The 239939-nt window shown below is 38.5% G+C and overlaps 1 protein-coding gene across 3 annotated transcripts; it reads left to right on the top strand.

Annotated features, from left to right (window-relative positions):
* Window positions 1-20487: 20487 nt before the first annotated feature.
* On the top strand, window positions 20488-228445 carry RTN1 (reticulon 1). 3 transcript variants are annotated; one of them, XM_074365449.1, is made up of 9 exons: window positions 20488-20943; window positions 124183-124947; window positions 134646-135395; window positions 215317-215524; window positions 218083-218221; window positions 219687-219756; window positions 220322-220368; window positions 220454-220512; window positions 227625-228444. In XM_074365449.1, exons 1-9 carry the CDS (start codon window positions 20703-20705, stop codon window positions 227665-227667), a joined length of 2322 nt encoding a protein of 773 aa, XP_074221550.1. In that variant the 5' UTR covers window positions 20488-20702; the 3' UTR covers window positions 227668-228444. The 3 variants fall into 3 exon arrangements, with proteins under 3 accessions (XP_074221550.1, XP_074221551.1, XP_010960526.2); XM_074365450.1 differs by lacking the exon at window positions 134646-135395 and having other exon boundaries at window positions 227625-228445; XM_010962224.3 differs by lacking the exons at window positions 20488-20943; window positions 124183-124947; window positions 134646-135395 and adding an exon at window positions 200766-200953 and having other exon boundaries at window positions 227625-228434.
* Window positions 228446-239939: the final 11494 nt, after the last annotated feature.

The raw sequence follows: 239939 nt of genomic DNA on the forward strand, positions 1-239939 counted from the left end.
GGTTTTATTCCTAAAATTAAATTTAAATGAGTTGCTAAGCACTAGGAATGTTATTTGACCTTTAAATACAATGACTCAAATGAGAGCTACACTAGACATTGCTGAGCATTTGTAATGAGTGACAGACAGGTAGTATTTCAAATTTCAGGCACAATTTTGTTGTGTTTTTTGGGTAATAATAATACACTCTATTAATTTGTAGACTATCCTCATCTTTCTCAATTTTCTAGACTGTCCAAGCATACTTACTAGAGAGAGCTTGTCATTTAGAATTTCACCACAAAAATCCCTTAATTAGAACAGCTCTTTTCAAATTTTTTGGTGTCCTTTATACTCTTAAAAATTATTGAGGACCCCAAAAAACTTTTGATTATGTGAATTAGAGCAGTTGATATTTACCATGTTCAAAATTTAAACTCAGAAATTTAAAACACATTTATTAATTTATTTTAAAAAACACATTTAAAATTAACATAAATAACATGTTTATGGAAAAACCTGTATTTTCTGAAAGAAAACTTTAGTAAGAAAGCATTGTTTTACATGTTTTTAAAAATTCTTTAGTGTCTTCTATGAGGGACACTTTTCATATCTGCTTTTCCAGTCAATCTGTTACAAAATCTCACATCATGTAGCCTCGTGCACTCATGAGAAAATGAGAGTGAAAGGCACATAACATCTTAATATTGTTATGAAATCAGCTTTGACCTCACAAACCTTGAGAGTCTTGGCCACACATTAAGAACTATTGGTTTAGAATAATATTTGATCCATGAAGAAAAAAGGTGTAATATTCATAATTGAAAGTAAGTAAATTTAGAATTCCAAGCCTAGATGCTACTCCATTAGTTATTGGGAAATAATTTTAAAATACATTTTAAAAGAATTTCTTTATTATTTAAGTTGTAGAGGTAGAGATTAGTTTTAAAATTCTGAAAAATTCCACATGTATTTAACATTGTTGCATGCCAATAATATAAGGATAGATATACACATTGAACAGAATTTTAAAAAGTAGTCTTCAGAAGTTGTCATTTGTGAGAAATAAAAGCAAGAATAAACAAATGGGACCTAATGAAACTTACAAGCTTCTGCACAGCAAAGGAAACCAGAAATAAAACAAGAAGAAAACCTACGGAATGGGAGAAAATTTTTGCAAGTGAAACCGACAAAGGCTTGATCTCCAGAATATATAAGCAGCTCATACGACTCAATAAGAAAAAAATAAACAACCCAATCCAAAAATGGGCAGAAGACCTAAACAAGCAATTCTCCAAGGAAGACATACAAATGATCAAAAAGCACATGAAAAAATGCTCAATATCACTAATTATCAGAGAAATGCAAATCAAAACTACAATGAGGTATCACCTCACACCAGTCAGAATGGCCGTCATTCAAAAATCCACAAATGACAAATGCTGGAGAGGCTGTGGAGAAAGGGGAACCCTCCTACACTGCTGGTGGGAATGCAGTTTGGTGCAGCCACTATGGAAAACAGTGTGGAGATTCCTCAAAAGACTAGGAATAGACTTACCATATGACCCAGGAATCCCACTCCTGGGCTTGTATCCAGAAGGAAATCTACTTCAGGATGACACCTGCACCCCAATGTTCATAGCAGCACTATTTACAATAGCCAAAACATGGAAACAGCCTAAATGTCCATCAACAGGTGACTGGATAAAGAAGCTGTGGTATATTTATACAATGGAATACTACTCAGCCATAAAAACCAACAACATAATGCCATTTGCAGCAACATGGATGCTCCTGGAGAATGTCATTCTAAGTGAAGTAAGCCAGAAAGAGAAAGAAAAATACCATATGAGATCGCTCATATGTGGAATCTAAAAAACAAAAACAAAAACAAACAAACAAACATAAACAAATCATAAATAAAGGACAGAAATAGACTCACAGACAGAGAATACAGACTTGTGGTTACCAGGGGGGTGGAGGGTGGGAAGGGATAGACTGGGATTTCAAAATTGTAGAATAGACTACACTGTATAGCACAGGGAAATATACACAAAATGTTATGATAACTCACAGAGAAAAAAAATGTGACAATGAGTGTGTATATGTCCATGAATAACTGAAAAATTGTGCTGAACACTGGAATTTGACACAACATTGTAAAATGATTATAAATCAATAAAAAAATGTTAAAAAAAAGAAGTTGTCATTTGTGATCTTACTATTGTAACTAGTTACCAACATCATGTTGCCTAATAGAGTCAGCGCTGTACAGCAGAAATGGCTCAAGGTTTTGAATTCTAACTTCAGAATTGACTGGCTTTGTGAATTTGGGCCAATTACTTCACTCTTCTAAGCCTTGATTTCTTCATTTGTGAAATGGAAATAAAAGTGCCAGCACTGCACAGTGTAAGGATCAGAGGGTGTGTGTGTATGTGTGTGTGTGTGTGTCAAGTCAGAGAGCTAACAGCTGTGATTGTAAGGATTAAGCCCCCACCTCACGATTTAGCATGGATTTTGATGGACAGCCACATTGAATTCCACCTGGGAACAGGTGGGGGCAGTGGTGAACTGCATGAGTGGGGAGGCTTTGGCAAATTTTAGCTGCAGATGGACTGCAAAGACCCTACTGAAAGAACCTCAGGCCAAATCCAAGCAAGATGCAGTAGTGGCATCAGAGGAGAGTGCAGATCGGAGTTACTACCAGGTACAGAAACACAAAAGCCAGAAACCAAGATGAACCAAAAAGCAAGGTGTCCTATCACCAGAGAGGAGACTTAGATCAAGGCCAGGAACTAGGAGCAAGTAAGGGCCTGGAGAGGGTGCAAAGAGTATCTTGAGAGAGAAATGTTAGGTCCTGGTTGAGGTTAGTGAGGTATGAAACCCTTTGAGATAGTGGCCTAGCCAGTCACACTGGCCCAGCCTGATCTGAAAGATAACCTGCCCAGTGTTGCCATTGAAAAGGGCACAGGTGGAAGACTTTTACCCTGCTTCTGCCCAGGCATCAGACGGATCTGGCCTTGGTGAAGTGAATATTCCCCCTACTTCAGTCGCTTTCCCCTCTTCCTTTTATAACAGAAGTGCTCTTTCCTGGGGAGAACTCATTCTATATAGAAAAAGTAAAGCTGACCCCTCTTAGGGTGACCAGTTTTCCAGATTTGCATGGAACTGAGGGGATTCCCTAGGACATAGATTTTCAGCTCTAAAACTGGAAGAATTCCAAGCAAACTTGTACAAGTTGGTCACCCTGCCCTACATTATATCCAACCCTCATTCTAAAGGACCTCACATGTCACCCCTAGTAGGGCTGATAGAAGTCCTCCTTGGGGCATTCTCAGAGCTATCAGCAAAGTCAGTTCCATTGCTCCTGGCTGGACTCAGTTGGTAGGATGGATGTTATGATCCGCCAATGGTCATTTCACCCACTTCAGGGAGAATTTCTGTCTGAGAGAGAAAGATGAATCCTGATACCTGATGATCATCTCAATCCAGCTGAGCCTAAAGCAAGTCTAGCCTGGGACCTTTCAGCAATGTGAGCTTGTTAATTCTCTTTTGCATAAATTTGGATTTGGCTTTTGGCCTGACCTATATATATAGTGGGTACCTTGAATAGAAGGCAGCTATAAATCATGGCATATACTTAGCTACCAGAAGCCTTTCTCACTTTGTGAGAAATGAGAGTTGACTGGGCTAAAAGCTATAAGACAGGACTGTCTAAACTATAAATTTCTCTGTTTTGACCAATGTCATATGATTGCCTGTCTTATATTGTCTTGATGTGTCTGTTAACATGAATTAGCCTGTTCCTTGAATACTTCTGCTGGGTGTTATCTGTGCCCTTTTCTTGCTATAACTTCCCTCAATATCTCCTCACCCTCCTCTGTCTTAGCTTCTCTAATACTATACCTGGCCTTAAATATCCAACCACATTTCCTCTAGTGACCTGCTAGTATTAGATGCTCCCAGCATCACCAGTCTTTCTGGGTTTCTGGCTACAAACATCACTCGCTGACCTACTGGGCTCTACCTTGCCCATGGCTAGCTGCTCTCTGTTGTCCCTACTTGGCCTGGCCTGCCTAATCTTGGTACCAGGAGAGACTTAAAACCAATAAATGGACCTTTGGCTTAATCTTTGGACAATTGGATGCTGTTCTCAGTTGCAGCAACCTGTTTTTGTCATTATTAGAAATGGCCCTATTCTAAATAAGGCTTTCAGGCTTTCTATGCTTTAGTGGTTAAAAACTTCCTCTCTCATATCATAAAACTGCAACTGTGTGGTTGGATGGGGTGGGGGATGGGGAGTGGTACATTTGTGGAATAGGTTTGTGAAAATGCTGAATCTGGCTGTTAGGAAGGATGCTGCTACCACTATAATTTTCAAATTTTAGTGAATATAAGATTAGCTTGAGGTGCTTATTTAAACTGCGTATTCCTGAGCCTATCTCCAGTGACTCTGACTCAGTAGGTCTGGGGTGGGGCCCAAGAATAAGTATGTTATGCAGGAATGTCAAGTGATTCTGGTGTAGTTGGTCTCTAGACCACACTTTGAGAAATATTCCTCCATAGTACATTAGAACATTATGCTTAGGGGAGAAAAGACCCTGACAGTCTGGTGTACCAGAAGAGATGCAGGGTAGAGCACTTTGTGGTTTTCAAATGCCTTTTGGGCCTTTAATCGTGTTTGGCTTGTTTTCCTTAAGCAGTTTGATAAGCTAAGATGTCAGGCTGAAGAAGTATGGCAGGAGTCATACATATATATCTACATCCCCCTCACATCTACCCCATAATATTCCACAAACCTCAAAAGTACTAGAGATTTTAGAGCTTGGTGGCCTGCCCCAAACATGCATATCATGGAATGTCTTGAGGGGAGGTGATTCCAGAAAACTGACCTTTATAGTCCCACATTTGAATTGAATTAGCTCATCAAAGAGCTAGTATTGCTAGCAGCAATTCAGGGTCATATGAGAGAATGGGCCAGAAATCTCTGGAGCTGTGGAACAGTTATCCTGAATATGATTGCACCTCAATCCAACATGTACCAAAAGATGGTGTTCCTCAGTTGGGAGGCTGTCACAGACTGGTTGGAAGGAAGTCCAGAGTCCGTGGACCGGTAGTCTTAGAGGGATAAACATACCTCATTAGAAGTGGGGCTTCTAGCACCAGGATGGTAGCTTCCATGATACTATAAGTGTACTGGAAGTGTTGATACTTCCACCATATCTCAGGAATCTCTTTGCTTGGCTGCTGGGTTTTGGACAGAGCCCAGGAAACCATAGGCCTTGTTAGGGGAGCAAAATGCCAACTCTGAGGCCGACCACAAATTATGAGACCTATAGGAAAGAGTGGGATATATACTACACTCAGGATTGCAGTCTTCTAGTGAAACTAAACAGTTATCATGAGTAGCTGGTTCTCAAGGTTGGCCTCTGAAGGTTTCAATTCCAGTGGAACAATAAAGGCTGCTGCAGTGGAATGCATCCCAGGATGCCATTCAAGTAGAATATAATGGACATAGAATTTTAAAAATATGGTAGCATCGGAGGCAATATTGGGTAGAAATAGATGTGATTCTTAGTTATCAGCCGAAGTATGTAGTTCCCGAAGCATCTTATGTTGGTAGAACTTGTTGAGGAACTGTAGGGTTATTGATGTAGCACTGAGGTTGCTCCCTGAGGAGATTCCTTCTTTGCTAGGGGTTTCATTACACCAGTGCTAGTTTTTTCCACTCCCTGTCTTCACTGGGGGCTTATAGATGGCATAGTGGCTTGCCTGCCCAAATTCAAAGAGGGAGACAAAGCTGGAGTCAGGTTAGCTAAGGGCATCAGTTTAAGATAGTGCCTAAGAAGGCCACCAAGTTTGAGGAAAATTATAAGGACACATGACCTGGCATTTAAGGGGCATTGAATCAGCATCAATCAGTAGGCAGAGTAATCTGGACAGAATCTCAACTATCCTCTTAGGTAGCCCAAATGGACTGCCTATTCAGACCTTCCTTAAACTCCTTATCTAGAATGGTTTTATTCCAGTCCAAACTGAGTAAGCTCACTAAAGTGAGCAATCAAGCCCAAGATTAAGCTATGGCTTTGCTATTGCCACCAAAGCTTCCAGACCTAGCCATCGCCTCTAGACATCTTCAAAATCTACCCCAATTAAACTGTGGATTCCCTATAATAGCCAAGAAGGAGAATGTATTTATTATCACTGGAAATTTTACTCCCTTCCTGGAGAGGTGATTTATGAGGAAGCCCAAATTTCAAGACATCTGTGCGAAAGTCTACAGGTCAAAGATTTTAGCTAAAACTAAAGCCATGCTGAGAGGTTGGAGAGAGTCTTCTGTTTCTTTTAAATTTATTTGGAAGGCTGAGGGGGGCAAATTATAGAAGAAACAAGAGAAAAAGGCAATAGACTTCAGTCTTCAAAATATTTAGGAATGCTATGGCCTTCCACATGGCCCTGGGCTGGGGACAGTATTCCTCTATGTGTCTTGGGGGTTAATGGGCAGAGTAGGCAGGGACTGACGGAACCTTAGAGGTTAACTTCAGGGCCTGCAGGTGCCACAGCTGTACAAAGGCCTTATCCCATGGGTGACAGATGTAGAGAACAGAAAGCCAGGGAGTGGGGAGCTAGTGACTCTAATTCATCTAGGAAGTGAGTGGAGACTTGCAAGTTGAAAAGAGGCTGAAGTGAAACTAGGGAAGACCGAGTCCCCAGAAGCGAAGCCATATCTGAGGGAAGGACCAGGACAAGCAGGGATTGGAAGCTGAAGTCTCAGCCACTTCATCTCCAGAAGGAAAATGTGCTCAAACCCAGGACCCAGGATATATAGCATCTGGAGGTGTGTGGTGGAGACCCTGGGCAGATATCTCAGGCTTCCTAGGGAGTAGTGTGCCTTGAAGGAGATGACCCTGCTTCGTCTAAAGGATCCCTAGTATGTCTTCTAATGGGACTCCTAACACTTCATTCATTTATTCAACCATAATGTATTAAGTATCTACTCTGTCCTAGTCACTTCTGTAAAATGTGCATATAAATCAATGAGAAGAAAGCTGTCTCAAGAGCTCAATGATTACTTCTTCAACACAGCATATAGGAAGAAGTTCTTTTTTATAGGACCGGAATAACTCTTAGTCAACATGTAGTCACAGTGCTCTTTCACAGCAGCATTCCTGGCAGCAGGCCCAGCTGGTGGGCCCAGCACTGCTGTTTCTTAGCATTTCGTCACCAAGCAGGGGCATCATTGCCTGTGGCTCTATGTCCTTTGATTTCTATGGCATTTTTTCAGCTTGAAATTATTTCACTTTTTTGTTCATGTCAGAGCAGCTACTTAAAATTTTGCAGCTGTTTGTGCTTTATGTATATCCTGCTCAGTGCATTGTTAAAGGCACCCATATTTCTAGGATAATTTAGTTTTCATAAGCCCAATTTTCTACAGCTGTGTGAAAATGTATTCCATTAATGGCAATTGGAATGCTGGCATTGTCAATTAGGCTTTGGGTAAACCAGTAGTTATTACTGGATCAAAACAGTCTTGAAGAGACTCTAAAAATTTTCCCTTTAGAATAATTTAGGACCATTTATTGAGTGCTGACTATATGTCAGACATTGCGCTGAATGCAAAATAATAGATAGTATTTATTAAGAACTCACTGTACACCAGACACTATGTTACATCCTTTATGTTATCATGTCACTCAATCTTCACAACTGTCCTGTGGAGAAATACTATTATTCCAATTTTGCAGACAAGGAAGCTGAGGCACAGAGAGTAGGTTGCTTAAGGTCTCACAGCTTGAACACAGCCCAGCCAGTATCCAAATTCAAGCAGCATGACTAGAGCTCATGCTCTTAACCCTAAACGTATGACCCACCTCCTGTAACTCTCACAGTAGTCCTATGAGGTCTACATTATGACCTCACTTTTATAGGTTGTTATTATTATTACAGATATTAGAAACTGAGGCTTCGGGGGAGTTCAGTTATTTCCCTGAGTTGAGTAGGTCAGATAGTCACAATTTGGACCCAGAAAGTCTGATGCTGTAATACCCTTCTGCTCTTTCTTGCTATACCATACTGCTAGTAAGCAATGCAATCGATATTCAAATCCTGCCTGACTTCAGAATCCCTAACTAGTCCACTACTATCTGTCTGGAAAATCTGTCTCACATGGTTTTTGTTTGTTTATTTGTCTGTTTTGGTTAATGATTTGTACTAAGTAAGGTAACTATTGTGGCCATTTAACATTCAGCTCCACTGGAGTTATTTAAGAACTTTTAGAACTAAAATATCATATAATGCTTTGATGAAAGTTCAAGTTGATTATTTATTTGCCAATATTGCCTTCTAGAGAAAGATGATAATAGAATGTCTTTGATAAAGAGTTGTCAGAAAGCTCTTTGATAATATTGGAATTCTTCATTTGAAGAATTAGAGTCTAGCAGATCCGAGAAAAAAATGTATTATAAAATTATTATAGAAGTCAATTGGGAAAAGCTTACATGCAGTCTTTCTTCTTCTGAAACACTGGTGTTAACACCTTCATGCTTTGCAGATGACTCTACCCTACCCTTAACTGTCTGACATCAACCTTCCTCATCTCCAGTGCAAATTTTTTCTCAATCTTTATCTCCTTGTATTCTCTTTTCTTTCTATATCTGAAAAACAATTAATTTTTCTATATTCTAAATTTAATCCTTGCCCTCAAGGGCCTGTACCAGGTGTGGGGTCCTATGGAGAGACTAGATTGGGTAGGGTTTTTTCCTCAATTGAATGGGAGCTGGCAAAACTCTAAGGGTGAGTGTAAGTGGTAGACCAAGAAGGAGGCTAATATGTATCAGAGTTAAGTATCAAGCATCCACTGCAAGGAGAGTCTTCAAGTCTCCCGGGAAGCGGTCAGGATCCAACAAAGGCAGGGCAGACCGGAAAGTGATGCTCTGGTGTGTCCGGGTGAAAATAGTTTAGCACATAGGCAAGGACGGAGATGGGGAGTAGGTAGTTGCTTCTGTAGGGCCGATGGGTATAGTAGGTGAGGAGAACCAGGTTCTGATTCCATCTTAATCCCCTGGCTCCATCAGTTATTTCCTTTCTTTCTTGAATCTACAGTTGTTCCCTCTCTGTTTTAACCTCCCCCTTAGCCTATGTATTTTTCCTAAAAACCCACACTTTCCTTTAATCCCTTTACTTCTTTAAGCAAATATCACCGTTCTTCTTCCTCCCTCCCAGTGGCCAAATTCAATGGCCAATTCAGTCATCATCATCAGACTCCCAGTGGGATTAAACATTGTTGAAGGCACCTACACTTGAAACTCCTCCCTTGGCTGCGCTCCCTCCATTTCCCTGGATATTCTTTCTTCCTTTCTCTCTCTCTTTCTCTCTCTCTTTCTCTCTCTCTTTCTCTCTCTCTTTCTCTCTTTCTCCCTTTCTTTCTCCCTTTCTTTCTCCCTTTCTTTCTTTCTTTCTTTCTTTCTTTCTTTCTTTCTTTCTTTCTTTCTTTCTTTCTTTCTTTCTTTCTTTCTTTCTTTCTTTCTTTCTTCTTTGAACTCTAAAATAAATATGTATTTCTTAAGGATATGCTCTTGGCCAGCTTCTCAGCTCTCTACTTACTCTCTCCCCTGGCAGACTCATCCCACCTTATGACTTGGATTATTCTCTCTACCTGGGTAAATTCTGAATCCCAGTCACCAGCTTTGACCTTGACCTCCTTTTCATATTTCTAGTAGCCAGCTGGATACCTTCCCCTACGTATCTCATCTGCACATTAAATTCTGCATGGCCAGACATTACCTAGTTATTCTACAACTAGCTTCTCTTCCTGTGTCTTTAAAATTTCTATTAATGACATTTATGAATTTTCTGTCCCCCAAATTCCAGAGCTTTGGGTCAATCTTTACTCTTCCTATATTCAGTTGGGTACCAAATTCAGTTGATTAAAATATTTCTAATAATTGTCCCCCCATTTATATTATTATTTTCTCTTTCTCAGTGTTCTTCATTGAAACAACTACAGTAGTCTGCTAGCTACCCGCCTTACCATTTATTTTCTTCCCCTCAAATCCATTTTAATTGATGCCAGATAATATCTATTATATGTCTCATTACAACTGTCATCTGCAAAAAAATCCAAACATTCTAACCTAGCATTCCAGGTGCTTCAAAATCTGAGCCCAACCAATTTTTCCATTTTTATTTTCCACTTTGCCCACCCTTTGCTCTAGAAAAATGGACTTACTCTTTTCTATGAGTGCCCTATAATTTTTCTCTTCAGGGCCCTTGCTGTTCCTTAGACTAGAGTGATCTCTATTCATCACCTCCTCATGTACAAACCCTACAACTTCCAAAGCCTAGCTCAAATACTTCTCTTCTCATAGAGCTTTCCTTGATATCTTCAGATGGCAGTAATTTTTGTATCTTCTGATTTGCCATAACACTTTATCTGAGCCCTTTTCCTAGTGATTATCGCCTTCTATTTTGTATTTTGATTATTCACAGGGATATTTCATTATCTCCGTGGTTTGATTAAAAATATCCTGAAAAGTTGATTCATCTTTTTATTCCCAAAGTGCCATGTATGAATATTTGAACAACTCATCAAATATTCCATGTACTTCTTTATATTTCTGAGTATCTTTTGCCATTAGACTTGGGGCATATGACTAGTTCTGATCAATATTCTATAAGAAGTGATATGTGACACTTTCACTAGGAGGTATTTTGGAACAGATGAGAATTCTACACTCTTTATCCCCTTTTCGTCTTCTGTGATAATTTACAAGGCAGTGTGTTTCAAATGGTCTAGTGGCAAGTTGATAGAGTTTCTATAAGCCGAAGTCCCTGATTGATTAGGTAAATCAGAGCTCCTTCTGAACTGTACTAGATGTAGATCTAAGTAAGAGTTCTCTGGTGTTAAGCCATTGAAATTTCAGAGTTAATATGTTACTATAGTGTAGCCTATCCCAACCTGACAAACAGAGGAAGTATTCAGTAAATTTATGAATGAACAAATGGAGAGGATATCTACCGAATAAATTGTGTTGCTGGAACTATTCAAGAAGCTTGATCCATAATCTGTAGGATGTCCCAGTTGTGTGATTGTCTGCACAAAAAGGACAATATAATCAAATTGCAAGCAGTCCACCATCTGATTATATTCCTCCTACTAATATCTTAAAAACCCATTACCTTAAAAATTCATTTGGTGCTTTACTATGTATGTAGTTTCTTTTTTCTTCTTCTTCTTTTTTTTTTTTTTTTGAGTAATAGAATTTGAAGTAAGGCATTAGAGCTGCATTGCTCATTAAAGGGTATATGTGGGGTCTTCTTTTTTTTTCTTTTTCTTTTTTTTTAATTTTTTATTTATTTATAATAATTTTACAATGTTGTGTCAAATTCCAGTGTAGAGCCCAATTTTTCAATTATACATGAACATATACATATATTCATTGTCACATTTTTTTCTCTGTGAGCTACCATAAGATCTTGTGTGTATTTCCTTGTGCTATACAGTATAAACTTGTTTATCTATTCTACAATTTTGAAATCTATGTGGGGTTTTCTTGATGCAGTCAAATCCTCATCTTCCTCTGGCTTACTGACAGCCTGTAGTGCTCCTTACATGAGTTGATCCTTGATGCTTAAGATAACCTCACATGTATAATGTATAAGCAAAATTTAGTAGTGTCTAAAGGATTCTGGCTGATTACCTTAGAGATCTTTAACATAACTTCTTTTTTTCTTAGAGAATGCAGAAAACATGAAACTATTTAAGGAAGAAAACATTTTCATAATCATAGAGATAACTTTTGTTACAATATTGTAATCTGCAAGGATTGTTGAGCATGCTCATAATTTGCTAAAATGTATGCAGCCCTGGGGAAGTTAAGCATCATCTGACTCTTAAGGGCTTGCAATTGCAGTCCTGCAGGCTGTCCTCCCTGGGCAGTGTGAAGTGCTGGCTTTAGTCTCTTCCTCTTATCAAAATCTAGTCTCAGCTTAGTAAAGCTGTCTGATAATTTACAATAAGATATTAATACTCTGAATAATGAGTTACATTTTGGGGGGGATACTACCATTTACAGCAACACTGACCAGCTAAATTTACAAAGTCAAAATGTTGAATTTCCAACAGTAATGACAGGCTAGAGTAGGAGCAACATTTGGCAGGAATATCTTTCTAAAGTCTTCAAAGTGAGGTTGCAAAGGAAGTCATGATTCTGTTGAAGAATAACATTATTCCAGAGTATCATCTAGATGTTTCTGCAGAGGAGTTATTCCTCTACATAAGATAGTTGGTATATTGGTTTTAAAACAGAAAGCTAACCCCTTGACTGATGTTCTACAATGCTAATGAAGCCTGCTCCCAAGAGACAAAGTCCAACTTTCTCTTTTTTTACTTATTTCTTCAAGTGAAGTAAAGCAGACCCAAAGTGTTTCTGTCTCTTTACCGACTATGTATAGGTATCCTGGACCATCTTCATACTTAAGACTTTTGTTTGGAAATTTCTACTATCATTAGGACCTTCACTTAGGTTTTTATTCCCCCAGTTATGATAGGCTTATCTTGATTTATCACTGTCTCCCTATAACCAAATAGAGCTCACTGGGGTAGATGACCATTGACTTAAGACAGTTCATAAGTGCATACAAGCCATAGCGCTTGTGTGGCCCTATTTATGACACCAGTGGTCAAACTTGTATTATGATGTATATGGAATTATAAACATACCCTGGCTCTGAGTCCTTCTACTTCAATATATCTCTTAACTCCCTTGACAATCTAATGTAAACTTAAGCTTCTGCCAAGTACTGTTTCAGGTCCCCACTTACAACGGAGTTCTGCCTCTTCCCTAAATGTGATGGAAAGGCAGCTTTATGGATAAAGAGCTCTGAGGAAGGAGAGAAAGAAGACAATTTCTCCTGAGACCAGCCTAACCCCAAAGAAACCCAGGGACATGGGATTTCCTAATGTATTTGTCAGGCCCAAAGATGAGGCCATGTCACCTCACAAGACTACAGACTCTTGGAAGATGATATGACCCTCTTTCCCAAGAGAGGTTGGAGCCATAGAATAAGGCCAGAGCCCCTTCAATTGGAACTAACCCCATAAAATATGAGTCAACCCCTAATTTGGGGTCACAGTGATTGCAGCCTAAAGTTAAAACTGATTCTTGGTTAATGCTCATATTGAGCTGTCCAGGGTTCTGACTTTGGCATGGGACATCAGTACCTTACCAATCTTTGGTCTTGATGTGGTGATTTTGCTTTAAATTCTGAATACTTTGGATGTAGGTTGTGATCACTCATCTTGACTATTTTTGTAGTTTACTTTGAGCTCTGTTGGTCTAGGGTCTTGTTAATGACATACTGTGTACAAACTGAAAAATTGATTGTACTGTGTCTGGACTTTTTTTTTTTACATTTTTTTATTGAGTTGTAGTCATTTTACAATGTTGTGTCAAATTCTAGTGTTTAGCACATTTTTTTTTTTTTTTGCTGTGAGCTACCACAAGATCTTGTATATATTTCCCTGTGCTATACAGTATAATCTTGTTTATCTATTCTGCATATGCCTGTCAGTATCTACAAATTTTGAAATCCTGGTCTGTCCCTTCCCACCCCTCCACCCCCTTGGCAACCACAAGTTTGTATTCTATGTCTATGAGTCTGTTTCTGTTTTGTATTTATGTTCTTTTTTTGGTTTTGTTTTTGTTTTTAGATTCCACATATGAGCGATCTCATATAGTATTTTTCTTTCTCTTTCTGGCTTACTTCACTTAGAATGACATTCTCCAGGGACACCCATGTTGCTGCAAATGGCGTTATATTGTCATTTTTATGGCTGAATAGTATTCCATTGTATAAATATACCACATCTTCTTTATCCAGTCATCTGTTGATGGACATTTAGGCTGTTTCCATGTCTTGGCTACTGTAAATAGTGCTTCTATGAACATTAGGGTGCAGGTGTCTTTTTGAAGTAGGGTTCCTTCTGGATATATGCCCAGGAGTGGGATTACTGAGTTATATGGTAAGTCTATTCCTAGTCCTTTGAGGAATCTCCATACTGTTTTCCACACTGGCTGCACCAAACTGCATTCCCACCAGCAGTGTAGGAGGGTTCCCTTTTCTCACATCCTCTCCAGCATTTATTGTTTGTGGACTTTTGAATGATAGCCATTCTGACTGGTGTGATACCTCATTGCAGTTTTGATTTGCATTTCTCTGATAATTAGTGATATTGAGATTTTTTTCATGTGCCTATTGGCCATTTGTATGTCTTCATTGGAGAATTGCTTATTTAAGTCTTCTGGACATTTTTGGATTGCATTGTTTGTTTTTTTTGTTGTTGTTGTTATTAAGTTGTATGAGCTGTTTATATGTTCTAGAAATTAAACCTTTGTCAGTCTCATCATTTGCAAATATTTTCTAGGTTGTAATTTTGTTTTGCTTATGGTTTCTTTTGCTGTGCAAAAAGTTCTAAGTTTAACTATGTCCCATTTGTTTATTTTTGCTTTTATTTCTATTGCCTGGGGAGACTGCCCTAGGAGAACATGCTAAGATTTATGTCAGAAAATGTGTTGCCTATGTTTTCTTTTACGAGGTTTACAGTGTCTTGTCTTATACTTAAGTCTTAAAGCCATTTTCAGTTTATTTTTGTGTAAAGTGTGAAGGAGTGTTCTAACTAGCCATGTGATTTTGAAGAAGTCTCTGAAGATTTTTCAGAACCTTGGTTTTCTCATAATCCCTGAATAATAAAACTTGAGAAGAAAAAAAAACCCTGCAACATAAATGACAAAAATATGATACAAAGAGCATTCTAAAATATTTGAAAAAAATTATGAGATTGGAAAAGTAAACATGGGACACAAAAGGCAATTCACAAAATAAAGAAGATAAATTACTCACATGATATATAAAAATTGACTGAAAATGGACCAAAGACCTAAATACAAGACCTGAAACTATAAAACTCTTAGAAGAAAACATAGCTGTAAATCTGTTCACCTTGGATTAGGCAATGATTTCTTAGGTATGACACCAAAATCACAAGCAACAAAAGATAAAACAGATGAATTGAACATCATAAAAATTAAACAATTTTGTCCTGCAAAGGACACCACCAAGAAAGTGAAAAGACAATCCACAGAATGGGAGAAAAATATTTGCAAATCATGTATTTGATAGAAGACTTGTATCTAGAATATATAAAGAACTTTTACATCTCAATATTAAAAGAAAAATAACCCAATTTAAAAATGGGCATAGCATCAGAATAGACATTTCTCCAAAGAAGATACACAAATAGCATATCTCATAATTTTTTTCACCTGAAAAGATGAAAGCACTGAACACCATCAATTATCAGGGAAATGCAAATCAAAACCACAATGTGATACTACTTCACAGCCATTAGAATGGCCATAATGAAAAAGACAGATAACTAGTGTTGGCAATGATGTGAAGAAATTGAAACCCTCATACACTACTGGTGAGATTTTTTTAATGCGGCAGTTGATTTGGAAAACAGTATGACAGTTCCTCATATAATTAAACACAGTCCACATATGGCCCAGCAATTCTAATCCTAGGTATATACTCATACCCAAGATAAAAGAAACCATCCTACAAAAAACTTATACACAAACATTTATACTAGCATTATTGATTTACTTAATATTTTATTTATTTATTATTGTATTATTTAATTATTTTGGCCAGGGGTCAGGGAGGTAGTTACCTTTATTTGTTTTTAGAGGAGGTACTGGGAATTGAACCCAGGACCTCAGGCATGTTAAGCACATGCTCTACCACTTGAGCTATACCCTCCCTTATAATAGTACTATTTATAATAACCCAAAGTAGAAACAACCTAAATGTCTAACAACACATGAATGGATGAACAAATTGTGGTATATGCACACAATGCAGTATTATTCAATCCAATAAAAGGAATGGAGTACTGATATATGTTATAACATGGATGAACCTTGAAAGTCTTATGATAAGGGAAAGAAGGGCACAGTCACAAAAGGGCACATATGGTTTGAGTCCATTCATATGAAGTGTCCAGAATAGGCAAATTTATGGAGTAAGAAAGTACATTAGTGATTGCCAAGGACTGGATGTGAGGTTGTGGGGGTAGAGAGTGACTGCTAATGGGGTTTCTTTTTGAAGTGATGAAAATGTTTTAAAATTGATTGTGGTGATGATTGCCCAACCATGTGAATACACTTAAAACCATTGAAATATAAACTTTAAATAGTACTGTATGAAAGTATATCTCAATAAAGCTGTTATTTTAAAAAGAAATACAAATTATCAAGAAGCACATGAAAAAACTCCAAATTCATTGATCATCAAATAAGTAAAAAATCTAAAATTACTATGATACCATATCTCTTATCAATTTTTGGAAATTAAAAGCCAGTGTGTGTGTGTGTGTGTGTGTGTGTGTGTGTGTGTGTTTATTAAATGAGATCTGTTTGTAAACTGCAAAGAACTATTCAAAGATAATACACCTTTATCATGTAAACATTTCAGTTTGCTTTTCAAGCTCAGAATTCTTAAAAGATGTTTTGTGAGTTCAAAGCATGGAGAATTCACATTATATAGGTCTCCTAATTCATGTTTTTGCCCAAAGGAATTTAAAAAAAAATCTCTGTAATTTTACTCAAATGTGCAAATTAAGTAAGAAAAACAGAACTGGGTTCAATGAAAAGCGATCAACTGTCTTCTTCCCACCCCTACTGGAGCACATTTAGAAGCATCTATGTTTTATTCCCTGGGTTGGCAGATAAGTAACAGCAGCCATTCCCTATGGAGAGAAGGAGCCTGGTGTGTTCCAAATGTGCTGTGCAATGTTTGTGAATGCTGTAGTGGTCTCCTGGAGAAAACACAGCTGTCTCGGGCACGAGCCTGTAACCTCTATAAATTAGTCTCAATCTAAACATCCTTTCACTGCAGTAGGAATTGGAGAACTCTTCCATATCAAATTCAAGAGCTTCTACATATTGTGGAAGAATGAAAACCATGTTACAAAATGAGCTGGATGCTCCACAAATTAAGCCTTGAACCAATCCCACACACATTGATTTCAGAGAAATTTGAGGCTCCAGTGTGAGTCTCATCTTGAGCCAAACTCTTATCTTACTGTTGGTGGAGTGTTTTCACACTTGCATTCTCTCCTGAAAAGGTTCAAAAGTAGGGTCGTGGCTTGGTGCTGTAAGCTTTTAAATAAACCAGAGAGGGCAGATACTTGGCATGTGCTGCCATGCCCCTTTCACTTGCCTGAATGTAGCTATTGCTTATCTTTCTAGACTACTGTTTCCCTGAATCTGAATGTGATCTAAGACTGTTTCTCAACAGAATGCCCCAGGCATTCAGTACTAATTTTATCAATGAGCTCTATTTGCTATTCCTGACATATGAAATATGTGTGTGTGCCTACATGTGTGTTCTACCCAACTACATACAAGAACCTTTGAAGTATATTTATCTTTATGTGAGGTTTGTTTTTCAGAATATAGGAACTACTAATAGAAAGGTCAATAGTCACTCAGTATAGGGAATCATTCCTTCTCTAATTTGTTTTGAATGCCTGAAGTGGTTACTGTTGACTCTTGGGTCTTAACAAATATAAATACCCAGGCAGAGCTCCTACTCTTATCAGCCATTTTCTGGAAAAATTTGCCATGTGCTATTATATCTTAATTAATAATATGCATTGCCTATGTCAACTTATTTAGTATTCCCCCAAATCCTTTGCAGAAAGTACTATTAAAATATCCAGATAACATTTGAGGAAACTGAGGCACAGAATGGTTAAGGAACTTTCATACTGAGGCTGAAAAAGATTTCACCTTGATTAAAGTGTTACTTGTGGGGATCTTTCTACATGTCCCCACACTCCTTTGCCCATAATATAAGGTTTGGTCTAAGTTAAGAAGCTAGTGTTAAATAAATGCTCCTCACCAGATTCCTTCTTTTGAAAAAAATGAACAAAACTTCTTTTCCAAGAAACAATAGCTTAAGACAAAACCTGACAGTTTCTTTGTCTCAACTCTTCTTGCTATGAATCCTTTAAAAGTGCCAACCCCGTTTTTCTTTGTCTCAGAAGCATTTTAGAGCAACTTATAACTTAAAGCAACAATGCAAGCCCTGGAATTCCATTGCTGACTCTGTGTTATGCCCATACATCTCAAATTAGTCAGGCCTTGTCAGTTCACAGGGGCGCAAATGTAAAATAAATAATACTGATAGACATTGGCAATTTTAAAGCATAGCATAAAACCTGAAAGTTTCTTCACCCAAATAGATAATTATTTGTCCACGTCCAGTGATAGAACCTAATGAATAAATACAGTTTTAAAAACTGCTAAAACTAAACAGTGTGAACACCTCTTTTCAAGAGAGTAAATTAGAATCATTTATCAAAATGGAATTTCAATTAAATGGGAAATGAAAATGAAAATTTTCAATCAAAATGGAAAATTTCAATCTTCTCTAACAAGTCCAAATATCCTTAACTGGCTATTTCTTCCAGACATTCTTAATTAGAATATTGATCAGTATCTGATGAAATATGAAAAAGAATTGGAATCATATCCCCAAACTCCTTATCAATCTAGGCATATGGAAGCTGTGAGGCTTGCATAGTTACTCCGTTTTTTTTTAAATGACTTTCATTAGTGTTTCTCAGAGAAACAAAATAACGTTCACCATATTATTCTGTATGTAATTCTCTTACCATAACAATTCTCAAATGTTCATTACCCATCAATAGCCACTTAAAGTTATATCATTAGTTTTCTATGTTCTTGGCATGTTATCAATAATGAAACTGAGAAATTTCCATCTGATATTTCTGATGCTTCAGGGTGTTCTAAACAATAGCTTTGAAAAAAACTGACAAATGCCCTCTGATTATATGAAAGGATTAACCTCTGTGGAAAGACAGCCCATGTATTGGCTTTTCACCTTAAAGTTTTCTCTAATAGGTTCACTTTTTTCCCATGGAAAGATTCTGAAAACCATGATGATTCACAATAGCCAATTTTTTTTTTTTTTGCTATTGTTGAAAAGGATAACTTTTAAAAATAGCTTTACTGAGGTATAATTGACATACCCTAAATTGCACATATTTACAATAAACAATTTGGTGAAATTAGACATATGTATATACTTGTGAAGCTATCACCACAATCAAGCTTAATGAACATATCCATCATAATTTTTGAAGGTATTAATAATGTAAAACTTTGGTAATTATCAGATCGCCAGGGGTATCTGGCACTAGTAGGCATATTTATTGTCTGTTGAGTGAATACATTTTCTCTAAATTATTGTCAATGAACAGAACAAAGGACTGGGCAGAATTTAGGCTTTTGAGTTTCAGCATTTTTAAGGAGCATCTGCATGGTGCTGAAGTTGGCTTTTGAATATATAAATCGACAGGTATGAACTCCTCAGTATGTCTATGGTGGCTTAGCAGTCCCATAAAGCCTCACAGCTGCTTACCCGATGCCCCACCTTTTCTAGAGAAGGAACAGTGGATGGACTTATTCCTCCACCTTGTGTTATTTTTTTCTCCAACCACATCATTTTATAGACAAATTAAGAATCGATAAAGCATAAGTCTTGTTTGAAAAGATGTATCTAGATACAGGAATAATACATTATAAGCCAAGACACTTCCCTCCTCTGAGTTTCGCTTTATCTGTCAATATCTTCCATCTTATCAAAGAGAGCTGCAAATGAAAGGGAGGGGAAAAACCTAGCAGCAGCGGTAGGAAACTTCCTGGAATGTCCAAGTTCTAAAATAAAATAGACTGCACAGACAGCTTATAATTTGTATGGCTTTGGCTCAGGGTTTTTGAAAGAAAACATAGGTGGTTTTTGTCCTCCCTACTGATATTCTATTTGCCCTCAATGCTGGTAGGAATGAAGTCTGGGAAGCTTTTTTGGGGGGAAGGAACTTGATAGCTCTTTTCTGTACTTTCACTATTATCAGCTCTGTTTTAGAAACATCAGTTTAAGGATGCAGCCTTTAACCTAGGGTTGTGGAGTCCCTCATCTCCACCTGGCACTGTCAACACCCATCTCCTCAAAGAGCCAGTCCCCTCCACAGATGATACTGATCACCCTGAAAACTGAGGCCTTGAGGTCTCCACCTTCCTTTCTTTGCCTCGGGTCACAGGACACCAGTCCGGGTTTAACTTTATGAGTTGGGAGGGCAGCTTGCCTAATTAGTAACGCTTCAGCTGGGGGCTGCTTCTACCTGCTCATCCTCTCTGATTCCTCTCCAAAGAGATGAAGATTTAAGTGGATTTGGCACATCCCCTAATCTGGGCCTGCCATTAGCAGGCCGGGAGCTGGCGTGTGTCAAGGAAGACTCGGACCAAGCAGGCCTTTTTCACCTGCGTAATAACAGGCTGGGGAGTAGCGAAGCAGCCGCGGCGGCGGCGCCGGGAGTAGGAGGAGGAGCGCAGGCAGCCGCCGCGGCTGGGCCGAGAGGAAGAGGAGGGGGAGGAGGAGGAGCTGAAGCGCGGAGAGCAGCAGGCAGTAGCTCGGCCGGAGTTGCAGCAGCGGCCGCAGCGGCACTGACACCGCAACCAACCCAAGCCCCGAGTCCCGGTGTGGACAGCAGCAGGGAGCGCCCGTCTGCCCGCCCAGCCGCCGCACCTCGGCCCAGACAAGCCGCCGTCGCCGCGCCCCGGGGACCGCCAGCCATGGCTGCGCCGCCCGATCCCCAAGACGAGCTGCTGCCGCTGGCCGGCTCCGGGTCCCAGTGGCTCGGGGACCGGGGGGAGAGGGAAGACGAAGCGGTGACGCCGAAAGGGACCAAGCCGGCGCCGCAGGCGAGGGAGCCCGGCCCAGGGTTGGGCGCCGGGGCGGTGGAAACGGCGCCGCGGGAACTGGGCTCCAGCCCCGCCCGGCCGCCGCCCGTTGCCATGGAAACTGCATCCACAGGTAAGGCGGGCGGTCGCCACTGCCCAGCAAATGGCGTCGGGGACCCGAGTCCCCCAGCTGGTCCCCTTCTCTGCAGCTCGCCTGTGCACCTACCTCGCGCTCTCTACCTTGAGCACCAACCTTACCTCCCCCACCCCACCTCCCTTCGCCACCAGAGACTGTAAATATTGGCGGACTGGTAGAAGACGAAATGTTTATTTATCCAAAGGCTCGAAAGAAAACAAAATACTATTGATCCTTTTATTTCATTATCATTATATATATTTTTTTCAGCTTTCACAATTGTCCTCAGAGGCTAGCCGCAGCATCCTGGCTGCTGGCGCGCCCGTGTACAAGTTTCTTCTTTCTGTCAAGGAGCTAGGGGTTGTAGGGCCCGCTTGGCCAGTTGCGATGATTTTGGGGGAGCGTGTTTGTGCGCAAGGCGCGTGCCAGCGACAGGGGACGCAGACAACAATGCGACCGACAGGCCCACTGTCCCTAGACCCGTATCGGTCCAAGGCAGAGATGCAGCTTTAACTCTCCCTTACCCCTTCTCTCCACGAATCGCCACACCCTACTTCCTCCCTTTTTCCCTCCTACTCTCTATCTCTCTTTTCCATTAAGGAAAACAGAAATCCCAAGGTGAGTTTAATTCAGGAGAGACAGCATTTGCAAGAGGATTGGGAGTTGTAGCGTCCCCGCCCAGAACCTTTTTTTCCCAGCTGCTCCGGTTTCCCCATCTCGCAGGAGCTTTGGAACTTGGAACCCTTCAGAGCGCTCAGCCTGGCTGCGGTGTTAGAGGGCTTGAGTGGCAGTGAGTGGACGAGGCACAGTTTACCAGCTGTTTGGGCCCACCCGGACATTTGGAAATTGCCCCGGGTTCGTCCACCCTCCGCCAGACTTCTCCCTCTGAACTGGAGCACACGGGTGCCCAGCAGGAACCAGGGGTCCTGGAGCATCTGGTCCAAAGGATGCCTGAGGGGAGCTTTGAGGAGGGGCTACATAGAGGGGTAGCTCTGTTTCCAGGGAGTAAAGAGAGGGTGCTGTGTTGTGTTGTTCCTCAAAAAGGCTTTGCTGTGGTGAAATGAGAGTTGTGTAGTTTTAGTAATGCAGTTTTTGAAGTCTTAGAGTGCTGGGTGCTTCCACAGGAGGGGCAGTGGGTGGGACTGGCATGCTTGTTCTTGGCATCTGATTTAGGGGAGACCTTTCTTAAGCCACCGCCTCTATTGAGGGTCATGTGGAGAGCCTGAGGTAGTCTTAACTGCTCTAGTACAAAAGGTTTGAGCAGAGGAAAGGAGGTTTAGGAAATGTGTTGACTAAAACATGTCAACATTCTGAAGGGAAGAGAAAAAGTGGGGACCATATACAAGCAGAAAAAAAGAAAGAAAGGGAGAAGGAGAGAGAAAAGACTCAAAGCAGAAAACTCCATTTGCTATATATTAGTTTTTATATGGGGGAGGGGAGGATTTGAGGCTAAGAATGGCTGCCTAACCTCTCTTTCAGCTTCTTCATCTAAATGAAGAAAAAACAAAACTCTTTATAATTGCAAAAGAAGATAGCAAAAGCTAATAGACAAAGGAATGTTCTTTTGTTGTTGTTGGTTTGCCAGTACCATTCCTTGTTGACAGTAACTCATAGTACAGAACCTTTATCTACTGTCATTGAAGTAAACCCTTACTTTATAAACATTGCCCCCCTCCCACTGGTGTCACCAAGGTTAGGTGAACTAGGGAAACAAAGCTAAACGTCCTCTGTTCAGTAACATACTATTCACTAAAATGAGTTGCTATATGTAAAATGCTTAGAACAACTGTAACGAAGTAGTCATTTGCAAATTTTAACATTATTATTACTATTATTATAGAAATATTCTACTTTGTTGAATATATTAGGGATTTTCTATCCTAGGCAATGAAGACACTAATATGTTTGATTAAACATAATGCTAAGTTTGGATGGGAGGACAATAAAGGGAGGGGGAAAGAGCACGTTTTGCACATTTGCATAGAAATTACTAAGTTAATTGTTGCTGCTTGAAGGAATTTCTCATATAGTTGTTGATTCTTTAATGTTTTAAGTTTGTATGTTTCTTATTTAGTAGACTGGATGGGCTGTTATGAGGTCCAAATGCCAGAAATGATATCTTAATAAATAAGTAGATCTTGAAAAATCCAAATAAAATCCAGGCCAGCTTCCTTGTTTGTTATTTTGGCAGTTCTGTTGCAATAAGCAGAGTCAGCAGGTGCATCTTCAACTTAATCAGAGACAAAATCCAGAAGAAGCCTATGAAGTACACAGCTTTACTTCTTAAAAAAAAGAATGGTGCTCTTGGGGACTCAACTCAAACTAAGAAGTACCTTAGACTTTGAATGTGATGCGCTGTAAACAGGTTTTGTTTCTTTTTCAAATGGAATTATAAAATGTAAGACAGATATTGGTTTTAAAAACTTCTTTTTTTCTGAAAAACACCATCAATCATGCCATCTGGCAGAAATTCTGTTATTTATTTTTATACATTGATGGCAATTAAAGTTCTTAAATATTTCCAAAAATAATTCTTAGTAATATCCTGGAATTAATATATGTTTAAACATCGTTAAAGCTATACTAGGAAATGCCATCAGTACTGTTATTTTCAGGTATTCTCGTTGCCTCTGTCCTTTCTGTGGAAAGGAAATAGTCTTAACAAAAAGTAGCACTTTATTCTAAAGCTACAATTTTTCATGTCTAAAATTGATAATGGGCATGTGATATGATGTCTGTTGCCACAGGGAACATTTCATACACCATGTGTAGGTTACAACAAGTTAGAGTTGTTAATCATGAATCCGTGCCATCATCTAATAACTTTATACAAAAGATGTTAAGAGAAACTGTTTTGTTTTTTCACAATCAGTTATATTATTCCTGGAAACTGTTCAAAAGGAGCACGCAATAACAAGGGTAGAAGAATAGCTCTTTGTTTAAAGGAAGAATTTAAAATAGAACATTTGAACAAAATGCCATAGTAAGAAGTTAACTCATTGGCCAATTTGGAAATTAACTCATTGACTGATTCATCCATGGCAGGCAAAGTGAATAACAGAATGGAGAAAGGTCTGGAAAAAATCTGTCCAGGATGATTTGCTTCAGTAATATTGACTTATAGATAATTTGACTTAAATTTCTAGGTGATTGCCAAGAGAGATTTTTCCGAATTTACTTGATCCACAGTGCTCATAAACTTACATATTTCAAATGTTGAATGTGATACTCTGTTGGAAAAACTATTCGTAGTCTATCATGATTTAAATACCTTTCGGAATGTTTATTTATATCCTATGTTTATTCTGTTTATCTTAATAAATTGTATCATACATATTATTAACCATCTTCTAAAATCCATGTAGAGACTGGATTGACTGTCTTCACTTGTGGATGTGTTTGATAGATGTGTACAATTTTTTATTTGGAGACATTCCCAGTAATCCCTTTCAGAAGGTGTAAATTTCAATCTTCTGTTTTCCTTCATCTTTTGAGAAAGCCACAGTTCTATTGAATGGGAAGGACCACTATTATTGCTTTTACAATATTTTACAGAACATATGAGAAAAATAGGATAGTTCCTAATGCAATTTATTCCTCTGGACATAGCCTTTGAATGTAATCAATAACATTCCTGGCAGCAAGTGTGGTATTATGTCCTTTCATATACAGAAGTCAAATTAAGTTAAATTAAAATTTAGAAACACAACATTGACGTACCCTAAAAATACATTAATAAATAAATTTTATCAAGGCTTTCAGCATAACTTCCACTTCATGAACTCGCTGCTCCAGGAAACCCATCCTCTGTCCCTCAGGTACACCATAGGGCTTCCTGCTCCTATCTCTTTTCTAGGCTGTTCATCTGCTACTGACTCTGAGTGTTTGGAAATGAAGTGTGGATTATCTTACTCATTATACTCTCTTGGATAGCCTGGATTGTGGAAAGTTTTTATTATATGTAAAGTGAGAAACCATTGCAGTTCGACTCAATTTAGTAAACATTTATTGAATGCCTCCTTTGTGTAAAGATCTATGCTAAACACAGGCTGTGGTTTCCTAGAACATGGGCACCTTTCTGTTTCACATTAGTATTTAGTTTAGTTCCTTTTGTGTTATTTTCATTTTCTTCATTCCCAAGTCATTGCTGGAAGCTTGATTAGAAGGGTATTATAACAATCTAACCACATGGGCACAAGGGCATGAGTTAGTTTTCTGAAGTTAACACAGGATAAATAAATACCAGTGTAGCTTGCTCAGACTGCATAGCTAGGGGAAAATAAAATCTATCTATCTATCTATCTATCTATCTATCTATCTATCTATCTATCTATCTAATTCTATCTACTTCATAGAAATAACTGTGGTTGAATAGTACTCGAAGATCCTTGGGCTAATTAGTTGTGCTTTCATTTTTAAAGTTAAAGGAAATTATTTCAGTGGTGACTAAGGGAGATTTGAAACAGGCACTTTAAAATATAGATGGCATATTTCAAGAGCCTAATGTGTCCACACAGGAATGCTCTCCATGAAAGTCATTGTAAAGAATATGGTCAAAAGAAAAAAGACAAACAACTAGTTTTATTTGTTTAAATAATTTTCAAGGGTAAAAAGAACAATGAAAGGGGTGTGAACTGGAGAGGCTCACTGCTTGTGGAAGATGCTGTAGTGAGAGTAATGAACAAAGAGAAGGAAGAGCTTCTCAATTCATATTGAACCTGTATTATTTAAAATGGTGATTGAAATGTATAGAAATATCAAATCACTATGTTGTGAAACAAGATGTAACAATAATGTAGGTCAATTATACTTCAAAAACAAACACACACATAGACAAAGAGAGCAGATTTGTGGTTACCAGACGTCGTGTGGGGAATGGGGAAGTGGATGAAAGCAGTCAAAAGGCACAAACTTCCAAATGAGATAAATAAGTATTGAGGATGTAATGTACAACATGATACAATAATTAACACTACTATATGTTATTTAAGAAAGTTGTTAAGAGAGTAAATCCTGAGAGTTCTCATTACAAGGAAAACCGTTTTTTTCTATTTCTTTAATTTTGTGTCTATACAAAATAATGGAAGTTCACTAAACTTATTGTGGTAATCATTTAAAAATAGATATTTAAAATGGACAGTGATTCTTAGGTTGGAAAATGTAAAACACACAGAAAGAGAGACTGGAAGCCCTGATTAAGGAAACAGCAGGTAACATCCCGTGTCACTTCTCTGATAAGAATATCTCTTTGGAGCCAACTACTTTATATCTCATGGTATTGAATGAGTGTGTTGAGCAGTTTTAATATCATTCTCAGTATCTTTTAAGAATAAGACTAATTCTAGAAAAGTTGAAATGGGAAGTGATTTTCAAAAAAAGGAAAATGATGAATTTTTTTAATTTTACAAGCCAACATATTTGTAGCTAAGTGCTGGTAGAATCCAAGAATACATTATTATGCCAAATATTATAAACCCTCAGAAAAGAAGATATATGTTTATCACTAACAATTCCCATTGGTTCACTAAAAAAATAAAATCCATAAAACATAATTTCTTTTTTCTCATATTCTGAAACACTAACATACGTACATCACTTACTATGCTCAAAAATTCTAGAAAGCACTCAACCTACATAAAGACATGGAAAGCAAGCATGCTCTTTAATTTTGCAAATGGCACAAAGTTTCAAAAGATGGTTGATATGATAGAGGGTAGCACTATTACTTAAAAATACTTATTTTAATGTTAACCTGCAAACAAACTCTTTTCATTAAAGTCATTTTTTGCCCTAATTTAAAAAATTCCTCCTTGAGGGAAGGGAATACATGTATGCTATATTAAATTTTAAAAGGTACAAAAAATAATACAGAGCAAAGAAAGTTTTCTTCACACTCAGTCTTCCAACCAACCATTGTCCCTCTTCAGAAGCAACCATTATTATCAAATTCAGCAAGAGAGTATTATTTAATTCATTCATAATTATACTATTATTTATTCAGACCCCTGCTATATGCCAGGGATTGTTCTAAGCACTAAGGATACAGGACAGAAAAGGATAGATGACAGTCTGTCTCCTATAAAATATATATCCGTGTGTGTGTGTGTGTGTGTGTGTGTGTGTGTGTGTGTGTGTGTGTGTTTAGAAAGGGAAGGAGAGAAGAGGGACGGGAGACCAGGAACAAAAAATATACTCAAGGTATAACAAGTCCTATAAAGAAAGTTAAAACAGAGTAGTGGAGTGAAAGGGATAGTAAAAAAAAAAGGCCTCTTTGATAAAGTTAAAGCAGAAACTTGAAGAAAATGACAGTAAGTTATGCAGATGCCTGGGAGAAGATCATTTTAGGCAGAAAGAACAGTCTGCAAAGGCCCTGGGTGAGAGTACTCTCTGGAATGGTAGGGATGTCAATGAAGAGTAAGCAAGGGGAGAATGGTAGGAGATGGGCTCAGAATGCAGGGTGAGGGTTGATGGGCAGGTTAGGTCCTACAGGCCATTGTAAAAGTTTTAGATACTACTCTGAGTGTGATGGGAGTGACTGGAGCATTTACAGTAGGGGAGGAGCATGTTTAGAGTTAGTTTTATATTAAGTTTAGTGGATCACTCTGCACTGTGTTGAGAATCTAAAATGGGGGAAGTGGAGAGGGATGCGGAGCAAGATTGACCAACTTGGAGTCTATTGTAATAATCCAAGCAAGAGATGATAGTGGCTTGCACTGGGTTGATAGCATTGGAGGAGGTGAAAGTGGTTGGATTCTAGATACACTGAGTGTAAAGCTAACCCTGGATCCTAATGGGTTGTATATGGCATGTGAGAGAAAGGAGTCAAGGATGACACCATTTTTGGTTTCAGCACATGCAAGAATGGAGTTGCTATTAGCTGGAATTGGGAGGGGCAGGTTTTAGGGAAAAAGAAACATTGGTTTTGCAAATGTTAATTCTGAAATGCCCATTAGATATCCAAATGTAGAAGTGAAGTAGGAAGTGTAGAGGTCGGGGATGGGGAGTGGTCTGGTTTGGGCATATAAATTTGGGAGTTGCTGGCATAGAGATGAGATTGCCAAGAGAGAGTGGGTTTTCATAGTGAAGAGGTCAAGGAGTCCCGGGATACTCAAATATTCAGAGTTTTAGTAAAGGAAACCAAGTAAAAGTGGCTTAGTGATGTAGAGGGAGAACTGAAAAAATGGGATTCCAGAAGGCAGAGAAATGTATGTTAAGAAGGATAGAATGATCAGCTCTGTCAAATGCTGCTTATAATTTGGATAAGATGAAGACTGAGAATCAGTCATTAGATTTGACAATGAAGTAGTCATGAATTTTATGAAACTGTTTTATTGTGAAGTTTTAGGGGAAAACTTTGGATGGAATGGGTTTTAGTGAAGATAGAAAAGGAGAAAATAATAGACAGTATCTGTAGGCATAACTCTTTTGAGGAAGGAAACTAGAAAAATAGGAAGGAACTGTCTGGGGTATTGGGATCAAGAGAAAGGGAGTTTTATATATTTATCTATCATTTTACTATGGGAGATATTAAAACATATTGGTAAGATGATACAGATGATTCAATAGGGATGGAAAGATCGATGGTGCACAAGAGAGGAGGCATTTCCTGCAAGTATGTCCCTGAGTAGGCGAGGGGAAATGGATCGGTACACAGTGGAGGGTTGATGTTAAATAGACCTAAGGACAGTTCATGGATATAACTGGAGGAAAAGAAGGGGGCACAGGTGCATGGGTGGGGCTGAGGACACGTGGAAGTTCGATGAAATAGGAAGCAAGGTCAATAGCAGAGAGAAGGCAGGAGTGGAGTTGGAACTTTGAGAGAAAGGGAGAAGTTATAGAGTTTTTGTGTAGGAGATTAGGAGGGTGAAAGGTCTAGGGGAAATTGTAGGAATTCTGAGCATCCCTAAGGCTCACTTGGGGTTGATGGTCATGAGCCTTAAAGTGAGACCAGTTATTATAAATGTTATCTTTTTTTTCCCATTAGTGTTGCTTTGGAGTAGATGAACAGTTGGATTGGTTTTTGTTTTTGTTTTTGGTGAGCATGACAAGAAGAGATGGGCAATGGATTTGAGGATGTGTGCAAAGCAATGCAAATACAGATGGGTCAAGGAGTCTGGGGAAGAGGGAAGGAGGACAGAGGAGGGTGAAGCAGAGTGAAAAGATGATATAAACAGTGTGTTGAAATGGATGGATCACGGAGTCTGGGGAGGAGGGAAGGAGGACAGAGTGGGGTGAAGCACAGTGAAAAGATGATATAAACAGTGGGTTGTACATGCTAGCATGGTTGAAGAACAGCTGGAGCCAGGGTACTAGAGTAAGGGATCTGGAAAGGATAAGATTTGAGGGGGGATGTTTGAGATAGAGATTAAGGAGTGGGTACAGTTGTTGGGGGAAGTAGGAGACTGAGATGGAGTGAAAGACAAGATCATCAGGAATGGCATCCAGAAGAATGGCAAGGCTGGGAGTGAAATAATCACCTATATGATTACTGAAATTGCAAAGAACTGTGGCAGAAATTGGAGAGTACGGTGAATCAGGTGCTGATATCTTTAGGAAAGGACATAGTGACCTGGGCTTCAAAGCTAGGGGATTTTAGAGGGGAGGAAAGAAGAGTAGCCTGTAAAATTATGAATAGTTTATTATAGATTATAGGTCTGTAGAATTCTGCAAATTCTGTTTAATATGTTCAGAACACCTCAAAATAGTTCATTGTGGGGGATGAACTTTGAGGGTCATAATTAACTAAATAAGAGCTAGTGGTATGGTGAAATTACTAAATAACTTATGTAATCTTAAGTCATACTACTAGAAACTCTTAGGTGTACATTGTATGAGGTAATATATGAGTTCCTCTAGATTCTGTCCTAGGCAGACCAAATTAGGAGTCTTGTACTAAAGGATGGGTGCCACACTTTGAGAGACACTACAGCATGGTGAGAGAAAGGTGACTAGATAGGCGTAGCTTCTAGAAAAAAATTATGTTTGAGAAATTAAGAATTTTTAGCCAGAAAAAGAGAATTAAAGGAGATCTGAAAGTTAAATTTAAATACTAGAAGAAGTCTTATGAAGCAAAGAAAGAAGATTTGACCGCTTGATTTCACAGGGCAAAATTGGGACTGGTGGGTAAATCAGAGAAATAGATTTCTACTTAAGGAAGGAGAAAGTTCTAATAGTTAGAATTGCCCAGAAAAAAGACAGATTGTCTCCCAGTTACTGATATTTAAGCAATAGTGAGGTTGCTGTTTATTGGGAGAAACTTAGAAAGGAAAGTGTTAGTTATACCAAAATCTTCATACTTCGTAAAAGAGAACAATACTCCTTACCTTACCTGTGGTGGTTAAAGTGGGCGTATTTCTCAAAAGTGAACAGCACACAAATGAAACCAGCAATAGTGCTCATCACAAAAATCACAGTTAACTTCAAATTGGCTTCCTAAGAAAATGCACTCTCCACAAAATTGTGGCCTTCTTTAAATTCTTTTCTAGTTCTCCATTGTTGAGAAACAAGCCATACTGTAACATTCCCACTTCTTAGGAACTGTATCATTTTATCCAATTTGTGGTTATTAACCTAAATGTGAAACATGATATCTGTAGTCACCTCTTTTGTTTGTTCTTTTCTCCTGATCTTTTTAAATGTTTACTGTAGAATCTAATTCCATAAATATTCAGTATATTCTAAAATGTTTGGGGAATTCATTAACTAATTCTGTAATGCTAAAAGCATCATATACTTCTGTCCTTAGTCCTCTGCCTCTTCATCTGTATATTTATGTCAAATTATTCACTGGAAAACCATGTTGGCTGAAACAGTTCTGCATTCTAACTTCCATGTTCAATCCCCAAATGGATTTTCTAATTCATCTACTGCATAAGATTGTTATAAAAACCAAATTCTTGCTTCCTGAACGTGGGCAACTTCTTGAATATCTCACACCTTTTAAAGTACCTAGGATCTTGTTTTATGCATAGTTAAATCTTTATTTTTTAAAAACAACTCCTATACAACAGAAAATTGTATGTATCCACATTATTGCTGATCTGATTTATGAGCATAAGAATAAAAAACAATGTCATATCTACCTTTGGCATGAGTTTTTCAACAGATCCTGAAAAATCAAGGTTTCTCAAAATGTGGTTTGTAGACTACTTGCTTCAAGATCACATTACATGGTCCACGGACCTCAACCCAGGGAAATAAGCCTGCTAAATGCATATTAAAACTTCAGGAAGTGCTGATGTATTGACTCTCCTCCTCACGTTCAGCATTTTGCTGGGAGCTGTGGGGAATGGAGGAGCAGGAGCTATGTCCCCTTTCTCCATTCCTCCAGGCTTATTGTCTAGATGAGAGATGTGACTAACCAACATAAAATGATGAGACTTGAGAATTCAGAGGAACCTCAGCTGAAAAAAAAGTTACATTTAAAAGTGGAACTTTGACAGGGATAATTGTAAAATCTTGCAGTAAGATCCTCAGACTAACTGTATGAACAAAATGGGAAAGTCATGGTGAAACTGCAACACAATTAAGAAAAAAAAATAGAGAAAATTTATTGGACATTAACTCTCATAAGTTAACTCTTAGTCAGTGAGGTGAGCCAGCTGCCCCGAGATGGTGAACTATTGGTCTCATTAACTGAGGATGCCCAGAACCAGGTGAGGGTTGACTCAGGGAGGGTTGACAACACGTGGGGCTGCACAGAGTCCTGAGTGTACTGAGGGGAGAGATGGTAGCAGAAATCTTGACTCTAGTGGAAAGAACTGAGGATTTATGACCTACACAAGAGAAGATAGAACGGGTTATGACAGCCATCTAAAAATACATAAAGAGCCGTCAAGTGGCATAAGGACTGGATATGTTCTGTGTGACTCTGGAGGAAGGAAGTGTAGTCAATCAGAAGTTAAGCTGTGAATATGAAAATAGCCTGAACTGCCTCATATGGTGGTGAGTTTCTTGTCACAGGATGTATGTAAGCATACTTGGGCTGGTCATTTATATGACAGAGAAAGTATAATAGAGAGGATACATTAGGTTAGTAATTTTTTATCTTTTCAGAATCACAGACCCTCCATTGGAGAATCTGATGAAAGCTTTGGAATCTCTGCTCAGAAAAATGCACTTACAAATTCCATTTTGCACACAGATTCTGCGATTTTTCAAAGATCTTTTATGAATGGAGGACTTAAAAAGCTTTCTAACTCTCAGAAATCAATAATTCCAGATACTCTCGTGTAGATCACTGTTCACACAGCAGCAATAGTTTCACAGTTTAATAAAATCTCACTGAATCATCCACTTGTTTATTCAACAAACCTTTATTAGGCACTTACTGTGTGTGTGTATGTTTACACACACACACACACAATGTATGTAGTTGAGTAGGTGATACTTAAATACATAACTAGAATGTAAACATAAATACAGTAAAATAACAACATAGTCTATGAGGAAGAGTCTTATAAACGCTTTCATTAGTTTCAAGAATGTGCTGTAACAATTTGTGGCTCTCAAAGGGTTACTGAACCATGCTTTTTCCACACTGGCTCTGGTGAAGTGAGAGAAAGAGTGTGGACTTGGAGACGCCATGCTGGATTCCCACCTTAGCTCTTCGAATGGCCAGTAGCTTGTCTCAACCTCTGTGGGAAGGGCTAAATGGTGGGTCTGTGTGAATCTGCAGTGTCCAAATAACTGATGTATCTATTTGTCTCTTCACTGTTTCTATGTACACTGTACACTTCTGTGTACACTTTAGTCATTGCTAAAGTTTTTGGAACCAGTTGTTCCTTTAGACAACATTCCTTCTCTGATCACCAGGCGATGGCTGAGGTTGGGGTACGGGAAGATGTTAATTCTCCCTCTAATAATCCCCATCAGCCATCTAAAGTCAAAACAAACAAACAAACAAACATCCTCAGATGTGAACGATTAACGTTCTCTCAATTTTATGTAAAGTGTGCATACAAAAGTTTTAAAAATCCGTACTACTCTTACTATTTATTTATGCATAGACACATCATCAGAGTAAAAACAGGGTGCTTCCTGTGCAAATGCAGCTTCAAAATACTAAGTCAACTGGCTTCTATTCCATTCAGACTGTAGCCCCTAATCACCATCACATATAGAAATTTTGGAGTTACTACTGCTGATCATACTATTAATTTGTTTAGCAAGCCTTTATTATAGATAATACAAGGGTAAATTGCAGCCTAGCATGTTAGCATTACCAGAATTGAACTTGTGTGATTTTTTTTTTAATTGAATCCATGGCATTTGAGAAGTGTTCCTATTTTATTTTACCAGAAGTATGAGAAAGAATAAACACCTAGTATTGTTTCCTAGAAACTGTATACTCTTTTAAAGATCAAGCAGTTCCTGTTTATAATTTGGATGTTTGCGTATCAGAAGTCTCAGAAGTAAAATAGGTTTCATTTCTATGAATAATATGGAGGAATTAAAAAAATATTTTGTTTGACTGAAACATTATGCTGTACGCCAGAAATTGACACACTGTAACTGACTGTACTTCAATAAAGAAAAAATTTTGTTTCAAGAGAGGAAATGTACTTTCTAGAGAAGTGAGTCCCAGAAGTATCCTACCTGGAAAGTAAAGATGTATTAGGAGTAGGGACGATTTGCAGTGGGCTGTCAAGGCCATTTCTGTTACTTCTTTTTTGAAGTGTAATGATCGTCTCTGCGCTCAATAGTTATTTGACCATTATAATAACTCCCAGGAATGTTGTTCCCAAAAGGAATCTTTATCAATCTGTTAAAAAAACAAAAAAGCTTTGCCATTCTGCCAGATAGGGGACATCAAAATTAACTTTTAGTTGTATCACAACCTTTAACCCTTAATGCACAATGACTATGTTTACACTGTGATAGTTTATGTGAAGGTGTCCTTTGAATGTTGAGTTGATGTTTTATGCTCCACTGTAGAATCAGATTATTATGAATCTTGTGAAATATAATTTTCAGTTCATAAAAGGTAGGGTTGGTACATCAGTTGATCACAAGGGCCTAGAACTTTTTTTTTTTTTTTTTTTTTTTTTTTTTTTTGCCTATGAAGGATCCTGTCCTGCAAGGAAAAAAAAAATCAGCAAATAAAATAAATGACTGTGTATAAGTAAAATGGGACTTAGTTTAGTTGCTTTTCAAAATGAAGTAGAAATTTTAACTCCACAGCCTTGTTTTAAAGTTGTAAAAACAATAATAAAAGAAATGTTTGCAAGAGAAAAAATTTACTCATGATCTCACTCTTTCTCTCTCTTGTTTTTTGTTTTTTCGGGTTTTTTTTTGTTTGTTTTTTTTTTTTGGAGAGGGAGGGGGAGGCAATTAGGTTTACTTATTTATTTATTTTAATGGAGGTAGTGGGGATTGAACCCAGGACCTTGTGCATGCTAAGCACTCGATCTGCTACTAAGCTTTACCTTCCCCCTCTCTTGTTTTAAAGTCTCACCCTTTCTGCACAACATTTAGTGTCAACCTTTTATAGTGGTTTGAGGATTCAATGAGCTAATTTGTAGTTCTTGACACATAGTAAGGACTATATAAATGTTTGCTATTCTTCTTCTTATTATTAATTCCCTATCAATTTTATTTATTTGCATAATAATCACTAACCTTCCTTAAGAAGGTTTAGAATGGATGAGACACTGATATCCTTTATGGAGTGATTCTCATTTTACAAATGTGGCTTCTGAGCAAAGCCAAAGCTACACCTCTGACTCCCAAGCCTCCTGCTCTCCCTGTTGTACCACACTGCCTTTCTGCCTTGGAAATATAGCATAAGGAAAAATAAAACTGTCTTTAAAGACAACAAAGCCTGGGCATGGAATTCAGCTTTATCTTGCAGGGATAGAAGGAAATAGTAGAAGGAGTCTCAGCTGGAGAGACTGGAGAAGAGACACAGGAGGAGAGGTAAAGATGGAGGGGAGAGGGATTGTGCTGGAGGGAGAAAGCTTGACCTCTGGAATGGACACAGACAAAATGGTAGGGGAGTGGAGAAGACATGGAAGAGGGAGAGAGAAGTACATAGTGGGAGGGAGGCCCTTTGAGGAAGCAAGAAATACATCTGTATTTCTATTTCTATCCCTATCTCTATATAAAGGAATGGATTTGTGAAAAAGGAAAAGAGAAGTAGGTAAGAAAGCTTTCGTAAATTCTAGAATCTTGGCTAGATTCAGAGTTCTTGGCTTTACTTCCCTCTGAAATTGTAATTTGAATCTTTACAATTGGTTAGATCCTTAAACTGGAGTGACTTTTCTAAATGAGGTGACCCCAGCAGGCCCCTGGGGCTCAGCAGTAAGAGCTGTTGTCGGGGTGTTTCTGTACAGGGCTGCCCAGAGCTTTCTCACCTCGAGGCTGGATGAAATCAGGCAGTGGGCTGAATCAGGCCTGTGGGCCAAATGTTCCTTCCTCTATCTGGAGATTTTCCAAAGGACTCACATTAACTTTATCTAAATGGAGAAGAATTTAGCTCAGGGTTTTCCCTTAGATACAAGAGATAATTTGTAAACTTTTCCTTTATGCATAACTAGCACTGAGATTTGCAAATGCAGTGGTCTGGACAGTTGTATCAAGGAGTTAGCTGGTTTTCTTTTACCATGCTCAAGTGTAACAATGTACTCTGTACCCTGATTGGAGAATGGAAGTAGTTAAGGAAAAGAGAAGAAATAGGTAAAAGTGAAGGAAGTTAACATTTATTTAGCACCTAGCGCTAGGCAGGCAGGCAATGTGACAAACACTTTATATACTTTCTTAGTTTAGGATCCAGTGGCCTCTTGAGTAGGTAGCAGAGGACTGCACTATCGTTTAGTTAATCTAAGTAGTGATGACCACTAATTTGTATAAGTCTCTTTATTTCCTTCCAGCCAAGACCAAAAACCAGACATAGCCAAGGAGTCTTCTAGTGAAATCCTGCTAGGTTGATCAAGATCAGGGACCAGATGATGGGGTTCAAGTCATAGCTAGTAACACATGGAATATTTATTTATGCCACATTCTTCCTAGGGGCCTATTGAAATAGTAAACTAAGGATTTGGGGTCCTTCCTAGCCTTTCATTAATGATGATCATACACATACTTGTTTGTATTGTATCAAGTGCATGAATGTTTCTTCCTCCTTGTCTAGCTGCAAGTGCCTTGAGGTAGCTGTTATGTCTCTGATAATATCTACAGTCACTAGCAGAGGATCAAGTATTTCAGTGTCAGAATTTCATCATTTGATGATTTATTTTACTTTTCTGTTTGATTACATAAAATGGTCTCAGTACCATACTGAAATAAGAGCACATTTTCATAGGCTTTCAAAATTCACAGCATCAATGACTATTCACAGAGATTAGAAGTAGGAGTTGAATCTTTTGTGTATAACTCATGTGACCAATATTAAATCAATTATGCTGTATATTCTTGCTCCTATTTCTATGAGTTATAAGAATAATCAGTAAAAAATTTTCCTATGTCATGCCACTTAGAATTTCTTTTAAAAACTCTTGAGTGCTAACTTTAAAAATAAAAACAATTCTTGACAGTTATGATTAAAACTGTCTGATGATAAATGAATTCTGTTAATTTTAAAAAATTAATTGGATGGATGTCCTTGATAAGGCATTCAATTATCCTGAGAATTTACATAATAAAATGCAGTGGTTTGCCCTGAGATTAGTTTGACACAGTTGCCATGAACAGCTCCTCTTTTTTAGCACCTGGCAGTTCACCTGGCAGCTCTGCCCCCAAAACTGGGTTGCTGCATTGAGGTGCAGACCATTACAAGTTGGATCTTCATTTTCTATTAGTAATGGGAATAATAGCAGTGAATTAAATTTTCATTAGTCTGTGGAGGACAAGACATTACATTCTTTCCAATTCAATTCTAACCTTTTAAAGTCTGAGCAGTTACTTAAGATGAAAGAGGCTCCAATGAAATGGAACTTAAAAGCAAGTTTGGGCCTGGTGAAAAATTTATTTCGGGTGCTCCCAGCAAAGATGGCCTGGCTGAAACTCTTCATATGGGTTTTGTAATTGAATTCAGGTGCTGGGCCCACTTCCTGACTGCTGGGCTGGTAATCTGTGCCAGCTTCTGCCATTTCTGCTCGGCCTTGCCTGTGTATATTGCTGTTTCTTCACATGGCAGGAAAAATCTGTGGGTTCAGGAACTAGAGCTGCTCACGAAGAGCTGAAGCATGAAGTAGGGTGTTCTCCGACCCTGGAAGGGTTCAAGGAGAGACTGCATGATCACTTACCAGAGATGTTTAAAAGTAGGCTTATTTGTTAAATGAGAAGTTGAATTAGAGTACTTCCAATAGTCTTTATATTCCTTTTGTTTCAGGATTCTATGATTTTACAATGAACTCAGGAAATTGTTTTGCACTAAGTCCTGTGAATGACTTTGTAAGGACTTTGTGTTGGAGATTTACACCTTTAGCTAAGACTTGTATGAATTCATATGAGCAAAGCAAAACACAAACAGTCTAAAGTAGTAAGTGATTTTAACACAAAAAACATTTTCTGCTTATTATTTTTACGGCATGCTCAGGTAAAATGTCATTGACTAATAAAATGGAAACATTGATTGATCATTATGTTCTGTAAAATACTTTTAGCAGACAAAAATATTTTATAATGTAGGGCTCACGGGGGACAATAGTAAAGAGAAAGGAACTAATTCTTTATTATTATACACTTACATGTCAGGTGTTATGCTAAGTGCTATGGATAGAGCATTAAAAAAAACCCTCTTTCCTCAAGAAACTTATAGTCTAATGAAAGAGCTAAATAAAGCAATAATTATATTTTATTGTGAAATATGATGGAGGGATGTACATGATGCTATGTCAAGTATCTGAACAGAAAGAAAGATTAGAGAAAGATTTTTGCTGGAAGTGGTTCTGGAACTGAGTTTTAAAGTATAAGAAATTAGGAAGATAAGGCATGGGGAAGACTATTCAGAAAGAACAGTCCTACTTAAAACCATATTCCCCCTTCTTGCTTTTTCAAAGAGGAATCCTTTATTTTTTTACCTCCCAGATTCTAGGTTTCTAGAACAATGAAGGGGTACAGAGCTGTTTTGTCTTTTAGCCTATAGATGATTCTTTTTTTTTCATTGAGTTATAGTCAGTTTACAATGTTGTGTCAATTTTTAGCGTAGAGCATAGATGATTCTTGATTCATAAGCAAAATCAGCCTCCGCGAAGTGGCTGCTTCTCTGAGAGTGCATATGGCTTTCAGAATTGGACAGACTGTGCATCTCAAACAGGTATGCAGACACTTGGCTAAGGATCAAGGGCACTCAGAGTCAGACTAGACCAAGTCAATTTTCTCCAGTAGGAAGCCTTTTAAAACACTATTTTTTTATTACAAAATAAATGGATGCATTGAAGAGTAAATTCACGTGTAGTTTTCAAAATTGAGACTTTAAATATACTTACTCCATCACATACCTTGGCTTCATCTGCAGACCCTTGGAATACACACTTCCTTTTCTTTTTCTTTTATGCTTACTTAAGTAGTTGGAAAATATTTGAGAAATACTAGGCAGAAAGGTGTCTGGGTAGGTGCTCTGGGATGAATACTGAGAACCTTAGGAACACGGCAGCAGATGAGTATTATGTGTGTGCATGTGCGTGTGCATGTGTGTGTGTGAGTATATATATGCATGCACTGAGTCATCAATACAAGATGAGAAGAATGCTGTGAAAAAGATTGCTGGGATTGGTGAGTGATGTCTGCTGTGGGTGAAAAATGAGAAGGAAGAGAAGTAGAGTTGGACCAGGATTATGCTTTAGATCATCCTGTTTCTCCTTCCGCACAAAAGCATCAGTGAACCTTAGCCAGGAGGGTTAGGGGAGATGTCATGGTTCTGGTCCCGGTTCTTTCCTTCCACCATCCTTGTTCTGCAATATCACTGACCTTCTCTTATATCCCAGCCTGATTCACAGCCCATAGTGACCCACCCCTGGCTAATTGCTTACTGACATCAGGGCTATTATTACAGAGAGTTCTTGATTTGAGGGCAATTGTTTCAAGTTCAGATTTTTAAATATTTAGCCTTCGTTAATGGTATGTTTGTAATTCTAACTGCTGTTTCTAATCTACTATAGTGCAAGTATGTATGATGCTGGAACTTAGGGGATTTTTTTTCCTCTCCTCTTCCATGTCCTCTTTAGAACTGTCCATAGCAGCTGCTCTGACTAGTCTCTTTTTCTGGGTCTTGAAGGATGTCACATGCTGGAAAATTGTGCAGGAGGACCTCCTAGGGAGAGGGTTCAGGGAGTACAAATGAATAGAACCGTAAAGCTGGCATGATGGGATAATGACAATGGTTCCAGGTGTGCCTGGGCCCTCCTGGGGAAAGGGAAGGGAGAATGGAATGGTAGATTGAACTGCACTGTGAGAAACTTAAAGCTATTGGATGGCACACTGAGAACTATAGATTTTATTCTCTTGACAGTAGGGAGTCGCTTGAGGTTTTTTTCAGTGAGATAAGAGCTCTCTCAGATTGGTGTTAAGAAAGCACTCTGGCAATGTGGAAGGTGGAATGGGAACAGGCCAGGGGTTGGAAGTGAGTTGAGAGGCTTCCACAGCAGTCTTGTGAGACGTGGAGGGGCAGACACTGTGGCCCTGGAGAGCAAGAGGGATTGGGATGGAGAGATTTTTTTATGAAGTACAGATAGAACTTGGAGGTGAAAAAGACTTAAGAATTATGTCTGTTTCTGGCTTGGGCATGAGAATGCATATGACGCTCTTAACTGAAATCTGGATACAGGAAGAGAGAGTCAGTGTGAAGCACTTTCAAGGATAATAGCACTCCAGTGCAAATGTAATGTATTGATATTAAAAATCGTGTTATCACTGAACTTAGATTTAAGGTAATGGTTATCCACCGTATTGATTATACGGATGTAGAGAAACCATTAGGAAACACAAAGCAAGTGCTTTTATAAATACTACAAAGAATGCAAACAATAAGCCCCTTTAATTTTTAATTTTTAATTGATGCTGGGAATCTACAAGTCAAGTTCACGTATAAGGTGATTACATTTTACTTTGGTTATAGATTTTACTTTATTAGTGCTTTATGATGTGGAGAAACATTGACTAGTTCTGCTGATTAAGTATAACTAGATTCACAGTTGCAGTCTTATAATCTCATTACCTAGCCTCCACAAAAAAGTAACTGAAATTTTAAGTCTTAATTAGAGGACAAATTCAAGTTTGATGAGTTCTAGTAAGATGCAAAAGAAAGATCCTTGATTATACATTAATCCATTTGATAATTTATTAAATAAAACATCAGGAAGATTCATTATTTATTTAATTTCACCCTGTGATTATCTTTCTTAAAATATTATTTCTAACTGCGTTGAAATGCACATAATATTTATCATTGTAACCATTTTTAAGTGTATAGTTCAGTGGTATTAAGTACATTCATATTATTGTGCAACCATCACTACCATCTATCTCCAGAGTTCATTCTACCCATTAAACACTAGCTCCCTGTTCTTTCCTCCACATAGTCCTTGGCAACCACCATTCTACTTTCTGCCTCTAGAAATTTTACCACTCTAGGAGAACTCATTAGTTTTTGAACGAGAGAAAATAATACAGTTTTTCTATAACCCATTATTGGTTCTCTGGGTTGGCTCACATGTAACTGACTCATGATCAGAATAAGCATTGAAAGATTTCAGAGCAGCACAGTACATTAGGCTTGAAAAGAAAGTAGAGCATTGGTGATCTTTGGACAAATCCTTCAGATTCCGGCCAGTCCTGATCAGGAGCTAAGGAAGAATCAGCAGTCTCCTGACAGGCAGTAGTCTGAGAGCGTAGTATCTGGAGTAGCTTTGCCCAAGTTTGAATCCTGGTCTACCATCTTCTAATTGTGTGATGTTGGTCAAGTTGATTGAACTCTGAGACTCTCAGTTTCTTCATCTATAAATCAGTAGAACCTGCCTTCCAGTGTTGTTATGAGGCTTCAGTGAGTTGTTATACGTAAAAGCATTTAGAACAGAGCCTGGTATACCATAAGCATTTAATAAATGTTAACTACTATTATTTCTCAGGTGAGCTATTACTCCCAATACCTTATATTGTCAGTCTGAGTAGACCAGGGAGCAAGATTGAACCATGATCATGGACTATTTTAAGACCATGCCATGGTGTTTTAAAAATCAGCTAGAACTGGAATGTAAAATATAGTCACAGTTAGTAAAGTTTCTGGGATTCTACCTTGGGTTCAATATGTTTCTCCAGTTCTGATAATGGAAATATGAAGTGTGAAACGTCTTGTGGCCTTACTATGGTGACTCACAACACTGAATATACTGTGCACTATTCAGAAAGACTGTATCAAAGCATCACATACTAGAAGGATTGCTCAGTTTCCTCCATATCACAACAGAAACCGGGCATGGGATAGACTGTGGCCTCGTGTGAGGATTTTCATCCTTCATTAGCTGGAACTTTGCTCCTCTTCCCCCAAAGCTTAAGTGGAAGAAACTGTAGTTGAAAAATCAAGAGGTCCTCCCACCCTTACCCAACTCTGTTCTCTTTCCCATTGCACATTCACAGACTAAAACAGTGTTGTTCTTTCTCCAAGAACAGAGGTTTTTGACCTTTACTCCCAATATTTTCTGACTGATATGGTGACGCAAGCAAAGATTGTGTCAACAACTCTGTATTCAGAAACCTGGGGGTAACAACTCACTTGTGAATACATGATTCACTTTTTATGTTGGGAAACTTTATGTTCCCTGAAGTCTCACTTTATATCTCCACAGCTTAGATCAATGCTTGGCGTATAAGAGTGTTCAAAACATGTATATTGAATGAACAAATGAATGAATGAATGGCTAGCTTTCTTTGGTGGAGTCCTGGGGAGATTACACGGAGACACTTAGAAGTGAAAAATTCTAAGCTCTAAAATTTCCAGGGACTCCACTTAGTTCTTTCCCGTTCAGAAGGTGTTGTCAGCTTCTTCACTGTACCTTGCCTATTTTACTTACATATTTTTCCTTTTTAAAATATATTTTCTACATAATAATCACAAGCTCTTCTTTTTCTTCTCATATGAATACCAAGGCCACTTTTACAATCTGGTTTTATTCCCTTTCCACCCCTGAAGTTGCGTTTATGAGCCCTGCGTAATTGTGCCTGTGAGAACGCCCACAAGCTTTTCTTGTCCTTTTGCCCAGACAGGACTTACTCCTCCATTGCTGAACCAGCCTGTATTCTTGCAGAGGCAGGGAATAAGGGTGTCCCAGGAGGATGCTGAGATTCTCAAAGCAGCTTTTTTCATGGAGCAAATTAAGGACAAACACAAATCATTTTGGGATTTCGACCTAAATCTTAACCCATTTATTTTCTTAAAATAAATCTCTTTTTTTTTTTCTAGTACCTTTAAAATGTTTGTTTAAAAAAAAAAAAGCACTATGCTGTAATTGTTGCTTTTGAATTGAAGATGTTGAAAACAAATGACACTAGTGGCAAAACTCCAATGGCTATGTAATTTATGAACATTTTATGAAGTTTATCTAACCATTTATAGGACATAGGTTCTGTAAGTTTGTATTTCTTTCAGTCTTACTTCAGTGAAGTTGCACGCAAAATTTCCCTTCTCAGATTACACATGCTTTCCTTTTTCAATTTGTTTTAGCTTATCTTTCTAAGAGTGTGCAGTTACACTTGCTTAGCAGATATTACTGACAGATATTTAAATTAGAATAACAATAATAGCTACAGTTTATTAAACATCATCCTCAAGTCAGGCTGATTGTGTGATTTAACTGAATTATACCATTTAGTCTTTCAAACACACTGAGATGTAATTTGCATGCAGAAAAGTGGACAAATGTTATTTGTACAGTTTGGTGTGTACACACCCATGTAACCATCACCCAGATCAAGAAGGAATACTTCCATCATTCAGGAAGGCTCTTTCATGCCACTTCTCCCAGTCAATCCCCTCTTCTCAGAGGCAACCATTACTCTGGCTTCTATCGCCACAGAGTAGTTTTGCCTGTCTTTGAACATATATGAAGGGAATAAATCTGTGTCTGTCTTTTTTTGCTTAGTAAGATGCTTTGGAGATTCATCCATGTTATTATCTGTATAGAGAGTTTGCTATTTTTTTGTATTACAGTATAATAGCCTACAATATGAATATATCACAATTTCTTCATTCACTTGTTGATAGACATTGGGTTCTACCCTTATTTTTTGGTTATTAGGAATAAAGCTGCTATGAATATTCTTGAAACATCATTTTGTGGATCTGTGGAAACATTTCTCCTGAGTATGTAACAGAAGTACATACTTCCAGGCATAGGGTAGGCTTATATGCCTATATTTAATTTTATAAGAAATTCCTAAACAGTTTTCCAAGGTAGTTGCATCATTTTGCACACCTATAAGCAATACATGGAAGCTTTGGTTGTTCCACACCCTCATCAGCACTTGTTATTGTCAGGTTCTTTAATTTCAGACATTCTAGTGAATGTGAGGTATAATTTCATTATGATTTTTTCTCACTGAGATATATCAAGATATAATTTACATATAATAAAATGCACTCATTTAAAGTATACAGTTTGATGAGTATTTGAAAAAGTTTAAAACCACGTGACCACCATCACAGTCCATTATTAGGTGTAAATGGTCTGTGATTACCAATTAGGTCAAGTTAATAGATAATATATTTCATATTATCTGTATCAACCCTTTGTAACTGGGATTCTGCAGATAACTAAGCCCTAATGCCTTAAGGTATTCATTGCTTGGATTTGGAATGGTGCTGGTTATGTTCCATCTTTGAAAAAATTGAGAAAAAATTTGTCATTCAAATAATTTTTTAAGTGCTTAAATTTCTTGCACAGCTCTAATTCAAGAAGGCTGTTCTATATCCTTATTGGGTTTTGTCTATTTATTTTAACCATTCCTGAAAGAGGGATTTTAAAGTTTCCAATTATGATTGTAAATTTTTGTATTTATCCCTTCAGTTTTCTCAGATTTTGCTTCATATAATTAAAGCTCTGTTTTAGACACATACACATTTATGAATGTTCTGTCTTTCTGATAAATTGACCCTTGCATGATTATAAAACTATGCTAATACTCCTTATTTTGAAGCATATCTCGTCTACTTGCTTTCTAATGCTTACTGTTTGCTTGTACATCTTTGTCTACTCCTCAACTTTCCATTTATCTACATCTTTATAAAGCATGTCTCTTATGGACAGCATACCATTGAATCTTACTGTTTTATCCAGTTTGACAATCTTTCATTTTTAGCTGAAATGTTTAGGCACTTACATTTATGTTATTATTGATATGGTTGGGCTTAAGTCTGCCGTATTTTTTGTTTGTTTTTTATTGGTCTCATCTGCTTTTTATTCTTCTGTTATTTTGTTTCTGCCTTCGTTTGAGTTAATAAAAATTTATTAATATCTATTTTATTTCTTCTGTTGTCTTTTTAGTTATTATTTTAAATGGTTGCTGTATAGCTAACATCCTTAACGTATCAAATTCTACTTAGAATTGAAATTTAGCATTGTTAACCATTTAATCTTCTCATCTGCTCTCTGAAGTATACATTGTTACCCAGAATTTTTAGATAGATGAGGAAACAGGCCCCAAAAGAATAATTATTAACTTGCTTAAGATCACATGTGGGAAGAGTTGGATCAAAGACACTATCTAAATAATGCTAGATATAGTACTTAAATGGCCCTGATGATAGTCAGTTCAATGGGTCTCTCCATATAGCCATTGCTTATGCATATTATATTTATGAATTGCATGAAACGAATGTTTGTGCTAAGAACTTTGTTCCATGTGATTTATCATGAGATGCTTCTAATGAAAGAGATTGGCATCTAGTGGCTGTAAGATTGGCTGCTTACTCATTGAAAAATTTCTTTAACCATGTGCAAATATTATTAAGTTTCCCCTAAAGAACAAATCCATGAAGAGGAATTACAGAGGAAAAATACGTTTTGAAGGCTAGACGTGAAGAATATTTTAATTTTGGATTTATTATACCAGTGAAGGGATGGAATGATATAAAAATTATTTGTACTAGCTGCTTTTCAAATATTATCACATTTTTTTCTTTCTTTTTATTACTTTATACCCATTACTTTGAACTTCTCCTCATTTCTCATGCCCCTAGCCCCTGGTAACCACTTTTCTACCCTCTGTGTCTCTGAGTTTGACATTTTTAGATTCCACATATAAGTGAAATCATGTAGTATTTGTCTGTCTGTGTTTGGCTTATTTCATGTCCTCTGGATTCATTCATGTTGTCACAAATGGCAGGATTTCCTTTTTTCAGGCTGAATAATATTCGTGTGTGTGTGTGTGTGTGTGTGTGTATGCCACATTTTCTGTATCCATATATCTTAAAGGACACTTAGGTTGTTTCCATATCTTGGCTACTGTGAATAATGCTGCAATGAACATGGGAGTGCATGAGATAGTGATCTTATTTTCTTTGTATATGAACCCAGTTGTGGGATTGCTGGATCCAAGTATTATCACATTTAATCCTTACAACTATACATGGTAGGTAGTTTTTGATCTTTAATTTGCAGATGAGAAAATTGAGGCACAGAGAGGATAAGATATGCCCAAGATCACACAGCTGGAAAAAGACAGAGCTGGCTTGAAAGTCTGTGTTCTTAACCACTATGCAAATTAAAAGTAGAGAGGAGAGAGTGGTTTTCAGTTTACAGCTCTTCTGGGCTCTATTTTATGTAAGCCTCACAACAATTTTCTTAAGTCAATAAATGCAGTTATTATTTTAATGATGGGGAAATGGAGACAGTGTTTAGGTGAGCTCACCAACGTGCAACATTGCTGTCAATAAAGATCTGCCGACTCCAAGTCTCCTCCCAGTGATGAGGATGGACCTATCCTGGAGGGGAGTAGAGTCAGAAGAAACAGAACCATATCAAATGAAGTATGGAGCAGGCAGTGGGTTCCAAAGGCTGGAAGTGGAAGAGTTTAGAAATGATTCAGGATAAATATTTTGAACAGTTTGAGAGAATAAAAAAATGGAAAGAAAGATTAATTATAGAATACTAAGAGTTAAGATAATATTAGTCCAAAGAGGAAAGGTTACACTTACAAGGCTGAAAAAAACCAATTAATTTTTTTCTGCATGTTTAATACCAAAAAGATTCTCAATTATTCTTTGTATGAATGAGAATTCTACAAAGGAAATTCATTGTCTAAAAGAGAAAGAAAGAAAGAAAAAAGCTGAGTTTTCCCTATGGGTCAAAGTGAATTTGTTAAATTTTTAGTCTTAATTTATGGAAAAAAATTTCTATGTCAGAATTGGAATCAGTAAACGTTGAATCACTTTGGATATATTTCCATTGATTTTCTTATAAGCATGTAGATTGACACTTTGCAAAACCACAAAACATTTTGCTAATGGTCTGAACTTTTGCTTTTCTGAAGCCTATAAATCCAGAGTAAAACAAGTGTTTTAAAAGGTGCCAAAGGATAACAGCCAGTTAATCTTTGTTCCTCACAAAGAGTGGGATTTGGATGGAGGGAGGAAGATGATCAAGTCTTTCTTTATATCTCTCTGAGCTGTTTGACAGGTTACAATAAGCAGGCATTACTTTGAAATAGCAGTAATCATAGTAAGAATGAAAGGAAATCATAATGTATTTTATGAGCTGAAGCTAAAGACGAACTAATGTGTATTTTAAACATTCTTAGAGGAAAAACGGGGTTCCTGTAATCATAGTATATTTGGAGTAACAGATACATAGAACATTGGTTTCTAGTGTAAACCTAGTTACATCTGCATGTATTGGTTAGGAGCGTGAGAAAATGGTAGAAAGGAAAAAAAAACCCCTAAACATTATCTATTCAAATGAATTCACTTGGTAATCTAATTCTATTGATCATTTTCAGTCTTTCTTTTTGATTCATAATGAGGAATTTCAATGAGAAGTCTGGAAGATTTTGCCAGTAAAATAGTCTGGAGAAAGCTCTTTATTTTTATTGGATGCTCTTTCCTTATTAAACTTTAGTAATATGTACTACACTACAAAGTTGGTGGAAAGGGCTAAATAAACAAAACCATTCCCTCTGGACCATTCTAGAGGGAAATGGCAATATTTGAGACAAGCAGAGGCAGATTCAAAGGAAATTTCTATGTCAGAAGCACAACTGTATTTCAGTCGTCTTAATATCCCCATTCATATATGTCTATAATGGCCAAAATACTACATGTAACTTTTCTTGCACCCTCACAATTTTCACACAGAATTAAATCTTATTATTGTGGTGCCCAGTTATGTGTCCTGGAAAAATTCAGTGGATGAAGTAAATCAGTATTTTGCTATATACACACACATAAACACACATAACAAAAACATTTGCGATCATCTCCTCCATACTTTATACTGACTTTTTTTTCCACTTTACTGGATACTTTTTACATGTCCTAATATCACTAATTATTCTTCATCCACATAGTTTTAAAGTCTGCCTACTATTCCATCCTATTCATGTCCTGCAAGTATCAAGTTCTCAATCATTGAATCTTAGGTTTTTTTCCATTTTTTTCCATACTAAAATACTCCTTGATTTTGAACATCCTTGTATTTAAATATTTGTGCACTTTTTTGGTAATTTCCTTTGGATGAATTCTTGGAAGTGAAATTTCTGAGTCAAAAGATATAAATATTCTTAAGGCTTTTGACACAAATTGTCCAATTTCCTTTCAGAAAGTTTGAACTAATGTATATTTCCAACAGTGCTATATGAGATTGTCTGTTTATCCTTAAAAATTGGGGATTATCATTAAAAATAATTTTTTATCAATTTTGTAGGTAAAGTACAATTATTTAATTTTTAAATTACTAACGAAGCCAGATTTCTTTAATGTTTGTTGCCATTTGCAGTTACTTATGAATTCTTAGTTCAGATCTTTTACTTGGATTTCTCCTGAAGTGTTTCTCTTGATAGAAAATCTTTATGTGCTACAGACATTAACCTTTTATGTTACATATATTTTATTAATATTTCACAGCTTTTTATTTGATGTTTTTATAGGTGTTTCTGAGATAAATAAGTATTATTCTGTGTGTGTGATCACATCGATCACTGATTTATTTTCTGTTTCTTCCTTTACTTTAATACTTAAAAAGAGTTCCTACACCTTGAGATAAAAAATATTCAAAATTTTTCTATTTATTTTAATGCTTTATTTTTTACATTTTATATTTAATCACTTTTTAATTTGTTTTGGTTAAGAAAACAAATGGATGTAGAAACCCACTGTTATTTCCAAGGTAACCAGTCATCTCAGCATCATTTATTGTTCATTATCATCCCCTGATTTGAATTATTACCTTTACAATCTGCTGAATATTTGTTTTTACTTAGATATCTGTTTTTAAGCTTTGTGTTCTGTTATACTGATCTGCTTAGTAGTACGTTAGTTCTACACTATTTTAATTATTGTAGCTTGGTAATGTATTTTAAGGTGGCTTGACTTCCTCCTCATTTTTGCTTTCTTTAACATATACCCAGTCACTTCCCTCCCTTATTCTTCTACATGAACCTTGGCACTTTATTCTTAGACTGCAGGTCTTCCTCGGTTTACAATGGTGCTACACTCCAGTAAACCCATCATAAGTTGAAAATATCATGTCGAGGAGGCATTTAATACTCTTAACCTACCAAATATCATAGCTTAGCCTAGCCCACATTAAACATGCTCAGAACACTCACATCAGCCTACAACTTGGCAAATTCATCTAACACAAAGCCTATTTCATAATAAAGTGTTGACTGTCTCATGTAATTTATGACTACTGTTCTGAAAGTGAAGAATGATTGTATGGGTCCAGAATGGTTTTAAGAGTTTCGATTGTTTACCCTCTTGATCACATTGCTGCCTGGGAGCTGTGGCTCCCTGCCCTGCCCAGCATCACCCAGCAGTATCCTTCTGCACATTGCTAGCCTGGGAAAAGATCAAAATTCAAAATTTTAAATATGGTTTCTGTGGAATGGGTGTCGCTTTTGCATCATGGTAAGGTCAAAAAATCTTAAGTGGAACCATCCTAAGTCAGGTACCACCTGTACAAAAAAAGTCAGTGAAAATTTTCATTGAAATGGGTATGTATTTATCCAAGTATTTTTTTATGGCTTTTCACAAGAATTTGACAGTTTTCCTCCTTCTGCACATTCTTTACATTTGTTTATTTCTCCCTCTTTGCTTTCTTCTTTTCCTTTTAGTACCTTTTGGATTAATTTGCCTAAAGCTCTCCTATGAGTGTGCCATCTCTGGCTTCCTATTGGCTTCTCGACTCTGAGGCTCACCTTTACCTGAGTCCAAATCCTTATCCTCTTCCAACCCAGCTTCCACCCAATTTTTCACCCACTGCTCCCTGTCACACCCCTTTAGATCTGGATATCCTGGACTCCTTGCCTTTCCTCAATGAGGATTTTAACTTTCTTACCCCTACTCCTTTATTCATATAATTTTCTCTGTCATGGATGTCATCCCTCCTGTTTTCATCAGTTTTTCCTAATAGCAACAGACTGTAACACATCCATAGATGAGAACAAGAGAGTAAAACCTCTGGAAATCATGACTTATGAAGTAAAGTTCTAAGAACAGGCAAACGTAGATGTGTTTCTTCCTGGGAGGTTGCTTAATGTCTCTAAACCTCAGAGTCTTCATCTATACAGAACCCGTCTCACAGGAATGTTGGAATGATTAAATGGGATGATGCATGTAAAGTACTTGGCAGCATGCTTGAAATATAGTGGAGGCAGTGAACGCTATGTAAGTGTTACCTGATGTGGGGAGAATAATTCCACCCCCTCAAAATGTCCACCTCCTAATCCAAGCAAACTGCGAATGTTACATGGCAAAAGGGGGGACTTTGCAGATGTGAATAATAAAGACTTTGAGAGGGGGAGATTATCCTGTATTGCTCAGTTGGCCTAGTGTAATCAAAGGGTCTTTAAAAGAGGGAGTTAGCCACTATATATAAAAATAGATTAAAGAAACTCAGATTTCTTCTGTATAGCACAGGGAACTATATTCAATATCTTATAATAACCTTTAAAATGAATGTGAAAACAAATATATGTATGTATATGCATGACTGGGACATTGTGCTGTACACCAGAATTTGACTCATTGTAACTGACTATACTTCAATAAAAAAAAGAGGAGTTAGGAGAGTCAGAGGCAGACGAGATGTGATTACAGAAGCAGAGGTCAGAGTGATAGGATAAAGGAATGGAGGCAAAGAAATGATTCTCCCCTAGAGCCTCCAGAAGGAACACAATCTTGATGACTCTTTGATTTTAGTCCATTGAGACCCATGTGATAATAAATTTGCATTGTTTTAAGCTTGTGGTAATTTGTTACTGCATTAATAGGAAACAAATACAAAGCTATAATTAACTTTCCCATTATCATTATAATAGTTATTAAACCTGGAAAAAAGCCCTAGGACATGATCCAGTCCTAACACAATTAATGAATTTTCTTATGGAAAAGTGATTTTAGGTAGTGGGGGGCAGGGTGCAGAAGCAAGGTCAATGGTTGGAAGTTACAAGGACATTTTGAGCCAATTAAAAAAGAAAACTTCCTGAGGGATAATAAAAATAAATTGCTAATATGTTGGAATAGTTCAAGCAGCCACTGGAAGACCTCTATTGAATTAGTTGTACATGCATTCTGCAAAAGTTTGCATTAAATTTCAGTCTTTGAACTTAGCTTTCATGCCTTCCCTTTCAGTGTGTTTTCCATTATCGTGCCAACAAAAGTAACCACTCATGCACATTCTGTCTGCTTTATTCCCATTATTTTTGGTTGTCCCACTCCAATGGTATTCATCACATATGACCTGTAGCAAATATCTAGCTTCCCAGACTGTTAAGAACCAGGGCAGTGTCTCACACACTTAGTAACTCACACATAGCCTATTTATAATTTCTTGAACTCACCAAAAATATGTTGAAGGAAGGATTAAATTCATCACAGTTCAAGTGTGTAATATATTCAAATTACCATTCATCTTCCTTTGAGTTGGTTCATGGGATTGGAGACTATTTTTGCAATTATTTCCATGTTGATTCAGATTTTAATTTTGATGAAGTTATGAAATCCAGGGTTATGTGGGCAATACCTGTTGAAAGGAATGCCTATTTCTCTGCCTCACCCTGGACTTAGAAAATCATTTGTGTTATTTTAAAGCCCTACGTTTTGGGCTTCCTGTTCCTGAATGCTTCCCATTTAACTTCTGTGTGATTTGCACACAGGCTTTTGAAATCTATGTGGTCTCCTGAAAACCTGAATTCTGTTTCTGATCACTGCCACCCTGAAACCCAGTCCAGAGGGAACCCTGATCTGTATATTGCTCTTAAGGAGGCTCTGTGTATTACAAACAGTGAGACAAACTTTTTTCTTTCCATTTTGTAAAATTTTTTCCCAAGTTCAGAAACCAGTGGAGCAAATGAGAGGACTGCTTCAGCTTTGTGCTCAGGCAAGGATGCAGAGGTAAGAGCAAGAGTCTGAGAAAGGGAAGGAGAAAATGAAAACCTCTGTCCTGGACACAAGAGAGTTCTCCAGGTAGCTGCACTCCTGCCCTGTGTTCTGCTCAGACAATGTGGCTTTGGGAGGCACCTGGAAATGCTGAGTCTGGAACGTGAAGCCTGGAGAAGTCACTTGATCCTGTGAGCCCACTCTGAGTTCAGGGAGACCCGACTTCTACCTAGCCGCTGCGTTTTCATGCCCTCTTTCAGGCTTGTGAGGCTTCCCAGGAAGGGCAGCTTGTTGGCCTCTAGCTCTCGGGGCTGGGATAGAATGTGGGCTAGGAAGAAGCACAGCTTGATTTACTGCTTTTTTGTGTTAGCTCTGAACTGTGAGCCTCCATTCGCACTCTTGCCCCAGGCTCAGCAAGTATTAGGCGAAGACCTGCTCCTGACTCTACTGGTTTCTAAACTTTTTTTTTCTGGCCTTAAGCAAATAATTTTATTTATAGAAATTGAGATATTTTTATATAGAGAAGACCACAGAAGGGGTTTTTATCTATAATTGACCACTAAACAATGCAGCAGGTGAGGGGAGCCAATCCTCTGGGCGGTTGAATTTATAATTCGTATAATTTATAAGGGAGTTCCTCTGAATCCTGGATTTCTCCATATCCATGGTTCCTCAGCACTGGATTCAACCAACCTCTGATCCACCTGGTACTGTAGTATTTACTATTGACAAAAATCCGCCTTTAAGTAGACCCTGGTAGTTCAAATCTGTGTTGCTCAGGGGTCAACTCTAGTTTATTCACTATTGTATCTTTTACCTATGATGGTGCCTGGTACAGAGTAGACTATGCTCAATAAATGTTTGTTGAAGAAATGAATAACATTATTTTTTCTTTTTAAAAAGTAATTTTGTTGAGGTATAGTTGGAATATAATAAACTGTACATGTGTAAAGGTATAATGAGTTTGACATATGTATGAACCTGTGTAACCAACACCACAATTGAAGTAATGAACATTCCCACACCCAAAAAGTTTCCTGGGGCCCCTTTGTAATCCATCACTTTTACTCCCACACCTGCTTCTTGTTACTATACTATTTTGTATTCCCTAGAATTTTATATAAATTCAATTGTACAGAATGTACTTTTCTGGAGTCTATCTTACTTCACTCAGGGTAATTATAAAACTCATCCATATGTTGTGTGTATCAATATTTCACTCTTTTTTATTGCTGAGTCCATGTATGGATGTACAATTTGTTTATCAATTTACCTTTTGATAACCACTTGAATTGTTTCCAGCTTTTGGCTACTAAAAATAAAGCTGCTGTGAACATTATGAGCAAGTCTTCATATAGACATAAGTTTTCATTTCTCTTAGGTAAATACCTGAGAGTAGACTGTCTGAATCATAAGGTAGGTAGAGTTTTAAGTTTGTAATAAACTGATGAACTGTTTTTGCAAAGTGATTGTACTATTTTGCACTCCCACCACCCATATACAAGACTTCCAGTTCTTCCACATCCCCAGCAACACTTGGTAGTGTCAGTCTTAAATTTTGGCCATTCTAATAGGTATGTAAGGTATCTCACTGTGCTTTAAACTTGAATTCCCCTAATGATTTATGATGTTGAGCATCTTTTCTGTGCTTATTTGCCATCCTTATATCTTATTTGATGAAGTGTTTGTTCAAATCTTTGCTCATGGTATTATTAGATTTTTCATTATTATTAAGTTTTGAGTGTACTTTATATATTCTGCACACAATTCCTTTATCTGATGTGATTTGCTTCTTTCAGTCTGTGCCTTTCTTTTCATTCTCTTAACAGTCTCTGAAGAACAGAGGTACTTATTTTTAATCAACTCTAATTTACCAATTTGCTTTTTTATGGAACACTGTCCTTTATAGATTTTTGTGTTGCAGCTAGACATCTTTGTTTAACCCAAGGTGACAAAGGTGTTCTTCTGTGTTTTCTTCTGGAAATTTTATAGTTTCAGGTTTTACATATAAGTTTGTGATTGATTTTGAGTTAGTTTTTGTATATGGCTAAAGTATGAAGTCCCTCCCCCTTTTCTGAATGTGAATATCCAATTTTTCTGGCACCATTTATTGAAAAACTCTCCTTTCTCCACTGAACTGCCCCTTATTGGAAGCAAGCTGTTCATGTATGTGTGGAGTCTATGTCTGGACTCTCTATTCTATTCCATTGATCTATCAGTCTATGGTTAAGCCAATGCTACACTCTCTTGATTATTGTACTTCTACAATGGTTTGAAATTCTGTGGTATTTGTCCTCCAACTTAGTTCTTCTTAATGAAATGATTTCTAAATCAAAGGAAAATCTGAAATATTATTTAGAAGAACCTTGCAGTGTTTCAGAACTAGCATTTGCTTTGGGGATAAACATGTCTACATGACCTTTTTAAATTGTCTGTGCTCTGAATAAATGGAAGTTGCCATATTGTTTACCAGCATGCGTGTCGTCTAAAACTAATGTATAAGTCATGTCATTAACCTTTTCACGATTATTTAATGTATTCCTATAATTAAATTTTTTATATTACTGTTTTGGATATCTGTTCATCACCGTGAGACAGTCAATATTTATTATAGTCTTTTTCTTTTTTTCTATTTCCCCTTAGATTTATATCTCCCATATGAATTGATGTGGATATAAATGTCTCATTTTCAGATAAATCTCTGAGTTATGAGCCATTTCTCTAGGTTTGTAGACTCTGCTTCTTGGGAAATATTTGTTCAAGCTTCAGTTTGGTAGTTACCCAGATGTGTCTTATCATTTATTTTCCTCCTGAGGCCCTTTGTCATGTTCTCTTTCAGACATGCTCTGTGTACCTCGGTTACGAAGACACTTCCTGATGTGTGATTTTTTTAGAGTACAGTCCTCATTTGCTCTGTATAGTTCTTTTCTTGACTCCTTCTGCTCTAAGGGGAGAGGGGGGAAAAGTAAGGAAGTGGGTTCAGTGACCATTTATGGGCTCAGAATTCATAGATAAATAAGAAGAAATAAGATAAATAAATTGTCTATACTTTATTACAGATAACTATAAATAGTCATGTTATTCATAATTAAAGAACAAATATTTTTATCTTTATAAACCTATCAATCTTTTTATATTTATAAAAATATGAATTTAATTATATTTATAGGTAAATATAAGGACCCTTTTCAGATCCTTGTAACCCTAACTTCAGGTTGTAATTTTCCCTTTTCTGGTCTTCAGGTGCTTGGCATGTACCACGACTCTCACCAGACCGTGGTCTGGAGTCTTAGTCACATTTACCAGGGCATTCAGAGATCATCAGTGTGAACACTGGGGAAATGTTACCTCTAAAGACCTTGACTAGTGGGAGCATCTTCTGGGCCCCAGAGGGTGAGAGGTGAATAAGGCGGAGTGCTGGCTAGGTTGAGGCAATGTGGCCCTACTTTCAAGTGTAGGGGAAGAGGATTGGATTTTTTTTCTAATGTCAAGAGGCTAGCAAAGTAATAATTTAACACTTTTTCTTTTGATTTATAACCCACCCTTTTATCTTTAAACCCATGCTCATTGGGAAACTGATCTAAAACATACTTGTATCTTTTTTTGTGATTTGGTCCAGGACACAGAACTGAGAGTTCTCAGGGTTGCTTCTGTGTCTTCCATTTTGATTAATAATAGTAATAATGATAATAATAGATAATAGTTATTTAGCCATTACTACAGGCCAGGCCCTGTTCTAAGGGCCTTGTATATATTAATTCATTTATTCATTATAACCTTGCTGTGAGCTAGGTCGTTTACTATCCTCATTTTACAGAAAATTGAGGCACAGAGAAGCTAAGCACTTGCTGAGGTCACACTGCTGGGGACAGAGTTGTTATTCAAACACAGGTGATCTGGCTCTGAATTAGGAAGGGGCTCAGAGATGATCTGGGTGCAATCCTCTGATTTTAAAGACAAAGAAAGGAGACTGGAAGAGAGTAAGTGATTTGCTTGGAGGCACACAATCTCTAGTAGGTAGAGCTGAGGCTTATTCTCAGGCACCTGTCTCCCTGTCCTGGGTTCTTTCCCATGATGCTGGCCCTGCTACCTGACTGTAGTCACTGTGCCCTGGGCTTATCGCTGCCTGAGCCTGAGGAATCCCTGAGCTTCCTTGACTTTAAAGCAGGTCCTAGCATTGCCGACTCCATGAGTGAGAGGGTTGGGCTGGTCTCACTGCTGCTTGCTGTTTGATCATTTCCTTACAGTGTGCACTTGCCGAGTCAGCATGAAACATCATTAATGTTGGCACTGACGATGTTGAGCCACTTTAAAATTCAGACTCAGATCCGGTGTGACTGGGCTTGCTTTCCAGCTGGCATTACCACATTGATCCAGCTTCTCTCTAAAGCTTTCAGGAAGGCATCATAACAGCAGTGTTATGATGTTATAACACACAGAGAGGGCTTCACACTTGCTCGTCCTGTCGCTGACCAGTTTGGGTGGCTGTATTCCAGTTAAAATCATTTCAGAATTTATTCTGTTGTTACAAGAAAATCGCACTCAGGGCTGAACACATGCCAAAAATACCTGTGAGTATTTTTCATAGAAAACGCTTCAAAAACCAATGCCCAATGACAGTTTGTGTCTTGGTATAGTAATGCCACTTGCCGAGTACTTCTGGTTTTCCTCTGGTGACAATCCCTGTCCCCTAGAATTTGGGTATGTCTGTGTGATTTGCTCTGGGCAATGGAACCCGAAAAGAAGTGTGTTCCTCTTCAGAGTGCAAGTTGTAAGAGCCAGGTTTGCTTCATGGTTTGTTTCTCTTGCTTCCTGGAGGCACAGAGGTGGAGCCTCCCTCAGCCTGTTGGTGGGTGAGGACTGCAGAGCACAGCCAACCCGCCTGAACAAGTAGCATGAGCAAGAAATGAAATGTTCTGAACCCCCTCGCTCACCTGTCTCTTTGTTTATTTGTTCTTTTCATATTGCAGTAACTTTAGATTTACAGGAAGTTGCAAAAATAGTACCAAGAAGTTCCTCCTACCCTTCACCCAGTTTCCCCCAATGGTTCTATCTTACATAACCGTAAAGTGCAGCTCTAAGTCACTGAGGTTTGGGGGTTAGTTCAGCATTACCTGTTCTGTTTTCACTGATGGAGATTTTTCTTTCTTTCTTTTTTATAATGGATACTTGACTGTAAGGATATAAAACTATTCCAAACTTGCATCACATTTTGACAGCCTCTCTTTTACCAAATAGAATGTTTTTCCCTGTGTTGTCGTCACTCATGCATATCTTTATTCTCCTTCTGCCAGATCACAAGCTCCCTAAGAGAGCACGTGTGATTGATCTTTGAATCCCTCCCGAGACAGTACTGTGTGTATAGAAGCCGCTTTAAAATGTTTGTTATTAAATGAATGGCGGATTGCTATGCAGGTGCTGGCCTCTTGAGTAGAAAAGATGGGAAATAACAAGCTCATTTGGGCACCTAAAAAGGGCTAAACATCCTAAACTTCATCATTATCCAGCTGCTTCAACATGGAGGTATGAGATCAACCAGAGATACGGTGAAAGCCTGAGAGGCTGAAAAATTTAATATTTGGCGGGAGCGGGGCAGGCAGAGATAAGGCGCTTAGCTATCCAGCTTTACTCCGTTAGGCATAGGATTCCGCCTTGTACCTTTTATAGGCCACTTTGGTTCCTTGTTGCTTATAGATTTTCAAGGCTTTAGAAAATTTGGTTGTGAGCATATGTCTCTTTAGAGTCAAGATTCTCATACTGAAATCATAATACTTCACCCTCCTCTACTGTTAGATTTTTGTAACCATTTACCTGGGCTGTGGGGGTGAGAAATCCCCTGTCAGTTGCAGTCAGCAGTGCATTTATCCCTGTGATGTAGCAGCAAGCAGCAGGGCCAGTTGTTTCAGGATGAGGACGCTTGTGTAGCTGCATCTGTAGTAAGCCATTGCCTGAGACCAAAACTGGGAGATAATTAGACCACTGGCATCTGGTTTTAAGATGGTTTGCAGTTACTCTGCTGCTGGTATGTAAATAGATGTTCTGCAGCCTTCCCTCCAGGCCACATAATACCCGCTCATCCTCACCAATCTCTTCCTTCAGACCTCTGTCATCTTCCTTCCGTGCTCCCATCCAGTGCCCTCTACAATCCTCTTAAGGTGGGCTTTGTCCAGTCCAGAAATGAGCACAGCACTCCAGGGAAAGTCAGACTAGTCAGAACGGAATCTCTGCCTTCTGTTTAGGTATTACAGCCAGTCTGTCTCTGTCTTTCTCTCTCTCTCTCTTTCTCTCTCTCTTCCCCCCACCCCCCTCTCCCCTAAACATATACTCAACCCAATACTTCAATACTGAGAGAATAATTGGATCTTGGGGTAGACTTGATCATATTTGTTTAATTCTTTACCTCTCCTTTTAGAATAAAAACCAAGGACAAATATTTGAAGGTCTTCAGGAAATGATGGCAAAGATACACAAAATGTCTGTGTCCAGAGAAATGATTCTGAATTATAATTAAATATGTAAGATTGCATTTGCCAAGCTACAATCCAATGTGAGGCAAAGTAAAAAAAAAAAAGAAAGAAAGAAAAGGAAACAAGTCTCCCCTGAACTCATTTCCTGGGAGATAAATAGGGTGGTAACTTATTTTGGTCCTACATGGCTCATTAGGCATGGAAGTATCCTGTTCATTTGCTTGCACGGGAGAATTTAAGTTATATACCACAGATAAGTGGAAACAAACCGTACACAGGCTGCAGCTTCTGAAGGTTAAGTCTTACAGAAATATCTGAAATCAAAAGACTTATCTCAAAGGCAAATATATGCAGAAGGAAAGTACAGGGAAGTCTGAGTACGGGCGAGTAAAGTAGAACGCTGCTTGGCATCAGACGGGGCTATTACGGGTCACTCGGCTAGGCTGACCTGAGACTTTTGTTGAAAGCAAGGTAGGAACCGGTTTGAGAAGGCCGAGTGTATCATTTCTGCAGGGTAGTCAGGGACCAAGAATCCCTGTGGGACAAGGCTGCCTGATTTACTCTCAGTTGCAGCTGAGTAGTCCTTGGAGCTGATGTAAAGAGTTATGAAGCCCATTGTTCTCTCAGTAATGTTTCCATGACTAGTTGCTAGGATGAGGTATGCACAGAGAGTGGGCTGATGAGTGACTGGGTGGGCAAGATCAAATGGTCTGCCCAGGTTGCTATGACAGCCAACAGGAGGGCAGGTCCAGGGAGAAGATGAACTCAAGTCATGCAAAGAAGGAAACTGCAGTCAGAACCACACATGTGCATGTCCTTGTTGGCTGTAGACCCATTTAGTGTCCCCCATACCCTCACTGGGCTGGATGCTTCTTATCAACCAGACACCAGCTGGAACACTACTTCCTCAGAGGGACCCTCCCTGACCACCCACTCTAAATACCATGTACCACCCCCATCACTCCCTATCAGTCAAGTCTGTTTTATTTTCTTCTTTGGAATCATCACTAGCTGATTTTGTGTTTTTCTTATTTGTATATTGTCATTTGAATGTAATAACCATGAAATCAGGGGTCTGTCTGTCCTTCCTCCATGGTATTCTCAGGGCCTGGTATAGACCCCAACATAGAGTAGGGGTTCAAGAAACATTTGTTGTACCAAAGACTGTGAACTGCTTGTGGGGAAATCTTGTATTTTATTCATCTCTGAATTTTGAATTTCTGGCTTAGAGACATTTATTCAGCAAGTGTGGGCCACTGTAAAGCAGAGAGTTTCTCCCTGTGAGTTTTGTCTTGTCACTTGTCACCAGGATCCATTAGCCAATGCAAAGTCTGGAAGGAACTCAGGGGCTTCTAATGAGTGACTCAGAATTATGGTTATATGGCCAGACTGGTATTGTAAACATGGGAGTCTGAATATGGAGGTGAAAAAGACACAGAATTGCTAGAATACAGAGCAGTAATTACTGACAGTTATGAAATGCTTACTGTGTGCCAGCCACTGTGCTGAACACTTTATGTACACTGTCATTTAATCCCATAACCATATAGAGAGGTAAGTTCTATTGTTATGCCCATTTTACAGATGAGAAAGCTGAGGCACAGAGAGTTTAAGTAACTTGCCAAAAATCACCTAGTTGTTCAGTGGTGTGTTTAGTGGTGGAGCCAATATTCAAATGTACATTGTAGGATTGTGTTGAGAAACAACCGAGATTATTAGTTAAAAGTGTTCAGTTTGTGCTCATAAGTTTGTGTCTCTCCTTTCCCTCCACCTTCTCTCCTCTCTTTTTGTTATTGCTTTTCTTATCTCCTGATATTGTGGTTTAACGCTTTTTCATCAACTTCTCTTTTTTATTTTGTTTAGTAGGGAAATGTAAGTATACTATGATGTGTTTAATAGTGCAGAACAGGCAGGTGCAAATAGAAAAACCAGTGCTAAATAATGAAATGTGTGAACTAGGATACTGGTAATGGGTACTATAACTGCTGGGTGCTTAATTCCACCCAGTCTGGAATGAGTGGCATGTGAAGTGTTACAGGCTTCTGGTCTGAATTCACTTGCTAAGTAGCATTGTGACACTGGGCATGCCATTTAGCCTCTGCAGACCTCTGTTTTACCTTTTCTGTAGAATTGAGGGTAAGATGGGGCACTGAGGCAGGAAAACTCTAAAATTCTTTGTAGCTCTAAGAGCACATGATAACCTTGTTCCATGGCCTGTTGTGCTTTGTGTGCACTCATGCTTTGATGAGCACTCTCTGGCTGGCCTCAGAGCAGCAGTGCTGCTGGAGCGCAGAAGGCCCAGATGCGACAAGGCTGTATTCTTCTCACACTGTGCGCTGCAGAGCAGGCAGCTCCCACTCAGGCTGACACAGCTTTGGAAAAGCAGAAAACGCATTTTAACTATTTTATTATTATTTTACAGCAGCTCGCTCTGAGTTAGAGCATTTTACTGGGTACTCCAGGCTTTTGATAGTAGGGAAAGCGAGGAAGAGAACAAGGACAATGCCTAAAATGTATTCGGGCAAGCAAGGGTCGTAGATCAGGTAGCCAGAGGTCAAGTTTAAGACAGTTAACTAACATTCTCAGCAGGGCATGGGGGAACAATTTTCTTCCCAGGGAACATTTGTCAATGTCTGGAGACATATTTGATCAACATGACTCAGGGGTGCTTTGGCATCTAGTGGACAGAGACCAGGGACGTTGCCAAACATTCTATAATACATAGGACGGCCCTTAACAACACAGGATTATCTGGCCCAAAATGTCAGTGGTGCTGAGGTTAAGAAACCCTAAACTGAAGCAGGAGAGCAGACAAAGCGTCACCAAAATCTGAGATCAAAGACCAGGAACCAGGCAAGCAAACAGAACAACAGCAGGACAGGCAGCCCAAGGTAGGAAGCCACAAAGCTTTGGGAACCCAGTTTAGGATTAGGATTTGGGCCAGACATCTGGAAATAGCCCAGGCCACCAGCAGAATGAAACTTCTAATGTGCCATCTGCCTTCTGAAACAGAAACCTCTTTTAATTTTTTAAGGGGCTTCCAGATGCTGACTTCTTGTTTGGGGTCAAATCTGGCATAAAAAAAATAGGCATGCTTCTAGCATCTGCTCCTCACTACAGCTGTTTGAGATAGGCATGGTCAGTATCATTATTCTCATCTCCGTTTTACTACTCTCTGAGGCTGAGAGGGGTCAAGTGACTGCCACGCATTACACAGTAACTGAGTGACAGAGTCTTTACTCCGAGTCTTGCATTTGTTTGACTGAGGAGGGTGGGGGTCAAAGTCGGACCACGTGGCTGGAGCAGAGGAGGTGGAAGGTTAGGCTGTAGGTAGCTCTCCAAAGCCCTTCCCTATCAAAGCTGAAAGACAGGAAGCAAGTGGTCATAGGAAGAGTGCGTGGTATGCTTAGGGCACATAGGAGTTTGGGGGAGTTTTGTCACCTTTCCTTGAATAAGTCTTAATGAAATCAGGAATTTTATACATCATGACAATTCTAACAATTGTAGTCTTGAAGTTGAGGATCCAGACTTCTCAGTTGGTGAATAAAAAATTAAAAAATTAAATGCAGTACAGTGGCTTTTTCAGCTAGTTGCTTGCCAAAACTTTTGGTTGCTGCAGTTCCTAAGAGTATATTTTGAAAAAAATCAGCTACTCAGATTAAAGGGAAGGACTTCAGCAAGGGGACAGTCACCACATCTTCCCTCAGGGGTTGCCTGGCCGATGGAAGCAAGGGGAGGATTTCTTGAACAACAAATTTCAAAAGTCACCACAAATATAAACATCTGCACAATAAATGCTCTACAGCATCTTACTTTTCTCAAATTCAGATTTTGGGCAATTTTAGGAAATGATTATGAACCAAGGAGTGAACTCTCTACTCCCACTCCCACCCCCATAAATTTAAACCATCAAAATAAGGTGTCATAGAATCCAGAAAATAAAGCTGCAGTAGTAGAAGTCCGTGGACCCTCCCTCAAAATGTATTTTATAAAGACTTCTATACAAAAAGAACAAGCAAAATTAAGATACTAAAGAAAATGGTAGGATGGGAGAAATTACTTTCAATCCTTTTGCCAGGTTGATGTTTATTACCTAAAACATAATATGAGTACTTACAAATCTAAAAGAGCTAAACTGATAATGGATAAATAAACATAATAGTTGTCATCTGTTCAATGTTTGCTACATCCCAGATACTGGGTTTGGCATTTTAAGAACATTATTTCATTTAGTTCTTAAACAACACTGCAGAAATGAGTATTGTTATTATGACTGTTAAGCATATGAGGAACATTAAGCATAGGGAAGGTAAATAATCTGTTCAAAATGACATGAAAGAAAAAACCCAGTATATCAATTTTGAAAACTGTTTAACATCACAGTAAAGAGACAAGATTTAGGCATTAGTTTGTATCTATTCAACTAGCAAAAATGGAGAAGAGGGTAGGAAGGGATAGACTGGGAGTTCAAAATTTGTAGATGCTGACAGGCATATGTAGAATAGATAAACAAGATTATATTGTATAGCACAGGGAAATATATACAAGATCATGTGGTAGCCCACAGCAAAAAAGAATGCGACCATGAATATATGTATGTTCATGTATAGCTGAAAAATTGTGCTCTACGCTAAAAATTGACACAATATTGTAAACTGACTATAACTCAATTAAAAAAGTAAAAGAAAAAAACTATGCACAAACATACAGTATTGAAAAAAAAATTGAGAAGATGTTGAAATGTGCTGCTGACAAAGCTCTTGCATTGCAAGATCCTGGTCTAGCTGGATGTTCCAGGAGGCATGGAAATACTTACGCTATTAAACCAGCACTCCCAGCCTTTACAAATTTTCTTACAGAAAAACAAATCAAAGAGAGAATAAATGTGTAGATAGATGTTTTAGTGTGTTAGCAATTGCCCATTAATAAGGAAGTGGTTAAGGGCATTGTGGCATATTTATTAAGAAGGTTGCATGATTGTCTTTACAAACAAGAAACATGAGGATCGCCTTCTTCAGGACACCCTCATTGTCAGGCTCATGAAATGTATGACTATTTTGACATAGTCAAAAGAAGAGTATAGGGCAACCTGGGGATTTTTTGAGAAACTGATCCAGTTACATCTTTTTTTCTGCCTTTAAAAAACACCCAATTCCCTGCCACCACCCACCCACCCCAAAGCATCATCTTGGCCAGGTCACCCTGCATATAGCCTTATGACATTTTTTATTTTTCTTTCATGGCTCTTAGCACCATTTGCAATTATATTTTCATTTTCCTTACTACCAGTTTGTTACTATCTGTTTAAGTAGACATTAACTAGAGGTCCCATGAGAACAGGAACTATCACTCTTGTGCTTGGCTGGGTACCTGTCACTTATAGGCACTTAGTAGCAATTTTCAGAATAAGTGAGTGCATATACATTAGGACTTGAGCTCTATGTTTGACCATTGCCTTCAAAACAGAAATATTTGTTATGATGCCCTCTCCTGTTTTTTAGTAAGTTCACCAAGTACAGTTTATCATGCTGAGATCTGCCTTTAAAACACACATGAAACAACCCTTATTAGTACTGAGTAATTTATAGTTTAATCTTTCACAATATTATTATTGTACAACTTCTCTTCCCCCTCCACCAGATTTTAATTTTACCCTGGATTTTGGTCACAACCTAGTTTGAGTCTTCCATCTCAAAACTGATTTCTATGTGTAATACATATTTATATTAGCCCCTACTCTGTGTCAGGCACTATGTGAGATGCTGGAGGTACAAAGCTAAATTTGATTCCATTCTGATTTCCTAGGAGTACCTTGGGGATAGGGGACGGCAGACGATGAGCTGCATTACCACGTGGTCTAAGAGAAATGGACAAGATGCTAGTGGAGATGGGTGGGGGTGGGTAGCCGCTTCCCACGGAATGGCTGTTGTGTTCTTTACAAGAAGTCTGAATTAGCATTAATTAATCATTTGAGTACCTGTTGGATGTGCTTGTGTGGTTATGTGTGTGTTTGCACCTCTTAGTCTCTAACATTATGCATGTAGCATTAAAGATAATCATAAAAGAAATAGGGACAAGGATCCTACATCAAGCATCAGGGAGAAATTGTGCTTCTCTGTGTTAGGGGAGGTTGGGTGAAATAAATGATATGGGGATTAATCAGGGAGGTACACGGAGGTACTTCATATCTCTGTCTAAGAACAGGTGGCACAAGGGGCATGGTGGTGGGGAGAAGGGGCACTGCTAGCAGAAGTAGTGCCCGAGGAAAGGCATGAAGGTCGGGGTTGGTAAACACACAGAAAGTGTAGAGCAGATTACCTGAGTGGTTGGAGAAGGGTGTAGATAGACAAAGGGCCCGATGGTGGTGGGGAGGGGGGGCGGGGGGAAGTCTTCCAGGCCTAGGAATCAGTATTAAGGAAAAGAGGAAGAAAGAAGAGAAGTAGGTGTGAAATTGAACAGGCTGACCACAGGATCGGGGCTGGGAAGGGAGGAATGTGAAATGATGGGAGAAGGGCTGAACGATGGAGAACTGGACAAGAACAGAGAGCCACCATGGAGCACCTTTGTGTTCCCACAAGGACACAGAGAAGGTAGGTGTCCATAGATACCTTCTGCAGAAGTGCCAGCCCAGTAAGCACTGGCCGATGGAACAGGAGAGGTGAAGGTGGTGTAGATTACCATCTAAGAATCTTGGTGTGAAGAGAATAGGGTAGAGGGACCTTGGCAACTGCAGTGGTACATAGGGTTCAGGAGGGCATTTTTGAAGTCAGGAGAGAGATTTTAGTGCCAGAGGTCGAGGGGATGAGCAATGCAGTGCCATCTCCAAGGAAGCGGCAGGGAGGGCTCCTGAGGGCTGAGGGGAGATTTGTACTCTGTATTGGGGGGCCCAAACACTCTTCTTTAGTTCTCCCAGAGCTGTCACCCACAGAAGGTAAAATCAAGAGAGAAAATTCTATTTCTGTTTCAAGTTGTAGAATGGAGCTATACACAGTGCAGTGTGCAGCAGGGTAAAGAATAAACATTATTAGGAAGAGAGTCAGTGCCTGCGACAGTGAACTTAAAGAAAAAAGCTCTCTAAGAAGAAATTATTTTTCAGAGTAAATATGAGCTGTCTTGCTCTAAGTGGTTGAATCTCTGCAGTAATTTATTACATTCCCTGTTTGGAGTAAATGAATAATGCACAAGACTTTTGAGTCTTGAACAAGATAAAACAGTCTGGACACACTGTTGCGAGAGATATATAATCTTGGCTTTAAATGTTACCATTTTTGCTGTTCTAACAAAGTAGCAGAGTCTAACTATTGCAGAACAAAAATTTCAAAAATACCGTATACAAGAAAATCAAGCAAAAGACAAATCTGAGTAACTTTTCCTTATCAGCATAAAATTATCCCCAAGATAACTTGGCTGCCATTCTAAACTGTGGGCATTCTATATTTATTTTTTGTTAGGGTTGCCTGTCATTGGCCTAAAAATCGTTAAGTTTGCTTGACATGGGTGAATGAATGAGACCATACAAAGGATAAGCTTTAGCATTTCCAATCAGAGTTTTCCCAGAGAATATTTTGAACTTGGCACCAGTTTGGCTTGCTAAAGCCATAGGTGCTCTGATGTACTATTGTTGCAAAAATGAGTTAATGGTTTAAAAACTATGAGATGGAGTGGGACTTGTGAGAGTTCATTTAACTAGTCCTTTCCATAGACTTTTCTCTGCATTGAGCTGATGACTATTTCCAGAGGAAGTGCTGACTTTATGTCTTGAGAGCCTGTGCTTGCAGATGTAGAGCAGGCCCCAGGCTGCTGTGTGGTGAGGACCCAGTGGCACACCTGCCCTGGCCCCACTCTAGGACAAGGCTTACCTTGGCCCCTCACTGTCAATCCACTATGCGGTCAGCTGGCAAACAGGACTTCTGCTCAGTTCTCTACAGTAGTTCTTATTGACCAACTTTGAGCCTCTGGCTCTGTTGTCTGTCTTGATGTATATACAATACAGTACTTAATTGACCTCCCTGAATTTTTTTTTCTCCCTTGGGTGCCTAGCTCTGGGTTGTCTGTCAAGGCCTTCAGCTAATGTGCATGTTCTGTCTTTTCCCCTTCACCTTTCCCTCATTTTCCTGCCTGGAATGTGGGCATGATGTCTAAGGGTGCAGCAGCCATCTTGTGTGCATGAGGAAGAGACCGTATGTTACACAAGGCCTTGTGGAAAGATAGGAGTCTGGGATTTTCATGAGTCCCAGTCTGACACTGCCCTATACCTAGGCTTCTTTTACTTAAGAAAATTACACCCTCTAAAGTAGGATTTCTCATGACTTGTAGTTGAGTGCAGTCTCAGCTGCCTCATTCTCCCACCAGCTCTAGCAGTGATCTTCAAACACCTTTTTTTTTTCAAACAGTTTTTGATCATGATGTCTATCAGAAAAATTTTGAACTTATATTTATATATATTAACTTGTATTTTTTTATTTATAAGCTATCTATATGTACTGATATATTAGACACAGAAAAGGGATACATTAAAGACAAAAACATATTTTAAAATAATATTTTATGCTTTTATTAATAATACAAAATGTTTTGTTTATTCGTAATACTGAGCAACATGACTGATTTAATATGCTTTCAATTTTTTTGAAAATCTAAGCCTAACACTTTCTGATGGAATGATCTGAAGATCTGTCTTCAAGATTAGTTTAGCTCTGTACTTGGTTTTATTGGCTGTCAAGTCTGACAAAGATACCTTACAAAGACACATATTTTCAGAATGAATAAGTAGATCATTAGTTGAACTTACTACACCTAGATACTCATTTTTCAATCCCATCCCTCTATAATGCAAGGGTTTTTTTTAATTAAGTTTGGCCAGTAAACCTTAATCTTTCATGATGACTTTCCCTGCAGACTAATTGGAAATGATGCTCTTTATATTTTTAACAATTGGTTTCAAAACCACTGACAGAAACTCCTCATTTGAAAGATGTTTAGATGGATTGGAAAATTCAGTTTCCAATTTAATATGTGCAAGTATAAGAGTTTTTATATATGACACATCATCATTTTCAGCAAAAAATTACCTAGTAATGGAATCATTGCCAATTATTCATTTTCAAAATGCTCCTTTCAGAGCTCATCTCTCTTGAAAAACCATTATTTTCCCTCATGGTTAAAATGACACCTTTGTGATGAAGTGAAAGTATATGTGTCTATTTAGTGCCATAACACAGAAGGCATTTGTCATATGAGGAAAGGTCAGCAAATTTAGGTTACTTGACTTTTTTTGTGAAGTAAAAATGGATAACTCAACTCAAAGTTCAATAATTCTTTTATTTTCTTTTCAACAACATAACCTACAAACCTTGATGCAATGTAAAAAATTCTCTTGGTCACTGTCCATCTGCAATGCTGTGCAAGTTACTGAAAGATTTTGCTGTATTTCATTGTGTTGTTTTTGTAGTTTTAAGTAGTCAGTTCTGCTGTAAAGCTTATTTGGTAATGTGAGTTCATTCCAATGCAACTGATATATTAGGGAATGCTTTGTGCATAACACAAATTTTGTGTTTGCTTATGCACAATTTCATCCACAAGAAACACTGTATGAACCTGGGTGAATGCAGAAAACAGCTGAATGGAGACCACCCCCCTACATATACACGCCCAAACATCTACCAGCTGCCCCAGTTTAGCACATTGTTATGAGTTATACTTGTTCACATCTGGTGTTACAACTTTCCATCCGATTTCAGATAACCCTCCTTTACCACTTCACAATAACCCACAAACTGCAACACATATTTCTACAAACCTTCAGGCTTTTTTCAAGGGACAGTGCCAAATCTATTATATATTTATGTATGTCTTAGCCATTTAACACTTGTAAAACTGTCTCTGTTTTTATTAAATCTTTATCTATTTTTTAAAAAGTCTGGCACTGGCAAAATGTTTAAGTTGTGCTCTTACTCCATTTATTCCATAAGCCCTGTGGTGTTTTTTTTTTTGTTTTTTGTTTTTTATTTGCTTGTTTGTTTGTTTTTTGCAATTTTGCATGGTGTGGTGCTATGATTTTTAGGAATGCATGTTATGTTAGAGCATAACAGACAGTACATAGATGACCTCCAGTAGCTGTTCATGCAGTCCTGGCTTTAACTTCTTTGTAGCAATGATTGGCTTGAAAATGACTCAGGAATGGATTTCATAGGGAGATGCTATCACTGCTGCAACCTTCCTTTTCTCTTTCCCAACAAAAGAAGTATTTATAGCAGTTCTGATTTAATTGGTCTGGGAAGGGACCTGACTGCGAGCATTTTAAAAAATGTACCCAGTTAATTCTAATGTGCAGTTTGGGTTAAGAATCACTGCTTTAGACATGACTGAAAGTAACTCTTTGTGTATTTTATCCTTAAAACAGTTACTAGCAAATACCATCAGCTGAGGCATGTTGAAACCCCAGTACTTTCATTCAACTGTGCAACAAACCTCCCACAATGTATAATTTATACTAATATACGTCTCTTCAAATATGCAGCAACATTTTTAATGCATCTTCCAACAACATTTTCCAGGTTGAGGTGCATATATAACATTAAGCAGCACTGAAAAAACTGTAACGGTTGCCTCCATGTTTAGGTTGCTCATTTTTTAAATGTCTTGAGAATTCTGGTGATTTGTCATCGACATTAGCTAATATTTCAAGAATTATCAGGCACTTCAATGAGGTTCATCTTTACCAATGGTGGATATAGATCCATATTTCAATTAACAAGGAAACGAATTCTTGTAGTCAGATCTGATTAAACTGTCATTGATTTTAGCTTGTAATGTGGCTGATGAAGAGATGGACTAGAAATGTCAGCCCATTTTCAGGTCATTTGTTTGTATTTGCCTCATTAAGGTTATTGTCAATCTGTGATTTCTTTGTTGGAATCTTTTTAAGCCAGTTGTCCATGTTGTAAGGATTTAAAATGAGGTGAGATAATCTGCACGTATTCTTAACTGAGTACTCATAGACTGTCATGTTACAACATACAAAAGCCCACGAGTGATTGAGGAGCTTAGCACTCTTTTTGGGGGAATCCCCGTATTCTGTGTGACACAGGGTCATCAAAAATACAAATCAAGTATCATTCCATATACTAGATATTAATCAAGTTAAATTATGTCTTCAATAAAATTCATGTATTTATATATTCCAATATATTTTTCCAGTGCCATGGTGAGTTGCCTTGTGTGCCTCTCTTGTGGGACCACTGAGTACAACTAAAATTTAGGCTCCTGTGGAGAAATATGAGGATCTCTATCTTCTGGCCTCTACCTCCCATTCCAGCTGTAGTCTGGGTCAGTCCCAGGTTCACACTCGATGCTCCAGCAACAGTGAATCATTTATTTCTCTGCATACACCATGTTTTGCTGCCTCATCTTTGCTTATGCTTGTCCTCTTCTTTACCTGGCTGACTCCTAGGAGTACCTGAAGATTCTGCTTCAGGTGTGGTCACCTCCCAGAAACCCTTCCTGACTGTCCCTCCCCCCTGATTTTGCAGTGTACCCGTGACACCTGGAGCATATGTCTAATGCTCCATGTACACAGTATTTTAGAAAATGTTTGTCGTTGTTACTTCTCCCAGAGAACACATGCTCCTTGATGTGAGGAACTGAATGTCAAGAACTGTGAGGCGTTGGAGACTTTAGCCTGCTTGTAGGCTAACAAGTTAGCCTGCCACAGGTTCATGGAGGCCGTCAGAGCCCTGGGGAATCCGGGGTCAGGGACAGAGGACTTTTTTCCTCACAGCACTGCAGGCAGCAAGCACTTCATGTTTGCATCAGTTCCCCTGTCCCCAGTTCCCACCAGGGGCAGTGCGCATCAGCCCAGGTAGATGCCTGGATGCCATACAGACCATGGGTTTGTGTCACAGCCCAGGAATCGTGCGCTGAGGAAATCCTCCAGTCTTCTATGGAACCACCAGCAAACCTGCCCCACTTTTGCCCCCTCGAGGGAGATAGCACATCCTGGATGGGAAACACATCTGCCCCTGCCTGGGAGGGAGATGCTCCCTATCTTCCAAGGCTGTTTGCTGTACAAACTTTCTTGAAAGGATTGTTAACAGAACGTCAATACTGCATCTTAAGACATGAGGAAATATGAAGAAACCCATGGAGAAGTGTCTCCCAACATTAATCTTTTTTTCTCTGGCAGCTAGCACAGGGCTGGGAACATCGTGGGTACTCAGTAAATATTTGTTGAAGCATAAGTGAAGGCAGCTGGAAATTTTTTTAAAAATCTTTGAGAGGGAATGAATTTCTATTTCAGGTTTCCCTTCAAAATCTTTTGACAGAGACCACTCTCTTTCAATATTAAAAAAAAAAAAAAAAAAAAAAAGCATGAAAATCAGCCTGATATGCTCTTACTACATTCTTAGGGGCATCTGGGGGGCTCTGCTGTGCCCTCTGCACTGAGCCAGTCCTCGGCCTTAGTCTAGCTGCTCTGTGGGGGTGGGTTCAAGGTAGGGAGATCTTCACAGGAAAACTTCCCGCCAAACTGCCAGGCAGCCATGAAACTGTTCTTTCCTGTCCACTAGATGTGCTAAAGCTAAGTCCTGACTACTGATGCTCACCACAAGGAAAGACAATTAGCAAATTCATTAATTAGGTTCCTGTTTACCCTTGTACCCCAACTAAGCCATTAATTTGCTTAATTATGGTCTTTTGCTTTGGCTCAGTGATATCAGTATAACAAAGTATTTGCCAAATCTGACTCCCTGGTGTAAAATATTGGGAAATTCCAACATGCTTATAGAGATGAAAACACGCTTTTATTTATTAGAAGTAATAATCAGTTAATAAAGAACTTTAGCATATATTGAAGGAGCAGGGCTCAGAGGTTTCAGACAAAAACTTTATTCTTCCCTCCTTACCCCTTTCCAGACTGCTTTGTGGAATTGGCTCTTCCTTGCTTTTTTTTGGATGAATGCTAGAGTGATTCCATAACTTGTCTGGTCACTGGGAAAACAAAATGTCAGCTCCAGGGTAAAAGTGGGGCTGGAGAGAGGAAGGGTCAGGAAAGATTTCATTTGAAGGGCACTGATGTGAAAGCCTGTTGACTTCCTCTGAGTGTGGCAGGTGATTAAACCTTTTATGGGGTGAGGATTCTTTGTAGCTCCCTGAAGATCTGTCAACCACAGTTCCTTTGCATCTCTAGTGGATTTTCACATCCTCAGGGCCAATTCTTGCTTCATTTTGCCAAAGTCTCCTAACGGTTCTAGGCTGACCTCTGGGGCTGAATCCAGGACAACCTGGGTCACCTTTCCTTTGGCCATAGACGATAGAATACATTTACTTCCCAAACTTAACTCTGCACTCTGCAGCCATGTGCCTCCTCACTGACCACCAGCCCACAGTGCTTCAGGCAGTAGAACAGGTACCAACCTGGGATATATTCTCCTGGAAGACCCTCTCATTTGACTGAAAATCACACCTTCATTGGAATACTCCTTTCAGTGGCTAACTCTCTCAGCCTTTCCAATTTTAATATTTTTATCACGTTGAATGAATTACGAAGTTGGTTTTCCCTTTCATTTGGAATATGGGAGTACTAGCCACCTATTTTGTTCTCAGCCTTTTGGGGCCTCAGCCAAATCTGAGATAAATAATCCCATTTAAAAAATTAGTTTTAAAAGGTAAAATATAAAAATACATGCAGGTTATGTTAATTTAATTTTTTCTGCTGGTTATAGTCAGACTTCTAAAAAATAAAATTAGTATCTCCACAGATCAACTTTAAGGAGAGAGATACATGGTAATGAGAAGAGAAAGAAATATAATTTTATGGGCTATGATTTATAATTTTATTAAATCAAACATATAAAATTATTTATGTCTGCCATTCATATCACCCTTAGCAGACATCCTCTGATCTTAATTTTATGAAAGACTCTCAAATAGAATTGAATTCAATCAATGAAATGAAAGGCCTTATGCATTCTTTGTTTTGTGCTGTTTCCTTTCTGGATCTTCTTTGATATCATTTGGGAAAGTACCTGATAATGTAGAATTCATAATATCTCCTTTAATTTAAAAAATCTGGAAGTATCATCTTGGAAACCTAACTGATAAAGAATAAAGACTTTCATGGAAGAAACATTTTGGACAATATTTTTAGGACAAACTTTTGTTTCTGTCATAGTCAAGGTTTATGACAAAGCCTGTGACACTGTGTAAGCCTTCTAAGAAAACACTCATTTATGGGTGTGGTTAGTTTGAACATCAGTGTTTGGTTCTAAGCTGTTATGTGGTCCTAAGGTTTCATCCTTTGCTATAAATCAGGGCCTTATGGGGAGACAGGTGGGCAGCCATGGTTAAGTCCCAATTAGACTGTTTAAGGAGAGACCTGGTCACACATAGCTGGGTTCTTAGGCGCTCCATGCTGGGAACCTCCCTCTCTTCTCCTACCTTGCTTAAGCCTGTGAGCCCATGTGCCAGAAACTATTTTGGAATTTTGAGATAGAGTAGTGAAGAAAGAAAAGTCCTTGCTGTTACGGAGTTTACGTGCTAATGGGGGTGGGGTAGTACATTAAACAGTGTCAGAGTGTGTTAGTATCAAAAAGAAAAATGACCAGAATAGATAGATACCAGGACTTGGGGGTGCTGTTTCAGATGGGGTGGTCAAGGAAGCCCTCCCTGTGGAAAGTAACTTTGAATAGATGACACTACACATGAAGAGAATATAACATAATCTGAAGATAGATTGTGATAATATATCTTAAATATAGATATATAAGTATATCTAATATCTATACTTAGACATTAGGGAAAATCCCACCATTTTCAGTTCTTCTCACACTTTTCTAATGAATGTCTCAGTAATTCATGGATAACACATGAAAAAAAGTATCCCATAATCAAATATATTTGGACTAGACAGTTTTTAGCAAACTCTGGAGGCCCATTAACATGCTATTGTATCTTATGCAGCATTCCCCAGGTGTGTTTGTGTATGGAAACACCTCACAACTCACTTGTGTTCCAAGGAAAGCAATTTGGGAAATGACGTCTGGATGTAGCATATCATGGGCAAATGAAGTTTTTGGAGCAACTGGCAAAGTTACTAATGTTGAATGAAATCTGCAAAAAAAAAAAAAAAAAGCCACTTTTTCTCCTTGGTTCTATTCATTTACTAATAAAAGATAAAGTCAGGAAAAGTTAGAGGACTGATTAATTAAAACCTTGATAAACAGAATTGTGACTTTTTCAGAGGCAGTGGTTAGAACACTGCTAGTCAAAATGTGGACCATGTTCTAGCAACATTAGCATCTCTTGGGAGACTGTTTGAAATACCAAATTTTGGGCCAAGCCAAAGACCTTCTGAATCGTAATCTGCTTGGTGCTAGACAAATTGTGGCCCTAGTCCACAGGAGAATGGAATATGACTTTCTGCATGTCATTTTACATCAGGGCACATGATTTAAATCTATCTGAATTTAAATCTGTCTGAATCTGAGCTGTTAGAGCATCTGAGTTTGCATTTGCTTCAGTGACTGTTAGACAATGCGATCCAAATTCTGGTTGTTAATACACACTCTTTACGTTTAATGTTTATATGTAATTTCAGATGAAACAAGCATTTAGAGTTCAATAATGCATTTAGAATTTATACATTTAGCACTTAAGATTTCCTTTAGTTGCCATTTCCAATATCCAAGCAGCCACAGCAAAGAAGGAGGCTTCTAAATTGTCCAAGAATTTCATCCCTGGGGAAGATTTATAGGTTTTGCCCTCGCAGCATCTGACCATAATCTAAACCAAAATCTCGCTGCCAATATGGCAACTAATTTCAATCCTTTTAAAACAAATCTTTTTTCTTTATCCAGAATGATGTCACCATCTTGCTAAGATAGATCACTTTTACAAAGAGGAGAAATAGAATTGGGAATTTACAGGTGACATTTAATTCTCTCAGCTTTCACTGCTTAAAAAAAGAACCTACACAGTAGCCCACCGTCCCCTTGGTGAAACTGATCAAGATAACATGTCATTTACTCTGGGATAAACACACAGGCCGGGCAGAAAATAGCTGTCTATCTAAGTGAAATCACGAGCACAGGATGCCTGTATTCTCATCTGTCTAAAAACAGCCGAAGAGAGGACACCTGTAATCAGAGTACCCCAGAGCTGTGATTCTGGCAGTGCACCTGCTGCCTGTGGAAGGGAAATGGAGAGTCAGTTCTGTACAAGTCACTGGGCTGTGCATGACCTGTCTCTACTCTCAAGGACTTTCCATGGAGTAAATCACTTTACGAGCTCATAATTCAATCCATAGGTGAAAAGTTTCTAAATCTTTCAGTAAGTTTTCATACTCCAGGAAGAGAATGTGTATCTCAGGGAATGAATGGCCTATTTCCCTCAAAGGCCAGGTCTCCACAGTCAAAGCAAAGAATTAGGGCAACTATCCAGATAAATCAGGCCACCCAAATCTACTCTGGCCTGAAACATTCAAGTTAAAAAGCAGCCTTCTTTGTGGGATCTGGTCCCATATATAATTCAGAGGAATCAAGATCCCATTGCATTTTATGACCTGGGCAACCAGCACCACTAACTGCCTCAGACAAGTGAGAATAGTATTAATGTGACCCATTTATATCTGTCTTCGGCTCTTTCTGCCTGGATACATTATACTTTGCTTTTCATTCTAAACAGCACTCTCCTTTCCTGAGCTGCATGCACTACCTGTGACCTGAGGGTGAAACAGTAGTCAGTAGCACATGGGGCAGTAAGCAGGTAGGTGTTTTGGGCCTCTTGACTTGGAGATTCAGAAATCTGAGGCCCCAGTATTCTGTGCTTTGTTGTCTGTATTTACTTTTACATTGAGGGATTTATGTATTTGTGTATTTATTTACTTATGATTACTTACTTATTTAAACATTATTTTAGGGTAGTTTGGGGTTCACGGAAAAGTCATCTCATAGGCTTCAAATTCCTCTCACCGTGGGCTGCTGTTACCTTGTGCTTACTGTGGTCATTCGTGCCAAAGCGTTTTTCTCAGTTTTCCTGCTTCACTCTCAGCTTGCAGCAGACCCAGCACAACTGCTCCAAAGAGGGAGCCTCTGTCTCTCTCTGCTTTCACTTCTCCCCCACCATTAGACTTCTTTTGCTTATTACTTGGTGTAAGAATTGTGGTAGTGGAGGTAGGAATTCTCCTAGTGCAGCTTTAACTTTAAGCAGGTCCTCTCTGCATAGAGGAACAGAAGGCATTCTCAGTGTTCTTGTCCCTGTCCCCCTCAGGCTGTCAAACTCTGCCTTGTATCTCGGGTAGCTCTTGGAAAGTACAGAATCCTCTCCCTCAGCCACCCCCCACCCCTGCCCATGACAACAGACCTCTGCTTTGTCTTGGTGCGGATCCTGGTCCCCAAAGATTTTCCTGCCCTTCTCCCAGGGGTAGAGGGCTCTTCTTTCTACCTTTCTCCAAGAAGCAGTAGTTTTTCTGGAGTCCTGGCAGTGGGAAGTTTGCTTATCCCCTTCCCCAGTGGTATAAGGTGGTATAAGTGCTTTGTAGGCGAGAAGAGTGTTGAAGTGGTTGGTATTACATGTCTTCCCCCCACCAACAGCCAGTCACCACCTGCAAATCTGTGCCAGCAAGTGGGACTTTCTTTCATGGTCTCCTGCCCTTTTCAAGTCTTTCTTGTGAGCGCCCTTTGGGGGTCCGTGGAGAAGAATGTTAACTCCCTGCGTGTCTGGGACTCCTAGTTATTCTAAACTTAAATCCTAGCCTACATGCAGCCTCTACAAATTTGTTAAAACTCTAGCCGATTTATTCTTTTATGGTGGCCATCTCTTCCTCCAGTGCCCTGTCAAAGGTGGAAGAGTTTGTGTGTCCTGTATCTCCTTGCAGAAGACTTTTCCCCCTCTGAAATGCAGCTCAATTTATTGACTTATAACCTATGCTCTCAGATGGCCTTGAGGAAATTGATGATTTTGTAGATTATCCACATTCTTCTCAGTGTTAGAATGGGAGCGATGTTCATGCAAAGCTTTCTTAGAAAGAAACAGAATTCCTTTCTTTATGGTTATTATGATGAGTAAAATCTGATGAGTGTGGGTCACCAACTTATTCTCATTCCACAGGCTTTTTTGTTGTTGTTGTTGTTAAATAACTTGCTCAAGTTTAAACGTCTTATAAATATCAGAAACTAATATAACATTGTAAATCAAAAACACTTTTTAAAATAAAAGTGAAACTACAGAAAACATTTTATAATCTGTACAAGACAGGATTTGAATCCAAGTGGTTTGAGTCTGGCAACTAAGCTCTTGACAGAAAGTCAAAACTCTTTCATCCTGTGTGTTTCCCAAAAGACTTGACCAGCTCAGGTGGGCTTGGAGCCCTCATATCCTGCCCTTGTTCCTCCCTCTGTACCTCTGGTCTCATCACTGATGCATGCCAATCCTGCCTGCTGTGTCCAAGAAGGCCGTGGAAGGAAGCTCAAGGACATAAGAAGGTATTTGCTGAGCTTCTGTTCCTTGGGTCTGTCTGGGCATTTTGGTTTTGTCCTTGGCCTCTTCTATGAGGGCCATTTTGAAATAATTTTTAATCTTTTTCTGTCATCTCCAATCATGAGGTAATACCCTAAGTTGTATAAAGCAAATTATATATTTAGAGTCATAGTGTATTTGTTTAAGCAGTCAAGTCATAATTCACTTGACCTCATTGGAAAGAAGTGAATTATTACATTTTCAGAAAATTCAAACACGTCAACTGCCTGAAAGTCTGGGAATTGTTTTTCAAGTGACCCTGGCAAGTCAGTGGCTGTTACTGGGGAGCTAAGAATCCTTTGCTGTTATCATTTTGTTTGATTGACTTTTTAAGTCGTCAGTATTTGAAATTTTTATCTGCAAATTTATTAATTTCAACCCTATTTAAGACAGAATAATGCCCCAACCAAAGTTATCCGTGCCCTAATTCTGGAAACCTGAAATATGGTACTTTGTATGGCAAAAGGCACTTTCAGATGTGATTAAGTTAAGGATATTAAAATGGAGAGATTATCCAGGTGGGCCCAGTGTAATCACAGAGGTCCTGATAAGAGAAAGGCAAGAGGATCAGAGTTAGAGAAGGAGATGTGATGGAAGTGGGGCCATAATCAGAGAGAGAGGTTGGAAGATGCTACACATCTAGCTATGAAGATGGAGTACGGGGCCATGAGCTGAGGAATGTAGGCAACTATGCCTAAAAGGTAAAAAAAGGCAAGGAAACTGATTCTTTCCTAGAACCTCCAGAAAGAACCTGTCCCTGCTGACATCTTAATTTTAGGACTTTAACTTCTGTAACTGTAAGGTGATAAATTTATGTTGTTTAAGCCACTAAGTTTGTGGTAATTTGTTATAGCAGTAAGAAGAAACTAACGTAAACTTTAAAAGGCTAAAATCTGGTTTGCCTTCATAGCATAAGAAAAGGTTTACCCAGTAGATGTGACACATTTTAAAGAACATTCAGTCAAGTGAGCATTTAGTTGGTAATCTTGAAATGGGTCCTTTATGATATCACTTGAGCTGTTTAATGAATTTTTGTCCTATGATTTTAGCAGATATAAATTAATGATAAATGATCCATCCTAACAGGAGGATGAGTCATGATTTTTAGTGACCTCTTGTCCTGGGAAAGTGGATATTATGCCCTTTATTCCAGAGATTCATTGTGATGCGCTGTTTTATCATGGATAGTAATAGATGACATCCTATCCTTAGAATGGGGAACATATTTCCTTTTTTTTTTTTTTTTTTGGCTCAATATTTAATGCATCGTCTCTTCACCTGAGATGTGGTGGCCATGACGAGTTAATGCCCCTCTCAAAGCTGAGCCATTATTATTTGTAATAGTAACACTAACAACTGCAGCAGCAAAAACAATAATCATAACGATAATAATAGTACACTTCCATTTACTGTGAGCCATATACTATGTTAGGCTCTTACACAAAATCCTTATTACTTTAGAAGTGGTTTTCTTATCCTTATTTTAAGGTGATTGAATTTCAGAAATCTGATGTGTAACTTGTCCAGTGTCACACAACTGGTCAGCAGAAGAGCTAGATTTGAATTAAGAGATACACGCTTCCAAATCTTGTGATCCTCATGGCTATAAAACACCGCTCCTCAGTCATGCTAACAGGGATGGCACTAGGCAAAAGTAATGAAAAGTCAGAATTTTATCTTTAATATGACTCCAGTGCCTCTACTCCGACATAAGGAGGAGGTAGACCTAACGTCTTAAACCAAAGAAATGGCTCTGATAATGGGCGGATAGTTGGCAGCATTTAGACCTTTTGGTGTATCTTTATTATTGTCCCACGTAGGTAGCCACCATTTTTACTATGCTGAAAAACGTCTGTGGGTTATTCTTCTTCCTAAATAGTAGGTTCTGGTTACTGGTTGCACAATGGACTTTTGAACAGCTCAAGAAAGAAAGAAAGGTCTCTCTACAGCCTGACAGGAGAGAAGACTGCCGGATGTTGCACAGACTTTTCTGAATCAGAATCCACTGGTTCCCACTTTAATGCTTTCCAGTGTTCATTTTCAAATGGCACCGTAGTTTGCATTACAGATACAAATAGCCCATTTGAAGTAGGGAACCCACGGTGGTTACTGGGCAGGGGGCTTTCCCCGATAGTTATATATCACTGTCACATGCTCTCACATATATATCACTGCCACATACTTAGAGAAGTTGCTCAGAAAATGATGCAGAGTGGTGGTGATGAAGATTTATTTCATGTTTAGTTATTGGTTGTTACATGGAATAAGAAGTTCAGACTCTTTCTTCTGTGGAAGCCAAAAGCTTGTGTTATTCCAAACAATGATGGGGAGAAATGTTCAGAGAATTCAAATGACTCCCATAGAATGTGAAGGAGTTATTCATGGATTACAATAATTCATATTGAGTTCATTTATGACCTTAACACATCTGATCCTTTATGCATTCACTCAACAAATTTTTATTGAACCTTTATCTTGGACAAGGCATTATTCTAGGCACAGAAGATATGAAGATAGACAGGATAAAATTACTGCCTCCAGGAGCCCACATTCTATTGGGTGCAAGAAGTCAGTAAATTAACTGAAAAAAAATGCAATGAATGCAACCAGAGAACCCCAAAGAATGTTTCTTTGGGGACAATTAGGAATTGCTAATACTATTTGAAGGGATTGGAGAAAACTTTCTTCACAAGGGAGGTAAAACCTGTGCTGAATCTTGAAGAATGAGTAGTTAAACAATGAGACCAGGCTGAGGTAGCAGTTTATGTAAAGGCAGGGAGGTGTGAAACAGTGTAGAATGTTTCTGCAGCAACAAGTGCTAATGTAAGATTAGGCTGTACAGGGACATACCAAATAAATTGGAGCCAGTGCATTACAAAATTTCCATGTACCTTGCCAAGAAATAGAGGTATTTTCCTGTAAGCATTGGAGACATTGAAGGTTTTAAATAACAACAACAAAATGATATGAACAGTGCTTTATTGACTCATAGCATGCCTGTAATACCAGACTGAACACATCACAGAGCATGGTTGTGTTGTCTCATTCTTCTTTATCTGCCCCAGTCCCTCACATAGTATTTGGGAGACAGTTGGCAACTAAGACATAATTTTTGGATTGATGTAGATTATTTTAACAATTATATTTATTTTAAAAGCCCAATTCTGGTCTTTTCTTCCTCCCAAGTGTGTATTACATTCTGAGTAGAGCTTCTCCTGGGGCATTGAGATGAAAGCAAACACATCTTCCATGACATTAATCAGCAACAGTTGCATGAATATACATCTGAATCTCTCAGTCCAGGTAAACTGTGTGCTGCAGATGCACCAAGTGTCAGTGTCATGGTTTGGCCCTTTACCTTTTAGCCAGCACCTCAATGAGATATTTGTTTTAAAACTCTGCAAGTGAATGCAGCTTCCTAGGCGCTAGGGGTTTATTCACAATAAACTATGTAGATGAACACTAACAGATGGAGTTCATGTATTGAAACAAGTTCAGAATTCTGGCCAAGGTTGCCATTGTCCATAACATTTAACATGAATCAAATTATTTCTAAATGGTTCCAAAAAAAAAAAAAAAAAAAACATTTTCTCATTAATTGGCCTTGGAGAGTAAATCCCCACATTTATCATGCAACTACTTAAAAAAAAAACCTTTAATGTCATCAAATGAAAACAATTTAGTCTAACTCCAGTTTGTCCTATCAAAAATTAAAATCAGCTACAGAATATTGAAATTAGCCAGAGTTTGAACTTTAGTTGGTATGCACACAAACATACACACAATATGGAATTATTTTCATGTAGAACTCAGCAGATGGGATTGAGATTCTGCTAAACTGGAGTGGATATTAAATAGGTTTAAAAGAACAAATGGAGATAGTTTATTGTACCCATATGGGTCAGGGTACAGAACTGCTGATTTTCCTCCAACATTTATTCTTTTCTTCTCTCATACTGGAAGACATTTTAGCTGGACATATGGCTGCCCAGATAAAGACTACATATCTCAATCTCTGTTATAGGTAAATTTGGCCACACAACCATTTTCTGGTCAATAGTCTATGACTACAAGTGGTACTTGCTACTGTTACCAACCATCCCTACTTGGTCCCTGACAAGGGTCCTTGTACCCCGTGTCACTCAAGTCTACAGCTCGGTTCAGAAGCAAATGAAAGTTCTATTCTTTGATCAAAGAATGGAGAGATGTGAGCTCATGCTTTAGAGAGCACACTTTCCTTAACAGACACCCAAAGAGGCTGCTTTATTATAGGGATCTTGTCAGTGGGAGAGGGCAGAGTTCTAGGGGGAGGCAGGCAGAGCTGTGCTGCTCAGGCTCCAGCTTGTGGTGCTGGGAGCAGCGTCCCTGCACATGGCCCACTACCACTGTCTTGAATTAAGTGCCACACGCTGCGCTTATGCACACGGCCCCTGAGCTAAGGTGTCAGTGCAGCCATTCCATTCCAGGAACTCTGGTCTGAAGGGCCAGCTGCAAGGTCTCTGCACACAGTTCCCCATGAGCAAGGGACACCAGGCAAAGCACAAAGGGAAAAAAAGGTTAGACTTTATTACCCAGATTCTATTTTTATTTCCTAGGATTTGTTAATGGGCTTTGCCATTAACCTCTGAATTTTGCCTTAACAAAAAAAAGATAGTATGCCCCTTCCTTCCTCTTTTTCCGCTTCTTCATCTTTCATCCAGGAACACGGGCTTGATAATGAGTCACCTTCACCGTACAGATGACACCACATCCAAGGTGTGACAGGGCAATAAGATAGAAAGAACCTGGGTACCAACGCCAGCGAGCTGCCATATTGGTCCTGGACTACGTCATTATTATTTTATATCTTTGTTATAACAACCAGAACTGTATTCTAATATGGTTGGGAAGCAGGAGGAATATGTATCAGTCAGGTGCCTTTGTGTTGCAAATGACAAACTCAACCCAGACTGTCAAAACAATAAGGAAATCTACTGGCTGGTGAAGCTGGAAACTGGAGAGAGGCTCTAGGGGAGATTTAATTCAGTAGCTGACAATTCCTTCAGGGCCATGGTATTTTTTGTCCACAATTCTGACCATCTGTCTTCCTGTGTAAGTCGGCAAGGTATTGCTAGCAGCTCCTAGGCTATGTGATTTTTTGTTAACATCAAACATGTTAAGGGGTGGGTGGAGGGGTGCAGTGCAGTGGAGTGGGGAGGGCTTCTTGTTCCTTGACCATTGAACAAAGAAACTGAGTTTCATTTTGACTGGAACAATTTTAGGTCACATGTCTATACTTGATTTAGCCGCTATGGTCAAGATGATGCTCTGAGCTTACTGACTTATCTTTGGGTTATCAATAATTATGGTAAAGGGGATATACCATCCTGGATAGCTTAAGTCAGTGAGCATCCCTGGGACTGGAGGAAGGGTCAGTCTAATTCAAGATTCATGGCTGCCAGTCAGTGCCGCTCTAGGGAGGCATCCAGGCAATATCCACAGCTAAATGTTAGCAGATCTAAGGAGAGAGTATGGGGCTTACATGGCTCCGAGTGGAGTACACACACTGTGGTGTAGGGCAATGTGTGTGAGGTTGGGCGGTGCTGCTACAGAAAGTGTTTGAAAGTCATGTTTAGGATTTTGTACAGAACTTGGGTATTTGGGCTAAGGCTAAAGCAGGTCTCAAAGAAGGCGATTTTTGATAAAGGCATGATAGCAAGTGTAAATTAGTATAATGGCCCCTAAGGAATTATAGGGGAATATATGTCTGGGTAGATTTTTGATGTTATTATTCTGTGTGTATGTGTGTGTCTGTGTGTCTGTGTGTCTGTGTGTAGTCCTGAGAAGGTAATGGCATTTTTGTGAATTCCTTGCTAAAAGATCCTGGGCAGAGGAAATGAAGCATGTATGATTAAAAACATAGCCACACATTTACATTTAGTAATCTGTCTCTTACTGGATTTCTATGGTTATGAATTGGGTATTTTGTTGTTGTTGTTGCTCTTGTTTTCAATTTGCCTAAATTGCCCAGACAGTTGGCACAGTCACCTACTTTGCCTTGGCCGAATAGACTAGGAATGGAACCCAGTGCTTCTGTACTTAAAGAAAAAAAGGTTGCATTTATAGTTTCATGTCACCTTTGATCCTAAGAGCAGCTGGAAGTAAGGGTGTGGACATAGTTCACATGCCCTGAATCATCAGCTGTGCCCAGCACAGAGCTCTGCTGTCACTTGGCAGGATGAGTAAAATTGGGAAATAAAGTTCCTGAGGAAAAAAAATCTTAGTTTTTTCTAGAACAAAGTAAAATACTACATATTGGTTTTAAAATGTGTGTTCTATGTTAATTAGTACTTAGCAGCTATGTTAATGGTAAGTTTTGTTTTTCAGTAGAGTTACTATGATGTGTGTTCTTCAAATTTTGCCAGTTTCGGTAATTTCTCCCTAGTGTTGTCATGGTCTGACCTTGGGCCCAGAGTGGATCAATTGCTTCAAACACTATTTTTAGAGCCTTTTAAAAAATAACAAGCTAAGCTTGTCACATGATTTCAGGGAGGTTTTCATTGTCTTATTACTTTGCTGTTGGCACATGAAGTAATATAGATCATTTCAACACAGAGGACACAGAATTAAAAACAAGGGGGCCACAAAAGAAAATCTCCTTTTAACAATTCTCTTCACTCATAGAAATATATTTACCAGAACTCTCAGGAAATCTGGAAAGTATTATTGACCATTTCTTGCTTCCTATGAGTACTTTTTGAAGGATTCTACATTCAAATTCTATCTTTGAGGTGATAATACTCACCATTAAGTGTGATTGTGTTAGAAATATGTTGACTAAACCTTGGCATTTTTGATGAAGTCAGGATGACAAGTAGAAAGGAGGCACAAAGGGAAGGATTTTGATTCCCCTTTCAGAACTGAGCTGTGAAGAGTGCTGTTGGTGCTGTTTAAATTTCCTAACAATACTAAGGCAGTTGTTATCTTGTCACCTTTTTATAAATGCCCGAAGTTACCCAGTTACATATGTCCAGTTTTCTATTTGGCTTTCATGTCTACTTATACATGCACACACATACTTGCATGTATCGCCATCTATCTGTTACCTCAGAGCCTTTTTTCCCTCAGGTTGAATTGACAGTCTTTTATGTTTTCATCGTTGAAGAGTAAACCTTACTTAGAGTTACTTTGGGGAGGAGAGTTCCCTGATACATATAACCTTAACTCCACTTCTAGGAGAGGATGGTGGAGTGAAGCCAAATCTCCCTCTCCCAAAAGCCAATGACATGCCCAAAGATTGAAAACATTAAAAACCAGCAAAAAGTATCCAGGTCGCCATCAGATAAAGGCAGAGTTGAGCTTCCTGCAGTGCGTCAGTCGGGGAACAAGAGAAGCCCAAGACTCCAGGAAACTTCATGGCTCCTAATTTCATTCCTTTATTTCCTGTTCCCCTTGAGGAAATAGAATGTGAATAGACAGAGTCCTGAGAAGTCTCTCCAGTACTCCTCAGTTTAGTTAGAAGCCCCAGGGAAGAATTTGAAAAACCCGTCCTATGCCCTCGGTGTCTCACCAAAGCAATAAAAAACATCATGACTAACCTTTATGAAGCTGACCAGGTGGAAAGAAAGCTGAGAGGGAATGTGGCGTGACTGTAATTACCCTGAGCAAATTATCTCCAGCATTAATAGTGATTTAGCCACCTGGAGGATGAAGGGTAAAGTAAATGGGAAAAGCAGGAGCCCAGTGGAAAAGGTACATGGAGTGTCCAACTGTTAGACCACAGGACACGTTAATGTGGCCAGAATGCTTTTCTTTGGCTTCTGTTGACTCAGAAGAGAGTGAGATCTGTTGGGAAAAGGAGGGTGACACAGAGAAAGTAGACCCGGAGTCTGTCTAAATGAAGTGTCCTTGGCTCTGCCTTCTTGAGGAAATTGGGAAAATGAGTATAATGTTTCTTGGCTTAAGGTGAATTAGAAGGTGTGCACCCTGATGCCGGCTCTTTATTTATCAGGAGCAGAGATGTGAGAGCAGCAGGCAGATGTGAGGTCAACTAGCCATAGCTTCCCATAGTCCCAGCTGAACTCACCCCTGAACAGAACCTGAATTTCCTAACTCTCAGACTGAAAATAAAAGGAGAAGATGAAGAGAGGTCAGATAATATGGAGGACAGCCAAGAAGCAATTATTCTGTCTCGACAGAGGGCTGTTCAGGTTCAACATGAGCAGGTGAAAGCAGACACATGGAAAGCAGGCAAGAGGAAAGGAGCAAAAAAGAAAACAAAGGAGAGGAGGATGGAATACCAAGAGGCAGAGTTTGTTCTGGAAGAAAACTAGCTATGAAATGGAAATGTGTGATCTAAATGTTGCTTTTTGTATAAACAACTTTAAAGAGCATGAAGTCAATGAAAAAAAAAAAAAAAACAAAGACAAGATAATAGAGCTACAGAAAGAGATAAACAGGGAAATGCCAGAGTCAAGGAAATCAAGAGCCAAAACACTGTTGTTACCCCTGTGATACGTAACTTAGAAATAGGAGGAAGAGGAGTTATGGATAAAACCTGCAATAATGACATAGAATAAAGAGTTGAACTAATCAGTAGGTGTAAAAAGAAAAGATATTTAAATCACAGAACAGTCATTGCTCTTAAAATGAGAAGGGGCCTCAAGCATGCATTGGGTCCAGGCCCCTTCTCTCAGGGTCCTGGGGCTGTATGCTGATAACTGGACTGAGGCCCAGGGGGTTAAGTGATTTACCCGTGGTCTACAGCCAGTAAGGCCTGGAGCAAGACCAGATGCACGATACCGTGGTCAGATAACACAGAATTTGGGAAAAGAAATAAAGACTTCTTCAAAGTGCTGTAAAAAAAAAAAAAAGAAGGAAAGAAAGAAAAAGAAAAGATAGAGATTTAAACATTAGAAGATAATAGTTATGAAACTCAAAGATGATATAGCAAAAGGAAAATTGGTATATCTGAGTTAGAAAATACAACAAATGGGACAGAAAAAAACACTGAACTAAATTACCCCTACACACACACACACACACACACACACACACACACACACACACACACACACAAATTCTGAAATAACTGATTCTCTAGATCAAAAGAATATGCTATGTTCCAAGAAAAATTGGTACAGGAACCTCAATGCCAAGACATACATTCTCCGGTTAAAGTTTGAAACTAGAGAATGATTCTACAAGCATCTTCTTCACATATAAAAACAAATCATCCACAAGTAGGAGAAATCAGGCTCATCTCAGAAGTCTCCAAGGCAACACTCAAAACCAAAGGACAATGGAGGAAAGTGCAAAGTTCTGAAGAAAAAGAGTGATTCCAGAATTAATATAATTATTAGCTTAAAAACTAAATATAAACAAGCAAAAAAGAAATTAATCTCTTGTTGCCACTGAGAAAGAACTATTAATGTTTTGTCACATTCCTATTACTTTTTCCTAAGTGTGTATGTGTATCAGACATAATGAAGGAGTACGCTGCTACCATTTAAAAAGTTATACAATTAAGAATAAGTTAAATGTTACAAGATTCACTTAACTCTAAGTTTAGTATGTGTATCATTCCAATCTTCATTTTTAGGAAATTCAGGTTTTATACTTTTGTGATACATACCTATACATACATTTTTGTGTATTTTTTTAATGTACACAAATAGTATCATCCTGTATGCATCATTTTGCAACTTTATTTTTTAACAAAAGTTTTTAGATCTGCCCCCATTAACACTATTAATGTTCCTTGTTCTCTTTGACTTGTTATTTTATTATAGCATATGTAGGTATGTAGATTCTTCCTAATTTTGTTAGTTTTACAAATAAAGTGGTGATGAACATCCTTAGGTGTCTCTTTGTGCACAAACGTGAACATTCCTCTAGGGTAAACATTAGAATTTCTGAGTTGCAGGATTGGTGAATTTTTTATTTTATCCCAAACATGTTATACCCAGCTAAATTACTGTTGAGGTTTAAGGCCAACAGAATATTTTCAAAAATGCAAGATCTCCCACATATAATTCCTAGAGAAACATCCATTTCAACCAGGTTTTCAAACTTACTTTGCATAAAATTTTGCAAAGTATTCTCTTATAATTCATTTTGTTTTTCTTTGTTAAGTTTTCTTAAAGGATAAAAGCCATATGATCATTTTAATAGATGCCAAATATGTACTTGATAAAATACAATTCTTAAAAAAAGGAACAAGTAACTTTTACTAAAATAGGATGAAGAACTATTTTCTATTAACTATTAACATTAAACATTAATTAGAAACATATAATGTAGAAATATGTTAAGTAGAAACATATAAATGTTAAATAATGTTTCTATTTAGCATTAGCTAAAAAACATAAATCATAAAACATTAAAAGTTTTCCTATTAAAATCATGAACAAATGCCATCTATCCTTATTATTTAGTACTTTCCTGTTTTGGGAAATGCATTTAGACCAAAGGGGAAAATAGACAGGGCTAGAAAGGAGGAGGCAAAATACTGTATATCAAGAGAATCTGAGAGAATCAAACTAAAAGACTGCAAATGTTACCATAATATGGTAAGATGACTCATTATATAATCGTTTAAAGACATAAATAAGAAAAATTATGAAAAGAAGCATTCCTATTTATAAAATAACCAAATGATAAAAATATATAGGAAAAATTAACAATATTACATAATATGCAAAAGGCTAGTGTAAAATTAACATTAAAAACCTACCATAGGACGTACAAGACTTATGTAAATTTGTACCTTATTCTTAAATAGGGAAACGCTAAAAGATGCTATTTTTCCCTAAATTAATATCTACCAATTGGAAATCAAGGTATCCAATTTTGAATTTGACAAAATTGCAATCAAGTCCATCTGGAAAAATAAATCTGTAAGAACAGCCAGAAGATTACTGGGAGAAGAGTCAAAATATGAAAATAAATGATGAAGCTCAAATAACCAAAACTGTTTAGAGCTGAAAAAAAGAAATAGATCAATGGAAACTAACACAGATTCTAGAAGTAAACTCAAATTCATATAAACATTTGATATTTAAAATGAAGTATTTGAAATTAATATATAAGAAAATATATAATAAATGGCTGATTTACTTAGCTGACAAAAAGAAAGAAGGAAACTTTTAAAATAGAGAACTGGACAAAGAATATGAACAGGAATTTCATAGGAAAATAAATACAAATGGCAAACAAGCATGAAAAATAAGCAAATGCTGTGGTTATATCCTTCATAATCAAAGAAAAGCCAAATAAAATGACATGCCACTTCTCATGTGTCTAGTGGCATACTTTCAGCATTTGCTAACCCTCAGTGTTGGCCAGAGTGAGCAGAAGAAGGAGCTCTCATGCTGAGAGTAGGTGTGCAAATTAGTGCATAATTTTCTAAGGAAATGTTTGGCAGTATTTCCCAACAGGAAAAAAAATGCACATTATCTTGTAATATAGCAGCCGCATTGCTGGAAATTGACCCTCTGGATAAATTTGCAAAAATATGTAAATTTATGTGTACAAAGATATTTATGGAAGTATTGTTATTATAAAATGCTGAGGAAAAATTAAATGTCCACCAATAAGGGTCAGGTTTAAAACATTAGAGTACATTCATTCAATGGAATACCTCTGAAGCATTACAGAGAACAAGGCAGATCATTAATGGCACGTGTGGAAAGAGGTCTGCAATGATTATTTAATGAAAAAAGAAAGCAGTGGGAAAGATTATATGTAGCATAATCCCTCTGTGTAAATAAAGAGTAAGAGATTTTTGACACAGGTGTAGGGATAGAAAAAGGAGCAGAGATTGATTTAGGTTAAGAGAGGTATATAAGAATTTCCCGAGGGACACACAAGAATATGCAATGATGGGGTATCCGAACGGGAGGAAGCATTTTTCTTTCTAGCTTATGCCTTTGTCCTGTTTGCATTTTAAACCATGGGTTGGGCTTGCATAAGCCAATCCAGTCCTGCCACCAGCCCTGTCCTCTTTCTCCCTGTTAGGGGAGTACATGTCTACCACATTCACGGCTCTTTCTTTAGTTCTGACATCAGTGGCAGGTAAAAGCTGCATAGTTGAAAGATAGAGAAGATCAGGCCTCACTTCTCTTACTAATCCTAGTGGTCACTGACATTTACTGAGTGCTGATTATGCTGAGCACTTCCCAGACACAGTCTCAGTTCCTGCTCATATGGACCCATGAGACTTGTACTATTTTCCTGTCCATTGGACAAAAGAATTCTACCATTTAGGACCACATACATGGACCTGGAAGGCATTATGCTAAGTGAAATAATTCAGTCACGGAAGGACAAATACTGCATGATTCCTCATATATGAGGCGTCTGAAATAGTCAAAGTAGAAGTAGACAATAGAGTGATGGTTACCAGGGGATGGGAGAGGGAGACACAGGCCTAAAGTTGTTCAATGGGCGTAAAGTTACAATTATACAAGAAGAGTAAGTTCCAGAGACTTGCTATATAAAATAGTTAATAGTACAGTATTGCAGGCTTAAAACATTGTTAGAAGGCTGGACTTCATGTTCAGTGTGCTTACCACACAAACAAAACTTAAACAAAAAAAGAAGTGAAAAAGAACACAGAAAACTTGTGGAGGCAATGGATATGTTTATCACCAGGGTTGTGGTGATGATAGCACAAGTGTCCAACCTCACCACATTGTATACAGTAATTATGTGCAGTTTTTTTTTCTTTACCAATTATATATCAATAAAGCTGGAGGTGGGGGAAGCCTAGTACTCTGAAAATTATTGACATGTGCTTACTTGCCCAGACCTCCACCTATCTAATGATTCAAACCCTGATGTATTTAATCCCAGCTAGAGGTTTTGAGGCTATTACACTACCTCTGTTGCACACTTCAGAGGACAGCTCAGCTCTGGGGTGGATCAAACAGTGTTCCCTAGGCCCAGGCAAATCACCATATATGATTTCTCTTTCTTGATGGGGATATGTTTTTCAGGTTTCAAATACTGACTCAGATGGATTTTGGGAAATGCAACTCCTTTATAAGCAGAGGACCATCTGAACTCAATGTTCTTTTCAATACTATACATATAGTGGGAGTTCCTAAAGTCCTTTTCTGCCCCTTTATTGCTTTCCCCGGATAATTTCTGATAGCTCAATTTTATAGTTGTCAGGACTATTTTTGGCACTTCAAAGATGGATTTTTGGAATTACTCATTTTGTTTCAGTTCAGTTACTAAGTTCTGACATCATGATGACGCTCACAGCTAAACACATTCCCAGACAAGTCTCTATTTTTCTCTCTCAATGGCTTTGTTGCTCAGATAGCAAAGGTGAAATAATTGGTCAGTAATTTATGCTGAGAATAGAGTTTTAGCCTACATATTCATCAGACTCTTTGAATGGAAATTAAAGGAGAGTTTTCCATGGGCTACAAATTTTTGCCTTTTTGTGTTCTTTCCTCTTCTTTATCCTACACTCTTACCCTTCTCATAATTCTTTCTGCCCTTCCCTAAAATCTAGAAGCTGAAAGGCACCTTGGCAAGGCCCGTTGTAATCTTCCCTATTAATAGTAATAGTTATGATGATGATGATGATAACAATAATAATAGTAATACCTATTGGGTCCCCTTGATGAGCTGTGCATTGTTGCAAGTACTTCATACTTGGTATCATTTATTTCTGCATAGAAGAAAGATAGAGATGCTCAAGCCTATGCCTCTACTGTTAATATCCTAATTGTAACTGCCATTTACTGAGTGCTGTAAGGTGGTTCTATTCAGTCCATTTTATGGATAAATAAAGGCTCTGAAAAGTTGCATCCAGAGTCACTGGAATTCAAATCTACACTCTCAGCCTGCAGATCCTTTGTTCTTTCAGTGGACTTCTGTTCAAGATAGGGTTTCAACTGAGCCATCCTAGACACACAGGTAGGTTTAATAATATCTAGCAAGATTCTGGCTCCTTTTTCTATTGCCTGTTGTCCTCGCTGGGCCATTGCCTTCTGTGGACTATTGATGGAGCCTTGTACCTTCTAGACAGTGAGGTAAAGAGCTTTTTCTCTACCCTCCTTTTTGCTCGTTGGAGGGGAAATTTTGAATTTTATGGCCAATGAGAGAAAGTACAGGGAAGACCTTTGGAAGAAAGAGGAAAGGACTGCTTCCACGGGGAACCCATGCCTGCTGGACCTTAAGAACGCCCTCGTATATATGCTTTCCTAAAAAATACCATTAAGAGCTCTGACCCTGCAGTCCCAGTCACTGACATCCATGGACGAGTGGAAGGGTAGACATGTCATGTATTGGAAAACATAGGGATGTGAAGCTAGACAAGACTAGCTCAAATTTCAGTTACACCACTCGAGAACTGTATGGCTCTAAGCAAGTTACTTAACTTTTTCAGACTTAGTTTTATGATCTGTGCACTAGGGATAATAATAGTTACAGCATAGGGTGTATGATGAGAACTAAATAATAAAGTATGCAAAGTCCCTTCAAATACAGATATTTGTCATTTAATATGGAAGCCAGATAAATTCTGAGAGAAATGTTAATTTATTTAAGTAAGTTTCCAAACAGATGGGAAAGAAACAAATGTACTTAGGTAGAGACAAAGCACCAGATGACAAAATTTATCTTGGCCCTTAAATCTTATGTGTTTTACTTTTGTTAAAATTTTTCATATGGGTTTTAGCAATGTACTTATATCAGTAGGCACTAAAATTAACTCATATAGTGCAAGATGAGACTGTTTTAAGAAGGAAAAATGAAATTAGTGTTATAGGAAGAATTAAGACGAAGCAGCTTGAGCACTGATCAGTTCACTGATTAGATTAACATAACGATTGGAAAACACATTATTTTGTAAATGGAAAAAGTGTTTAAATCAATACCTGCTGCATTAGGGTTGGTAAAAACTCAGCCATCTAGAATATAAGCCAACATATTTACAGTTGTAAGACACAGACATCTCTCTGTTTGAAGTAGTTACTGCAAGATTCATCCAGTGATATGAACTTTGGATCAAGTTTTGCAGTGTTATTGGATTTGTGAAAATAGATAAAACTGGGTGCAAAAAGTGAAAATTGGAAATATATTTAAATCTATTAAGAGATACAAGAAGACTTTCTGTTATTAAAATATATCAATTTTAAAAATGTGACTGTAAGAATTTTACCAGTTCCTACTCCAATTTCTATCCTATTTTTCCTGCATTATATGCCTCAGTAGTTACAAGATCAAAAGTACCATTAATTACTTACTCTTCAGCCACTCAGAATCACTTAACGATCTCAAAAATAAGAATTTGTATATGGTATACAGTTTCTTTCTACCAAAACATTCAAATGAAGAGAGAATAGCATATTTCATAAAAGGTAATTTTCAGTATGAAAAAGAAGCACTGCTAAATTTCCTTTCTTAAAGGCTTTAGGAAAATGTACTCACAAAGTATACCTCAATAATATTTTCCCCACAATACACAAAATCCAAAAGACATAATGGAAAAGTTCACAGATTTGACCACATATAAACTAAAACTTCTGTACAGCCAATGATAATCATAATTAAAGTTGAAAATAGTGATAGTGGAGATTTTTTGAAAGGTACATAAATGTGAGATCAATAATCAAAATATACTGAGTGGCAACAAAGTAATATAAAAAGGACAAATGACTTAATAAAAAATGTACAAGGATATAAAGAGGAAGTGCACAGAGGAAGAAATGACAAGTAGCCAATAAGTATTTGTAAATATTAATACCCTTTCTGAAAACCAGGACAATGCAAATTGAAACCATGAAATACCTTTTTTTTTTTTTGCTACCAAACTGAAACATTTTAAGATTATAAGATTTTTGTTACCTACTTTTTTCCCCCATTTATTTGTCTATACCACACTGTCTTAATTACTAGAGGTTTATAGTGCATATTGCTAGCTGGTGAGGTAAATAAATGCCCCTTCATTTTCTCTTTCCTTGTGTGTTCCCCAAAGAAAGGGACAGTGTCCTTGATGATGGGCCTCAGTGATACCCCAGTGTTATCAGGTGACACTGGCCCCACTCTGTCCTCACTTTTGCTACAGAGAGAGCAGCAAATTTGGTCTGTGATTTTGAGCCTAGAGACTGTTCCTTCAAGGCTCTCAAGAATAAATCCCCTGGGCATGTATCCAGGAGGAACCCTACTTCAAAAAGACACCTGCACCCCAACGTTCATAGCAGCACTATTTACAATAGCCAAAACATAGAAACAGCCTAAATGTCCATCAACAGATGACTGGATAAAGAAGATGTGGTATATTTACACAATGAAATACTATTCAGCCATAAACATGATAACATAATGCCATTTGCAGCAACATGGATGTCCCTGGAGAATGTCATTCTAAGTGAAGTAAGCCAGAAAGAGAAAGAAAAATACCATATGAGATTGCTTATATGTGGAATCTAAAAAAAAAAAAAAAAAAAAAAACATAAATACAAAACAGAAACAGACTCATAGACACAGAATACAAACTTGTGGTTGCCAAGGGGGCGGATGGTGGGAAGGGACAGACTGGGAGTTCAAAATTTGTAGATACTGACAGGCATATGCAGAATAGATGAACAAGATTATACTGTATAGCACAGGGAAATATATACAAGATCTCGTGTTAGCTCACAGCAAAAAAAAATGTGACAATCAATATATGTATGTTCATGTATAACTGAAAAACCATGCTCTACACTGGAATTTGACACAACATTGTAAAATGACTATAACTCAATAAAAAAAAAAATGTTAAAAAAAAAAGAATAAATCCCAAAACCCAAAGCATTTCTCTGTTTAGTTTCCTTGATGGAGATCAGAAGACTGTGGGGGAGGATGTATATCCCAAATCACCTACTGTTCCTCTCTCCCCAACTCCCACATACCCAGTCATCTCACTATCTACTACTTCCAAAATTCAGGCAGTAGCATTTCACAGTACACACAGCCTCCAAGAGAATGTAATCCAGGCCTTCTCGAACTGCTTCTCCTGTGGGGTGTGGCCCCACAGGGTCACTTTCTTGCCTGATACCGTCTCTACTCCCCACTTCACCCAGAATTTTGGAGAGTGTATTTGTCTCCACTTAGCACACATACAGTGGAAATTTGGAGACGTTTGTGATTGACTGACCAAAAACACACATATAGATAAGCATGTAGGGAAATAACACAGCATAGGCATCAAGAGATTAGGCCTGGATTAGAAACTTAGCCACCATGTGTCCATGAACAACGTTCTTCACTTCTCTGTCTTGCTTTCTTCATCTGTACAATCATATTGACACAGCTTTCCTCATGTGGTTGTTGAGAGGTGTAAATGCAATGATATCTGCAAAGTGTGCCAAGTGCTTAGCACAGCACAGAGGGTGATGGTAATCAGGGCCACTGCAGCCATCACTGCACTGTTACTCAACATAGCCCACAGGGTAGACTTGGAGCTAACCATTTCCACCTCCCCTTTGTGAGTGATGATCAATCATTCTCGGTAAAAAGGGGTAGCTCATGGCTGAGACAGGAAAGAGAAAAATTGCACCGACAAACAACTGTTGTGATTCTACAACATTCCATAGCAGTTACTTGAAAAAGTTGTTGGTGAAGTGCATGCCTCTTCTTGCAGTGAGAGAGCAGCTATAAATCAGAACCTCAACATGAAAAACAAGCCATTATAGCCTCTTAGGAAATCATGATCACATATTATTCTATATTATCCATTTAGTTGCATTTTGTCTCATTACTGGATCTTAATAATTAATTTAGGTAAGAGATTTGGGATAAAAGGCTGACTTAACTTCTTTCCATTTCTACAACTGTGTGCCATGAAGTTGTATTGGTGCTTTAAGATGGTTCTAGCTCTGCTAACCCAGGGGAAAATTGCACTCTCTTAACTGACAGAGTTATTCAATCTTTTCAACTTTAATTATTGCTTCTGGCTACTTTTCATTGTAAAAGAAGAGTCCAAAGCCAGGGATCAAAATGCAAATATACTTTCTCCTTCCCATGCAGAGATTTTGTTGGGTGGAACTGCTGGGTAGCTATCTTCCAAAAACAGTATCTTCATGATCCACTTCTCTGTACTGTGAGTCTTATATACTCTTTTATCATCTCTTTACAAAATGCCTGTCTTTACAGAGATGTTTCAAAAGCTGTTATTTTATTTTTATGTAATTCTTATCTAACCTACTCACTTCAACAATTTTGCAATTTTAATCAAGTCAGGTAGTCAAGGAAATCAATGAAGAAAAGTAAAATTTAAATGAAAGTCACTTTAGAAATTCTTTAAATTAGTAAACACCTAAATGACAATTAATAATGATAGGAATGAGGGGAAAGGGCATATGAAAACTGTCCATGCTTATTTGGAAGGAAACTAAATGGTGGCAAGAATGGAATATTTTATGGCCATTAAAATGACAACTGATGTGAACCATGTCAGAAGATGGGATCAGATTTTGAAATAACATTGAGTAGGAAGAGCAGAGTCTCAAAATTATGTACTGATTACAATTAAGTAAAACATCACCCTATATAGTAGCAACAATTTGATGACTGAAATTCTGAAGATTTTTAATTTCTACCAAGACAATAAAGTCTACAATAGAGTTATTTAGAAAGAAAGAAAATAGTCCAAGAGGTCTGCTCTGATTTTTGCTCTGATCAGCTCTGAACAAGTAGAAAGGAGATGGCTAAGTGATGGAGAGCTTGGACTCTGAAATCAGTGAGACCTGGGTTCAGATCCCAACCCCTGCTCCCCCAACCACTGTCCATATGACCTTGGTCTGAACATTTCCATTTTCTTATCTGCACAGGTGGGATAAGACCCCACTCCACAGGGTTCTTGGGGGACTAAATGAGATGATACAAGTAAAAGGTGTTTTGCATGGCTGCTCATTATTATGATGTATATTATTATTATTATTACTATTATTATTACTATTATTATTATATTAATTCTGCCTTCCATGCAGGGGCCATGCCTTGGAGTAACATCCAGTAATAGTGCTATAAGGAAAAGGAGATGTGAAATCAGAATTTGAGAGGCTCCCACTCTACTTTTAAGGGCAAATGCCTCCACTTCTCACATCCTATCTATTGCTGTTACAAGTTGCAAGTAAAGTGAAGAAATATTTGTGGAACTAATGGTTTTGCAGTACTTCCTGCATTTACCTTGCTCTCTATGATGTAATTGGATTCACTGCTACCAAAATGAGCTTATGTTGTAATAAATCAGTTTCCTCAATCCTTCACTTGTTAGAATCAATGAGAAGAAACAAATAGAAATGGAGTTGCCCTAAAAAGTTAAAAGAGAGGGAGAGAAAAGAGAAGCTAGTGGCATGTACAGGATCTGAGATCTGCAGTAGACCTTGGCTCTCTGCTTTCCAAGGCTTCTTCATTCAGTTAAAATGGTTCCAGTCTAAATTTTCTCTCAAGTTTGATAACCACCAGCTTTGATTACCTCCTGGATGGTTGGCACTGTTAGGTAACACTTGCTTCTATTATGGTTTTTCTTCCCACGAACTTCCTTTCAGTTTCATGACAGTTGGATATAAATCTGAGATAACATTAAGTTTTGTTAATATTGGCCATAGATTCTCTTTAATTTATTGAATTTCTTCTCTTTAATGGTTATGTTTACATGCTAAGAAAGTTAAGTTTCAGTACAAGCATTGCGTCTCCTCTCCAGACCCAAGGGTAGAATTCGGCGACCCCCTCCACCCTCAATGGCACTTGCAAAGACCTCTTTCATAGCATAAATCACAGTGTCTTCTAACTGTCAACTAGTCCAGCTTCCAGTATCCTAGGAGCTCCTTGAGGAGAAGGATCATGTCTTTTCACCTTTTATGCCTTATCCCTAGTACTTAAGCAGCTCCTAGCGCAAGAGTGGTGAATAAAGGACTAAGGCCAGAATGTGCAAGAAATACCAACTAGTGCAGGGTTATTTACAAATTTTTCTTTCAAGTCCTGGTAGAATTTAAGTGTGGGAAGAGAAACTCAACCATTCTGAGTTTAAATTCCTGCCCTGCTCTTAACTGACGATGTAATCCTTGCTGAATCATTTAACATCTTTGCCTTAATGTTCTCCTCTGAGACTGCAGGGTGGAAGTACAGGGAAGAAGAAAAGCAATGAGGTTGTGAGCAATAATTAAAGGACTTAGCAATACATGGGCAATTTAAATGTGTATGCACAGAGCTGGACGGGGTTTTCCGAAACAGGTTAGGCAAATTCTCTGAATCACTAAGCAGCCTGGTAAGAATGTGCCAGAACACCATGAAAATGCCCCCCAAAGGAACATAATATATCAGGAGGAAAGTATGATTTTCCTTATACAGTAGGAATCTTTTTCCATTCTGCATTGTTTAGAATTAAAATGTTGGGAATCATTGTCTCCTTTGCTGGCTCCTTCTCCTCACCAGAAATGTAGGTCTGGTTCCTTGGGATTCCATCTTCCTCTGCAGCCTTCCCCATGGCCTCATTCACAACCATGGCTCCACTTACCAAGGTTTTCTGCATTCATTTTTCTTGCTCAGTGAGCAGCTATACTCATATGTTTCCCAGGCAGTTTCAACTCAATGGATCCCAAATAGGATTTCTTTCCTGTCTTCCCAAACCTCTTTTTGCTTCATGTGTAGGGAAATTATATTACCATCCACCCAACCAATCACACCCTAAACTGAAGGATCACCCCAGATTCCTCCCTCCCTCTCAGCTTGCTCACCCAGTGGGTATCAGATCCTGGACACTTCTCTTCCTTTAATGTCTTCTGTATCTATTCCCTTCCATTCCCACTGCTGCTGGCCTAGTTCTGGTCTTTATTATCACTGTCCTGGACCAGTGCTTTATACTTTACTCTGATCTTTCAGTTTATAGACTCATCTGCTCATAATCTGTCTACGTATCTCCATTTCTAGAGTGACTTTTCTGAAATCTGGTCAGAACTCTCTCACTTAAGACCTCTCAGTGACTCCCTAGAGCAATAGCATAATAGCCAACATCCTCATGGCATACGAGAACCTCTCTGACCTGGCCCTGCCCACTCAGCCCAGCCTCATAACCTATGTTCCTGCCCCTCCACTCTGTTTGCTCTGTCTCAGGGGGCCTCACTCTCATGGTCTTCCATGCCTGTGCTTCCAGGGCTCCCTCCACCCTAACGCCCTTATTACTGGTCTATTTGGGAAGCACTTGCTTGTATTTCAAGACACTGCTCTTCCGATAGACCTGAGCACCCTTTCCTGTGTATGTCTGCTATATGCTAAATAAACATCCTAACCTGGGTAATATTTTATTTGACTTATTTGTTTACAGACCTCTCTTGCTCAAATAGACTAGCAGCTCCTGAAAGAATTGTGACTTTTTGTTATTTTATTCCACTGTTTGACACAGAACAAAACATATAGTACACTCAGTAAATACTGGATGAATGCATGAATAAGTTTGGTCTCAGGCCCTCCTCATTTACTGTAACTTGGACAAATCATTTAGCACAGCCAACAGTGCATCTTTATTTTTTAAAATATTGAGTTTAAAATATCTATAGCACAGGATTTTCTGAGAATTTTTAAAAAGTCACTCATACATTAATTTAATACATGGCTTAAAATACCATGATAAGCAAAAATATATGTGGCCCCTGTTGTCATGGAGCTTACAATCTAGTAGAGAAAATAAAATACTCACAAAATAAATGTAAAATTACAACTGTAATCATTACTTCAAAACAGAGCCACAGGGGACTGGAGAGTCTGTGATAGAAGGACTGACCTGCTCAGAGAAGTCAGGGAAGCCTTCCTGGAGGAAGCAGTGAGTGATCTGAAGAATGAGGAGGAGCTATTAGGTGAAGGGGGAGGACAATTTTCCAAGCAGAGGACATCAGAACACAGCATGTCCGAGGAACTGAAAGGAAACCAATGTGCCTGGGGTGCAGAGAGCAAGAGATGAATGTGGAGCAGGAGACAGAGGCAAGTGGAGGCTGCATCGTGCAGCCCTGACGTGGCACAGGAAAGACATAAAATAGATGTTGGTTTTTCTGGTCTTGACTTTCTGTCATCTTTGATTTCTGAAGACTTAGGGGAAATAGTAGAGGAAAAAACATCATTCTATTTAGCAGAAAATGTAGCATCAATCTTATTAGCCACCCATGCATTTCCCACAAAAGAGAGAACTTTTTTGGTCCTAAGAGTACTTTGGAAAAAGGACAAAAGGTCTGGGATTCAGAGTCCAGAATTAAAACACCCTTCAGCTGAGCAGAAGAAGCCATCTTTGACTTTCATTTTATTCCAGAAAGAGATGGTTTGCAAGAAGTGCCACTGAGTTAATGGCCAAAGGCGAAAAGGAGCCAGTGGTAGGTACCAGTCACAATAGAAGGGCATTTAGATGACAAAGCCTCTTGGTTGTGGGATGTGGTCTCATTCTTGCAGCTTTAGTACGTATAATGTGCTCTATTTTCAACTGATTAGTAACTGTTACTGGAAGAAGAGGAATCATTGAGGGCTAAAAAATCTGTGGCCATGAAGAAAGACAAACAAACAAACTGAAAAAGCAGGCTAACTCCCCAGGATTTTAGGGTATGCCTCTAAACCAAGAGCAGGTAGCTGACCCATCAGGCCCATGACGATGACGTGGAACGTCTGCTCTCCTCTAATAACGTGGACCAGTCAAAGGAGGGTGCAAAGTGAAGAGTCTGCCTGCACCTCTGTGATGTGGGCAGAATTATGTTGCTGAGGATCCTCAGTTGAGGGATGCCGTTTACTTATGCTGACACCTTCAGTTTTAGGTGAGGTGCATGTTGCCCCACAAACACTTGCGCATCGTCACCTGTCAGCAATGGCACATGGATTATTTTTAGTTTGGAAACCATAACTCAATAAATTATTTAGGATATCTGCGGGAGTTTCAGAGCATCAATTATTCTCACTCCTTCTCCTGAGTTCTGAACCAATCCAGTCAGATTCGAGCCTACATAGTTGTCTTATTTCTAGAAAACCTGGGTTAGAGGGCACAGCCTGGACCTGTGGTAATAAAATGGGCTTCTTACTCCTCCTCCTGAAATCAATGTTCCATCTGGTCCCCAGCAGAGCCTCCTATTGGGTGAAGGAGAGAAGCCTCGTGCAGCTCCAGAGCGGGTGAGAGGCAGGCCTTGGGTGAGCTCCAGATTGAAGGGCCTTAGCTCCTCCCGGCACGAGAAGGCTTAGCCTCTTCTCTTGGGCAGGGCAAATAAGGAGGAGAGAAGAGCTTAAGGGGTTGTGTCTCCCTCTCCCAAACCCCACACTTCCAAGATGAAGGAAGTTCCTGTGTTATGGACATGTTCAGAAAAGAGGCGGGAGGACAAGGCCTTAGCAATGTTCTTCTCACAAGTGCCAGTGTGAAGTATTTATTCTCCAAGGTGCAACAGGCTTTCGACTGCAGAATAAACAGGAAAGTGACAGGAATGAGCTAAGCTCGATTATAATATGGCATCCTATTGAAATAAACTTTATTTAGTTATTTTTTTCTTGTTGGATATTATTTATATTGATTGATCTCTGCAGCCCCCCACTTTAAAACTTCTTGTCCCTGGCTGTGAGAGGAACAGTTCAGGATTCAAATGACTTCTCTTCTTTACTTCAGTTATTAAAGACAAGTTGCTGTTTCACAGAAGTATGGTCTTTGTAATAAACCAGGCTACCAGTCCAGCATTTTTATTCATTCATTACAAGATATTGAATATAGTTCTCTGTGCTATGCAGTAGGACTTTGTTGTTGTTTGTGTGTTTTATATATAGTAGTGTGCATTTGTTAATCCCAAGCTCCTAATTTATCCTTCTACCCATCCCCCTTGGTAACCATAAGTTTGTTTTCTATGTCTATGCATCTGTTTCTGTTTTGTAATAAGTTAATTTGCATCATTTTTTTCAACTGCACATATAGTGATGTCATATAATATCAGTCTTCCTCTGTTTGACTTACTTCATTTAGTATGATAATCTCCCGGTATATCCATGTTGCTGAAAATGGCATTATTTCATTCTTATGACTAATATTCCTCTGTGTATATATATACCACATCTTCTTTATCCATTTATCTGTAGATGGACACTTAGGTTGCTTCCATGTCTGTTGCTGTGTTGTTCTTAATCTCACTGTACCTCAATTTTCTCATCTGTGAAATAGAAATAATAAATAATAGCTACCTCATGGAGCTATTATAAGGATTGAGTGAGTTGATACCTACAGAGGATTTAGAACAGTGTGTGACACATAGTAAGCAGTTCATAAGTGTTAGCTATCATCTTTTAGTGAAAAAACCTCCTAGAGAGATGTATCATGTTTGAAATGTTGTGATAGGATTTTTCTAATTTAGAGTAGGGGTAGCTGCTATATATATATATAGCAGCTATATATATATATATATCAAAGCCAAAAATGTACAACTGGTTAAACATAATAGAGGTTTATTTCTCACTCACATGAAGTCTAAAAACGTATGTTCCTAATTAACATGCAGGTGACTCTCAAACCGTGATTCAAGGACCCAGGTTCGTTTCATATTTTGGTTCTATCATCTTTAATATAAGGTCTTCATGGTGATGTGGGGACAGAGACATTCAGCCAATAGAAGAGATGTGGCTGAGATGCTTCCTTCTTAACCATCTCAGCCTAGAGGTGACACATACCACTTCTGCTCACATCCTATTAGCAAGAACTAGTCATATGGTCCCACACAGGAAGGGAGCCGGGAAATGTAGTCCCTGGCTGGGCAATTACATCCCAGCAACAATGCGGGAAAGTAGCATGAATAGGTGGACAGGCAGCCATTGTTGCCATGGCTTTGAAGGAGGTTTCTGTTTATTATTGCAACATTTCTGCCTGAAATGTTCATTCAGTAAAGTAACCTACAAGTGGTTATGTGGCCATCTTTGCCTCTTCAAGTAATGAGAAAAAGATGGTACTTTGTAATTACTGGGAAGATTTTTTGGAGGAGTGACTTCCAGTCATGCAGTTTCCCTGTGGGGATATTTGAGAATGTTTTGTGAGCTGACTGTTGGCTGACTACCATATCACTCCTCAGACTCAACCATGGTGGTGGTGAAGTATTGTGACCAGATTTATACACACTGATTGCAGTTTATTCAGAAGGGAACACTAAGAATACATATATAAATATTAGATTCCAAATGAAAATTACTTGAATTTCATTGACTTCATATGTTTTTATTTGAGGCCTTTGGGGAAAAAAACAAAATCAAGAATTGGATTACTATGAACTGATTTTGATCAGTGTAGAGAGAGACTGCCAAATAACTTTTTTCTCAGTCATATTTTTGGCCCGAATTATTTGCCTAATTACTTTAGCTCTCAATTTTTCCCATGTTGACACAGCTAAAACAGTAGGTAACACAACAAAAACTACAGAGGTTAAAAGAAACCAACCCTACAGAGCCAAATTATAATAATCTGTGCAGTGTTTTGTAGGTTATAAATCACTTTCATACACTTTTTATTTGGATTGATTCCACATATTACCAAGTGGGATGCAGAATGCTTTGGGGGGAAATTCAGCAATTTCTAAAGTCAGTTTAGTAAGACATTCACATTGTTTGCCATAGAACAATAAAGAACTCAGCTATCATTAACTCAGCAGTTGCATTATGTTTAAATTTTGCATTAAGGCATTTAAAGCTTCCCTTTCATCTAAGTTTAGCTGGCAGTTCACTACAGATACTCTTTTACCCATAGTGTGGATACTAGCCCAAGATCTATAAATTTGACATTCTATTTAGCAAACATGTATGTAGGTTTATCCCAGTCTTTTAATAATAGAGAAATAACAGTAACTCTCCTTTTTTAACGCAAAAGAAAGAAAGGCATAGTTGGGTAAAACCTTCACATAATCTAAAATCCTTATTTCAGTCACCATATTCCATCATCTTTTTATGTTTGTTTGTTTTTTTGAAAGTATCAAAAAAGAAGTACCAAAGGATGGGCTGAATATTTTTTTCTTGTCCCATCTCTTGTTCTTTTCTTTTGTCTTCTCTTAGGTAAGATAATGAGACGATCATAAACAGGATAGAAGAAGAAAGACATTTAATGAAAAACCATGATAAATCAGCCCCTGAATACCTAAGAAATGACAGTGTTCCCACCTGCTGGTCCTGTTAAATCTGAGACATAGAGGTATAAGGTGGCAACTCAGGTGGGGACACTGCAGAGAGTTCAGGAGATTTTTCACCTGATGGAAAAACTACTTCTGACACTCAACTATAGAAAAAATATCTTTCATGAGATATTTAAAGACAATGCAAAATGAGAATATTTATTATCTGTAAATGAATATTATTATTGGTTTAAAGTGAGTTCTCTTTCTTCTGGTTTATTTGTCATAAATTAGCTTTTAGCATCAAAAGATACATAATAAGTATGTAATAATTCTTCATTTATTGGAACAAAATCACATTATATATTACTGTATTTAGTTTTTTCTTAATTAGGTTTAATGAGATTGTTTATACTATAACAAGAAATCAATGATGAGAATTTTGTTTTCTGGTATAACTAACTAGGTGTGATAACAACTTATAGCTAATGAGATAGAATACCCATATGTCTCATAGATTTACACTTCACTGTCTTTAGGGCTCTTACCTAGGAAGCCACTTAAAATAAAATACTTATGGAAAGGATGATACAATTAAAGCCTAATTTATGAACTACTTTAAGGTAAGGAATTATATCCTTAATTAACAAGTATAATATTATATTAATTTATAGCACGCCATCTGAAATACATTGCTTTGCAATTTTACTGTAACATTATTCATTAGAGACAGAATGCAATATAAGTCAGGCATAACTTGAGCTGCATCCAAGGGAGTACAATGACTGATTCACCAAAGAGCTCCATTATCAGGCTGGCCCATTACCTGTGGTTCATTCATAGGGATCCCAGAGACAGCCACAGCGTTTCATAAGTAATATATCTTTTCATTTTTTTCCCTAAGCTCTCAATTTTCCATCTCTAAAATGGCAAAAAAAAAAAAAAACCACTCCCTGTACCTAAAAAGGATATTATTAGTAGGTTTTCCACATTCTTTGAAAACCTGAGACATTAAATAATGAATGACAAGGGCTGTGTATTTGTCTTGTTCATCTTGAAGGATGAGTGTTTTTCAGTCTAGGAGCTCCCTAGAGAAGAAAAGCAGTCACCTAAAAGATGCACTGTCACTGTTGCATGATTTAGCATCGTGTTCACTAAGAAATCAGCCAGTAGTAAAGATTTTCTCTTGGTATATTTTTTCCCCTTAATCTTGGACAAGGAGAGAAAGAAATTAGACTAGTGTCACGGAACTTAATTTGGAAAGGTGTAAATTGTTATTTTGACCTTCTTTGGCTTCTTTGGTAGCACTCAGATTACCTAATATAGTGCTGAGCACACTGAAGGCAGTTGAATGTACTTATTGGTAAGCTGAACAATGAAATTGGAATTTAATGAGCACATTTATAAATGAAAGTGACTAAGGAGTCAAAAAAAAATCTATGAGGATAACAACTCACTCAGATTTAAAATCATCTCGGAACCATTCCAAAAGATGTGGGAATAGCAGGTTGATTCACATGGTTTGTTTTTTTTAAAGTCAGTTACGTGATATAAAAACCAACAGATTTTTTTAAATGTTCTGTAGACAAAGCATTAGTTGATTGACTAAAAATTTTATTTTTCCAGTATTTGGGTGTGTCCTCAGCCTCCAGATATAAATAGCAATTTCGTTGCTGTTGTCTTCAAATGTTCTGTGTTCAGACTTTACAAAAATTTTTAGACTATGTATTCTGAGAAGTAATTACAAAAGGCAATAGCAATAAATAATGAATAGCGTACCCAAGTCTAAGAGAAAATGGTTCTTCGACCATTTAAATGTAGATACTCCTCACTGCGTTTCTTATTGTCCTATAATTTTAAAAAGCACATTGCAAAGTGGCGTGAATCCATACATGACTAATTCTGAGAATGCCTTATTCTCACAAGAAGCATAATTGGAGTTGCATATAAGCCTTTTATTTACTGATAAGGATATTGAGCAAGCACTTCAGTGAAGATTTCACCAAATGGGAGCAGTTACCCCATTCCACTCTTTATTTGAAATTTATGATGAGAATATTCACAGTAAAAGAATAATCTTTATGACCTCCAGCAACTGTTTGGCATTTTTAATGAAGTATTTTTATGGCTGAAGATACAGCATTCTGTTGCTAATCTGCCTTGCATACTGCCGTGTGTATGCAGTATGTAGGCGTTTAATAAATACTATTTGATGATAAGACCTAATTTAGGCGTGACATTTTATGAATGCTTATGATTCATCTACCTCCACGGTGCTCACAGATGCACTTGGGTTTTAATTTTATGAAAGTTAAGGAGCCACTTGACACCTTAAAAAGCAATGCCTGAACTTCTTGCACAATTCAGACTGATGGATTTACCAGCAGCTCTTGCTTGTTACTAGTCCACCTGATTGGTAAGAAGCCTGCTGCAGACCCCTGTACAGACGTGTGGTTTTTTTTGAATTCCATGACTTCAGGTGGTTCCCTGCATCTACCCAACCATTTTGCAAATAATGGACAAAAATACCAGTTTGAGAATGAGAATGAGTCATCACAAGTACATCAGGCTATTAGAGAAACAACTCAAAATAGAGGTCCTGTTAATGATGGGTGACTTCGATAGAGGAAGGAGCTCACATCACTACACAATTCTTAAAGTATTCAAGGCTGCAAGCCTTTGGGGGAATAAACCAGGTTTGAAAATTTAAGTGTTTATTTTTATTTCTGAATACCTGTGATTGAGATAATCACTATTAATTTCCATTAATTCTAGCTTATGAAAATAAGGATATGTATACACATACACACCTACATAAAGCTTGACCATAACATTGAGGCTTTAGATGATAAATTCTGGGAAAGAACCATAGAAATAAATAGAGTTCTGAGACTATTGAACTGGCCTTAATACAAACTTGATACATTTCCAGATCCCAAGCACCTAAATAAAAGGAAATAATGCATTAGTCATTGAAATTCCAAGTTCTATGTTTTTGGCTTTTGGTTTATTTATTTGTTCTATTGTGCTCCCCATATGTGGCATCCACTACACCAGACAGTCTTTCTCTTAAGACTCAGACTTTCCCATGGCTTTGCTTTTTTTGTGCTCTCTGTCTGGGGAGGGTAAGACTTCCATCTCCTCCTGTTGCCATCCTATCCATCCACCCAAACACCAACTCCTCTGGGACATGCCTCCACTTCCCACAAATCAGAAAGGAGCACTTTGTCCTCTGCCTTTCCGCAGCATGTTGTCCTTCCTGTACCTTCTGTTCTTTACCTTCCATCACAGCTGTAGCCAGTGTACTGTAGCTCCTGGAGGAGAGCAGACTGTGTCTCCTCTTGATATCTTGAGACTTGCTTATGGATGCAGTGTTCTTTGCAGATGGGATCCCAGTGACCACATGATGAATCAAAGTGGATTTTTTACCCCAAACCAGCTAAGAGGTGCTTAGGCCTTTGATGTTGTCAGGGATTATGTAGACTGTTGTGAGATAAAAGCAAAGAGAAACAATCCTTTTTATTTTAATTCTATTTACGTTTAATCTTAATGCAGAGCAAAACCTTCACGGCTGATCTTATAAGACTGCGTTTCAGCGTTCTGCGTTCCCAGCTTCTTGCACGGTAGGACAGGTTCTGCAAGGAGCAGGGCTTGCCCCCTCAGAGTTCCCAGCACAGTTCTCCTCAATTATTCTGAAATTCTGGAGTCAAACAATCATTGCTGGGGAGTGTCCATGAAAAATTATTTCATTTATAGTGAGGTTAGTGGTGCACCTTTTCACATTCCTGTTCATATTGTAGAGCCTCAGAAACGCTTACTGTGTATTGATACTGACTTTCTTCAGGTGCCAAATCAAAAAGCGTCTTTCTTGAAGTACGTATGTTAATAGCGTTTTGAAAAACACCCTAATGGAGATTGGAGTGCAGAACGACATGACTTCATGCAAAAGACTTTCCGGCTATTACTGTTTCCACTTAACATTGTTAAATACCCCAGAGAGAACTTCCATTCTTTCTAGTAATTGTTTTCATCAGCTTGGACTGCTATAACAAAATACCACAAAATGGGAGGCTTATAAACAACGGAAATTTATTTCTCCCAGTCTGGAGCCTGGAAGTCTAAGGCCAGGATGACAGTTCTGGAGAAGACCCTCTTCCGGATTGGAGACTTCTCGCTGCATCCTCTCATGGTGGAGAGCAGAGAGCTGCAGGCTCTCTTGTGACTCCTATAAGGGCACTAATCCCATCCATGAGGGCTCTACTCTCACGACTTCATATAATCCTAATTGTTTCCGCAAAGCTCCACCCCTTGATGCTATCACATTGAGGGGTAGAATGTGGATTTGGGGGAGACACAAACAGTCTATAACAGTAATGACTACTTGAACAAATAATCAGGTAGGATAACATCATGATTAAGAATAACTGCTTTAGAGTCCAACTACCTACGTTCAAATTCTTCAGCTATTTATAGGGTGACCAACTTGTCTTCGTTTGTCCAAGACACTCTCAATTTTTAGCACTGACAGTCCTATATCTTGGAAATCCCCTTAATCCTGGGCAAAGTAAGATGATTATGACCCTAGAAATGTGATGCCTTGTTCAAGCCATGTACTGTCTCTAATTCTCAGTTTTCCTGTCTATAAAATGGGGATAATAGTAGTACCTGTCTCACAGAATTATTACAGAGCTTAGATAAGTTAATGTATGTAGCACAGTGTTTAGCACAGAGGAAAGTTAAATAAATCCTTACTTATTGTCATCCTTACTATTATCTAGTATAATTTTTTTAACAGTGAGACACATGGAATTAAGTAAAAGGAGAGGAACATATTAACATGTTAGTGATGAAGCTCAAGACCCCGATACAGTCATTTAATGGATGAAGCTCCCCTGCCTCATCCCTGAGCCATTAATAGAGTAGAAGCTGGAGTCGGGGGTGAGCAGATGAGCAGACGTGTGGCTGTCTAAACACAGTGCAGGCTCTGTGGCCTATGGACAAATAGACAGAAGCAGACGAGATCAAGAGCCGTGATGCATCTACCATTCTGAGGTAGAGCCACACCTCCGTTACCTCTAGTGATCCAGCCTGTGCAGGGGTAGGGAAGATGATCTAAATCCTGATTTTAGTCAATGGACCATGACCACAGTTTTGGAAAAGCTGTCTTAAAAGAAATAGTTGCTATGAGGTCCCATCTTTGTGCTGCCAAGAAAAGGGGAGTTTTCAAAGATTTGGTGAGTCCTTTGTAAACTTAGTCGTTTAGTAAGAGCCACTGAACTCTTATTATGTGCCAAGTGCTGTGCTAGGGATACAGAGACTGGACCCAAGGACCTGTGTTGCCTTCAAGTACCTCCCAGTTAGTGTGACTGTAGTTAAGGCGGACAGCCATTCAGTAAGGTTTGTCACTGGCTGATTCACTGATTCATGTGGCTTTTCACATAAAAATGACAACCGTGGCACATTCTCTCAATGTATTCTCTTCGAATCTCGGCAGTTCTCTGGTTATCTCGGATCAGGTACTCCAGTAATGGGCCTATCCTAGGGCTTTTATCCAAGTATATGTTACTTGTACCCTGGCTCTTGGGCAGGGTGAGAATAAAGCAGTCTAGAATGAGGAGGAAAAACTGAAGGATTCTATTATGTTTCACCAAAGGAAAACAAAAAAAAGTTGCATATTGCCTCTTCTCATCCTTTAGGTCTCAGCTTAAATGTCACCTCCTTAGAGTGTCCTGAGCATCTTATCTAAAGTAACACATCCCTCCCCACTGATAACCTTTTGTTGTTTTCCTCTTATCCAGTTGTCTGTTTCCTTCAAAGCGCTTATTACAACTGTCAGTTATTGTACTTGTCTGCTGTGTTAGTTAGAGTGTAGACTCAACTTCTATAACAAAGAGGTAAAAAAACAGAGTGGCTCAAACAACTTAGAAGTTTATTTCTCTCTTACTTGACAGTCTTGAAGCAGGTGAACAGTCAGGTGAGGATCTGCCCCGGGGGCTCCTGATGCCCATCATCTCTGTAAGTGTTGCCTTCATCTGCACTGTCAATGCAGCTCAAAGAGACCGTGTTCATGGACCAGATCATTGGGAGAGGAAAGAAAGGAGGGCAACCAGCTTCTTCCTGAAGGACGTGATCCAGAGGCACACACCTCTCTCCCTGTCATGTGTCCATACCTAGTGGGAGGTTGGAAAGTATAGTCTTTGGCTGGGTGGCAGTATGCTAAAATTCCTTGGCGGGGGGGTCTAAAGAGAAGAGGGATGGGACAAACACTGGGGGACAATTAGCAGTCCTTGCCCTGCCTGCATAGTTGTGTTTTTGTTTGTTTCTTGCTTGTTTGTTGCTTGTTTGTTTCTGTCCTCCAAGGGGCCAGGGACTATGTATCTCATTCATATTCTCCCAAAAACTGGGATAAGTGCCTAGCATATAGTAGGCACTCAGTATATATTGGATGAATGAAGTTAAATAACTAAGCCCTGAAAAACATCATTTGTTGTATCATAACTGAGTTTGGCTTGTCTTCACAATTCTTGTGGTATTACTAAATAGCTACTCTAAAGTGTTCATGTGTTTATTGATTGGCATGGAATATCATGGTAACTGGCAGGCATACAGCAAGTATTCAACGAATGCTGTTTCTTCCCATTTCTTTTAGTTAGGAAGAAAAGATTCATGTATAGGATATAAATATATGTTAAGAAATTATATTGAAACAATCTTGACATTCAGAGAAGAAATATGAAACATTCAAGAATTAAACCAAAGAATTTACCTTAAAGGGTGTCATTTTCAAAACATCAGGTCTTTCTGGGGTCACCTGACAAAAAATGACCAACAGCTAACAAGAAATTGGATATCTCTGTTTTAACCATTGGCTTCTTCTCAAAATATAAGTGCATCTTATTGGCATCTGGCTTACCAACTTACAGGTAAATAAAAATACGTTAAATAATATACAAGTTTTCAGCAAAAACAATAAAAACAAAGAACAGAAAGCATATATTGACTCTGGTCTATTCTTACACACTTAGGAAAGGGAAAACTTGTCTATTTTCTTTCCGATTGCTCTTTCCAAGAAACATTTATTTTGAAAACCACTTTATGTTAAGGGACAGATTAAAATTCCAGCTAATTGTTAACCAAATTAAAAAAAAAATACTTAAATGAGACTGACTTCTGTCTGTGGCCTAATTCTGTTACTCTAGTCCTTAGCTGGAACAAAGTACAGTTCTTAGGAGTCATGATTACAGGGCTCCAAACACTAGATGCAGAAGATGATGTCCTGCGGGTTATTTTTAGGAGTTTTTAAAGGAGCATGAAATTTTAATGCTCATATTGAATTATTGACATAGTAAATGGTTGCTAGTTCCTTTTCCAGGACACATTTGGTTTTGGCTTCTGCTCTCATTTTATAAAATCTTATAGAACAAATAAATGCAGTATCCTCTGCAAGTTCTCATTTATTTATGATTTTATCCAGACTGTTTTAACTGTTCACATACTAGCTTGTTTAGGGAGCCTGTTTTTGCCCTCAAACATGACAGATTCATTTCAGACAACTCAAAAAAGATGACTGTGAGGTAGTGTCCAATGTTTAGATGGAATATATAGAAATTCAAATAACTATCTGAATATATTTGATTGAATATCAGAGCATCAAGACTTTTGTTAATTAAAAAAAAAAGCACAACGTAAAGGTTGAGAGTTATGTTTTATTTGGTGGACATTTCTGAGGAAACATGCCTGGATGTGGCCTCTCAGATCGCTCTGAGAGACTGCTCTGAAGAGGGAGGGGAGGGGTCAGGATATATAGGAGTTTTTGCAACAAAGACCACGTAGTGGGAACATCAAAACATTACTATTAATTAAAGAAAAGCAGATATCTCAAGTTAAGGGGTTTAGCACTTTTCTTTATATAGGAAGATACAAGAGTCTGGGCTCATTGAAATCATTCCTTTGATACGCACTTTGGCTACCTAGGGCCAGTATCTGGTGCTTCCCAGCCTGAGCCTCCTCAGGGGGCACCCCTGGGGGTGGCAGCAGAGGCTGAGGACCTGTCTCCATCCTAAGTTCCCTCCAGCTCACCATCGAGGGCAGTGGTAGTGGCTGATGACTGATGGCTGCAGTGTCTTTTGTTTACTGATACGGCAGGGAATAATTTTCATCCATACTTCTGTCCTTGGAAATTCATTACCCACACATTAGCCTACACAAATCCTCCACATCCTTCAAGACTGAGCTCAACATCCCTTCAATTCTATGAAACTTCCCTAACAAGGCACTTCTGTGTTTAAAGGACTTTCTTTTGAACCCACCTCCTCTGGTCTTTTTGAGAGCTGTGTTCTCTGGAGCCTACAACTCCAGGCTATACTGAAATACAAGTCCTGGTGGATGTTCCCTATTTTTTCATGGCATCTGCTAGAACCACTCTTTTTCTTAGCCTTTGTGTACTTCTGTATTTAAAAAAAAAATGGTATAGTGATCATGTAATATTGCTTTTATAATTAAAAAAAATCACGAATTCACTTGACATGACTCTCAACCCTGTATGCTGCCTCTGTGGGAGCTATTATTGGACTAACTGCTCTAAAACAATCACCGGTTCCTCATTTCCAGCCACCTCTGTGAAACCCTCATGCTGGCTCCATAATCCCAGCCACCCTTTCCGACCTGAGTTCCCACTGCTTCCCAAGCTCTCCTTTTGGAGTTGAGATTCTTTCCTCTTCATTACTTCACCTTTGCCCTTGCTATTATTTCTGCTCCCTGAATAACTTCCTCCTGTTTCCCTCTGCCTCTCTAAAATCAGACTCTTTTCAAAGCTCCAATGCAGGTCTTACTTTCCTCACAGTAGCAACTCTTCTCCAAATTCCCAAAAACACAATGCATATTTATTGATCATCATGCAAGTATATTATACTAGAAAAATGCAATATTTTAGTTATCCCCTTCAAATACACAGTTGATTGAAATTTTGCACTGATGTCAAAAGCTGTGTGTTTTAAATTCATTGTTTATTATTTATTGTTCTTTTTTCCCTGGAGATAAAATGGGAAGGAGAGAAAATGGGAAGAAAAATCTTGATGTAGTTTCCTGACTGAGCACTCAATCCACTTGGATCAATATGCCCAAACTCTGGCACATCAACAGCTGAGTTATCGTCTTACTTAAAACATTCAGTTTACCTCGACCCATAGATCAGATAGCTCAGAGGATGAAAATGAATGCTGTTGTTGGTAAAGGACATTAATCTTTCTTTCTTTCCCCCTGATTAGTACAGCTACCTCTGAGCTCCATTTTCTGTGCAACTTAATGGAATAAATTTTCTACGTATATTTTGATTGTGACTGCATGAGAGTGTGTTTGTTGTATGTATGTAGGTATGTTAAAAAATGGTTTGCCTTTAAGTCTACCAAGTAATGTATCCTGAATTCCAGTTTTCTGCAAATTTGTCCCAAGACATCATACATCTGTTGCTATTTTTACAACCTGCATTCCAACAGAGGATTATGTTTAAAATTAGGAATACCCACAACTCCAAATTAAGTTTCAGATATTCCATGACTACATAGGAATCAGATTTTGAAAATTTGAGGAAGAAGGCATACTGTATAAATGCAAAATGGTAGCTAATGATAATCATATTACTGACCCTGTCAACTCAGACCCCAAGAAGGGTCCTCCTGCCCAGTGTCTTTTGAGTCAATAGATCAAGACCAAGTTTGGTTTAAAAGCAAAGGAAAGCTTTATTCTTTCATCAGACAATGGGGAGGTGCAAGCTCCTCCCGTAGGGAAGCTGCTCTTCCTGAGCGGGCGCAGGCGAGCGGGATCTCCTGAGCAGGGAATGGGGCGGGGTTCTCGCAGTGCTGGGCGCGGCCCGCTGCCCATGCTCCCGCGCGGGCAGTGCCGGGCGCAGCCTCCGCCCACAGCCCGCCGCCATCTTGAGCTGAGTGCCCGGTGGGGCACTTCTGCGCTCCACCCGCCGAGCCGAGGTGTCCATGCAGCTGTTTGGCGCCATGAACTCTGGTCTGAACTCCGGCGGCAAGGCCTCTGCACGCGGCCCCCATAAGCAAGGGAAACTAGAGGAAGCACAAAGGAAAAAAAGGTTAGACTTTATTACCCAGATTCTATTTTTATTTCCTGGGAATTGTTAATGGGCTTTGCCGGTGACAAAACCATTTCGTCTCCTTTAATCGTCACAGCAGTTCTGAGAATAATGCTAATAGCATCGGCTTTGGAGTCAGGTTGCCCTAAATCCAAGTTCTGATTCTGTTACGTCTGGCTATGTTCTTCAGGGCCAGTTTCTTAACCTCTCTAAGCTTCGGTTTCCTCATCAATAGTACGGGCGTGGGGGGGCGGGGGGGAATCTTCATAGACTGTGCCCGTTTAATCTTGAAATGAGATAATCCATTTTTAGCCTGGAGTAAACATGCAATTTAAATGTTAGTTGTTGTTGTTACCTTCCTTTCCTAAGTGAGGAAACCGGTTTCCTGTGGGTTTAATGACAGTTGAAAGGCCAGTACCTTGACGGAGATGGAACTCCAAGTCCTCTGACACCTGTGACGTCTCTGTCACAGAATACCACACGCAAAGCATGCCAGGCCACGACCTGCTGCTGTGGCATGCTGCTTGCTCCATCACCTCAGGCCAGAGCACAGCACAGCACACACCACGGCATCCGAAACATACTTCATAGCATGTCATTACACATCATCTTTCTAGTAGAATTGTCCCTCAGTCGTCATCCTCATTTGTCCTTCCTTCTGTGCCTCCCAAAGCATGTCACTTTACATGACATTGTTTTAGATTCCAGTGACCTGTGTTCCATTCCCAACACTCGCACAAAATCCAAGACTTTCAGCAGAGGATGCATGTCTCAGGCACAGAAAGGACTTTTTTTTTTTTTTTTTGCCAAGACCCAGTATGGGCTGATGGTAGCCCTACAAGTGTGGCCTTATGCTGTATGGACCCAGATTTCTTTTTATAAAACACACTCTAATGAGAAACCCTAACTGTAGCTTCATCTTGATCTTGTGGATTATTCCAGACTGAGGTAAATCCCCTTTCTAGGGTCTTCAGTCTGCTCTAAATGGTAGATGCAGGTCATAGGCAATTATGAAAATTCTTTGCATCTGACTTTAATGTCTTTCAAGCTTTTGAAATACACTCATTACTGTGGCTAAAAGTGCAATTTGAAACTACGTGCTTATTTAAAAAAAAAAAACTTACATACTCACATATTTTAGTTGGCCACAAATGAAACATGAGCTAATAGTACAGGGCAGCAAATATAAAGGTTTGTGAATAAAAACAGGAAGTTTAAGTGAAGGGAATCAAAACTGGGAGGGGAAATTGTGTTACTGTCCATCTCTATGCTCCTGAGCTTGTAGTCAGGTCCAGGTCAGATTTTAGAGGGAGAGTGACAAACTATAGTGTATTCCTTGGTTTTAACCATTATGATGAATCTAGAAACATATTCAGTGATTTTTTCCATAAATATTTACCACACAAAACCTATGTGCCAGCAAGTATGCTATTAGCATGAGGGAAACAGTGAGGCGTGACGTACAGTTCATATCTCCTAGAAGCTCACAGTGTGAGGAAAACAAAACGTGAAAGAGAGAATGAAGAAGGCTCTAGCCTGAGCCACAAGAACTTAACAGAGGACACACCTGTCTTCAAATCTTTGAACACCTGTCATGTGGAAGAAGGAAGCTGGGTTGGGGGTTCCCATCATAGCTGTGTAAGACCATTACTTTCATTCCACTTTGTTCTCTTTTTCTTTGTTTTCAAATGAAATTAAAATTTTAGAGAGTAATACATTCATTTGGTTGAAAGAGGAAAATAGTTTTTTTAAAAAGTACATAATGAAAATTCTCCCTTCCACTTCTGTTACTCTCTGTTCTATCCCACCCCCATGGCTAAAAATTAGTTTCTTGTGTATTTTCCCAGTGTTTTTTTATGCAGATGCAAACAAATGCAAATGTATATCCTTATTTCTCCCTTTTTTACATGAGTGAGTATTCTATATATGTTTGTCTATATTTATCTGCATCTATATCTCACACATCTTACTTCTCTTAACATTATTTATCTGAAAATCTTTCCATATCAGTATGTGGAGATTGTCTTCATTCTCAGTACAGCTACTCAGTATTCTATGTATAGGAGTACATAGTTTGTTTAACCAGGCTCTGTTTAACCAGGATATTTGAGCTGATTCCAATTTTTGTTATTTCAAACTATACTGCAATGAATAACTTTGCCCAAGTTCATTTTATACCCGTGCAAATATGTCTATAGAATTATTCCTGTAAGTAAGATTGCTGGTTCAAAGAGTAAATACATTTGTAATTTGAATAGGCACTGCCAAATTGCCCTCCGTGGGGATTATATCATATTCGACTCCTACCAGACCCCTCTCAGTACATGAGTGCCTATTTTCCTTCAGCCCCACCAACCTGATAAGGGAGAAATGTCACTTTGGAATTATTTTAATTTGCATTTTTATGTTCCAGCGTCATTTATATTGCCTTTTCTATGCGAAGTGTTTATTCTTGCCCTTTGTTCATTTTCTGAAAAAAAGGATTGATAGTCTTTTTTCTTTTTGATTTCTAGGAACTCTTTATATTTTAGGGAGGTTAGCACTTTACATGCTGTATTGTTTTCTGATTATCTGAGGTGTCTTTTTCTACTAATAGGCTGTGGAGACAAACGTGGGACTAAAGGCTGGTGGCAACAGTGAGGTATAAAGTTAAATTAAAAAAATAATAATGAGCTGTTAATGTGTATCAAGCATGATTCTTAGTGCTTTGATTCCATTATCTCATTTAGTGTTCACAATAATTCTGTGAGGTGATAATTATTATTAACAAGTGAAATGGAAGCACAAAAGCATTAGGAAATCTGCCTAAGGCCACACAGCTTGTAAATGTTGGGATTGGTATTAAAAGCCATGCATCTGACCCCAGGACCTACACTCTTAATTACAAGCACTTATTAATTGTTTGGTATGCATAGCAAACAGTGAGTGAGATTCTATGAATGGAAATATTCGAACTAAGCTTGGGAGATGGCCAATCCTGAATTTTGTGGATGAGCTCCTGGGATTGGGAAGGGAATTGAATTAGATAAATTCAAAGAACCCTTCCAATTCTTCCTTATTTATTTTTTTCTTCTGGTGATGCCATGCCTGGCAAGAAAAATGAATCAGGAGGTATGACATGCTAGGGCTCCATATGGGACCTATATTCCCCAATTATGATCCTCCAGCAGACACTGCCACCACCCAGCATCACTGCCGCAAAGAGCTGGGGGAATCTGAACTTCCAGTTACAAACAATGGCTTAGTAGTGAATTTTTGTGACACTAAGTTACTAAGTCTACATGTGTATAGGAATGTCCTCCACTTTGGTGCTTTACATGTGGTAAGTGTTCAATAAATCTTTTGATTGAATCGATACATAATTAATGGTAAAGCTTATTTTAAAAGCTCTTGAATGTGACTCAATCAGATAGTAATGTGTAGGTAATCAGCCAGCCAGTGATTACTGAGCACATACTATGTACAAAGCACAGTGCTGGGAACTGAAAGATATGAAGAAGTATAAGACATGGTTCTCAACCAGTACACTGAATAAGATAACTGGTGACAAATGCAGAGAAGCCAATGAGCCCCAAACAAATGGTTGTGGCCTTGGAATGAAGATGAGGGAGAAAGCATTGAGGGGGGCCGTGCGGCAGGAGAGGTAGAAGGAGACTTCCTAGAAGAGGTGGGGCATCACCAGAGGTTTTTATTTGGGTTTAGGGAGGCGTGAAGGAGCCTTTCAGTTGAGAGGAAGGGCTTACACAAAGGCACAGAAGTTGAAAAATCTCATGTGTGTGGACTTGAACAGGTGTGTTTCTCGAGCAGACTCAGAAATCAAACTGTAAAGGCAGACAGGGGCCTCACTGATGGTAATCCTGAATTCTAAGCCAAAAGATGGGCAAAGATACTCACCAGAGGCTTTGGAATAGAGAAGTGACATGGTGAGAGTGGTGTTTTAGTGAGAGTAATGTGTGAGCTGTGTGCAAAGTGACACACACAAGAGGCGAGGCTGGAAGCCGTGGAACACCAAGGACACTATCACACTAATTCGCGGAGAAGGTGACAGGAGTCCAACTGGGGAGCTAGATGATTCTGTCGTGGGAGGGAACAAAAGAACCATTGAAGTATAAGCAGAAATTTACAGTACGCATTTTTTTTTTGTTAATATCAGTGTATGCATAGCATTGAGGAAGTGTGACCAAGAACAACTGGTTTTCTCTTTGGAAATCAGAGAGCAAAATTCTTCAAGAAATGATAAATAGATTTAAGTAACTCTTGTTTTTATTCCAAAGGTTACTCTTTGCATGGTGAAGGTAACTTAGAGCTTTTTATGTATTGAAAATATTAGGAGTGGAATATAAAAGTAGGTGGGTGGGTTGGATACTGGCAATGGTTGTATAATTCTGTGAATATACAAAAACTGCTGAGTTGTATACTTTAAGAGTGAATTTTATGGTCTGTGAATTATAAATCAATAAAGCTTTTATTAAAAAAAAGCAATGGGAAGACTAGGTAGAGTTTTAAGGATACTTTCTTAAGATCTAAAGAAATGATAAATCAATATTTACCTCCCCTCTCCCCCTAAAAAAATTGCCCCCCTAAGTAGGCTGCAGAATCACATTTCTATCTTTGGACACAGGCGAAAAACATCTCACACTTTGAAGCTCATCAAAACTTGCGCCTCCATTCCATCTCAGCGCTCACTAGCTTTATGCTTCCCAAGGCCCTGCTGAGAACCGTCAAAGAAATTTAGTGGTTTGCTGCCAGGCCAGGTTTTTTCCTCTAACAGAATTTTCTGCTAAAGTGAAAACTCCACAGGCAGTGCGAGCCCTGGCTCTTCATAGAGGGAGAAAACCCAAAACTTGCCGAATCATTTTTTTATAAAACATTAATTTTGCAATCCCGACAGCTAAATCTGTTATTCTGGCAGGCGAGCTTTAAATAAGGCAGCGAGCTGGGGACAGAAAGAGTAGTTACACATATTATGAAATCCCCGAGCATGTCCTTGGCATTGGTTTTGAGTCTTTTGCTAGAGAATGGAGGCTCATCTTACCTTTCTCACTCGATTAACTAATCACATAGATATAATTTTAAAGAATGAATGTACTTGAATTTCTCAGCACCCATTTATCATGTTAAATCACAAGGTACTTAATTTTAGAAGGAGAATGTTTTCTAGGTGACATAGAGTCTCCCAGAGCCTCCCTGGCATAGCCATCCCTCATCAATGGCTCTGTTGTCAGATGTGTCACAACCTCCATACTGTGGGCCTGCTGATTTCTTAGTACTCAAAAAAGATGAGTGGAAGTTTCGGGGAAAAAGCCGCACAGCCTAACCTCTGTGCAGCTACTACCATTCATCACATGGGCAGGCTGAGGGCAAGCGATTCTGGGAAAAGTGAATGCAAATTCGCTTCAACTTTTAATTCTTGAATTTTAACATGTATGTCTCATCCCACTCCCACTGTCATTCCAATTTTTTGTATGCTCCCCCCTTTTAAAATATTTTTCAATTTAATGGGACTAATGTCCCTTATACCTGTTAGTGTTGGCTCTATTCAAACAATAATTGGTGTTTTTACTTTTAATTCACAGAAAACCGTTTCAAAAAAAAAAAAAAAGAACATAAATACAAAACAGAAACAGACTCACAGACATAGAATAAAAACTTGTGGTTGCCAAGAGGGGGTGAGGGTGGGAAGTGATAGACTGAGAGTTCAAAATTTGAAGATACTGACAGGCATATGTAGAATAGATAAACAAGATTATACTGTATAGCACAGGGAAATACATACAAGATCTTGTGGTAGCTCACAGCAAAAAAAAATGTGACAAAGAATATATATATGTCCATGTATAACTGAAAACTTGTACTCTACATTGGAATTTGACACAACATTGTAAAATGACTATAACTCAATTAAAAAAATGCTTTTTTTTAAAAAAAAAAAAAGGCACCATCTTAACCACATGTTAACAATAATGAAATGCAGTATTGCAATAAAGGAGAAAGATTAAAGTGGGAAAAAAAAAAAGAAAACCTTTTCTTATAATCAGTCTTTCTTTCTGGCATTCTCTATGTTTTCACTTCAGTGCAGTAAGTAGGTCTTTATTGAGTTACAGGGGTATTATCTTAAACCACAGACCTCTTATCTCCACCCTGAGGAGTCAGAATGGGCTCCATCCACAAGGGAAAAATCTCATCCTCTCATCCGTGGGCACTGAACACTCTTCTTTTTCTGTCTGTTGTCTTGGTAAATTTCAGCTTTTCACACTCAAGTCAGTCATCACCATGTTCATGACAGGATCCATCAGTTGCATCACTAGAAAGTACTTAACACACAACCACCTGCTTGTGGCCTTGCACTCCTGGAACTTCGGCATCTAAGGCAGACCCCTAAGGGAAACATGAATGTGGACTGGCTATGTTTAACTTCTTCTAGCCTAAACAACCCTGATCACATGTCTCTAGGGATGAAGTGCCCAGTGGACAGATAATACACATTGCAAATGCTGGTGTATTCCCTGCAAAATAGAGGTGATTATAAAACCCACAGCTCTCATTTATTGCATGGGTAGAGCTAAGCACATTATCTCATTAATCCCTGTAACAGCCCAATAAGATGGGAACTATTATTGCCCCTATTTTATAACTGGATAAGCTGAGACTCAGAGAGGCTACCTTGCCCAGAGTCCCACAGCTGATAGTAGTAGAGCCAGAATACAAACCTAAGCTGTAGGCCAGCAATTGAATGAGCTCAATCTGGTGAGGATGCGTCAGAGTCGAGAATGACGATGTTAGGATTGAAACTTTCCTTGACAAAAGTCAAACCATCTTCAGCAAGTCATCATTCCTTAGTATTGGCAGAGAATTTTAGAAAATAAAACAATACCCACCGTTTAGGAGATTACTGAGCTGGTCTCGGTCATGATTAGTATTTCTGATCTAGGACATTGGTGGATACAAAAGCCTGATTTTATCAGTACATGTGATTAAATGGCAGTTGTTTAAGCTTATTTTCAGCCTTCCTTTCGCTTAGCTTTTGACTAGACACGATGACTTATGGATCCTTCAGCCTTTATTTTAAGTACTTTTCTGAAAAGTTACTTGTAAAATGAAAATTTGAAAATCAGTTCCATTTTAAATTTACCATGCCCTCCTGTCCAGCCACCTCGTGAGAGGGCACGTGTGAGTCCACATGCTGACTCTCGATGTGCGTCTGCCTCCACACAAATCAAGACTTCTGGCCACGGAAACAGCCAGAGACAATGAGGAAGTCAGATGTTCCGAGGAACCCTGGGTTATGTAAAGAAAGTAGTAATTTCTAGTCTAGACAAGGAAAGCCCTTTTATTTAGTGGATTTGTATCTAACAATGTAACAATATTGGATCCTGCCTAGGGCAACTGGTTTGTGCTCTCTGCCTTAGTCCCAGCAGCTGCCAGCTCCACAGGAAGCACTGACAAGTATTAATTGGCTTTCCTGAGCCTTGAGGCTCAGTTGTGCCTCCCAGTTCCAACATCCCACAGGACCTGCTCTCGCATAATTTACTGTCTAGAAGGACTTTCTGTTTTCAAGAGTACTATCTGATAGCCCCCATGTAATCATGTAACTTCGAACCTTGGGAATCTTTCAGGGTATTTAGCTCAGTTTGAGAAAATGGAACATGACCACATTCAAAGTATTTCGATTATTTGTTGCTTTTACAAGGGTTCTGACATGGTCCCGTTTAAAATACGTGATTTACACAAATGATCCTCTTCCTCTAGTTTGTAGTATTTGTAGAGTATGATGAAGGGGGTCCTTCCAATTTCATGCTGGGTTCTCTGAGCAACACGAAGCTAGTAAGATGACAATTTCAAGGGTAGGAGTTCTTCCCAACTGGTGGTTCTATTTATAGTCTCTCAAATAATGTAGATGTAATCTAGAGTTCATTCCCTCAGTTATTACTAGACATCTGAGAAGCCTCTATTCTCTGTGGCATCACCTCAGAGAAAATTTTATAGATTCTATTGTACAGGTAAGGAAGATATGAGGGAAGTTGTGTCCGACCATGGTGGCAGCCAATCAGTATAAAAATCATAGACAGTTAGAAGGGACTTCTGCTGTTATCCCACCCAGCTTCCCACCAAATGCTGGTTCCTGCCTAGACAGAGGCTGGGCCGGCCTCTATCTGCATGCCCACTGAGATCAGAACATTCTTGTTCCTGAGATGCAGTTCCATCCCATTGTTGGATCACTTGAATTCCAGAGCATTTTTTCATGTAACAGTTTGAAACCATCCTCTTTGTAACTTGCATCAATCAGTCTTCTCAGTAGCTGCATAGAAAAAGTCTACTCATTGACTGACTGATGGTCCATTCATTTATTCATTTTGTATTGGTTATCTCCTATGTACAACACAGCATGCAAGACTTGAGACTCACACTCTGGGAACTGACAGGTTAGCAGAAGACAACATGGACAGATAGAAGGAGACACGCATGGACATACATACGACATAAGCAGTATAATTAAGTGCTCCAGGAAATGGGGGAGAACAATAGAAAGGGGTCAGGTCTTGACAGGTGTGGTCAGCAGATTCATCTAGGAGGAGCTAGCATTTAAAGCTGTTTATCTTTACTGGCTTGAGGTTAAAAGGCAGAGATTTGGATGTGGTGATTTTAAGAATTAAGTGTTGGAGAAGTGATGTGTGGTTTATATTAACCAGAGCTCAGAGTTTAAATTGAAGAGTGAAGGACAGGTAGTAGAATGAGTGTGAGACTGTGAAGGGCTTTGTATACCTGGAGTGGAGGGTCAGTGAGATGAGTAGTGGAGACAGGGCTGTGAAGCCAGGTGGCATTCACATCATCTCAAATGCCAGGCTGCAGAGTTTAAAAATTATCCAGTGAGGCGAGGCAGAGCCCTGGGGCCAGTTACTGAACAGGTGACAGTCGTGTTTAGTGCGATAACTGATGGCAGGGGGCAGTGGGCTGGAGAGCTATGTAACATGCCAGGTATAGGGGATAAGGGCCAGAAGCCCTTTGGTGGCCCCTGCAATAGAAGTGTCACAGTGAGAGTTGAATACAATGACTGTGATACAGCCCGGGAAACCACCTACTGTGTGTTCTCCAGGGGAGCATCCACTCCCCTACTCTCACACCTCTAGACCATCTATATCCAGGGGTGAACCCGTCCTTACTTTCTGGTGAACAGTTACTTATTAACATACGGAAGTGATTCCAGGTAATCGTGGTAGAGAATCCCAGGATCCAAATGTCTGTAGTGAAATATCTTAGCATTGATTTCTCTGCCTCCAGTGATGTGTACATACAGGCTAAGCCCATATGATGAAAGCAGCTTTAAATATCCTTTAGGATAAAGATGTGTGCACAAACATGGATTTAAATTTAATATTTTTTATTTGGTGTTCTATGTATGGTAGGCAAAAAGACCCATCATTGCTACTATTCCTTTTGTTATTGAATTTGTTTTTGTTTTTGTCTAACCTGGAAAGCGGGCTGCCATATACAAGGGAAGGATAATCAGAAGACTAGGTGAAATGTACGGGTTTGAACTACTGCTCACAAACTTAGTCTACTTGCTGAATAAAGTGAATGTCATTAGCAGTTTAGGAGAATCGTCCTTCCTGCCTTCTCATACAGTATTGTTATTTATGCTTTATTCTAAACTTCAAAATTGCCTTCTTTTGTTTTGCAAATATTGAGCACCTACTATATGCCAGTCTCTGTTCTCGGTTTTGGGCTACAATAGTGAAAAAAAATAGTCAAAGATTCCTGCCCTCATGGAGCATACCTAGTGAGGGGGGACAATCAATAAATAAGTAATAAATAAATAAGTTAATTACATGGTATATTAGAAGGAGACAAGTGCTATGGGAGAAAGAACAAGTAGAGAAAAGTAGGAGGGAACAGGGTTGCCATGGAGTGTGGGGCAGGTTGCAGTTTGAGATAGAGTGGTCAGGGTCGCCTTCCTTAAGAAGGTGACCTTTGAGCAAAGACTTGGTAGTAAGGGAGTTAGGTATGCAGGTACCTGGATGAAGAAAATTCTGAGGAGCAAAAACAGCTCCTGCAATGGTGCTGAGGCAGTAGAGTGCTAGAAACAGAGAGGCTCTGTGCTTTTCCATTCCTCTTGGCCTGACAGTGGCTCATGCAGCCAACGAGAAAGCTAGAAAAAGACAATGGCTAAGTTTATTTGTAATAAAACTGATTCAAAATTATTTTTTAAAAAAACTTCACAAACTGATCTAAGGAGGCACAGAGGGCATTAGGGGAGGTTTTCTGACTTCTGGACTGCTTGGGTTTGAATCCTGGCTCTGCCACTTTCTGCCTCTGTGATCTTTGGTGTATCATTTAGCCCCTCTGGTCTCAGTTTCTTCATCTGTAAAATGAGGCTAATGACAGTACCTGTCTTCTAGGATTGTTTTGATGATTAAATAAGTCAATGTTGATTAAAAGCGTGTAACTAGGTCTGACACATAGCAGGCACTCAAATATTAGTTACTAATATTATATTACTATTACTACTTCTATTACTTTTATGAGTTGGTGCCCTAATCTGGCATATTCTTTGAGTGTATCTTAAGGGCTGAGTGTGTGTTTGTGTGTGTGTAATCTCTTGAGAGTGTGGAGCTTGATTTAGAAAATAGTTGTAAGAGTTAGGTAAAATCCCACTGCTTAGCACATGATAAGTCCTCAATAAATGTTCCCTTCTGACATTATTTTATAGCATAGAAAAATAATAGAGAATTTCCCTCTTCTGCTTACTATTAATGATTTTTTGGCTGGTTTGTTAATAAAACGAAGTCCAGATGAAAACATTTTATAGACTCAAACTTGGAAGCTTATTTTGCCCTTAGCACCACCAGTGAAACCAAGAAATTCCCAGTGGGTCATTTTGAATATCACTGGGAGGCAAAGGATGGGCTGAGGTGGGTAAGTGAGGGGAAAACTGAAGAAATAGGGAAGTACTCCTTTCAGGTGATACCACTCTGGGATGATGCTGCCTGAAAACTGGAAGTTTCTTTCTTTGAGGACCTTTGAAAAGAGCAGAGATAGCATCAATCCATGGGCAGCAGGAGTCCCTGAATGAAAGAGCTGGACCAGAGGGTCTCTTGGGGCCTCTTCCAGCTCACTGGGTCTCCAAGAACAGCCCTTCTGCCCAATCGACCATTCTGTTGTGTTCACAAATCGGAATTAGCCTATCTTTCCATCTCTGTTTAAAGGGTCATTAATACTTTAGATACAAAGAGGGCTTCTGTTGAATAATACCAAGTAAGAGCAAGTCACTGCATATTGAGGTAGCAGATGTTGAGAATCAGCTTCCTCGTCCTCTGAGGTCTGTCCCCAACTTCTTTGGGTGTGGCAGCTTATGTGAACCTCCATGGTCTGTTGCCAGGAAGATACCTGGGGGCTATCAGGGAGGCCAGGAAGAGCAGCATGAGTGTGCCCCGAGGGAACTCTGAGGCCTCAAGGAGAAAGGATGCTTCGTCCGCACAGGCCAGGGTGGGTGGTGGGTGAGGCAGGAGAGAGAACGGAAGCCAGGCGCCCACTCACTGCTGCTGCTTCGATTCACAGGTGCGGCAGACGTCTCCAGGGCCATGGATCATACCTACTCAACAGCAGCGAAAGAGGGGGAAGGAGCCTGCTACACATCTCTGATTTCTTCTGTGTGTTACCCACCTCGGGAGGATTCTACATATTTCACTGGAATTCTTCAGAAGGAAAATGGCCACTCCACCGTTTCAGAGAGCGCTGAGGAGTTGCGTACCTCCTTACCAGGCGTGCCTGGGATGGAGCCTCGTGGCTTATTTAGTTCTGATTCTGGAATAGAAATGACTCCTGCAGAGTCTACCGAAGTGAACAAGATCTTAGCAGACCCCCTGGACCAGATGAAAGCAGAAGCCTACAAATACATTGACATAAGTAGGCCAGAGGAGGTGAAATATCAGGAGCAGTGTCATCCCAAGTTGGAAGACAAAGATTTGGACTTTAAGAATAAGGACACTGAAATCCCAACAAAATCTGAAGAGGCCCGTGAAGCAGAGAAACCAGCTCCTGTGGAGGGGAAAATCCTCAAGGACCATTTATTTGAAGAATCAGCATTTGCACCATATATAGATGATATCTCTGAAGAACAGCACAGAGCTCCTCTGATTACTGCCCCTGTCAAAATCACGCTGACTGAGATCGAGCCTTCTGGTGAAACTGCCACCCCAGAGAAGACCCCTGAGAAGCAAGATATCTGCCTGAAACCAAGTCCTGACACAGTCCCCACTGTCACCGTCTCAGAGCCTGAAGATGACAGCCCAGGATCCGTCACTCCTCCGTCTTCTGGAACAGGTAAGGGACTGGGGTTCCTTGCCTTGGGAAAACCCAGCATATGGAATCTGAATCATTAAGGAATGAAAATTTGGATTCAAAATACTTAAATCTCAATTGAACTGATTTAATTGACATATAACTTTCTCAGTCTTATGCCCATTGTACAAAGTTTGCAATCTGGAATTTTTTTAAGAAGTCCTATCAGATTTGCTTTGTAGAATGTTTCTTTCTTCATTTGAGTAGAGAGGTTAGGATGACACACTGGAGACATTAAAATCCTCCTGTGGCTCTACTATTCAGAACAAAGAGGGATGTGCCACTAGCTTCCAGGTTAGCTTTCCTCCCTGACCTCCAGGCATCATGGAGAGAGCACCTTGGCTGTTCTCCCAGACCAGCCGAGCCACCTTGGATGGGGCATTTAACATCCTGACCCCAGCTGCAAGTCTGTACAATGAAGGGAGTGGGGGCAGCGTGGACTTCAGGGCCTTGAAGGGGTGGGGTGGGCAGTGAGAGGAAACCTAAACCAAGGGTACTCCTCCCCTCTCCGTTCAATCTCAACACTGTCATTTTCATCTTTTTAGTTTATTGAAGTTCTGCCTACAATTTTATTTTTCAAACTAAGGAATCTATTTAGTTAGAACAAAAGAACTTCAGAATTCACTAGGCTATGATTTTTTTCAACTTGAACCTACCACCCTGACTCGAGGCAGGGTGTTGTTAAACCACATCAATACATCCTCTCAAGCGCAACCTAGTGAAAGTTCAGAGTGGTAGCAGGGATTCCTCACCCTTATCTGTGCCACCTCATCCCTGGTGGTGGAAGTGAAGCATTTGTATCTCCACTGCTTCGACTGCTCATGAGGCATCAGGAAGAAGAGGACAATGAGAGGTCCTGCCTCCACTGGCTGGTGCTCTGACCTTACCCAAAAGTGATTTATAAACCTTTCTGATTTACAAAAAGTGATTTTCAGCACTTCAGGAAAAAGAGCTTCCACTGTACTCTTAAAACAGTTCCAAAGCCTTATGATTAGGACTGAATGCTCTATATTCTGATGATACAGTAAGTCCAAGTGTTAGAACAGAGAGAATTTAATGGAAGTCCCTCCTATCCTGTTTCCCTAAAGACTTTAGCATCAATTCCTCCCCTTCCCCAATCTTACCCCAGACTCATTCAACTATAAATTCCAATGGTCTTAAAGATTCACTGTACCAGGTCCTGATTTTCAAATTCGTTCATGCACTCAACACACACTTTCTATGCACTTTCTTCTGGTCAGGCACTCTACTAGGCACTGGCGGCGCTAGAGTTGAAAAGCAAGCAAAACCAGTCCCTGTCTTCCAGTGGGACAGGTGACATGGAAATAGTCACACTCCAGTGTGACTTACCCCAGCTGACAACATGAGGTAGGGTCATGGTTAAGTCTCAAAGCATCCTTGTGGTCTTTCTGGCAGTGCATATAAAACCCTTCTATTATTTCATGACATAAAGATATTGATGCTCTTAAGATGTAAGGTATGTTCAGCTGTGTTTACAGAGTTCCAGGGTTGTCTGCTGGTCAGTTCAGAAGAACTTTAGCCAGTCTTCAGAAGAGTGAAATGCCCCAGCACATTTAGGTCCATTTACATGGCACATGCCTCATGTGAAAATTACAGTTTACAAAGCTGATGATAAAGGCTTGATATGAAGTTCATTAATTATGAGGAAATTTTCTGTATTTTTCTTCAGTAGGGATGGCTCATTTGGGTTCTGCTCGGATTTGGTTCTCATGATCTTGGAATTTTATGATCTCTGGGAGCCCACCTGACAGCATGGGGTTAAGGCAATGCTTTTCTCTGAACTTGCTCCATTCTAAGCATTTATTCAAGAAGGGAGAAAGCCTCCTGTCCCATTATACAGTTATCTCCCATGTTCAGCTCCTCTCTCCACACACACACCACACACACTCTGGAGTCATATGATGACACTAAAGGATAAAATTAACAGGAGAATAGGGTGAATCAGCTTATCATTGAGGCTTTTCTCCTTGTTCTTTTCATCCCAAGAGGTTACCCTCACCCCCTCCCCATCTTGTGAGCCATTGGCATCATGTGTCACTCTACCCATAAACACTGGAGGATCTGGGCTTTATTACATCTGTTGGGTCTATGCCAACAGATAAGACAAACATCAAGAATTACGTACAATCCTACATAGAAACGGAGGAAAAGGAAAGTATCCTAAATGAAAGGAATTCAGTTCATCATTGTTTAATAAACAAGGAAAATATCAAATAACTCTGGGGAATAATTCAAATTATGTGAATTATGAATCAGGAGAAATTCTAATTTAGAATAGTTTTAGCCACAGACCCTAAAGCTTAAGCATGGAGTCTGATATTACTTCCTTCAATTCCAGTAGATTCTTCCATTTTGTGCTTTTCTTCAACATAATATTTTCATCATGTTAAATAATATACCCTGAGGTTCAGAGGCACAAAACTTTTTACAGCTTAAATATTGGAAGTTTTTTCTTAGCAAAGATCAGTCATGAATACAAATGAAGTGTTTTAGGGAAACATAGTAATTGCCCTGATGGACCAGACCATTGACCCATCAACAGCATGTTGTTTCCGACACAAATACCTAGAAGTGTATTATGGTAGCCATGGATGTTCTTTGAGATGTTATCCTCAGAAAGGACAACAATCAAGAGGCCATCATAAAACCATCCCAGCTTCCCTTAAAAAGAAATAAGCAATAAAAAGTAAACCAATTTAAACTCTTCAAAAATTACTGTTGCTGTTCCCTTGTATTGATGAGGTCTATAAGTCTCTTACCCATTTTGAAAATTTATTCTTTTATTCAAAAATACTTACTGACTGACTTCTATGTTAGATTTGTGCTGGGCACCAGAGACATTGCAGTAAACAAGATGTATAAAGTCCCTGCCCTCACGGAGCTTACCTGCTAGTGAGAGAAGACAAAAAAAGTAAATACATAAATAAATAGTGTAATTTCATGTGATGTGAATACTATAAGGAGTGATAGAATGTTGGGTGTGAGATGGTCAAGGATGGCCCTCCAAGGTGACATGTAATCAGAGATCTGAATGAGAAGAAGTCCACAATTCAAAGAGGGGTTACGAGGGGCCCCAGGTACAGAAGATAGCTAATGCTCAGGCCCCAAGACTGTCTTATGTGGGAACTGAAAGATAATGCAAAGAAGCAAGGGAGAAATATGGTATAGAACAGAGACGGAGAGGTAGACAGGGACCAGATCATTCAGGGCTTCACATGCGAGGATAAAGAATTTGAATTTTGTTCCAAATGCAATGGGAAACCATTGGAGGGTTTTAATCTGAGATATGATGGCATTCATTCACTCATCTTTCACTTAACAAATATGTGTTGTATGTGTTGACCATTTTTACTCAGTGCTAGGCATTAGTCCATTACCACTGGGGATACAGTAGTGAAACACAAGATTCCTGCATGCATGGAGTTTGCATTCTAGTTGAGAAGACTTACACACAAATAAATAAACATATAATATAATATCAGTTAGGTATAATAGTTATGAAGAAAAATAAAGCAAGAGAGAGGGTAAGAAAGTGATGGAGGTGGTAGGTGAGAAAAGGCTTTTCCCTGTCCAGGGCTTTTAGCAGAGACCTGAATGGGGTGAGAGAGCAAGCCGTGTGGAGAGGTGCCAGGTTGAGGAAACAGCCAGTGCAGAGGCCTAGAGCTGGAAATGTCCTGTGTGTTCAAGGAGTAGCTGGAAGGTCAGTGTGGCTGGAGTGGGGAGAAGGAAGGGAAGAGTGGCAGAATCAGATTTGTGTTTTCAAATGATCCCTCTGGATGATGAGTGGAAAATGAGCCAGGAGCAAGGGGGAGACCTGAATGGCAGCATCATTCACGGTTGGATTCTGGCCTCTGCAACTTGGTAGACTGGCGCAAGTTCACCTTTCCTTCTATCCTTCTGAATTATATCATAATTATCAGCAGCAGCAAACACATCTATCTTCGTAGGCAGGGTGGTTCTAACCTTCTCAGTTTCTATATTATATTTAATTATTTTCATTGACGTTTTGCTTTCTAGTTTCTAGTTCTGCTGTGTTAGTATCTTAGCTAGAGTCCTATAAGTTTTTAACAAGGGTAGAAAAACTTCTGTTTTGTTGTAAAATTTCCTCTGATTCTGCATAGGACTTTGTTAAACTTTTAGTTCCCATTAAGAATGGAAGGCAATGTCTACAACATCTACTGGGTCCCTTTTGACTCATAAAAAGGATGAATTTTTTTTAAGGTAGTACGTTCACTTGCCCAAGTCATGAGGCCCTTTTCGCCCATACCCCATAGCTGTCTGATACCATCCTTACTCTTGAGTAAAGAAAGCGAGATCCTTGAGCCTTCCTTTTTGAATGCTCTAACATAGTGATTTTCAACTAGAGGTAGGATTGTCAGAGGTATGGAATTCCTGTTCGTTTTATTCACCCAGGCTAACCATTTCTGAGTGATCTTTGATGCCCCATTTTGTTTCACTCACCACGTGAAGCAGACCCCAAGTCTATGATTTCCCTCTATCCACTGTCTCTTGAATTGTCTTCTCTTTTCTGTCTCTGTGGCCACCACAACTCATTAGGTTGTCATAATTCCTCCCCTCAGTGACTGCAGTATCCTCTTAATGGGTCATCCGCTTTCTATTCTTTCTTTCCTAAGTTCATCCCAACCCTTCTAGGATCCACCAATGCCTATCAGATAAATTATCGACTTTTAAACTAGCTTCCAGGGCTTTCCAGTATCAGGGGCTGGCTTAACGTTCCAGTAATACCACTCTGTATCATTCCCTGCAATACTCCAGTTAAACTTTTGAACTCACCATTCTTTGAACACACCCCTTCCTTCTCCAGTTCCATATCTTTGCTCCTGGAGTTCACTCTTCTTGGACCATGTCTTCCTTTAAAGGCTCTATTTGCATTCTAAGATTAATTCAAAAACAACTTCCTCAATACTGACTCCTCCAAGATCCTCTAGAACTTTGTACTTCACATTTGCAGTAGCCCATTCTGTCTTGTTTTCTTGGTGAAACAGGGAAAGTTGTGAGTCATCAGCATAGTGATGGTAATTGAGACCTAGTGATGGTAGAAGTGGATGAAACCACCTTGAATGTGGAGTAAGAAGAGAGCCTTAGGGCAGAGCACTGGGGAAGGCCACATTTAGTAACTGGGAAGAGAATGATGAGGAATTCACAAAGGTGACTGAAATTGGGAGAGCAAGAGGAATATCTGAAGAGGTAGTGTTGCAGAAGCCAAAGGAGGAATAGACAACACACCAAATGCTGTTAAGAAGTCATATAAGATGAGAACTCAAAAGTGATTTAGAAGTTGTTAGTGAATTTAAGCAAGCAGTTAGGATAGAATTCAGCTTGAAATGGTATATTCGCTCAGATTCAGATAAATCCCTAAATCTCAGTGGCTTAATGTAATTAAAGTGACTTCTCATTCATACTACAGTCTAATGCAGGCCTGGTAGTTCTCCTATAAGTGCTGATCAGGGGAAAATCCTCTTTCCATCTCCTTTTTTTAAAAACTGGGAACTATATTCAATACCTTACAGTAACCTATAATGAAAAAGAATATGAAAAGGAATATATGTATGTATATGTATGACTGAAACATTATACCAGAAATGGACACAACATTGTAAACTAACTATACTTCAATAATAAAAAATAAATAAAAATTTTAAAAACCTGCCCTATTGAGATTATACTCTACATACCATACAGTTCACCCATTTAAAGTATATATATTTAATGGCTTTCAGTATAGTCACAGAATTGTGTATCTATCGATATAATAAATTTTAGAGCATTTTAATTACCCCCAGAAAAGCCCTGCACCTCTTTGCCATCATTCCCAAATCTCCCCATTCCCCAAACATTACCCCCAGGCAACCATTCTATCTCTGTAGGTTTCCCTATTCTAGACATTTCATATAAATGGATTCATACAATATGTGGTCTTTTGTGCTGGCTTATTTCATTTAGCATACTGTTCTCATGGTTTAGCCATGTTGTGCCATGTATCAGTATTTCATTCTTTTTTACGGCCAAATAATATTCCATTGTATGGATATATGACATTTTATTTATCTATTCACCAATTAATGAACATTGGGTTATTTCATTTCTTTGGCTGTTACAGATAGTGCTGTTATTAATATTAACATTGTGTGTAAGTTTTTGTATGGATGTAGGTTTTCAGTTCTCTACTTGTGAGTAGAATTCCTGGGTTATGTGGTAACTCTATGTTTAAATAGTTGAGGAATGGTATAGTTCAAAGCAACTATACCGTTTTACATTCCCATCAGCAGTGGATGAGGGGTCAAGATTCTCCACTTCTTTCCAACACTTGTTACTATCTGACTTTTTTATTTTAGCAATCCTAGTGGGTGCGAAGTGGTAACTCATGGTTTTGATTTGCAGTTCTCTGGTGAATATAATGTTGAGCATATTTTTGTATGCTTTTTGGTCATATGTAAATCTTCTTTGGAGAAATATCAATTCAAATCCTTTGCCTATTTTTTAACTAGGTTATTTGTCTTTTTATAATTGAGTTGTAATCATTTTTAATATATTCTAGATATACAAGTCCCTTATATATGATCTGTAAAATTTTCTCCAATTCTGTCAATTGTGCTTCCACTTTCTTGATGGTGTCCTCTAAAGCACAGAAGTGTTTAACTTTGATAAAGTCCAATTTATATATATTTTATTTTTTTACTTATACATTTCATGTCATATATAAGAAGCCATTGTCTATTTTAAGGACACAAATACTCACTTCTGTATTTTCTTCTAAAGTTTCTAGTTTTAGCTCTTATATTTAGGTTGGATCCATGTGGAGTTAATTTTTGTATATGACAGGAGGTGAGGATCCAGCTTCATTCTTCTGCATGTGGTTATCCAGCTTACTTTTCCTCTTCTCATTCTCTAGAATATAATTTGCCCTATCTCAGACCATACCTGCTTTGTGAACAGATGTAGCAAGATATAGTAAAAAACACATGGAACATAAGGACTTGAGTTCAAATTTAAGCCAAGTCATTTCTGTGGCTATATCATTCAGGGTCCTGTCAGGAAACAAAGTGACACACTCAAAAGTTGTAACTAAAGAGAGTTTAAAGAAGAGGCTATTTACAGATGTGTAAAGACGGTTAAGAGAACCAACAAAAAGATGCTTTACAATGCAGTCAAGGAGTGGCAACATGAAGGAACTAAGGTCCAGTGGCCTGGACCCAAAGGAGGATGGGGAGGGAACAGTGTTTCCAAAGCCTGCCAAGATCTGGAGCTTCAGAAGCAGCAAGAGATATAAATACTCACAACATTTCCCTCCTCCCTCCCCTTCAGTGATTCCTATTGGCTGAAAATAACCAGAAACCAGAGGGGAAGGAATTCCAGGTAATGCCTTCTATGTAGGCCAGCCTCTCAGAGCAGAGAACAGGGCAGAAAAAGACAGGAATAAATGCAAGGGGGCAAATGTAGAAAAACCAGTAGAGTGCCTTTGGACAAGTCACTTCACCTATTGCCACTAGACTCTATGCCCCATATATGAAGTGCCTATAACCCAGCAGATGCTCAGCAAGTGGAGCATTGATGACACTGCTACTGATAGTGTTCAGGAGGTACAGACTGTTCTTCCCTTCACCCTCGGCTCTACTCCTTATCTTCTTCCTCTTCCCTCTGGCCTAGCATTGAGAAGTAATGTCGCTTTTACATTTTTAAGCTGTTTGAAATCATATCAAAGAACTATGCAACTTAAGGAACTAACTGCTGTAAAAAACTTGAGATCATGCAATAAATCTTTTTATACATAAATTGTATGAGAGATAATAAGGTGGTTGTTGTTTTAAGTTACTAAAGAAACAACAAAAATCATACCACTTCTCTGCTCAAAACCCTTCAATGTCTTCTCATTTTACTCAAGTCCTATGAGATCCTACATGATACCCTTGCCTTCCATGCATGTATTTAACCTCTTTTCCTAGTATTCTTCCCCTTATGCACGTTGCACCAGACATGGTAGCCTCCTGTGATACCTAGAAATCATTGCAACTCCCACTTCCTGGCCTTTGCACTATCTATCTGTTCCCTCTGATTGGCATATTTTTCCTCTGGATATCTTCATGAATCACTTGCTCGCCTTCTCAAGTGTTGAATATGGGTTACCTTCTCAATAAGGCCTATCTTGATTCCACTATTTAAAATTGCAATTTCATTGCCCCTCCCCCGTCACAGCCTTCCTGATCCCTTCACACTATTCAATTTTTTCCATCGCAATTAACATCTTCTAATATACTATATACTTCATTGCATATATTATTTATGTATTCTGTTCTCCCATTAGAATATAAGCAGCAATTTTGTTAACCTGTTTCATTCACTAATATATCCCAAGTGCCTATAACAGAGCCTAACACATAGTAGGTTCTCAATAAATAATGGATGAATGAATGATACATGGATAAAGGATAAAATCAATTCTGCTTTACAGAGGATTAGACAGTGGATAAAGGATAAAATCAATTCTGCTTTCTAGCGAATTAAACAAATCTAAAATGTTTCATCCATTGGGGTTCTCCCACAACCCTAAAGTGACAAATTACCTAGTGACAAATTACCTAGCCAGAGACAGTCTACTCCTTACTCTCCCTAAATCCCTCCCACTGAGCTCAAAGCTTTGGAGAAATGGCAAGTGGCTTTTGCTTACAAAAGGGCCAGAGACCACTGTCTAGCATATTCTGAAATAGGGCCATGCTCTATGGGCAAGGGGAGAACCAAGCTCCTGAAATCTGTTGTCATGGCCATTCCTGGTAGTTTCATCTAAGTGAGAAATAACAGCAAGATTGCTGGTGAGGTTTTGAGGCCATCTGGACAAACATCAGGCAGAAGGCAGGGACTCACCCAGGGGACTAAGGGTGACTCTCAGGTTTGTTCTTCTCAAGAGGAGGTGAAGAGAGGAAAAAGAATAACAGTGGGCTCCACTATTAGAAGCCCTGTGGGATTGTTCAGTGTAATAATCTTCACCGCCTGCTTGACGAACGAACTTGGCGAAAACTCTTACATTGCTCCACTTTGTTATACTTTTCACTAAAAAAGGGTTAAAGTATTGATTCTTATGGGAAATGTAAAGCCAGAAGTCAAGTATATGAGGATCCAAATTAGCCTTCTTTGTCTTATTGAAGGAGGGGGCATGAACAGAATTGGATAAGGAATAATGGATGATTTCAAATTTGTTGACATTGTGGGCCAAATTAGAGAGTTATATACATCAGATTATCTGATGAAATCTGTGAAATTAGGAAACTTCCCTGAGAGAATGGATTAGAAATTAAAACCATGACTTCTAAAAGCTTTGCCACATTGAAACAGAAAAATCAAAGAGGTGCTATTGCTAAGAAATTGCTGGATCATTTTTAAAAATATCTAGATTAAGATAGATAGGTGTATCAAACACTGATTAATTGTTTAACAATAAGCAGTAATTAGCCTTTTAGTTCAGGTGGCCTGTCTTTCCAGCATAGCCCTGGAAACAGACCATTCTTGTGCTAATGAGGTATGTGTTTTTTAAGCAACTAAAAACAGCTCCCCTAATGGAATTTTGGGTTTTTTCTTCTCTTTTTGTCCATCTGTCTGTCCTTGTGTGTGCCGCTCTGGCTCTTCTTGGCTCTGTGGGACGACAGAACCATCTGCCGCAGAATCCCAGGGGAAATGCAGCATCTCCGAGGATGAGCTGATCACTGCCATTAAGGAAGCAAAGGGGTTATCCTATGAAACAAAAGAGAGCCCGCGGCCATCCGGCCATGTGGCCGAAAGGTCTGAGGGCAAGGCCAGGTCCGGGCTGCCCACCATCCCCAGCCCCCTGGACCACGAGGCCAGCAGCGCGGAGTCCGGGGACTCGGAGATAGAGCTGGTGTCCGAGGACCCCATGGCCGCTGAGGATGCGCTGCCCTCGGGCTACGTGACCTTTGGTCACGTGGGCGGCCCGCCGCCGTCGCCGGCCTCGCCATCCATCCAGTACAGCATCCTGAGGGAGGAGCGCGAGGCCGAGCTGGACAGCGAGCTCATCATCGAGTCGTGCGATGCCTCCTCCGCCTCGGAGGAGAGCCCCAAGCGGGAGCAGGACTCGCCGCCGATGAAGCCGGGCGCCCTGGACGCCATCCGGGAGGAGCCGGGCGCCAGGGCCGAGGAGTGCGCCCCCAGCCGGCGGGGCCTGGCCGAGCCGGGGCCCTTCCTCAAGTTCCCCTCGGCCGCCCCCAAAACCGGCCCGGAGCTGCCCTCTGGAGACGGAGCCCCCATACCCGAGGGGCCCGCGGCGCCGCGGAAATCTGTGGAAGCTACGAGTTCTGACCAAAGCCCCGCAGCCACAAAGGGCCCTGGGCCTCGAGGTCCTGGCGTCGCGCCCCCTCTGCTGTTTCTCAATAAGCAAAAAGGTAAAGTGACGTCTTTCCTGATTAAAGCAGGTTGGCTGCTTCCTGTCCACCCTCTGGGTGCTCTGAGGTACTCAGCAGAGGGGTGGTTCTGGCTCAGCCCAGTGGTCATGTCCTAACTGGTCAAACAGTTAACCAGAGAACAATACGAGGTGGGTGGGGGAGGAGTGAGCGAATTCAGATTCGCAGCTAGGATTTAAGTGGCCAAACTACGTGCTCTCAGCTGCGCTAGCACCCCCCATAATGAGTGGCTCTCTGTATACTCCAAGATATCCTGAGTGATGTGAAAGTGTCCTTTCTTTCGTTCCAAGGCTGGGTTTCCTCGCTTGGGAAGGGATGTGGTTTTTGTTATTGTCCAGGCTTATTTCCAGTTTCCCACCCACTCAGTGATGGGGGGTGGCTGCAGTCCCCTCTAGGTGTTGGAACCCACCATTATCATATCCATTTTGCCAGCCAAATTTGTTTCTTAAATGGGCCAAGAGGATCTCAGCACCATCTTTTCTCATACCAAAAACAAACAAACAAACCAAAAAACAAACAAACAAACAAAACAAAACCCCCAAAAAACTCCACAAAAAAATAGGAACCAAAAAATGGGATTTGGACCTCAGTAAGGTTTTTGTGTCCCAGCTAGTCAGGAAAGACAGGGACCAAAGTAGGTGCCATAGTTTCTGTTGTCCCTAAGCAAGACCTAAGGTGACTAGTTAATTTTTAAAGACACTTACAACTTAGAATGATTTTAATTTGGCCATTATATTTCCCTATGAGAAATCTTGAGTTGAATGAAGTCTTCAAATGCAGGGAAAATGGAAGTAATTATTTTATCTTCCAGACATTGCATGGCATTCTGTCCCCCAAATCATCCCCCACACCTAGTTGCAGTTGTGTTACAGAATTCAAGAAAGGAATTAAAGAATCAAGTGAATAAATTAGGCCCTGAACAGTCTAGTTAATGGACTACATTAAAGATATACAGTCTCTCTCCAGATCCTGGGTAGAACACCCAGGTGGAACTTTAAGCCCTAAAAGCACAACTCTGTTCAAGGTTCCCTCCTATCCATCCCTTCTGCTTTTTGTTTCTTTAGAAGTATTTTGCCTTTTGGAGATAAGTGATCTTGAGGATACACCCTACTTTCTGTTTAAACACTAATTTCAGTGATGTTAATAGCAATTAAAGTGCTCCATATAGGAATAGAGGACAAAATCTTTCTCATTATAGATTGGAGACTAGCTTCTAAATTCTTTAAAATTAACATGTTGGAAGAAGGGAACCTTGAGGAATGTAATAAAATGATAACCCTGCTGCGTGGTTGCTGGTGGCCTAGACACGTGGCATCATGTGAGGACCAATGTAATTGACTCCTGATTTCCTGAGTAACTCGACCCTGAGAGTTTGAAGTGTGTTTAGTGTGTTCAATAGGGAGGATATTCAGTGATGAATGTAGCAGTGGGGATGTTTATTTGTTGGGCAAATATTAAAAATACTGGATTCTTTTGCTACCACTCTGTGGTGGGAAAGGGCCCTACAGCTTTCAAGGAGCCTTGGGAAACAGTATTAGCATGCAAACTTGCAGTTCCTTGTGGTCCTCAAGCAGGAGAGCTTGAGTCATGAGGAATATGGGTTCATATCACTGAACTATCACAGGTATGTGTTTTTATTTTATCCCCTAATCAGTATTCTCATGGTTAAATAGTCACTGTGTGCACAGTGAGGTTCAAGTGTATTTATCCTCAAAAACAAGTAAATCTAATAAAGAGAACTAATAAAGAGAATGGTATTGCACAGTCCCATTTCCCTTCTTAGTAAATTTGAGAGACAAGTCAATGGCTGGGACTGACCAAATGGCCAGACATGTAGTGAAGAGCTAAGGCAATGGAAAACTGCAGCTGTGAATACAAAGGCGTCAGAGCATTTTTCATGGCCATGCTTGTGTCATTTTAATCTCTGTGTAAGTTGCCCCACATGGCTTGGACCCTCTGCTGCCAAGTTTAGACGTTAGAGAGGAGAAAGTGGCAGTCTTTTCAAAGGATTAAGGCAGGCCTGGGTGAATAGCCTCTGCTCTCCTCTGCACTTGAGAGGTCCTTTGAAATCCAGTCTCCCACTGAAACTCAGTGCTCAGCTTCATTAGCGGTGAAGAGAGTCTAAAAGGCCATTCTGGGGCAGGCAAGCAGTGGAGGTTCTGGGAAGATGACTCAGTCCGCCAGCAGGTTATTTGAGCCCTGAGGTTCTTCTGGTCTCACCTGCTCCATATCAGCAGGTGGGCGGATCAGTGCTGGCCAGCTTCCCCTAGGCTGTTCTTAATCACTGTCAGTGGACAGCAGGATTATGCTCAAGTCAAGTGTGACTCCCCTCAGCAATGAGCTAAGGTCAGCTTCTGCGGTTTCCCGCTCTTGTCCACTGAAGCCTCTGGCAGTGTAAATGCATTCAGGTTCATGCATTCACAAATGTGTTCATCCTCCTGGCTCTGGAGCCATCCTGCTGATGCTGGGCTAAGTTTTAGAAAGGTCCAGAAATATTTAGAATAAGGTTTGCCAGATATCTGACAGCATCATAGCACTGTCAAGGAGCACCAGGCTTTACTGGTGTGCATGCCCTAACAAAGTCTGTTTTGGCCACTTTATCACCTTTCAGAGACCTCTGCTACTGTAGCATTGGAGGTGAAACGTAGTTCATCATATTCCAGTTTCCCTTCTGTGTGCACCCCTGAGCTCTTGCTACCCTGTCATTCTGCTCCCCTCTACCTTCCAGGATGGCCTATTAGACTCTGACAGGGTAGTTAAGTTTTCACTGTGGCAAGATTAGCCCTGTTAGGAACGTCTGAGTGAAAGCCAATTAAACATCCTCCATGTGACTCATCAGGATGGTTGTGTGGTATTTCCAAACGTATTTGATTGCAGAATCTTTTATTAGGGTGTGTTGTAGTGTTCATCTTCTAGAGAGCATTTTTGGGGAAATACTGGTCTCTGGGCACTCATTTCCATTCCCTGCATTCTGATTACTTTTCCTTGCAACTCGAAAACATAGTGCTTGAATCAGCCATGTGGATGTCATGTGGGAGCCTGTTAGAAATGTCATGCTGCATCCCAGACCTACCTTCTGGATCAGAATCTGCATTTTACTGAGATTCCCTCACAATTCCTGTTCACGTTAAAGCTTGAGAAGCAGTTTTAAACCATGGACGTTAGCTTTCACATTCTGATGTGAAACAATTCTGATGATGGTTGCCAATGGCAACCTTCTTACTCCCCAAAGTGACCTGTGTTAAGTCTCATCTTTCTTATCCTCTTTGGTACTTTAATGTCATACTGCTGAATAGTCCTTAAAAAATTAGTGAGAAAATAAAATGTTCAAAATATTACATTTAAATTATAAGAAGTGGTCAAAATAAAAAGTTAAATTTCCCCTCTTCCAACCTGGCAGTCCTAAGTCTCAGAGATCACCACAAACTTCTGTTTGGCTTTGCTGTTGTTCTTGTTCCTTTCAGAAATTTTCTTTTTATGTTTGGGCATACACAATTTTTTACTGCACAAGTGATATCCCATTGAACAGACTTTTCTAACTTATTTCTTTTAGCAGTAAAACTGGGGACAAATACCCACTCACATGAGACTGTTCTCAAAGCTTTTTCCTCCCTTATCTCCCTGATGTTCCTCCTTCCTGGGTCTCCCCTCAGTCTCTGACCTCTTTGCCAGTCTCTTTTGCTACCTTCCTTCCAGTTCCTCTGTCTGGCCCCTGCGTTCTGTCCCTGTCTTCCTTCAGCCCTCGCTTCCTTGCTCTAACCCACACAGGTTTTTAGTCACTGCCTTATGTGTGGCACCTTCCAGATCTCTGGCTTTGGAAGAAGTCTTCTATTCTGAGCTCCAAGTCCCCCTACCTCCAATTCAATACATCAATGTTCTATGTCAAAAATCTGTTCTTTTCCTTCTTCTGTGTCCTTCCTGAGTGAATGAAGAGATATCATTCAAGCTTCACTTTGGTGTGAATATTCAAATCAGGTCTGGATCTGAGTAAAGGCTCTTTGGTCTGAGACAAAGTTAAAAGTACAACCCGATTGTAAACCTTTAGTGGAAGTCTCGTAGTGTTTGGGTATGAAATTATCATGCAAATAATCCAGGATGTCTTAATATTTGAAAACTCATTAAAAACAAAATACAGAATGTAAAAATTCTCTATGTGGGACTTTCAGCAAAGCATCCAGTGACCCAAGTTTGAGAAATGCTGGTTTAAGCCAGTAGTTCCCCAAACGTTGCCTGGGTACTGGGTACCTCACAGTCTCCTGAAGTGCTGACTAAAAAGTGCAGGTTCCTGCTCTGTCCCTGCCCCAGAACTGAAGAATCAGAATGCGGCAGGGCATAAACCTGCACTCTTAATAAGCATGCTAAAAACATTTTTGGTTGTAGGCAGATGAGCTAAGCAGCCCAGACATGTAGTAAAAAAACACCTTGGTGAGCATGCCCTGGGCATATGGTGTTTTATAATGAGAGAGACCGAGGGCACTCAGCTGTTTCCATCCTTTCCTTTGCCCTACGAGGCAGGCCTCTGCATCTTCTCTCTGTGGACACCAGCTGTAGCAGCCTGAGCTTGCAGGGCTCAACCCTCTGAGGCAGGGAAAAGCTTATCTCCTTAGGGAAGTGATTTGCAAAAAGGTTCGCATATGGAAGTCTTCTCAAATAGACCTAGCATTTATGATGTTTATTATTACTTTTCATTATTATACCAGATATTGCTTCTGTCCTAAAATATTTTGGAGAGAACCTAAATAAGTGTGACCCATTTATTTTCCTGTAGTTCTTTAAAAAAGTTATTGTATTCTAGTCCCATATTTATTTGCTTCCATGAGGCTGGATTCATGAATAAAGGCATTAAGATTCTTGGACAGTCTCTTTCTTTCATAGTGCAGATTTGAGAGTCAGCCTGAGGCCTTATGCCCTTCTGTTGTAGCTGCTTCCCCCAGGCCAGTTTTCAACAAGATGGACCAGTAATTGCTGGATAAAGTCTGACTTCTGTGAGGATGTATGCCATGTAAATAATTTAGATGGATTGAGCCTTCCGTATTAGACCATTCAGAGGAATTAAGCTATACCTTTGTTAGACTTTGCCTAGTGATTGAAGGTACTTTCCTGGTCTAGGCATCCCAGAATAAGGCTGCCAGTAGCCAGTAGACTGCTTTTGCTTCTGAAGCAGTCACAAGGTTAGCATTGTCCTAGGTTGTATATTGGTCTGTTTTTTGAATGGTGGCTTCAGGACACAGGGGACGTTTCCTTCTTAGCTTTGAAGAGAATTGCTCCACATCTTGGTGACCCCAGCACTTACTATTTCTAGGAACAAATATTTTTGACATTTCACCTACAGGATGTGTATTTAGATCCAAAATGGTTGTTGTAATATTTTGATGCCAGTTCTTTTGTACGCAATGAACCCCAACTCCCTAGTAAGTTTTGCCTCAGCACAGAGCAGGGCATAGATTAGCTCCTAAGATGGATTCAAATCAAACTTACCTGTAGAGATAGAGTTCACAAATGGCAGACATTTTGATGCCTCTAAGAAATAGTGATCCTGTTTAGATGGTGATCCTGATTCCTTATCCAGCCCCTTTATCCCGCATGTAAATCATACTTGCTTACTGATGCAGGCAGGGGCTTAGTGGATATAATTCATTATACTTCAATTTCTAAGCACCAAGACTGACTCCAGGGAATTCTCCATCCCTTTTAAATGCTAGCCTCACTTTCCTCAAAAGTCTGGGTGGGATACTCACAGTTAAGGTGTCTGTACTTTTGGAGTGTATCTTTGCAAACCCACGAAATACCCCTTTGATACAGACAACATAAATCTTACCCAAGGTTATGCCAGCTCCACCAAAGCAAGACCCTACCAATTCATTCATTCATCCTTTGATTCAACCAGTATGGCTTGCTGCCTGCCTGACATGAGCAATATTGTGACCAAGGCAGATGTAAGTCTGCCCCTTGCAGGACTTACATTTGGGTGGTGGATGAGGGCCTGACATTAAAAAGAATATCAACAGAGTTATATGTTCTCTTAAGAGAGTACCTGGTGATAGTGGCACTTAGATAAGAAGGTCAGAGAAGGGGGAAACTGAGGAATCAACTGTGCCAAGAGATGATTAAGGAAAGCTCTGGACAACAGAATATGCAAAAGCCACAGGCAGGAAAGTTCTGGGAGCAGTCTAGAAACTGGAAAAAAAAAAAGTCTACGTAGTTAGAATGAGGTAGGCAAAGGGAAAAAAATGGGGTTGGAAGTTTGGCAGTGCCCATTCATGCTCAGACCATGGTGCAGAGTTTGGTCTTTATTCTGATCATTAAAAGAAGTCATTACAATAGTTCAGGCATGAGATGACAGTGACTGGGAGAGAGTGGTAACAATGGAGATGGAGAGGAATTAATGGATTTGAAGTATATTTTGGAGATTGACTTAATTAGATTTCCTGATATATTGGATTGTTGGTGGGGGTGAATTTCTTCCCAATGTCTCTCAAATTATATTTTGGTTTTTGTTACCATAATGATTACAAATAGATACAAAAACATTTACAATGGGAAAAAAATACCCCAAACTTTGATGCTGCTTCACTAGTCATTGAACCCAATTTTGTATGTCTGCTACTGGAAAAACATCCATTTGGATTATGATGACACTGAAATATTCTCTCACAGATTGAGCTCTGTATCTGGTATATTTCCATGGCCACGCATATGGGAATATAATGGTGATCAGTGTGTTTAAGGTGACAGTGATGTTTGAGTTGCTGAGATTGGAACTGGAATGAGGGTCAAATATGGTACCTGTGGAGGTTAAATAAGACATGCAATGAGGTAGGCAGGAATGATAGACATCAAGCTGGTTCTTTAAAAAGAATTAGATATAAGTTTAGTGAGAGCCAGGAACTCAAAAACTTCAGAAAGTCTAAAGTACAGTCCCAAATATGAATCAAAATTATACTATAATAAGGCAAAAAAAAAAAAAAAAGACAATAGCTTGCCAAAGAGCAGAGGTTAAAGTCAGAGAAAAGGTAAGTTTTAAGGCAGACACTCAAACCCAGATCTGAAGTGGAGACAGGCATACCACTGGGTCTAGTTAGCTCAAGGTTACAGTTGACCATGGTCTTTATCTATGATTACTCAGTGCTTCCTGGGTCAACCCTATCTCTGTAATGGCCCTACTAGGTTTTAAATGACACAGGCCTGAGAAAGTGGTCTTCTTCTGCCAGATAAAACATTGATCCAGGACTCCTCTCTTCTTGTGGAAATTGAGGGCAGGTGGCTGGGAGAGTGGGTTGGGGGCTCAGTGGAATCATTTGTTTTTCACTAGACAGTATTTCTGAAAGTGTGGTTGGTGGGGCCATTTATATCATGAGACGTTTGTTAATGTACAGATTCTTAGGCTTTCCCCAGGATCTCCTAGGAAGGGGCTGAGGAATCTGGTTCATTAAGTGGTTCCCCAGTAAATCCTAGGCGTACCAGAATTCAAGAATTATTTTTCTAGGGATTGTGTTGAGGCTGATCTCTTAAGGCCCTCAGAGTTATCTTTCACAGGTTTTTCCTCTAGTGTCCCAACTTTTTCCGGGGCCTGAGCCAGAATCCTGTAAGTTGGGTTTTCTGATTAAGCTTAGATGTTAGTTAAAATGGTTTACATGTGGGGTTTAGGATGAAATTTATACTGTTACCTCTGAGACTTCTACCACCTCATCTAAGATGTGGAGGAGAGAGAATGTGAGCGTACACTGGCCTTGCCAGCTCACTCCAGAGGATGCTCCTGATATGTCCCCACCCAACAAAGCCTCCAGAACAAAGACCTTAGAAGGGCTGGTAGGGACACAGATAGTTAACCATTTATGTTCCCAGTATTTTGGAGCCTTCTGGATCAGAGGAGCCCTTCAGGTGGCCTCTGTCCATAGCTTAGAAAATTCATGAGAGGGAGAAGGCCTAAGGGTGGGGTTGAACTGTACACTATCAGTTACAAACGGGGAGTAGCAGGCTTAATCTTCTTACATAAGATCAAAATCTTCGCTACCACTAATAAATAACTCAATTCAAAGATGCATATTCTGGTAAATACTGTATTCTGGCTTACCTCTTCCCTTCTGGCTGTTACCTCATTTTCTTGTAACCCTTGGCTGACCATTGAAATATTGGGGGGATTTATCTACACAGAAAGCACTTATAAAAGCAGAATATGTGTTCCAAAACTTTTTTTTTTTTTTTTTACTTTCAAACTCACTTTTGCTTACCTCCTCCTAACATTTCTGGGAGATTTGATGCCATATCTTAAAACAGAGAGGAAATCGAGTAAGGCAGAGGAATGCCTTTCATATTGATTTTTCCCCACTCAGTGTTAATGTCTGTTGCCATCCAGTGGTTGTGATGAAAATATCCAGCCTCTACTTTTTAATCTTATCTCAAACCACCAGGATTTGAAATTTGTAGATCTTCTGAGTTAGGACATAAGAAGATATGTCTTTGAATGATTTTACAATGTCCACATGGCTAGACCATTTATATGGTGATTGATCATTTAAATTATCACCCATATTTTCCTTGGAACAAGCACAGGGACAGAGGTCCAAAAAATATTCCTAAATGGGTAACTTAGTTTTTACCAGAATTAATGCTAAGCTAGGCCATTTGCCCTGTGCCAAATAAAATACAGTATCATATAGGTTTTATGAACCAAAGTTTTGTACTAACTGGAGTTTTTGGATCAACATCCTCATTTTAAATTGAAGTCAGGGATTGAGGTATAGTCAGGTGTTCTAGGTGATACTGCAGGGGCAAAAGAACCAGGATTTGAGATAAGCTCTCCTGACTCTTACCCACTGCCCTTTTCCAACTAAATTGCTTTCCATGTAGTTGGCATTGTTTGTAAGCAAACCTAAATGCTTTTCTATGTCAAGTTGCTTTAGAATTTGGAGATTTAAAATTTAATATCTTAAGCATATATTGCTGTAAATAGCCTATACTTGTACACTAAGCACAGCTAGTTTAAGTGGTAGCATGGTCAGTCAGGTAGAAACTCAGTCCAATCACCAGGAAAAGATTTAACTTTTTTTAAACTTTAGGTTAGCCAACTGACGGTTGAACCATTTTACACAGAGTCATAGTTTTCTCAAATGTTAGGTATAAATCAAATCATAAATAACTTGGTTCTAGATCATTTTGATATAAGTAAAGTGGCCTCATGTCAATTTGTCCCTTTTATTTTCTTTCTCTTCCCTTTGTTGGGGTCCACATTTTTAAGCCCTTTCTTTTTCCTCTGAAAACAGAATCTTGAAATTTTGGATATTTTATATACTCCACAAATTTATGCTCTACTTCTGAAGCCAAAAATCTTGGCTTTGACTTTTATTTCTAAATCCCCTGGTTCCTGTGGAGGCCGCATCTTTCTTTCAGATCCTGTTAGTGTGACTAAAAACATCAGAGGCCATGTTGGTGGAGAAATCCCTACAGACTGATGACAAAGTCCTCTTTGAAGGAGACACCTTTCAGATTTCAGCCTGACTTTATCTAAGCCTGGACTGATTTGCCTCTAAGATGAGATATAAGATCATTCACTTGAACTGTAAGTTTTATCTCTCCCACTGTATATAATATTTGCTCTTGTGATTTATATAATGCCCATTTTGTAACAGGTAAAGATGGGTCACTTTCCACCAGATTGATACTTCCTCTTCCATAGTATAGAGTTGTTGCTGGGCAGTGACTCCTCAGTCATGGACTGCGCTTCCAGTCCTCCTTGCATGTAGATGAAGCTAAAAGCCTGATTGTTATCAGTTGAATGTAATGAAGTGTTGTGGATCACATCTGGGGCAAGGTGGTTAAAATGCAGCTGTGCCTTTTCCTCCTTCAAGGCTGTAAGTGATGACAAAAAGGGAGGAACCTGGGCCCCTGAATGACTGCTTGGAGGAAAGCTGCCTACAAATGAACACTCACATTGATCTATTAAGTTAGTCAAATTTGTTACCATAGCCAGCCTCATTCTGACTAATATGATAACCCATGATGTAATGGTGAGGTTGAAAAAGAAGATCTACAGTTAGAATGTATGTTGGAATATACATCCCATAGTTGCATAATTTTATGTCTTGCCTCTCCTTCTCTATACCTTTCTCCTTTGTACTCTCCTTTGCTGATGCTAATCGGCCCTATGGTTAGAAACACTAGTGGGGTAATCTTGTCTGGATTCCCCTTCTCCAAACTCTGTTATTTTTGACTGCATATCCCTCTCTTTACTGGGGCAAGGAATCATGGGCCAGCTGAGTCTGGATCCTAGCTCCACCACTTTTTACTAGCTGTGCAATTTTGGACAAGTTACCCTGTCTGCACTTCAACTGTTTTCCTCTGTTCAAAGGGGAGAGTAGTACCTACATCACAGAATTCTTGTGACAATTAATTCAGATAACTTAGGTTAAGTAATTAGCCTCTAATTTTATTACTATTTAAATATTTACATTAATAATAATTATACAGTGAGATGGAGTTTTGGAAGAATCTAGTCCAGCTACTCATTTAGTACAAAAATTATTTCATAATACTTCAATAAGTTTACAGGTTTTCTTCATATGTCACAGTTTGGCTGCTTTCCAGTGATTTATATAAAGTTGACTTGATCTCACTGATAAGCTCTTCCCTAAGGATATTGTTGGATAGGTTGCCTCTGGGGAGGCTTCTCAAAGCCAACATTTATCATCTTCTGATGAGTGTTTATTTTCCCAAAAAATATATGCTTAGGCCCCACACTGAGTATACCAGAATAATATTTGGGTGTAACATCCATCAGTTAGTATTTTTAATATACCCCAGGTGGTTTAAAATGTCCGTCCACTGAGTTAACCCCATTCATGGTGTATGGGACTGTTAGTCCCATATCTTGTCTCTCCCCAGGCTTCAGCATTCCATACTTTTTTGACTTAGTTTAAGTTAGTCCAACCATACTGCAGTGACAACCCCCCCACATCTCAATGGCTTAGCTCAACAAATGTTTATTTCTAGCTCACACAAGATCTGATGCTAGTTGTTGGGGGCTCTTTTTTTACCCAGTTACAAAGGGGTCTAAGCTCCTTCCCTCCTGTGCCACTGAATATCAACATATGGCTTCCCAGGTTGCCACGCCAGGGAAAGAGAGAGCCGGGGGGGCACAATAGCTCTTCAGAGCCTCCTCCTGGAAATGACACATGTCATTTTTACTTATGATCTATTGGCCAGAATTAGTAATATGACTCTCCCTCGATGCATGCGATGCATGCGGCACAGTAGAAATTTAGTGAGCATCAAGTCCTTATCACAGACCTTTTGCACAATTATCTCTTGTTTTAGATCTTTGTAGGGCTTATCATTACCCAGTATGGTAAATATGCATTTGTTTATTTGTTTATTGATTGTCTTTACCAGACAGACTTTAAGCTCTTTGAGATCATGCACTTTCTTTCAGTGTTACATCTCTAGTGCCTACAGTGGTGCCTGATAAGTTTGTAGAGACTTGATAAGCATTTGGTGACTAAACGAATGGTGACTCCAGACATAGATGAAGCCACTGAAGTGTATTATGGGATTTTATTGTATGTCATTGTGTTTTATAGCTTGTGTTCTTTTCCAGGAGCTCATTTAAATGTTACTGAATCCAGCGAAAGGTTAAAGAATAATAGGCCAATTAAGAAGAGAACGTTTTGTGTGGGTCCCCTACTGTTACTCATGAAGAGCATCTACCTCTTGGCTGTGCTCTCCTCGAGTGATCAGCCCAGGAAAGGGCAAGTGGAGTCAGCAGAGAAAGACACTTTCTGAGGTTCAGCTGACATAGCCAATAATAGATATAAGTTGACAGGGCAGAAGATGACATCACTGTAGGCCAGTGTTCAGCCTTTCTTTGCTCAGCCTGTGGAATTTGTACAAGACTAGTCTATTGAAACTTTACAACCCCTATAAAATGGGAATACTTTCTGTAGCAAGTGCTTCTTGTATACATTGAATACAGCAGAACCCAATTAAAAACAAGGCTTGTTATTAAAGTTGGTATAGAGACAGACAGTATTACATAGTGATTAAGGCATGTGCTCTGGAATAAGACAGATTTGGCTTTGAACCTGAATTCACCACTTGTTTGCCTAAAACTTCCCAGGCTTCATCTGTAAAATATGGCTAGTCATTCCTACTCCCTCAAATTGTAATAAGATTTAAATTGGAGCTCAGGTTATACACCTAGTCTATAGTCAGTGATGGTGGTTACCAAGGATATAGGAGAATGTCAGGTAGCAGGGATGGGGTCTCCTTAGTAGATCATCCCCCTGGCCTTCCAAGGCTGGCTATATGGCAGGCCTACCGAGCACAGCTGTGGCAGCCCAGCCACACACACCTGAGCTCCATCAGCTTCTGCCTTCCTTCTATCACTCGGCATTCCTGTTCTCTGAAATGGGGAGGATCTGACTGGGCTGCTAGCTTCATCCCCATCTTGTGCTCTCGTGTCACACCTCACCTCATCAACATTTAGCTCAAGCCCCCAACTCTGGTCCCATCAGGCTAGCAGGATGAATTTCTTCAACAGAGAACAATGACAAGGGTGGTAGCAGCGTAAGCAGAAATAACCATTAGAGCCACTTTCCTTCAGAAGCGACTGAATTCATGGCAAACTTGGAATGTAGCAGGCTCCTCCTCCCCATTTCCCAAAGCATGACCCTACACAAAGAGGAAGATTCATCCCTCTGATTTATTTTTATGAAAGCTGCTTTCTGAATAATCAGATTCTTTAGGAACATTTGAAACAATATTTGGCAACAAGGTTTAGGCACATTATCACAATGATAAACACCCCTATAGAGTGGATAGCCAAATCCTTGAGGGTTTGTATGTTTCTTATATAAAATGCTTCAGAGGACTGCCATTTCTCTCAAAAAGATCTTACATTTTTGTTATATGCCTTGAGTTATCCTAAGTGGGAAGGAAGCTTTGGTGAGCTTCTAGTTTGGGGCAGTCTCTTGTCTGCCTGGCCCCCTACAGGCAGGCATACTGACACGACGCAGGGGACAAGATTTATGCAGTATTTCTACCTCCATCTAGGGAGGTTTCTTGCAATATCTTGCTTGTTTGGTGCACTTTGCTTCATCTTCTTTGTCTACCATTTTCACACTTTCAAAGATAACTGTGCATCAACTCACTCCAAAAATCCTCCCAAGGTATTTCAAAAGCACTGACCAAGACTTGTCATCCATAAAATAGTATATATTTTAATCCTTTAAAGAAGGCAGGGTTAGGGCAGAACCTTCAAATACTTAACTTTTATCTATGATTTGAATGAATACTCATGCTTCTATTTTTTTCAGAATGTTTTAAATAGATTACTATGGGAAGTTTTCATACATGCATTGTAGAGAATAGTATAATGAACTTCCAAATATAGATCTACAAACTTTAACAATCATTACCATTTTTTCACGTTTGTTTCATTTACTTTTGGGGGGAACATTTGGAAATTAAGTCACAGCCATCAAGATATGTCATCCCCTAAACACTTTAGTATATATCTCTAAAAATAGAAACATTTTCTTATGTAAACACAGGAACACTGTTACATCTAATGCTCAGTTCAGATTCCTTTAAGAATCCTCCATATTTTTTTTCAGTTGGTCACTTTTAATTAGCCCCAGTGAGCAAATGTCTCTCTTCTATTTTTCCACTATACTGACTATACTAAGAGCAAGGAAGAGTAGAAAGTTCCCTTGGTTTGTGTGTTATATGATGATTATATATATATTTCCTTTTTTCCCAATATGTTATTATGAAAATTTTCAAGCATACAGAATAGTTGAAAGAATTCTTCAGTGAACACCTATTTACATGGTTCTATTTTAAATTCTTTCCCAGCCTTTTCGGGATGACTGGGATTTGATGGTCTTTATATCTCATATTCAGCGAGAAAGTAAGTGTTCTACAGCTTCTTTTTAGGTGGAAGCCTTAAATAATGTTTGCAAAGCAGATGGATAATATGCTGATTACTTTGCATCATTTATAAATCTTGAGTGTCTTCTCCTCCAACTGGGTAGCCCATGCCAGCCTATAAATATTATTAAGCCTGACTTTCAGTTGACAGTACTTTTCTGAGGCATTGCCTGGAGAGCCAGGTACTGCACTGTGACAGCACCATTATCGTGGGTTAAGTGAGAAAATGATGATCCACCCCGTCTAATGATGAAGCAATTGGAGCAGGCAGTATTGACACCTTATGCAATGTCAATTGTATTTCAACATTATCCAAAAATATCATGCAAAGGTACTTGGAAAAGAGAAAAACAAATCTGATTTTTAAAATGTCTGTCTGAGGGTTGCTGCTGTTGCTATGGAGATCAGAGAAGCAGATTTTCACGGCTTTACCAAACTGAGCTTGTTTTTGAACAGATTCATGTGGGCTTTTTCTTACCTCCTATCTGGGTGGTTTTGTTAGCTATAACCTTGCCTGAATAATATTAACATATCACTTGTGTGACATTAGATGCTAATGCTTGGAGTTGTTTTTAGCAGAATGATTTAACAATACTGGATTCAGTTTTCATCTGCATGTTTTTAAATAGACTGACTCCCCTAATCAGTGTTAACATAGAGCTCAGCTCAGAGCATAAGGAAATGTTAGTTTAATATTTTAGTGCCATCTGCTGTAAGTTTCATGGCATCCTACCCCATCTGGTTTATTTGCAGCTATTCCTCCCCCATCCCCTGCCTTTTTTTAGTCTTAGTAGAAGACAGGATATCTCTTTCTACATCTTTTATACTGATTGGCCCTGTTTCTTCCTGCTGATCACTAGATGAGGCTTTTGTCAGGGGAATATGTTCCATGGCTCTAGGTGTTCATTTCCTGAAGACTTCTGTTTCTGCTTAGTATGGATGTGCACATGTGTGCATGCATATGTGAGTGATAATTAGCAGCAGTAAACACATTCCTAGTCCTCTTTGCCTTATCTCAAATGACAGCCTGACTCTTGGTGAGTGAACATTTGTAAATTCAGCAACATCACTAAATAGGTAATTATTGAAAATCTATTACATGCCAGTCTCTTTCCTAGGCACTGTGGAGGTCAGGGGGAGAGTAGAGAGCAAAGCAGATGCCCTGCTCCCATGGAGTTCAGTTGGTGGGGGAGACTAAAGTATATATATATAAGAAAAAACACATATTACAGTATCACGAAGTAGTAAGTGCTGTGAATTAAAACAATAAAGCAGGGTATGGGGGCTATTTTAAATAGGATGGTCAAAGTCAGATAATAGAATTAAAATATTGGACACCTCTAAAGTTAAGGCTGCTAACAAGGACAACAGATGTGCCCTCAACTCCTGTGCCTTGAGGCTCTTGTTAAAGATAGAATCATCTTATTGTTAATCTGTTATCTTACAACATTAAGCAGAAATATTACACAGATGAAAAACAAGTCTGTCCTTTGAAAGCTCTTAGATGGTTCTGCTATTGCTATGGAACTGCGTGGACCTTGTACTTGCCTCAGGTTAGCAGTTCTGTAATCAGCACATGATTAGAGCACCTGTATATGTCTAGTTCTTTGCTAGGTTCCATGGGGACACCAGAGGATTTTAAGTCAGAACCTGCTCTCCAGAAGTTGCTTTTAAGTGAATACTCCACCAACTAACAGCCCATCCAGGGGATAGAGTAAATGCAAATAGAAATTTAAATAATAACACCAGGTACCATTATGATTAACTCTCACTACAAATGCCATCAATCTTAAGTGCAATCATATTGGATTTCAAAGGAGGGAGAAGTGCTGAGATGCCCAGTGAATTTCTCTTTACTTAACCTCTTTAAAGATCAGTTTAAGCTGGACATCGAGTTCCATAGAGATTACTAATACTCCTGTCATTAGAAACAAAGTAGATTTTGAATTAGGTAATTAGAACTATGAACAACTCAGGTGGATTCCCGTGTGTTTGTGTGTGTTTGCTCACATGTGTTCACCCACTTACGTGTGCACATGATCATTCATTCATTCATTCATTCAAGAATCAAGTCTGTGGCACCTACTGCATGTGAGTGATGGGGCTGTGTCTGAGGAAGCACAGATGATAAGATACAGTTCTTGCCCACAAGGCATTTGTAAGAACACATATATAAACAAATTAGTGCAAAAAAGTGTTGTAGGAGCAATGAAAGCCATACCTTTCCTAGCTCTGTCTATGTTATTGATTTACATTGCAATGGTTGAGATGTTGTAGGAGTATTCTGACCTTTCTGTGCCAATTTTCCTGTACCTTAAAAAATCTGGGGCAGGGAGAAGTATTAGCAGCATAATGATTCCTATCCTTTTCTTACCTTGAGGAGAAAGACTAAATTGTCCTAAAGTGACGACAATATTTGCTTTGGCTTACGGGGAAATGAGCCACATAAATAGAATCATTGCTTTAATAGCTTAAGTACCATCATCAAATGATGTAGTGATAGTACACCAGTGGGAGATAAGCAAATAATAAAAATGTATTTTCTCCCTGTTTTCCTTTTTATACAATGTACGTGGAGTCACTGGATAACTTCAGAGACTCATTAGCTCTCTGTATAATTAGATATAAATGCTCACCTCATTAGAGGCTGATCACAGGGTGGCTGCAAAGTGAGGGGGGGAGTGGGTACATGCACAGCTCCCCTGCCCCGTGCCTGGGAGCCTGTGGTAGCCTGCATGGAAGCAAAGGCAAAATTGAGTTTGGAAATAGGGGAGGCTGTTGAATGTCTTATTTATCCTCTACTCTCTGGAGTGATTTTAATAAGGTTTTTCTGGGTACAGAGGAGAGATTTAAGTCTATCACATTACCCTTACTGTATATGAAACTTCCATCCAGTTGAGTACCACTTTTCAAAGCCAGGAAAGTATTTGCTGGGCTAACTAGCTTTTGCTGAGTGTTTTATATTGATGATCCAGCTCTCTGATTACCTAATTCTCCTCCCTTATGTTCAGTTTTCATCGAAATGATATTTTTATGGTCTCTAGTGCAGCCTTTGTGAGGGGTGGATTTTCCTCCCGATCATTATGTCAGGGACAATCTGTAGTAGCAGCAGCAGCAAGCCAAACTACAGGACCAAGACTGGCTCTTCCCAGACGCTTTCACTGCATTTCCATCTCTTTCCTCCTCTCCTCTCTCTCACTAGCTGGCAGTTTGATTATTTCTACAAATTCCTTTATTTCTGTACTGTCTTCACAGGACAATGCTGAATTTAAAAAAGAAAAACCCAGCCATCACTTCATTCTGTTGTAGGGACACCCGGTCGATGGAGACAAGGACTAAGATGTAGATTCTATTGACTCTAGACCACTGGAGCTCTGAAAGCTGACTTTTGGGTGCCCGCAGGCTTTCAAAGCTCTGGCTAGTTCAGTTTCTCCTTCTCCTGTTGGCAGACCATATTATACCCACTGCTCTTTCATTCCATCTTCACAAAGACATAAGGAATGGTTTGCTGAGAAGGAACATTGTTAAATATTGGATGGAATTTCTGAGCAATGTTGCGTAATCTTCTCAGTAGATCTTTGAACCTTCCGGAGATTTGACTATTTGGGTCTTGTCCCTAAAGGATTAGAATTCACGGATTTTCAGGATGGGTCTATGATATGGTCTGAATATTTATGTCCCCCTCAAAAAATTCATATGTTGAAATACTAATCCCCAAAGATGATGGTATTAGGAGGTGGGGTCTTTGGGAAGTGCTTAAGAAACCACTGCCTAACCAAGGTCACAAAGATTCACTCCTGTATTTTTCTTCTAAGAGTTTTATAATTTTAGCTGTTACATTTAGGTCTTTGATCCATTTTGAGTTAATTTTTGTATTTAGTGTGAGATAGGAGTTCAGCTTCATTATTTTGTGTGTGAATATCCAGTTGTTTTGGAATCATTTGTTAAAAAGACTGTTTTCCATTGAAGGATCTTGTTATCCTGGTCCAAAAACAATTGACCATAAGGGTTTATTTCTAGGCTGTCAGTTCTATCCCATTGGCTTCTGTTTCTACCCTTATAGCTAGTTCCACACTGTTCTGATTAATGTACATCTGTAGTAAGTGAAATCCCAAAGTGTAAGTCCTTCAACCGTATTCTCCTTTTTAAATATTGTGTTAGCTATTCTGGGTCCTTTGCACTTCGATATTTCCGTATGAATTTTAGAATTAACTGAAGAACTGAAATTGATAAGGATTGCTTGGACCTTAATAGGTAATGTGTTGAATCTATAGCTTGGAGAATATTGACATCTTAACAATATTAAGTCTTTCAATTCATGAACATGAGATCTCTTTCAATTTAATTATTTAATTTCTTTCAACATTGTTTTGTAGTTATCTTTGCACAAGTCTTGCACTTATTTTATTAATTTATTCCTAGTTATTTTTTGATGCTATCATACAACCACCTTTTTTCAAAATACAAATTTATTGGAATACAGCCACATTCATTCACTTACATATTTTCTTTGGCTTTTGTGCTACAGGGCAGAGCTGAGTAGTTGCAACTGAGACCATGTGGCCCACAAAGCCTAAAATATTTACTTTCTGGCCCTTTACAGAAAAAAAGTTTTATAACCTTTGTTTTAGAATATAATTTATTTTTGAAAAATGTTAATTCTCTTCTTTTTCTCCCTCAGAGATACTGTGTGGTAAGATGGAAGAAAAATCAAGATTATTTTATTTGGTGTTGAGAAATAGAAATTATAATAGATAGGATGAGTTTTGGAGTTAGTGAGACCTAGGTCCAATCCTGAGCCATCAGTTTCTGTTTGATGTCTCTGAAATTCTTTTTCTTCTCCTTGAAATTTTAGTTTCTTTTTCTTTTGAGGGAAGAAAGTGACTTGCTAATGGCATATGTAAGAGCAGATATCCAAGAACTGGGCCCAGAACTCAGAACTTCTTTTTGTTCATTTTCATTTCCACTGCTTAGAAGTTAAATTCTGACCAGGAGATAAAGCTAAAAGTTGCTTTTTCCCTATTTCCCTCACTAAATTCTTAACATCACCTTGCTAGATGTGCCTTTATTACGTATTTATACCATTTGCTTCTTTTTCATAAAAATTTAAGTACAGAAAAAATATGTTGGTTACTCAGTACTAGGTGCTATTGAAACAAGTTTTGTTATGTTTTCCCCTTAAGAAAAATGCTACATCCATTTTGTAGTAATGGTATTCTGGCTTGGTTCATAAACATGTAGGACATTTAATATGAACCATAATGAGATGGAAAACATAGCTGTTTCAGCCACCAAAAGCATGTCTCCTGCAGTATCTATTTTGTTGTTATAGATGACAGTAGGCTTCCAGCTGGAACAGATTCAAATGGCTTTTCTTTTGCTCCATTATTTGAATCTGTTCCAGAAGAATGTTGACTATACCAAAACAGGTCAAAATATTACTAAGCAACTCCAGTTGCACAGGTAAATACAGATTTACACTCACAACTAAAAATGTCAAAATGCTTCAGAAGTGTAACCCTATGATTATCTGGAAACAGATTATCTGAGAAACAAATCTTAAATCTTGTGCTTACAGAAATATAGAGGACTTTCTCAGTCACAGTATTTTTTAGCTTGATTCTTAGTGCTTTACAAAAAGTTAGCTGTTATATTCTGTTAATAAAATGATAGGCAATTATAACTACTCATTCTTTCAGTGGGACATAGTATTAGAAATGATCAGTGTTGAGATGATGCTATCTTTTTCTGGAAGTCAGGGAAACTCCATTTTTTTAAAACTGACTGATCAAAGAGCTCAGAATCAGAGAATTTCTGGGTTAGAAAGGACCGCTACAGAAGACTTTATGAATATTCTCAGTTACAGGGAACTCACTGCCTTCCAAGCTGACTTTCCATCCTTGGTCAATTCTGAAATTTAACTCATATGTTGATGCTACTTCCAGTAATCCTATTGTATCGTGTTGAGCCATAAAATAGAAAGATAACTGTCATACTAAACCTTGAATCTTTACTTTCCAGACCCTAAATTTCCATTGCTGTCAGCCAAGACAGCTTGTTTTCAGGTCTGTGTACCATTTATTGCCTTTTCTATGCAACCCCCTTTTCTGAGTGTTGTACAGAACATCTTTCTGAGTAGTATGTGAGCTGAATAGTGCATTCTGCAGCAAGACCATGGCGTTCCTCCCTGTGGATACTCAGTTTCTACCAGTTCAGCCATGGGCACCTTGTCTCTTTGTCATCCACATCACACTATTGATTTGTGTTGAATTTACATCATTTAATACATCTTTACTTACATGTGTCTGTACTTACATATGCTAGTAAAAAACTGCATTTCCTCTATCTCACATTATTATAGTTGGCACTTTGGGTGGAAGGACTAGCCTTGCATTTTATCACCACTAAATTTGATGTTTAGGTTAAACCTATTTTTCTAGTCTGTCAAATTTGGGAGGATTCTTCTCTGCTAACTTTTGCATCTTTTGCATGTTCACTAGCTTCCTACATACCATGGGTGAAAGGTTTCAGAATCCAAAACTTGTGGTGGGCTATTAAAATCTTCTCTCCAGGTTTGAATTCAATTCCGTAAGCATTTATTCAGCATGTATTTGGTAACGGACAGTTACTAAATTTGAGAATTCAGTGATAAACAAGATAGGATGGTAGTCTCAAGCAAATTATCACTCTGTGTAGAGAGAAAAACATATAAACAAATAATCATAGATTACAGTAATTAGTACAAAAACAAAGATATGAACAAAGGACACATAGAAGAGGCCAGTAATTACCTGGGGAGGTTAATTATATACACACACACACACACACACACACACACACACACACACACACACAGCAAAATAAGATATTTGAGCCAATTTTCAAAGATGAGGAGGTGTTAGTGAGAGGAAAGGAGAAGGAAAGTCTGATTCCTATTCATTAATCAGCAATTTATTTACGATAAAACAAAATGTTGTTTTTCTGAAAATTCTTCCCTTGAGCAAGTAGACCAAAAAATTGAGATTCTACCACAATAAATAATGTTAGCTCACCTAACCTTATCTCAAGAGTATCCAGTGGTTACTGCATAATGTTATAGCAATCAATATTCTTTGAAAATGGGCAGTTCCATTTTAAAACTTTCTAGATTCTGTGTTTTCCTGTTCTTTGCCCCTTGAGGGTGGTTAGGAAGCTCTTACTAATGTACTGTTCCTTAGATTTAGGGTCTAGGAGCCAAGAATAGAAAATCCTGAAAAATTGTTTCTTGATGGCCTATCCTTATTGACCTGAATCTCTGCTTCGTTATAGACTCATCCATCTTGGAGGAGCAAGTCTTGTCCAGATTACATCTTTCGACAGCTAGGTAATAGAAGCTTCCAGCTTCTTCAAACCGTATTTAGGACCCCTGAGAATCACACTGGACTCTATACCTTTGTAGAAATTCAGATATTTGTTGCTGACAATATGGATTTGTCACCAGGCCTTCTAGCCCTGGCCCCAGGATCAGTTCATGCAGCTGTTGTCAATTGCATTTTCCATTTAGTATCTCCACAAGGACAATCAATTCAGCAAGAGGTTTTCTCCTTTAAAAGCTGAAACAAAATTAAAACAACCTCTCTTCTTTCACAGTAAGACCTAAGAATACAAAATAATTTCTCCTTTTATTAAGTTATGCTACTGACCTTTTAAGTGGTGTCTTGGCCCTGGGAATGATGAGTAACTTGGGCAGAAAGCCATCTGAAGATACCAAGGTAATTCTGCTGTGGGCCAAGTCATTCAGTCAGAAGTGACCATGCCATTTAGCAGTGATCCTGCAGCTTTAAAAGCAAAGTCATTCTACCTGCTGCCTCAGCATAAAAGCACATGACCTTGCCCTCTGCCAGGCAGGTAAATGCAGGTATTAAATTGCTGTTGACAGTGAAGAAGTGGAGAAGTGTAAAACTTGGCTAAATTGTTGGAGACTTAGCTGAATGGTTGCTCTAACTTTAACTTCACCTGCTAAATCTGTCTAAATCTCCAGGGAAGCCAAGAATAAAATGAAGGTCCAAAGAAGTAAAATTTTCAAAACCACATTAAATTTCTGGTAGCTTGCTATTCTTTGTTGCTTTCATCATGGTTTCAAATTACAGATTTATCCCTGTATTTATTAGTTAATGATTATGTTCCTGATGGAGTATGAGCTCTAGGAGGGAGGGCATGGACCATGTTTTATTCGTCATTGTTTATATGCTTAATACCTAGCACACTGTCTTCCTTGGCCTGAAGGAACTTAGGGTCCAGTGGAAGAAGTGATGATTACTAGTTGCTTCTTCTACCTCTGCCTCTTGAGCCCATGGTCTGATGTCCTTGTTGGTTCTGCACATATCAGTCTAGAGCTGAAAGTTCTTGGAGAGTAATACCCCTAGTGAAGAGGTTCTTAAAGCAAGGTGAGTGCCAGAGGGGAATCTTCCTTGATGATGCGTTTCCTTCTGGTCAAATCCTATTCAAAGGCAAAGTGGAAGCAGCATTTATAGATGTGTCTAGGATGAGTAATAGTGGGTGTAACTCTCTTGCATTTTCTCTCGACCTCTTCTCTGCCCGTCATTTAAACAATTGATAGGGAATTCCATTTTGCATACATTTATTCTTTCACTCATTCAGTAAGCATCATTACATGCCCATTATTTGCAAGCCCTATGCTAGTACCACATGGAAATAGTGAGTAAATAAAAACATGAAAAACATATCAGCATTTCCTTTTGGGATGGTTCCCTACAAGGCTTGGGAATAGTGTGTTGGTGGATATCAAACCGGAAGGTTGACCAGGGTGACTGGGAGGATTTACCTGCTTTAAGGATGTGTACATGGTGGCAATTGAGAGTACCTCTGGGTTCTGTTTCACCACTAGTCTGCCACCCTTTGGCTCTTTCACATGAAGGCTACTTAAGATTACCACTACCACCCCCACCCCCACCCCCAACCTGACCATTCTAATGCATAGTCAATGTATACAAGATTTGGGGCAAAATCAGCATATCATTTGAATGTTTTTCTGTAGACTCATTCTGTAAAGTGCTAGCATTTTTCTGCTATAGGTGGGTAAGTAGATAGATGGATAGATAGATAGTTAACATCTAGATAAATAGAAATTGCACTGAAATAATCAAAGGTAGATTTAGGACTCAATAGTTAAAGTCAGAGAGAAAAATAAAGAATTATTCTTAATTTATATACAGTAAAGTCTTTTGTCACCCACTAAGTCCGTGAATTCTTTAGCTTTTTCTGGTTTATAACAAATGAGCCTCAGATTGCAGTGTCTTACGACAAGAAACAGTTTTTTTCCACACATTACATCAAGGTTTGGCTCTGCTAAACTCTGTTGGGCTTGGCTCCATGTGCTTTTTCATTTTGGAACCCAGGCTAAAGGAGCAGCCCCTTTCTAGGACATGCTGTTCTCCTGGTCCAAGGATGGAGCAAGAGGGCCCCAGCCAAGCCACACAGTCACATGAAGTTTCTGCTCAGATGTGGAAAGTGAATGTTCCCTCACATCCCATTACCCAAAGCATACCACATAGCCAAGCCTGAAGTCAATGGATGGGTAGCAGGATAAAAGAAAGGAGGAGCAAATAATGTGAACAAGTAATTACACAGTCTACCACAGTCAGCATTAAAACTGTAGTCAGACTTCTTGGACTTTCTTGCATTCACTTACATTGCTATAAAAAAAATGATGTTTTGTATGGAAAATGACTTAACTGAAAATAAAAACCTTTTAGTTCAGTGTACGTTGGGAAGATTTGTGAAGCTTAACTTAAATATGATACTATACTTGAAACCTTAAAGAAACGTTACTGTAATCAGATTCTTTTGATCCACAGAGCAAAACTTGTGGTTGTTTAAATTCTTCTGCCACAATTACTGGATTGATAATTTTGTAACAAAGTAGAGCACTTCTGACTAGCCTTTAGGGAAAAACTAGGATGACCATCTAAGAACCATCCCAAGATGTAATCTGCAATTTAAGTAGACACCCAAGCTGGATAATGTCAGTGTTGCCCAAAATGAGTAAAAATGGAAATTATCCAAGAAATCATTTGTGTTTTGGCATTATTTTAATCACGTCCACATCAGAGTGACTATTGTTGACTCTAGAGTAAAATACTTTCTTGAAATGTATATCTCAGGAATTTAACAAATACATGTTAGCATTAATCAAAGTATCTTTCTGACAATGGTGAATATTATCTAGAAAATGCAGGAAAGTCTCATTTCAAACTAAACATTTATATTACAGAGAAGTCAGCTGTAGGCCATTGCAACAAATGCATCAATAATATAGTCATTCCAAATGAAGTTTAATTCAACTGAGAAAATATATTGCCAGTCAGAGTATTCCATATTATTTAAGACATGTTTTATATTTTTAATATGCTATTGCTTTGTCAGAGTGACCAGTAAGAAGAGATTAATCTGATCGGGTCTTGAGACTTGAGACACTTCCTGATCAACAGTGATAGATGTTGACAGAGCCTGAGGGCTTACAAAGAGCATATAAATGGACTCAATTGTGTCCATGAATGTGAATAAACTGAATCTTCTTTTAATCTGGTAACCTCGGTTTCGGCTTAGGCACATAGATAAAATGATTGGCTGTTGGTGTAAGGCAGTAATTTTTATTCATGATGAGTGGAGGGAAGACACCACTCAAATGAAGAGATAGAAGTTAATTATTTGTTGTGAGGCTATGTGTCTTCATCAGGGGAACACCTCTCTCCTATTTTGTGTTATTTGATTTTACCCCTTTGTTCTGCTTACTCTCCCCCATTCTCCTCTCCTTCTTATCACCAACTCTAATGGGATTGATATACATCCTTGCGTTTATATGTATAAACTAGACATTTGGTGTGTTTTTAATTTTAAAAAGTGATACTGTGCTACAATTCTCATTCTGTTCCTTCCATTTTCTACTTCAACTATGTTACTAAGACAGTGATATATGTGCCCCTAGTTCATTGCTTCTAACTGCTACATAATATTGCAGTGTGTGCATGCATCAGATTTCACATACGCATTCTTTGATCCCTGATGATGGACTCCTAGGTGACTTCCAACCCCCCACTACCATTCCTATACAACACTGTCATAAGTATCCTACATGTATCTTCTTATAAACCTATGGCAGATAGGTTTCTATAGTCCATACGTCATATGACAGGTTTGCTACTTCATCGTTTAGTTAAATTTGCATAATTTAACTAAATACTGCTAGATTTTTCTCCAGATTGCTTGAATTAGTTTGCATTCCTACCAGCCAGGCGTGGAAAGGTTTTATTTCCTCTTCCTCTCCCGCTCTGTTCTTGCTAACATTTGGTAATACTTGAATTTCTAATTCTGATCAATCTGACAAAAAGCTCTCTCTCGTTTTCTTAATTACAAGTATGGCTGAGCATCTCTTTATATATATACTTGTTAGCCGTTCGGGCTGCCTTATATGTGAATCGGCTAGTTATATTTGATTTTCCACCTCTTTGTTGTTTATTCTCTGATCGGTTTAGACCTTCTTTTAGTTTGTCACCCATTTGTTAACTGTTGTGCTGTTTGTTGAACAGAAGTCCTTATTTTGATGTAGTCAAACATGCACAATTTTCACCTTGGGGTTTGTGCTTTTTGGTTCGTGTTTGGGAACAAAAACACATTTTCAAGGCACAAAGTTATTTTCTTGCATTATCTTTTACTATCTTGATTTACCTTTACATTTAATTACTTAATCCATTTGTAGTTTACCTTTGAATATACTATGAGTTAAGAATCCTTTCCTTCATATATAATAAGTAGATTTTCTCAGCAAAATTTATTGAATAATTGATCTTTTCCCCAAAGAACTGTGATACCACCTTTATCTTATATCACGTTTCAGTCTGTGGTTCTGTTTGTGGACTCTTGATTCTCTTCCATTGGTTTAATTTTCTGTTCTTGTGTCAGAACCACATTTGTTTTTACTACTACTATAGTTTAGTTGTCTTAATATTTGCTGGGGTGAGTCTCCTCTCCTTTTTTTTTTTTTCCAAAATTAACTTAGTTTTGCATGGTTTTTTATTCTTCTATGTAAATTTTATAATACATTTTCCAGGTTCTAAAGAAATCATACTGGAATTTTTATTAGAATAATACTGAACTTACATATTTAGAAGAAATATATAATATTATTTATAATAATAATAATATTTATAATAATAATAATATTTATAATATTATTAAGTTTTTCATTCATGCACACAGTATATATCTCCACTAACTTGAGTCTTTTATTGTTTATTTATTTATTGGGTCATTCAGTGGAATTTAAAGTTTTTCTGCATAATGATCTTGTACTTTTTTAGGCTAATTCGAGTAGTTTCCATTGCTATTACAAATGCAGCAACATATTTTTGTTGGCTATTGCTGGTATAGAGGATGCTGTCTGTTTGTGTATATGTGTGTACACATATATACATATATATTTTATATCTGACAAGTTTGCCAAACTCATGTATTAGTTCCATGTCATGTGTTGATTCTTTTGGGATTTCTATATAGGTGATCATACTTGTCTTATGCCTAATCATAAAGGGAATGCATTTAAACTTTCTCTATTAAGTGTGATATCTGTAATTTGATTTTGACATATAACCATGATCAAGGAAGTTTCTTTACATTCCTACTTCTCCAATATTTTTTAGTCATAAATAGGAATTTAACTTCAAATGCTTTATCTGCATCTACTAAAGATAATCATGTGATGTTTCTCTTTTGGTCAATAATGTAGTAAGTTAAACTGCTAGATTTTCTAAAGTTAGGCAATCTCACATTCCTGAAATAAACTCTGGTTTGATTAACTACTGTTTTATATAGCACTTTAATATCTGTGAGTTAGCTAATATTTATTTATAATTTTGATATTCATGTCAGTATTAACAATTACTAACACAGAACATTTATTCCATACCAGACACTGGCCAAGGACTTTACATATATTGACTCATTTAATCTTTACAATTTATGACATATATACTAATATTTGTCATTCTCATTTTACTGATGAGGAAACTGAGGCACAAAGAAGTTAAGAAACATTCCCAAGATCCCATAGCTACTGAGTGGTGAAGCTGCATTTGGCACTCAGAGAGCCTGGCTCTGGAGGCTGTGTTCCTACATACCATGCTTTACTGCCTCTCGTAAATGAATGGAACCTATCATCATTTTTTCTTACATCGTTCTCATCCCATTTTGGAATCAAGATTATACTTGCAACATAAAATGATGTGGATAGCTTTACCTCTTTGTCTGTTTCTGAAACAACTTGCATAAAATAGGCATCATCTAGTCTTTGAAAGTATGGTAGAACTGACATGTAAAACCACTGAGAAGCTATAGGTTTCTTTTGTGGAGGAAGTCTTTGATTACTATTTCAATTTTTTTGAAGATTATTGTTGATGGTAAGATTTTGATTCTTTTTTTGTACTGATGTGTACTATATTTTTCCAAAATGTATCCATTTTATTCTGGTTTTCATATTATTGATATATAGTTGCCCATCATATTATTTTGTAATCTCTGTTGTGTTTATAGTTATTTCTTCTTTGTCAGGTTGCATTTTGTTTATTTGCTTCTTCTTCCTTCTTTTCTTGATCAGTCCAGTCTGTCTTATTAATTCTTTCAAATAAACAGCTTTTGATTTTTCATCTTCCTGTTTTTGTTATTTTCTTCCCTATGTAATTTATTTATTTCCATACTGATATTATCTCCTTCTCACTTCTTTGGATTTTTCTCTGTTGTTCTAACACTTGAGGTGAAAATATAGCTCATTTGCTTTTACTTTCTTATTTTCTGACTAAAATATTTAAAACCCTCACAAATTTTGACATGTGTTTTTCAGTCATTCAGATATAAGTTTTTGTAATTTCCCTTATGATTTTTAATTTTATTACATTTTGGTTAGTTTTGAATGTCTCTGATGCTGATTCTCTGGGATTTATTCAGGTTTTGATTGTGCCCTAGCAAGTAGTTGATTTTTGTGAATGTTTCATGTATGCTTAAAGAAAACAAAATATATTCCCAATTGGATGTAGAGTTATCAATCAGTTTGAGCTAAATAATTATGATATTTAAATCTTATATAACTTTGTTAATTTTTGTGTGCTTGATCTATGAGTTTCTGCGAGGTTTGTTAAACTTTCCAATTTTGATTTTTGATTAATCTACTTCACCCCATAGTTTGATAAGTTATGTTACATATATTTTGAGATTCTAGCTTGGGGGTCTCATGATAAGCCTAGGGAGTGGCAAAGAGAATGTTCCTCAGAATAGAAAGCCTCTGCTGTTATGATCTGGACTTTATGTTTCCTCCTGCCCACCACCTCCACCCCACCACTCAACCATAGCACCACCCGTGACCTTGCCTTTCTGAGAACCTCTCTGTCTCTTCACCCTAGAGGATGAGGGAATGCTCTGGTGCCGCCCTGAGAGTTGGTATTGCTGCTTTTCTGCCTCTGGTGGGCTACCCCAGGGCAGTAAGAGGAGAAGAAAACTAGGAAGCTCCATTCCAGTCTTTCCCCCTGTGGATGCCCCTATCCTCTCACTCTGGGCTTCTGTCTGCTGCACACGCTGGAACCCAGGCACTACTCTCCTTTGAAGGGTTTCCCAGTCTGTATGTCAGTTTCTGAGGTCTGTCAGCATCCTTTTTCTTTCTATGGCATCTCCCGGATTGGGTTTGGGAGAAAGAATAAGTACCTGGTATAAGTTCACAGTCTTATAGGCTACTTTGTATTGTGTAACCAGTAATTTGCATATCTAACTATAAATTGATTCATAATATTGGGAGCTTGGCAGCCAGTTTTGAATATTGTAGAAGATATGAGAATAAAACAAATTTTCTTTTCGCCTGAAGCTTTGAGGTTCTAAGTCACCATATGGCATTTTCTCAGTTTTTAAATTGATGTACTTTAATGTTTTTGCACCATGCAAATCTTCAGAATTATTTTCAGAAGCTTGCAATTAATGTTTCTTGAAAAAGATAGTTAATTATCCTTTGTCATATGAAATATCTTGTGATGCAATTCCGACTCTCAAGAGAAGAGTTCTTTGTATAAGTAAGTACACATGCACTCACATATGTAATTTCTTCCTTCCATTCTTGTGTTTTTCAATCTTTTACACCCACTGAGGGTGATTTTCCCCTCCCTCCCACCTGTCCTGAGCTGTAGCTCTCCTTGTTTCCAGATAGGTAATCTGCTGCATTTAATTGTCATGCTAGCATTACTTTTACTGAGATTTAACTATGATCAATATCTTATTGAAGTAAAAAAAATCCCTGATTTAAAAAACAAAGTAGTGACGGGCCAACTGAAGAATAAGGGCCAAGTAACATAGCACCTGACTGAAGAAGGCAAATGCAATGAAGGCCCTGTGTTGGAAGGTAGTGTTTAGAATGAAAGCAAGGTTTCAGAACCCAAATGGACCATTTGCTTTGAGATGCATCTCCTTTAAGTCAAATCAAGTTGTGGACAAAGATGAAGGGAACCAAAAAGTCAGTCTGGTTCTGAGCATATTTTGAGTTCAGCAGAAATCATCCTTGGATGTGTTGCCATGGAGCAGGCCGACTTCCTTTTTTGGCTGAACTCACCCATCTGTTGTGGTATAGACTAACCTTTGTTTGGATTCTCAGGGATTCCTTTATCACATGCATTTTTCTGTAGTAGCGTTGTCTGAATGCACTATAGGCAAAAGTAAGGCACAGGTAGAAAAACAACTTTGGGCAGCAGCATTCATGTCGAATCGGGCCACTAGAGTTAAAGCATACTTTGTGCAAAGCAGTCAAAACCAGGAGCCATATTCAATTAAATGTGCATAGAAATGTGCATTAATATTCCAGAAAATGCTGCAAAAGGTGAATTATGCAAAAACTGACCTTCAGTGTTGCTCATTATTTCTTTCTGGTTTTCTACTTTGGCTCTTGTCCCCTACAGGCTATTCTCCACATGGCAGCTACAGAAGCGTGTTTCAGAGGATGTCAATGACCAGTTAAAAAACATTCATTCATTGTCTTCCCAATGCTCTCAGAGGAAAATCTGGGCTCCTTACTGTGACTTTAAAAGATCCTGCAAGATCTGATTTCCGCCTCACTCTCTGACCTCACTTCATACCAGTTTCCTTCTCATACACCATTTTCCAGCCTGACGTTCATGTCTCTCTAGCACACCAAGTTTGTTCCTGGCTCCAGGCATTTGCACTAACTGTTCTTTTTGCCCAGCATTTTCTCCTTTCCTGATTTTCCTATGGTTGTTCCTATCTTTTTATTCCTTTCTCAGCCTACATGACACCTCTTCAGAGAGGCCTTCTGTGACCACTAAATCTAAAGTAGCTACTGGGTTAGTTACTTATACATTATCCTATTTTAGTTGTTTCTCTTAAGTACATTAACCAAACCGTGGGGGAGTCAGCACTGTTCTAGTTATATAATACACGTAGGTCCTGCTTTTCTATGTTAAAGAGGTATTAGACATTTTAAGAAGGGCACCCTGATTTTAAGATAGTGGCAGAATCCTATATTAGTAAAGATAATTTTAGAATTATTAAATATTGATGTTGCAAAGAAATTTAGAAAATCCCTATTAGCCTTCTTCAGTTTAAAAATCAGGAAAACCAACACAAAGATGTAAAGTTAGTTTTCTAATAATTACAGTTGATTTATAGCAAAGTCAGTTAACAATATGTATTAATACAACAATGGTTACATATTCAAAGCAAAGTTTGACAACAGAGTTAAGCTTTTACCAGGCTTTAGAAGATATCCAGAATGGTTTGTGGGGCTATCAATTTAAGATGACAAAGCAAGCAGTTGCATCCATCTCTCCTCCATCCCACTTAGTGACAGAAAATATTTTTAAAATAATAAATTTATACAAGCGCTGGAAGTATGAGCTAGAAAAATCAGTAGACAGGAAGTTTGGAAGAATTTCTGAAAAACAGGAAGCATATTGGATTGAACTGGCAAAGGAATTGCAGAGGAAGCCATAGTCCAGACACCAGCTCTTGGTGCAATTCATCCCAAGAAAACCCAGCTTAACAAATACCACAGGCAGAATGGGCTGGGGGACCTCTCTGTATATACAGGTGTAAGTGAGACAACAGGGCTCACTCCCATCCCTAAGTAGGGCTAGTAATGGGGCTCGAGCCCTTTGACTAAAACTAGAGAACACTTTCTAAGGAAAGCACTCCTTCCTGCTAGGGAGGGCACCTTGAAATAGAACTGTGGTCTCAGAGAGACAGAGCAGAGCTAAAGAAACTCCAGACCACCACAACAGATATAGAACGAGGGAAAAAGAGAGGATAGATATTTCCTTCCAGAAACACTAAACACTTCTATTCCCAAACTATAGCCCTCTTGCTCTGGTAATTGGGAGTCCTGAGTCTATGAGCCTGTTTCCTACACACATACCTAATAGCAGTGCTTCTTAAGCAGACTGCACATTAAAATATCAGAGGAGCTTGAAAAAATACTGATACCTAAGCTCTACCCTGATTTAATTGGCCTAAGGCAGGGCCTGGGCATCTGCACCGCTAAAAAATATCCTGATGATGCTAAGATGTACTCAAGATTGAGAATCACCTCCTTACAGGGGAAGCTTTCCTGTTAGAAAAACATGCTTCTCAATAGCATACAAGCTGTCTTATCAGTTATGTCCTTCATTCATAAGTAAGAATCACAATCAATATCACCATATTTTGGTAAATTTAATTTCATGTAAGTTGTACCTCAATAAAGCTGTTTTTAAAAAAGATAAAAAGGAAAAGAAATCACTAGTGATGGTGTTCAGGACACATAACCCTAAAATATGGCACTTTGGCATATTGACTTATTTCAGACTGAAAGGATTTTGAGAAATGGTATGTGCAAGAAGGACTTCCTGGCCTTCCACTTCTGACCTTCCTGTTTCTGACCTGAAGCAGGTCATGAGACCCTCATGTGAGAAATACCCTAACCATACCTGGAGGTGAGGAGCATCCTTGTCTCCAAAGACAGAGGGACACAGAAAGGAACCTGAACGAATAGGCCTTGCTAAGTTTCCCCTAGTTTATACTTACCTCATTTTCTTTGCCCTATCATATCTTTCCCTCACTTTCTACTCTTCATCAAATCTAATATAAAAGTACTCAGGTTTAATCATTTCTTTGGGTCTTCATTTCCTTATGAAGGCTTACTGTGAGATAAAACTTACATTAAATAAGTTTGTATTCTTTTCCCCTATCTTTGTCAGTTTAATTTTCAGACCCAGCCAGAGACTCTAAGAGGGCTGAGGAAATCTTTTTCCTCCCCTACACCAGATTTTGAAGAAAACCAACAATATAAAAGAAAACCAAGATGGGGAAAAAAACTATTTTAAAAGGACAAATGGATAATTGGCCAAAAGGAAATAGAGATGAATCAAAGAAAATGGGTGGTGGGGGTGGGAAAATCTTTAGAAAGCTATAATTAGTATCATTACAGTGATTAGAGAAATGTATTTCAACCACAAAATGAAAACATGCTGCTATGAATGAAGGACAAAGGAGAAGAAGTTCCTAGAACTTCTAAAGAAATATAACATTTTGACTATAAAAAAAAAAAAATCCAGTGGATTAGATTGAATAGTAGAATGACAGTTAAGGCTAAAGACCAAGCTGGTGATCTAAATTTGGTATCAAGGAATTCTCCCTGAAAGGTAAAATGAAAGACTTAATAGAGGAAAATCACCAAAGAAGTAAAAGGCATGGATGGTACAACAGGAGGCCCATCATCTAATCAGATAGTTAGATCCAATCTGATGAAGTTTCAGAACTGTAAGGATAAGAATATTTTTTAATCTTCCAGAATAGGGAGATAGAAGGAAGAATAAAGAATGAAGGAATGAAAATCTGTCAGTTATTATATTTCTTATCAGCAGCACTGTACATAAGAAGACAAGGGAACAATGATTTCAGATTTATGTGGAGAAATGACTTTGAGTCTAGACTTCTGTACTCACCCAAACTTATTATTCATGTAAAAGAGAAAAATCCAAATATTTTCTGATTTGCAAACTTTGAAAGTTTTTCAACTTAAGTACCCCATATGAAAAAAAAAATTCTCAAAGAGAAAACCTTAACAAAACAAAAGTAAAGTCAAGGAAGAGGATGAAGTAAAATATAAGAAAGAGTGGTAGGTGATTATGACCTATAAAAGCAAAGAAAGTTGAAAAGTAGTAGAAAATGTATTGAATCTTAATGATTAAGGCTTTCTCCTGTTGAACAGTGGGATGTTTAGTGATATAGTTTATACTGCCCTTTCTTTGAGTCTAAACACATCACTTATTTCTATATAAATAATACTTAAATAGCTATAAAACAATAAATCTATATATACACCACAAACTTTAGAATCACCCCCATGGATAGAGCAAAGAAGTCCTAATTACAGCTCTTGAAAAGAATGTAAATTTTACAAACCTTGGCAATAAAAATAAAGTGAAAAATCTGTAACTGGAAAGGAAATGAGTTGTAGTGAAAGTGCACTAAATTTTTAAATTTTTACGTAACAGGTACTATCTGAAATTAATAAATCAAGAAATAGTTGCAAAATAGATCATTTAAATAAATTATAGTAACCACCATAAGTTAAAATACCAGAAACTAAGTAAGAAGAATGGGTTGGAGTGAGGAAGACTTTAAATTTTTTAAAAAGCCTATTCTAATCAAAATTCAGTCTTCCTCAGTTGTATAAGTATACATTTGCAAACTAAATATGACATGTATATATTTTATTCAATTAATTACAAAACTTTAAATGCAGAAGCTTTCTGAGCCTGTGAAAGACAATCACTAAAATTATTACTTTTGAGAAACTAACTCAAAGCACAATGCTTGGTAAGAATGACACAAAAACTAGTGAAGGGAGTTGGCTTTGACAAGAATAGAAAACCAAAGAAGAGCAAATTAGGTGGGTCATCAGTTCTCCTTCAAGGCAGACAAAAGCCAAAAACACTTTTCTCACTAATAAGGTCACTACCTGAAACTAAAGAGATTAAGGAAATAAAGAGTAATTAATTCTAAAGCGAGAGAAAGGAGCCCTTCAAGGGACCTGCTATTGAGCTAGAGTATCTAATCTTTCAGGAAATAGAAATGAAGAAACAGATTGGTAACTTGGCTCACCTGGTTTGAGGAACCAAGAAAGTTTTCAGAAGTTGTGGTAAAACTCATCATTTGCAACATTCAATCCTACAGTAAATGGATCTTAGGAAACTATATCGTAAAGTGTTTGATACTGACCAGAGACATACTCTAACCAAGCTTATTTCACTTTTCTAAAAGAAAGTTAAAAAAAAAAGATAGAAATCCTAGTCTTAAACACTTAATAATTGATACATAAAGATTTATATTGAATCTACATCATTTGAAATTTGCAAGATGTATTTTCTATCTCAGCCATATTGTAAATGTGCAGTTTTTCACTTCCCCTATTCCAGGATGATTGGGAAATATTTACATTAAAGAAAATAAGTCATAGTATTAACTCATGAAAATTAATACCATCTTTGTATTTTTAAACTGATTAATGTATTTATTCAGTGAAAAAGCAAAAGGTAGATGCTAATTAGTGATTTCTAATAGGAATAGAACATGAGATTGAGTTTGGGATAAGCCTCAGAATAAAACCCAGAGAATACCTTAGTAAGAGAGAATGAGGTTGACAGATTCATACATCAACCATAGAGTGTCAACAAATATTTTGTGTCATTTGACTTTTTAAGTATTAATCAAGAACCAAAATGTTAATTCTCTAGTTGTAAGTCAAATTTCTACTCCTTTCTCTTGCCTGTATCCTTAAATGCTACATAAACCCACAAATAAGATTTCTATCAGACAAATTAATGCAGCATGGATTAGAAATCAGTTTCTGGAAGTGGACTACAATGGGACTAAGTATTCCCTACTGTCAGTTACTTTAATTATAGGATTATGAACTCAGAAATTATCTACTCATATCTCAAAGCATCTTTAAGGACTCCTGAACCATGTGTTCTCTGAATACAGTTGGTCTTGTTCCATGGAAACAGAGTTGTGTTTCTCTCTCTTGAAGTATCAAGCACTACTCATTGGAAATTTTGAGTTACTTTTAGAGCTGTAAAATTTCATCATTCAAAACACTGTAGTCAAAACAGTGCAGTTTCAATTGGCTCAACATGCATTTATTAAGTACCTACTTTTGCCAAGTTTTGAGGATACAGAGATGATTATGATCCAGGCTCTGCCCTCTAGCAGTTCAAGGGAGACATAAATGTAAATAAGCAAAGGTAGTAAAAGTTACAGGAATCTCTCTGTGGGGGCAGAAATCTCTATACACCTAGCAGTAAGCACAGTGAATGGCATAATATTGGGTACTTAGTAGATTTTGATTGAATAAATAAAATATCATGAAAATATATACAAGAAATTGTGAGGCCACTGGAGCTAAGTTTTGGAAAATGTATACCCTGCAGAGAGATGGGGTAGATGAAAGACTTCCAGTTGAAAAGAAGGGTATGTGGAAAGTCCCAAAAGGAGGAAATAGCATGTGGTTTCAGAGAATCAGACAAAGCATGCTAAGCAGACCTCCAGCTTCTTAAAGGGGAGTACCATGATCAGATTTACATTTTAGAAAGATTTTTCCATGTGAAGGATAGATTGGCAACCAAGAGGATGGTTAGAAGATCATAACAAAAATCCAGCGAGGGGTGATGAGGGTCTAAACTCTAAACTAAAGCAGGAGCAGATGAGCAGATGAATTGGAGAGATTTGGGAGGTAGAAATCAAGGTGTGAGGGTGAGCACAAAGGGGACAGTGGGAGAGAAAAAAGAATCTGAGGTGATCATTGTGTTCTGATTTGAGAGACTGCGTGAACAAGAGTGCTAGTTAACAGAACACAGTCTGAGGAGAAGGTGATGCAGGAAGGATGAGTTCACGGATGCCTATGAAACATTCAGGAGGATACATTTAGTAAGCAGTGACCTGAGTCTGGAACTCGGAGCAAGATCCAGGCTGGAAATACAGTTGGTGGTAGCCATGAACATGGGTGAGATAGTCCAAGGGGAGATTCTAGAATGAATAACCCAGATTCATTAATTCCTAGTGCCTACTGCAATATATGGTCAACATTTGGGGATAGAACTGATACAATATTCATTGTCGATAATAATCATTGGAGCTAGAAGAAAGAGCTGGAAGAAAGTAGGATGAAGAAAAATTTAGTCTAATCAAATTACCATTTTTCAGATTTAACATTTTTTCTACTGAGGGATTATAACTCATAAGAGGAAAATAAATCTGTCAAGAAAACTGTGTAATTTAAAAGCAAAGTAACTGATTTTTTGCTAGAGAAGATAGCTGTTCCTGACAAACTGAGAATTGTTCCTAGCACATAATGCTCAATAAGTATTTGATGGATGGATGCATGTAGAATTCTAAATTGTATTCAATAAATATATGGTTAATAAAATAACTTTTAGTTTTATTTTATGGACGCATAGAATGAAAGGAAAGAGAAGTAGAGAAAAGAAGAATGAGAAAGACAGTGATATACAACTATGTGTCTATTAGATCCCAATACTATTAACTCAGAAGTGTATAAAGGACAAAAATAACCATCATCCACAATGTAACCACCTAGGGATAACCACTGCCAATTTCAACATATTTTTCAGTATTTTTTCTATACATATTTTTATATAGTTTATGTATATCATGGCTGTATATGTAATTTTGTATGCTGCTTTTTAATTTAACATCAAATCATAAACATTTTCCTAAGTTATTAAAAAACTTCATAAACATGGTTTTTATCCTTTAAATCATGTATTTGCTGTGCTAAAGAAAAATGTATTAAATACATCACTATAAAAAATTTTTACAGCAAAGTGATTCAGTTATATATATATATATTTTTCATATTATTTTCCATTATAGAGTATTGTAAGATATTGAATACAGTTCTCTGTGTTATTCAGTAAATCCTTGTTGTTTATTTTATATATAGTAGTTTGTATCTGTTAATTTCATTCTCCTCTAATTTATCCGTCACCCCTCCCTTTCCCATTTGGTAACCATAAGTTTGTTTTCTATGTCTTGGAATCTGTTTCTGTTTTGTATATAGATTCATTTGTATTATTTTTTGATTCCACATACAAGTGATATCATATACTATTTGTCTTTCTCTATCTGACTTACCTCAGTATATTCTCTAGGTCCATCCATTTTGCTGCAAATGGCATTATTTCATTCTTACTATGGCTGAGTAATATTCCATTATATATACCATGTCTTTTTAAACCATTTGTCTGTTGATGAGTGGGTTGTTTCCCTGTCTTGGCTATTGTAAATAGTGCTGCTATGAACATTGGGGTGCATGTATCTTTTCAAATTAGAGTTTTCATCTTTTCTAGATAAATGCTCAGGAGTAGGATTGGTGGACATGGTAGCTCTATTTTTAGTTTTTTAAGAAACTTCTGTACTGTTTTCCATAGTGGTTGCACCAATGTACCCTCCCACCAACAGTGTAGGAGGGTTCCCTTTTCTTCATACCTTCTCCAGCATTTATTTTTGGGGACTTTTTAATGATGGCCATTCTGAATGGTATGAAGTGATATCTCATTGTTGTTTTGATTTGTATTTCTCTAATAATTAGTGATATTGAGCCTCTTTTCATGTGCCTGTTGGTCATCTTTATGTTTTCTTTAGAGAAATGTCTGTTTAGGTCTTGTGCATATTTTTGATTGGGTTGTTTAGTTTTTTTTATATTGAGTTTTATGAGCTATTTGTGTATTTTGGATATTAACCCCTCATCAGTCACATCATTTGCAAATATTTTATCCCACTCCAAAGTCTTTTCCTTTTGTTGATTGTTTCCTTTCCTGTGCAAAAACTTTTTAAGTTTGACTAGGTCCCATTTGTTTATTTTTGCATTTATTTCTTTTGCCTTGAGAAACTGATCTAAGAAAATATCACTACTATTTATGTCCGAGAATGTTTTGCTTATGTTCTCTTCTAGGAGTTTTATGGTATCATGTCTTATATTTAGGTCTTTAAACCATTTTGAGTTTATGTTTGTACATGGTGTTAGGGAGTGTTCTAATTTCACTGATTTACATGTAGCTATCCAACTTTCCCAACACCACTTGCTGAAGAGACTGCGTTTTCTCCATTTTATACTCTTACCTATTTTCTCTAAGATTAATTGACTGTAGGTGTGTGCGTTTATTTGTGGGTTCTCTATTCTGTTCCATTGATCTATATGTCTGTTTTTGTGCCAATACTATGCTGCACAAACATGATTTTTTTAGGCTTTTTTTTTTTTTTTTTTTACTTTTTAAACACCTTTATTGTGGTATGGTTCCTGTACAGTAAACTACACGTATTTCAAATGTACAATTTGATGAATTTTGATACATATATACACCAATGAAACCACTACCACAATCAAGATAGCTAACATTTCCATCACTCCCCAAGAGATGCAATTTTCGAGTTCCCAATTTATCCCTTCCCAGACCCTCTGCTCCCTAGTAACCATAAGTTTGTTCTCTGTGTCTGCACAAACATGATTTTTAATGACAACACAGAGATGCTCATCACCTTCTAATTATTTGCTTACATATTCTTTATTGTTTAACATTTAGGTTTTTGTTTTTTCTATTTTAAATACTACTTCAGTGAGCATCTTTATTGTAATGCTTTGTCTCTATTTAAAATAATTTTCTTGGGATAGATCCTAGAAATGGAATTATATTAAAAGGTGCTATGGTTTGAATGTTTGTGTCACCTCTAAATTCATATATTGAAATCTTAATGCTGGATGTGATGGTATTATGTGTGTGGAGGGGGTCTTGGGAGGTGCTTAGGTCATGAGGGTAAGGCTCTCAGGAATGGGACTAATGTTCTTAATAAAAGAGACCCCACAGAGATCCCTCACCCCTTTCACCATATGGGGCCACAGGAAAAACGCACCAGCTATGAACTAGGAAGAGGGCCCTCAGCAGACCATGACCATGCTGGCAGACTGGGGAAAATCAATTTCTGTTAGTTATAAGCCACACGGTTTGTGATATTTTGTTATAGATGCCCAAATGGACTAAGATAAGAGGTATGGGCATTTGCAGGCTCCCATTGCCAAAATGCTCTTTAGAAAAATATCAGTTTACACTTCTGTCATCTTTATATGTCAGTGCCACAAAGAAAATTCAAAAGCCTGCGTTTGGGATCATTGGGAATTGGCACTACCCTTGCATTTTATTGATTCAATGAATATACTGATCAGTTCAAATTAGTGTAAAGGTGGCCTTATGTAAACAATCACTACTATCTCTTTACTTTTTTACTTTTATTTTTTATTGAAGTATAGTTTATTTACAATGTTGTATTAGTTTCAGGTGTACAGCAAAGTGATTCAGTTATATATTCTTTCTCAGATTCTTTTCCATTATAGGTTATTACAAGATATTGAATATAGTTTCCTGTGCTATTTAGTAGGTCCTTGTTATTTATCTATTTTATGTATAATAGTGTGTATCTGTTAATCCCTAACTCCTAATTTATCTCTCTTTACTATCTCTTTTCTTAACCTTTATGCAGAAGAACCTTAAAATGTAGTTCAAAGCATAATGCAAACTGTACGTTTTTGCATGGTCATGAAGCTTGGAAATGCTTCTCTAAATGAAAGAAACAAGAAATGTTTCTCTAACTGGTATGGAAGGAAAGAGTGTTTATTATTTTGTTTTAGTGAAATTAAGAAGTATTTAGCAACAGTTGTTTATTTTGGAGGGGTTTTATGGGTTCTTAAAAAGCAACAGAGAGTGCCCCATTTATTTATTCAAGAGCAAAGCTTTTAGGAAGCAGTAGCCAAAGGCTATATTACTAACTTGATTGTTCCAAGAGGAGTGCTGCTCAGCTACCATGGTGATAGGTACCATGGAAATAGACACACTTTGTCAGATGTATTGTAAATGCTTTGGGGTATGAGGGCAGCAGTTGCAGGGAACATTTTATTGTTGTTACATTGTGGAGGTTGTACAACATACCAAGGCTTATTTAGATTCTGTTGATAGATCTGACCTAGATTAAAAAGAAATGTCCTATTTTTTAAAAAAATGAGCTAAAACAAACTATAAACTATTACACCTAAAATGAAATGAGAGCAATTTTCAGGGCTCACAGCCATCTTTTATGAGAATAAGAAGATGTATGTGGAAGCTCCAGTAAATTATATGATATTCCAAAGAGCTATGAACTTTGAAGTGTCTGTGGCAGTAGGTGACAGGCAGCATGTGAATAATTTAAAACCATAAATAACCCTCAGACTCAAGCAGCTCAGCTTCTCCTCACTGGTCATTGCAGTGTTAATCTTTATAGCGATAATGTGGAATTATTAATAGTGATTACTCATATTAACATCTATCTTGTGTCCTGCTTTTTTTTCACTGCTCGGCCCACTTTAACAACCCATCCTGAAGGTACAAACGACTCTTAACATAAGCACATCCATTCCATAATGGGAGAAACTAAGTCATAGAGAAGAAATAAAGACCTCATGGTCTCAGCTGACAGGGGTAGAGTTTGAGTTGAGAAAAGTTAGAGCCCCCACCACCAACCTTATTTACAGACATTAATACAATGGCAGACAAAAACTAAGTCAAAGGGTGTGTGAGTTATCATCATGGCTGTTTAATAGATAATGCAGCTTAGCAGGGAGCACTGTATTGTTTAATTTTGGAGCGTGTACACAACTCTGACACGTGACAGGAAATTCAGGATGCTTCCCCAGTTCATAGCCAAGCCACCGTAACAGTTATACTAACAGATGGTACTTGATACAGTCAAGTGAGGGATTATATTGGCCTATTGGCCTTTTTCTACGAGGTCCCTACCTGTTCCCAGTCCTTGCCAAATACTGTTATCCTTCACAATCCAATCTCTTACTTTCCAAATGCTAGGAAACAAGATCCAGATGCTGTTTCTTGCTTTTTGAATTCACTATTGGACTCAAGGACAAAGTAGACTTAGATATTAAGACTTCACACCTATGATTATGGCTGTTAAACCTACATGTGCAGAAGCATAACCTGGGAGCATGTTAAACATGTAGACTCCCGGCCCCCTATGCTGACTCAAGAGGCCTGGGCTGAGCCCTTGGAGCGCATACTTTAACAAGCTTTTCTGATGCTTCTGAAGCAAGTGGTCTGTGTGTTGCACCTTGAGACTCTGAGAAACAGCTTGTCAGTCTATTAAGCCTTATCCATACCCATGGCCCTAAGCTTAATGGGAGCAATGGGGAATCTAGAGAGTTGGCACTAGTGAGAAGGGAGGCCTAGGCCTGGGAGCCCAGCAAGGAACCTTCTGTCCTTGAGGTCCCAACATGTGCTGTGGCCTCAACTGGACCCATCTATGTGTGAAAAAGCAATAAACCTTGGGTCTTCACAGAAAAAGCACGAGGGAGAAAAACGGGCACCACATGCAATCTGAATTCTGAATAATCAGCCCCTGAGCTGGTGAGAGTCGACTGTAATTACTTACCTGCTGAAATCAATTTTCTTCTCCCAGAAAGTGGACAGCAGAAGATACATTAAATAAAGACTAGGTCTCAGCCTTTTAGAGAAATGAAAAGTTGTATAACTTGTTGGTAGCTTCCTTCTTGTCATTAGGAATGCCTGGCCATGTTGCAGAAACTCAGCCTTTGTACCTGATTACCAAACTGAGACTTGAGGACAGAGTTTTAGATGAAGCAGTAAAGAAAGCTTTATTTCTTTGCCATGCAGAGGAGGTCACAGAGAGCTAATGCCTCCAAGACTGTGAGCTTGCTGGGGAAAGAAGGCAGGGTGTTTTATAGTAAAAATTCATGAGTTCAAGGGGCAGTGCTGGTTTCCATAGAGCTTGCATACAGGGTAACAAATTGTTGCGCAGTTGTTCTTGTTTTTGCAGATGCAAGGGTCCTCTTCCTTCAGCTGGGGGTACTGTTTATCTCCAGGCTTGAGAATCTCCTAATATTCTTGTGCCTAAAACAAAGGGTGTTTAGGAAGGGGGTCTGTGGAAAAGTGCTTTAGAGAAAAACTGGAAAAGTTTAAAGCCAGGTTGGTAAATGCTTTCTAGCATTTTAGGCAGGCTGAGGCCTGGGACCTCTTACTATAGTGTTTGCACAGGCTGGGACCTTCACCCCAAACAGCAGAATACAAAGAAACTGTAAGGGACTAAAAATAACTACAGTTGGGGTGAGTTTTGATCAACAAGATGCACAAAACACCCAACTGCAGTTTCTGAGGTGTCAGGATCAAAAGCAAGGCACTGCACATGATTCACACAATAGTACCACTAGGGCTTTGGGCAGGCCACCCAACACCCCCTTTCAGCTCAACCCTGGTTGACAACAACATTAGAAGAGTCATTTAAACTATTATACAATTAAGCAATTACAAATATCAGATGGTCACTGATGACAATATGTCCCCCACTGTTAATTCATTCCTTCTGTGTGGTGGTAAGATTTTAGCATCTGAAAAACGCATAAGATACTATTATCTAGGTGCTTCAGAGAGGAGCTACAGAGGGGATATGGGGGAGGGGTCTGTCCCTGGAAGCACCCATAGGGTCCTGCTTGGTTACAGTCAGAGTAGCCAAAGTAATGGAGCTGGGCCACTTGAGCATTAACATTCAGTCAGTATTTGAATAAAACTTTGGAGAAGAGACCCCTTTTCTCATCCCCCATGCACCCCCACCACAGCCTCTAAGCTTTGGCAGCCCTTCAGATCCTCTCTGAGCCCACAGCAGGACTTGTCCCCTTGGCTTGTTTTCTGAAGCTTATATGACACCCTTATTCCTTTCTTGGCAATTCAAGAGAAGCTCTGTATCTCTGGCCACAGTGGAGGTAGTCATTGTTGTAAATAGCTTGGGCTAACTTATCTTTCTAAAATGCTTAGAATAGCATTTAGATGCCAAAATACTTGGAGTGGGGAAAGAATGTTATTTTGGTAAGAAATACTATTTTAGGGGATTATTCTAATGTTAAACTATAGAAATAGGCCATATGGTTTGTTAAGAAATATCCTTGCAAAGCTAAAATCTGTGTTACTGCCTACGTGAGTGGGTTTGTTAGCCACTTTCCTACTTTCTCTTAAATCAGGTCATGATTCCTGAGTTATGGCTACCTCTCCAAGCTAGAAGGCTGCTTGAGCCTGGCCAAATACTCTGAACTGACTCAAGAGAAAGCAAACACAGGCCTCATTTGTTTCCATCTACCTGTGGAAGGAAGCCAGGTCCATATCTTCCTTTGGCTGAGTAATTATGACCACCTGCATCATCATCTGCCATGGGGCCAGATTGTTTCATAGTATTGTTTTAGTGATTACAAACTTCAGTTTTTATGTCAATCTTTTGTTTCATTTCCTTTTACATCATATTATAGATACTTAGTGCAGTATTTGACCCCTTGAACTACATTTCAAACTATAAATCTCTCCTCATGCCTCCTAAAAAAAGTGGCTTTTTTAGTTTCTTTGTTTCCTGCTTTTATCCCCAAACTATAACCACTGTTACTTCACTGACCAGAGTGATGAGGTACCATAAACCCTGGAAAAAGATGTTCTGAATAACCTACAATGAAGATCAATGGAAAAGAATCTTTGCCTGTTAGAAGCTCAAAATCTGAGAAAAATCAAACTGACACTGCTTTTAAAATTCAGAGATGTGACAACTATGAATACATCAAATCAAGATAACTTAAGTATTGGCACCTATGGGTGTGTTTTTTATAGAAGAACTCAAAAGACTGGGATTCTGGTGGAAGGCTAGAAAGCACGTCAGAAGGAAGAAAGAGCAAGAACTAAAGAGAACCCGGAGGGGGCAGCCAGGCCCTTGCCCTCAGGGAAACATGGATGAGAGCAGTAGAATGGGGCACACATGTATATTGGTGGTAAGATCTGTCTTCTTAAGTAGGGTGTGGTGAATATGATGAATCTGTTCCCATCATCTGCATTCATAATGGCTTTCCAAAACACCTCTTTGGACTGCTCATCTTACTTCTTAGAGAATAAGCATGTCTGAACCTCATCACTTTTCTATGCTGTGGTTATTTATCATGTTTCATGGATTTAAGAACTGGTGGCTCACTATTTTTTCAGTGCCTAAAAATGAGCTGAGAAATGCAAATTCTAAGGTTTCATCCCCAGTGATTCTTATTTGGTTAATCAGGGATGGATCCAGAAATTTTCATTTTTAATGAATACACCAAGTGATTTTAAAGCTGATAGTTAAGTTAACACAGCTACACTGCCGTACCTGTTGCTTCCTTTTACCTCCAACTTTCAAAGTCTTTCTTCCTTTTTGGCATTCTTCCAGCACACGCCATATTTGTGCATGTGTCCTTTGCCCTCAGAAGTCTTTTCCAGTCACCAATTAGCTAGGTACTCACTTAAGTTTTAGTTTCTCTATTGAGCTTTTACAGAATCTCATTACTGTTTCTTGTCTCAAACTCTGACTTATCTCTCAGGCCATAAAACTGGTAATTAATTGAACCTGTTCCTTAATTGCTACCACTGCAATTATAAATGATAATGATATTCTCAAGGTCATATGTATACCAAATAAAATAAACAGCAGCATTTGCTATACACAGAGCCTTCTGAGGACCTGGTATATACAGAAGACATTGACTCATTGATCTGTACAGTCCACATGCAAAAACTAAAGTTACTCCTTTCACTTTCCAGTTGTAGGCAACTGGTCATAAGTGCATATTCCAATGTCTATTTTTTATATTAATCTTGATTTAGAAATTTCATTTAATGGATATTTATAGACTACTTGTGATATGTACTTGTTTTGGAGGTGTTTTGGAAAGCCATTATGAATGCAGATGATGGGAACAGATAACTACTTGTGATAGGCACTATGGTAGGTGCTAATGATACAGTGATGAACCTGCCCTCATGAAGCTTATAATCTAGTTGGGAAGCAGACAAGAAGACAAAGAAGTTATGAGTACACACATGGTGGCACCTAACCCAGTATTGAATGGAAGGGGCAGGGCTATCAAGGAGGCATTTTGGAAGACTGAAGTTTAAGTTGGACTAAAGGTCTGAATGTGTTGACCCTAGATCATGTCCTTGATGGTTGGTTTCATTTAAAATAAAATTCCAGGATTTATTTTCTTGTGGTTTTTAATCTTAATTATAAATTTGCTATAGAAAACAGGTAATAAAAATAACCCAGTTAACTGAAGACCCAGGGTGTTGGAATTGAACTCCTCTGAGTTTAAATCCAAGCTTCACCATTTATATATGGTGTGACTTTGGACAAGTTACCTTTCCAAATCTTAGGCTCCTAATGTGTAAGGCAGAATTAATCATCCCTAAATCATAGGGTTGCTATGAGAATTAAATGAGATGACATATGAAAAACATCTAGAGCAGTGTCTAGAACACAGTAAATTTTAATGTTAATCAATTTTAGTGTTCTCCTCTCTCCAACTGTTGTAGGTCTCAAATAATTAAATTTTTTACTTTAAAATTTGGGAGTCTCTTGACTCCCAAATACACACACACACACACACACACACACACACACACACACACACACACACACAATGGAGATTTAAAATGGGAAGTAAGAATCCTCCTCCACAAATCTGGTAAAACTACGTAAAGAAGGATGTTTAAATAGGGAAGAATTTGACACTTGACATTTTCTCCCTTCCTTTTCAAAAGTTTGATTCCTTGACATGTATCTTTGCAAAACAGGTATCTCTTTAAAGACTTAAATAACAACCTTCTCCTCTCCATGTATACTTCCATCAACACCCAAACACAGACTGAGCCAGTGCGTACTTCTGTGGAGTTCACCACTTAGAAAGTGATAGGATGGAGTGATTTGTGCTCATTGTGATAGCAGTGAAGGTGTGCTATTTTCTCTGTGTGGCGACCTAGGTTAGAAAGTCCTTGAGGAATATTGTGCAAGTATAACCTGCTCAGATTGCCTTTACTTTTCATGGGAATTGCTTAGGAAGACTTGGTTAATAAACACATTGATATTATAGGAGCATTCTAAGGAAACCACTTCTTGATTGTAGCAAACACCTTCTGAAATGGCTTAAAATACATATGCAAAAATATGCTAGATATTATTTATGATAATTGGATGTCATTTACCTTCTTTGTGCTTAATATATGAATACTTATTTAGCTTATTCCAGCATGTATATTTTTAAAATCTTCAAGCAAATGAACAGGCTGAAAGAAGGCTGGACTCTTATGGAAGTATTGAAACATATAGTTGAAGAAGATTGGGCAAAGCATGCCAGAGTTCTTTTCACTTCAAGTTTAACATCAGATGTTGGTTTTACTGAATTGTTTTTAAGTCACTGTCTCTACCCTTCAAGACTTTTAAAAACCACCAACACCTAAAATATTAGATTAAAGGAAAAATATGAATATAACTGTAGCACAGCTTTATCATTATTTTATACCAGAAGAGTAAGTCTATGCTAAGAACACTGAAGCTGAATCAAGAAGTGGCCCTGACTCTGTCGTTGAGACTACCAGACCTATGAGCAGACTCATCTGACTAGATCTCCAGTGAACCAAGTTCAAAAGCATTCCTAGAGGGTCACTGGACAGCAACCGAGTCATTCTAAGCTTTTCTTAATACTCATCTCACGTGAGTTTTTAGTCTGGGACTTGTTATAGCCATTATTACAAAAGAAAGACTGTCTTCCTGGTCCCTGAAACTTCTAGACTTCTAACGTCATTTTAAAAAAGAGGTTAAATGATTATTGGTTTAGCTAAGCATGGAGAGGTGTTTATATTCTAGGAAGCATATTGATTCAGCCTTAGTGTTTTTATTCCTTTGAGCTCCTGTGGTTGTATGCTTTAGAATTTTGCTATGGGTTTGTCCTTTGTTGCTTACTCTTTTCCTAACACAAAGGCCTCATCTGAAATTCCAAACCTAAATAGTGAGACTCTGGTTTTGTGACTTCAGGTTGCTTCTTGCTGAGGAAAAAATTGAGTTCTGCTTCAGCAGCTTCCTGGGCTTTTCAGATTAGTATTTTTGTTTTTAATTAATTTTCTTCTAGGTATGTTTGGAGTGGTTTGCAAAATTGCAACTGTTTGCAAAAATTTACTGCTATGCTGTAAATGTTTAATGAGATCATTATTTTTAATCCAGTTTCTGGTCCTTGTTCACTAATGCATGTTCAGCAGAGGAAACTTTTCTCTCTCTCTCTCTTTTTTTTTTTTGTGACTTTATACTAATGAGGCACTTTTATGAAATTATCAGTATCTCCTTTCTATGATGATTTATTGAGAATGTTTCTTTTACCTTTATTGTATAAGGCACATTTTTGCAATAGCAATCCATTCATTTAGTTATTTTATTTACTGTAGCTTTCTGTCAGAGTGGTCAGTGATGACCTTCAAAAAAAATCTAACTCATTCATGTTAAGAGGAATAAGCAGAAAATGGAAACAGGATGGCACTGTTCATACAGACTGGGAGAAAATATTTGCGAATGATGTGACCAACAAGGGTTTAATTTCCGAAGTATACAAACAGCTTATACAACTCAATAACAACAACGACAACAAAAAAAACCCCAAACAACTCAATCAAAAAATGTATAGAAGACCTAAATAGACATTTCTCCAAAGACATACAGATGGCTAGCAGGCACATGAAAAGATGCTCAACATAGCTCATTTTTAGAGAAATGCAAATGCATACAAAACTACAATGCAATATCACCTCATCCTGATCAGAATGGCCACCATCAAAAAGTCTATAAATAATAAATGCTGGAGGAGGTGTGGAGAAAAGGGAACCCTCTTACACTGTTGGTGGGAATGTAAATTGGTACAGCCACTGTGGAAAACAGTATGGAGTTTCCCTAAAAACTAAAAATAGACTTACCATATCCAGCATTCCTACTCCTGAACATATATCTGGAAAAGATGGAACTCTCCAATTCAAAAAGATGCACGAACACCAATGTTCATAGGGCACTATTTACAATAGCCAAGACATGGAAGCAACCTAAGTGTCCATCAACAGATGAATGGATTAAAAAGGTGTGGTATATATATACAATGGAATACTACTTAGCCATCAAAAAGAATGAAATAATACCTTTTGCAACAACATGGATGATCTAGAGATTATCATACTAAGTGAAGTAAGTCAGACAAAGACGTATTATATGATATCACTTATATGTGGAATCTAAAAAATAGTACAAATGAACATACTTACAAAACAGAAACAGACTCACAGACATAAAAAACAAACATACATTACCAAAAGAGAAGGGATAAATTGAGAGTATGGGTTTGACAAATGCATGCTACCATATATAAAATAGATAAATAACAAGGATTTACTGCATAGCACAGGTAATTATATTCAAGTCTTGAAATAAACTATAATGGAAAAAATTTTTTAAAAGTACATATATATATATGTGTGTGTGTATGTATATATATATATATATATATCTGAATCACTTTGCTATACACCTGAAACTAACACAATATTGTAGATCAACTATCCTTCATTTAAAAAATTAAATTAAATTTAAAAAAAGAAGAAAGTTATGGTGTTCTTCACTGGTACAGGGAATCTGTACAATGAAGAAAGGACCAGGAAAAAGTACAACAATGCTAATTCTGCTACTGAACTTGTCAGTAAGTTTATCCATAGGAATGCTTTTGGCTGCAATGACAAAATCCAGTTAGCATCAGTGTGAACCATAAGGACATTGACTGTTTACTTAATAAGAAGTTTAGAAGTAGGAGATTCCAGAGACATATGTGGCTCAACAGACCCAAAATGTCAGGGCACTAGACTCTACAGTTATTGTGGCCTTCTCCTCATGACTACAAGAAGACTGCAGTAGTTCCAAGCATGTTCTTATAAAAACATGTGGGCAGTCAGAGTCGCAAAAGAGTCTGCCCTGCTTTTCATTAGGAAAAAAATTTTTCACAGACACTCTCCAGCAGACTTTCCTTTGTATCTTATTGGCTACAACTTCACTCCATTGCCATGCCTATGTGCAAGGCACTCTGGAAAAACTGTATATGCCTGTCATATAGCTATATGTTACTATGTGTTTTTTTATAGGCTCCATAGTAGAAGTAGGACATGAGAGAAGAGGATTTAAAATGACTGTGGCGGATACCACAGTGGGCCAACCACATATTAGAGTATTCAGTACCTGCTGTCCTCCCTGTTACCACCTCATCTAGCATGCTTCAGATTTCTTTATCAGACCTTGTCAGTTTCTTTAGAGTAACTTTGGCCATCATTTATTTTCCTGGAAATACCCAAACATTCCTTTACAAAAACAAAAGAAAAATGTTGTTATGTTGTTAGCTTCCCCCCCAGCCCTTTCTTTCCCCCGTATGCAAAATTATCAGTTGATGCCTTAGCACCAGTTTAAATTCAGCATGCCAAAACTAAACCTCAGCACTAACCTACATTGAATTAATCAACAGAAACAAAGACAATAAATTAGAACATTGCTTGTAATGATGGTAGTGAGTAGAAGGAGGTTGTAGAAGATCCTAATTTCAGTGATCAGCAGTTTTATTTAATTTAAAAAGCAATTAATAGGACTTCTGGTCTAGACAAGATAGCATAGACCTGTTTTTCTCCATTCATTTCCACTAAGCACAACTATAAACCCCGGAAATAATGCAAAAGACAACCAAAGGAGAATTCTGAAAGGTGGTAAGAAAGCAAACTAGTTTGGAACCCCAGTACTGGAGGAACAATACAGAGGTAAGCTACTCGACAGAAGGCCACCCATACCTAGTGTTTTCTGACCCTCAGTCTAGCAACAGGAGGAAAGCCAGGCAGGTTCATTTCTCCCTCAGATCCAATGAGAGTCTTTCTGACAACACCAGGCTTGCATGGCAAAGCTGGCAAAGCAAGGTCAATCAGGAACTCTGCCAGTAATAAGCATTTAGGGGAAATATTCTCCTTCCCTTATAGGCCCGAGAGTCCCCTTTTCTACCAAGAGATACTGAGGTAGGCAGGCAGAACCAGCAAGAGGAATGCAGCTACAGCAAGTGGCCCAGTTCTGGAAGCTTCATTGCTCTGTAGGCTTGAGGTTTTCCTCCTTCTGGAAGATACCAAGGCAGCTGGGAGGCACCCATTGGGGGATCCCACCATACCATTCCCCTACTGAGAGACACTTGTTAGCCCAGTCTGGTGAAACCTCCTCTGACTGCCTCTGGCAACACCCCAGGGACAGTGGGAGCCCCAGAAACAGCAGATAAACAAAGCAGACCAAAATACTCTACAAAGATTCTAAACATTAAACTGCCTTTGGAACTATAGTTAACAAAAGTTGGCCAAGACCCACATACTAAACCTAAACAAGAGTGCCTGTCTACTAAAATAAAACATTTAAGTGGGAAACAAAGTCTTCTGACATAGTAGACCAAATGTCTAGGATACAATAGAATATCATCTGTCATACCAAGAACCAAGAAAATCACAATTTAAATGAGAAAAAACAAGCAACTAATGCCAACACCAAGATAAATTATATGTTAAAATTGCCTGGAAAGGGTTCTAAAGCAGCCATAGTATCAACACTCCAAAAATCAATTACAAATTCTCTTGAAACAAAATCTTAGCAAAGAAATAGAAGTTATAAAAAAAAAAAATGAAAGTAATAAAACTAAAAATATAATAACAAATTTTTAAAAATTGCTGGGTAGCTCAGTACTAGAGTGGATATGACCTACAATAGAATCAGTGAACATGAGGAAAGAAAAATAGGGTTTACCTAGCCTGAAGAACAAAAAGAAAATATACTGGAAAAAACTAAATGAACAGAGCCTTGGTGACCAGTTGAGAAATAACAAAAGATCCATGGATTGTATTATCAGAATCCCAGAAGGACAGGCAAGGCAGTGGGGCTAAAAGAATATTTGAAGAAATAATGGTTGAAAACTAACCATACTTGACAAAAGACAAGCCTAGAGATTCAAGAAGCTGAGCAAGCCCCAGAAAGGATACAACTCCCAAATCTAGGCCAAGATACATCGTAATTAAACTTTTGAAAACTAAAGACAAAATCTTGAAAACAATTAGAGAGAAGTAACATATTATCTATAAGGGAGCAGCAATTCAACTGACAGTAAATTTCTCACCTAAAATCATGGAGGCCATAAGGAAGTGGCACAATATTTAAAAGTGCTGAAAAGAGAGAACTGTCAACTATAAATTCTGTATCCAGTGAAATGATCCTTCAAGAATAAAGGAGAAACAAAAAAATCCAGGTGAAGGAGAACGTCCTAAAAATCCTCTGCTCTGCCTATTCATATCCTCTACCCCATCCCCACCAACCACTAATCATTTTATTGTCTCAGTAGTTTTGCCTTTTCCAGAATGTCATATACTTGGAATTGTTCAGAATGTAGCCTTTTCAGATTAGCTTCTTTCACTTAGTAATATGCATTTAAGTTTCCTCCTTGTCTTTTCATGTCTTGATAGATTTTTTAGCACCGAATAATATTCTGTTTTCTGGATGTACCACAGTATATATATATATCCATTCACCTACTGAAGGATGTCTAGGTTGCTTTCAAGTTTTGGCAATTATGAATAAAGCTGCTATAGACATCTGTGTTCACCTTTTTGTGTGGAGATAAGTTTTTAATTCATTTGGATAAATACCAAGAAGTACAATGGCTGGACCGCATGATAAGAACATGTTTCACATCCATGTGCACATTTTTGTGTGGTGATAAGTTTTTAATTCATTTGGATAAATACCAAGAAGCACAATTGTTGGACCGTATGATAAGAACATGTTTCATTTCGTAAGAAACTGCGAAACTGTCTTCCACAGTTGCTGTAGCATTTTGCATTCCTGCCAGGAATGAATAAGAGTTCCTGTTGTTTCACATCCTTTTCAGCATTTGGTGTTGTCAGTGTTCTGGATTTTGGCCACTCTAATAGGTGTGTAGTGATGGCATAAAATTTTAATATTCTGTGTTACTGGTTTCTTAATCAGGTTAATGTCAGCCTCTCAAATGCATTTAATTTCATTGTACTGTGGTTGATTTTGTGACTTTTTGTATGGTGTTTATTATTCACAAACTTCCCTATTTCCAACTACATGTGGATTAGATATCCTTTTTTAATAGATTTATTTTATTTTATTTTTTGGGGGTATGGGAGGTAATTAGGTTTATTTATTTATTTTAACGGAGGTACTGGGGATTGAACCCAGGGCCTTGTGCATGCTGAGCATGCACTCTACCACTGAGCTATGCCCTCCCCCACATAGGTATCCTTTTTTTGCTGTAAGCATTAAATGTCCTTTGTTGCTTTTGTTTTATATGTGCTTGAGAAAAATAAAATTGGGAATCATGCTAATTCTTGTGAGTCAGCCACTGACTGATGAGTAGCAAGACAAGAAACAGAAAATCTAGAGTCACTCGTGGTTAGAGGGCAGGAACTTTTTAGGCACATAACTTGGATTGGTTTCTGAAGTCTACACATTTCCAGTAAACCCAGGCATGATTGTATTTGTGGGCTTTTTCTTTACTAGGGATTCATTTCCTCAACTGTGCTTTTCAGAGAACAAGGCTGGCCTGGAGGGTGGGCTAAAAATCAGTCCAGGCTATCATGTAAAGTTGTCAGGTTGTGCTCTTTGTAGCAGTGCCTGGCCGCAATGGCAAATGAGGCTTGATTCCCGTCACTCTCTGTCCACCAAACCTCATGCCAAGGTATAGCATTACAGCCACCTGGAGGAATAATCTTACTGTAATTATTTTTTTCTTCCACATTTCTTTTTTTTAATCGAGGTATAATTCACATACGGTAAAATACATCCTTTTCAGGTGTACAATTCGTCATATTCACAAAGTTGTGCAACTGTCACCACTAATTCCAAAACATTTTCATCACCTCAGGAAGAAGCCTTGTACCCATTAGTAGTCACCCTCTACTTCTTTCAGCTCCTAACTGACTTCCTATCTCTATAGATTTGCCTAATCTGAACATTTCATATAAATTGAATCATACAGCATGGGCCTCTATTTCCATCTTTTTTTTTCTTAGCATTTTTTTCAAGAATCATCCATGTTGTGGGTATCAGCTCTTCATTCCTTTTTATGGCTCAATAATATTCCATTGAATGGATATTCTCTGTTTTGTTTTTCCATTCATTAGTTGATATATATTTTATTATTTCCATTTTGAGCTATTACGAGTAATGCTGCTGTGAACATTTATGTACAAATTTTTGTGTGTACATGAGTTTTCAGTCTCCTCAGATATATATACTTAAGGAGTGGGATTGCTGGGTCATATTGTAACTCTGTGTTTAACTCTTTGAGGAACTGCCAAAATGTTTTCCAAAGTGGCTTCACCACTTTACATTACCAACAGCAATGTACAATGGTTTCAGTTTCTCAGTATCCTCACCAACATTTTATTTTCCATCTTTTTGATTAAATGCATTGAGTGGGTTTGAAGTGATATCTTGTTATAGTTTAATTTGCTTTGACCTAATGATAGTCAGCATCTTTTCACGTGATGATTGGTCATTTTTCTTGTATGATTTTTTCATGTGATGATTGATTCTATTTTCTTCAGAGAAATGCTTATTCAAATGCATTGCCCATTTTAAAATTGGGTTGTCTTTTAGTTGTTGAGTTGTAAGAGTGCTTTTAATATTTTGGACACATGTTCTTGTCAAATACATGATTTACAAATATTCTCTCCTGTTCTATGGAGTCTTTTTACTTTCTTGGTAGTATCCTTTGATGCACAAACTATTTTTCCTTTTTTTGAAGTTGAAAGAAAAGCTTCACCAAAATTGATGAAGTTCAATTTTACCTATTTTATCTTTTGTCCCTTGTGCTTTTGGTGTCATATCTAAGAAATCTCTGCCTAATCCAAGACCATGAAGATTTGTGCCTGTGTTTTTTTCTAGTTTTCTTATATTTGGTCTTTTTTGAGTTAAATTTTGTATATGCAGTAAGATGGGGGTCCAACTTTGTTATTTTGCATATCCAGTTGTCACAGCATCATTGCTGAACATACTATTCTTTTCCCCATTGAATGGTCTTGACAGCCTTATCAAAAATCAATTGACCATATATATATAAGGGTTTTTTTCTAGACTCTTTAATTCCATTCCTTTGATCTGTATGTCTAGTCTTATACCAGTACCACACTGTCTTGATCACTGTAACTTTGTACTACATTTTGAAATCATGAAGTGTTTTTTTCCAACTTTTTCTTTTTTATCTTGTCTATTCTGGGTCATTTGCATTTCCATATGAATTTTAGGATCAAGTTAATCAATTTCTGGAAACACACACACACAACTACCTGGAGGTGATTTTGACAGGAATTGTGTTGAATCTGTAGATTAATTTAGGAAGTATTGTTATCTTAACAATATTAAGCCATTCAATTTATGAACAAAAATATCTTTCCATTTAATTTCCAGAAGTTTAATTTCCAATAATTAAATTGTTTAATTTCTTTCAACAATGTTTTGTAGTTTTCAGAGTATAATTTTTGCCCTTCTTTTGTCAAATTTGTTCCTAAGTATTTTGTACTTTTTATGTTACTATAAATGGAACTGTTTTCCTAATTTCATTTTTGGATTGTTCACTGCTAGTGTGCAGAAATATAATTGATTTTTGTACTGATCTTATATCCTGCAAACTGCTAGACTTGTTTATTACCTCTAAAAATGTTTTTGATTCCTTAAAGTTCTCTATATACAAGATGATTTTTTTTGCAGAGATAATTTTGCTTCTTCATTTCCAATCTAGATTACCTTTACTTCTTTTTCTTGCTACATTGCCCTTGCTAGAATCTCCAGTACAATATTGAATAGAAGTTGCCTGCGCAAACATCCTTGTCTTGTTCCAGATCTTAAGGGGAAAGCTTTCAAATATTTTACCACTAAGTATCATGTTAGCTGTGTTTTTTGGAGATTCCTTTTATCAGCTTAAAGAAGTTTCCTTCTATTTTTAGTTTGTTGAATTTTTTTTTTTTTGTCATGAAAAGGTGTTGGATTTCTCAGATGCTTTTATTCCGCCCTAATTGAGATGGGTTTTGTCCCTTATTGTATTAATATGGTGTATTATGTTGGTTGGTGTATTAAATTACTTGTTTTAACCCTGAGATAAATCCCACTTAATCATGATGTATCCTTTTTATAAATTGCTGATTCAGTTTGTCAGTATTTTGTTGAGGGTTTTGCATCTATAGTCATAAGGGATATTGGTCTGTAGTTCTCTTTTCTCATGATGCTTTGTTTGGTTTGGCATCAGGGTAATATTGACCTCATGGAGTGAGATGGAAATTTTTCCTATACCTTCTTTTTGGAAGAGTTGTGAAGGATTGGTGTTAAGTCTTCTTTAAACATTTGGTAGAATTCACCAGTGAAACCATCTGAACCTGGAATTTTCTTAGTGGGGAATTTTAAAATTACTAATTCAGTGTGTTTTCATTTCAAACGATTAATATTTTCTATTTCTCTTTGAGTCAGCTTTGGTATTTCTGTCTTTCTAAAACTTTGTCCCTTTCATCTAGGTTATCTAATTTGTTCATCTGCAGTTGTTCATAGTATTTCCCCATAATCTTTTCTAATTCTGTAAGGTTGGGAGTAATGTCTCCTCTTTCATTACTGATTTTAGTAATTTGAGAACTCTTCGGGGTTTCTTTTTCTCTTTTCCAGGCAGTTTTTCAATTTTGTTGATTCTTTCAAAGAACCAACTTTTAGTTTCATTGATTTTCTATGGTGTTTTTCTATTTCATTAATTTTTAGTCTAATCTCTATTACTTCTTCCATCTGCTTGCTTTGGGTTTAGATCTTTTTTTTTCTAGTTTCTTAAGGCAGAAGATTAAGTTATTGATACGTTCTTTTTACATATAAAGCAGCTATACATTTCTCTCTATTGCTTTAGCTGTACCCTTAATTTTGGTTTGTTTTTTTTTTTTCATTTTGAAGTATTTCATCATTTCCCTTGTGAGTTCTTCTTTGACTCATTGCTTATTTAGAAGAGTATTGATTAAATTCCACATATTTGTGAATTTTCAAATTTCCTTATTGATTTCTAATTTTATTCAACTGTGGTTGGACAACATATTTTGTATGATTTCCATCCTTTTAAAACATATTGAGTCTTGTTTTATGGCCTAATGGTTGTTCTATCTTGGTAAGTGTTCCATGTATACTAGACAAGAATATGTATTTTGTTGTTGTTGTATGGTGTGTTCTGCAGATGTCAGTTAGCTCTAGTTAGTTGATAATGTTCAATTCTTCTTTCCTTGTTGATATTCTATTATAGTTCTATCTATTGTTGAAAGTAGGATGTTGACATTTCCAACTATTACTGTTTAATTGTGTTTGTCTCTCTTCAGTTCTTTTTGTTTTGTTTTATTTTATTTATTTTGGAGTTCTGTTGTTAGGTACATTTATTTTTATAATTTTTGTCTTTTTGATACACTGACATCCATATATTTTATAAACTTAATGATACACTGTTATGATTATTGCTTGACAATCTTATGTCTTTTAAATAAATGAATAGAAAAAAGAGAAAAGATAAACTTATATAGCTTATTATATTCACTCAAATATTAACTCTTTCTGGAACTCTATTTCTTTCTGTGGATCTTAGTTGCTGCCTAAAGGGTAACTTTTTTTTTGTACCTGAAAGACTTTCTTTAGTATTTTTTCTAAGGCAACTCTGCTATAACTGAATTCTCTCTTTCTTCATCTTGGAATATCTTTATTTCATTTTCATTTTCAAAAGATAATTTTGCTAGATATAAAATTCTTGGATGACAGTCTATGTTTCAGCACTTGAATGTCATTCAACTTTCTTGTCTCCGTTGTTTCTGATGAGAAGTCAGGCATGATTAATATTGATACTTTTCTGTATGTGATGAGTCATTTTTCACATGCCATTTCTAGGTTTTCTCCTTCTCTGTCATTGTTTGATAAAGGTATGTTTATATTTAAACTGCTTGAAGTTTGTTGAGCTTCTTAAATCTGTTGGTTAATTAATTTTAAAAATCAAATTTAGGGATTTTCAAGAATTATATCTTAAAATATTTTTCTGTCTCTTTCTCCTCTCTCTGAACCCCTGTTATACATATGTTTGTACATTTGATGTTGTAGCATAAGTCTGTGTGGCTTTGTTCATATTTCTTTAAGATTTTTCTGTGTCCTTCAGATTAGATCTTTTCTATTCATCTATCTTCATGTTCAATACTGTCTTCTGCTATATTACATCTGCTGTTGAGTCTATCTAGTGAATTTTAATTTTTAGTTATTATACTTTTCATCTTTAGAATTTCCAATTGGTTTCTTTTTAGAGTTCCTGTATCTTCATCAGTATTTCCTGTTTGTTAAATCATTTTCATTCTATTTTTTGCAAATTCTTTAATTTCCTTTTATTCTTTGAATATATTATAGTAGCTGCTTTGAATTTTTTGTCTGCTAAATCAGTAACTGTTCCAACTGAGAGTCAATTTTTATTGATTGCTTTTTACTTGAGTATGGGTCACACTTTCCTGTTTCTTACATGTCTAGTAAATTTTTATTGAAAATTGGTCATTTTGATTCTGACTTTATAACTGCGAGTTTGTGCCATTGTTTGGATTTTTTTCTTTTATTTTTGTTTTTACTAATTTTCCTGGACTTACGAGTTTCCTGTCTCCCCCATGATGTGTGGCCATTGATATTTCTGCTCAGTGTTATTTTAATTAAAAAAAAAATCCTGGCTTAATAAGAATCCAACTTGTGTCTGCAGAGCTTGACAGCTTAATGATTGGTCAGGGGCTGTGCTTACATATCTCAAGTCATCACTAAAGCTTCAACCTGCAACCAGTGAATCTGCGTATGGGCTGAGGAACACATTCAAAGTTAATGCAATTTTCAAATATTTTACTGAGAACACCTCTGAGTGTGGATTTTTCACCTTCCAGTCCAAATCAAGTCAAAAGAAGCTGTTTGTTTTCACAGAGAGTCCCACCTTGGTAACAGTAGGGTGGGATGGGGATGGAAGGAGTCCCAGTCAAGCACACAAGAAATTCCCACTTTTTACCCAAATATTAGCAGTTTTTCATGTATAAATGCTTCTCAACTTGTCTTTGTTTGGTTCATTTCCAGAGCTGTGAAATGGTTGTCTTTGACAACTTAGTCCAATTTCATAGTTGGTTTGGGGGGATATAATTTAATGGTTTCTTTACTTCACTATTACCAGAAGTTATGCTGTATATATCCTTTTTCAAGTTGCATTTTTTACTTAGCATTCTGTTTTTAGAGTTAGGTTTGCTAATTCATAAACTCTTAGTTCATTTCTTTTAACTGCTATATAGCCTTTCACTATATGAATATAGCACAGTTTATCAGTTCCCCTGCTGAAAGTAGATTATTTGAATAATACTATTAACTAATATGACCTAATTGACATTTATGGAACACTTCCCTTTAAAACTTCAAAATATACATTCAAGTCCACTAGACATACATCAAAGTAGATCATATTCCAGGCTCTAAAGCAAGCCTCAACAAATTTCAGTGGATTAAAATTAAACAAAATTTTTTCTATGACTACAGAATAATTAAACTGAAGATAAATAGTAAGGATAGTCAGAACAATCCTCAAAATTTTACAATTCTGTATAATCAATGGACATTTGGTTCACTGGTTAATTCTTGCAAACATTCCAAAAAGAAATAATATCATCTTACATAAACTCCTTTGGAAAATGTTGGAGGGAGTAACACTTTTCATTCTGTGTGGCCAGTACAACCCTAATGCAAAAACTTAAGAAAGATATTACAAGAAAAGAGAGGAAGAAGGCAATATCTCATGAATACAGATACAGAAGTTCTCACAAAACATTAACAAATTGAATCCACATTGAACACTGATACATAAAAAGAATGTCACATCAGGGCCATATGAAGTTTATTACGTGAATGCATATTTGGTTTAACATAGACTACAATCCATATATATTAACAAAATTAAGAAAGAAACCCATGTGATGATCTCACTAGTGTCAATAAAAGCGTCTGATAAATTTCAGCATCTGTTCATGACAAAAACTCTCAGAAAACTGCTGATGGAGGGAACTTGCCTGATTCTGATAAAGGATAGCTAAAAAATTCACAGCTTGCATCATATTTAATGGTGAAATGTTGAGCACATTTTCCCCATTAATTCAAGAATAAGACAAAGGATAGGTCGTCCCTGTTACCATTACCATTCAGCATTATACTGGAAGTCCTAGCCAGTGCAGTAAGTCAAGGTAAAGAATGAAAGTATAAATAGCCAAGATGTGGAAACAACCTAAATGTCCTACGACAGATGAAAGATAAAGATGTCATGTGTGTGTATATATATAGACATATACATACATACATATATACATATATATATAATGGAGTATCACTCAGCTATAAAAAAGAATGAAATAATGCCATTTGCAGCAACATGGATGGACTTAGAGATTATCATATTAAGTGAAGTAAGTCAGAGAAAGACAAATATTATATGATGTCACTTATATGTGAAATCTTTAAAAAAAAAAAAGGTACAAATTTTATTTACAAACCAGAAAAAGACTCATGGACATAGAAAACGAACTGTGGTTACTGGAGGGGAGAGGGATAGTGTAGGAGTTTGGGATTAACAGATATGTATTACTATATATAAAATTGTTAAACAACAAGGACATACTGTATAGCACAGGGAACTATACTCAGTTTCTTCTAATGAGCTGTAATGAAAAGAATCTGAAAAATATATGTATAAATGTATAACTGAATCACTTTGCTGTACACCTGAAACTAACATTGTAAACTGACCATACTTCAATAAAAAATAAGAATTAAAAAATTGAGAAGGGGAGAGGGAGATTTGAGACACACAGAAGAGAAGAAAGTGATGTGACCGTGGAGGCAGAGATTGGAGTGCTGTGACCACAAAGTGAGGAATGCAGACAGCCATCAGAAGCTAGAAGAGGCAAAGAATGAATTCTCCCTAGAGTCTCCATAGGGAATGCCAGCTGCTGATGCTTGGCTTTGGACAACTGGCCTCCAGAACTGTGAGAGAATAAATTTCTGTTATTTTGAGCAAAAAAAAAAAAAAAAAGTGAAAGTATAAAGATTGGGAGGGAAGAAATAAAGCCATATTTATTCAGAGAAGATAAGCTTATGTACATATAAAATTCAAAAGAACCAACAAACAATTAGAATTAATAAGTAAATATAGCAAGGTCACTATTACAAAAATTTATTAACCTGATATATAGTATTTCCATTTCTACTTACTTTTCTATGTCAATATATTTTAGGGTTTTCTTTTGTTTAATATCCTTTGGCTAGATCTTTTTCATCCAATCTGAAAACTTTCATCTTTTTAGTTGGCATTATTTGAATATATTTAGAAGTATTTGACTACTTTATTGTGTGCTTTCTATTTATTAGTTATTTTCTTTGCTTCTCATTTTCCCTTTTCTTGACTTCTGTTTGATTGAATTAATTACCTTCTTTATACATTTTATTTATTTAGAAGTTTTATGTTATATGTTCTAATTTTCTTTTAATTGTGACCCTTAAATGTTTAACACATAAATCTGACTTTTGCATAGTTTAAATATCTCTATCATCTTCCTGAACACTACTAGGATCTTAGAATGCTTTTACTCTTATTCCTTCTTACCTATGTTCTATTTTGTCTTACGTTTTAGTTTCACCTTTCTTTTATAACCCTCCCCCCAAATTAGCAATTACTGTTGTTTATGTTCAGCATTCTTTCATGCATTTCACTTCTTCCTTTTAACTGAATTTAGGTTCAGTTTTCTTCTTTCTGGAGCACCATCTTTGATAGATTTTTCTGCAAGTTCTGTCATTAGTAAATTCTCTCATTTCTTACATATTTGAAAATGCCTATATTAGTCTTTCTGGATATAGAATTCTAGATGATCCCTCTCTGCTTTGAGGACATTATTTCATTGTCTTCTGGCTTCTGTTAATGAAAAGACTGCTGTTGTTCTAACAGTTTCTCGGAGGTAATATTCTTTTATTTAAGATTTCTCCTTATTTTTGATGCCTTGCAGTTTCACTGTGATGTGGGTCAGGGTATTGATTTCTTACTTATCTTCCTCACGTCTAGAATTTTTGTTTTTTATAATTCTGGAAAATTCTCTGCCAACTTTGAATAAATTATTCAACTTCTCATGTTTCTCCTCTCCTTGAAACCCTGCATTGTCTCCCTCATTTGTTGACAGTATTATACTCAGGCACAGTCTGGCCTCTGCACATTTCTGTAGATAAGTTTCCACATCTGTTTGCCAGGAAAGCTCATCACTCAAACTGGTGATCCTATTTCTTGTTCATAACTCAGCTTAATCATCACCTATTATCTGAAGCCTTTCCTGAAACCTCCTCTTCCCCTAAACCTCTCTGTTTTGTGTATCCATTCTTTCCTGCTCATATAATCCACTGATTGCATTTATCTATTTATGTGTAAATCTCCCAGTAGACTCAAGTTCCCAGTGGGCAGTTCCCTTTGTATTCAGAGACAAGCACTTAATATGGGCTCTATAAACATTTGTAGATTGAATGAATGAATGAATCAAGAAGATGAAGATGAACACTGTCTACCTAATACAGATCTTGTAACAACTAACTATATACTACATGAAAAAGCACCTGGCAAATAACAAGTGCTAATCTGTTATTTGAATTGTAGACAATTCATGCATTATTTTGGTACAGTGGGTTATGTACCAAATTGGTTGTTCCTTTAAATTTCCTTATTCCATATGGCATAAAGCAGAGTTCTTAGATCATAATGTATTTCTTTTTTTTTTTTTTTTTTTTGGTTCTGTCTTTTCTTCCAATTGCTGTACTTCTCAGAGCATAAAAAAAAAACCAAGAAGTTCTATGAGAATATTTGATATAACTTACCAGCTATTACATTCTGTCCTGAAAACTCAGTGCATCTGTGAATGCTCATTTTCCATAGATTTTAATGGCTTTCTCCTCTCTCCCATTAGGTGTCTGCTCTAATTTTACCTTACAAGTTAGGCTTTCACTGACTCTACTTATAAAATAACAAACTTCCATCCCACCCTCTTCTCTGTCACCTTTACCTGCTTTATTTTCCCCAGTGCATGTCTCCACAAGTTAAATACGTATATTTACCTCTTTTACTATTTATTATTTGCCCTTCCCATATGCACTAGCGTATAAATTTCTTAAAGGTAGGAACTTTGCTTTATGCTTAGAGCAGTGTGCAGAATACAGTAGGTGCTCAGTCAGTATTTATTAAATAAATGTATCAATGCAGGTGCCATTGGGTCTTATCAGTAATATCCTGATGCTATAGTAGACAAACACAATATAGCCACTCTGGGCATGGTAGCCTTCAACATTCATCTTGATCTGGGATGAAATTACAAAACTTCATTTTGCTTTTCCTTAGAACAGACTGTCTAATGCACGATTTCACCCTGAAAACTAAAGAAATCACTTCCTCTCCTGGCAGCACCTAAACCAAGTTCTGAGCTGGCTGCATACAAAGCCCGTCTGTTCTCTCTTGGTTTAAAGACAGTGGCAGTTCCTGCCTGCTTTTAGCAAGCTTTATTTTGCTTTCTGTTTTCTTTCAGTGCTTAAGGACAATTTACATATCTTTTCTACCCATTTTATTGTTTTAATCTTGCCAAGAGCTTTCAATTAATACTTTGTGGGCATTTGTGCGAAGAAAGCACCCATTTACAATGTCTATGGAAAATAAATTCTTATTTCTTCTTGAAACAAATATCTAAAGCTATAACTCATTTGTATATTATGAGAGAGATCCAGAGATGATAAATGACTTGCTGAAAGCTATATAACTAAAGTTTGTAACAGGTAGGTCTAACACCTACATCCCCAGTCAAGATCTACTGCATACTCTTCTGCCTGATTTTCCTTTTAATAAGTTCATTTATGTTTCTCCTACCACCTGTGCATTAATCTAAAGCCCCCCCCCAACCCAATTCTTATTTCACTAACATGTGTCTGTGTTTGTGGCATCAGACATCTTATTTCCTCAGTCTTCAACTATCAAACTGTTATATTGATTTGGGGGGGCCATCAAGCTTCTCTCTCCAGATTTAGCATGACTGAAAAGAATGCAGTCTTTCAGCTAAGCTGACATCCCAAGGTCAACTTTGTGGCCAGTGAAAACTCATTGCCCAAGAGTTCTGACATAGCTACCCTCCACCTGTGAGAGGGCTTGCCGCTGCCTACTCTTCCTTGCTAGGTATGTGCTGCTCTTAGCTTGCTGTCCTGCTGCACTTAGCTTAGTACTGTTAGATTAGCAACATACACTGGCTCTAGTAAAGGGGAACTGAATACTCACTACTCAAGATGCCTGAGATACCTTCTGAGGCTGGTGACTGGGACTATCATTGGATAGGCAGTACCTCCTAGTGGCCAAGGCTCCAAAGCTTTCCAATTGAAAAGTGGCCAGGACAGCAGTGGCCAGGACAGCAGTGCCCATCTGGCATCCTTCTGAGTCTTGCCCCCACCTATCTGCAGTTCATCTAGCCCCGTATCATGCAGTGAGAGTTCATCGTCAAGTACCAGGCCTTTCAGTATTTTGCTGAGGGAATTCCCAAATATGACCATGATGATAAAAATTGGGAGGTGAGAGGCGGGGATAGGGAATATAAATACAACAAAGTCACTGACCCTAGAATAGGTCAGTGTGAAAAGTGCTTTGTAATAATGTGGTCACTGTTCTTCCTTCCCATCAGCCCCATGGGAGCTTTGACACCCCCACTCTTGTAGAAGACTTCAGATGCCCAGAAGTGCCAAGTCATCTTCCTGAAGTTATTTTTATTATACTTCCTTAACAATAATTTCAGATGTGTCACAAAGACATGCAGAGAGCATTAGCTGGTTTCTCTGGAAGCTTTTATTCTAAAAAGAACATACATGATCCTAAAAATCATATTTTAAAGTATATATGCTTCCTATAAAATGAAAGATAAATTATGTCCACAAGCATAACCTTGAGATTACTGTCCTTAGGCCCTTGCTGGCACAGGATGTACAAAAGTAGATTTGGGTCTGGGAAGAAACATCTCTGGGAACTGCAGAAGAATTGTGTAGGCTCCACTTCTCTGAGGGAGAAAGAAATTCTGTGTAACAGATAAGGCCATGCTGCAACAAATGAAGTGGGAACTCTTCCTTATATCTACCACTGTGGTCCCCAAAGCATCCTTTGTCTTCCTGCTATGTCTTGTCTCCTTTAAAGTCCCCACCACCAGGACTTTCTTTTCCAAGACAATCCCCAAATTCCAGTCCTTTCTCTGTGCTATTTCTGCCTTTTCCTCATCAAACTGTACCTATTGCCACTCCATTCTCCCAACACCTTAGAATTTAACAAAGTATTTCAAGCTAAAAGTTGAATAGGAGGTCACCATACATTGTTCAGCTCTTCCCACTGACTTCTGCATTGTAACTGGGGGCTCTTGAAGCCCTTGACTCGCGGGGCTTGGAAACCAACTTTATCTCCCAAATTATACACATCACCCTCCATCAACCCCCAGCACTCAATCCCAAATATGATGTTGTTGAGGAAGAAGCCCTTTGCTTCCCTGAGTCCTGTTTGGTTGTCTCCACAACTGACCACTCTGGGAGTGTCATTGCGGTGACCAATAGCTCTGTGTGCCAGAGTCCAGGGGTTTGATCTGGAGCCTACAGGCACCGTGTTCTGGTATTATTTATTCATTCAGTGCACAAACAGAGCTGGAGAAGAGGGGCAACTGGAGAAAGACAAAAGCCCTCAGAGTTTCTTTACAGTGACTGTGGCTTGCCAACACAAATGTTTTGGATATCTGTGGACTATTCCAAAAGAGGGAGAGAATTTGGCAATTGTTTGGAAGGTGTCAGGCAATTAAAGTGTGGCCAGAATGTAAAGAATTGGGGTGGAGGCATAAGCAGTGAGGACAACTGAGGGGAGGGGCATGCTGCCGAAAGGCTGAGATTTCTACTGCCATCAACTATGTCTTACCCAACAAGTTTCTTAGGTTTCTAAGAAATTTCTAGAATATGCACCATCAGCCTACGTGCTGTACTCTTATCCCCACCCTTGGCCCTTTTTCTTCTCTTCTCCCAAACCTCCCACTCCTGTCTGCTTTTGCGCCTTCCCAGTTAGAACAGGTTTAACTGTCTCCAGGGCAGCATCCGCAGGGCGGCGAACCTGCACTCTCGCGTCCAGGGGCTCCCGCATCCGCGTGCTCGCAGGCAACCCCGGCGCCGCGCCGCGCTGATTCGCTGCCGCGGAGACTGCGGCGCCCGCGACGCGCCCGCCCCTCGCCGCGCGCACTGGCTGGTGCAGCCTCAGTCTGTCTGCAGCCGCGGCCACCGCGAGCAGCGCTGCAGCCGGGGCACCGACGCCTGAGTGCCCGCTCAGCGCCCCCGAGGACAGCACCGGCGAGTCCCCAAAGCCCGCACGATGCAGGCCACTGCCGATTCCACCAAGATGGACTGTGTGTGGAGCAACTGGAAAAGTCAGGGTATTCTCTTTATTTCAGTAGTGCATGCCTGCGGCGCACGGGAACCTCGGGACCCCGACTCGGCCATTGTGCATCATTTCACCTGTGGGACCTATGCATGCTTTATAACCAAGAGCTCCTGTTGGGGGGAGTAAACTTGTTATGTTAAAAATGAAAAGGATGGTGTTTGTTTGGTTTTTTCCCCCTATCTTTTTTTTAATCCCCCACCCCCACCCCATACCCCTTTGTTTTCTTGTTGTAATGCTAATATTTTAAATAATGCATCTTTTGCCTCCTTCTGGAGCTCTTTTGGGAATCGCTCATCATTTGTTTCATCTCTTCTCATTCCCGGAGTTAAAATGCTTACTTACTATTCCATGCATCCCAGTGCATGTAATTTCTGCCGAAAGGTTGAAATCTCCTGGTCGAAGCATTGACTGATAGGGCTCTAGTGCATCCTTTTAAGAGGGACACACCCATTTCAGGGTTGTTATTTGTGGTCTCACAAAGGAGACTGGAAATGCAGAATAGCTCTCGAAATCCTGAAAATATGATGGCGTAGACACATATTAGGGTGATTCACTTTGAAATATTCAGGGGTTTTTTGTCTGTCATTGGGGTAACCTGTAACTACTGTTTATTAATAATGAGTGTTAGTAGAACAAATGGAGGAAAATAAAAAACAGTGCCAGTTGCCCTCTGGTATAACAGATTTATTTTGAAACACTTCATGTTAGCACTGGGTGTGGCCACCCTACAGCCTCGCTTGGATTGCTTTTCAGCCATTTTTATTCAGCCTCATACTTCACACATCCATCTCTCCTTTGTTACATTAAGATTCTCTCCTTCACCTTGCTCAGTTTGAGATTACTGGGAGAAAGAGAGACCTTGGAAGAATGAATTATGTGTTGTAAACTTGGGTGTTTGTAATATGAAGTATCTTTTAATATTTAACAAATAACGATTCTGAAGAAGGCACGTTTGACTTAACCTGCAGGATTGCAGCATCCCTCAGGGGACCAAGAATACTCTGGTGAAGAAGCTGATTAAAAAAATTTAAAAACCTGGCATCTTCCCCTTGTAATGTTATATCACAGAATAGGATGCTTTTTCATCTTTAATGCCCTGTAGAGTTTTTCTTTGGTAAATTTTTTAGGGAAAGAAAAAGTAAACATAAGCCTCCGAATTAAGAACACATTTGCTCTGCCTTTTAATTGTTGGTTGAGTGGCAAAGACATTAAATACAGTAGTCTAGTTCAAATTTTCTGGGTGTATTGAAAATACAACTGTCAAAAGTAAATAAATGGACCTAGTACATTTAAAAGCTAGGAAATAAGAAATATATGAAAACTCAGGGTCATAATTTTAGAGAATGATGACAACTACACAAACTAGCATATGTTTTTTATAGGAGGCAGCTGTGAAAATTCTTGGTAAGATTTCATTCTTAAGTATTTAGACTCATCCAGTTTATTCTGTGTACACACTCAAGGAACATCTGTGGCTTGATAGAATACCAAGTTTAGTTGGACATAATCAAAGTTGGTTTTTAGACTATGCTTATGAGTTTCCTCTATTACCAAAAGTAAGTACCAAAAAAGGCATATTTTCTGTCTTATTTGTATAAAATATAAGACAATATTACATCACAATCCTATGTGTTTTGCCTCTGTTGACATTCTCACTGGGGGTTAAAGAAAACTCATGGACATTTATAATTGGAAAATAACACAAAATGCCGTAATTTATCCATTGAAGACAGTCATTCTCATTTCCAGTATACAGCTGCTTGTGAAGATTAATGCAAGATCACTGAGGGTCTTTTACACTCCGTGACCTTTGGTAGTCTTCAGAACCATTGATTTCCTTTTGTCAGATAGAACAAAGCCATTATCCTGAAAATTGACTAATAACTCGATGGGTGGGTTTATAGGCATAAAAGAGAAATCATAAGTAAATTATTCCTTTTTATTCCCACTAGAACTTTCATCTAAACTAAATGTACAATAAGATTTTTCTTTAGCATTTTCAGTGTATCTTCTTCACTTCCCTCATTATTAAAAACAGTTGTTCTTAATACTGGCTGCATATTAGTATCACCTGGGAAGCTTTAAAAAAACACAAAGATGCCTGGGTCCCACCCCTGGAGGTTCTGATTCAGTTGGGCCAAGCAGCAGTATTTTTCAGATGCTCCTCGAGTGAGTTTAATACCTAATCAGGGTTGAAGCCACTTGTATATAATAATTCTTAGCCCAGTCCATAGACTAGTAGAGCAAGGTCCAGTATACAAATGATGAAATGAGTGTGATCAAGGAGCAGCTGTGAACACAGTTAGATGTCAGTGTCACATTGTTGATAATATCCTCCAAAAGTATTAAGAGATGAAAATTTTCCTTAGAAAAGGGAATAAAGAAAGTGAGCTTCAGGTTTCCTTCATATTATGAAACATTTCATGGAAAAGTTACAGCCCATTGGATATGTCATTGTGATTCTACTGAAACTAATACATTGTGTCCTAAAAACTGTAGTACACATGCCAAAGTAATTTTATATTTATTTTACTAATATATATGATTTTAGCTATAGACAAGAATGTTTAAAGACAGACAAGTCCACACTATACTACATTACACAGTTTCTGTTTCCGATTTTTAAAAAATGATACGTGTAACCAGTTGGTTAATAAACCAAATAAACCATAGCCCAGTCTACTCAGTGAAGATGAAATGAGAATAAGACAATAACCTAATAAAACATGGCAATATACATGGCAATGTTACAGATTACTAATTATTATCATTAAACACTAACATTTATTGGGCACTTTTACTGAGTGCTTTACTAGAATCATTGCCTTTAATCTTCATGAATCCTATGACATGTAAGTTTTATTATTATCCCATTTTACAGGTGATGAGCTGAGACTTCTGCCACGGCATGCAGCTAGTAATGCCAGAGGCTGGATTCAAGCCCAGGCTGTCTGTTCCCAGAGCCCCCTAATTCTCACTGCTCTTCCATCTGCCTTCGAAGTTGATGGCTTCTTCCTCATGTGAATTATCTCTATGATGGTGATGGGGGGCTTACTAACCCCTCATATTTATGTAGTTTTCACTTTGCCAAAAGTCTTCTCATTTGAGATTTTCAGTTTACTCTTGAATAGCGTGAGGCTCAAAAAGTTTAAGTAACTCTCCTAAAATTTTTCAGGAAGTGGCAGACTGAGTAGTGAGAGGTAACTCTGGATCAGAATCCAGAACTCTTCCCATCTCAGTGCTCACTGCCTCTCTCCCTAATGCTGAGTTTCAGAAAGTGAACTCTCCTTTACCCCTTCTGGGATGTTTTCACACAGGTTATCACTTTAAGGACAAAGAAAAACTGAGTGGTTGAAGCAGTGATCTTGACCAGTTTACTCCACTGTTGTCATCATCACCATCACCATCAATTCATCATTAAAAATTCTCCATCAATATCCGTGTGCCAGTCCATTGTCCTAAACTCTTGTTACATATCTTAATCACATATCTTCCTGAGATTATTGTGTTACTTTCATTTTATAGAGGAGGAAACTGAGGATTTTAAGGCTAAGATGGCCAGTAATTTCCCATAGGACTTAACTGGGTCCCTAACAGAGTAGTCTGATCCCCAAATCTATACTTTTAACTTCTCTCCCATGCTACCCGAATCCAAATGGTACCGTGTCAGAGGAGCAAAATTTGACCAGAACCACTCATCCATATCATTTCACTTGTGCTCTAAAGATTGTTTTTTTCCAGATATCACTGTACTCAACGAGTTCTCCGGCAAGGACACTTAGCAAGGTAGAGGGTTGAGGCTAGTGGTCAGCTCCCACTTTACTGTATGTGGCAGCATTTTGTAGTAACAGTTTCCCTTGAATGTAAAATATTGAAAGGTGAAATACTTTCCCGAGAATATAATCTTAAATATTTCTTTTTTTTTTTTAAGAAAATAAAGTACTTTGAAAATGAAACACTCTTGAGGGTAGTCTGTTCTGAAGGGTGCTAGTTTGAATCGGCTAAGCCTCCCTGAATACACAGAAGACATGTCTGTTTTAGCCACAGGAATTCAAAGAAATGCTTGTATTTTGAAAATAGCATTTAATAAAGACAATTCTATACACAAAGGCAGACCAATCCCACCTTTTATCAAAAAAATGGCATTTTATTTGGATTCAATATTATTAGAATACTTGCACAAATATTATAGCATAAATAATTTCATTTACAAACTCCCTCTCTGCAGATTCTAATGAGATCTAATGCAAAAACTGACTTACCTGAGGATCTAGGGATTTTTTTTTAATGAAAGAAAACTCATTATACAGATAATACAACAAATGTAGATAGTTATTACTCCATTGAAAAATAAAACTCTCCTTTTTCATAAATTATTATCATTTTAAAGAGAATGAGGGAATATTTCAAAATTTTGGGAGAGAATAATAGCTTTATTGTTTTTCTAAAAATAATACATGTATTTTATGAAAATTTCCATTTCTGCAAAAACAGGTTCCAGTGAAAGCCACAAAACACCCAAAGTTCCACCACTTAGAGTTAATTCATGCTAGTATTTACTGAATATCTTCCAACATCTGTCTACCCTATAAAATGAATCTAGAAAGCCAAGTAGGGAACAAAAATAGCTTTTACAAAACAAAATTGTACATATCACAAAAGGAATTTGAAATTAATATAAGAAACTGACATGAAAGAATTGCTGAGCTTCAAATACATGTTTCTTTATGAGCTATCCAGTACTAAAATTAAGGAAAAGACTGTGATAAACATCAGTAGGTTGGAATCATTTTTTTGTTACATGTTTTGGTTTTAGACTGTACAGATGGACTCTCTGCAGTGTCTTTTTTTTTTTTTAAAGAAGATCCACCATGGGTGAGAAAAACTGACAAAACTGCCAATCTAAATCCACATCTTCAATCTGTGATTTTTCTCAGATTCCCATGAATTAATATTTCTTTCATTAAAAAATGATAATACTCCTGATACTCTACAACTAAACATTATGACTACTAGGTATCAGTATGGATTGTGGTTGAAAGGCTCCATCATAATCATAATCCTTCTTCCTCATTGTTTTTAAAAGATTTCTCTCTTTCCTTGCCTCCTTCCTTCCCCCTTTCTTCTTAAAGTATTTGGAATGATCTTTTTTACTCAATAGTTAATACATTCAGGAACAGAATCTGTGCAGTAATGGATCTATTTTAAATTCACTTAAAATAGAATTAAATTCTAAAATCCACTGTATCCAGCAAACAAAAGCTAACATGAGTATAGTTTCAGAAAATCACCTTTCCTTTTGGAAATAATTATTTCTACATCACCACCAAATTTCCCATGCTTCTTAACCTGATGTCCTAATTTGTGCGCATATTTGACCATGCATTAATACTTACATATTGTCACCTTTCCAATTCTTATGAAACTATACACAGCCATTAAAAGAAATATAACTGCCTTATAATTAAGCTCATAAATTGAAAGCTAAGAGTTTGACATTAATAATTCTTTAAAAGCCACCTTCTGCCTACATGACAGATAATAACAACTACATTAAAGTCTTGATAATCATAACTGTATTCTAAATTTATAGCATATATTTCAAATAATAAAATTGTCAGGAGTTTTAGAACTTAGAAGCATAGAGTTCTATTTCCCCAAATATGTTTGAGCTATAAAGTTAAATCTGAGCAATTGTCATATTGTTTCACAAGATAAAATCCTTAACGTTCTTTCTTACTTCTTTGTATTACCAAAGGGGGAAAATAATGCAAGCATTACTTATGAGTTCTTTGCCCAAACTGGTGTTAATTTTGAAGAAATGAAAAGTACAAATGTAATAGGTTTTAATGTTTAGAATTTATTGTAGTTCTACCCATTTCACAATAGGCATGCTTCAAATGTGGTCATATTTTATCTCCTGCCTTCAGAAACATTTCATCAAACTGCAGATCAAAACTAGTGGTAATAGGAGTCAGGAAGGACATAATATTTTATTGAACAGAACAAAGGTACAATGAGAGCATTCCTTTTCCTTGTCTTATATCTTTTTAGTTCAAGAAACATTTTAGCCATTACGATCTTTGTCAAAGTTTTAAAATATATTATTAAAAAAAAAAAAAAGAACCAACAGCAGTCTACCTCCATGGTTCTCTTCTATTCCAGTACAATGATGGATTTTAAGAAGTTGTGGCCTAGGTTTAAGATTTTGTGGCTAATTGTAACTGATGACAAACCAACCAGTGAACAGTTTTGCATTTTTATCCAGTCAGAAAGCTTATTAAAGAACGGAAAAGCACACAAAGACATTCATTATTCAATAGCTTGAGAATCTTGTGTGCCTCCCTAAACTACCATGTGCCCAAAGCCTGTCTTCCTCTCCATATGGCCATCTCTCCTTCAATCCCAAATGAGCCCATTTGCTGGAGGTTTAGCAGGAGGAGCTGACCATCCTGTCAAATACTGGGCCCTGCTGTTTCATTTCCCAGCCAGGCCGACTCTACCAAGGTGACTACGGGCCAACGCATCATTGTGTTAACTATGCAGCATGGAATCTGGTCCTAGTGGTTAGAACTAGCAAACAGGAATCACATTCAGCTGTTAAACCCAGGAAAGCAGTAAATCCTTCATGAGCGTAAAAGTAGTTTATGCCATCAGTCTAATCTGGAGGGTGGCCTTTAGAAGAATGTATTTGCTTTTGTCTCCCATAGAAGATTAAGTGCCACAGATTGTTGCCGACTGTGGCTTTGACAGTAAAATCCTTCAATTCCTGTAGTTCCACCAAAACTCATTTCGAGTAGAGGATCATCTGTGTGGGTTAAACGTTACGCTCTTTTACTGTCTTCATGGAGCACCAGGCTTAATGTATCTTCCCTTTTAAAACATCCACAGAATTATTTAAACATCTAGAAATAATGTTGGCATTTTTCTTTTGACAGTCATATTCGCTGCATTTTAAAAATGTGAAGAAAGGGCCTGGAAAGTGGATCACTGCGGGAGTCTTATCTGCAAAATTCCCTTCCAGCAGTTCCCCCTCTAGGCCCAGGGCTCCTGGATTACCTTTTAAAGTTTTACCTTTTGTAGGAGACTGTTTCATGGCAAATGAAACTCATGAATTAGTTCACTAGAAGATACCATCTTTGAAGGCCTCTATGTATGTATGTTTAACTATTTTACCCTGTTTCCATTATGTTTCTCTAGTGTAATGGCAAAACTGAGGGAATAAAGTAGGAAAAGTGACTACTGTTTCTTTAACTTTTTTGTAGTGACATTTGTTTGCCTGACAAAAATCAGAGTAATGAGCTTTTGTCACCGCTTTAGACACTGGGTTGTAAAGAACTGAGGTTTTTCTAGCTTTCTAATCCTTTTCGCAAGGTAGTTAATTATTGTAGTCAATTATTGGAAGCTTACTAAAAAGTAAATGAAAGTCAAAACAAACTTTATCAACAGTTCTTTTGTTGAAATGCTGATATTGTTTGTGAACAGGAATTTCACACATTTTCTGGCCTGGCCTTTTAAAAAGTAGTATTAACTTGTCACACAGCAAATGGTGCAGTACTGCCTGAAATCTTTTCTGGACCAAGATGAAATATAAATAAATATATTTAAGAATATATTACAACAATGCAGATAATTTTGCACAATTTATTGCCATTTTATATCATCCACATTTTGCCTTATAAATAAAATATGAATGGTTGCACCACTGTCTTTTCAGTTCATACATTTTTAATAAACTTTATGAATACTGGAGTCACTATTGGATCATATAATTCAATACATTTGAAATAGTGTCCCAACCCCCAAAATTTTGCACTGCAGCAAAGGATTGTCTTTCTAGAAATTTGACATACAGTTTTATTTCCATTTAGCTGTTAATTGAAACCTTGGATCACTTCTCCTATTTTATTTCTTGGTTGGACTGTGGAAATGAGGGTAGCACTGATTTCAGCATTTGAGATTAGGATTCTTCAAATCTGCTAAATCTGCCAGTGCACTCTCGACTGAATTAGTTCTAAGTTAGCTCCAGGCAGGCTTCAGTGTGTGCTCCCACCTGTGGTTTGGGGACTAAGATGAGTTCACCAAGCCCAGCCTATTTATCAGATTGATGGAACCTACTGATCTCTTATTTCATTGCATTGCTCCTTGGTTTTTAGCAAAGTAATTTAATTTTTATAATTGGCAAAGCAGTGCAATAGTTTACCTGTCCTAGTGAGTATGCTTGGTAAATGTGTGTTAAATTCTCACCCAGCCTTTTTGGGTTGAGGATATTGAAAGAAGAGACAAGCTATCTACATTTTGTTGTATCCAAAGGCTACTCGTGATAATTTGTTGCAGTTACAGAGTTACTTACATTTTTCTTACTTGGATTCTAAGGAAACTATTCAAATACCCATTTTTCTTGGTCAGGTACTATAAAGCTTCCTACGCAAGTTTACATCACTCTAAGCAAAATTAAAATGTGAAAAATTGGCATTTACACAGCAGCTTGGGAACACAAATTCCCTCTGATCACACTTCATCACTTCCTACCCTTCCCACTGAATCATCAGAGCCTCCGGCTGTTCGCTGGCACTCTGACCACACACAGCCATTGTCGCCCTCCCAGCCCATTGGTTCCCGGTGGTCTTCACTGCCTGTCATTCCCAGCCTGAGCCCAAGGTTCTTTACTTCAATTCTGTCTTCTTGGATCTTTGACTTGTCTAACAATGCTCCTTGTGCCAGTTCACAAACCTGGGTCAGGCAGTCCCACTGTCTACAGATCAGAACACCCAACCTCTAACTCTGTTGACTGGATCCATAGAGGTTCTTGAGTTTAACTAAACCCTCTTTACTTCCTGGCAGTTCTTTGAGACCTTACTGTATTTTTCTAGATCAGTGCTTTCCGATAGAAATGTGATGTGAGTCACATACGTAATTAAAATTTTTCTAGTAGCCACATTAAAAACTAAAATGAAACAGGGAAAATTAATTTTGACAATATGGTGTTTTTAATCCAGCATACCCAGAATATTAGCCTTTCAACAACAACAACAAAATCAGTATAAAAAGCATTGAGATACTTTTTACATCCTTTTTTTTTGTACTAAGTCTGAAATCTGACACATAGTCTACACTTGCAGCACGTTTTCATTGGGACTGGCCACATTTCAAGTGCTCAGTAGCTACCGTGACTCATCACTACCGTACTGAACAATGCAGGCCTGGACCTCCCCTACCCCTATCCTCTTTTCAAACCCTACCCCTTTCCTCTCACTCTCAGGAGGAATCGTGACTCATTTTTCAGGAAAGATTTGAGTAAGTCCACCTTGAGCCACTTTATATTGTTCCCTTTGCACCTCAACACATCTGTAACCAAGCCCATACTTTGATAAAATGTTCCTCCATCTTTACTCAGCCCTTCACTCTTCTCCCTTCTTTGAAAAGACAGAGCTGTGACTAGTCTTATCCATTCCCGCCTTCTCTGAGACTTTGCCCAATCAAGTATCTGCTCTTTCCAGGATCTTCACTCCTCCCTTTCCACCAACATTCCCAGGTTTGCTCAGCCTCAAGGGTTACTTGTTGCTATTACAACCCAAAATACCATTCTCTTTACCATCATCTTTATTACTGTGAACCTCCCACCATGGGCCCAACCCTTTACAATACAGCTTCCATCCTCACCTAACACCTAACACCGCTCTCTGCCCGGTTATGAGTGACTTCCCAGTCTCCAAAACCAGTAATCCTTTCTCAGGTCTCATTTTCCTCATCTACAGCATTCCACTCTGTAGCCTACCTCTCTCTTCTGTTAAGTTTCTTTCTTCTTGACTGCCATAACCAACACTATTGTTGGACCCTTTCTAATATACAGGCAGGACTCATTTTACAGCTTCACTCATTTCTTTGAGTCCTAAACTATGGTTTCATCCTCAATTGCATCCATTTAGTCTCTCCTGTCTTGGAGGTTTCCTCTGCTCTCATGGCTTCAATCATCATTTCCACTCACAACACACCCAAGTGTGAATATGCAGCCCTCTTAACTAAATGTCAGCCCTGAATTTCCAGTTCCCTACTTACACATCCATTATGAATATCATTGGGTTATGATATTACTGGCCATTTTAACTCAGAGCTACTGTAGCAAAGCCTATAAAAAGAAATCATTTTATTTCAAAGACTCTGAAAAATTAGTAAGTACTGTGTGTAATTGTCAGTCTCATTTCACTTGTAATCCCTATCCCATCTCTGCCCCAGGCTGTGTCAAAATGCCCTACTTTGATGTCATCACAGCAGAACCTAGAGGTATAAAAACAGGTGTCAGCTTTTTCCCAAATCAGTTCTCCCTCAGATTTCCTATTTTTGTCAGTGATGCTAATCACTCTGTCACCCAGCTTTGAAACCTTGCTTTCACCCTTAATTAGTTCTTTCTCCCACAGCTAATTAGTCACCATTCTTGTCAACTAATACTTCATAATATTTCCCTTTATCCACCCCATCTCCTTAACAAATTGTTCATTCACAAACCATTCCACATCCTCTTTCATCAATTCTAGGACTATCCCTTCCTTGAACTCAGCTTTGGCCACCTCTGACAACACAAGATACATTGACATTGATGCAGCATTTTTTTAAAATGAGTATCCAGTCTTCCCAGCTAGATCTTAAGTGCCTTAAGAACAGGAACAGAATTTTATGATCTCTTCATTCCTGTGCTTACCAAATAAAGAGATGACCAATGACTGTTTACTGTTGATAATGACTTGATTTCCCTGAAAGAAAAAAATTCACTATAAATTTTCTAGCTCTGAAAGGGATAAATCCAGATTTAAATACAATCAGGTTGCCCCCAAATTAATTCTGCATACTCTGGGAATCATTTAACATCTAACCACATAATGTGAGAGAGGCAACTGTTTTATTTTGGAAAAAAAACATTGAACTTAGGATTTGATCTTGCTTATTTAATTAACTAGTCGATATATAAGTTTCTTAACTTCTAGTTTCCTTGCCTGTTATACACATGTCTAATGGAGTTTATTGTGAGATTTAAGTGAAATAACACCTGAAAGTACTTTGAGCATTTCAGAATCTGTGTAGAGAATCATGTCACAGACTACCTAGAATCTACATCTCATTGATGTTTTAAGATAAAACTTTTGTTAACCTCTAGCAATTTTTAGCATGTTGATTAAAGACCTGTAACAAACTAATGTTATTTAGTTAACTGTTATTGTTCTCTGCCCAAAGCTTCTTCAAGTAAAGCCCCTACCTGGTACCTATCATTCTCAGGCTGTTTGAACAGAGGTATGGAGATTCAAAAGGCTTTTCTAGAGGCCATACCATTTTTAACGGGTGTTAATGCAATTCGTTAAGTGGGGATTCACTTGAAAATAGGAGATTTTATCTCCTCTTTGCCTGAAAACTACCTGCAGGGTCTCCCGTGCCCCTTCACTTCATCTCAGGGGTGGGTAAGACTGCTATCCCTAGCCCTGAGGAGTAACCCCCTTTAGCACAGATCATTCCGTCTTTTGTTGTTAATGACTAGCTAATCTTTAATGTATTATCCCCTTCTGGGTCTTTGGATCTTTCATTAAAAAAGACGACCAAAAAAAGTGGAATTCATTCTGATAGTGGAATGTCAGTGTGACTGGTGATTGGGGCTGGGAGAAGAGAGAAGCTTTGGAGTAGCAGTGCTTTTCCTTTGGTCTTGGAAGCCTACTTTAAGAACTAGTACCACTCAAAAGAGAGAAAAATCTCTGTTTCACCCCAACACTATGATCCTCTCTGCTGTTTCCTGCATTGTAGAAGTGTTGTAGAAGAAAGGAAACAAAAATTTCCCCAACAGAATAGCTGACTACTGTAATCTTTGTGAGTTAATGTCATTGGTGGGCCAGGTAGTGGTGGGTGGGGAGTAGGTGGGAATGAATGACAGGTCAGCTCAAAAGTAAATTCTCTCTGCAGCTTCGGATTGCTGGGGCATCCTCAGCCTGTTATAAAAGATCCCCCCTCCTACTTGAAGCCCCTAATTTACTCTCCAGCCAGCCTGAGAAAGTCTGCTGCTGAGGGTTAATGCTCTACTCCACAACATTCCTAACATTCCTTGTGTCCTCTTAACAGTTTCAGATTGCCATTAGGCTTTGTGACCTTTTCAGTGCTGTTCTCTCAGCTAGTTACCTACCTGAGTGTGATGGGAGAAGTTCCCTGCTCTCTTCAACCTAGTCACCCCAGTTTTCCTTTGAGACTGGCATCTAATTCTTAAACCAGGTGCCTCCAGGTACACTGCATATGAAGCTGGTAGTGTAAAGAACTGCCAGTCTCATTTTGTCATGAGATGGGAATGTTGTGTCATATTTTCTCTTTCTGAAGATTTACTGACACAGCATTCTATAAAAACAATTTGTCAGACACATGCACCCCAGTGTTCATAGCAACACTGTTTACAATAGCCAAGACATGGAAACAACCTAAAAGTCCATTGGCAGATGACTGGATAAAGAAGTTGTGGTATATTTATATAATGGAATACTACTCAGTCATAAAAAAGAATAAAATAATGCCATGTGCAGCAACATGGATGGCCCTGGAGAATGTCATTCTATGTGAAGTAAGACAGAAAGAGAAAGAAAAATACTATATGATATCACTCATATGTGGAATCTAAAAAGAAAAAAAAAGACAAATGAACTTACGTATAAGCAGAAATAAACTCACAGACTTAGTAAACAAACCAAGGGGGAAGAGGGTGGGAAGGGATAAATTGGGAATTTGAGATTTGCAGATACTTACTGGTATATATAAAATAGATAAACAAGTTTATACTGTATAGTATAGGGAACTATATTCAATATCTTGTAGTAGCTTATGGTGAAAAAGAATATGAAAGCAAATATATATATATTAATGTATGACTGAAACATTGTGCTATACACCAGAAATTGACACAACATTGTAAACTGACTATACTTCAATTTTAAAAAATTTGTCATTGCAATATGCATAGACCTTGAGAGCCTTATGCTAAATGAGATGAATCAGACAGAGGAAGATAAATACCGTATGATCTCATTTATATGTGAAATGTAAAAAAGTTGAACTCATAGGAACAGAGTAGAATGATGGTTACCAGGGTTAGGGTGTGGGGGAACTAGGAAGATGGTGGTCAAAGGGTACACACTTGCAACTAGCAGACAAATAAGTCCTGGAGTACAGCAAGGTAAATATAGTCAACAGTACTGTATTATATATTTCAAAGTTGTGAAGAGACTTGATCTTAAATGGCCTCACCATGAAAAAGAAATGATAATTATGTGATGTGATAGAGGAGTTAGCTTATGCTATGGTGGTAATCACATTGAGATATATATATATATATATATATCTCCAGTCAGCATGTTGTACACCTTAAACTTACACAATATTATATGTCAATTATATCTTCAAAAAATCATTTGTTACTTGCCCAGTTGGAGAATACATTTGCATACATTCTTCAGCAAGTCTTCTGTGCTTTTTTTCATAATCTGGTGACTGGAATATTCAAAATATTTCCATTTTATATCATATTTGAAGCATCATGGCCTTATTCTTTTGAACTTCACTTTTTGTTTCTAAGTTGAAAGAGGGAAATAACTGAGTGATAGATGTGATGTATATTTTGAAACTTGTATTCCAGATTTTTAAGTCACAGAATGTAAGTGAACAAATCATACGGTACAAAATGGTTTAATCCAAATGTCACTTCCAGGGTTTCTAGAGACAGCTACTAATCTTTCAGTTTTACTCAATTTGGAGGCAGGCCATATCTTTATTCACAAGCCTGTGGTGTTGGCTGGGGTCTCCTGTACCTGCTGCCATGCTCCTAAAGGCTCCACTTCTCCAGAACGTCTGCTTCATTGTTGCTGCCCCTTCTCAGCAGCAGGGACATGTACATGACTGATAGACACATCTACAGGCCACCATGGAGACACTGAACTGTCAGCAGGGCATCAGGATATATGGGATCAATGCCAACCAAAAGAAGAAAATAGGTACTTAGCTTTTTCAGTTTTGTTTCAGAGCCACATAGTTTGGGCCACTGTGCAGATGACATAGCCCACTGAGATTTGCTCATGGAGATGTGGCCACTGGATACTCAACAGCCTTTCCTTTATCTGTGAATTTATGGATTATCCTCTGTAATGGGAAAGATTCTTCCAACACATAATGGAATGGCAGTAAGTGCCCTGGGAATAGCCCTGTGTCTACTCACTTGTGTTTAGGAATCCAGAAGCTGGTGAGTAGCAACCGTGGCTTTACAGAATGAGCTGCAGCAGCTCCCCGAGCAGCCCCGCCGGAGTTAAGCGGTGTGTCTGTGTGTGTGTCTCCTCCCTGCAGCTATCGACCTGCTGTACTGGAGGGACATCAAACAGACGGGGATCGTGTTTGGGAGCTTCCTGCTGCTGCTTTTCTCTCTGACCCAGTTCAGCGTGGTGAGCGTCGTGGCCTACCTGGCCCTCGCTGCACTCTCGGCCACCATCAGTTTCCGCATCTACAAGTCTGTTTTACAAGCTGTGCAGAAAACCGACGAGGGCCACCCTTTCAAGTGAGTGCTCCCCCCAGACCAGCCCTTGCCCGCCTCTCACGTGGTTCTCTCAGCTGCCTCTGTTTCAGTTCCTGCGCATATTGGATCATGCTTCTCTGACACCTAACAGGCCTCGTGGAGTCTCCTTTAGAGCTTTCTTTTTTAATATCTAATATTTCTGGTAAATTTCTAAAACAAACTCAGTTATCCCTATTCTGTAACTTGTTGCTTTACTGAGCTTTTACATTTTGATTACCACTAAATATTAAATATTTAACTTTAATATTAATTTCTATAATTTCTATAATATAGATTATTTTCTTGTGTGTGAATTTATGAAATGTTAAAACATTATATTTAATATTAGTTTTATATTTAATTATTACTAATAGTAATCATAATCCATTATATGTATAAAATGTTTTATAATTTAAGTAATATTTCAACAATTACTACTCCCAATTCTGTGTAGAAGGCAGAACATTATAATCCCTATTGACAGGTGGAAAAACTGAGGTTCTAAGAAGTAAATTTGAGTAGCCCAAAGTCATATGGTAGTAAATAGCACAAAGGCAGGACTAGGCTGTTTGGATTTTTACTTCTGTGCTCCTTCTGGAAGTTTAATATCAAAGGCAACCTTCTGAGAGATGCAAGGTTCACGAACAGTCTTATGCACCCTCTTCTGTATTTTTATACAGGGGAAATCTGATGAGAATGAACGCTGAAGAGGAGTTCTTTCTTTTTAAAAGGCAGTACGTTAAGAAGATGTATGAAACGTGGCAGAGGGAGATACTAGCACTGCCAGCTGCATGCTACCCAGCATACTCCTGAGTCTAGCTTGTGACCCCCGGGTATCTTAGCACTGATTGTCAGAGTCACCCCTTCACCCGGTGCTGGCCCCAGAGTGCAGGCCTCACTACAGGAATCGTCACCTCCTGTCACTCAGGGATATTTCTGTGTCCTGGGCGAGACTTGTAGTTGCTGCTGCATATAGTCTCTGAGCCAGCCCCAGTAATTCGCTGGCGATGTCTCTGAATCCTCCCAAGCTCACGCTCACTGGTTAGCTGAATCAAGGCCTCGGGACACCAGGCTCTGAAAAAAGAGGGAAGTGACTCTGGTGTTCGTTATGAGGGCTGGTGGACAAGAGGGAAAAGGCTGTGTATCAGACCTCCCTTCCCAGCCTCTGGTTCTTGGCCTTAGTCAAGGCCAACAACTGTGTCAGACACAGTTACAGTTTGATCATTCTTGCCCTTGGGATATATTTGGCCTTTTGCTAATGCAGAGTTAATGGGTCTTCCGGGCTATAACTTGGCAGCACAAGTCCCATCCCAAAGATTGGAAGAGCAGAGAAGTGGAATGTCATCTTGCCAGGGTGAATACCACACCTGCTTCAGTGACCCTAGCCCATGACCAGTATCCACACCTCTAGAGTCTGCCCTGCCCCAGCCTCTGCCCTCAGCCATCCAAGAGAGGCTGGTTTCTCCCACGTTCTTGGACCCAAGGCTGTCAAGTTATACTGAAGACTTAACTCTCATTTGGCTTGTCTTCTTCTGTAACTACCCAGTTGTAAGACCAAGAGTCTAATTACAATTAGCTCAACTACTTTTATCTTCCATTAGGAGACAAATTTAAAATGTAAAACTTTCCTTTGGCTGAATTGTTTTTATCAGTAAAAGAAATATCTAAGAGTACATTTTGATTCAAAACATACCATCTAGGCAAATCAGTATTTTTCCATTGTTTTTCTAAAAAGCCAAACATTTAAACATAAACTCCCTAAAACTCAAGCCAAATTCACTTTACTCTTTTCCTGTCAATTCTGAGAGTTAAGTGAGCTCTGTAAGTAGTCTAGAAATATCCTCTAAGTAGACAACATGGCAGAGGGAGGGAAGAAAAGAGAGAGGATGGCCTCTTGGAGGAGGGAGAGCAAAACAGGAGGATAGATTGGTTTCTATATATTTGAGGAGCCTGGTTTATCTACTCAAGAGTTCATTTAACCATTTAAACAAATGGAAACTAGAATTGCCACTCTTACTAGAACCAGCTAGCATTTTAATATGGCCCAGGTCACTTAGGTTTTCAGAGTTCTCTAGAAAACCCTGAAAGTACTTTCCAGAATTTAAACATGAAATCTTAGAGTTTTGATGACAAATAATAATTGGCAGCTAGGATTTTCAGATGTCTCAGTTATTTAAAAAGACAGTTCATCTTCATGCAGCCAACAAGAAATGAGGACTTTCACAATTGCCTGGTGGGCCAGAAGTATACAGAGAATTCAGCAAATGAGCTGATCTTGGACTGACTTTTCTCTGCTCCCAGCCAGTTGCTCTGAATTATCAGCTCACACTGTAATGCTGCCTATGGGAGACAGAAGCAGTCACAGCGTCCCACTGAAGGGCCATGACTCCCATGTTCCCCAGTGTACTGGCTGCATGTGTGTGTGGTGCCCTGCAGCCTTCTGGCTGGTATAAATCCTTCAGGATGACCTGGCTGTCATCCTCAGAGTTGGAAAAGGAAAACTTTTAGCTGTTTCATAATTCCCTCTGATGGAGTTCTCTGTGGGGATGTTTTGTCGACAGGGCCTACTTGGAGCTCGAGATCACCCTGTCTCAGGAGCAGATTCAGAAGTACACAGACTGCCTGCAATTCTATGTGAACAACACACTTAAAGAACTGAGGAGGCTTTTTCTCGTTCAGGACCTGGTGGATTCCTTAAAAGTACGATTGCTTAAACCATTCCATTTGACAGTCTTGAGTTTTTTTCCCTAAAGGTACAATGTTATAAACTACCACATGGTGAAGAATTAAAAAACAAACAAACAAACAAAAAACTAATGCTAATTATATTCTAGAGTCAGGAAACCTTCAGCTGTACAGTACCATGGAGCTTTTCCAGTCTAATCCCCTCATTTTACAGATAATGGAACTATGGCTCAGAGAGGTTGAGACACTTGCCTGAGATTGCGCAGTGAGTCACTGACAGAGTTGAGATCAATCCCAGGTCACACAGCTTCTAGTTCTATACTTCTTACAACACATCAGGTTGTTTCTCCTTACCATTTTCAATTCCTCAGTCAGTTTCCTAAAATTAATTTTAAAATAAAAATCTAGGGAATGTGAAAAATATATATACTTTTTCTTGGAAAGAAATGCCAGACTCTCCATAAGGACAAGACATGTGGGCTGTGCAGTGGAGCCCCCAAAGGGTAGAGGACCTTGGGCATCTGGGTGTTATTCCTGGTGCTCTCACTGAATTCACCAGGATTCTGGGACCAAGCTGCTATGAGTGCCCTGTGGTTTACATGTAAAACCAAAGTCATCAGTCATGATTCAGCAGGCCATGAGCAGAGGTGTGGGAAGTCCAGGCAAGGTTGTCGTGAGTTCCTCGTTCTCCCGGAGTACTTTGTACACATAGGGCAGGTGGATGTACCACGGGTTGCTCTGTAACTGAGGAAGAAAGAGCAGAAAGAAAGTGATGAGACCTTGACCCTCAAGCTGCTTTACTTGTAATAATATCTTGGCGAGTAATAACTAGAGGAGACAGCAGGGAGATTACAATTACTTATCTTAGGGCTCTTAAGGTGACATTTCTGTTTATATTTGTAGTGTAAAAATTGTGGGCCAGAATGGGGATCAACAAACTTTATCTGTAAAGGGCTGTATAGTAGGTATTTTAGGCTTTGCAGGCTATGTGGTCCGTGTTGTGGCTACTCAGTTCTGCCATTATAGCAGGAAAGCAGCCAAAGACATTACATAAATGAATGACGGTGGCTGTGGGCTAGTAAAACATTGTTCATGAACACTGAAAATTTAATTTTATTATTTTCTCATATCACAAAATGTTATTCTTGTTTTGATTTTAATTGACCATTTCAAAATCCATTTTTAACTCATGGGCTGTACAAAAAGAGGTCAAGGGCCAGTTTGATGACCCTACGCTAGATTGTTATTTCATCAAGTCCCTCAGATCTGACAACAAAGCAATCAAGAAATCCAAAGCGTTCTGCGAGAAGTGAAGACTAGATCTTCCTTCAGTTATTCTGTAATGAGCTTTATATGCTCTTACATTTCCTGTTGAAACCATGATGTAGTTACCTCAAGTTTTAATCTAAAGAACTCAATGAAATGAGACTCCTATCTGTCACAATGGTTTTAGAGCACTGATCATCATTCTATTCCTCAGTTTGCAGTCCTGATGTGGCTCCTGACTTACGTTGGCGCTCTCTTCAATGGCCTGACCCTGCTGCTCATGGGTAAGGAGAGACGAGTGTGTTACGTCTTCTCTCGCACACTCTGTGAGCATAAAGTTTCCTAGGCTGTTAGCTGTTAGCTTGCTTGGATGGATTCTTAGCAACAAATGCCAGATTCTCTGAGTGCAGAGAACTTCCTTGACCATCATAGTTCAGCTATAGAGTATAATATATATTATGCAATGACAATGTATTTCTTGGTCTGAAGGTTTTTTTTTCCAACCACAACTGGTTTTTTTGGCTTCAAATATATATCTGCTTCAATGGCAGTCACGTATAGAAATTCATTTTCAACTGGTTTTTTTGGCTTCAAATATATATCTGCTTCAATGGCAGTCACGTATAGAAATTCAAATTCATACACAGTGTACCCTCATTCCGAATAATGACTTAATATTCGTTAAGTTCTCAGCATGTTTTTGTTTTCTTTGTGACCTGCCCTGCCATCTTTTAGCTAGACTATTGGTTGCCATAAATAGTGCTATAATATACATAGCTATATAAAAATGTATCTGTAAGCTTATTCGTACTCTCAGAATTTTAATACTATATTTGTTTTTCATCCCAGCTGTGGTTTCAATGTTTACTCTACCTGTAGTGTATGTTAAGCACCAGGTAAGTTCTATGTAGCATCAAGCATTCATGTTAAATTTTGATGTGGTGAACTTTGGATGTGCTCATGATTTCTTCCTCTTTGTAGGCACAGATTGACCAATATCTGGGACTTGTGAGGACTCACATAAATGCTGTTGTGGCAAAGTAAGTTACATAGTGCAATTCTTAAAAAGGAGGGATTGTCTAAGGTAGGCATTTGAGTGGATTAGGTAGGAGTAATAAAAGGATAATAAAATAATAGGTTGATTTATGATCATTCAGACCCATCCCAATTATATTATTTCAGAAAATAAGTATAAATTTTAAAACTCCCAAATTAAACAAAACTTTCATGGTTAATTTCAGGTATCATGATAAATGAGTTTTAGTGAATGAATGGTATTAAGCTCTGTTTGGGGACTGGCTCACTTCTAAGGAAGATGGGTTGGAGGAAAGAAGAAAACCTGATTTAGAAAAGTAAAATTAATTTATAACAGTTTAATTGAAATAAAAATAAGTTAACAAACATTTTCAATATTTTAAACAGTAAATATCACTAATTTTTGAACCATTGAAATTATTTTTAAAACTGAAAATATTTTTTCATCTTTGAAACTTTTGTTACATTTTAAATTACACTATTTCAACTCAACAAGTGTGTGTTTGCTTATATAATTAACACCATTGCTTTTTAAACCTGAGTCTAAATAGGCTATGTATTAGGAGATAAAGATTTCAGTTATAAGTAACTACAGTTCATAAAGTCATTAAACTTAGTAGTTTTCCTTAATTCTTAAATTACTGTTTTTAGATGCGTCTTTGTCTAAAAAGATGGTTTTTATTTTGTCACTATTACTCAAGATTTTGTTTTAATCAAAAGCAGACCTAGGCTTCAACTACACAAACATGTCACAAAAAGACTAGAATTTGTCGACATGAACTCTCTCCAGTAATCTTAGAATCATGTGGCTGGACCTAGGTGATAGTCAGAATTAAAGGAAAGTACTTTAGATAGTCAAAGCTGTATAAAACAGAACAAAAAAGGAAAAAAAAAACAGCTAAATTTTCTCTGCTATTTGACTTGCGTATCATCAATTATAGTTCTCTTCTGAAGTATATAACGTTTTTGGATTTTACTGTGTATTGTTTATATTCTTCCTCTTGAATTCACGGTGATTTTGGATCTGTATCATATCTACAGCACATTTCAAAATGCCTGATATTATAACCTTGGACACAAATGTAGCTAATACCTAATGAAAGTCAACAAACTGAAGGTAAATACTCATTATTTGTGTTGAAAAATGGCAGCACGGTATATAGCATGAAACTTGGTGGTTGCCAGAACCTGGGGAACGTATTAAAAATATGAATTCCCAAACTGTACAACAGACTTACAGAAGTAGAATTTCTAGAATAAAGGAAATGGGATCTATATTTTAATGAACTCCCTAGGTGACTTTTTGGCAGTTAGAACTGTGTTCAGGAACCACAACAAAGTACCCCAGAATAGGAGCTTGGAAACTGGAAGATGGAAGTTCTGGTCATCAGTTGTCCAATAGTTAGTTTGAGGATCTTCAACAAATCACATCTCTTAATTTTTTTATTCGATTGATTGGTTGGTTGCTTCTAGGAGACATACCTATTATGTCTTGGGTACTGCATGTAACAGGTACAGAGAATAAAAAGATGAATGAGATGATCCCACCCTAGGAGAGCTCTCAGATGATGGGTGCAGACCAAACTGTAAAGGAATATCTCTAAGACAGTATCAGAACGATAGTGGAGTTGTATAAAGTACTAAGGTGAGAGAGCTAAGGAAACCACTGCTCCTACCTGGAGAGGATAATGGAAAGCCACTAAAATGAGGGCCCTTGCCTTAGTCGGTTTGGGCTGCTATAATAAACTACCACAGACTGGTTGGCTTATAAACAACAGAAATTTATTTCTCATAGTTCTAGAGGCTGGAAGTCTGAGATGAGAATCCAGCATGGTTGGGTTCTGGTGCAGATGTCTTGCTGTGTCCTCACATGGCAGAAGTGAAAGGAAGCTCTCTGGGGTCTCTTTCTCTCTCTTTTTTACTGAAGTATGGAGTCTTTTCTTATATGGCATCAATCCCATTCGTGAAGGCTGCAACCTCCTAAAGGCCCCACCTCCTAATACCAACACATTGGGGAGTTAGATTTCAACATATGAATTTTGGGGGGAGGGGGACACAAATACTCAGTCTATAGCAGCCCTGAAGGATGGGTAAACATTCATCAGGTGGATGATGAGGGGAAAGGCACCGTGAGAAGAAATAATATAGACAGAGAAGGCATGAAAAAGTAGATCAAGTTCAGTAAGCAGTGAGTCAGCCAGTGTGTCTAAAGCTTAAATGGGTGGAAAGATCAATTAGAAAGGGTCTAGAAAGAGGCTGAGGTCAAGTATTGAATGCTCTAAGGAGTTATGCCTCTGACCCAACAGAAAGTAGCCAGCTCTTGATGTTTTTACACAGAAGATTGATATAATCAGGCTTGTGTTTTGCACAGATTACTGTGACGGTCTAGTGGGAGGAGAAATGGAGAGGAAGGTGGAGATGTGGTGATCAGCAAGGAAGCTGTCATAATTCAAACAAAAGTTATGAGAGTATAGGCCTATTAAAATGGAGGGAAAGGAGAGATGGCAGAGGAATACAATGCATGAATGTTTGTGTACAATATAGTTGGTTAAATTAAAATTGGAAATCAAGGCTGTGAAAAGGAGTATAAAGGAAACACATTAACCACAAGGGCTAATATGGTTTCTGTAATTGAGCTTCAGTCAGATTTGGCTCTGAGCTTCCTGGTACCTAGAACAGAAAGAGAAACTGGGTAAGTTACATAGTTCTTGTTACCAGAAAGGAGGAAACAACAATTCTTCAAGAGAATCTGTTTTGTCTGACACTAAATTTGGAGGAAGATTTCCTGGTGGGATCTTACCTCTAAGCCTCCTTCAACCTCTGAAATTCTGATTCCATGTTAGAATAATTCCAGCTAAAGAACTCACACCATTTTAGTGAAACAGTTAAGAACATGATCTTTGGACTCAGATAGACAAGTTTGAGTTCATGTCTGGCATTTTTAGCTATATGAGGTTATTATCATCAGTGCCCTTTGACTCTTTGAGCCCATTTCTTTATCTGTACGTTGAAAAGATATATCTGTAAACTACTCTTACTTGGACTAGGAAGCACTCCATAAATGTTAGATGGTCATAATCATGGTTACCCTCCTCCTACTATTTAGAGATCAGCTCAGCGTTTGGGGGAGGTGTGGGGGACAGTCCCAGACTGGGTCAGGAGACCTTGGTACTCCTCCCTCCTCTGTGCTGAGGGAATGAATGACTCTGTCCAGGTCATTTAACATTTCTGTGTTTCAGTTTTCCAGCTCTAAAATGGGATTAATAACACTTCTTAAGGTTTTGAAAATAAGGGAAAAGGGTGACAAATTTTTTAAAAAGAAAATAAATATTATAGAGGCTATTAAAGCTTTGAATAACTTAAAACCTCATAAGAATATGCCTCAAGTGAATACAACTCTCCGTGTCCAGGTGAGTTATATTCTGGGATGGTAAAATAGCCTACAGGTTTAAGCTGGAAGCTCTCTTGGTGATCTGTAATAAATTGGAGAATGAAGGACATCCTGAAAACTGAAGCTGTCCTGATTTTCAAATAAGAATAGATTCTAAAAATTATCTTTTGATGAATTGAATGCCTACTTTCAAGCAAAGTTCCAGAATGAACTAGTAAAATGTAGGTAAATATTTAGATCGTTCTATGATCACTAAACTGAGGGATTATACAGCCTCCTCTAGCCAGCAAGAATTTGAATTTCAGTTGGGTACTGACAAGTCTTCTTGGTGTCCTTGAGGAGAAAATGGAGGCATATAGTCCAGGTGGTACCAGCACGGTTGGTAGAGTTCTAAAAAGTTGAAATAGTAGACCCTACGGATGTTAATTAATCCATCAAAATATCTGTCCAGGGCGAGGTGTAGTGATGTGACACAGGGCCCTGCCCTTGACTCCATGACTTTCCATCCCAGTGCTTCACATGACTATGTGAAGACAAATCAGATAATCAAATATGCTCATCAGAGTTCTAGATGACACACAGCTTGGAGCAAAAGCAAAACCAGAAGATGGCAAGTTCAAGATTCAAAATGAATCAAGTGATCTTGAGTAGGCACACATGCTGAACTGAAATTATTTAAGTGAAAGTAACATTGAAAGCAAAGTCCTACATTTAGGTTTTTAAAAAGTCAATTTAGCCAATATAAAACAGGAGGAGGGGCAGATGAGATAGGATACAACAGTGCTGTGTGTGAAAAATACCTGGGGGGGGTTAATTGATTAATTGGTCACAGCCAGATATGAGTCAATAATGTACTGAGGCATATTTTTAAAAATCAATACAAGTTTAGATGTTATTAATAGAAGTATAAAGTCTAAATCAAAAGAGACCAGAGTTGTTTCATATTCCATATTGATCATTCCATATCGATGTTCAGTTTCAGAGTTGAACATTTTAAGAGATGCAATTACACTCTGGAGTGATGTCAGAAACATGACCAGGTATTGAAGTATAGGAAATCTGACAGTGATTATCGTGACAGCCAGACTTTTCTGGGGATGGTTACATCAGAAAAGAGATAACTTTAAAAGAACACAGTAGCTATCCCCAAATATTTGGAGGTCTAACATTGTGAAAGAAGTAGTCTTTCCCTTTTTCTCTAAAGAGCTATGAGTGGAAAGTCCAGAAGTTCTGAGATTTGGATGGAACATGAGGGAAAACAGTAGCAGTGAGAGTTGCTCAACAGTGAAACCGTGAGCTCCCTGACTTTCATTCAGCTATTCATGTAAAACTTAGTTGGCACTGTCACGGGTGTGGTAAAAAGGACTTCTGCAATGCGAGAAAAGTAGAATTAGTTAATACCTGGTCTACCATAATACTCTAAAGTATTTCAAAACTAAAAAAGAAAAAAAAAGTTAAACTTTTGAGAAGACAGACCTAAAGTGACTCTGTTGAAATGTTTCGCTCCCTCTCTGCTGTGATGTCAATTTCTGCCTCTACAGGCTTATTCCACAGTCATAATTTCTCCAGTCTCCTGTTGCTATCTCTGTTTTCTCTCCCCCCTACCTCACTTCAATCAGGCCTTCACCCTGAGCATTGAAGTTGCTCTTTGTCAGGGTCCCAGTGACCTCCCTATTGCCAGATCCTACAGTCATCACTCCATCCTCATCCCACTCAACCTCTCAGACACACTTTATGACCACTGCTGTCTCTGTTAAACACTCTTCTTGAATACTTACACTGCTGGAGCCTCAGCTCCCTTCTCCCGGTATCTTCTCTTGGCTCCTCCTCCTCTGGTTCCCTTTCATCCAGTCCTGTGGCCTCAAAGGTTATCTCTACGTGAAGGACTCCACAACTTGTGTCTCCACAAGTTAGTTTTTAAAAAGTCAACTTTACAAGTATAGAATGGGAAGAGGGGCAGATGGAAATGAGATAGGATACAACAGAAATACCTGGAAGATTTTAATTGGTTAATTGGTCACAGCCAATATAAGTCAGTGATGTGCCTGAGACATTTTTTAAGTCAATGCAAGTCTAGATGTTATTAATAGAGGTATAAAGTTTTAAAAGGCTTACTGAGTGCCTGATCTATTCATCTGATTATCTGATGTTTTCTCTCAGATCTCATATACATTTCAGATTCAACATGGCCAAACAGATCTTGCAATTTCAGCCCAGATTTTGTTTTTCCTTCTGTTATCACCATCTTGGTAAATGGCATTATCATTCACCTGTTTGCTCAGACCAAAAACCAAAGAATCTTCCTAGATTACTCTCCATCTTCCCCTTGCCCGCACATTCAGTCCATCAACATGTCAGATGGGTCTTGCCATCTGCACCTCCAAACTAGATCCCCAGAGTGTTCACTTTGCTCCATTTCCAAGGATCCATTTCCATATAACCCAGGCCATTGCCATCTGGCACCTGGACTTCCATCCTTTTCTTCCATCCGTAATTGCTCTCACTTTGGTTTCTCTACTTTTTTCACATAACCGCCTTCATGGTCTTCTTTGATCTCTTCATTCCTTTGCCTAAAATTTGTCGATGACTTTCCATCTCACAGAATAGAATCTAAATTCCTTCCCACTACCCACAAGTTCCAGCGCCATCTGGTTACTGCCTGCCTGTCAGACCTCCCCTCGTGACTTCCCAAGCATATTGGCCTCTACTTTCCTTGCCTCCTAGGCTTGTCCTCACTTTATGGCCTCTGCACTCCCTGCTTCCTCTTCCTGAAACACTTCGCACTCTGGTGTTTGCCTGGAGGCCCCTTCTCTGCCTTTGGGCATCTGTTTCTCGCATCAGTGGATTTAAAGTAGGCAACTCCGACCTTACTACTGCTGTCCCCTCACTGCCTTATCATTCCATCTGTTTTTTTTTTAAATAGCATTTATCACCATATGTACTTCTCTTGTTTCCCTACGTGTTTATTTCTGCCTCTTCAGCCTCTCTGAGAATGAAAGCTCCATGAGAGCAGGACTTTCTCCCTTCTGTTCACTGAATTCCAGCACCTAGAAGGGTACCTGGCACAGAGGAAGGTCTCAACCAAACTGCATAAGATCAGAAAGCTTTGATTTAACAAATCAAAATGCTTCCAGTATAAACCTACCATAAAGTAATACTGCCATACTGAGAGAATCACAGAAAGTTGGGCATTGGAGAGATCTAATTTGCTCTAGGACCAGGGAAGCTCATTAGCTGGCCTGTGTCACGCAGCTAATTAGTAGAGAGCTGAAACTAGGACTCAGGTTTCTTGATTCCAGTTCTAGGTAGTTTATGCTTAGGGTGACCCTATGTTCCTTTTCCTGGAACCATCCCTGTTTATGCTGATTGTCCTGGCATAGTTAGTAACCTTCTTTCTCTTTCAGAAGTGTCCCAGATCGGATCATAAACTGACTATGCCGCAACTTCTGAAATCGTGAAATAAATCGACACCTTTGTCTACCTGAAAAGTTACGATTTAAGGAATGTGGCTTCCTTGGGTCATTCATTATCTAACTTACACTTTCTTCTTATTGCTGCATAGAAATGTGTTTAGAAAACACTCATGCTTAAAATTATAATATCTTTTGGAATATTAAGCTACTTGGTCACTTAGCTGACTAAAGCAGCAACACATAAAGAAGTCATAAAATGCTTTTGTTAATAACACTTGTGATTTACCACCTTCTTCTTATATTGTCTTTTTAGGATTCAGGCTAAAATCCCAGGCGCTAAAAGGCACGCTGAGTAAGTCAGTACCCCACCAGGGACTGGACACCAACAGGAATGTCTGAAGTGGTAACAGCTCTGTCTTATGTGTTACTGCAAATCGATTGTTTCTCTCCCCAGTACCATAATCTTAGAGACAAACTTTAAAACAGCTGTTTTTAGGCTGTTCCTGTACTCTTAGGATATTTGAGTCCCTTGTGTCAAGCACTAAAGTATAGAGAAAAGTGTATTAGATGTGGTTTTTAATTTTGTGTTGCTAAAAAAAAAGTGCATGATGATGAGAGCCCAAGCTATCTTTCCTTCGTCGATGTTCTTCTCTGCAATGCTTCTGTAGCTTCTCATGTTCCCTGTGGCTAGGCCTTTCCTGCCCAGTGCGCTGATGCAATAGTGGAAACTGCTTATATGTCCTTGGGTTGCTGGTTGGATTAATCTTTAATAACAATATATAGACTTGTAGACCAATGTTTAAGTGTTTTTCCAACACACACAACATAAAAATAAAAACAAGTCGACCGTACTTAGGATAGTCAGTTTTGTATAACTTAAAATAATTAAATAAATGAATAAACCCAAAACAAACACGCAGTACTTTTGTTGTGTGAAACTGATGGGCTGATTTACATGTATGGTAACTAAAAAGTACCAGCATGTTAACTTTATTACAATTTGTATTACTTTCTCTGTAGTTCTAATGGATTTAATTATGGACTCTGGATATTTGCACTTATGTACTTGATAATGAATGCATAAATAAATGTTACTAAATGTAGAAACTTCTCCCTCTCTTCTCATGATCTTACCAGAAAATGCAGAAGCTCTTAAGAAATACAATCTCCTATGGACATGCTGGGAAGGCTGAGAACAAGTGCTTGCTTTACTTCTGTTTCCAGGACCACATAGTCCAACTTTAACCTAGTATATGACTCTGTTGGGTTATTAACAGAAATCACTAAAGACTAGTAAAACTGGAAAATGCTCTTCATATTGTACTCTGTGGGGTTGATGCAGATAATTTAAATAGTTTTAAAAACACTTGAAAGTGCTGTAAATCCTCCACAAACTTTTTATAATAGTGTTCAACACAACAGTGGCATAAAACAATTATAATTGCTGTGAACTCACTCTTTTGGTAATCATTATTGAGCACCTACTATGTGCCAAGCACTGAGAACAGAGCTGTGAATAAGAGAGACAATGATTCCTGCCCTCACCAAGCTAAGTCTTCTAACAATTGCTCACCACTTTCTGCATAAGTCCAGTTGCCTGTGTTATTTCACTAAGTCAGAATCAAAGATGATGAGGCAGAAATGGATGAAAGTAATAGTCATGGGACAACTAAAAATGGAAGAAAAAAGGACTAGTTACTTACAAAAAGTAACTGCCTTTGATCAGTTTTGGACTTGGGTTCAGTAAGCACTCAGGGAGTTGCCGTTCTGTGCAAAGTGATGTGACAGCCACACAGGAAACTAACGACACGGTACCAACAGCCAAGATGGGGGAGATGGGAGGCAGCTATGTGGAGATGCTCACTAAGTAAGAGGCAGCATGAAAGAAGAGCTGCCATATAAGACTAGAGCCACAAAGGTGACTTTGGGGCTGGGTTCTGATCTGGCTTTTCCCAGGGGGAGAAGATTCATCCCAGGGTGAAGAAGAAACATGAACTAAGTAAGGTTCATGGTATATGCCAAGAACAGTGAGCAACATGCTGAATTGGGCTGTAAGGCGCCTGCGTGGGAATGTAGTGCCAGGTAAAGGCTGAAAGGGTGGGTCCAGCCCACACTAGCAAGAAACTTGAATACAAAGGAGTTTGTGCTCTGTTCTTTAGATCTCAGAGAGTCGCACTGGGGATGTACAATACTGGAGATTAGAAGAATACAGAAGACAGCTGCACCCTAGCTAACAACAAACAGGTGACAAATGATGAGGCTTTTACTAAAGCAGCAACAGTGAGAATAGGAAGGACATATTCACCTGTCCCTGATCCTTTATACTAGCCCAGCATGCCAAGTACCCACGGTGCACAGAGGAGCCACTAAGAGAGAGGACGTGGAGGGGGATGGGACTGGGATTGGTGATTGACTACATGTGGGAGTTCAGGACCAAGTCTGACCCTGAGAGTGAGTGCCTTTTTAAATTTTGTATCCTAGGCAGCTTGTGGCCTCATCCTAGCCCAACTCTGTCAAAGACCAGCCAATCAGGAGAGTGCAATACCATTTTTCAGGTTAGAAAGCCCAAAAAGAGATCGTCTGGGGAAGGAAGATAAGTTTGGTCCAGTGCTTGCTATTTTTTATGGTTACTAGATACACAGAAGAGGATTGTGTGTGTGTATGTGTGTTTCAGTCTCCAACCTTTGAGATAAAGTTCCTGCTAAATGGATTTATTATGTCAAGATGACCTTCAGTGTCTGCATTTGCAGCATTTTCCTCCCTCCTGTCGGCCTAGAATTTCTTTCATAAGCAGCTGCTCATTCAGAGGACCTAATGAAGAATTCTGTTTGCTGACAGTGGTGAAGAAGGCTTCCTGAGGAAACTCCAGCCTGACAAAATTATGTGGATGTAGAGTTTTAATAGATGGAACATGGGGCACATACGATCCTGCTTCTACAAGAAGCATCAGTCCAAGTGATGTTCTAGATGATTGAAATAATGTGAGGACCCAATGACTAGGCAAGAAGTGGACCAAGAGCAGAGCCCTCAGTGACCCAGAGTAAGTGAGGTTATCCTGAAAGCTGTGAATAGGAGAAAGTTTTTATAGCCTACACATGAGTTAAGCAAGCAGGGGGTGAGTAGGTGAAGAAGCTGTGCTATGTTTTATGGATCATTTCAGGAAAAAGGGAGTAGGATAGTTCAAACATCCTCTGCTCTTTTCCCACCTGTGTCAGTTTCCTAGTATTGCCCTAACAAAATGCGAAAAACTGGATGACTTAAAATGACAGAAATTTATCCTGTCACAGTTCTGGAGGCTACAAGTCCAAAACCAAGGTGTGGGCAGGGCCGTGCTCTCTATGAGAGCTCCAGGGGAGGATCTTTCCTTGCCTCTTCCAGCTTCTGCTGGTGGCCAGCAACCCGTGGCCTTCCTTGCCTTGCATGTGCATTGCTCTAGGCACAAGAGCATCTCCTCCCGTTGTGTCTTCAAATCATCCGCCCTCAGTGTCCAAGTTTCCCCTTTTTATCAGGTTACCAGTCTCATTGGATTAGGGTCCCCTGATGATCTCATTTTAACTTGATTGCCTCTGTAAAGACCCTATTTCCAAATAAGATCACACTCTGAGGTATTGGGGTTTGAGACTTCAACATATCTTTTGCTAGGGACACAGTTCAACTCATAGGACACCCTGAGCCTCACACTGGCCCTTAGGCCACTGTGAAGACTCTTCCTTCTGTGCAGAGCCCAGACCTGTTTCCCCACTTGTTTCTCACTGTAAGGAATTACTGCTGAGAAGTAGTGGGGCAGCTCCTCCCTTAACCTGAGTGCACTTGAGTGCAGCAGAGTGCTGGGCCTTGCTTCACTGCTATGAGGTTCCAGCAACCACCACATTGTCCTTGAATTAGGCAGCTTTAGGCAGCTGAACTTTAGCACTTTCTTCTGAGTACAGGGAAGCGGGTGGGGCATATGGAAGTTCCCACCGTGGTTTGATGTCAGCTAATGTGAATGTGGTTCAGGGACAGTAAGCAAGCTCCGCTGATCTGGGCTAAGGGCCATTTTGCCTTCACACTCCAACCTGCTTCTCTAGTGCTTTATATAGGCACCATCCTCAAGCTCCTCACTGTGATTTTTTCCTTTTAAATTTTTCTTTAGTTCAATACATTCAATATTACAGAATTAGTGTGGCTGGCCACATTTTCTTTGATGAATAAATTGAAATGAATTATTTTGTATCCTGTGTCCCAGTTGCCTTTTAAAAGAATTCTGCTGGAATTAGTTCTCTCTGGTTGCTCCCTAATATGTTAAAGGGAGTTTTTCAAGTAGAAATAAAAGGACACTAAATGGCAACACAAGAGTATAAAGTATGAAGTTTGTTGGTAAAGTGGACTTTAAGTCAAAAACTGTCTCTAGAGACAAAGAAGTTCATTGCATAATGATTAAAGGGTCACTTCAACAGTAATGTAAAACAATTTTAAATATATATGCATCCAACTTTAAAACACCTTAGTACATAAAGCAAATATTGATAAATCTGAAAGGAGGAATTTACAGCAATACAGTAATAGGAGAAGACTTCAACAACCTACATTCAATATGGATAGACATCCAGGCAGAAAGACTGATAAAGAAACAGTGAACTTAAACAACACTGCAGATCTAATGGACCTAACAGACATATACATTTTTTCACCCATCAGCAGAAGAATACACATTCTTCTCAAGTGCACATGGAATATTCTCTATAATAGATCACATGTTAGGTCCTGAAAAACTCTTTATAAAATTTAAGAAAATAGAAATTATACCATGCATCTTTTTGACCACAGCAGAATGAAGCTAGAAATCAGAAAGAAAATGGGAAAATTCACAAATACATGGAAACTAAAACATACGCTATTGAACAACCACTGGATCAAAAGGGAATTTAAAAATATCTCAAGACAAATGAAAACAAAAACATAAATTACCAAAACTTATGGAATGCAGCAAAAACAGTACTATAGGAAGTTTATAGTGATAAATGCCTACATTAAAAAAGATCTCAAACAACATAACTTTACACCCGAAGGAACTAAAAAAGAAAAATAAACTAAAGTTATCAAAAGGAAGGAAATAATAAAGATCAAAGCAGAAATAAGTCAAGTAGAGAATAGAAAAAAATCAACAAAACTAAGAGTTTCGCAATGGCACTTTTCACAGAAATAGAAAATGCAGCAGAACCACAAAAGGCCCTGGGTAGCCAAAGCAGTCTTGAGAAAGAAGAACAGAGTTAAAGGTATTGTGCTCACTGATTTAAAACTATACTACAGAACTATGATAATCAGAAAGTATGAGACTGGTATAAAAACAGTGGAACAGAATAGAGAGCCCAGAAATAAATCCAGACATATTTTGTCAACTAATTTCAACAACAAAATCTAGCTCATGTCTTTTCTTTGCTTCTTCTAAGTGGCAGAGAACACCCAGATGTTTGCTCCCAAAAAACATATATTCCCAATAGAATAAGTGGAACTTTCTTCAGGGACTCTATTATATTCTGTTACGTTATCTGTGTGAACTCACTTGGGTGCCCAATTCATGGTAGAATCTTTAACCTCTATTGGGAAGAAGAGTGCTAAATCCAGAGCATTTTCTCCCTGGTCTTTATAGAGTTTCTTACCAGGTAATGTGCATTTACTTTTTTTCTTTTTTTACCAAAATTTACTTTGTTTTAAATTTTGTTCTTTAATTCCAAAATTGGTTATTATATTAAATGTATTTAGCCAATTAACTATTTTATAATTTAGCTGCATGATTTATTGGTCAGTAAAGTTATTCTGAAGCTATTAAAATGAAATTTCCAAACAATAGTATCACACCATTGAACCAGACACTGCTAGGTGGGCTCTTTACAAATATCACTTCTAATTCTCAGAATTTCAAAATCCTGATTAATATTGATTAATATTTTTATTTTATTGCCCAAATGAGGAAACTGAATCTCAAGTTGTTTTTTAAGAACTGGCACAAGTTTACACAACTAGTGCATGATGAAACAAGGACTTGGATCACTGGCTGATTTTGAGGACTGGGTTCTTCCTATTAAGAACATTGCCTTTCCTGTGTTTCTCTGCCCTTCTCCCTGCAACCTCCAGCTCAGGAGCAATGCTGCCTCAGCAAGACTACTTGGTTGCCAGTAACGGAAACTCACTAAAGCATGTTAATTTAAACAGGCATTTATTGGAACAACACAAGGGAGTCCAAGGGCTTAACTGCAAGCGGTTGAGTATTTTTCCAACACACAGTTTTGCTGCTTTGACCTTTGTGGCTAAAGACAGACATGCTTAAATCTAGGTATACCTAACAACTCTGTCATGAACAGAGGCAGTAAAGAAAAGTGCACATTAAAGAACTGTATATCATGGCTTAATTTTACATACAAATCCATCCTGAACCAGAACGCATTCACACTGCAATAAGGAAAAAAACACACATAACATTTGGAGCCATGGTAGCAATTCATTCTTCAACTCCAGAAGCTCATTGATTCAGAGCTGAGAATCCAGAGTTCTCGTTAACTGAAATCACGGTTAAGTAAGAGCCGCCACTTAAAACTAATTATCAAGTAATAATTCTGATACAATAAATTGCACTTAAAACCAAACTTTATGTGCAGTTTAATCTGGTGATGCAAGATGTCCTCCAAGTTCTTATGACAGTAATGATCAGTAATACTTGCATGAATGTCAGCTCTTGCTATGCCAGCCTAGGTGTAAAAGTGGTGTGAGACCCTGATGAAATTGCCTTTTTCCCTAGTATTTTTCTTTTTCTACTAAAACCTAAACTGCAGGAGATATTGAGCTCTATACTTTTAAAAATTCTGAATACATGAATCTTTCTTATTATCCATTTCAACAATATTTTATGTATCTGTTATGTGCAAATTGCTGTGGTAGGTGTTATAGGAGATTTAAAAATGAGTAAAATGCAGTTCCCACTTTTAAGTAGTACATAGTATAGAACTGACAACAATTACTAAATCTGTGGAGTGGTTTGTTTTGTTCCAGGCATTGTTTTAAACACTTTCACTATATTAATTTATTTAATTCTCATGACTACCCTAAAGTAAGGCCTCATTTACAGATGAGAAAATTGAGGAGTAAAATCTATACAGCTCTTTAGTAATAAGACTATTACACAGACAACTATTAACCACTCAGCCTATGATAATTACCATTCACGAAGTTTGAATCAAGTGCTCTGGAGGCTCTGAGATTATCAGAGGATCAAGGGATCAAAAAAGAATTTGTGGATGAAACAGCTTTTGAGATGGGCTGACAACACAAGTGTGATTTCAATAGGCAGAGAAACCACCTGCAATACAGATTTTGATTCTGAACTGTTTGAATTTGACATGCTGGCAGCATAGGCAGATGAGAATGTTTAGTCTGGTCTATAAGATTAATTCTTAGAGAAGAGGTTGAGCAGGAGATACAACTTGAGAATTATTTGTCCAGGTTCAGCTCTATTAGAGGGAAGAGTTGAGGGAGCCTGAAGAGAAGACCAAGGATGGAGCCCAGGATCATGCCTCCCTTCTAGCAAATGGGGAAGAAAACAAGGGAGAAGGGAGCCAGTGAAGGGAGTGAAGAAAGAAGAGCAAGAACCAATTAGGAGGTGAGTCTCTAAAGAAGTGCTGCGGAGAGCTGGATAATTGTGTCAAAATTCTGTAGGAAAGGGGATGGGTGGGAATGGGACTTGAGAAAAGGCCATTAAAAGATGAGAGGGAGGCAATTTAGAATTCAGGGTAAAGGGATGCATTATAGCCAAGATGTGGACAACACTTTTTAGAAGTTTGTTAATGAAGGGAAGCAGAGAGGTAGGATGGCAGAAGGGTTTAGAAAAATCACGAATTTGCTAAGATGTAACTGGACATGAGGCCAGGGGAACCACGTGGAGACACAGGTGAGGGAGGAGCTAATTGAAGAAGGTCCCTGAGGAGGTGGGAAAGAAAGGGATTGAGAGCTGCCAGGGCTTGTATTTTTATTTTCCCAAATGAGCTCTGGAAATTCTCAACTGCAACCATATATGGAGGGAATGGTCAGCCAATGTTAATCTGACATTTTCTAAATTTGTTAAAGGGAAAAAAACAAGAGAGAAGACATTTTTAAATCAAATGGAGAGTACCTACTCCAGTGATCTTTACCAAATCATCTTCCTATGAATCATCTTATCAAATACACTTTTAAAAAATAAGAATTAACTAAAATGAGAAAAAATAAAGAAAATAAGAACACTGATCCCTAAAGATCACGAGTGTTAGAAAAGTCTATAAAAATGCGAGCATTGACAATCATTACTACTACTTTTCTAAGTTAGGTTGCCACTCAAAACATCAGTGACTTAAGTTAATAATAAAGCCTAAAACATCCGTGCTAAATATGGCATTGGTTGTTTCAGGCCCAATTTAATTTCTGATTACTCTGCTTACTTGAAAAAAAATCGGAATGCCTGTAATTGATAATTATAGTCTATCCTCAGATAAAATGTTACCTTAGGCAAAAATAAACTGAATTACCAAGCAGCTTCCAGCAGGGAGCAGCTTATTCTGTTCTCCATCAATATATTCACAGCAGCATTGCCTGCAGCATAAAAATCCAAACTCCTAAGCTTGGAAGGCAAGGCTTTTTATAGTGAAATCTGGCTGGGCTACTACTGCTTTCCCTCTTCATGCACCCCATGCCCATTGAGCATCCATCCATGGCTCTGCTGACATCCCGTACAGTCCGGAGCACTCCTCACCCCAGCCCAAACCCCCTGCCCTGGGCACGTAGCTATAGGGCAGCTCTGGCGTAGCAGGCAGTGCCTCAGTCCTGGGGTCAGAAGGACTGCTCTGCCATTGTCCGACTCTAAGGGCCTGACCCAAGGTTATCCCCAAGGTCGTTGAAGCTCTCATCTTGGTGTGATTGCCTGAAAAATAGGATAATGGTAATATTCACCCTGGAGTGTTATGATAACAATTAAGTCAGTCATGGAAGCAGTTACAAAATGTACATTTTCTAAAACCACAAACTTCTCTGCAGGTGTGCTTCCGAACCTGCCCTTCTTTCTCCACTTTCAAGGGCATTTTCTTGAAAAGAGGGGCCAAATCTTATCCATGTGTTTAGTCAACGTGCTGATTATAGAGTGTTTGTTATGTAATAAAGCTCACTGCATACTGACTGGATTCATCACAGAAAGTGAACTTTTACGGAAAACAAGAGGAAAGGAGGATCTCATGAGGACAGCTCGAGATTCCTACCTTCCCCCTTCTCTTCCTCCACTTCTTTCTCTTTCTCCTTTTTGCCTTGTCTCTCTCTGATCTCTTTTCCCCTCCACTAAGAGAAGAATAAAAGAAGGCTATAAAATAGGTCTCTTTTGTGGATGTTCTGTGCCCAGCACAATGCCCAGCACCCAGCAGGCACACCCCGAACATGTGAACTAATGAGTCCGATGCCAGCACACATGCACCTGTGCCTTTCTCTGGTGCCCTGACAAGCGTCTTCCTTCTTTGCAGAGATTTGGCCTCAGAACCCTCCTTAACTTGAATACTCCGGGCAGTCACTGCCATCAAATAGAAATAACATGGAAACAAAACCAACTTTCCACCTCTGGGACAGCAACTGTTGATTTAATTGCAGTAATTGTCCTAAGGGTTGAATGACTAATAAGTTTAAGGAAGGTGAGGGATACAGAAAGGACATTAGCATTTGTATTTCAGATTTTCCATTTAGTAGAAAGAAAAGATGGGAAGTAGCATATTCTCTGTGGTGAGCACATTGTTATTCTGCTTAAGCTTCAGAATTCCAGAAGGTAAAATTCAATTTTACAGACTAAGAATGGAGACTAAGAGGTTAACTACCTAAGCCATTCTAAAAGCACAGCAAATGATGCAATCGGTAATTGACTCGAATCTGTTTAGCCCCAAGAAATTGCTAATGATGGATAAAAACAAGGAGTCAAGAGACAAAGCTGAAAAGGAGGCCCCTTATCAGGTGTTGTTACAAACACGAACCGTCTGCCCTTCCTCGGAGATGCCATGCTATCCTTGTTTGGCATAATGCCATCTCAGGGGCACTTATCCATCTGCTTGCTTCTCTAACAATCTGGCATTACCTAGGGGACAAACTTTTCCTGCCATTTTCTCACAAATGACTGTGATGCAGTTGCTGTAGCTGAGAATGACAGCCTGACCATGAGACAGGCACTTTAGAAGCTGTGAGAAGCCTAAGGGGTAGGGAATATTTGTCTAACATATAACCATCTTGCAGACTTGGGCATAAAGCCAATATGAAGGCTTAAGTAGGGGAAATTCTATTGGTCTCAATAGGAGAGGACCAAGACACCCTTTCTATTCAATGCTAGAAGCTTCACTGGTTCCTTCACAACCCCTAGGAAAGGCCCACCCAGCCAGCTGGTTAAGACCTAATGTTGGGGTTGACAAATACTAGTCTGGAGAATGTACATATGTCTGACATTTTGTGGGTAACCCTCCAGCTATTCTGATGCCTCTTCTCTCCTGCCACCTGCAGAGAGGCTGGCCATCCAGACACTCACCGTCCTAACTTCCCTATCATGGGCGGCCTTGCATCTAATACTAACCACTGAGACATAAAAGGAAGTGTGTAGGACTCTGGGCAGACTTCCTTCCTTGATGAAAGGGAAGAGGGGCTTCCACAGATGGCTCCTTTCCACTCCTTCCCACTTCGTACAACGGCATGATGTTGGGGGCTACCGTAGCCATCTGTGACCATGAAGCAACAAGCCTGAGGATGAAACACAGCATGCAAACGATGGTAGGGCATTAAGACAAAAAGGCCCTATTGACCAGCCACAATGGGGAGGCAGGGCCGTGTGCCCAGAGTACCCTGTATTTGGCACTGGTAGGGTCAGAGTGAGGCAGACAGATACTTTGCCATTTTTACTTCTAGGAGGATTTGAGCATGGTCCAGTACCAAACCATCACAGATCCTGAAATACTGAGCACAAAGCACTGAAACATGCAACCACTTCCTATATGTGAGATGTTTTCACCCATCACCAAGACTGGGATGTTGGCCTGGTCTACCTTAGGGTCTAGAAACACAACTGAGAAGTTGAGGCTTTCCTTAGTGGTGCCAGATTTATGCAGAGGCAGAACAAGAGCAATGACGTGATCAAATACCATATAAACCTCAGATACTGTAGAAACTGCAAGTATGTCAATACAGGGTCGTATACATTCCTGTGCAAGTTACAGGTCAGACTCACGCAGCAGTTGAGTCTTCCTGGCCTGTCAGCAGCAGGGGAAACAGAAACAAACTTGCTTACGGTAACTAAAAATCAATGTCGGTAAGGAACTGGGGTATTCTAATATGCTATTCTGCTACTGAGTAAAAGTCTGTCTAAAAAATACTGGCTGGAAGAGAAAAGTATCTGTTTGTGTTACCAGAGTGAAAAAGACACATAAGAGAAGTAGGATGTGACTTTTGGCCTAGTGTACACCATCCATGGCAACTGAAGGATCAGAAACCTTTTTTATATGCTCAACTATTTTAAGTTTGTATATTTTATTTATTTTTTAAAGCTTTTTTTAATTACCATTTTTAAAAAGCCTTACTTTCTTTTCTAATTAACAGAGGTGTTCATGCAGTGCCCCCTTAGGGCCTGGCCTCATTCGTAGGTGGTGGAGAGCAGTGTGATCCAAATGAGGAGATGAGCAGGAATACTCTGGTGTCAGCATAAAGGTTGGCTCAGGGTGGTCCAATCCAGATAGTTGAAGAAGAGAAGAATTTATCACGGGGACTATGCCTCAAGGGCTATAGAAACCAAAGGGAACATAAGTGAAGAAGATCCCAGAGACCAGAAAGCTGCCCACATGCCTGCACTGGCTGATGAGCAGCTGGAGAAAGACTGCTGGAAGCACTGACTCCCACTCCTGCCACCTCTGGAGCCACCAAAACTGCTGGGACATGCAGTCAACTGTGGTGGCCTGAATCTGCTACTCCAGGAGACAGGAACAGAATGGCTTCTTTGTCAGCTAATCTACCAGCCTGTCCAGTCAGGGTGTTTGAGAAATGTAGTTCCTAGGCATCCTGCCCCTGCTACACAGGAGAGCACAGAAGGCCAGGGACGGACCTGAATGCCAAGTCTTGCAAAAGAGGGGACCCAGGAGAGTGTCCAAGGCCAGGATACGGTTCTCCCTGGAGGAGGCCTGGGTTCTAGAGCTGTTTCTGCTGTTGATGTGCTTGCTGTGTCCTCTCCAGGGCAGCGTAGCATAGTTATTCAGGGCATAGGCTCTGTGTCCTCATACCCAAAGTGGGAACTAACACCTACCTCAAAGGATTGCTATGAGGATTAAATTGACTACTGTAGGTAAAGTATTTGGGACGGTGCCCCAAACACAGGAAGCATTCAGCAAGTGATAGCTATTGTCATTGTTACTTTCACGCTGATTCCACTTTTGCCCTCTGTATAGACAGCTTAAGGAGGAGAGGGTTAAATCATCTTTGCTGCTCTCTAGCCAGCAGAGGAAAGAGGAACACAGTTACAGTCTGAGGCTGATACGGGGCTGGATTTTGGAGGCGCAGAAAAGAGTAAATAATATCCCTGCTTTCAAAGAGCTCACAGTTTGATGAGAAGGCAGAAGAAAAT

This window comes from Camelus bactrianus, chromosome 6, assembly GCF_048773025.1.
Source record: "Camelus bactrianus isolate YW-2024 breed Bactrian camel chromosome 6, ASM4877302v1, whole genome shotgun sequence".
NCBI lineage: Eukaryota > Metazoa > Chordata > Mammalia > Artiodactyla > Camelidae > Camelus > Camelus bactrianus.

Excerpts from the sequence above, each read along its gene's own strand:
- RTN1 (XM_074365449.1), top strand. The coding sequence starts at position 20,703 with ATGGCTGCGCCGCCCGATCCCCAAGACGAGCTGCTGCCGCTGGCCGGC. Across the intron at positions 124,948-134,645 it reads TCCTCCGTCTTCTGGAACAG|AACCATCTGCCGCAGAATCC; the intron begins GTAAGGGACTGG and ends GTGGGACGACAG. Across the intron at positions 215,525-218,082 it reads GACGAGGGCCACCCTTTCAA|GGCCTACTTGGAGCTCGAGA; the intron begins GTGAGTGCTCCC and ends TTTTGTCGACAG.